Source organism: Pongo abelii, chromosome 19, assembly GCF_028885655.2.
Source record: "Pongo abelii isolate AG06213 chromosome 19, NHGRI_mPonAbe1-v2.0_pri, whole genome shotgun sequence".
Lineage (NCBI taxonomy): Eukaryota > Metazoa > Chordata > Mammalia > Primates > Hominidae > Pongo > Pongo abelii.
In genome coordinates this window covers 91,299,342-91,541,329 of record NC_072004.2, presented here as the reverse complement: position 1 = coordinate 91,541,329, position 241,988 = coordinate 91,299,342, and the positions used below count along the sequence as shown (strand labels likewise).

Sequence of the window (241,988 nt, the reverse complement as noted above, 5' to 3'; positions counted from 1 at the left end):
CTCCCACCTTGGCCTCCCAAAACTCTGAGATTACAGGTGTGAGTCATTGTGCCCAACAGACATTTTTTAGAGCAGCTTCAGGTTTACAGAAAAAAAAATCATGCAGAAAGGATAGAGTTGTCATATATCTCCTCCTGCTCCCCGTCCCTCAGTTTCCACTATTATTAAGATCTAGCAAGGCTGGAAGTGGTGGCTTATGCCTGTAATCCCAGTGCTTTAGGAGGCTGAGGTGAGATGATTAATTGAGCCCAGGAGTTTGTGACCAGACTGGGCAATATAGCAAGACCCCATCGCTACAAAACAATTTAAAAATTAGCTGAGTGTGATGGCACACACTCGAGGTTGCAGTGAGCTATGATTGGGCCACTGAACTCCAGCCTGGGTGACAGAGCTAGACCCTGTCTCTAAATAAATAAATAACTTGAATTAGTGTGGTACATTTACCGCAACTGATGGACAAATTGATTGATACATTATTATTAACTAAAGCCCATAGTTTACTTTTTATTTCTAAAATTTTTTTTAAATTTTTGTGGGTACGTAGTAGGTATATATATTTATGAGTTACATGAGATATCTTGATACAGGCATAATCACATTAGGGTAAATGGAGTATCCATCACCTCAAGCACTTATCCTTTCTTTGTGTTACAAACAATCCAATTATACTCTTTTTTTCTTTTCTTCTTTTTTTTTTTTTTTTTTTGAGACAGCATCTCGCTGTGTTGCCCAGGCTGGAGTGCAGTGGTGCCATCTCAGATGCTCACTGCGGCCTCCGCCTCCCAGGTTCAAGTGATTCTCCTGCCTCAGCCTCCCGAGTAGCTGGGACTACAGGCGCCTGCCACCATGCCTGGCTAATTTTTGTATTTTTTAGTAGAGACATGGTTTTGCCATGCTGGCCAGGCTGGTCTCGAACTCCTAGCCTCAAGTGATCCGCCTGCCTCAGCCTTTCAAAGTGCTGGGATTACAGGCATGAGCCACCGCACCCAGCCCAATTATACTCTTTTAGTTATTTTAATTTTATTTATTTTATTTTTTGAGATGGAGTCTCGCTTTGTCACCCAGGCTGGAGTGCAGTGGAATGATCTCGGCTCACTGAAACCTCTGCCTCAGCCTCCTGAGTAGCTGGGATTACAGGTGCCCACCACCACGCCTGGCTAATTTTTGTATTTTTAGTAGAGACAGGGTTTCACCATGTTGGCCACGCTGGTCTCAAACTCCTGACTTCAGCTGATCTACCCTCCTCGGCCTCCCAAAGTGTTGGGATTACAGGTGTGAGCCACCATGCCCGGCCCATAGGTTTTTTTTTTTTTTTTTTTTTTTTGAGATGGAGTTTCACTCTTTGCCCAGGCTGGAGTGCAGTGGCGCGATCTCGGCTCACTGCAAGCTCCACCTCCTGGGTTCACGCCATTCTCCTGCCTCAGCCTCCCAAGTAGCTGGGACTACAGGCGCCCGCCACCACGCCCGGCTAATTGTTTGTATTTTTAGTGGAGACGGGGTTTCACCGTGTTAGCCAGGATGGTCTCGATCTCCTGACCTCGTGATCCACCCGCCTCGGCCTCCCAAAGTGCTGGGATTACAGGCGTGAGCCACCGTGACCGGCTGCCCATAGTTATTTTTAATGTACAATAAATTATTGTTGATTGCAGTCACCCTGTTGTGCTATCAAATACTAGATCTTATTCATTCTAGCTAACTATATTTTTGTGCACATTAACCATCCCCCCTTCTCCCTCTTTCCCCACCATTACTTTTCCCAGCCTCTGCTATCTCCATAAGTTCCATTCTTTTAAGTTTTAGCTCCCACAAATAAGTGAGAACACGTGAAGTTTTTCTTTCTGTGCCTGGCTTATTTCACATAACACAATGACCTCCCACTCCATCCAAGTTATTGCAAATGACAGGGTCTCATTCTTTTTTATGCATGACTAGTACTCCCAGGTGTATATGAACCACATTTTCTTTATCCATTTGTTTGTTGATGGACACTTAGTGTATTAGTCCATTTCATACCACTGTGAAGAAATACCCAAGACTGGGTAATTTATAAAGAAAAAGAGGTTTAATGGACTCAGTTTCACGTGGCTAGGGAGGCCTCACAATCATAGAGGAAGGCGAAGGAGGAGAAAAGGCACATCTTACATGGTGGCAGGCAAGGAAAGTGTGTACGGGGGAACTGCCCTTTATGAAACCATCAGATCTCATGAGACTTACTCACTATCATGAGAAGAGCACAGGAAAAACCTACCCCTAAAATAATTAGCCAGGCATGAAGGTGGGCACCTGCAATGCTGCTATTCAGGAGGCTGAGGCAGAGAATTACTTGAACCCAAGAGGCGGAGGTTGCAGTGAGCCGAGATCACGCCACTGAACTCCAGCCTGGGTGACAGAGTGAGATTCTGTCTCAAAAACAAAACAAAACAAAACAAAAACAGAAAAACCCGCCCCTGTGATTCAATTACCTCCCACTGGGTCCCTCCCATGACATATGGGGATTATGGGAGCTATAATTCATGATGAGATTTGAGTGGGGACGCAGGTTGCTTCCAATTCTTAGCTATTGTGAATAGTGCTGCAATAAACACGGGAGTATAGATATCTTTTCAATATACTGATTTCCTTTCTTTTGGGTATATACCTAGCAGTGGGATTGCTGGATCACCTGGTGGCTCTATTTTTAGTTTTTTGAGGAACCTCCATACTGTTCCATACGAGTTATACTAATTCACATTGCCACCAACAGTGTACGAGGGTTCCCTTTTCTCCACATCCTCGCCAGCGTTTGTTATACCCTGTCTTTTGGATAAAAGCCATTTTAACTGGGGTGACAAAATACCTCATTATAATTTTGATTTGCATCTCTGATGATCAATGACGTTGAGCACCTTTTCATATATCTGTTTGCCATTTGTATGTCTCGTTTTAAGAAATGTCTATTCAGATCTTTTGCCCATTTTTGATTGGATTATTAGATTTTTTTTCCCATAGAATTGTTTGAGCTCCTTAAATATTCCTGTTACTAAATCCCCTGTCAGATAGCTAATTGACAAATATTTCTCCCATTCTGTGAGTTGTCTCTTCACTTTGTTGATTGTTTCTTTAAAGTCCATAGTTTAAAATGGGGTTCATGTTTTGTGTTACATAGTTCTGTGTGTTTTGCCAATTGCATAATGTCAATATTCACAATTATAGTATCATATAGTGTGGTCCATTGCCCTAAAAATCCTCTGTGCTCCACCAGCTCATCCCTCCCTTCCTCCCTCTGTCTCCCTCCCCCAACCCCGCAAACCCTTGGCAATCATTGATCACATCAATGTCTCTATAGTTTTGCCTTTTCCAGAATGTCACATGGTTGAAATCATACAGTATGTAGCCTTTTCGGATTGGCTTCTTCACTGATTAATATTCATTTGAGATTCCTTCATGGCTGTTTGTGGCTTGCTAGCTCATTTCCTATCTCTGAATAATATGTCTTTTTTTTTTCTTTTTTTTTTTGAGATGGAGTCTTGTTCTGTTACTCAGGCTGGAGTGCAATAGTGCAACCTCTATTCACTGCAACTTCTGTCTCCCAGGTTCAAGTGATTCTCCTGCCTCAGCCTCCCGAGTAGCTGGGATTACAGGCACGCACCACCACACCCAGATAATATTTGCATTTTTAGTAGAGATGGGGTTTCACCATGTTGGCCAGGCTGGTCTCAAACTCCTGACCTCAGGTGATCAACCCACCTCAGCCTCCCAAACTGCTGGGATTACAGGCGTGAGCCACCACCACACCTGGCTGCTTAATAGTATATCTTTTTTTTTTTTTTTTTGAGCCGGAGTCTTGCTTGTCACCTAGGTTGGAGTGCAGTGGCACGACCTTGGCTCACTGCATCCTCTGCCTCCCAGGTTCAAGCAATTCTCCTGCCTCAGCCTCCCGACTAGCTGGGATTACAGGCGCCCACCACCACACCCGGCTAATTTTTGTGTTTTTAGTAGAGACGGGGTTTCACCATGTTGGCCAGGCTGGTCTCGAACTCCTGACCTTGTGATCCGCCCGCCTTGGCCTCCCAAAGTGCTGGGATTACAGGTGTGAGCCACCGCGCCTGGCCTAATAGTATATCTTATGTGAATGTACCTTAGTTTGCTTATCCCTTCACCTAGTAAAGGATGTCAATTGCTTCCAATTTTTGGCAGTGATGAATAAGGCTGCTATAAACATTCTTGTGTAGGTTTTTGTGTGGATGTAAATTTTCAACTCATTTGGATAAATAGCAAGCAACACGATTCCCGGATCATATGGTAAGAGTACGTTTAGCTTTCTAAAAACTGCCACGCTGTCTTCCAAAGTGGCTATAGCATTTTGCATTCCTACCAGTAATGAGCGAGAACTCCTGTTGCTCCACACTCTCGCCAGCATTTGTTCTCAGTGTTTTGGATTTTAGCCATTGTGATAGTCGTGTAGTGACATCTCATTGTTGTTTAAATTTGCAGTTCTCAGCTGAGCATGGTGGCTTGTTTTTGTAATCCCATCATTTTGCGAGGCCGAGGTGGACTTGAGACCAGGAGTTTGTGATCAGTGTAGACAACAAAGCAAGACCCCGTCTCCATAAAAAAATTTTAAATTAACCAGGCGCGGTGGTGAGTTCTTGTAGTCCCAGCTACTTGGGAGGCTGGGGCACCCATAATCATGCAACTGCACTTCAGCCTGAGCCACAGAGCAAGATCTTGAATTAAAAAAAAAAAAAAAGGCCGGGCTCAGTGGCTCACACCTGTAATCCCAGCACTTTGGGAGGCCGAGGCAGGTGGATCACCTGAGGTCAGGAGTTCAAGACTAGCCTGACCAATGTGGCAAAACCCCATCTCTACTAAAAAAAACACAAAAATGAGCCGGGCATGGTGGTGGGCACCTGTAATCCCAATTACTTGGGAGGCTGAGGTGGGAGGCCAAGGCTGCAGTGAGCCATGATTGTACCACTGCACTCCAGCCTGGGTGACAGAGTGAGACCCTGTCTCAAAAAAAAAAACACAAAAAACCTGCAATTCCCTACTGACATCTGATGCTGAGCATCTTTTCATATGCTTGTTTGTCATCTGCATATTTTCTCTGGTGAGGTGTCTGTTCAGATCTTTTGTCTCTGTTTTAATCAGGTGTTTATTTTCCTATCATTGAATTTTTTCTTTCTCTTTTTAAAAATTTTTTGTAGAGGCTGGGCGCGGTGGCTCACACCTGTAATCCCAGAACTTTGGGAGGCCGAGGCAGGCAGATCACGAAGTCAGGAGATTGAGACCATCCTGGCTAACATGGTGAAATCCCGTCCTTACTAAAAATACAAAAAAAATAGCCGGGTGTGGTGGCGGGCGCCTGTTGTCCCAGCTACTCAGGAGGCTGAGGCAGGAGAATGGCATGAACCCAGGAGGTGGAGCTTGCAGTCAGCCGAGATCCCGCCAACGCTCTCCAGCCTGGGCGACAGAGTGAGACTCCGTCTCAAAAAAAAAAAAAAAAAAAAAAAAAAATTTGTAGAGATGAGGGTCGGTCTCACTTTGCTGCCCAGGCTGGTCTCAAACTCTTGAGCTTAAGCAACACTCCTGCCTCAGCCTCATAAAGTGCTGGGATTACAGGTGTGAATCACCTCGCTGGGCTAATTTTTGTATTTTTTGTAGAGACAGGATCTCACTTTGTTGCCCAGCTGGTCTCGAACTCCTGAGCTCAAGCGATCTGCCTGCCTTGGCCTCCCAAAGTGCTGGGATTATAGGCATGAGCCACCATGCCCGGCTTATAGTGAACCTTAAAGTCAAGTATTGTCCGTCCATCCTTCAGCTTTGTTCTTCTCGTTTAATTTTGTGTTGCAGCATCCCACAGATTTCTTTTTCCTTTTTTTTTTTTTTTGAGACGGAGTTTCACCCTTGTTGCTCAGGCTGGAGTGCAATGGCACAATCTCGGCTCACCGCAACCTCTGCCTCCTGGGTTCAAGCGATTCTCCTGCCTCAGCCTCCCGAGTAGCTGGGATTACAGGCATGTGCCACCATGCCCGGCTACTTTTTGTATTTTTAGTACAGACGGGGTTTTAGTACAGATGGGGTTTCTTCATGTTGGTCAGGCTGGTCTCCTGACCATGCCCGGCTACTTTTTGTATTTTTAGTACAGACAGGGTTTTAGTACAGATGGGGTTTCCTCATGTTGGTCAGGCTGGTCTCGAACTCAGGTGATCTCCCCACCTCAATTCCCAAAGTGCTGGGATTACAGGCGTGAGCCACTGTGACCGGCCCCCACCCCCCCCTTTTTTTTTTTTTTCAGTTGAGACAGAGTCTCACTCTGTCACCCAGGCTGGAGTGTAGTGATGCAATCTCGACTCACTGCTGCCTTCGCCTCCCAGGTTCAAACAATTCTCCCACCTCAGCCTCCCGAGTAGCTGGAATTACAGGTGTGAGCCACCACGCTCGACTAATTTTGTATTTTTAGTAGAGACAGGGTTTCACCATGTTGGCCAGGCTGGTCTCGAACTCCTGGTCTCAAGTGATCTGCCCACATCAGCCTCCCAAAGTGCTGGGATTATAGGCGTGAGCTACCGCGCCCGGCCTTATTTTATTTTTTTTAGACAAGGTCTTGCTCTGTTGCCCCAGGCTGCAGTGCAATGGCCCAATCACAGCACACTGCAGCCTCAACCTTCCAAGCTCAGGCAATCCTCCTGTCTCAGCCTCCTGAGTAGCTGAGACCACAGGCGTGTGCTACCATGCTGGGCTATTTTTTTTAATTATTTGTAGAGACAAAGTCTCCCTGTGTTGCTCAGGCTGCATCCCACAAATTTTGATAAGCTATATTTTCATTTTCTTTTAGTCCAAAATTAAACATGAAATGTAATTTTTCACCTATCAGATTGGCAAAAATGTCAGTTTGATAATACTGTGGGTTAAGGTATAGGGAAATAGGGCATATGTACATTGGTATTGGAAATATAGGCTAGTTCAACCATTTTGGAGGGCAATTTGTATATATCTATAAAAATTATCGGCCGGGTGCAGTGGCTCATGCCTGTAATCCCAACACTTTGGGAGGCCGAGGCAGACGGATCACCTGAGGTCGGGAGTTCGAGACCAGCCTGACCAACATGGAAAAACCCCATCTCTACTAAAAATACAAAATTAGCCGGGCGTGGTGGCTCATGCCTGTAATCCCAGCTACTCAGTAGGCTGAGGCAGGAGAATCGCTTGAACCCGGGAGGCAGAGGTTGTGGTGAGCGAAGATCTCGCCATTGCACTCCAGACTGGGCAACAACAGCGAAACTCCATCTTAAAAAAAAAAAAAAAAAAAAAATTATCTAGCCAGGCATGGGGGTGAGCACCTGTAATCCCAGGTACAGGAGGCTGAAGTGGGAAGATCACTTGAGCCCAGGAGATGAGACTAGCCTGGGCAGCATAGAGAGATTTTATCCTTAAAAGACTAATAATAATTAATTAAAAATAAATTTTAGGGCCAGGCGCGGTGGCTCACACCTGTAATCCCAGCACTTTGGGAGGCCGAGGCCGGTGGATCACCTGAGGTCAGGAGTTTGTGACCAGCCTAGCCAACCTAGTGAAGCCCCATCTCTACTAAAAATACAAAAAATTAGCTGGGCGTGGTGACGGGTGCCTGTAATCCCAGCTACTCGGGAGGCTGAGGCAGGAGAATCACTTGAACCTGGAGGCAGAGGTTGCAGTGAGCCGAGATCGTGCCATTGTACTCCAGCCTGGGTGACAAAGTGAAACCCCGTCTCAAAAAGAAAAAATTTTTAAATAAATAAAATTAAATAATAAATTATAAAGATATATACGTTTTGATTTAGCAATTCAACTCTTGGAATGCATCCGGCATATAGATGTCTATACAAGTTGGTCATGTACAGGACACATATATATGTATATTTTCTACCCCAAGGGGGCAGAATTTTCAATAGTAAGAAACCTGGAAACAACTTAAGTGTCCATTAATAGATAACTGGTCCAATCTATTATATCCATTCCGTGAAATACTATACAAAGAATGGAGCCGCCCGCCTTGGCCTCCCAAAGTGCTGGGATTACAAGTGTGAGCCACCATGCCTGGACAGCATTTGATTTTATTATTGATTTTTTTTAGATGGAGTCTCACTCTGTCACCCAGGCTGGAGTGCAGTGGCGCGATCACGGCTCACTGCAACCTCCACCTCCCGGGTTCAAGCGATTCTCCTGTCCCGACTTCTCAAAGTGCTGGGATTACAGACATGAGCCACTGTGCCCAGCCAGAAGCAGATTTTTTTTTTTTTTTTTTGAGACAGAGTCTTGCTCTGTCACCCAGGCTGGAGTACAGTGGCGTAATCTCGGCTCACTGCAACCTCTATCTTCCTTGTTCAAGCAATTCTCTGCCTCAGCCTCCCAAGTAGCTGGGATTACAGGTGCCCACCACCATGCCTGGCTAATTTTTGTATTTTTAGTAGAGACAGGGTTTCACCATATTGGCCAGGCTGGTCTTGAACTTCTGACCTCGTGATCCACCCGCCTCAGCCTCCCAAAGTGCTGGGATTACAGGCGTGAGCCACCGCACCTGACTCAGAAGCATTTTAATAGAAAGGTGATTTATTTTTAGAAACTAGAAAAAAAGAATCCTCCATCTGTTCTACTTACCCTTTAGTATTTTGTGGTGTTTTCCTGAAGTCATTTTTTGCAATGCATCTGTTATATGTTAAATGGTTGTAATCTCGATATATACTATTATGACCTGCTTTTGTGGTTATGTCATAGCATATACATTTGCAATATGGTTACAGGGTCAGGAAACATTAATTTGGAGGAGTTACATACATCTGATTCCTCAGACAGAGCATGAAGTCTAAAATTAGCAAGTTATATTTGTGGGGTAGGGAGGCCCTTCCTTCCTTCTGTCCTTTCCTACCTTCCTTCCTTCTTTCCTCCTTTCCTCCCTCTGGAAAGATCATCTCTGCGAGTGGGAAGTGGGGGTCCTGACTATGGCTGGCACCTTGGTGTTCTGCACAAGTTTGTGGATGTGAGACCTAAGATTTCTGAGACTGCAACTAAAGCACCACTTGTTCCTCTTGCTAAAGTAGCTTGTGTTGAGTATAGTAAGGAAATTATAGTTTTAGCTGAATCAATACCTATTTGTTGTCAACCCAAGGTTGATAATAGGTTGAGAATAATTTAAATTCATTTCTTCATTCTGTCTACTCTTAGTAAATACAGTTGTCTTGAATACAACATGCTTTTCACAATGAATTTTTTTGAAAATCAGATTGGCAGCTTTGCATAACAAACACCACTCCTGAGCTGCCCAGCATGGGGAGAAAGAAGAGACCGCCTGAGCCTCACCCTTTGCTGGCCAGCTGTGTTGACTTACTACAGCTGACTTCTCTGAGCCGGAGCTTCCCCATCTGCACAAGGGAGACGACAGCTGGGCCTGACTCCCAGGTTTATGATGAGGATTAGAGGAGCATTAGCAAGGGCAATGTTTGTAGTAGAGACAGGCAAACAGAAGACTCTCAGTACATGGTATTGTACTAATGGTATCTAACCCCATTAGACTCAGACACTGAAGGAAATGCAGTAAAGCACACACAGTTTATTGACAAAAATGCAATGACATTGTACAGATTTGAAAATATTAGCTTCCTCACGCGCATAAAGGATTCTCAAGACCTATGGAGCAAAAAAAAAAAAAAAAAAATGTTTTTTTTCTTGAGATGGAGTCTTGCTCTGTTGCCCAGGCTGGAGTTTAATGGCACCATCTCGGCTCATCGCAACCTTTGCCTCCTGGGTTCAAGCAATTCTCCTGCCTCAGCCTCTCGAATAGCTGGGATTACAGGTGCACACCAGCACACCCAGCTAATTTTTGTATTTTTAGTAGAGATGGGGTTTCACTATGTTGGCCAGGCTGGTCTCGAACTCCTGACCTCGTGATCCACCCACCTCAGCCTCCCAAAATGCTGAGATTACAGGCATGAGCCACCACACCTGGCCGGAGCAAAATATTATTATCAGTATTTTTATTAAGCATCTACTATGGGCCAGGAACTGTTTAGAGACTCAGGCCAGGCACGGTGGCTCACACCTATAATCCCAGCACTTTGGGAGGCCGAGACAGGCGGATCAACTGAGGTTGGGAGTTCAAGACTAGCCTGACCAACATGGAGAAACCCCATCTCTTCTAAAAATACAAAATTAGCCAGGGTGGTGGCGCATGCCTGTAATCTCAGCTACTCGGGAGGCTGAGGCAGGAGAATCGCTTGAACCCGGGAGGCAGAGGTTGCAGTGAGCCGAGATCGTGCCATTGCACTCCAGCCTGGGCAACAGAGCAAGACTCCGTCTCAAGAAAAAAAAAAAAAAGAGAGAGAGACTCAGGTTAAATGCTGGACCAGGCCCTCAGCGGTAGTCCACCTGAGCCCAAAACACCCTCTCTACAGCGGCTCACTAGCCCCCCTATTCTATTCTGTGACACCTAACAGTTTAAACTTTCTCCTACTTAGCACTTTGGACTACACAAGGACCATGTCAGCGAAATCATCCTGGGTATTTCCTGACACAGGAATCTGCCTTTTATCTCCCCCACCTACAACAGGATTGAAATTGTCCTCTTGCCCAAGGGAAGGCTGCCCATCCCTCTCCAGGCTCTGTGCACCCATTTCCTCCTCTTCCTCCTCTTTGGGTGGCTATGGGTGGAGTGAGCGCTTGGGAACCCTAGAGCTTGGGTTCTTCCTTCTCTCCTTAGGCCGGGAGCAGCGGCCCACGCCTGTAATCTCAGGACTTTGGAAGGCCGAGGCGGGTGGATCACTTGAGGTCAGGTGTTCGAGACTAACCTGGGCAACATGGCGAAACCCTGTCTCTACTAATAATACAAAAAAATTAGCCGGGCGTGTTGGCAGCCGCCTGTAATCCCAGCTGCTCGGGAGGCTGAGGCACGAGAATCACTTGAACCCGGGAGGCAGAGATTGCAATGAGCCGAGATCGTGCCACTTGCACTCCAACCTGGGCGACAGAGTGAGACTCCCTCTCAAAAAAAAAGAAAAGAAAAGAAAAGCTTGGTGTCCCCCCTCCCCGCCCCAAACCTTCTCATCTACCAGCACATGCCTCCTTGTCTATCTTCCGGATGTCTGGACACTGAGGCCACAGAAGGACTGAACCAAGCTGGTCGGCCATGTCCTTTCTCAAGGCTGGGGGCCAGAGGCAGGGTGGGCAGGGACGGGTTAGAGGAAGGAGTAACTCTAGGTTTTGCAGGAGCTGGGTCTGCAACCACAACATCCAGCCCCGCAGGGAAGTTGATCCAGGGGCGCCCCCCACCCCGTCCCCTGGAGCTGCAGTTTGAAGCTGGGTGGGTCTGGGCCTGCAGCTCCAGAGCAGCCCCGCCAGCCCACAGGATACGTTTCTGCGTAATGCAGGGTGGAAGGCGGAAACGAGTACACAAGCCCCTGGTTCATTACATGGACACACGTTAGGCATCTACTGTGTCACCTGCCCCGTGCGGGGCTTTTTGGGGAACGCAATTGGCCTTGGTGCCTGCCCACAGAATGCAACCTGGGGAAAGGAATTCGTCGCCTTCCCCAGCAGTCTTTATCAAAAGGGTCGGTCTTTCAACGAAAACAGCAAGTGAGCTGTAAGTGTCCTGCCAGTCGCGGGACATAAGGCCGATCGAAAACCTCTGCTGAGGCAAGGAACCCGCGTCGAGGTCCCTTGCGGCATCCGAATACACTTCTCTTCCCAGTCACACTCAGGAAGGCCATCGGTCCGTTCTTGGGCTCCGCGCAGGCGCACTTCAGCCCGCGACTCCCAACATGGCTCCGCCCAGGCGTCCCGGGGCGGGGCCAAGAGCGGAAGTGGGTGTGACGGGGACGGGGGCCCGGTGGGCCCGCGGAGGAAAGATATTGGGGAGTGGGAGCCGCGGGGTTCGGAGCGATGATTCCCCCACAGGAGGCATCCGCCCGACGGCGGGAGATCGAGGACAAGCTGAAGCAGGTGGGCGTGGGCCTGGGGAGGTTGGGGAGGAGGTGAGGGAAAGGGGCCAACAGCGGGGCCTGATTGTCTACTCATGGAGGAGGCAGGGGTAGGAGGGAGCGCATCCAGCGAGGAGATGGGGTTGGGGGCTAGGCCGTGGGGTTGGGACGCAGTGGTCTCCTTTAGCTTCTGGTTTCTGGTGATGTCCTCCCCTTGCCTGCCCCCAGGAGGAGGAGACTCTGTCCTTCATCCGAGACAGCCTGGAGAAGAGCGACCAGCTCACTAAGAACATGGTGAGTCTCCCCGCAGCTGGGGGAGAGGGCAGGCCTCCGGACCCTGGGGGAGAGCCTTGCGACCTGGCAGTTCCGGTTCCTGCGGCCTGGAGTTCTGGAATGGGCAGCGACGGAGGCAGTGTGTGGGTTTATCTAGCAACAGTTTGGCATCTCTCCTGCCTAGCCCCCTCCCCATGTTCCGTACCCTCACTGAGGAGGCTGCACTTCCCACTGGCCTGGACCTGCTGCTTTCTGTCTAAGCTCGCCATTCTTCCTTCTCTCCTTCTGCAAACAGTCAGTGAGTCTGACCAGTTGGGCTAGGTACTGGGCATATGTCATCATCAGTGGACCCTCTGCCCAGGAGGTTGGCACTTTGAGATTCCTGAGGGCAGAGAAGACTCAGCCTTCACTCCGGAGGACTTTAGGGAAAGAAAGAGCTCTGAAGTCAGGCAGATCTGGGATCTAGTCCTTGCCCTTCTGCTTAAATGTGCGGCTCCTGATAGGTAACTGGTGTCAGCGAATTCATCTGCTAAAACAGACTGTGCCAGCGTCCCAGTGTGTCTGCGAAGGCCATATGCGCTAATGCATGTGACTGCATCTTGCACAGTGCCTGGTATACAATAGGTACTCAATAAGTGAGTTTCCTTCTTTATTCCTAGGGAAGACTGGAAAAGCACAAAGTGAGTAAATACAAACTTGTATTTGCATTTAGTCGCAATAATAAAGTCCTAGTCCTTTTCAAAAATTTTAATTTTTAAATTATTTTTTTTTTAGAGACAGGGTCTGGCTGTGTTGTGCAGGCTAGAGTGCAGTGGCATGACTGTAGCTCACTGCAGTCTCTAACTCCTGGGCTCAGGCAGTCCTCCTGCCTCAGCCTCCTAGTAGCTGGGACTGTAGGCACACACCACCATGCCTTGCTAATTGTGTGTGTGTGTGTGTGTGTGTGTCTGTCTGTGTGTGTAGACAGGGTCTCACTGTGTTGTCCAGGCTTGTCTTGAACTCCTAGTCTCAAGCTAACCTCCCGCCTCAGCCTCCCAAATTCTGGGGATTACAGACATGAACCATCACGCCCAGCCTCTAGTCATTATTCAATGAGTTTCATCCTTAGAGAGGGTTTTGAACATACAGCAATGCATTTGAGGCTACTCTGTATGAAACTACTTCCAGTCCAGTTTAGGAATGCTTCAGAGAGAGCAGAAGTTGAGATTTGGCTTCAAAGGGTGGAAGGGAAGCCATCTTGGGCTGATTATTTTAAGAAGAATTAATTTGATGCTTGGTTTGCCTTCAAATAAAATTTCAACCAATTTGTCTTAGACCACCTACTATATGCCAGGCACATGATAGGTGCTGAAGATACAGTGGGGAACAGGTACACCCTGTTCCTTCACTTGTGGAGTTTATTGTCTAGAAAACCAGAGAAAAGGCAAGGAAATGCTGAAGGTGGGTGTGTAGAGCAGTGCTGGGACCACTGTGAGTCCCGAGATCAAGAGGCTTCCCTCCCGCAGGTGTCTATCTTATCATCCTTTGAGAGCCGCCTTATGAAGCTGGAGAACTCCATCATCCCTGTGCACAAGCAGACAGAGAATCTGCAGCGGCTGCAGGAGAATGTTGAGAAGACGCTGTCCTGCCTGGACCATGTCATCAGCTACTACCATGTGGCCAGTGACACTGAGAAGATCATCAGAGAGGGGTGAGTGAGTGAGGCCCAGAGGGTCAATTCCTAATGCCTCCTGGACCAACAGGAGGGTTGGTCTGTAATCCCAACAATTTGGGAGGCTGAGGCGGGAGGATCGCTTGAGACTAGGAGTTCAAGACCAGTCTGGACGACACAGTGAGACACCTTTTAAGCCCTAGGCCTTAAAAGGCAGTGCGGGGATAGAATATATTTGAGCCTGGAGTCCCCTGTATTAATTATCTTCTTCCCAAATACTGTGTCCTTAGTCCTTCTTCATCCCCCATGCCCCAGCCTGACCTGGCTCTTTTCTTTCCCAGCCCCACAGGTAGGCTGGAAGAGTACCTGGGAAGCATGGCCAAGATTCAGAAGGCAGTGGAGTATTTCCAGGACAACAGCCCAGACAGCCCAGAACTCAACAAAGTGGTAAGGGGTCTGCAGAATAATCTGAGAAGCTTGGGGATATCAGTCTCTGCCCTGGTCTCATGAGGGACATGGAGCCAGCTTGAGGATGTATGCAGTAGAATACACAGAAGGATTATAGCACAATACATCCTATAGGCATTAGGATCTCTGCTTCAAGAATTACACATTTTTTATTATTAAAAATCTTTATTATTAAACTTTTTAATGTATTATAAAAATTAAATTATAAATTACATATAAAATATAAACTTAATGTTTGATTTGTTATTGTTGTTGTTGTTGTTGTTGTTGTTGTTTCCTGAGACAGAGTCTTGCTCTGTCACCCAGGCTGGAGTACAGTGCTCAGCTCACTGCAACCTCTGCCTCCCGGGTCCATGTGATTCTCCCACCTCAGCCTCCCAAGTAGCTGGGATTACAGGCACCCGCCACCGCACCTGGCTAATTTTTGTATTTTTAGTAGAGATGGGGTTTTGCCATGTTGGCCAGACTGGTCTCGAACTCCTGACCGCAGATGATCCCCTGCCTTGGCCTGGGATTACAGGCGTGAGCCATTGCACCCAGCCACGTTTGATTTTTATAAATGCATTTGTTGTTCCTTTATTTTGGTTAAAAATACATAATACAATTTTTTTTTTTTTTGAGTTGGAGTTTTGCCCTTGTTTCCCAAGCTGGAGTGCAATGGCATAATCTTGGCTCACTGCAACCTCTGCCTCCCAGGTTCAAGTGATTCCCCGGCATCAGCCTCCTGAGTAGCTGGGATTACAGGTGTGCACCACCACTCTCGGCTAATTTTTTTTTTTGTAGTTTTAGTAGAAATGAGGTTTCACCATGTTATCCAGTTTGGTCACAAACTCCTGACCTCAGGTGATCCGCCCGCCTCAGCTCCCAAGGTGCTGGGATTACAGGTGTGAGCCACCGCGCCTGGCCAAAATGTACTATTTTAACTCTAAGTAACAATGACATTAAGTAGATTCACAATGTTGTGTAGCCATCACCATTATTATCTCCACAAATATGTTCATCTTCTCCAAGTGAAACTCCACTCCCATTAAACACTAACTTCCCATTCTCCCTTCCTCTGTCTTCTGGTAACCACCATTCCACTTTCTGTTTCTGTGAATCTACTCTAGGAACTTGAATCTATGTGATTTTTTTTGCATTATTATCTTAAGAGGCAGGGTCTGACTTTGTCATCTAGGCCAGACTGCAGTGGCACAACCATAGCTACTGCAGCCTCGAACTCCTGGGCTCAGGCAATCCTCCCACCTCAGCCTTCCAAGTAGCTGGGCCCACAGGCATGTGCCGCCATACCCAGCTAAGTTTCAAATTTTTTGTAGAGATGAGGAATCCTGTGTTGTTCAGGCTGGTCTCAAACTACTGTCCTCAGGTGATCCTCCCACCTTCGCCTCTCAAAGTGTTGGGAGGGATTGCGGGCATTACCCACTGTACCTGCCTTCATTATATTTTTGTGTTTAAGTTTTGGGGTCATTAGATCATCAGAGCAAGATGGTGACTTGGCCTCTGGAAATCACAAATCTATTATCTGTCTTTATGGATTTGCCTATTCTGAATTTCTAATATAAATGGTATCTTATAATACATGGCCTTTTGTGACTGGCCTCTTTCACTTAGCGTGATGCTTTCAAGATCAGTCCATGCTATAGCATGTATCAGTACTTCATTTCTTTTTCTTGCCATATGATATTCCTTTTTGTGGATAGACCACAGTTTCTTTTTTTGGTTTTTTGTTTTGTTTTGTTTTGTTTTTTGAGACGGAGTTATGCTCTTGTTGCCCAGGCTGGAGTACAATGGCGTAATCTTGGCTCACTGCAACCTCCGCCTCCTGGGTTCAAGGGATTCTCCTGTCCCAGCCTCCCGAGTAGCTGGGATTATAGGTGCCTGCCACCACACCGAGCTAATTTTTTGTATTTTTAGTAGAGACGGAGTTTCACCATGTTGGCCAGGCTGGTCTTGAACTCCTGACCTCAGGTGATCCGCTTGCCTCGGCCTCCCAAAGTGCTGGGATTACAGGCGTAAGCCACCGTGCCCAGCCAGACCACATTTTCTTTAGCCATTTATCCTTTGATGGACACTTGGGTTGTTTCCAATTTTTGTCTCTTGTGAATAATGCTGCTATAAACCCTCTTATATATGTCATCGTGTGGACAGATTTATTCTCTTCTATGTTTGGGACACCTGTCTTTTATCAGATACGTGGTTTACAAATATTTTCTCTCATTCTGTGGGTTATCCTCACTTTGTTGGTGGTATCATTTGCAGCACAAAAGTTTTCAACTTGATATTGTTCAATTTATTTATTTATTTTCTTTTGCAAACCCCCAACTAACAAGAAGACAAATTAACGGTTCAGTGAGAAAATAATCAGCCAGTATTTTTTTTTTTTTTGAGACGGAGTCTCACTCTGTTACCCAGTCTGGAGTGCAGTGGCGCAATCTCAGCTCACTGCAAGCTCCGCCTCCTGGGTTCACACCTTTCTCCTGCCTCAGCCTCCCGAGTAGCTGGGACTACAGGCGCACGCCACCATGCCAGCTAATTTTTTTTTTTTTGTATTTTTAGTAGAGATGGAGTTTCACCGTGTTAGCCAGGATGGTCTCGATCTCCTGACCTCGTGATCTGCCCGCCTCGGCCTCCCAAAGTGCTGGGATTACAGGCATGAGCCACCGTGCCCGGCCAATCAGCCAGTATTTATTAAGCACCTACTTCTTGTAAAACCCTGGGTTTTACCTGTAAACACACATTTTGAGAGAACATGAAGTAAAGGAGTCACCAAGGCCGCTTCCCAATGTTTCCTCTTTGGGTTAAATGATATCAGGGCAGGCCAGGTGCAGTGGCTCACGCCTGTAATCCCAGCACTTTGGGAGGCTGAGGCGAGTGGATCACCTGAGGTCAGGAGATCAAGACCATCCTGGCCAACATGGTGAAACCCCGTCTCTACTAAAAATACAAAAATTATCTGTGCGTGGTGGCACGTGCCTGTAATCCCAGCTACTCGGGAGGCTGAGGCAGGAGAATTGCTTGAACCAGGAAGTCGGAGGTTGCAGTGAGCCAAGATTGTGTCACTGCACTCCAGCCTGGTGACAGAGCGAGACTCCCTCTCAAAAAAAAAAGATATCAGGGCAGAAAAGGGCGGAGGCCCTGAGTTAAGAAGACAGAGCTGGCACAGGCAGGGGAAGGCCAGGACTGGCAGAACACTGAAGTGGCAGGCACCCGCTTCCTTCTGTTGTCCCTGCAGAAACTGCTCTTTGAGCGTGGGAAGGAGGCCCTGGAGTCCGAATTCCGCAGCCTGATGACGCGGCACAGTAAGGTCGTCTCGCCCGTGCTCATCTTGGATCTGATCAGTGGTGACGATGATCTGGAGGCGCAGGAGGACGTGGCCCTGGAGCACCTGCCCGAGAGCGTGCTCCAGGATGTCATTCGCATCTCCCGCTGGCTGGTGGAATATGGCCGCAACCAAGGTAAGGGGTTCTGACTTGGCCACGTGGCACACCAGAGGCATAGGGAGTTTTCTCCCCTTTGTTCTCTTTTTTTTTTTTTTTTTTTGAGATGGAATCTTGCTCTGTTGCCCAGGCTGGAGGGCAATGGTGCAACTCGGCTTGCTGCAGCCTCTGCACACCCAGGTTCCAGCGATTCTCCTGCCTCAGCCTCCCGAGTAGCTGGGATTACTGGCACATGGCACCATGCCTGGCTAAGTTTTGTATTGTTAGTAGAGATGGGGTTTCACCATGTTGGCCAGGCTGGTCTTGAACTTCCGACCTCAGGTGATCTGCCCACCTCACCCTCCCAAAGTGCTGGGATTACAGATGTGAGCCACCACGCCTGGCCCCCATTATTCTTTAATCCACCTGTTATGGTTTTTTTGATAAAAGGATGTTTAACTGGAACCAATATAAGCAACCATTCTATGACTTATATATCAAGTTGTGAATCTAGGCAAATTCAAACTTTTCTTGTCTTGATTTTTATGTTCATTTGCCTTTTTTGATTAGTTGTAAAATTTTCAAAGCCGTGGGTGAAAAGTAAAAGTCCATCTCCCATTCCCTGATGCCTCCATTATATAACCCAAAGATGAGCACTATTAAGGTTTATTTATGCCAGGTGCTGTGGCTATGCCTGTAATCCTAACAGTTTGGGAGGCTGAGGTGGGTGGATCGCTTCAGCTCAGGAGTTCGAAACCTGGCCAACATGGCAAAACCCTGTCTCTACAAAAAATAAAAAAAAATTAGCTGGGTGTGGTGACGCATGCCTGCAGAGCCAGCTACCTGGGAGGCTGAGGTAGGGGGAATGACTTGAGCCTGGGAGGTGGAGGTTGCAATGAGCTAAGATCACGCCACTGTACTCCAGCCTGGGTGACAGAGTGAGACTCTTGTCTCAAAAGAAAGAAAGAAGGCCAGTCGCGGTGGCTCACGCCTGTAATCCCAGCACTTTGGGAGGCCGAGGTGGGCAGATCACGTGAGATCAGAAGTTCAAGACCAGCCTGACCAACATAGAGAAACCCCATCTCTACTAAAAATACAAAATTAGCTGGGCGTGGTGGTGCATGCCTGTAATCCCAGCTATTACTGAGGCTGAGGCAAGAGAATCTCTTGAACCCGAGAGGTTACAGTGAGCTGAGAGTGCACTATTGCGCTCCAGCCTGGGCAACAAGAGCAAAACTCCGGCTCAAAAAGAAAGAAAGAAAGAAAGAAAATAAAAACTCCAATAGATATTCAGTGTTGCACTTTTTTTTTTTTTTTTTTTTTTTTTTGAGACAGAGTCTTGCTCTGTCACCCAGGCTGGAGTGCAGTGACGTGATATCGGCTCACCGCAACCTCTGCCTCCTGGGTTCAAGCAATTCTGCCTCAGCCTCCCAAGTAGCTGGGATTACAGGTGCCCACCACCACGCCCAGCTAATTTTTGTATTTTTTGGTAGGGACAGGGTTTCACCATGTTGCCCGGGCTGGTTTTAAACTCCTGACCTCAGGTGATCCACCTGCCTCGGCCTCCGTAAGTTCTGGGATTGCAGGCATGAGCCACCTCGCCTGGCAATGTTGCACTTTTTAGCCCTCCAACTCTTCTTTTTGTTTGTGTGTACACATACCAAGTTGTCAGTGCGGGCTTGCCTTCCCCCAGAACTGTGTGGCGACAGGTCTCACAGCCGCGATGTATCTGATCACATGAACACATCGTGGCTCGTGAGCTGATGACAGCTTGGCACATTTTCAGAAGCTCCTTAGGATCGAGAGGGGGGCCCAGTGGACAGCCTCCAGACCTCTCAGCCCGTGCCTCTGTGTTTTGGTTCATTTCTTATGTTGGGGTTCCTTGTAAACTATTTGTTGGGAACTTCTGAAATCCACCATAGTTTTCATGTCCTTTTCCTCAGTCATGTGTGCAAGGAGCTCTTCCTGTTTTTCAGCATTGATGAATGGTACCAAAGAGGACATACCTGTGTGGATTGCTTTTTTCTTTGAGGAAGTTCTTGAGGGTTTATTCTCAAGGGTGCAGGGATTAGGTGTAAGTGTCTGAAGATACTTGTAACCTTCTTGTCACCACTAGCTCCTCTCCAAATAGATCGGGCCAATCGATGGACTCATCAACAGTTCCATGGCCATTTGTTCTTCATTAATTTTTGTTTTTGCTATCTGATAGGACTATCACAGTCCTCTAATTTTTTAAATTTATACTTTATTAATGGATAAAGATGTGTGTTTTTCATTCACTGACATTTGTTGTCTTTTTGCTTCTTATAGAGCTCATGTTCTTTGACCCCTTACCCAGTTGAATCTGGATATTAACTTTGTTTTTTTATTCTAAAAAAAGTACTATTTAAAACTTACAACTAGGGCTGGGCACGATGGTTCATGCCTGTAATCCCAGCTACTTGGGAGGCTGAGGCGGGAGAATTGCTTTAACCCGGGAGGCAGAGGTTGCAGTGAGCCAAGACTGTGCCATTGTATTCCAGCCTGGGTGACAAGAATGAAACTCTGTCTCAAAAAAAAAAAAAAAAACTTACAACTAGGGCTGGGCATGGTGGCTCATGCCTGTAATCCCAGCACTTTGGGAGGCTGAGGCCGATGAATCATTTGAGGTCAGGAGTTCAAGACCAGCCTGGCCAACGTGGTGAAACCCCATCTCTACTAAAAATACAAAAGTTAGCTGGGCGGTAGTGGCGCATACCTGTAATCCCAGCTACTCAAGAGTCTGAGGCAAGATAATTAGTTGAGCCTGGGAGGCAGAGTTTGCAGTGAGCCAAGATCAAACCACTGCACTCCAGCCTGGGCGACAGGGTAAGACCTTGTCTCAAAAAAAAAACAACTTACAACTAATTACCGGTTCTGTCGGAGGGTGTTTTTCTCTTTTAAGACTGCCTGGCCAGGCATGGTGACTCACGCCTATAATCCCAGCACTCTGGGAGGCTGAAGTGGGCAGATTACTTGAGCCCAGGAGGTCGAGCCTGCAGTGAGCTGACATCGCGCCACTGCACTGCAGCCTGGGCAACAGAGCAAGACCCTATCTCAAAAAAAAAAAAAAAAAAAAAAAAAAGACTTTGAAAGACTTTGCCTGATTTGGGACAAGATATGGATGGCTTGTGACCAGAGCAGGGAGCAGATGCTAAGAAGGGTTGACAGGTAGACATGGTGGGTCTGCAAGGCAGAGACAGGGCCTGGCAGCCATACCTCTATCGCTCTGTGTCTCCTCAGATTTCATGAACGTCTACTACCAGATACGGTCCAGCCAGCTGGACCGCTCCATCAAAGGACTGAAGGAGCATTTCCATAAGAGCAGTTCTTCCTCTGGGGTTCCCTACTCCCCTGCTATCCCCAACAAGAGGAAAGACACACCTACTAAGAAGCCAGTCAAGCGGCCAGGTGAGCCCCCATCCTGGCCCATCTCTGCAACAGCCAGAGGCTGACTGGGACTGCACTGCTTTAGTCCAATCTAGCGTTTGCAGCATCAGACCCCTCCAGAGCTTGTCATCATGGTAACCCCAACTGTAGGTACACAGGACAGAAAGCAAGTGTCTACCCACCCAGTGAGGCCCCCCCCAGAGCAAGACTCTTCCTTCCAGCTAGCAGAGCCTGGGGGTTACACAGCTTCTTTGGAGTGGGGGAGTAACACAGGTGCTCAGTGAACCCCGCCTGAGGCAGAACCCCTGCCTAGGCCTCCTGCCTCACACACACATCGCCCTGTCAGAAGGCCAGGCACACTGCTGCAGCCAGGATGCTGGGATAGCAAGGGGATAGGTGCTCCAACCTTCACCTTCCAGAAAGGCAGGGTGACCTGAAGTGACATGTAGCTGAGAGCTGGATGGGGAGAATTTCACTTTCCCAGTTGATCTAGAAAGGAAAGGAACCCCAGAGCATCCTCTCAGAAGAACTTAAACTGGCTTTGGGCTCCAGTGCGAGTGAGTGACTTGTGGAAAGGGGCACCATGATGAGAGGCCAGGGCCGGTGGGTGTCGCTGTCCTGGGTGAACATCTTGTCATCTGTCTGTTCTTTCTCCCCGGCATCATGTCCCTTATAGTCTGTGCTCCAGGTAAACAGTGTCTCTGCCAGCCACAGCTTGGCAAGCCCGGCTGTGTCTGGCCACCGAGAGATGCTGCCCGCAGCTCGATGATGTGCTGGGATGTTCCGGGGTGGGGCTGCTGAGATTGCTCTGAAAGAGAAAGCTGGAGAAGCCGGGGCTGCTCCCACCCAGGCTGGCCCCCTGTCCAGCTGCTGCTGTGGGCACATGCCCTAGTTGTGGCCTGTGGCGCCTGATTATGACAACAAGCTTTGGGTAGAGCTTACTTACACCCTTGGTTTCTCCAGTCCCTGCCTGCCCGTGCGCCTCAGAGAGTGAGGTGTCTGCTCCACAAGAGTACCCGCTCCCCTGCAGGCCTTTGTTGAGGGTTTGGAGATACAGGCAGAGCAGGGGCTGCCCTCAGGGAGTAGAGCATTAGGGAGCTGGTGCCTGGGGCCTTCTCCCTCCAGTGTGGAAATCCTGCCCACCAGCCAAAACCTGCTGCAAATGGGGACTGCCAGCCCAGCCTGTGGGCGCAGCTGCCTGCACAGCGGATGGAGCAGCTTTGTGCCTTCTGTGTGGTGGGGAGTGGCTGTCTCTATGAGGCTGCGAGGATGCTTGGGCCCCAGCCAGTCTGTGCTTGCTTCCTCTTCTGCCTGGTTCCCTGACAGGTCCCCCAGAAGCCCCAGAGCCCTATTTGCACTGCCCTAAGAGTGCCCGCTGGCCATGCAGCCACCTGGCCTTTCAGGCAGGAGGGATCTGATCTCAGGTAGCTCACAGTGGACCACATCATCCATCCTTGGGCCAGAGACACAAGAGGAAAACTCCAGCTGTGGGGTTTCAGAGTTGTCAGGAACTGGTGGGCTCAGGACCGATGTCAGGCTCTAGGGAGTCAGGCTCTGGGGATGTCGGTTCCCACTTCTGAGGAGAGGGACAGGGAGGCCTCCCAGGTGGTGAAGCACCGACCTCAGCATCCCTGGAGGTAACTGGGAGCCTGACGGGTTTGGCGGCTGCTAGATCCGCATCCGCGACCCACATCCTGCCGGCGTGCACCTGCGTCTGTGTCTGCTCCTGGTGGGTTGTGGGGCAGGAATCAGATTCACTCATTAGTGAGCCGCACTCGCTGAAGGGGAGAGCGTGAGCAAGGCAGATGTGAGCCAGGCCTTGGTTATTAGGAGCTAATTATGGGCCAAGTGTGGCGGCTCACACTTCTAATCCTAGCACTTCGGGAGGCTGAGTCAGGCAGATCACCTGAGGTCAGGAGTTTGAGACCAGCCTGGCCAACATGGTGAAACCCTGTCTCTACTAAAAATAGAAAAAAAATTAGTTGGGTGTGGTGACGTACCCTATAATCCCAGCTACCTGGGAGGCTGAGGCAGGAGAATTGCTTGAACCCAGGAGGCAGAGGTTGCAGTAAGCCTAGGTCGTGCCACTGTACTCCAGCCTGGGCGACAGAGCGAGATTGTCTCAAAAACAACAACAACAACAACAACAACAAAAACGAGCTAATTGTGGTGTCGTGCGGTGCGGTGCGGTGCAGGTGTAAGCAATGAGCCTCCAGACACTGCCCCTTTCTCCCTCAGCTTTCTGGGGAGCTGCCAGGACACAGCAGCCTCACTGTGCTCAGATAGACTGTGGGGGGTGGGGGGCATCCCAGGTGCCTTTCTGCCCCTATACATTTGTGAACAAGGCAGCTGCACTTGTCTACTTGAGATGCGAGTTGATTTCCCGACATCTTCTGGCCCGAGATGTCTCATTCCCACAAAGGAGGCTGACCCAGGTGGCTGTGGGTGCTGCCATTTTGTTCTCATTGTTTTCACTTGTGATACTATTGTTTTTTCCCCCATGCCAAGAGCATGTGCCCTCTCCTTCCGTGCACACCCTCCAGGCTCTCTGTGTGGTGGCTTCTTTTAACCCCTTCTTGACTTTTGGATTTTTTCTTGTCGCTTTGGTGGTTTGGGGAACTCTGGTGTGGGGCTAGGCTGCCTCTGGGTCTCTGAGCCATCTGCCTTGGGCACAGCGCTCTCCAGAAGTTCAGTCGGGGTGGCTTCCTGCTGGCTGCTGTTTGGCGTACGTCCCAACACTGAGCATGCTTGGAGAACTCTGCCTGGAGTTTGGGGCTGGGCTGGGGGCCTGCTGGCTTCAGGGTGCCCCCAGGCTCTGCCACCCTGGTTGTGCCCTCTGGGTATGCGAGCTTTGTCACTGGCTCCTCCGACCTGAGTCCTCGCCTGTTCTGATTACAATGCCACTCCATATTTTTGACTTCTCCTGGTGGATCTTGGTCCATCTTCATTACCCTCTGTCCTTTCAGAAGTGAACTGAAATCCAGAACAAGGAGGGTCAGAGTAGAATCAAGGCTCCATTTGGAGAAGGAAATGATTCCTTTCCTTCATCCTTGTCCCCAGGGTCTCTGGAGGTCCCAGGGAAGGGCCTGCTCACTGTTGGGGGGCTGGGTGCGGGGCCTGGGGGGCAGGTGGAGGGCCGCTGCTGTTTTCTCTCACTCATTTCCCAGGTCTTATCTCCTCTCTGTGTGGCTCTGGTGACAGGGACGATCCGTAAGGCTCAGAACCTTCTGAAACAGTATTCCCAGCATGGTCTAGATGGGAAAAAGGGGGGCTCTAACCTCATTCCTCTGGAAGGTAATCACCCTGTGTTCCCCTCCTGTCCCCTTCCTCCTCCACTGTGTGTCCACGCACTTGGCAGGGCAGAGCCTCCCCCAGGAGGGCCTCGGGAGAAACCCTGAGGGGAGCAGGGTGGGAACGGCAGGTCCCTGATGCCACTCGGGCTTCAGCGGGCGCAGGGACAGTTTCGCAGCCCTCGGCCTGGTCCTCTCTGGCTGATGGCAGCTCTGCCCTCCCTGAGGCTTCCCTCCTCCCTTCCCTGTCTCTGTCCTTGTCTCCTGTGTGAACTCAGAGAAAGTTCTTTGTCTTGGGGCAGCCCTTTCACGCTCAGACCAGCAGTGGCAGGCCCCAGCTGGCCGAGGCCTCCCGGCCTTCCCATCTTTAGAAAGGGGAGTGTGTGCAGCAGGGGACAGGCAAACTGGGGCTTTCCCCAAATACAGCGAGGTGGGGAACCTCCCTGGGGCCAAGCATCAGCTCTTCAGCCCCTCCTTGGTCCTTCTCTGCTTTCCCTGGGCCTCCAGGCTTGGGGAAATGAGCAGTTAAGGACGGTCCTGGGTGCTCACTGAAGTCAGGCTTGAAACGGCTGTTCCCAAGGTGGCTTGAGGTAGAGGAGGGGCTCAGAGCCCTCTCCGATGCCCCCTTCCCCATCCCCATCTGACGTGCCCCTCCTGGAGATGAAGGGCTTCTTCCCTGTATCCCAAGGGGCGGCCTGCCTGGCCCCTGGATAAACGCTGCTTGTGTTTGTGCGGCCGACATCTCGCCAGGTCACGAGCATGATTTCCGAGTTAAGCACCTGTCCGAGGCCTTGAACGACAAGCACGGGCTGCTGGCCGGTGAGTACCGCAGCCCAGCCCGAGGGCAGCCACTGACGCTGCCTTCGCAGTGGTCCCCGGATGGCCTGCTCCTGCCTGGCCCAGCCGGGCCCACTCTGCTCTGAGGATGGGCCAGGCCTATGTGCCTCTCTCTCCACTCTCTCTCTTTTGGGCCTAGGTCTCCTTGCCTCTCTCCAGATGGGAGCGCGTGCCTGTCTGTCAGGCCCGGGCCAAGGGGAGAAGCCGCTGCTCCTCGGAAAGCAGGCAGAGAGGGAAGGTGGCTCCCTTGAGGGCAGGGAGCCCTGACGTCTGCCTCCTGCAACAACTCAGAGCTCTGATCCCCTCGGAGCCCATCCCTTGGCACATAGGACCAGGCGGTTCTGCCGCTGGTTTTGTCTACAGGCGCCCCCGCTGTGGCCTCCAGTAATAGGGTCTGGCCTCCTCCTGGGGTAGCTGGCAACCCCTCCTCTCTGGGACTTACCAGCCTCTTAGATTTTGACCCCATGCCAGCCAGCCTCAGAAGCTGCAGCCAACCACCCTCTTAGATGTTCCAGAAGCCCTGGCTGGGCTGGTCACTTCCTTTGCAGGCCCCGCATTTGCCCACATGGATGACCCCAGTGCCAGCCTCCTTGAGGTGGCACAGCCACCTGCCCACCCTGGGCTGCCCTCTTTCAGGTACAACTCAGAATGCTCAGTCCTGGGGTCAAACTGCTTTATCCAGGACGCTGATTCAGGAATCTTCCCTCCTTATCCTTCCATCCGTCACTTTCCTGCCTCTGGTGTCTGATCCCACTGTCTGCACAGAGCCGAGAATGAAGCCAGAACAAAGGCTGGACTCAGCTCCTTTTGTTCCCCTCGAACCTGGCGGGGCCTGCTGGCTCCCTTGCAGCTTTCTGCCAGAACAGTCAGCCTCTTCCCCATCCGCTGCCAGTCTGGGGTACAGGCCAGGAGCTGGGGGGCCCACGCCGCCCCCAGCCAGGAGTGTGGCTGGCCCCAGACCGGCAGCTCAAGAGTTGTGCCATCCCCCAGGGAGAGATGACATGCTGGACGTGGAGACCGATGCCTACATCCACTGCGTCAGTGCCTTTGTCAAGCTGGCGCAGAGCGAGTACCAGCTGCTGGCCGACATCATCCCCGAGCACCACCAGAAGAAGACCTTCGACTCCCTGATACAGGTCCCGCCCCGCCCAGGAGGCTCTGCAGCCAGCCCCAGCAAGAGCTGTCACAACAGACTCTTGCAGCCCTCAACTCCAGCCACCACCACCACCTCGTGCCCTGGGGACCGGTCCTGGGTGGACGCTCACCACCTCCCCGTCACCCGTCTTCTTGCACACTGGCCCCCTACACACTGCAAGGATCCCCCACTAGCCCAGAACTAGCTCCCACCGCCCCACTCTTCCCTGAACTGTCTCCTTGCCCTGTCAGGATGCCCTGGATGGGCTGATGCTTGAAGGGGAGAACATCGTGTCCGCTGCCCGGAAGGCCATCGTGCGACACGACTTCTCCACGGTGCTCACCGTCTTCCCCATCCTGCGGCACCTCAAGCAGACCAAGCCTGAATTTGACCAGGTGCTCCAGGTATGTGGGCGAGGGGCCCTCAAAAACACCGCCAGGAGGCATCGTGCTGCCGGGTGTGGCCGTCCCATCCCTCCCTGGGAGAACCCCATTCTCCGTCCCACACTTCTGCTCTGAGGGTGCATGGAAGCAGCTTAGGAAGGGCCCTGGGTGAGTGAGATGCTCACAGAGCAACTGGAGATGAGCTGGGGGCTCCCTTGTGCTTCCTCAGGGCACGGCCGCCAGCACCAAGAACAAGCTGCCTGGCCTCATCACCTCCATGGAGACCATCGGTGCCAAAGCGCTGGAGGACTTCGCGGACAACATCAAGGTCCCTGCTGTCCTCCCCTTTCTCCCTCCCTCCCGGCCCAGCACCACAGTGACCTGGCCCTGGGGGACTCTTCAGAGCAGGCCTCCAAGAGGGCGCGTTGTCCCAGGGGTAGCCAGCTGCGCCGCTGGCCTGTCAGCACCCATGTGCCTTCCTTTCCTTCCTGGGGCCTCCAAGCCCCCTGAAGTGGGAAGGGCCTCTCCCGCTTGGTCCAGCCTGGCTCAGCCTTTGTGCCTGAGAGGTGTCCTAGCACCCGTCTGCCAGCAGGCGGCACCATGAGCAGGTGCACAGGGGCGTGGGGTGAGCTGGGGGCTGCTTCAGAGAACCAGAGGCTGTTTTTCCACAGAATGACCCGGACAAGGAGTACAACATGCCGAAGGACGGCACCGTGCACGAGCTCACCAGCAATGTGGGTGCTGCCTGAGGACACCAGGGAGGGGGAGGAAGGAGGGCCCAGGCCCAGGGCCAGGCAGAGTACTGGTGGAAGGGACCCAGCCTGGCCCAGAGCCACTCGCACCTTCGTGAGCAGTCCTGGGTGGCAGGATGGACAGTGACATGCTTAGTGTCTCTAGCAGACAGGGCCTTTCCTGGCAGGCTAGAGTGAAAATGAAGTTTCCAGCCACACTCTTCACTGGGCAGATCCCAGCCCTGGGCTGGCCCTGGGCACTCAGAGGGGTCGCTGTGGGAGGCCATCGGCTGGGCCTGCCACTTGCCCTTCTGCACCGTTTTCTTCCCACCCAGGCCATCCTCTTCCTGCAGCAGCTTTTGGACTTCCAGGAGACAGCAGGTGCCATGCTGGCCTCGCAAGGTACTGGTGCTTCCCAGTTGGGCCCCCTGCCCCACTCCCCTCCTTGCCTGGAGACATGGGGTTACAGGGCAGGGAGCAGTGAGGAGGTATCTCCAGTCTGTGGAGGGGTTGAGATGTGCTCTGCAGAGGGTCCCTGGGGCTGAGCATCAGGAGAGTGAGGTTTGCCTGCACCTTTCAAGACCAGACACTGGACCTCTGGCCCCTGCCTCAGCGCCTTTGACTGTCCTCACGCTGGATGCAGTGTCCTCACTCTGGGAGCGGTGCTGGCTGGTTGGAAGGTGTCCTTTCTGCCCCTGCCCCCCTCCCAAATCCTTCTCTCGTGTCTGCCTGCTCTCCTAATCAGGCTCGCTCAGCTGGCCTTCAGAGGGTAGCAAGTGTCTCAGGGCCCGCTGGGTGTGTTCCTGCTGGCCCTGCCCTGGGACTGGAGCTCAGGGGGTCGTCCTGTAGCAAGAGCACCTTTCTGGGTCATTCCAAGCACTGAGGTCCCTGGGCCCTCTCCTCCCGTCCCATTTTGGGGGCAAGGAGCCCGTGGGCAGCCTCCAACCTGCAGTTCTCCAGCTCTCTACTTTCCAGGGTGTTCCCTGGTTCTCAGAGGGTCCCGCCTGCTGTGTCTTGCTATCAGTGTTTTGGCTGTCGTGGGGAGAGGTCTGCTTGATTCGGGTTGACGTGCCGTTTCTAACCTGTTTTTTGCACTTTGCATCTTTCTCCCTCCTTTGTCTCTCCCTCTGTCCCCTCTGTGTGCACTGCCTTTCACTCCGTAGTTCTTGGGGACACATACAATATTCCTTTAGACCCCCGAGGTAAGCAGTGTGGTTCTGCAGCCCCCTCCTGTCCCTCTGAAGCTTGGTGGGTGAGGTTCCCTGGGGACTGACTCTCAGTACTTACTGGGGAGCCCGAGTCAGAGGGGACATGAGTTTTCTGGGGGTGCTCTCAACTCTCTCTGCTCCCTTCAGGGCCACTCTGTCTCTGAGCTTATCTGCAGCACCTATCCAGGCTAGAGCCCTGAATACACCCCCCAGGCTCGCCCGGCCTCCCTGCCTTGCTGTCCCCACTTGGCCTTCCGCATGTGCAGGCTGCAGCTTCGTTTTTTCAGTAGGGTCTGGTAGAGGGGGATGTTTGAATGTAGGGGAGAAGGTGGAGAGGCTGTGGGGAGCCCGTTCTAAGACTCTGCTATTGGCAAAAGGAAAAAGGGGGCCTTGTAGAAATCACCCAGTGTGGGTGGGGGCAGGAGGGGACAGGGCGCTGGCATCTCACTCTTGTCCTGCCAGCTTTTCTGCTGACATGGGCCAGCTCCACCCCATCATAGAGGGCAGCTCTGGGTTCCAAAAAATCCAGGGCTGGTGCTTCCTGCAGCAGGGGCCACCCTGTGGCTTAGCAGGTGGCCGGTTCTGCCCGAGGAAGCCCGGGGCCTGTCTCAGTGTCCCCTCAGACTGCTGCATGGCCTGGGGGAAGGGCCGTTGAGGGTCTTGGCTGCTGCCACTGCAATAACAGGACTTCTCCTCTTACAGAGACCAGCTCTTCGGCCACCAGCTACAGTTCTGAGTTCAGCAAGCGGCTGCTAAGCACCTATATCTGTGAGTGTTCTCCCGGGCAGACGAGCAGCCCTGCTGCCTGCATGCCCTGCCTTTCCCTTCCTTCTGTCTATGCTCTCTGGCTATTCCCAGGGCCCTCTCCTAAGTGCCATCTGACCTTTGGAACCACAACCTGACCTCTAGTTCAGAGGCTGAGGGGAGTTGGGTTAAGGCCTCCTGAGGCAGGACGAGGAGTAATGGATAGGAGCGCATTCGCGGGTCCTGGGGTGGGGTCGTTTAGGTCAGACTGCCATGGTGGGTGTGGCCCCATTTTTCCCTGTGCAGGTAAAGTGCTGGGCAACCTGCAGTTGAACTTGCTGAGCAAGTCCAAGGTGTACGAGGACCCAGCTCTGAGCGCCATCTTCCTGCACAACAACTACAATTACATCCTCAAGTCCCTGGAGAAGTAAGTGGCCTGCGGGAGTGAGTCTGCGGCTCTCACCTTCCCCTCGGCTGTGCAGCCGTGCCAGCCCCTGCCCCACTGGGCTCCTTCTCTTGTGGACGAGAGGGGAGGGGGTGCTTCAGTCTCCTCCACGCCAGGACCCGGAAGGTGGGATGCCATTGAGCTTGTGGAGTTTGGGGTGCAACGGGAGGCCCTCCCGGCATTGCTGCAGCCTTTGTGCCTGAGGAGCCAATCCTGTCCTCCTCTCCTCTGTCCCCTACCCCGACCCAGGTCTGAACTGATCCAGCTGGTGGCAGTGACACAGAAGACTGCTGAGCGGTCCTACCGGGAGCACATTGAGCAGCAGATCCAGACCTACCAGCGCAGGTGAGAGGCTGGGCCCGCCCTGCTCCTGCATGGGCCCCCGGCCGTCTTAGCCCTCACCCCGCCCCTGTGCCACCACGCACTCTTCCTTCTCAGCACCTCAGGACACAGGGTTGGTCATGGGGAACTCCTGTCCTCTGGACCCTAATCCTCCACTTGGTTTCTAATCAAATTCACGGGGTGGAGAGAGAAGCCCCCCCTCTACCACTACCTGCTCCTAGGGGCCCACTATGGCCACTCTATTAGAGGGGAGTCTGCCAAGTGTCAAGGCTGAGAATGATTGAAGAGCTGGCTGTCAGAGATGTGGGGAATGTTTACCCTAGGAGGAAAGCAGGGTCGCGAGAGCACTTGAACTTGGCTGAGCCTTGCTCTGTGAGGATCCCGCTGCTTCTCTGGTCCTGTTTCTTCCTGCCTTTGTTTCTTGCGTTTGAATGTGTCCACCTCTTCCTTCTCGTTTCTCTGCCCTCCACTCCTTTCTTTCTCATCTGTTCCTCCATCTTAATATGCCACGATATTGATGTGAAGTATAGTTGATAGTATTTGTCCAATTTATTGAACACTCAAGTGTTTCCTTATGTTATCTCAAAAAGTGACCAGTTTAAAGATTTTCTCTTCCCAGGAAGAAAATCTGTTGTTTGCTTAGTTGTGACCCACATCCCTTCCTACCACCACCCACCAAGTAGATCCAGAGATTTGGCAAACGAAACAAGCCAGGCCACTGAGGCAGGCCGCCCTCTGCCCTCATGCTTCTCTTTCTGTCTGGCAGCTGGTTAAAGGTGACCGATTACATCGCAGAGAAGACTCTACCTGTGTTCCAGCCGGGAGTCAAGGTGGGCTCAAGACCAGGGCTGGGAAGGGGTGTCTGGCAGACGGGATACTTTTTGTCATGTCTCTGGGAAAAAGTGGACAAGCATGCCTCTGGGATCAGAGAGCAAAGGATGCATGTGGCCATTGGGACACAGGAGACAGGCCCAGACCAAGGGTGTTTGGGGAAGAGTGGGGGCAGGCCGCTGTGCTCTGAAGTGAGCTTTCTCTGCCATCTCTCCTGGCTTCCTAGCTCCGGGATAAGGAGCGGCAGATTATCAAGGAGCGTTTTAAGGTGAGTCGGGGTCCTCTCCCATCCACTGCTTGCTGCTGCTGTTGAGGCAACACAGACCCAAAATGTTTGTCTCTGGGTGCCTTCCTTTTTCACCTTTTTGGTGGCCAGGGCTTCAATGATGGCCTCGAAGAACTGTGCAAGATCCAGAAGGCCTGGGCTATTCCAGACACAGAGCAGAGGGACAGGATTCGCCAGGCCCAGAAGACCATTGTCAAGGAGACCTACGGAGCCTTTCTACAGAAGTGAGCCCTTCATTCCCCTCCCAGCCTGTGCTGCCCACAGCCCCAGTGGGCCTCTTCAAGCTCCTCTTCCTCAAGGGAAAAAGGAGAAGGGTAGTGGATTTAGGCAGCAGATCCAGCGACCTGGGCTTTGGGGCGGGGCCAGACAGGGAATCACTCAGGGCCACCCCTTCCAAGACTATCAGGAGTGCCTTAGGCTGAGGGTGGAGCTGGAGAGGGGTCGGCCCTCCCTGTCCCCTGACCACAGTGCACCCTCAGGTTTGGCAGCGTGCCCTTCACCAAGAACCCGGAGAAGTACATCAAGTACGGGGTGGAGCAGGTGGGCGATATGATCGATCGCCTTTTCGACACCTCTGCCTGAGCCTGCTGCTTGCCCTGCCTGGTTCCACCAGACTGGCGTGTCATTGGACAGATAAACCAGTGTTAACTTGCCTCTGGGCTGGGTGAGCTTGAAGTCCTTTGGGACAGAGACCTGTCTCCACCACCCCATCCAGGAGCCGTGTCCCTGAGCCCTCTAGTCCTGGTTTCCGCTTTTTCCCCACAGCCTGTGTTCCCAGCTGAACCAGCACTCTCCCGGAAGCCTGGGGTCCCTTCACACCTTGGCTTTTATGACCCTGATGGCTTCTGAAACAGGAAAAGAGAGACGGAAGACAGAGGCCTGTGCCCACTGCTGCCCCATGTGTACCAAGAGCAGCAGGGCAGAACGGCCCTACCTCCAGCCTAGGTCAGAGGTGGGGACGGAGAACTCCCCTACAGCCCAGAGATGTGGTAGGGCTCAGAGAAGCAGCCAGAGCACCTGGAGGAAAGGCAGTCAGGATTGACCCCCTCTCTTAAAACACATTCCCGCCTGCCCACAGGCCTGAGGGTCTGGGACCTTTCCCTCCCGGGAGTCCCCTAGGTGGCTGGGGGAGGCAGGCTCACTGGCCATTTTCCCTAGAGTCCAGCACACTGCAGGAGGCATTCGGAGGAGGAGTTCCGCCCCACCCTCTGCATTCTTCCTCAGGCCTCTGTCTCTGGTCCCCAGCCTCAGTGCCTCTTGGCCCAGGGCCAAGCAGTTGTGGTTGCAGAAGGAGCAATTAGGCTGCCTGCCTGTGGACTGGGAGACGGGGACAGTGGGGAAAAGTTAAGGAGCAAAGTGGGGGTTAGAAGCAAAAAATAGGGCCCCACCTATTTAGGACGAGAATGAAGACTGACCTTTGAGGCACACTTGCACTGGAGATGGCTTTATTTCACACTCTGTGCTTGTGTGCTAGCAGAGGGAGGGCTCAGGGTGGCTTAATCCAGAGACCCTGTCATGGCCCTCCCCCAGCCATGGGAAAGCAAACTTCATCCTAATGTGTGCAGCCCAGGCCCTGCCCCTTTACAGTCTAGGCCGCCTGCCATGGGGTGCAGCCTCTCCAGGGGCTGCGTCAGACTTGCACGCTGCCCACATCCAGATTCCTGCAAAGACGAATTTGCTGCACAGCACCCCAACCACATACACGAGGAAGAAGATGCGGTCAGCAGTCTCAGGCCAGCTTCTCTGTGACCCCTTTACTCTTCTGGGGGGCTCTGTGGGGAGAGATACAGGGAAAGGAGCTGTTCTTCAAGGTCCCCCCAACATGAGCAGAAGAGCGAACCCCAGGGGTCATCAGCCTGTATCGCTTCCTTTCTTAGATTCTCAGCTGATGAAAATTTGGGTCTGGCCCATTTCAGGCCATCTTCAGTTGAAGAAACACCCTCTTAGGCTGTGCAAGGCGTGGGTTATCAGGGGATTGAGGTCACCTGGGACTTCAGGGAGGCTAAGCTTGCTTCCTGCCCCAGACCTGTTTCTTCTAAGGAGGACATGGTGGAGACCAGGGACAGGACAGCCAGCAGGGTGGATGCAAGGAGCCTCTACGCACGCCTGGACCCCGGCGCCCTCACCCCAGCCCTGGGTGTGCACCTAGGCCTCATTCCTTACCCCCCAGCCCCTGCCCACCTTCAGCAGGATGAGGCCCTGGGTTGCCGTGCTCTCGCTGTTCCCCTCTCGGGACTGGGCTGGGGCCACTCTTGGCCCCAAGGCTGCCCCAGGCCAGCAGCCCAGCCAGCAGCACAGTCTCTATGGTGCTGAGGAAGAGCAGCAGCAGCAGGATGGTGAAGTAGTAAACTGGGGGAGGCAGGGCACGGGGAGATGCTCAGGGGCCAGTCCCTGTGTCTCTGGTGCCCAGTGAGCTGAGCACCAGTGGGTGACCGGGGAGAAACAGGGCAGGCTGGGTAAGGGAGCAGGGCTTACTGAGCAGTGGGTTGCAGGAAGAGGAGCTGGGCAGGGCCTGCACCAGGGAGGAGTGGAAGACGAGGTAACCCAGCAGCAATGTCACCTTGTAGCCTATGCGCTCAATGGCCCAGAGGGGCAGCAACCCCCCGCACACGTCAGCCAACAGCAGTGCCTCTGCAGGCACCAAGAGAGCGATGATGGACTTGAGTGCCGTGTTCTTCAGGCTCAGCTGGAAGGGGAAAAGTCAGGGCCTTCCAGGGGGAGGAAGGAGGTAGGCATCGGTGGCATGGGGCCTGGCCTCTGGCCGTGCATCCTCACTCCCACCCGCCTCCAGCAGCCCTCTGTCGGCCTCCTCCCGAGTTGACTCACCATCACCTGGAAGCAGGGCACCAGCTGCTGGGGTGGGACTTGGGTCTTCAGATCATAAACTACGTATTCCCTCTTGACACTCACAATCTCGTTCACCACGTGGGCCTGGAACTCTAACTCCATCGCTGAGGGGTGGGAATGAGAACTATGAACCAGGAAGGAGAGATCCCAGCTGCCAAGTCTGGGGGTAGCAGACTGGAGCCCAGGGGTGATGGAGACTTTTGATGGCTTTTGGCAGGGACAGACTTGGAGACAAAACCGATCCATAGAAGGGCTTCCCAAACCTTGTTTAGCAACATCCCAAATTGTCTCCAGTTAAAGGAAGGCCTTTATCAGATTCATAGATGAGCTTTCATTGTAAAAATAAATGTACTTTGGACCACTTCATGATGGAGGGAGAAGTGGTCACAGGCTCGTCAGTCTATCGTCTCAAACCTGAAGCAGGATCCCCAGGGCTACCGCTGTGGTCTCTCATGGAGGGAAGGGTAGGACTTCTCTGCCAAGTTAGATGTCACCCGATGGGTTTATACAGGGTGGCTGCACCTTCAGGTGGTTTCCAGGAGTGAGGCCACAGCAACCTGAGCCTCTGGCCTTGCAAGGGGCCGAGCCACTGCAGTCAGGCCATGGCTGTGGAGGGCAGTTGCTCCGGGGAGGACAGAAGACTGATGTGCTCGGACCTCTAGGATTGCAGAGCTGCTGCAAATCTTTGAGTCTGTGACCCTAGAGAGGGGCCCTGAGGCTACCGCTGAGCATAGAGATGGGCTGCCACTCGAGTGGGGGGCGCAGTGGGAGAGCAGGTGCTGCCCCCCTAAGCCTGGGGTAGACTGCTAAACACAGACCTGGGAGTTCCCCTTCCGTCTGCCTTCGCCCCTTCCCCCACACCCTGCCCCTGCATCACAGACCTGGGAGTTCCCCTCCCCCACCTTCCTCCTCCCCTCCCCAACCCTGCAGCCCCTGCCCTGTCAGCACCCGTGTTGCTGAGAGCGTAGAAGCTGAGGCTGCAGTTGCTGTGGTCCCGGGGGAAGTGGAGGAGCTCAAAGTTGCAGTTGGTCTCCATGGTGAGGGCCAGGTTGAGCTTCACGTGGCCGTCCTGGTCTACTCGGGCCTGTGGGCTCTGGTCCCTCCAGTCCACCCAGAGCCTGTGGGGAAAGGTACCTTCTTGGACGGGGCCGAGGGGAGACCCTGGCATCCCACCCCCAACCCCAGCTGCCATCAGAGTTCTGGCAGTGGGAGGGGAATTCGAGGCAGTGGAGGTGCACTGCTAGTCCAGCAGGGACCGCCAGGAGGGGCATATTCACTCAGACAGCCTCTAGGTTGTAGATGGGGAAAAGGAGGGCTATGCATGGCAGATTCCTGGGGCAGGAACTGTCTCACTTACGCCTCCAGGATGGTGAGCCTTGGTGTCCAGAGAGACTCCCAGGGCAGCGTGATGGCGTGCCGCGGGTGTGCGCTAGTGTTCCAGGCCAGGCGAGTGTCCAGCCAGGACTGGGGACACAAGGGCACCACTGAGGCTCCTGCTCTCCACATATCCATGCCCCTAAGCTCAGCATGTTGATGAAGGCTGGTACTTCTGAGCTGGACTCAGCTGGGCTTTCCCATCCCACCTCCCCAGGGATAGAAGCTCACCAGCCTAAGCAGCAGCATGGAGGACATTGTGTATCGCAGGATGTCCTGGGGGAAGGGCAATGTGTCACCTCAGGGTGAGCGCTGTGTTGAAAGAACGCGGCAGGAGACCCCAGCACTATCCAGGGCTGAGTCCTGTTCCCTGCCCAGCTCAGCACTTGGGGCCCTTGGCCTAGCGGCACTTACCACATTAAACACGTTGGAGACAAACACCTGCACATCCACGAGCAGGGGCGCACTCCCATTGTTCGGGATCTGGATGCCTTCCTGAACCTTCTTGGACAAGTTGATGTTGGAGAGGGATGGCCAGACTGAGAGATAAAAGTCAAGGTCACTCAGGTGCCCTGGGGCCCAAATCCCAAAGCTTATGACCTTGCCCTCCACCTACTGGCTGCTGTCCCTTGGAATCCCTGCCCGTGGACCAACGGCAAGGTAATGCTGAACCCCAGGAAGGTGAGATGGAGCAGGGGCCATAGGGCCATCATCAGCTGCACGGAGGAACTGGAGGGAGCAGCAGTGCCTAAGCTACAACCTCTATTCCAGTCACTTCTCTGGCAGCTGAGCAATTAGCCGGAGGCAGCTGCTCTGGGCAAGGACTCTGGGGCCGTGGACTTGGCAGCCCCTGCCCCAGTTCCGCAAACGCCCAAAGATAAAGCCCAGGACCCAGCCCCGCCCACACTGCACCTGCCTTGGTGTCCCTGTCCCGCTCCATTTCCACCACCTGGAACCTGTTGAGACGCTCAATGCCTGCCCAGGGGGACCTGGCAGGCATAGGACCGCTACCTCTCCCCGACTTTGTCCTTCCAATCAGGGCCCACGAGTGTCCCCTGCATTTCAGTGGCTGACACCAGCCTACCTAAGACCCAAACCCTTGGTCAGAGTGTTCTGTGCTTAACGATGTGAGATGGGGACAGCCTTGAGAGTCTCCCTGCTCTCCTTAAACACTGAAGTGATTTTGTGTAAAGAGCCTTGGCTCAAGAACCCTGGACATGGTGGTTCATGCCTGTAATCTCAGCACTTTGGGAGACCAAGGAGGGCAGATTGCTTGAGCCCAGGGGTTTGAGACCAGAGTAACATAGGGAGACTCTGTCTCTATCAAAAACACAAGAATTAGCTGGGTGTGGTGGCATGCACCTGTAGTCCCAGCTACTCAGGAGGCTGAAGCTGGATCACTTGAGCCTAGGAAGTGGAGGTTGCAGTGAGCCAAGATTGCAACACTGCACTCCAGTCTGAGCGACAGAGCGAGACTCTGCCTTCCACCCCACTCCCCCCCAACAACAACAACAAAAAAAGAACAAAAGAACTCTGGTCATCCCAGCACTTGGGGAAGCTGAGGTCAGGAGTTTGAGACCAGCCTGGCCAATATGGTGAAACCCCGTCTCTACTAAAAATACAGAAATTAGCCGTATTAGCGTCCATGGTGGTGGACGCCTGTAAGCTCAGCTACTCAGGAGGCTGAGGCAGGAGAATCACTTGAACCTGGGAGGCAGAGGTTGCGGTGAGCCAAGATTGTGCCATTGCATTCCAGCCTGGGCAACAAGAGCAAAACTCCATCTCAAAAGAAAAACAACAACAACCAAAACACACACACACACACACACACACACACACACACACACACACACACACAGAAGCAAATAAAAGCCTCTGGGAAGGGCGTTCTACCTGACAACAGGTAAAGGCCAACTCATGAGCCCTGGGACATTCTTGTCCTGAAGCGGATTCTCAGCTTGCCCCAGCCCAGCAGTGTTGTGCACCTGGAGCCCAACCTGCCAGGGAAAGACTTTCCTGGCCCCCCCGGAGTGAAACAGCTGCTGGAGACTTGATCCTGGCCCAGATGTAGCCAGGGAAGGAAAAGCTAAGGCCAAAAATGGACGGGGACTGACTGGGCTGCCCAGACTCAAAGGGGCCCTGGGAGCTGAAAGCAGGCAAGGACAGACCTGTCACACACCAGAGCACAAATGCGGCTGGGAACACGCATCTGTGTCTGTCATCAACCGACTTTATCGAACGCCTTAAACAATCTGCCTGCCTCTGTCGCACGCTCCCCAGACTCAGATTTTTATGCGGATTGTAACCCGGCTGCCTGAGGTGTGGTCAGCCCTCTTTCCTGGTAGCTCTGCAAAGGGTCCCGCACTTATCCCTAGGGAGCCCCTCTGTGAAGCCCCAGAGGCTTCTTCCCACAGCGTCTCAAGACAATGAGAAACTCGAAACAGCGCTGTCACTGCATGTGAAATGGTTTGTGCGTTTTATTAACAGGCAAAGCTCTCCCCACGGTCCCCCAACAATGATCCCAACTCTGTGACATCCGAGCGCGCCCGCTAAGTGCTTTCAGGTCACATCAACCGTCAGGATGCTGTTGCCTGCCTTTGGGTCCTGCCAGGACGGGCCGGGACCGGGCTCGAGGGTGCATGTCTGGGAAGCGCCGGGGCAGGGACGAAGGGCCCCCGCCGCCTCGCTCACGTGCGACAGGTCGGTGGACTCGCGCTCCAGCACGCTGCCACTGTGGGTGCCCCGCGCGGCAGCGCACACACGGCCCGAGGCTCGGCGTGGGGCACGGCCCAGCAGGCCCGCGCAGATCGTGCGGAAGCCTTTGCGGAAGTGCTTGGAGACCAGCGCGTAAACGATGGGGTTGACGCAGGAGTTGGCATAGGAGACCAGGTGCGAGAGGATGCGAAGCGCATAAGTGGCGCGCGTGAGCGGGAAATGGCCGAACCACACGCAGAGGATGAGCGCGTGGTGGGGCATCCAGCAGAGGCAGAAGAGCGCGGCCACGATGAGGATCATGCGTGTCACCTTGCGCTTGGCGCGCCGGGCACCCGAGCCCGCGGCCACCGGGTCGACGGCGCGCCAGAGGTAGCGCAGGGTGCGCGCGTAGGTCAGGCCGAGAACCAGCACCGGAAGCAGGTAGCTGAAGACGAAGGTGCAGATGTCCATGGCGCGGCGGCGAGGGGCGCTCCACGCGGGATGGCACACGGTCAGGTTGGCCAGCTGCGATTGGCGGTAGTAGCTCAGGTAGGGCCCGGAGAAGAGCAGCGACAGCCCCCAGATGAGCCCGATGGCTGCCAGCGCGTTTCGAGGTGTGCGCAGCTCGCGGGAGTGCAGCGGGTAGCGGATGGCCAGATACCTGCGGTCAGACCGGGAAGGGAGACGTCGGCTGAGCGGGCGCATTCACGCTGGCGGGCCGCGACCCCTGCACCTCGGGCCCAACGCTGCTCTCGAGGAAGGTCCTTAACGCATGGTTACACCGCACACACAAGAGGTGGGGGTGAGGCTCGGCGTGAGGGCGGAGGTGGGGGCGTCCCAGCGTGTCCCAGACACTCAGCGGAGCCTGGAAATGGGGCGGGCCCGGCAGCAGGAAAGGTGTGCCTCCAAGCCATTCTCCCGCTGCCCCCGGGGACTGCAACCACAGTCTCCACCGAGAGGGCACCCCAAAGCCACAGAAGACTAAAGGTTGGAGAACCGGCTATGGGCTCCGGGAGGCTGTGACTACCCACTGGTGACGGTGCCGCGGGAGGGAGGGCGGAGGCGCCTGAGGCTCTAGCAGACAGCCTGGAGAAGACATGTTGGGCAAGGGACAGTTAATTTCTCAGGGGATTCCTGAGAGAATCCGAGCTTTGTGGATCCCACCAGCGAGCTCGGAACCAATGCACTTCGCGCTCAGTGGCTACAGGAGGTGTGGGGGCAGTCTGGCCTCGCCTCTCTGTTTTTCCAGAGGAGGGAGAGGGGAAATACCCGGATTTCCTCCCCAGGAACCATCCCAGTGTCCTTTCAAGCTCCACCTGAGTCCCGCGCTCTCCCGAATGTGCCTCTCTCGCTCTCCTCTGGCTGGGGAGGAAGAACCCCAGGGCACGCTCTTCTCCCGGCCCCTTACTTGTTTTGGGTTTTATTTTGTTTGGAGGCGAGGGGCAGAGTGGGCTGGGACTGAGCTAGGGACCTTTAGGCAGGCTCGCTGGGACTCCAGAGTGGATCCTCGCAAAGGACCCAAGATCCACAGCCTGGACCTGAGCCAGCTGCACCAACCAACCAAACCGTGGCTTGGAGGCGAGCGCAGTGGAGGCGCCTGAAGTTGGCTGCAGGAGACAGACGGTCACGTCACGCACCCGATCCCTGGCTGGCGACTCTGAGCGAGTTACTTAGGAACTCAACTCTTCTGTACATTGGGCACTTTGTCCTGTCCCACCCTCACGGGGGCATTAAGCTCAAGCGAGACGAACGCGCACAAACGCGTCGTACTGGGAAATGCTGCGCGTTGTCAGGCGCGGGCGGCGCTGGAGAGCCACATTCTCCAGGCTTCCAGGCCCCAGGACGCATCTAACCGAGGGACACCATGGTCCCCCATTCTTATTCCTTTTTTTCCTCCTCCGCACCCACTTGTCTTCCACAGCCTTCTTAGTGTCCTCTCCCACTCTGCGCGTCCCTTCTTGATCCCCGGTCCCGCCTCCCGCTCCATCCCTCGCGTGGATGCCCATCTCCCAGGGAGGCCAAGGCGCTGGCTCACCTGTCCAGGGAGACGGCGGCCAGCGTGAAGCTGCTGGCGTGCATGGTGAGGAAGATGAGGAAGTGCACCGCCTTGCACAGCAGCGAGCCGAACACCCAGCCGTCCAGGGTGTAGATGGTGGCCTGGAAGGGCACGCAGCACAGGATGAAACACAGGTCGGCCACGCCCAGGTTGAGGATGAACAGGTTGGTGGTGCTGACCGCCTGGCCGCCGCGCAGCAGCACCGCCAGCACCAGCGTGTTGCCTACGGTGCCCACGAGGAAGATGAGCGCGAAGAGCAGGGGCACGATGACCGCCTCGGGGTGCCAGCCTCCCCCGCCGCCCGCCTGGCTCGCGTTCTCGGCCCCTGGGCAGCCCGAGACGTTCATGGTGCCGCCGACCCCGAGGTTGCCCGGGCTCCTGCAGCCGTCTGGGTCTCCGCGAGCGGGAAGCTCCCGGGGCTGCGGCCGCTGCAACTCCTAGTGCGACTCTGCCGGGCTGAAGGCGAAGAGAGCCTTGCCGCATCTGGGGCGGGGATGGGGGTGCGCTGGGGTCAGGAGGAGGAGCAAGAGACAGGAGGGCGAGGTTGTCCCCAGCAGCGGCCAGCGGCGCTGGGGGAAGGGCTGCGGAGTGGTCCCGGCGCGCATTCCACGGCGCAGGCGGAGAGTGGCGCTTGTGCCTGCTCCCGAGCTCCAGCCCCCGGATTCGGGTGTTCTGGGCTGACCAGGCGGACTGACTTCCCCGGCAGACGCCGGAGCGGTGGAGGGGTCGACCCCGGACCCTGCGTGTGCGCCGCGCCGCAGGGAGCACTGACCTCGGACTCCGCGCGCCTCGGCGCTTCCCTGCAGCCTGGCAGGCGCGCAGGACATCCCGGGACCGTCGAGGGGCGGAGGTGCCCTCAAAAGAGGATCCCTGGGAGATCGGGGGGAGGAGACGCGGGGCGGAGGCGGATGAGGGGCCCCGGAGTCTGGCTCTTTCGCCCAGGCTAGAGTGCAGTGGCGCGATCTCGGCTCACTGTAACCTCGGTCTCCCAGGTTCAAACGGTTCTCCTGCCTCGGCCTTCTGAGGAGCTGGGACTACAGGCGTCCACCACCATGCCTGGCTAGTTCTTTTGTATTTGTATTTGTATTTGTTGAGACAGAGTCTCACTCTGTCGCCCAGGCTGGAGTGTAGTGGCACGATATCGGCTCACTGCAACCTCCGCCTCCCAGGTTCAAGTGATCCTCCTGCCTCAGCCTCCCAAGTAGTTGGGATTACAGGCGCCCGCCACCACGCCTGGCTAATTTTTGTATCTTTAGTAGAAATGAGGTTTCACCATGTTGGCCAGGCTGGTCTCAAACTCCTGACCTCAAGTGATCCGCCCGCCTCGGCCTCCCAAAGTGCTGGGATTACAGGCGTAAACCACCGAGCCTGGCCACCTTTTTCCCTTCTCTTCCCCATTGAACGTTTTCCCTCAAATTCAATCCAATATATTGAGCATCTATTGTGTCAGGCTCTGTCTTTGGCTCCGTGCCTCAGTTTCCTCAGCTGTAACAAGGAAATGGTAACACTTCCTTCTAAAAGGGATCTGCTGAGAAAGGAATGAGATGTATGGGAGAGGCCTGAGCCCAGTTAGTTAAATCTGAATGCATCAGATCCTTATTCTTTTTCTCCTGACCTTATTCCGTATACCTTCAGGAAATTCAAAATAGAGTTCAGGGCCGGGCGTGGTGGCTCACGCCTGTAATCCCAGTGCTTTGGGAGGCCGAGGCGGGCGGATCACGAGGTCAGGAGATCGAGACCATCCTGGCTAACACGGTGAAACCCCGTCTCTACTAAAAATACAAAAAAATAGCGTAGTGGCGGACGCCTGTAGTCCCAGCTACTTGGGAGGGTGAGGCAGGAGAATGGTGTGAACCCGGGAGGCGGAGCTTGCAGTGAGTGCAGACCGCACCACTGCACTCCAGCCTGGGCGACAGAGTGAGACTCCGTCTCAAAAAAAAAAAAAAGAAAAAAAAAATAGTAGAGTTCCACACACAAGCAGCATTTCCCTGGATGGTGTTTAGGTTGCAATAAAACTTAAACATTTGTTTCTGCATCAAGCATTTGGGACAATGAATCATTACTATTTAAGTAGAACTTAAGCCTCACAGTCCGCTGGGTCTGAAAATCACCACCTTCTGTCTCTGCAGCTTCATATCTGCCTCACCTTCCCCTGTCCTGGTTCCTAGGGCCCAGTGTCAAGAATATTCTTTTTCCTCTTTTTTCCCCCAAGAAAAAAGCCTCTCAGGAGCCCAGCTACCCCCTCCTCTTGGTAAGGAAACCTTATTCACACCCCTGCCCTGCCTTCCTACCCATTGAACAGGAAGATGATAACAGTTTGTGTTTATGAGATGCTTACCATTTATTTATTCAACAAATATTTATTAAGCAGCTGCTCCTTACTAGGCATTGTTCTGTGTCCTTAGGATATACTATACCAGTGAGCTCTACAAAGATCAAGGTCCTCCGTGAACTTTCTAGCAACAGAGACATACAATAAACATAACATATTAAGCTATTGCAAGTTGATAAGTACTTGCGGGAAAAGTAGTTTAGAGTAAGGGGATTTGGGAGTACCAGGGTGGTGGTGATGGTACAATTTAAAGGAGGATGGTCAGGCAGACCTCATTAAGTTGACATTTGAGCAAAGACTTGAAGGCGGTGATGGGCTAGCAAAGCAAATATGTAGGGGAAGAGCATTTCTTTTCTTTCTTTTCTTTTTTTTTTTTTTTTTGAGATGGAGTCTTACTCTATCACCCAGGTTGGAGTGCAGTGGTGCGATCTCAGCTCACTGCAACCTCCGCCTCTAGGACTCAAGCAATTCTTCTGCCTCAGCCTCCCGAGTACCTGGGACTACAGGCATGCGCCACCACACCCAGCTAATTTTTTGTATTTTTAGTAGAGATGGGTTTTCACCATGTTGGCCAGGCTGTTTTCAAACTCCTGACCTCAGGTGACCCACCTGCCTTGTCCTCCCAAAGTGCTGGGATTACAGGCATGAGCCACTGTGCTCAGCCTCTTTCCTTTTTTTAGCGATGGAGCCTCCCTATGTTCCCCATGCTGGTCTCGAACTCCTGGGCTCAAGCGATCCTCCCACTTCAGCCTCCCAAAGTGCTGGGATTATAGACATGAGCCACCATGCCTGGCCAGAAACGCATTTCAGAGAGAGAGACCACAGCCAGTGCAAAGGCCATAAGGTAGGAGCGTGCCTGTGTTCCTGAGGCAGGGAAGATGGTATGACCTGAGTTGAACCAGCAAGGGGATTGGTAGGAGACATGAGACACATAGCGTGTAGGGATTTTTTTCTCCCCCAATCTAAGGATTGTGGCATGTAGTCTCCATAAAATGAGGCAGCAGTGCATGGTTTTGACTAGAGGACTAACATAATCCCACTTTTTTTTGGTAACAGCTTTGTTGAAATATAATTCATATATCATGGCTGGGTGCAGTGGCTCACACCTGTAATCCTAACACTTTGGGAGGCCGAGGCAGGCGGATCACGAGGTCAGGAGTTCGAGACCAGCCTGGCCAATATGGTTAAACCCCATCTCTACCAAAAAATACAAAAAAAAAAAAAAAATTAGCCAAGCATGGTGGCACGCGCCTGTAGTCCCAGCTACTTGGGAGGCTGAGGCAGAAGAATTGCTTGAACTTGGGAGGTGGAGGTTGCAGTGAGCCGTGATCGCACCACTGCACTCCAGCCTGGGCGACAGAGTGAGACTCCATGTCAAAAAAAAGGAAAAAAGAAAAAAAAGAAAAGAAAAAAGAAATATAATTCACATATCATACCATTTGCCCATTTAAAGTGTTCATTTGGCTTTTAGTATATTCACAGAGTTGTGTGACAGTTGCCACAATCACTTATAGAACATTTTCTTCCCCACCAAAAGAAACTCATACCCATTAGCCTTTATTCTTTCATTTAGCATGATGTTTTTCAAAGTTCATCCACATTGTAGTATAATCAGTACTTCACTCCTTTTTTTTTTTTTTTTTTTTTTTTTTTGAGATGGAGTTTCACTGTTGTTGCCCAGGCTGTAGTGCAATGGCAGGATCTCGGCTCACCACAACCTCTGCCTCCCGGGTTCAAGTAATTCTTCTGCCTCAGCCTCCTGAGTAGCTGGGATTACAGGCATGCACACCACACTCAGCTAATTTTGTATTTTTAGTAGGGATGGGTTTTCTCCATGTTGGTCAGCCTGGTTTTGAACTCCCGACCTCAGGTGATCCACCTGCCTCGGCCTCCCAAAATGCTGGGATAATAGGCAAGAGCCACCGTGTCTGGCCACTTCACTCCTTTTTTATGGTCAAATAATATTCCATTGTATCATTATACCACATTCTATTTTTCCATTCACTTATCAATGAACATTTGGGAAACTTACTTTTTAAAAAAATTTATTTACTTATTTTTAGAGATAGGGTCTTGTTCTGTCACCCAGCCTGGAGTGCAGTGGCATGATCATAACTCACTGTAACCTCAAACTCCTGGGCTCAAGCAATCCTTCTATCTCAGTCTCTCAAGTCGCCACGACTACAGGTGGGTGCCACCACTCCTGGCTAATTTAATTTTGTGTGTGTGTGTGTGTGTGTGGAGACAGGGGTCTCACTATGTTGCCCAGGCTGGTCTTGAACTCCTGGCCTCAAGCAATCTTCAGCCTGGCCTCCCAAAGTGCTGTGATTACAGGTGTGATCCATCGCACTTGGCCAGACACTTACTTTTTTTTTTTTGAGACAGTCTGACTCCCTCACCCAGGCTGGAGTGCAGTGGCCCGATCTCAGCCCACTGCAACCTCCACCTCCTGAGTTTTAAGCGCTCAGCCTCCCGAGTAGCTGGGATTACTGGCGCCCAGCAGCACACCTGGCTAATTTTTGTATTTTTGGTAGAGACGGGGTTTCACCGTGTTGGCCAGGCTGGTCTAGAACGCCTGACCTCTGAGACCGGAAGCGGTGGCTCACGCCTGTAATCCCAGCACTTTGGGAGGCCGAGGCAGGCGGATCACCTGAGGTCAGGCGTTCGAGACCAGCCTGGCCAACATGGTGAAACCCCGTCTCCACTAAAAATACAAAAATTAGCGGGACGTGGTGGCAGGCGCCTGTAATCCCAGCTACTCGGAGGCTGAGGCAGGAGAATGGCTTGAACCCAGGAGGCAGAGGTTGCAGTGAGCTGAGATCGCACCATTGCACTCCAGCTTGGGCAACAAGAGCGAAACTCTATCTAAAAAAAAAAAAAAAAAAAAATCCGTCATTTAATCTTCCTAACAACCACTTAAATTGGTTATCCCCATTTCATAGATGAAGGAACAGATTTACAGGGAGATTAAGTTACATGTCCCTGCCGCTAATGACGGAGCGGGGATTGGAATCCCAGGTCTCAGACTCTAGAAGGTGCAGAGCAAAAATTCATATTTTCCCATGTCTCAACACTTCTCCCTCTTTGGACTGACGGCCCCAAAGTGCAGGGGTCCACGGTCCCAAGCGGTCTGAGAAAGTTCCCCCGTTAGGACACCGTCTGCTGACTGCGCAGGGCGTCCTCCGGCTTGGCTTTCTTACGGCCAGCCTCAGAGGAAAGGGCAGGCAGAGGCGGGTCCCTTACAGACGGGGTGTCCCGTTCCGGTAGGGAGGACCCCATCTCTTGAGTCCCTGGGGATGCAGACACCCCGAAATCCAGTGTCTTTGGTCTCCTGCTTTCTGCTGGGCAGGACGTGAACCAGATCCCCAGTCCAGGATGCAGGACGTGGGGTCCACCTCCGGTTCTCCGCCCTTGGTGGGTGGGAGTTGGGACTACCCCTGAGATCTCAGCAGCCACGGTCTCACTGCGGCCTCAAGTCCCCACCTAGCCAGCCACAATTCCGGACCCGGAATGACAGGATCCCTCGCGCAGGCGCGCTCCAGCACATGGCGCCCTGCTGCAGCAAGGGCCCACAGTGGCGGAGTCCGCCGCTATCCCATCAGCCCGGCCAGGCAGGTCCAGCTCTCACCCGCCCAGGTCGTCCCGCCTCCCCTATCCCGTCTTGCTCTGCGGCGCAGGGGCAAGATGGCTGCTGAGAAGCAGGTCCCAGGCGGCGGCGGCGGCGGCGGCAGTGGCGGCGGCAGTGGCGGCGGCGGTAGCGGCGGTGGACGTGGTGCCGGAGGGGAAGAAAATAAAGAAAACGAACGCCCTTCGGCCGGATCGAAGGCAAACAAAGAATTTGGGGATAGCCTGAGTTTGGAGAGTATCCTAGAGTAATCGGGCCTAACTCGCAATGATTACGTGTCGAACTGGAGGGCTGGGGGCGGGAAAGGCGGCGGGTCCTGACAAGTCCTGGCAGGAGAGGCCGAGGGTTGCAGTTTCTCTCGCCCTTACTTTTTGGTGCTCAGAATTCCGGGGGGGTCTGTCTCTCAACTAGTCTTTCCTCGTGTCCCCCTCGCCCTCCTGGCTAGGTCCTTTTCTTCCAGTGGCACTGGGATATCAGGCAGGTTTCCCCTGGTGCCCCGCAGTTGTCCAGTTGGAGGGCTTGTGACCAGGTGACACCTTGAGCACCTTGCTTTGGCACCTCGAGCCACTGAACTAGGGAGAGGAAACTGCAGTGTTGACATTTGGCTTAATACTCTTGTCTGACTGTTGTCGTAGACTGAGTAGTAAAACCTACAGCTTGATACTTTGAAAGTGGAAGTAAAGATTGACTCAGAGGAAAAACTTGTTGCCCATTTTGATTGTAAGTTACCGTAGTTAATATCGATTGTGTCATTTTTTTCTGATCGGTCTGTAGGCATTTTATCTTGCTGACAGTCATTCATATAAGCTGGAGGAATCGGTTTCTAGTTTCCATCAGTGTGTATCTCAACCGAGAGCTTGTGGTACTAGTTTGTGACCTTTTGAAATGAATAACAAATGGAGAAAATGTAGGCGAGTTTCTGAAATAACACATTCAACTTGACATCTTAATGTGCTTAAAGTTCTCAGGGGTTTGGAGTTAAATTTTTTGAATTACTGGTAATAGTTCCAAGTAGACGTTAGCAAGCCCTGATTTTACTGAGACCTTTAATCTCTTTGTCCCTTTTTAGTAATTTAAAGAGTCCTTTTAGTGTTCACTATTTTAAAATATGTCTCTAGAGAAGTGTTGAGGAAACATGAAGAGAAAACTATACCTATATAGATGAAGGTCATTGCACTTTCTAAAGTTTAGTACATAATCTTAAATATTTTAAGATTATTAAAAGGAGAATTTGGTCAGTCGTTCTTCTTTTAAAAGAAACACCTTAATACTTTTATGCAAACTGTGGCCTAGCTTGGTTGACATGTGCTAATCATAGACTCTCTAAGCGTCACAGCTGTTAAGGAAAGTTAGATTTGGCAGGTGTTGGAGATTATGCAAATGGAGGTTTAGTACATGTCATTTATAACCTGAATCTGAATGAATAAAATGTGGGGTCCAGGTGTAAATTGGTGTGAAGCACCCCAATTATAGTCAGCATTTAGAATCCATCAGCTTAATTTAAACTGGGTTTTGGCAGTTTCCAGTGGCCAGTAGTGCCCTCCTTTTTCAGTTTGCAAGTAGTAACAGTTCAGGCAATCAGTTTTTCTGTAGGTTAGCCCTGTCCTGTGACAAGATAGATATTGAAAATGGTTACAAAAGATCTCACTAGTGTACTAAATATTTCACAAATTTGTGTGTGTGTGCGTGTGTGACTTGAGTCTCGCTCTGTCACCCAGGCTGGAGTGCAGTGGCGCTGTCTTGGCTCATTGCAACCTCTGCCTTCCAAGTTCAAGCGATTCTCCTGCCTCAGCCTCCTGAGTAGCTGAGATTACAGGCGCTTGCCATTGCACCCGGCTAATTTTTTGTGTTTTTAGTAGAGACAGGGTTTCACCATGCTGGCCAGGCTGGTCTTGAACTCCTGACCTCAGGTGATCCACCCGCCTCGGCCTCCCAAAGTGCTGGGATTACAGGCATGAGCCACCGTACCCGGCTATATTTCACAAATGTTTAATGTGTTGTGATTTGACACAGATACAGACTGATGGTACAGGTTTTGATTTGTTTGGATTCTTGCCATCGTAAGATTTTCCTTAATCTTGACTCTAGTTCTTCAGATTATTAAGGAATCCCAGCAGCAGCATGGTTTACGGCATGGAGATTTTCAGAGGTACAGGTTGGTATCACATACAATATGTTTGGAAATCATTGTGGGACTTGCTTTGCTTTTGTTAATATCCTGTTTACTCTGCTATATCAGAAAATATACTAGAAAGTCTAGAGCATTGTTTTTTTGTTTGTTTGTTTGCTTGCTTTGTTTTTTTTTTTTTTTTTTTTTGAGACGGAGTCTTGCTCTGTCGCCAGGCTGGAGTGCAGTGGCGCAATGTTGGCTCACTGCAACCTCCGCCTCCTGGGTTCCAGCTATTCTCCTGCCTCAGCCTCCTGAGTAGCTGTTTTTTTGTTTTGTTTTTTTTTTGTTTTTTTTCAGATGGAGTCTCACTCTGTCACCCAGGCTGGAGTGCAGTGGCGCGATCCTGGCTCACTGCAGCCCCTGCCTCCCAGATTCAGATGATTCTCCTGCTTCTGCCTCCTGAGTACCTGGGATTACAGGCATGTGCCACCATGCCTGGCTAATTTTTGTATTTTTAGTAGAGATGGGGTTTCGCCATGTTGGCCAGGCTGGTCTCAAACTCCTGACCTCAGGTGATCCACCCACCTCAGCTTCCCAAAGTGTTGGAATTACAGGCATGAGCCACCGGTTCTGGCCTATTTCTTTTTTTTTTTTTTCTTTTTCTTTTAAATAATCTATACCCTGGTAGCTTTGATTGAGATGCTGAAGTAGTATTTATTTTATTTATTTTTGATACGGAGTCTCACTCTGTCGCCCAGGCTGGAGTATAGTGGCGCGATCTCGGCTCACTGCAACCTCCGCCTCCCGGGTTCAAGTGATTCTTCTGCCTCAGCCTCCTGAGTAGCTGGGACTGCAGGCACATGCCACCACGCCCGGCTAATTTTTAGTAGAGACAGGGTTTCACCATGTTGGCCAGGCTGGTCTTGAACTCCTGACCTCAGGTGATCCACCTGCCTCAGCCTCCCAAAGTGCTGGGATTACAGGTGTGAGCCAACGTGCCTGGCCTATTTATTTATTTTTATTTCATTTTATTTATTTACTTATTTTTTTGAGACAGAGTCTTGGTCTGTCACCCAGTCTGGAATGCAGTGGCACGATCTCTGTGTACTGCAACCTCCACCTTCCGAGTTCAAGCAGTTCTCCTGCCTCAGCCTCCCGAGTACCTGGGATTACAGGCATGCACCACCATGCCTGGCTAATTTTTGTATTTTTAGTAGAGATAGGGTTTCACCATGTTGGCCAGGCTGGTCTCAAACTCCTGACCTCAAGTGATCTGCCTGCCTCAGCCTCCCAAAGTGCTAGGATTACAGGCGTGGGCCACCACGCCCGGCCCCCTGAAGTAGTATTGAACTATCATTTTGTATTGTAAATTATGTGCTATATTACCTTGACTTAAAGGTTGGTGCAATTATATATTTATTTATTTATATAAAAAACTAGTCAAAATGTATGTATTGAACATCTGCATACTAGACACTGTGGTAAGGCATTGTGGAAAATTTAAAAATGAAATCCTAGCCTGGTGTGGTGGCACATGCTGTAGTGCCAGTTACTTGGGAGGATGAGGCCCGAGAATTGCTTAAGCCCTGGAATTCAAGCCCAGCCTGGGCAACAGCAACATAGTGAGACTCTGTCTCAAAAAATAATTCTCCCTGCACTAAAGGGATTTATATTAGTGGACAACTATGTGAGAACATAATTATAATGCCACACACTGTAATAGAAGGAAGAATAAAGAGCTACATGAGCATAGAGGAGGAGGCTTGGCATAGAGGTGACATTTGTAGTGCTTCTTGGCGATAACCTAATTGGCTTGCTTCCTCACTTTTCTTCAGACCTGCCTGCAGTTCTTTCTCCATATGTTTGGTGTCATCCTAGTCTTTCTCAGGATGCCCCTTTCCCTGCTTTCTTTACATTCGTTAGAATCCTCCTCATTCTTCTTCTTCTTCTTTTTTTTTTCAGACGGAGTCTTGCTCTGTTGCCCAGGCTGGAGTGCAATGGCGTGTTCTCGGCTCACTGCAACCTCCACCTCCCGGGCTCAAGCAGTTCTCTGCCTCAGCCTCCCGAGTAGCTAGGATTATAGGCACCCACCCACTATGCCTGGCTAATTTTTTTTTTTTTTTTTTTTTTTTGAGACGGAGTTTTGCTGTTGTTGCCCAGGCTGGAGTGCAATGGCGCAATCTCGGCTCACCGCAACCCCCACCTCCCAGGTTTAAGTGATTGTCCTGCCTCATCCTCCCGAGTAGCTGGGATGACAGGCATGTGCCACCACAACTGGCTAATTTTGTATTTTTAGTAGCGACAGGGCTTCTGCATGTTGGTCAGGCTGGTCTCGAACTCTCGACATCAGGTGATCCGCCCGCCTCGGCCTCCCAAAGTGCTGGGATTACAGGTGTGAGCCATTGCACCCATCCCCTCATTCTTTCTAGGCCCCGCCATCAGTCCACTGCAGCCAAAGGTGCTAACAAGAGAATGATTACCCATGTCCATTCAACTTGACATTTGCCTTGTTTTCTTGGTTGCCATTTTCTCTGCATGATTCTCCTCAATTTTAATGTGGGTTCCTTGAACATGGGCACTGTGTCCTCCATCTCTTTGTGTTTCCTATAATACCAATCATATTGCCCTCCATGTTTTAGTTGTTCAATAAATGTTTAGGGCCGGGCATGGTGGCTCATGCCTGTAATCCCAGCACTTTGGAAGGCTGGGGTGGGCGGATTGCTGGAGTCCAAGGACTTCGAGACCAGCCTGGGTGACATAGTGAAACCCTGTCTCTACAAAAAGTACAAAAATTAGCCAAGTGTGGTGGTACACCTCTGTGGTCCCATCTACCCGGGAGGCTGAGGTGGGAAGATTGACTGAGCCTGGCTACAGTGAGCCAAGATCACACCACTGCACTCCAGCCTGGGTGACAGAGTGAGACTCTGTCTCAAAGAAAAGAAAAAAATGTTTGGAAGCTGATATGTGAAAATTCTAGTAACCATAAGTATAATACCCCAAACCATTGACCCTTGACCTTGCCTTATTGCAGAATTTATTATTCAAAATACTCTCAGCTTGGCTGAGTGAGTTTTGTCTGTGGTTTCTTACAGGGGCTACTGTTCCCGTAGACAAAGACGTCTTCGAAAAACACTCAACTTCAAGATGGGGAACAGACACAAATTCACAGGGAAGAAAGTGACTGAAGAGCTTCTGACTGATAATAGGTATTGACTGCTCCATGCTAGTTGCAAATTACATCTTGCTAATACATTTATTGAACAATGACATGTGCTAGACTTCATGCCAAACCTTTTAATTATCTCTGGTGACTCTTTGCAGCTCTGTGGGATGGGCATTGTTTACTATTCCTGTGTTCTAAGGCAAGGAAACTGAGGCTCAAAGAGGTTCATTAGGTTGTTCAAGAACTGCGTTGGGGCCAGGTGCGGTGGCTCACGCCTATAATCCCAGGACGTTGAGAGGCCAAGGCGGGTGGATCACCTGAGGTCAGGAGTTCAAGACCAGCCTGGCCAACATGGCAAAACCCCAACTGTACTAAAAATATAAAAATTAGCCAGCGTGGTGGTGGGCGCCTGTAATCCCAGCTACTCAGGAGGCTGAGGCACAAGAATTACTTGAACCCGGGAGGCAGAGGTTGCAGTGAGCCAAGATCACACCATTGCACTTCAGCCTAGGCAACAAGAGTGACACTCCATCTCAAAAAAAAAAAAAAAAAAAGGAGGGGGTGGGATTCACTCTTTCAGCTTTGGAGCCCCCCTTCCTCTGTCTCTGTACAGGGAAGCTTTTTCCTTCTCCCTTCTTGCCTATTAAACTGCTTTTTAAAACCAAAAAAAAAAACAAAAACCTGTTGGGATGGCAAATGTTGAAGTCAGTGATTAGAATCTAATTGATTATCACGTAAGGTTTCTAGAATATAAATTTCAATGTCTGAAACTAGATGCATATATCAATATATCTTAATGAAATTGAGTGGTGTGTTTTTTTGTTTTTTTTTTTTGTTTTTGAGATGGAGTCTCACTCTGTTGCCCAGGTTGGAGTGCAGTGACATGATCTCACCTCACTGCAACCTCCGCCTCCCGGGTTCAAGCTTCTCCTGCCTCAGCCTCCCGAGTAGCTAGGATTACAGGCACGTGACACCACGCCCAGCTGAGTTTTGTATTTTTAGTAGAGACAGTGTTTCACCATGTTGGCCAGGCTGGTCTTGAACTCCTGACCTCAGGTGATCCACCCGCCTCTTGCCTTCCAAAGTGCTGGGATTACAGATGTGAGCTACTGCGCCTGGCTGGTGTGTAAATTATTATAGAAGAGTCTTGTATTTCAGTGCTGAATACACCAGTGCTTGGCATTTGCTGAAGAATTTTTAGTCTGTCAAGCAACATGTAGTCAAGGCCTCCGGGTCTTCCTCACAGTTACGGGCCAAATTACGCTGCTGCCACCTTTTGTGTAAATGAAGTTTTATTGGAACCCAGCCACGCCCATTCGCATAGGTATTGTTTAGAGCTGCTTTGTGCTACATCAGCAGAGTAGTTGTGACACACTAGATATAGAAGGAGAGGAGGCATGGTCCTTGAACCTCATTGACTTTCATCTTATTGAAAAATGTTGGTCAGTGCAAACCAGGGAATGCTACAGTAAAAGTGCCATGTTGTATATCATTTACTGTTCAGCATTCTGAAGCCTTGGAAAGGAGACTTGAGCTTGAAGGCTTTTGACAGGGAAGTCAGTAAGCCCACATGGAGGAGGCTTGACCTTGAAGGATTTGGGAGAGTGAAGAACATTCTGTGTTGGGGGAAGCAGCATGCCCTGGTATCCGTGCGTGCAGTCTAGGAACTGTAAAGCTCTGGACACTTGTTAGCTGCTACTCAGGCAGTGAAAAGGCTGTGAGCTTGGTGTGTACACTCAGAAAGCTAGAGCCTGGAGACCATAATAGGATGCAGCAGGATGTAGTGATTAAATCTCATGAGAACCAGTTGGGAGAAATCTGGACTCTCCCTTTTTTTTTTTTTTTTTTTTTGAGACAGGGTCTCACTGTCACCCAGGCTGGAGTGTAGCAGTGGGATCATAGCTTACTGCAGCCTTGAACTCCTCCTGTCTCACCCTCCTGAGTAGCTGGGACTATAGGCGTGTACCACCATGCCCAGCTAACTTTTCTCTTTTTTCTTTTGTAAAGAAGGGATCTTGCTGTGCTGACCAGGCTGGTTTCAAACTCCTGGCCTCAAGTGATCCTCCCACCTTGGCCTCCCAGTGTACTGGGATTACAGACATGAGCCACTACACCGAGCCTGGACTATCTTATGATAGCAAGATCCTTTACTCTGAAGAGACAAGGTTAAGCTGAAGTTTAAGACAGATTGATCAAGGCAGTAAAGAAAGATTCACCAGTATGATAATAAAGTAGTTAACGAACTTACTGAGCACTTAGTAAGTGCCAGGTTCTGGTCTAAATGTGTTATTTGTATTATTATATGGGAGAGTGGTGCGCAGAAAGGTTAATACTTTGCCCACAGTCACACAGCTAGTAAGCGGTGGCGCTGGGATTCTGTCCCGGGCTCTGGAGCCCTTGTTCATCACCACTTTAATATACTGCCTCTTTTTTTTTTTTTTTTTTTTTTTTTGAGATGGAGTCTTGCCCTGTTGCCCAAACAAGAGTATAGTGGTGTGATCTCAGCTCACTGCAACCTCCGTCTCCTGGGTTCAAGAGATACTCCTGCCTCAGCCTCCCAAGTAGCTGGGATTACAGGCGCATACCAACACACCCAGCTAATTTTTGTATTTTTAGTAGAGATGGAGTTTCACCATGTTGGCCAGGCTGATCTCGAACTCCCGACCTCAGGTGATACGCCTGGCTCGGCCTCCCAAAGTGCTGGGATTATAGGTGTGAACCACCGCACCCAGCCAATATACTGCCTCTTAAGGACTTTTCTAACTGGATTGAGATGAAGGAGGTGTTGATTCAAAGATGAGGCCAGATCGTGTGCCTAGACTGTGTCTGTTTGACAACATTCAGGAGGGGTAGGTCACGATTCTGGATTTACCGAGTTTGAGGTGGTAGAGGCTTTTCAAGGAGATGTGTCTAGTAGATGATGAGAAACCTGAGATTGAGCCCAGGTTGGGAATAGAGATACTGGTTTAGAGTCATGGCTGAGAATATCAGAAGAGTTGTTTTGAGAGCGGCAAAGGAGGGAAGAGTATAAAGAAAAGCCGAGAAGCCGAAGATTACGCCTCAGAGAATATCTGGGTCTGTTGATGGTCTTTATTGTCTCCCCACTTCTGTCTCTGGTCTAGATACTTGCTTCTGGTTCTGATGGATGCTGAAAGAGCCTGGAGCTACGCCATGCAGCTGAAACAGGAAGCCAACACTGAACCCCGAAAACGGTTTCACTTGTTATCTCGCCTACGCAAGGCCGTGAAGCATGCAGAGGAATTGGAACGCTTGTGTGAGAGCAATCGCGTGGATGCCAAGACCAAATTAGAGGCTCAGGTTAGTGCCTCAACATTCAGCTTGTTTATTGTGGAGATGAAAGACATTTTAAAAAGCTACAGTTAAACAGAACAGAGTTTCTTAGTGTTAGAAAGTGATAGGAGAGGAAAAAAACTTTCTGAACTTGCTTTTAAGAGAAGTTAGCGTGTTTTGCTTATCAGCTCTTGTTTTTTTTATCCTTTTTTTAAAATTGGGCAGTGCTTCATTCCATAAAATAGAATGAGTATTCTCAAGCTCTTGGTTTTTTATAACTAGCTGTAACTTTTTTTTTTTTTTTTTTTTTGGGACAGTCTTACTTTGTCGCCCAGGCTGGAGTACAGTGGTGCGATCTTGGCTCACTGCAACGTCCGCCTCTCAGGTTCAAGCAATTCTCCTGCCTCAGCCTCCTGAGTAGCTGGGATTACAGGCACGTGCCACCACACCTGGCTAATTTTTTTTATTTTTAGTAGAGACAGGGTTTCACTGTGTTGGCCAGGCTGGTCTCGAGTTCCTGACCTCGTGATCCGCCCACCTGCCTTGGCCTCCCAAAGTGCTGGGATTGCAAGGGTGAGCCACTGCACGTGGCCAACTAGCTGTAACTTTTTAAGAAAGGTCATGTTTTGATACATAGATGAAAGCTTACAATCTTGTACCTGGAAAGTTCACAAAGTAAGAACTTTTTTTGGAAGTGAGTTTTTTAAAAAAGAGATGGTAGATATTGCAAGGTTTTATTCAACTTCTGATGCTTATGTTATAGCTCAGAAAATGGCTGTTAAGTAAAATGCAGAAAACAAATTTCCTTCTTTTGAAGTTCTTTCCTGGGAAGTGAATGAATCATAATAAATTGCCTGTGTATCACATTTTATTGGTTAAATACGTATTTCTTTTTAAAAATCAACCTGTGATTAATATATCCATATTCTTAGGCCGGGCGCGGTGGCTCATGCCTGTAATCCCAGCACTTTGGGAGGCCGAGGTGGGCAGATCATGAGATCAGGAGATCGAGACCATCCTGGCTAACATGGTGAAACCCCGTCTCTACTAAAAATACAAAAAATTAGCTGGGCGTGGTGGCGGGCACCTGTAGTCCCAGCTACTCAGGAGGCTGAGGCAGGAGAATGGTGTGAACCCGGGAGGCGGAGCTTGCAGTGAGCTGAGATTGTGCCACTGCACTCCAGCCTGGGGGACAGAGCAAGACTCCATCTCAAAAAAATATATATATGTTTGGGCTTTTTGTTTGTTTTTAGAAAGAGAGTCTCACTCTGTCCCAAGCTGGAGTGCACAGTCATGGCTCGCTGCAGCCATGAACTCCTGGGCTCATGCAGTTCTCCTGCCATGGCCTCCTGAGTAGTTGGGACTAGAGGTGCACACCACCACACCTGGCTAATTTTTTTTTTTTTTTTTTTTCTGAGACAGAGTCTCGCTCTGTCGCCCAGGTTGGGATGCAGTGGTACAATCTCAGCCCATTGCAACCTCTGCCTCCCAGGTTCAAGCGATTCTTCTGCCTCAGCCTCCCAAGTAGCTGGGATTACAGGCGCCTGCCGCCATGTCCAGCTAATTTTTTTGTATTTTTATAGACAGGTTTTCGCCATGTTGGCCAGGCTGGTCCCCAACTCCTGACCTCAGGTGATCCGTTCACCTCAGCCTCCCAAAGTGTTGGGATTACAGGCATGAGCCACTGTGCCTGGCCACACCCGGGTAATTTTTTTTAATTTTTGGTAGAGATGAGGTCTTGCTGTGTTGCCCAGGCTGATCTTGAACTCTTGAGCTCAAGCAACCCTCCTGCCTCGGCCTCCCAAATTGCTAGGATTACAGCTGTGAGCCCCCACGCCCAGCCCATATCCATGTTCTTTTTTTTTTCTTCTTTTTTAAAATTTATTTTTATTTTTAAATTTTTTTGTAGAGGCAAGGTCTTGCTATATTGCCCTGGCTTGTCTTGAACTGTGGGTTCAAGTGATCCTCCCACCTCAGCCTCCCAAAGTGCTGGGATTACAGGTGTGAGCCATTGTACCTGGCCCATATCCATATTCTTGATATCAAAGTTAGAAGCCAATAAAGGAAGATTGAGTGGGAGCACTGGTTTGCTGTTGAAGCAGTTCCTCCTCTTCCATCTCCTCACAGGCTTACACAGCTTACCTCTCAGGAATGCTACGTTTTGAACATCAAGAATGGAAAGCTGCCATTGAGGCTTTTAACAAATGCAAGTAAGTCCTATAGTCCAAAGGCTGTGGCCAGTTTTAATTATAGATAGTCAAATTTAAGCTGCAGATCAGATAATGGATTGTTTCTGTGAAAGTGAGGGTGACTTTTCTTTCCTATAAAAATGTTGATGACTCTTTCATCCTTAGAACATGCCAGTTATGGTAGTTGGTAGGAGAGCTTCAAAAGGCCATAATTTGTTTTTAGTCATTGTGTTCCCCATGAGTTTTTCTTATATACGGCTGATGTAAAACCTGGCTTTTCTTTTCTTGCAGAACTATCTATGAGAAGCTAGCCAGTGCTTTCACAGAGGAGCAGGCTGTGCTGTATAACCAACGTGTGGAAGAGATTTCACCCAACATCCGCTATTGTGCATATAATATTGGTGAGAGCAGGGATCAAGGCATTATACTCAACTTGAACATTGACAGATGGCCTACTGGGAGCTCATTTCAGAGAGCCTAGAGAGTTGATCTAACTTTGCCTCCATCATTGCCCTGAGTTTTGGTTGATGGCAAAAGCAGAACTGTTGAAGCCAGCCCTGCCCAAAATTATAGAAGACGGTTCTGCTTCTGTGTCTGTCCTGCTGTGCTGTGTACCCCCGAAGAGCAGTCTTGAATCTCCGGCTGAGTTCATTTTTTACTGTTTTAGAGCAGTTTTAGGTTCACAGCAAAACTGAGAGGAAGATACAGAGATCCATGTAACCCCACCTCCCCACATCCATAGCCTCTCCCATTAGCATCTTCCCCCACCAGAGTGGTGCATTTGTTACAATTGATGGCCCTTTATAGACACACCATAATCTCCCAAAGTCCATAGTTTACATCAGGGTTCACGCTTGATATTGTACATTCTATGGGTTTGGACAAATGTTTCATGACATGTATTTACCATTATATACCATATGGAGTATTTTCATTGCCCCAGTCAGTTTCATTCTTTATAAAAGACTTGTCTTCAGAGAACAGATCGTACTGCAGATTCACTGAAGTAGCATGTGAAGGGGGAAGAGCTCTTTAAGTCTGAGTTGAATCTAGTGATTCTCAAGAAAACAGACCAGACCCTTGAAGATTTTCCTGTCTTTCTCTCTCAGGGGACCAGTCAGCCATCAATGAACTCATGCAGATGAGATTGAGGTCTGGGGGCACTGAGGGTCTCTTGGCTGAAAAATTGGAGGTAATCTAGTATGTATATATTTGTGAAAAGTCTTTGGACAAAGTCCAGAAGGGGTAATTCATAATCCCCTAGGGATATTTGATATTAATATATGGATATTTATATCTGTATTAGCAAATATCTACATTTGCTAAAAGTTTGAACAAAAAACTTTTTCTTTCTTTCTTTCTTTTCTTTTTTTTGAGATGGAGTCTCGTTCTGTCGCCCAGACTGGAGTGAGGTGGCGCGATCTTGGCTTACTGCAAGCTCCACCTCCCAGGTTCACACCATTCTCCTGCCTCAGCCTCCCGAGTAGCTGGGACTACAGGCACTCACCACCACGCCTGGCTAATTTTTTTGTATTTGTAGTACAGATGGGGTTTCACCGCGTTAGCCAGGATGGTCTCGATCTCCTGACCTTGTGATCCTCCCGCCTCAGCCTCCCAAAGTGCTGGGATTACAGGCATGATCCGCTGCGCCCGGCCCAAAAATCTTTTTTCAATTAATGCTTGAAGTATTCTTTGTTTTTGTTTTTTTGTTTGTTTGTTTGTTTGTTTTTTGTTTTTTTTGAGACAGTCTTACTCTGTCGCTAAGGCTAACGGGCGGTGGCATGATCTCAGCTCACTGCAAGTGATCTGCCCGCCTCAGCCTCCCAGAGTTCTGGGATTACAGGCATGAGCCACTGTTCCCGGCCAAGTATTCAGTTGTTTAACCTCATTACATTTATTTTCTAAGCAAGTAATATAGAAAAAGCAAGAAATACAAAAGATCAGGGGAAAATATAAACCACATGGTTGCCATATTTATTTATTTATTTATTTATTTAGAGACGGAGTCTTGCTCTGTCTCCAGGCTGGAGTGCAATGGTGCAATCTCAGCTTACTGCAACCTCCACCTCCCAGGTTCAAGCGATTCCCCTGCCTCAGCCTCCCAAGTAGCTGGGATTACAGGTGCCCGCCACCATGCCTGGCTAATTTTTGTATTTTAGTAGAGACGGGGTTTCACCATGTTGGCCAGGATAGTCTCAATCTCCTAACCTCATGATCCACCTGCCTCTGCCTCCCAGAGTGCTGGGATTATAGGTGTGAGCCACTGCACCCGGCTTACTTATTATTTTTTTGAACAGCGTCTCTTTTGCCCAGGCCAGAGTGCAGTAGCTTGATCTTGACTCACTGCTGCCTTGACTTCCTGCTCTCAAGTGATCCTCCTGCCTCAGCCTCCTGAGTAGCTGGAACTACAGGTGAAGGTTACCGCTCCTAGCTAACTTTTTTTTTGTTTTTTGGTAGAGACAGAGTCGCGCTATGTTTCCCAGGCTGGTCTCATTCTTGAACTCCTGCGCTCAAGCAGTCTGTTTGCCTTAGCCTTCCAAAGTGCTGGGGTCACAGGGGATCACAGGCATGATCCACCTTACCCAGCCATACACCATCGTCTTTTGATGGCTGCATGGTACTCCGTTGCATAGAAGTCTGTTTTATTTAACCATTCATTGTTCATTAAGTGGTAAATAGTATTACCATGACTATCCATGTCCTCAGATTTTGCGCACACTCTGGATTATTTCCTTAGGATAAATTCCTAAAACTGGAATTAAATGGTTTGGAAACTTGATACATACTGACAAATGTCTTTAAGTTTCTACTGATTTGCATTCCTGCTTGTAGTGTATACAGATATGCTTTTCTCCTTACATCCTTACCAAAACTTAGTGTTACTCTTTTTAACCTTCCGTTATGCCCTTTTAATATTTGAATTTCTATAACTAAAATATGTGATACCAGGGAGAAATTTAAAACAAATAGAAATTGGTGGCCAGCAGGGTGGTTCACACCTGTAATCCTGGCACTGTGGGAGGCTGAGGTGAAAGGATAACTTGAGCCCAGGAGTTCAAGACCAGCTGGGGCAACACAGTGAGACCCCACCTCTACAAAAAAAATTTTTTTCAGAGGCTGGGCACGGTGGCTCATGCCTGTAATCCCAGCACTTTGGGAGGCCAAGGTGAATGGATCACCTGAGGTCAGGAGTTCAAGACCAGTCTGACCAACATGGAGAAACCCCATCTCTACTAAAAATACAAAATTAGCTGAATGTGGTGGTGCATGCCTGTAATCCCAGCTACTTGGGAGGTGGAGGTTGCAGTAAGCTGAGCTCATGCCATTGCATTCCAGCCTGGGCAACAAGAGTGAAACTCCATCTCAAAAAAAAAGAAATTTTTTTTTTTTTCTTAAATTAGCCAGGCATGGTGACACATAACTGTAGTCCTAGCTACTCGAGAGGCTGAGGCAAAAGGATCACTTGAGCCCAGGAGTTGGAGGTTGCACTAAGCTGTCACTGAGCCACTGCACTCCAGCCTGGGCAACAGAGCAAGACCCTGTCTATTAAAAAAATTAAAGAGGCCAGGCACAGTGTCTCATGCTTGTAATCCAGCACTTTGGGAGGCCGAGGCAAGTGAATCACTTGAGGCCAGGAGTTTGAGACCAGTCTGGCCAATGTGGCGAAACCCCATCTCTACTAAAAATACAAAAATCAGTTGGGCGTGGTGGCATGTGCCTGTAGTTATAGCTTCTCAGGAGGCTAAGGCACGAGAATTCCTTGAACCTGGGACAGAGAGGTTGCAGTGAGCCTAGATAGCGCCACTGCACTCCAGCCTGGGTGACAGAGCAAGACTGTCTCCAAAAAAATGAAAGAAATTGGTATATACTCTACTTTCTATGGGGTATAATATATTGGTTATACAAAGAGACAAATGATAGATTCCACTTATTTTCACCTCCATCACTCATATCTCCAGTTAAAGCTTTAACTTTTTTAAACTACTTTTTCAGGCTTTGATCACTCAGACTCGAGCCAAACAGGCAGCTACCATGAGTGAAGTGGAGTGGAGAGGGAGAACGGTTCCAGTGAAGATTGACAAAGTGCGCATTTTCTTATTGGGACTGGCTGATAACGAAGCAGCTATTGTCCAGGTGAGGAGGAAGAACTTACTATGCTGTCTTCTGTATGTGTCTGAAGGTTGTCCTGTGTGTTTAAGATGTAGTGGCTCGTTGGTATTCAGTTCTCACAAAACAAACTTTTAATGCTGTTTTGGATTTGGTAAGTATGGAGATGTGCCTTATTGAATAAAACTATTTTGAAAACTGAGTTTATAGAGGAATTCTTAATGTTTAGAGGGCAAAGAAATTGACAGCAACAGTCATCAACATAAAAATGGGAGGCATTAGAGGCTGGCTTAAAGTAAGGGGTCACATTTGGCCCAGCAGGTGGTGCAGCAGCTTAAATATTATGTCTCTGAAGTCTCTCTAACATGTTGTCGTAACCTCCTAGCCCTAAAGGGTTCACCTCTTAGTCCTGGGGCTTTGCAGGATAGCCTGGTTAAACCAGAATGTCTTGTTTTTTGTGCGGTGTACATGTAATATTCACGCAAAGCTGTATCACTTGATACTGCCTACTGACATAGTTACCTGTTTGTGGGTGCGAACAACCAAATGCATCCTAAAAGATAAGACATCCTGGTGACCTTTGTATGACATAGACAGTGATGGGGGCACTTTTTAGAGCTGCTTTTCCACGTGAGTTAAAGGACATCTTTAAAAAAAACAGGCTGCTGACAGTCTACTGCCTCATCAGGGAACAGTGGCATTTCCAAAGACCTCACAGTTATCTTTTGCATCCTGAATAATTTGTGTATGGGTTGGGGGGGTGGTGTTTTGTTAATGTGTTGAGGAATTGGCTTAAGCATCTAAACTTTTCAGCAACTTGCTCCAGAATGGCTACTATGGGTTGGAGGCAGCCTTCAACATCTGAAGAGTTGATGTGTGTCCTTGTCTGTGTTTCGTATTGCCTGTCTCATATCCCTTTTATTTGCTTAAAGGATAGAAGACTAAAACAGTACTAGAAAGTTAATTTTTCCTTAAACTGAAAGGCTAAGGAACTTTTTTTGAGAACGTTCTATTGACACTGTTGTATGGTGCTACCTCCACTGGACAAGGGCTCCGGTAGCAACTATTTAGATTATGTGATTGGGTTAGTGCTTTGGTTTTAAAGTGATCAGTGCTGGAAGAAAGAAACTACTTCAGTCCTCAGTTCAGTGCCAGACAGCGGAGACAGTGAGGCAGGAATTCTGACTTGAAGAGGAGTTGGGGGAGAGAGATCCATAGGGGCAAGTTAAATGAGGGCTCTTTCAGAGTGGGGCTACAGACACGTACCAAATAAAGAACAGGAAAAGCTAGCATTTATTAAGTAATTTTGAAAAGTTACTGCTGGCACGGTGGCTCATGGCTATAATCCTAGTGCTTTGAGAGGCGGAGACAGGCAGATCACTTGAGCTCAGGAGTTAGAGACCAGCCTGGGCATCATGGTGAAACCCCATCTCTACAAAAAAAAAAATACCAAAAAATTTAGCTGGGCGTGGTGGCGTGCGCCTGTAGTCCCAGCTACTCGGAGGCTGAGGCAAGAGGATCACTTGAGCTTGGGAGCTTGAGGCTGCAGTGAGCTGAAATCACACCACTATGCTGCAGCCTGGGTAACTGTGCAACTCTGTCTCCAAAAAAAAAAGAAGAAAAAGGAAAAAAAAAGCTAATAACTTAAAGTTTAAATACACTTTTTTTTTTTTTTTTTTTTTAAGGCAGAGTCTCACTCTGTCACCCAGGCTGGAGTGCAGCGGTGCATTCTCTGCTCACTGCAAGCTCCGCCTCCCAGGTTCACGCCATTCTCCTGCCTCAGCCTCCAGAGTAGCTGGAACTACAGGCGCCCACCACCACACCCGGCTAATTTTTGTATTTTTAGTAGAGACGGGGTTTCACCATGTTAGCCAGGATGGTGTCAAACTCCTGACCTTGTGATCCGCCTGCCTCAGCCTCCCAAAGTGCTGGAATTACACGCGTCAGCCACTGCACTGGGCCCACATGATGTTTTAAGAAGATCAGCCTGGAAGGGGTGGGAGGGAGTGAGAGATAAAAGACTACACATTGGGTACAGTATACACTGCTTGGGTGACAGGTGCACCAGAGTCTCAGAAATCACCATAGAAGAACTTATCCATGTAACCAGAAACCACCTGTTCCCCCAAAACTATTGAAATTTAATTTAATTTAATTTTTAAAAGATCAGCCTAGGCCGGGTGCGGTGGCTCACGCCTGTAATTCCAGCACTTTGGGAGGCCAAGGCTGGTGGATCACCTGAGATCAGGAGTTCGAAACGAGACCAGCCTGGCCAACATGGTGAAACCCCATGTCTACTAAAAGTACAAAAAAAAAATTAGCAGGGCGTGGTGGTAGACATCTGTAATCCCAGCTACTCGGGAGGCTGAGGCAGGAGAATCACTTAAACCCGGGAGGCGGAGGTTGCAGTGAGCCGAGATCGCGCCATTGCACTCCAGCCTGGGGGATAGGAGCGGGACTTGACTAAAAAAAAAAAAAAAAAAAAAATCAGCCTATTGCCTCACTTTCCATATACCTTCATTGATATGACGTCATACTGAAAGGAAAGCACTGTTTCATTTTAATGTTTTTTATATTCGTGAGAGTTCTTATGTTTTTTTTTTCCCTTGTTGGAATTATACTAAGATACAGTTTTGTATCCTGTTTTTATTAACGTGTTGTGCAGTGGTGCGATCTCAGCTCACTGCAACCTCCATGTCCCGGGTTCAAGTGATTCTCCTGCCTCAGCCTCCCAAGTAGCTGGGATTACAGGTGCATACCACCGTGCCCAACTAATTTTTTGTATTTTTAGTAGGTCTCGAACTCCTGACCTCAGGCAATCCACCCGCCTCGGCCTCCCAAAGTGCTGGGATTACAGGCGTGAGCCACAGCGTCCAGCTCAGGCTCAGTGATTCTTATCCTCAAGTTATGGTTAATATTTTAATATTTGAGTGGAAGAGAGACCATTTATCTTTTTCTTAAAAAAATGTATATATGTATATTTATATATTTATGTATATTCTCAAGTGAGATTTGTTTCCTTCTTTACCAGATTTCCGTGTGTTTTTTTCCTAAGCCTCACTGGGCTGGGTAAGGTTTGATTCTTGTCCCCATAGTAGGGGTGTGGTTGGGAATGTGGTCAGACTTGCCTTGTGTGTCTCTTAGTCATACTACCACCTTCCAGCAATTTCCATAGACAAGTGAAAACAATCTGAGAATGTGCTTTTTAAAGCGGGAGGTCTGTACCTCAGGACACACTGCAGCTCAGTTTCCTCCATACCAGTCAGTTTTGAAACTGAGCCTGACGAGAGAACCTGAGACTGCAGAAAAGCCCATTCTGAAGGTTTCAAGTTTTGTAAAAGCTGACCTAGGATTGATTGATTCATTTGGACTAATCAGTAACATATTACTTCTGGGCTTAAGATTTCTCACTGTCATAGGCACACCTGGGAAAAGGTCTAGTCAGACCACAAATTTTTGTGCAGGGAGTTTGCCACTTATGTTTAAGAGCACGTTCTGGTTGGTCCAGTGGCTGGTGGAGAAGGTCGGTGTACAGGTGGCCAGGAATCCTGCCTCTGCGTGTTGAGGAGTTTCTTATTCCACTGTCCTTTCAGGAATCATCTTAGCCTCGAATATAGATTTATAGAATAAAAGTGTAAATAGCAAAATATATTGAAGGCTTCCTATTTGGAGACATTTTGCCCTGCCCAGGGAGAATCATGAGAGCTTCTCCTTCAGAGATTAGTGGTCTGAGTCATTGCAGTGTGGGCGTCATAAGAAAAACACAACTGACTTAAGTCCTGCCCTTCAAATCGACTTTTTCCTTCATTGCTTTTTAAGATGTTTGTAAAATTCCCAGTGGGAACTTAGAGCTTTGTGGGAGCAGTGGGGAGGTTTGCTGGTTTTAGCACCTCAATGCAGAGAGTTAGTTAAAGGGAGCAGAGGTGATACGTGGCAGTCAAGAGGTTTTAAACTTGAACTGTACCCTACCGACAGGAAAAGAGGCAAATCCTGTGTAGCTGGTGAGACGAAGTTCGCTCTTCTTGAACGCCCGTTGCTCCAACCACTTAACCCCACTTGTCTGAGGAGGGTGTTGGTGGCATGTTTGTTGGATTGCATGGAATTAAAACGGGCGCTGTAGCTCTTCCTTTCTGCTGAGAGTGTGGCTGTGGTATATGTGTGTTTCTTTTTCTTTTTCTTTTTTTTTTTTTTTTTTTTGAGACAGGGTCTCACCCTGTCACCCAGGCCAGAGTGCAGTGGCACGACCTCAGCTCACTGCAACCTCCACCTCCTGGTCTCAGTTGGTCCTCCCACCTTTGCCTCCTGGAATAGCTGGGACCACAGGCATGCACCACCACACCTGGCTAATTTTTTTTGCATTTTTTGTAGACATGGGGTTTTGTCATGTTGCCCAGGCTGGTCTCAAACTCCTGGACTCAAGTGATCTGCCCACCTCTGCCTCCCAAAGTATTGGGATTACAGGCGTGAGCCGCTGCGTCTGATGCCATGTGTGTTTCTTAAGTAGTGGTGCCAAGTCCATTCACATGTCTTTTTTTTTTTTTTTTTTTTTAAGTTCTGGGATACATGTGCAGAACATGCAGGTTTGTTATATAGGTATACATGTGTGTGCCATGGTGGTTTGCTGCACCTATCAACCCATCATCTAGGGATTTTTTTTTTTTTTTTTTTTTTTTTTTTTGAGATGGAGTCTCTCTCTGTTGCCTAGGCTGGAGTGCAGTGGCGCGGTCTCGGCTCACTGAAAGCTCCGCCTCCCGGATTCACGCCATTCTTCTGCCTCAGCCTCCCTAGTAGCTGGGACTACAGGTGCCTGCCAGCATGCCCAGCTAATTTTTTTTTTTTTTTTTGAGACGGAGTCTCACTCTTTCTCCCAGGCCGGACTGCAGAGGCGCTATCTTGGCTCACTGCAAGCTCCACCACCCGGGTTCACGCCATTCTCCGGCCTCAGCCTCCCGAGTAGCTGGGACTACAGGCGCCTGCCACAGCGCCTGGCTAATTTTTTGTGTTTTTAGTAGAGACGGGGTTTCACCATGTTAGCCAGGATGGTCTCGATCTCCTGACCTTGTGATCCGCTCGCCTCGGCCTCCCAAAGTCCTGGGATTACAGGTGTGAGCCACCGCGCCCGGCCAATTTTTTGTATTTTTAGGAGAGACGGGGTTTCATCGTGTTAGCCAGGATGGTCTCGATCTCCTGACCTCGTGATCCTCCCACCTCAGCCTCCCAAAGTGCTGGGATTACAGGCGTGAGCCACCACGCCCAGCCCATCATCTAGGTTTTAAGCCCTGCGTGCATTAGGTATTTGTCCTAATACTCTCCCTCCGCTTGCCTCCCACCCCCTGCCATTCACATGTCTTACTCGAGTTTTTAAGCACTCTAGATTTGTGTATCTTATTCCAATTGCTGAGTATTATATGGCGACACCATTCCACAGATTTGTACTTTGAAAAATTAGGCCAGTAAGGTTGATGAAGTGATTCTAAAGAATCTTGCCAACCTGGGGTCGGCCAACGATATTCTATAAAGCATGTGCTCCAGTGCTGCACTGTCCAGTGCAGTAGCCACTCAACACGTGGTTATTGAAATTTAAATTAATAAAACTTCCAGCCAGGTGCTGTGGCTCGTGCCTGTAACCCCAGCACTTTGGGAGGCCAAGGCAGGTGGATCACCTGAGGTCAGGAGTTCGAGACCAGCCTGGCCAACATGGTGAAATAGCCAGGCGTGGTGGCGGGCACCTGTAGTCCCAGCTACTCCGGAGGCTAAGGCAGGAGAATCTCATGAACCCAGGAGGCGGTGGTTACAGTGAGATGAGATCATGGCACTATACTCCAGCCTGGGCAACAGAGCAAGACTCTGTATCAAAAACATAAAATAATAAAAGATAAATTAATAAAACTTCCAAGTGCTCAGGTGTGCATTGGACAGTGCACGTAGAGGACATTGCCCGTGGCAGAGAGTTCTGTTGGATGGTGCTGTTCTGGTGGTTCCAGGAATGAATGGTGGCCGTGTTTGCTTTACTAGATTTATAGCATGAATGAGCCCCAGTTCGTTCCCAAGTTAGTGAACAACAGGAAAGTCAAGTAACTTATAAGTGGAAAAGTATGTTTGATTTATATTGGGTAAGTTACAAGGAAGATTTTTTTTTCACACTGGAGACTAAGAAAAGAGAAGAAACAGATTCTTAAGAGAACTTTTAAGAAAAGCTTTCTGAAGAAAAAAGGTTTTTCTTTAAGCCCCTGTCCCCCCAGCCATCTCTTAAAGGGGTGGGCAGTACTGGGTTTTCGTTTGAGCTTTCTTAGAGGTCAGTTGAATATTAAGACATTTTTTCAGATTGAGTGTTAATTTCTATGGGAAGTCAAATATCATAATGGAATGTTGATGTTTTAATTTCACAGTGGGTCTGCCAGTCACACAGGTTCATCTCCTTTCTGCCTTTTATCCATTTCTATCTGCTCGGTCAGATTCTTTGGGATGATAATGTGGCTTGGCAGGTATTCAGTTAGTGAATCACTTTCTCACTTACCCTAGCTGTGTAGCAGACAGGTGACGCCCAGTACTTGTGCAAAGACTGTCATCTCATGCGTGTCAACCTTGTCTGTCCTAAAAATTCTTCTCAGAGTAGTCATGTGGAATATCTGAGTGCAGCATGTCTGTGGCAAAAAGAACTTAGTGTGATATTTAGGAGAACTGTCTTTTTGGTGGGTATTGATTAGTCATTTTTATTATTTGCTTGTACCTAAAAGAAACAATCTTTGAGTTGGGTTACATTTGTAAAAGGTAATTGTGTTGGCATACAGTAGAGCTTGACGGTTTGTTCTGGAAGGAAAAGATAAAGAAAGTTCTGGTGTGCTGTGCTTCAGTGTAGAGTGCCCCACGTCCAGTCTGTAAGGCCCCTCAAGGGGTGCCAGGTCCTGAGCAGAGAGCGAAGCGCTGCAGGGAAGAAGCAGGAAGCTGTGCTGGGAAGAGACGTAAAGCCTTTGCTAATAAGATCAGTTATGCAGACAGCTTTTTCAGCATGTTTACTTTTAAAAATATAACTCCCCTTTCCATATGAATAATGACTAAGGCTATAAGAAACCATTATATGGTAGAGAACAGTAACAATTAAAATGATGTCTGATGTGGAGCGCGTGAGCGAGTGTGTGGTCGGGGGACTCCAAGTGCGATTTTGCTCTCCTCCCATTAGATGACTATGGTTTGCTCAAAGGAAAGTCTCTTACTTTGATCTGCCCTTGTTTAGGCTGAAAGCGAAGAAACTAAGGAGCGCCTGTTTGAATCAATGCTCAGCGAGTGTCGGGACGCCATCCAGGTGGTTCGGGAGGAGCTCAAGCCAGATCAGGTAGGACCCTCAGCCGAGGCCTGGCCCTTGCTCTGGGCGGAAGTCCAGGTCAGCTTGTGTCCCCTTCTCAGGTGGACCCCAGTGCTCTGAATGCACTGCTCTCTTGGCCACTGTTTCGTTTTTGTTTTTTTGAGGTGAGGTCGTCAGGGAGCAAACAAGGGCCTCTGGGCTCCATCACACTGAGAAATTAATTTCTCCCTCCCCTGTTCCTCCTAATGGTTTCCTGTATGGCCTGTGAAGCCTGTGGCCTCAAATTCTGTCTCCAGGTGGACTTGTCTAGTGCCTCCTTTTTCTGAAAACACTATCCCTGTGATTCATTCAGGCAGCTAGGCTGAAAACCTCACATCTATTTGTCTCTTTTGTCCCTGTCACCGAGCCCACTTTCTTCTCCCTTTGCGGGGCCTCTTGCCTATTGTTGATTCGCCTGTTTCTATTAGCCTTTTCTCTTGTGCCTAGGCAACCGCAAAGGTCTCCTAATTGCTTCTTCTGGCTTGGTCTCAGTTCCCTTCTCCAGGCCTTTCTTTCGCGAAGTACAAATGGAATCTTTCTAAATCTAGTTTCCCTGTCTAATTTTAAAAAGCCCAGGATTTCCTCTAGGGAGTGAGCAATGGCCTCCAAACTTTTATGCTGATAAACCCCATAGGCAGCATTGAGCCTGCACCACTGATGCATTTATTTATGAATTATATACCTTATTATTTGACTAATTTGTCATATATAAACTGCATTAAAATAAGGGCTTTTTTGAATGAGATAAATAGAAATAGAAATTCTAATTTTCTTTTCATACCCAGACTCCCTGGGTTTTATGTGCCCTACTTAGAGACCACTGGCCTCTCAGTTCAGACTTGAGCTGGTGTACAAGCCTTCCCTAGTCTGTTCCCAGCCTTGTACTTCACTGCATCCTTCTGAGTCCTCTGCCTCAAGCTGTTCCACTTACTGGCATCTCAGTAACGCCTTTCCCACCCCATGTGTTACACTGTTCTCATTCCCCTCCCTCCTCACACTTGGGTAGTCTTTCCTGCCTCTCTTCACCTGTCCAAACCCCATCTGTTTTCAAGGTCCAGCTCATAGCTTACCATTTCTGAAAAGCATATGCCTGCACCATCCTAGCCCACAGAGATCTCTGCAGTTTCGAAATATCTGACACTTGCAGCTATAAGTTTTGATAGTTAATTATTACCTCTTCAGAAAAACTTATTTTTATTGTGGTAAAAAACGTTAAACATAAAACCTTAACCATTTTTAAGTGTACGGTTCAGTGGTAATTAAATACATTCATAATGTACAACCATCACCACCAGTCCATCTCCAGAACTCTCTGCATTTTGTAAAACTGAAACGCTGAACCCATTAACTTCGTTAACAATAACTTCGTTGCCTAGCAACTATTTTTTTTCAGCATCTGCCACAAAGCCTTGAGTATAAACTTTGTTTTGAATCACTGCTTTCTCTAAGGAGTCGCCTGCTTCCTTGCCCCGTTAGGCTGCCTTTATGTATTGTGCTTCCCTTCATCGACTTAACAGAGGTGCCTACAGAGTCCCAGCCCCTGTCACTGTCATTCACCTTGAATGCATAGCAGTTGGGAGACACCTCATAGAATGTAAGGAATGTGATGCGGCAAAGGCGCATTCATTTCCTGTTGCTGCAATCGTATTACCACAAACTTAATGGTTTAAGATGATACAAATGTATTATCTTATGCTTCTAGAGGTCAGAAATCTAGTGGGTTCACAGGGCTGTGTTCCTTTAGAAACGCTAGGGGAATCCTTTTCCAGTATTCCCAAGAATGCATCTCCTGGCTTCTAGCGGCTCCCTGTAGTCCTTGGCGGGTGGCTCTCCGTTTGTGCTTCAAAGCGATCAGCTCCTCTCCCCTCTGCTTCCATTCCTTCATCTTCTCCATCTCTCACCCATCTGCCTCCCTCTTCTCAGGACCCTGGGATTACATTGGGCCCACCCAGATAATTCAGAGATCCTTAACTTAATCACATCTGTAGAGTCTCTTTTACCATATATGGTAACATCTTCACAGATTGCATGGAGGCTAGCATATAGACATCTCTGGGGTACATTATTCAGCCAGCCACAAAAGGCACACTCTGACAGCACAAGGGGTGGAACTGGGATCTGTGACACAGACCTTCACACAGAGCCGTGGACTGTGGAATGTCTGAATTTAATGCTTTGGGGTTAGGCACTGGGAGGAGTGGACAGGAAGTCTCATCTGGCCGTTACTCTCAGTTCTCTTATTTGAGGTCGGTTTTTAGATGCCAGTGGCATCTTGAGTGCCACTGTCGTTCTAGATTATGTCAAGTAGTAGATCTTTGATATTTGAGGACTCCTGTCTTAACTAGAGTCTGTGTCTATGTTCAGGGCACTTTGGAGACCCCACCATTCCATGAGGTGGTCAGAGCGACGGAGAGCATCAGTTGCTTTACTTTTTACCTTTTTCACTTTCTGCAGAAACAGAGAGATTATATCCTTGAAGGAGAGCCGGGGAAGGTGTCTAATCTTCAATACTTGCATAGGTAAGGGTTATTTTAATTTTTTTACTTTTTAATATTGTTAAAATATAATTTGAACAAAAGAGTATATGTAATATTTATGTATATTTACATTTATAATTTCTTTTCTTTGTTTTTTTTTGAGACAGGATCTAGCTCTGTCGCTCAGGCTGGAGTGCAGTGATGTGATCTCAGCTCACTGCAGCCTCAATGGCCTGGGCTCAATCAATCCTCTCACCTCAGCCTCCCACTGAGTAGCTGGGACTACAGGCATGCACCACTACACCCGGCTAATTTTTGTATTTGTTTTGTAGAGATGGGATTTTGCCACGTTACCCTGGCTGGTCTCAAACTCCTGGACTCAAGCAATCTACCCATCTCAGCCTCCCACAGTGCTGGGATTCCAGGCATGAACCACTGCACCTGGCTTACATTTATAATTTCTTAATGCATAAAAATGCTAATGCATGTATGTCCATTTTATCAAATGAGTATATATGCTACATTTACATTTTATTTTAATATGCCTAATTTAAGATTTTTACATAGCTTAACTAGAACACACCCAGGCATGATGGCTCACGCCTGTAATCCCAATACTTTGGGAGGCTGAGGCAAATGGATTGCTTGAGCCCAAGAGTTTGAATTAGCTGGGTGTGATGGTGCACACCTGTGGTCTCAGATACTCCAGAGGCTCAGGTGGGAGGATCCCCTGAGTCCAGGGAGGTCAAGGCTGCGGTCAGCCATGATCATGGTCATGTCACTGCATTCCAGCCTGAGACAGCCCTAACTCAAATTCTCAAAACAACAAAAACGAGAACACAACCAGTGTTTGAAGCTCCCTGCGGCCCTTGCCTCATTTCCTTCCACTCCTAGAGCTAACTGCTCTCCTTCCCAGTGCCAAACTCTGAAAGTTGGTCTCTGTGTTTTGAATGTGTTTAAAGTCCATTTCACATGAATTTCAACTCGAGTTTAACTCCATCTATAGTTTGTTTTTGTGTAAGGTAAGGATCTGCTTCACTTTCTTCCATAAAGATAGTAGGTTGTTCTGGTATGATTTATTGATGACTTCATCCTCTCCCCGCTGATCTGCAGCACCAGCCCTGCCAGACATGTGTCCCATTTTCTCCATGTGTGCTCTTTCTCTGGACTCTTCTGCTCCATTGATTTATTTGTCTGTACTTATACCAGCACAGTGCGTTATAACTTTGTGCCAATCTCAACATCTGATAGAGCAAGTTCTCCTCGCCAGGTTTGTCCTCGGGGGGTATCTTGACTATTCTTGTTCCTTTCCTCTTTCATCATATACATTTTAAAGTCACCTCATCCCAGCACTTTAGGTAGCCAAGGCAGGTGGATTACTTGAATTCAGGCATTCAAGACCAGCCTAGGTGAAACCCCATCTTTGCAAAAAAAAATTTTTTTTTTTTTTTGGACTGAGTCTCGCTCTATTGCCCAGGCTGGAGTACAGTGGCGCAATCTCGGCTCACTGCAACTTCCGCCTCCCAGGTTCAAGCAATTCTTGTGTCTCAGCCTCCCTAGTAGCTGGGATTACAGGCACCCATCAGCACGCCCAGCTAATTTTTTTTGTATTTTTAGTAAAGATGGGGTTTCACCATGTTGGCCAGGTTGGTCTTGAACTCCTGACCTCAAGTGATACGCCCGCCTCAGCCTCCCAAAGTGCTGGGATTACAGGTGTGAGCCACCGTGCCCAGCCAAAAAAAAATTTTTATTAGCCAGGCATGGTGGTGCATGCCTGTAAGTCCCAGCTACTTGGGAGGCTGAGGTGGGAGAATTGCTTGAGCCCACAAGGTCTAGGCTGCAGTGAGCCATGAACATGCTACTCCACTCCAGCCTGAACAACAGAGACCCTGTCTCAGAAATGAATAAATAAAGTAAAATCACCTTGTCAAGTTTCTTTTTTTTTTTTTTGAAATGGAGTCTCGCTCTGTAGCCCACTCTGGAATGCAGGGCGTGATCTCAGCTCACTGCAACCTCAGCCTCCCAGGTCCCGGTTCAAGCAATTCTCCTGCCTCAGCCTCCCAAGTAGCTGGGATTACAGGCACACGCCACTATGCTCAGCTAATTTTTTTTGCATTTTTAGTAGAGATGGGGTTTCACCACGTTGGCCAGGCTGGTCTTGAACTCCTGAGCGTGTGATCCGCCTGCCTCGGCCTCCCAGAGCGCTGGGATTACAGGCGTGAGCCACCGCACCCAGCAAGTTTCATTTTTTAAACAGATGATTCATTTTGTTCTACAGAAGAGAGGAAGAGCGACTTTTTTCGGAATGTACAGGGAGAAGATTGTTAGTTGGGAAAACTCCACCTCCCATCTGATTCTCTTTTCCATCTGACCTTGAAATTTTGATTTCTTAGTCACTTAGTAATTTATATGGTGAGCCTGACAATATCCTTAGCCATTCCCCTGCCCCTCTCCATATTCGTATAAAAGCAAAACCACCAAAACTCCCTTCTTTACCCTTAAACTTGACCTTAGGAGTTTTATTTTATGTGAATGTCAAATTCACACAAAATGTCCTGCCAGAGGACTCAGCAAGAATGGCCCTTAGATGTTGTCTGTTTCAACAACCCGATGAGAAAGGTGAGGTTCCAGGAGGTTAAGTGATATGTTTGTAGTTAACTGCCACAAAGAATCAGGAGTTAATCTAACTTCCTAACCTTTGAAAAGACCCTTTGAAACATTCAACAAGGCTTAGGAAACTTTTGAAGCCCCCTTGCCCGTGGATTCATTTTCCCACCTTAAGATATAGCCGGTATCACACCATGGATTTCAGTTAGGTCAGAGGCCAGCTTTGCGGTAAACTGATGAATCAGGAATCAGGCTGCGTTTTTTTTTTTGAGACAGGATCTTGCTCTGTGTCCCAGGCTGGAGTGCAGTGGTGCAGTCATAGCTCACTGCAGCCTCAACCTTCTGGGCTCAAGCAGTCCGCCCACCTTAGCCTCCCAAGTAGCTGGAACTTCGTGTGCCACCATGCCCAACTAACTTTTTGTATTTTTTGTGGAGACAGATTTTCAGCATGTTCAGGCTGGCCTTGAACTCCTGGACTCAAGCAATCCGCCTGCCTTGGCCTCCCAAAGTGTTGGGATAACAGGCGTGAGCCCCAGGCCCGGCCCAGCTTTTGTATTTCAATAAAACTTGGGAAAGCTCTATCTAAATTCCCATATCATTTTGTGTATAATATTTCTTTGTTTTGAGTCTGGTTTCTGCAAAGCTTTTTAGGAAAATCCATCTCATGAACTTCTGTTTCTCAGAAGCATCCACTTTTAATTCGTTTAACACATTTCTATGGGATTTACCTCAGTATCTCTAAATAACTTGCAGATTTGGGATTTTATCATTTTGTACCTTTCCACTGTTAACCCTGTCTCACTCTTCCACTCTGCTTCTTCCTGCCTTGACCTTCTTGACTCCCACCTAACCTCATTGCTGACACCATCTAAGAGCTCCTTTGTGTTCGCTGAATGTTTTGTTTTGTTTTTGTTTTTTGAGACAGTTTCACTCTTGTCACCCAGGCTGGAGTGCAATGGCGTTGGCTCACTATAGCCTCCGCCTCCTGGGTTCAAGCAATTCTCCTGTCTCAGCCTCCTGAGTAGCTGGGATTACAGGCGTGCACCACCACGCCTGGCTAATTTTTGTATTTTTAGTAGAGACAGGGTTTCACCATGATGGCTAGGCTGGTCTTGAACTCCTGACCTCAGGTGATCCGCCCACCTCAGCCTCCCAAAGTGATGGGATTACAGGTGTGAGCCACCGCGCCTGGCTTTTTTTTTTTTTTTTTTTTTTTTTTTTGAGACTGAGTCTCGCTCTGTTGCCCAGGCTGGAATGCAGTGGCATGATTTTGGCTCACTGCGACCTCTGCCTCCCAGATTCAAGCCATTTTCTCCTGAATCAGCCTCCCTAGTAGCTGGGATTAGAGGCGCATGCCACCATGCCTGGCTAATTTTTGTATTTTTTTGTAGAGATGGGGTTTTGCCATGTTGGCCAGGCTGGCCTTGACCTGACCTCAAGTGATCCACCCCGCCCCCAGCCTCCCAAAGTGCTGGGATTATAGACATGAGCTGCTGTGCCCAACTGAATGTTATTTTTAAAGACACAATGTCTCATTCTAATTTCACAACTGCACAGCCTTCCCTTATCTTTCTGGGGTTATTAATAACCAGTTTTTGAAGTTCTTTTCCCTGCGAAGTGTGGTTTCTCCTGGTTGCTTATTTTTCCCTCTTGGTTCTGGCCTGTTCCTTCTTGGTAGAGGCTTTCCTTAATTAAATGTCTAGCCATCCTTGGTCATCCACTCCTGTTGAAGGGTGTGGCTTATCAGATGCAAGCTCTGCATACATGCATGAGGCTCATCTTGGTGTCTGGCTCTGCCCTTCCCCCAAGGACTCCAACTCCAGAATCTTGAAGGGTTTCTGTTGCGCTGTTCAGATCTCTGGGATATACCAGGCTGCTGTTGTTCTGGAAGCCAAGTAGAGAAGAGACCAGTGGATCAGTGCTCAGAACTTGACAGTCCCTGGATCTTATGCTCATTTTGGAGCCCCTGACCTCAGCTGTGCTGGTGTCCTCTGCCCACAGCATCTTTTGTATCCTCTCTAAGCTATGGCCTCCGGTCTTCTGCCGGAGTAGGATGGGGCTCTAGAGACAGAAGGGCTGCTTAAACAGAGTTTAAACAATTAACATGTTTTTAGCCCCAAATATTAAAAGGACTTGCCAGGTGGTACAGTTAAAATAGTCTCTGCAGTTTATGCACATGGTTAGTATGCATAACCACCCCAAGCAACTGTACCTTGGTGTTTTCTGAGCAGAGAAGGCCCTCAGATGAGGAGGAACAGCTGCAGTGGGAGGACACTGTCCTTGTAGTGTGAGCTAGTCAGGGAACTAGTCCTTGCTCCAGAAACTGGCTTGCTATCCATGGCCTATCTCTTTTTTCTTTTATTTGAGGCAAGGTCTCACTCTGTCACCCAGGCTGGAGTGCAGTGGCGCAATCTTGGCTCACTGCAACCTTTGCCTCCCAGGCTCAGGTGATCCTCCCAGCTCAGCCTCCTGAGTAGCTGGGACCAGAGGCGTGAGCGACCATGCCTGGCCTATTTATTTATTTATTTAGAGACGGAGTCTCACTCTGTCGCCTAGGCTGGAGTGCAGTGGTGCAATCTTGGCTCACTGCAAGCTCCGCCTCCCGGGTTCACACCATTCTTCTACCTCAGCCTCCCAAGTAGCTGGGACTACAGGCGCCCACCACCACGCCCAGCTAATTTTTTGTATTTTTAATAGAGACGGGGTTTCACTGTGTTGGCCAGGATGGTCTCAATCTCCTGACCTCGTGATCCGCCCGCCTCGGCCTCCCACAGTGCTGGGATTACTGGCGTGAGCCACCGTCCCTGGCCCCCCGTTTTTTTTTGTTTGTTTGTTTTTGTTTTTCAATTTTGAGAGTCCAGGTTTTGCTCTGTTACTGAGGCTGGAGTGCAGTGGTGTGATCGTAGCTCACTGCTGCCGTTGAGTACCCAGGCTCAGGTGATCTCCTGCCTCATGAGTTGCTGGGATCCCACTCTCTGTTTTTTGTTTTTTGTTTTTTTCTCCACTGTGTGGTTCTTGAAAAAGGATGCAGAAGGTATAAATCAAGCTAAAAATCAAATTTTATGATAAGATCTCATACGGGTCCCTTGCAAACTTGCCACTGGATAGTAGCCAAATGGAGGGTCCCTTGAAACCCAAGCCAAATGGCCCTGCTGTGGCCACGCCTCCACCCGCCCCCCACTTCCTCTGGGTCAGCCCCAACTCGTAGTCCAGTCCTCCCAGTTCCTCCGCTTCTCTGAGTATAACTTGAGCTGACTTGTGGTGCATTCCAGCTACCTGACTTACATCAAGCTGTCAACGGCAATCAAGCGTAATGAGAACATGGCCAAAGGTCTGCAGAGGGCTTTGCTGCAGCAGCAGCCAGAGGATGACAGCAAGCGCTCACCCCGGCCCCAGGACCTGATCCGACTCTATGACATCATCTTACAGGTGACCCTTGAGGACCGGGAAGGCAAGGGCCTGTCGTTTTCCTTTGCCTGTGTCGGACACAAAATGACTTAACTTCGCATCATGGAAGGGCTGTGACAAGCAGGACCTATTAGTAGCTGGGAAAAGACAAAGATCTTACACCAGTTCCGCAGTCTGTGAGCCCCTACCTCTCAGACATGCTGATCTGTAGAGAGTAGTGACCCCAGATCATCACTGAGCACTTTACGAGTGTAAGACACTCCCAGGTGCCATAGAGCATCTGAGACCTGAGTCCATGCCATCTCGGCCCCCAGGGAGTTTGTTAGTCAGTAGGACTGTGAGACACACACAGTCAAGGTATCTGAGTAGATGCTAAGCAAAAGCTCAGAGCTGGAACAGATCCCTTCCGGCTAAGATGGGCAAAGAAGTCTCTGAAGGTGGGTGAGCTGAGTTGAGTTGTAAAGGGCAAATATGTTTCCAAGATCAGAAGAGAATGGAGGTGACACCAGGTGTGGCTGCTGCCAGGTCACTTCACAGGCTTTTCCCCATTGTATTGACCTCGGGCTTTTTTTTTCCTCACCCTTGTCCGTTCTTACAAGGTCTTCTGTCAAACATTCAACCTAAGATCTACTCTTCATGAATTTTCTTGTTGCATCTGTTGTACAGAATCTGGTGGAATTGCTCCAGCTTCCTGGTTTAGAGGAAGACAAAGCCTTCCAGAAAGAGATAGGCCTCAAGACTCTGGTGTTCAAAGCTTACAGGTAATGTCCCACGGGATGGGCAGAGTTTTCCTCTGCCTCCCAGGTTCTATAAGCATTGGGAGCATGACCCAGCCCACAGTAGAAGGGATCGTTGGCCTTGAGTATATGATTACCTTGCCTGTGATCAGAGGAAGGTCAGCCCAGCATGTTCAAGGAGACTTTCTAAAGGCTGTGGTCAGTAGTGGCCAGTGATGATGTCTGGCCTTTGGCCAGGTCGGAGGAGTGGAGCACACACGTTAAACTTGGCTTCCTCGCTGGGCGCGGTGGCTCACGCTTGTAATCCCAGAACTTTGGGAGGCAGAGGCAGGTGGATCACCTGAGGTCGGGAGTTCGAGACCAGCCTGACCAACATGGAGAAACTCCGTCTCTATTAAAAATACACAATTAGCCAGGCATGGTGGTGCATGCCTGTAAACCCAGCTAGTCAGGAGGCTGAGGCAGGAGAATAGCTTGAACCCGGGAGGCAGAGGTTGCAGTGAGCCAAGATCGCACCATTGCACTCCAGCCTGGGAGACAAGTGAAACTCCATCTCAAAAAAAAAAAAAAAAACTTGTCTTCCTCTACTTTCCTCCTCCCTCCCAGGGGAAAAGGGGCACGCCTTGAAAGGGTGTTAATTAGCAGAACCAGTGTGGCCAGTTCAAGGAACTTGAACTTACTCGGAATAAAGCTAAACTCAGTTTCTTAAATGACTTGTGTCATTTGTAACTTGGAAGTGGGCTGAGGAGCACGACGGGGCCCAGCCGGGATGGAAGGCAGAGCCCCATGCATTCTCGCCCTCCCTCTCTGGCCCTCACACGCCAGTGTGCTCTGGCGCTCCAGCGTGCCCCGTCTTCACTCCGTGGCCCCTTCTGTCCTGTCAGGGACCCGCAGCTCAGGCTCTGCTGAGCCCAGGAGAGGAATTGGACTCAGGAAGAACCTTCTGTGAGTTTTGTTGTTGGAAAGCGATGAGCAGAGATGAATGATTGCGACTTGGGTGTGTGGGTGGGGGTGGGATTTCTGTTTGAGCCGGGCAGCGTTCTTCCTTCCTTCCTGTGTCTGGCCTCACCATGCTCCTTCTGGGCACTGTTCCTCCTCTGCAGAGTCAGTCAGTAAAAAACCGTGGCTCAGTGTTGGGCCTACCTGGGCATCTCTGATTGCTGGGAAGCATCTCTGCAGGGTAGCCTACAAATCTGAACACTTCCCATGAAGGGGGCTCCCATGTGGTGATCCCACGTTAAGAAACCTGTTTCTAAATGTGAAATTTCACCTAAACTGCAAGGAAAGCCTTGGTCTTGGCTAATTGCTGCTTTAGAATATTGTGGCTCTTTTCCCTCCCCATCAGGTGTTTTTTCATTGCTCAGTCCTATGTGCTGGTGAAGAAGTGGAGCGAAGCCCTTGTCCTGTATGATAGAGTCCTGAAATATGCAAATGAAGTAAATTCTGATGCTGGCGCCTTCAAGAACAGCCTAAAGGTGAGAGGTTGGCCTCTCCTTGTTTGCAAGCCCTGGCAGGTTATGGAGTTGGCTGTGGAGGAGCTGTGAGGGTACAACAGCTGGGCTCCACCTCGGGCTGGTCCTCCCTGGCTGCCCATGGGACCTGGTGTGGCCCTGACTGCCCAGGAGCTTCAGGCTGTGTCACTCATGGCTGTGCTCCAGCCCTGAGGAGGATTTAGATATGAAGAAGGGAAGGCGTTTTTCTGATTTCAAAGAAACAAAAACCTCCACAGGAAAACCTGAAGTACTGCTCTCAGACTTGCCTACACGTTGAAATCTCTTAGGAAGATTTTTTTCAAGGTAGATGTCTGGGTCGTACCCCCAGAGATTGTGGTTCTAATCAGTGTGAGGGATCTGAAGTGGACGTTGGGACTTTGAAAGGCCCCTTAGTGATTCTGACATGCAACAAAGTGAGAAGCACTGGTGAAGCTGTCCTGCAGGGCATGTGCAAGACCAGCAGCAGCGGTGAGGGCCTGGCTAGGAATGCAGCCTCTCAGCTCCCACCCAGAACCTTCTGCTTGTTTTTTTTCTTTCTTTCTTTCCTGAGACAGGGTCTCGCTCTGTCACCCAGGCTGGAAAGCAAGTGGCAGCATCATAGCTCACTGCATCCTTGAACTCCTGGGCTCAAGTGACCCTCCCACCTCAGCCTCCTGAGTAGCTGGGACTACAGGCATGAGCCACCATGCCAGGCCAATTTTTATTTTTTTGTAGAGATGGGGGTCTCACTATGTTGCCCAGGCTGGTCTTGAACTCCTGGCCTCAAGCAGTCCTCCTGCCTCTGCCTCCCAAAACCTTGAGATTGGAGGCACGAGCCACCATGCTGGCCAGTATCTGCATTTTAACAAGATCCCCAGGCTGTTTGGGGGTCCGTGAAAGCTAAGGAAATGCTTGATCTAAAGTACAGCCACAGGGCTGGATGCAGTGGCTCATGCCTGTAATCCCAGCAGTTTGGGAAGCTGAGGTGGGCAGATCACTTGAAGTAAGGAGTTTGAGACCAGCCTGGGCAACATGGCGAAACCCTGTCTCTACAAAAATAAAAAAAATTAGCCAGGTGTGGTGGTGTACACCTGTAATCCCAGCTACTTGAGAAGCTGAGGCAGGAGAATCACTTGAACCTGGGAGGCGGAGGTTGCAGTGAGCCAGGATCAAGCTACTGCACTCTAGCCTGAGTGACAGAGCAAGACTCCATCTCAAAATAAATAAATAAAGTGCAGCCATGGAAGGCTTGCTTTGCTTTACTTTTTTTTTTTTTTTCCTAAGATGGAGTCTCTGTCTCCCAGGCTAGAGTGCAGTGGCACAATCTCGGCTCACTGCAACCCCTGCCTCCCAGGTTCAAGCGATTCTCCTGTCTCAGCCTCCCCAGTAGCTGGGACTACAGGCATGTGCCACCAAGCCCGGCTAATTTTTGTATTTTTGGTAGAGACAGGGTTTCACCATGTTGGCCAGGCTGGTCTTGAACTCCTGACTTCAAATGATCAAGCCTCTTGATCCACTGACCTCAGCCTCCCAAAGTGCTAGGATTACAGGCGTGAGCCACCACGCCCGGCGCTTTACTGATTATTGAACGATAACTAGCTTCTTAAGCTTGTGGCCTGCTGTGATGATATAGAACTTGTTGCAACATCAGCTGGTCTAAGGAATCCATGTATATTTGACAAGTAGAGACCATTTAGAAAAGCAAGCGGGGCCGGGCGCCGTGGCTCACACCTGTAATCCTAGCACTGTGGGAGGCCGAGGCGGGCAGATCACGAGGTCAGGAGATCGAGACCATCCTGGCTAACATGGTGAAACCCCATCTCTACTAAAAATACAAAAAATTAGCCGGGCATGGTGGCAGGCGCCTGTGGTCCCAGCCACTCGGGAGGCTGAGGCAGGAGAATGGCGTGAACCTGGGAGGCACAGCTTGCAGTGAGCCAAGATCGCGCCACTGCACTCCAGCCTGGGCAGCGACAGAGCGAGACTCCGTCTCAAAAACAAACAAACAAACAAAAAAAAAACAAAAGCAAGCGAAGGTTCCTGTTGTTGATGGAGTCATGCCAGCGTAGGAGCTGCTGGATCCCGTGCAAGCTCAGAGGGGTAGAGAAGAAGCTCTCTGCCTTCAGAGAGCTTGTAGTTTTGTTGTAGCCACAGAGTGGCATGCAGGAGCCCACCTATGGATACAGAAGAAGTAAAAGAGACCCCAAGCAAAGGCCGAGCTAGGAAAGAGCAGAGGGATGTGGGCAGGTGGGGGTGATGGGCATGGCAGCGTCACCACCGTGGAATATCATCTTGGGATGCGGAGCAAACCAGTGTGGACCTGATTTCATGTGCTGAATTGTTTTGTGGGGGAAGTGTCAGAGAATGGAGGCATGAAGGATTCTGTGGCATCCAGACCTTCTCGGGTCATTCTCAATATGCCAAGCAAGAGACCAAGGCCAGGAAAATTCATCACCCTCGTTGAAGCAGTGGGATGTAATGACTAAGGGCTTATGCCCTTGAGCCAGATGGCCCAGCCCTTTACCCCAGCCCGCTGCCACTTGGGAGCATGGCTGGCACGTTGCTTAACCTCTCCATGCTTCCATTTCCCCATCTGTAAAACGGGAGTGCAAACTGCCTCAGGATTAGTGAGAAGGTTAAGCTAGTGATTCTGTAACCTGCTTACAACAATGCCTGGCACACTGTTTAGTGTATGATAAATTTATTAATATTAACATCATCTTTATTTCCAGGCATTATTACTTAAGCCGTGGCATAGCTTTTCCCATTTGAAACAGGCTAGTGTTTTGTTTTGTTTTGTTCTAATAGGGAGAACTGTTTAGAAAGTCTAAAGTCCTGTGAAAATACCAGTGGGGTCGCTTAACTCAGGTTAGCTTGGTGTGCTTCTCTGACCTGGCCCTGGCTCAGGAGTACATGTTTTCTGAATCTTACAGGACCTGCCTGACGTGCAAGAACTCATCACTCAAGTGCGGTCGGAGAAGTGCTCCCTGCAGGCTGCAGCCATCCTTGGTGAGCCCCCTGCCTGGCCTTTGTATCCCAAGACTTCCCTTCCTGCCACTCCCCTTCTCTGTCACACCCCACACTACTGTTTTAAGGTTGAAAGGGTTGTCTTGGTTCATCTGTAAGATGTTCCTGGCCTTTACTTGTGCCAGCTGGGCATCAGATCGTGTAGGAGCATTTCGAGATGCACTGTTACACTGGCCCTTCTCTCTGTTACTGTCCTCATGCAACTGTACTGGCTTCACTGGGCCGACGGCGTTGGATGTGGGATTGATCTGTTTATCTCCACCACTTCTCAGCAGGAGACAGGACTGGCTTCCCCACACGCTGGCTCCTTTTGCTTTTGGGATGTAGGGGCCACCTGTGTGATAGGCCTCATTTGTGACTAGTGTGCTATTATAAATCCTTGTTCTTACTGAATCTCTGTGAAACTTTCAGATGCAAACGACGCTCATCAAACAGAGACCTCCTCCTCCCAAGTCAAGGACAATAAGGTAAGTCTGGGCCATGGTTTTTGAGGAACACCAAGCAGGATTAGCAACAAACTAGGAATGCATGCTCATTATAGAGCAGTGGACCCTAAATTTCTGAGGAAACCCCCACCTCCCTCCCTTCTCTTACCCAACCTCAAAGCTTCTTGCATAAAGCTTCCTAGATGTCAGATCATCCCTGGGAAGAGGGTTGAGGAACCTGTTGCTGTGCAGAGTAGCACCCGTGGGTAAGAGCTCTAACTCGTAACATGGCCAACAGACCTGGACCCCAGTCCTAGCCTGCCACTCTCTTAGCCTCTCTGGGTTTCAGTGACTTTGACTACAAGGCAGGGATGTGGTAGCTCCTCCTGGTAGGAGGCTGTCGGGATTGAGTGAGATGGCCCCTGTAAAGCTCTGAACCAGGCAGTCGGCACTCAGGAATGTTCACCAAGGGTGTTCTGTGACCGATGCATACGTCTCTTTGATTTGACTTCCAGCCTCTGGTTGAACGGTTTGAGACATTCTGCCTGGACCCTTCCCTTGTCACCAAGCAAGCCAACCTCGTGCACTTCCCACCAGGCTTCCGGCCCGTCCCCTGCAAGCCTTTGTTCTTCGACCTGGCCCTCAACCACGTGGCTTTCCCACCCCTTGAGGACAAGTTGGAACAGAAGACCAAGAGTGGCCTCACTGGATACATCAAGGGCATCTTTGGATTCAGGAGCTAACCAGGCTCTTCCTCGGGGGCGGGGGAGATTCTGACTCTTAATCTGTATTGTGAGAAAATCCCAGCAAGTTCCATGATATTAAATCCAGGTCTGCATTGGCCCGGGGCAAGAGTTTAACATCTTCGGCCCTGCATTCCTACAGCTTGTGTCTGTACACATTCTTAAGCAGTGTGTTAGGAGAGCACCCTGTTGTCTTCTGGTAAATGTGTGCGGGGTCATCCTGTCTCCTGTACCTCCTGGGAGAGGGGCCACTGCTGTCTGGTGCCCTGTGAGCTGTGATTGATTGCCTTTGGTCAGTAATACGTTCAGGAGTCCACACCAGGCACAGATGGGGCCTTGAAACGCTTTGTCATGCTTCTTCAGTACCATGGATTTGAAATGAACTCATCCTTGCTGTGAGCATCCAGGATCCCTTGAGAAGTTTATCTATGACTATGAAACTGGCGATTTCACCCCAGAATTACGGTCAGCCTTATTCCCCTTCACCTCCCAGTGAACGCTAAGAAGTTTCAGACAAGCAGAGAGCTCTATTTTTAGAAGAAATATGTTACACTCAGAAATGATGAAACCAAATCTTATATTAAAAGGCAAAGATGATGGAGACTGTGCCCATTTCTTATGTGCCCTCCCTCATGCCCAGTCCCCGTTCTCTCCTCGGGAGCCTGGTTGTGTGAAGCCGGTGAGGTCAAGTGTCACCTGACTTACTGGCAACTAGGTGAGGCTGATGCCAGATAACACGTTAGAGGCACTATTTTTCAGGACTTCCCAATGTGTAATTTTTAGATGCCATTACATTTTAATCCCTTCGTTCCCCCCCGTTTTTTCTTAGTCATCCCTTTTCACTTCTATTATAACATCAATAATAGAAGTCACAAAAATAATGTAAGAAAGCAAGGAATAAAAGTGCTTTAAACATGTACCTGACACGATTCCCTTTGGAAATCAAAACTCACTTGTCACATAGGAAAGAAAATTCGCCACGAGAAATGTTGGCTTAGATGTTTTCTATTTTTGAGCAAACCCGGTGGCTTGAAGAAAAGGCTGACTGGTTAAAAATCCAAGAGCATTGTTTGAGGATGGCATTGTAACCCCCCGAGGGTTCTTGCCCGCTGCCCAGATGGAGCTGATTCATGGAAACAGGAATTGCAATAGAGAGTTTAATTCACACACAGCCAGCTAAACAGGAGACTGGAGTTTATTACTCACACTGGTCTCCCTGAAAATTCAGAGACTGGGAATTTTAAGGATAATTTGGGGGGTAGGGGGTCAGGAAGTGGGGAGTGCTCATTGGTCAGGTTGGAGATGAAGTCATAGGGAGTTGGAGATGAAGTCATAGGAGGTTGGAGATGAAGTCATAGGGAGTTGGAGATGAAGTCATAGGAGGTTGGAGATGAAGTCATAGGGAGTTGGAGATGAAGTCATAGGGAGTTGGAGATGAAGTCATAGGGAGTTGGAGATGAAGTCATAGGAGGTTGGAGATGAAGTCATAGGGGGTTGGAGGTGAAGTCAGGAGGTTGGAGATGAAGTCGGGGGTTGGAGATGAAGTCATAGGGAGTTGGAGATGAAGTCATAGAAGGTTGGAGATGAAGTCATAGGGAGTTGGAGATGAAGTCATAGGGAGTTGGAGATGAAGTCATAGGGAGTTGGAGATGAAGTCATAGGGAGTTGGAGATGAAGTCATAGGGAGTTGGAGATGAAGTCATAGGGAGTTGGAGATGAAGTCATAGGAGGTTGGAGATGAAGTCATAGGGAGTTGGAGATGAAGTCATAGGAGGTTGGAGATGAAGTCATAGGGAGTTGGAGATGAAGTCATAGGAGGTTGGAGATGAAGTCATAGGAGGTTGGAGATGAAGTCATAGGGAGTTGGAGATGAAGTCATAGGAGGTTGGAGATGAAGTCATAGGGAGTTGGAGATGAAGTCATAGGGAGGTTGGAGATGAAGTCAGGGAGGTTGGAGATGAAGTCAGGGAGTTGGAGATGAAGTCATAGGGAATTGAAGCTGGCCTCTTGTGCTGAGTCGGTTTCCTGGGTGGGGGCCACAAGACCAGATGAGCCAGTTTGGATGGATGGTGCCAGCTGATCCATAAAGTGCAGGGTCTGAGAAATATCTCGAGCACCATTCTTAGGTTTTACAACAGCAATGTCATCCCTAGGAGCAACTGGGAAGGCTCAGAATCTTGGGCCTCTGGCTGCATGACTCCTAAAGCATAATTTCAATTCTTGTGGCTAATTTGTTAGTCCTACAAAGGCAGTCTGGTCCCCAGGCAAGAAGGGGGTTTGTTTCTGGAAAGTGCTGTTACCATCTTTGTTTCAAAGTTAAACAGTTAAACTGTAAGCTTCTCCCAAAGTTAGTTCGGCTTATTCCCAGGCATGAACAAGGACAGCTTGGAGGTTAGAAGCAAGATGGAGTGGGTTAGGCTAGACCTTTTTCACTCTAATAATCTCACCGTTAGAATTTTTGTAAAGGTGGTTTTAGAATGCCACTGTGGGCTTGGCTGTGCCTTTTGTTTTCCCAGTAAGTTGCAGGGAGGGAAAGCTAAGAGCTAGAAAGGATGGTGAGACACAAATCAGACTTCTCGTTAGAATTGTGTGGTGGCTTAGAACCTTGAGATGCTCGCAGAGAGGCCCTGATCCCCTGGGGTTTGTTTTGGGTTGGAGAGCCTCAGGAAGCTGGGGTTTTTTTTAATTGAAAGTTTCATCATCTATGCCATATAAATTTAGGACTATCCTCACCCCTCCTTCTGAAAATATAGCACAGATAGGCTGGACATAGTGGCTCACGCCTGTAATCCCAGCACTTTGGGAGGCCGAGGCAGGCAGATCACTTGAGGCCAGAAGTTCGAGATCAGCCTGGGCAACATGGCAAGACCTTGTCTCTACCAAAAAAACTTTTTTAAAAGAAAAATATGTATAGCACAGATGACTGGTCTCAGGTTGAGGTCCTGGGTTTTGATCAGGTCAGTGTCCCTGCGGGCTGAGGAACCACGATTTGGGGGTTAGGGGGTCTTCATCCATGTCCTCATCCTCCTCCCAGGGCCATGGGCCAAGATTCTGCACCTCCCTTGTCTCATCTCTGTGCTGACAGCTGCGCTGTCCTCCAGCTCCAAGAACCCAATTCCAGGCCCTGCTATGCAGCAGTCTCAGGCCTGCCTCAGGCCGTTGCCTGCAGCATCGTGAGGGGGACAGGCATGGGGAACCGCTCATCCTCCTGGAAGATGTCCCTTTGTCCTGCCCACAGCCCTCCCAGCCCCTCTAGAGTGCTGGCCTCAGTGGGGACCCAGGACCTATAAACTAGAGATGGAAGCGAATCCCAACTGCACCTTTTCCTTCTCAGGTTGCCTAATGCTTTGTCTCGCAGCCACACTACAAATTCCATTCCTCCCGGTGCTCCTGCCAGGCGCTCTGAGCAGCATTGGCTGTTAACGGCCAGTGATGCTGTTTAGTATTAAAAGCAGGTGTTTACATAAGAAGACAGATCTGGCAGGGCCAAGGTCTCCGGCAAGCTTGCACATCCCTTCACGTGGGATTCCTGGACATTAAGCAGGCTGTGTCGTGGGGGACAGAGCGCCAGATGCAGGACCCCCTCCTGTCCTCAGGCCCTGGGAAGCGGCTCTGCCTCTGATGGGAGCAGGTTTCAAGTCAGGCCCTCACTGCCCCTGGGCCCTGCAGGCTGTTCATTGGGGGTTTTCACAGAAAGACACTTCGGAGGCCACACAGTCCTGCCTTCCCACGGAGCAGGACATGCAGATGAGGCCCCGGGGGCCGCGAATGGGTCTGTTCCAAGTGGGTGTTCCCGTGTTGTGCTGGCTCCGGTCCCTCTTCCAGGATGGACTCTGGTGCTGTCAGCAAGCTCTGACCCTGGAGGAGGCTTCTATCTCCAACATCAAGAGAGGACCAAGAGAGCTCCATTCAGTCCCCTTATACTTTATTTATTTATTTATTTAGAGACAGAGTCTCACTCTGTCACCCAGGCTGGTGTGCAGTGGCACGATCTCAGCTCACTGTAGCCTCTGCCTCCCAGGTTCAAGCGATTCTCCTGCCTCAATCTCCCAAGTAGCTGGGACTACAAGTGTGTGCCATCATGCCCAGCTAATATTTGTATTTTTAGTAGAGGCAGAGTTTCACCGTGTTGGGTAGGCTGGTCTCGAACTCCTGGCCTCAAGTGATCCATCTGCCTCGACCTCCCAAAGTGCTGGGATTACAGGCGTGAGTCACCACGCCTGGCCCAGTCTCATACTTTTAAAGCCTGCCCTAGGTCTGTTGTGGCTGTGATCATGGTTTCTGTCCTTTTTTTTTTTTTTTTTTTTGAGACGGAGTCTTGCTCTGTCGCCTAGGCTGGAGTGCAGTGGTGTAATCTCAGCTCACTCCACCTCCCAGGTTCAAGCAATTCTCCTGCCTCAGCCTCCCGAGTAGCTGGGATTACAGGTGGCCGCCACCACGCCCAGCTAATATTTGTATTTTTAGTAGAGATGGGGGTTTCACCATTTTGGCCAGGTTGGTCTCAAATTCCTGACCTCATGATCTACCTACCTCGGCCTCCCAAAATGCTGGGATTACAGGCATGAACCACCGCACCTGGCCTTTTTTTTTTTTTTTGAGATGGAGTCTGACACTGTCGCCCAGGCTGGAGTGCAGTGGCGTGATCTCGACTGACTGCAACCTCCCCCTCCCATTCAAGCGATTCTCCTGCCTCAGCCTTCCGAGTAGCTGGGATTACAGGCATGCACCACCATGCCTAGCTAATTTTTTGTATTTTTAGTAGAGATGGGGTTTTACTATGTTGGCCAGGTTGGTCTCAAATGCCTGACCTCGTGATCCACCCACCTCAGCCTCCCAAAGTGCTGGGATTACAGGCGTGAGCCACCACGCCCAGCCTATGTGATCATGGTTTCTATTCTCTGTTCCAGGGTCAGGAGCGCAAGGTGGCTGAGGATGGCACTGGCCTTCACTGCTGGGTCTCCTGGCCTGTTCCTCTCTTCCCGAATGTTGTTTGGATTTTTTCTCCTCTCTGGTTTTACATTAAATCAGTGAGAACTCTTGGATTCCCTCTTTGAAATGAAACGGTGCCGGGCTTGGTTCCGACCCCTTCCCCTGGTGGCAACCTGAGCCTGTCACCACGACCACAAGGTGACAGCCTGTGATGACAGGGCACCCTCAACCCACAGCGGCTCTGGGCCAGAGCCGGGACTTTCCTCCCAAAAGCCGAGGCAGAGGCTTCACCCGCTCTAGGAAAGGAAGGCCGACACCAGGGGCTTTGAGGGTGGGACTGTGCTCTGTTCACTGTCATCGCTGTGGCAGTGCTAATTTTTCACATACGAGGTGTCGTTAGTCACACACAAAAAAGCTAACCGATCACAGAATTCTAAACAGCACAATTCTGTCTGCAGCCTTGAAAAGCCTGGGACATTTAGAGGTCTAGGAAAATATCCAAAGATAGCAAAAATATGCATTGGTTCTAATTTTTTGTTTGAAGACACTTGTTGCTACAGAGGAGATGGAAAGCAGATTTAGTTGTAAAATTTATCGATGTTCCAAAGCAAAGAGAATAAATTGGAAATCGCCTGCATCCTGACAACACCAACTGGAAGAATCCAACCTGTTATTCTGTTAGATGTTAGAGACACTTGGGAGCAGGACCTGGGAGGGGCCATGGCTGGGGGCACCACCCAGGGCCAGCTGGGGTGGCAGGCTGTGCGGGTTGCACACACTAGATAGGCCCTGGCCTCTGGGTCCACCCTCTGCTCTGAGCACCATCTGGCAGAGTGAGGGGCTCTACAAGCATCCACTAGAGGTATTATTATTATTATTCCGAGATGAGGTTTCACTCTTGTTGCCCACACTGGAGTGCAATGGCGCGATCTCAACTTACTGCAACCTCTGCCTCCCGGGTTCAAGTGATTCTCCTGCCTCAGCCTCCTGAGTAGCTGGGATTACAGGCATGTACCACCATGCCCGGCTAATTTTTGTATTTTTAGTAAAGACGAGGTTTCACCATGTTGGATAGGCTGGTCTCGAACTCCTGACCTTAGGTGATCTGCAGCCTCGGCCCCCCAAAGTGCTTCCCCAGGGATCTTCTGACCTAGCAATCCAGCTATGATGGGCAGGTACCTGGGCGAGTGAAAGCTGAGTAACGTCAGCTGCGGCTCATCTGTGGAATGGAGACAGGTGCGGCTGTGCAAAGGCCTCGCCAGGCAGTGCCTCCCATGCTGCCTAAGAAGAGGTATGAGGCAGAGAGAGCAGGTGCCCAGGGTCCTCCGAGCTCCTGGATCCCTGCCCCACACTTACTAGTCCATTGCCTCTGAGCACGCTCCAGCTCCTGTACAACAGGGGCGGCTGCGTCTCAAAGTTGCTGGGAGGAGACAGTGAGGAGGTTCCCCCAAAATGTTCTGAGCCCAGACCCCAAGACAGTGTGGGCTGCTGTACCCTGAGTCGATGGGCACACATAGCTGAGAGAGCCTTCCACTCAGCCAGCCTGCATCCTTGTCTTGCCCTTCCTAGGAAGTCCTCCTAAGTCTATGCAATGCCATTCAGACAATAGTTTGGGTCTGACGAGCTGCTGTCTGTGCTGGGCGGTTTAACCTCCCCTTTCCAGCTTCCTGATAATAGAGACAAATCAGGCAGCTATGAGAACTGCTTGTTCCTTCGTTTTCGTGTTTGTCTGTTTTATAAACCTTTTTCTCCCTCTGACCAGTGAACAGTGCCAGATGACACCAGACCCCTGCTGCTGTGGTGCAGCCGGTGGGACATTTTCTCAAGCGGCAACACGGGTCATTATCTTGGCATGGACAGTTAGCTGGCTGCCTTCGTCACATCTGCACTTCTCCAAAATAGGGCTGCAGGTCCCCAGACCTAGCTAGTAAGGACAGCTATTATCTTAAAGGTGGCAGAGAAGCCCAGAGCCCTTGAGCCTACCAGTTCCTGAGTAAGACTGGCTGGGCTGCAGACTTCTGGAATGCAGGGATGGCTCGTGCACCAGGTGGCTGCAGGGGCTGGGGAGTGGGCTGCACCAGCACCAGTCCTACAGCTGAACTGGGGCTGGTGCTGTGGGTCTGCTTTCTCCCAAGGAAAGGGGATGGTTCAGAGGGAGGGACAGATACCCTAAGGCAGCCTTGGTTTTGAGGATTCCAGGGGCTCCCTCTATGTTCTCTTTCTTGCCATTTAGTATGCGGAATCCTGCCTGCTCTCTTAACACACACAAGATTTGGTTGTTTTCTGTTTTTTGGAGTTTTGGTAGTTGCTTCCTCTAAACCTTCCCCATAAAAGTCCCAAAAGGAATTACTAGCACCTGTTCCTCCCCACTCTTGTCTGGTTAGGCAAGCTGTGCCACCTTTTGCTTCTCTCTAGGCTGACCTTGGCATTTCAGTTCTTTTTATCGGACTTGCTAGGCAGACTCACAGCCAAAAGAGCCTCCTCCCGGTGGCCCTGCAGATTCCTGGGCCACAGCCTCTACCCCACAACCCTATACCTGCAGACAATGGAAGGAGGCTGGTCCCTTGAACCCCCAGTCCGCCAGACTGTGCTCCTCTAGGCCCAGCTGGAGGAGGGTGCCTCTGCTTTGCTCAGCGGGCCAAGGGAGTGAAGGGAAGAGGTCAGAAGAGGTCACTACTCAACTTCAGTCCAAGGGTCTGGCAGCGGAGCTTTTGTACAAACAGGGCAATTTCCTGAGACGGCAAAGCCTCGCCTCATCAGGAACACATGCGCGCCTGGTAGCTTACGGCTCCCGGGGCAAAGGAGGCAATTACCACCATCTGCCTCAGCAGAGAGAAGAATGCCTCCCCACAGGAGCCCCAGAGCTGGAGGAGAGAGTGGGCACCAGAGGGCTTAACTGCTGGCACACTTGCCAAGTGGCCACCCTGTGGCCGGGCTGCACATGTGCCCAGCTGTGTCTGGCAGTCTTGGAGCCGAGAGTCTCGCTGTTTTTGGTCTGATGAAGCCTCTTGCTCAGGTCCCAGGCCAGGTGAGCTGCCAGCTACCCACATCAGCGTGGAGCTCCGGGCGCCAGGAGTGAGTAAGCTGCCGCACAGTCATGGCTGGCAGAGGGTTGAGCAGCCCCAGGGATCGTTTCATCTCTAACCTCTCAATCCACCAAGGAGCAAGCCAGGGCCAGGCGAGGGGAAGGACTCACCAGGCCCTTCAAAGTGGGGAGATGCTATCTTTGTATGCATGCCTTTAAAAAAATTTTTTTTTGGTTTTTTATTTTTCGAGCCGGAGTCTTGCTCTGTCATCCAGGCTTGAGTGCAGTTATGCAATCTTGGTTCACTGCAACTTCCACCTCCCGGGTTCAAGCAATTCTCCTGCCTCAGCCTCCTGAGTAGCTGGGATTACAGGTGCGCGCCACCAAGCCCAGCTAATTTTTGTATTCTTAGTAGAGACGAGGTTTCACCATGTTGGTCAGGCTGGTCTCGAGCTCTTGACCTCGTGATCCACTCACCTTGGCCTCCCAAAGGGATTATAAGCATGAGCCACCGTGCCCGGCCAAAACACATTTTTTTTTTTTTTTGGAGATGGAGTCTCACTTCTGTCATCCAGGCTGGAGTGCAGTGACTCAATCTCGGCTCACTACAACCTCCCTCCACCTCCTGGTTTCAAGCGGTCCTCCTGCCTCAGCCTCCCGAGTAGCTGGGACTACAGGCACCCACCACAACGCCTGGCTAATTTTTTTGTTTTTGTAGTTTCAGTAGAGACGGGATTTTGGTGTTTTTTTTGTTTGTTTTTTTGTTTTGTTTTTTTTTGAGACGAAGTCTCACTCTGTCACCCACGTCACCCAGGCTGGAGTGTAGTGGCACAGTTTCAACTCACTGCAACCTCCACCTACTGGGTTCAAGCGATTCTAATGCCTCAGCCTCCCAGGTAGCTGGGATTACAGGCACCCACCACAATGCCTGGCTAATTTTTGTATTTTTAGTAGAAATGGGGTTTCACCATGTTGACCAGGCTGGTCTTGAACTCCTGACTTCAAGTGATCCGCCCTCCTCGGCCTCCCAAAGTGCTGGGATTACAAGCATGAGCTACTGCCCTGCCAAAAAAGTATATATATGTATATTTTTTATTTTTTTTGAGATGGAGTTTCGCTCTTGTTGCCCAGGCTGGAGTGCAATGGTGCGATCTCGGCTCACCACAACCTCCACCTCCTGGTTCAAGCGATTCTCCTGCCTCAGCCTCACAAGTAGCTGGGATTACAAGCATGTGCCACCACGCCCATGCCTGTTTTTGTTATTTTGTATTTTTAGTAGAGACGGGGTTTCTCCATGTTGGTCAGGCTGGTCTCAAACTCCTGACCTCAGGTGATCTGCCCGACTTAGCCTCCCAAAGTGCTGGGATTACAGGCATGAGCCACCCCACCTCGCCAAAAAAAATTTTTTTAACTGCAAGCAAAGAGACATGGCAGAAGCCAGGGCTTAGGAGGGTTGAAGGTCGGGGCATCCTATCTAACTTCCAGGCCAGAGCTGTCTGAAGGAATCCTGATAAGCCCCAAATGCAAGCCTCATTTGTCACTTTAAATTTATCAGTAGCCACATTTTAAAGAGTAAAAAGCAACAGGTCAAAATTTAAAATATGCCTGTAACCCCGGATCATGAGGTCAGGAGTTCGAGACCAGCCTGACCAACATGGTGAAACCTCGTCTCTACTAAAAATACAAAAATTAGCCGGGCGTGGTGGCGCATGCCTGTAGTCCCAGCTACTCAGGAGGCTGAGGTAGGAGAATCGCTTGAACCAGGGAGGTGGAGGTTGCAGTAGGCCGAGATTGTGCCATTGCACTCCAGCCTGGGTGACAGAGCAAGACTCTGTCCCAAAAAGAGAAAAAAAAACTAAAAATACATTTCATTTAATTCAACATATCCAAAATATTTCAATATGTAATCAATAGAAAAATTAATGAGATGCTTTACATTCTTTTTTTTTTTTTTTTTTTTTTTTTTTGAGATCAAGTTTCACTCTGTCTCCTAGGCTGGAGTGCAGTGACACAATCTCGGCTCACTGCAACCTCTGCCTCCAAGATTCAAGTGATTTTTCTGCCTCAGCCTCCCGAGTAGCTGGGACTACAGGCACGCGCCACTACGCCCAGCTAATTTTTGTATTTTTAGGAGAGATGAGATTTCACCATGTTGGTCAGGCTGGTCTTGAACTCCTGACCTCGTGATCCGCCCACCTTGGCCTCCCAAAGTGCTGGGATTACGGGCATAAGCCACCGCAGCTGGCCGTTTTACATTCTTTTTCCATAGTACGTCTTTGAAATCTGGTGTGAATTTTGCACATATAACACATCTCGCTTCAGTCCGGGCACCTTCAAATGCACTACAGCCACACACAACAGGGCTTGTGGTTGCAGAAACGGACGCTGAGGGTCTTGATCCAGGCAGTCAGCCCCATTTTGACCTTTTAGATAAACGGCTCCTTTCTCTCCAAAGGGTGAGGCCAGAGGTGAAGCACAAAGACAGCCATGCCCCGCTCTGTGTCCCTGTCCTTTCTCCTGTTTTCTTCTGGGGCCAGGGTTGCTGCCATCGGACAGGTTGCTGCCATCCCACGTGAGAGACCGCCTCAGGGCTCGGGGTGTTCCTGCCTGCAGCCTGGCAGCCCTTATCAGAGGAGCCGGGCCTGATTTGATCCGGCATGAGAAGATCACGCCAGGAAGCCAGCTCTTGTTTTTCTTGCAGTAAATCAGTTAGCCCTTAATCTCCGGGGCGTGTGAGGGCCCCCTGCAGTGCTCATTTCCTTCCTGGAGGGCTTCTGCAGAGAGGAGGAAGCCCGAGTGTTCCAGACCTCAGACTCGCTGCCCTCCGCCCAGGGCACCTCCCCCTGCACAGCTCAGGGGCCTCGCCTGGCTGCTCTCTGTCTGGAGTCTAGACACCTCTCCCCAGGGCCCCACTTCCAATGACTGCCACCTCCCAGGGAGGGGCCAAGCTCAAAGGTGAAGCAGCCGGGCTCGGCGGCTGACACCTGTAATCCCAGCACTTTGGGAGGCTGAGGTGGGCGAATCACCTGAGGTCAGGAGTTCGAGACCAGCCTGGCCAACATGGTGAAACCCCGTCTCTATTAAAAATACAAAAAATTAGTCGGGCGTGGTGGCGGGCGCCTGTAATCCCAGCTACTCGGGAGGCTGAGACAGCAGAATCGCTTGAACCTGGGAGGCAGGGGTTGCAGTGAGCCGAGATGGCGCCACTGCACTCCAGCCTGGGAGACAGAGCGAGACTCGGTCTCAAAAAAAAAGAAAAGAAAAAGGTGAGTCAGGGAGGCCAGGGGTGAGGCTGGCGTTGGCCCCCGTAATCATTCACACAAACAGCTCCTTTCTGAAGACAATTGATTGCAGGCGTGCAATGAGTGGTTAGAAGACAAGTGTCACCAGGAATAAAGTGGGAGCAGCCTGGGGCAGAGGCTGAGTGGCCAGTCATCCCTGGTGCCATCTCACTCAAGACATGGGCCGGGAGCCGAGGACACTGGAGACCACTTTGTTTCCTCATTGCTGTCAGGGGCCGCCGCTGCCCTCCCCACCCCCACTGCCCCTGTCAGCTCCTCCACCTCTAGGAATGGGGGTCTCCTGCATCCCCTCTCCATGGCCGAGTTCAGGGGTTTCCCATGAGATTCAGCCAAAAAGGGTGCAAGCCTTTTCTATCCCATGGGGGCCTGAGGCCAGTATCAGGCGTCGGTCCCTGGTCTCCCCCGTCTGCTGGGACCTTTCTCTCCTGCCAGGCTATGCTTTGTCCTCAGCGAGACCTGCCAGGATGACCAGATGATGTCACCCAGTCAGCCTGTTCCATCCCCTGGCTCCCCCTCAAGCCCTCCTTCCACTAAAACCACAGGGGTTTCAGGAATGACCTGGAAAGCGACGCCACCTCCGCAGAAGGGGCCTGTTATGCTGGGCCAGTGAAATGAGTGCCTGGAAACGGGGGTGCCATCGCCCCTTTCTTGAAGATGCTCAGGGCCACCACAGAACGAAAAGGCAGCAATCCTGGTCCCCAGTGTGAGGAAAAGACCAATAAGCTGGCATCACTGTCTGCCACTCAATCTGACTTCATAAAAGCCACCAGGGGCCATTTCTGGGTGGGGGAAGAGGCAGGTAGGAAAAGCCAAGTGCATCGGGCTCCCGGGCCTCAGCCAGAGCCCAGGCTTAGTGGCACCTGAAGCCAGCCCTGGTGCTGCTGCACTGTGCACACTTTATAAAATGGGGCCGGGCGTGGTGGCTCATGCCTGTGATCCCAGCATTTTGGGAGGCCGAGGCGGGTGGATCACTTGAGGTCAGGAGTTCGAGACCAGCCTGGCCAACATGGTGAATCCCCTTCTCTGCTAAAAATACAAAAATTTTCTGGGCATGGTGACGGGCACCTGTAATCCCAGCTACTCGGGAGGCTGACGCAGGAGAATCACTTGAACCCGGGAGGCAGAGGTTGCAGTGAGCCGAGATCATGCCATTGCACTCCAGCCTGGGTGACAGAGTGAGACTTTGTCTCTTAAAAAAAAAAAAAATGGACCTTGTGCCAGTTGTCTGGAGTGAACGTCCCCTGGCTGCCCCATCATGTCAGTGGAGAACAGAGAGCCAGGCTCTGGGCTGGCAGGACACCCCCTCCTCTCCTGGGGGATTGAGAGCTGTGGGTGGGGGCCTGCCTGGCAGCAGGGCCTCTGAGCTGGCTGGAGGTGTTTACTAATCCTGAGCTCCGGGGCTGGGGCCTCTCCGCCCAGCCTGCGTCTGCATGTGCACGTCTGTCTCCAGCCCAGTCTGTCCTGGCCCAGCTCCTTCCCTATCTGGGTGTGATCACTGCCGCTCTCCCCTGGGCATGTGGGTGTAACAAGTCCAAACCTTCTGTGGGAGTTGGGCAGGCTCGGCTCCGCCCTCAGGGCTGTGCCCGTTCCTCCCAGACTGGTTGTGCAGGAGCAGGCATGAGTGTGGCCGTTGTGGGTGCATGCGCGGCAGGCCTGGGACCCGGCCGCCTGCTGCCTCACCTGCAAGGAGGGGCCTCCCAGAAACTCCCTTCCCCAGTGCCCAGCCGCCCCACCTCGCCAGACTTAGCTGACCAGCCAGTGAGGACGCCCGCTGCCTCCCACCTGCCCTCCTGCCCTCCTTCGCCAGCCAAGCCCATCCTGAGCCAGCACCTGCCTTTACGACCATGTTCAAGGGGCTGAGCAAAGGCTCCCAGGGGAAGGGGTCCCCCAAGGGCTCCCCTGCCAAGGGGTCCCCCAAAGGCTCCCCCAGCAAGCACAGCCGGTGAGTGGGACTGGGGGATGGGGAGCCAGGGAACTGGGGTGGGGGTGGTGCCAGGCCCAGGTCCTTGAGCCACCTGGCGGCGGCGGCGGCCCAGAGCCCAGGACCAGCCCCGTGCTGGCATTTGGTGTCCCGAGGCCAAAGGGCCCAGGGGTGGACTCTCCCTGCCTTGGGAGCCGCAGGCCCAGGCCGAACTTCAGCCCTGGCGGGAGGCAGGGGATGGCCTGGGGCTCCCTACATCCTCTAAGGCGGCCTGTGGGCCACAGATTGAGGCCGCTTAGCGGGAGAAGTGCTGGACAGGAGCCTGCACCGAGGCCCTCCTCTGCCAGAGGCTGGGAGACAGGAGAGCCTGGCTGCCTGACTGCAGCTCTGCCCCAAGGCTCTACTTGGCTGGGATGACCCCTGGAGCCTCGGTACAGGGCATGAGGACTGAGGGTGCGGGGTGGGATCCCTGGGGTAGGGACGCAGGGGCTGTGCTGCCACCTGCCTAAGCCACAGCCCTCCCCAGAGTTCTCACCCAGGGCCTGGTTGTATTGAAGAGTTAGGGGTTCATGGCTGGGCACGGTGGCTCACGCCTATAATCCCTGAACTTCAGGAGGCCAATGCAGGAGGATTCCTTGAGCCCAGGAGCTCGAGACCAGCCTGGGCAACATAGGGAGATCTTGTTTCTGTAAAAAAATAAAAATAAAACATAGCCAGGCATGGTGGCTCGTGCCTATTGCTTGAGCCCAGGAGTTTGAGGCTGCAGTGAGCCATGATCACACCCCTGCGCTCCCGCCTGGGTGACAGACTGAGACTCTGTCTTTAAAAAAAAATCAAAAAAAATCGTGGCGCAATAACTCACGCCTGCAATCCTACCACTTTGGGAGGCCGAGGCGGGTGGATCAGTTGAGCCCAGGAGTTCGAGACCAGCCTGGGCAACATGACGAAATCCCGTCTCTACAAAAAATATACAAAAATTATCTGGATGTAGTGGTGCATGCCTGTAGTCAGAGCTACTTGGGAGGCTGAGGTGAGAGGATCACTTGAGCCCAGGAAGTCGAGGCTGCAGTGAGCTGTGATCACTCCATTGCCCTCTAGCCTGGGTGACAGAGCAAGACCCTGTCTGTTAAAACAAAACAAAATAGAGCTGGGGCTTCTTTTTCCAGTGGGTGTGGTGCAGGGGGCACTGGGCCTCCTTTGGACCACCCGGCTCTCTGGGGCCCAGCCTCATCTCTCTGTGGATGGATTGGGCGGTGCTCTTCCCACTCACTGGCTTCAGCTCGTCTGCAGAGGAGGCGGCAGCCCGCCTGGGTCCAGGGTGTCGAGATAAGCTCAGGGATGAAAGGCTGGTGTGGGAGTGGGGGTGCCCATTACCCCGATAGGGATCAAGGCACCAGCAGACACGGAGGCTGGGCGTCTGGGTGGACGGGAAAGACAGTGGTTAAGACTCTCAGCTAACACTCTCGCTGAGTGACCTGTCCTCCCTGGGGCACCTGAGCCCCACCCAGGGTGGAGTGTGCAGCTCCCGGTGGGAGCAGCCATCCCAGGAGGCGGGACGTGAGCAGGAGCGCCCGGGGCCCAGCACCTGCAGCTCCCACTGTCCAGGCAGGCTCCCCAGCAGTGCACTCCTGGCCTGGGGCAGCTCGGTCCTCAGGACCCTGTTGGCTCTCATCTCACGTGCGATCCACTCGTTTGACATGAACTTACTGAGCACTTACTGCATGCCAGGACTGTTCTAGGCACTGGAGATGTCTCTGTAGACAGAACCAACAGGCCCCTGCCTTCAAGGCACTAGCCCTCTAGTGGGATAGAAACTAACACGTGCTGGGTGCCGACCCTGCACCAGGCCTGCACTGGATGTTTCAGACGGATAAATTCAATTAATGCTCACAATAGCTCTAAGGCATAGATATTTTTATTAAAATCCCGCTTTACAAGTGAGGAACCTCAGGCACAGAGAGGTTGAGTAAGTTGCCCAAGGTCACACAGCATTAATGATGGAGAAAGATGAAACCAGGCTGTTTTGGCCACAGAGTTCTTCCAGACTGCTGTGCCTTCACCAGCACTGTCCCTTTGCCTGGGGGGGCCCATCCTTTGACCCAGTTCAAGGCTTCCCCTGCCCCAGGATAATGATCCCCCATAAGGCACTGTGCTCATGAGGCTTGGACCAATATGCCCTCTCTTAGGTCTGCTTGACCTCGTGACCTCCACAGAGTGCGTGCATGCACACAGCAGGTGCTCTATGGAGGCTGCAGGGCGAATGCACAGAAAATGCCCTGGGGGGAAGCAAGGTTTCCCCTCCGTCCCTGACCATGTGACTCAGAGCAAGTCAGGGCCCAGTCTGGGCTTTGAACCCTCAACTCTGGAGAATGTTAGGGTGCCCAGCAGTCTCTTGCGCCTGCCCCCCCTCCCCGGCTCCGACAGTGTGAGGCTCCTCTAGACGGCTACTGAAGCCAGCACTCTGGCAAAGCTCCCCGGGGTGGAGGTATAGGGGAACACAGGGCTGGAGTGGGAGGAGGTGGGGGTGGGGGACCTGCTGTTGCCTCCCTGCCCCAGCCAGCCCAACTGCCCCTCCCAGGGCCCAGCCAGGCTGGCTCAGGTACTAGTGGCTGAGCCGGTGATTCACTGGCTTGGGGAGGGAAGTGGCAGGTAGCTGGGTGGGGTCGGGAACTCACTGCCGGCACAGCTGGCTGAGGCTGGGACACCGAGGCCGCCTGCCCCCCAGCACCACACAGACCTGAGACCCTCACCTTTTGACCCCTCATGTGGCGGAGCAGTGCTAACACCCCCAACCAGGACTAGCTCACAGAGCCTCCTGCAGAGAGAGACCCCAAAGTCAGGGCAGTGAGCTAGGCTGTGGGGGCAGGATGGGGTGGAGGGAGGGCAGGGGACGCCACCTGGATGGGGCACAGAGGGGCCTCCTCCACTGAGCTGCCCACTATCCCCTCCACCCACCAGGGCTGCCACCCAGGAGCTGGCCCTGCTCATCTCCCGCATGCAAGCCAGCGCCGACCAGGTGGAGCGGGACATCCTGGAGACGCAGAAGAGGCTGCAGCAGGTGAGGCCCCGGCAGCAGCTGGCAGGGCGTGGGCAGGCTGGGTGGCATGGGAGGCCCATCATCAGGACTGGCACACCCTGAGTGCCCCCTGGTGATGGTGAAGATGGGACAGATGACCTTTGTCCTGCACCGCCTGTCCCCTAACACACAGTGGGAGAGAGGGCTCAGCTCCCTTCTTTTCTGGGCTCCCCTGTGTCCTTGTCACCTGCCCCATGGACGCCCTGGGCCTGACCCTGTGCCTGGTGTGGGCCTCGAGGTTGGCCAGCATAGCTGGGGTCCCAAAGGTGGGGCTCAGGCCCACAGTGATGGGCAGCAGGGGTGTGGGGGCTCTGGGCCCTGGCCAGTCTGCCCATCCCCTGCCCACAGGACCGGCTGAACAGTGAGCAGAGCCAGGCCCTGCAGCACCAGCAGGAGACGGGTCGCAGCCTGAAGGAGGCCGAGGTGCTGCTCAAGGACCTCTTCCTGGACGTGGACAAGGCCCGGCGGCTCAAGCACCCGCAGGCTGAGGAGATTGAGAAGGAGTGAGTGGGGCTGCAGCAGGGCTGGGGGTCCCTGGGGAAGACCCAGGCCCAGCCCTGACCTGCCGGCCACCTTCTTGACAGCATCAAGCAGCTGCACGAGCGGGTGACCCAGGAGTGTGCGGAGTACCGTGCCCTGTACGAGAAGATGGTGCTGCCCCCTGACATGGGACCCAGGGTCGACTGGGCACGCGTGCTGGAGCAGAAACAGGTCAGGAGCTCAAAGTCACACACCAGTGTGATCAGAGGGCGATACGGAACTGCGTTTAACCCAGGGCCTGACTGTAGGCTTGAACAGTCAGGGTGTAGGGGTGGCTCAGGGGTCTGGGCAGGGAGACAGCAGAGCAGACAGTGCAGTCAGGGAAGACTTCCTGCAGGAGGAGGCACATGAAGAGACCTCAGAGGGGTGAGAGGGCTCGGTTGGGTCAGGGTGAAGTAGTGAGGAGAGGACAATTCCAGAAAGAAGGAGCAAAGGCTTCTGCCAGGAGGAAGCCTGGGGTTCGACGGGAAGTGGGGATTTCTGGGCGGGTGGGCAGAGCCAGGTCATGGGGCATTCTGATCCCTGGTTGAGGAGTTGTGCTTTGATGCCACACAGAAGGGGTGTCATCATGACAGTAGAGGGACAGTGGGGAAGGGTCCGGCTGGAGCAGGGCGTTCTGAGGGCCCTAGAGCTTGGCTGGAGGTGTCCAGGCAGGAAGCACTGAGGCTGGCTCACGGACAAGGCAGGATGGAGCTGGAGACTTCTCAGAGGCTGAGCCCAGCGTCTGGGAACCAGTGGGACTCAGGGGCCACTGCAGAACGGCCTCGCCCCTGGGTGAGCTGCAGGGCGTGCACCCGGTCTGCTCCCAGGCTCGTCCACGCTCTGCCCAAATGACCAAGTCCACTTCTCCGGGTGGGAGGCATGTGGGGTTCTCTGGCTCCCCACCGCGGTCCTGTGGGGACTGAGCCACCGGCTCTCCTGCAGAAGCAGGTCTGCGCAGGCCAGTACGGGCCGGGCATGGCGGAGCTGGAGCAACAGATCGCCGAGCACAACATCCTGCAGAAGGAGATCGACGCCTATGGGCAGCAGCTGCGGAGTCTCGTGGGGCCGGTGGGTGAGCCGGGAGGATGTCACATCCGGAGCCAGCCCCAGCCCCTGTTTCTCCAGTCAGAGCCGGAGCTAGATCGGCTGGGCCCTGGGGATAGGGGTGGGTGGGGTATGGCTGGCCCAGATCTTAGAGGGCCGTCTCCCTGCACCCCACCTCTCACGGGCTTGTTTCTCCCCTTGGTCGAGGCAGGATGCAGCCACCATCCGGAGCCAATACCGAGACCTACTGGTGAGCAGGAGAGAGGGTCGGGCAGGGTGGCTGCGGGTGCCTGGGTGGCCGCCCGGACACTGCCCGGGGCCAGTGTTCCTGAGCGCGGCCCAATGGCGCCTTTTGCCCCCCACTTTCTCTCTCCCCACCCTGCTGCTGGCGGCGGGTCCTGAGCACAGAAGGCGGCGTCGTGGCGCGGGCAGAGCCTGGGCAGCCTGTATACGCACCTGCAGGGCTGCACGCGGCAGCTGAGCGCCCTGGCGGAGCAGCAGCGCCGCATCCTGCAGCAGGACTGGAGCGACCTCATGGCCGACCCTGAGGGCGTGCGGCGGGAGTACGAGGTCGGCTGGCAGAGGTTGGGGCCAGGTAGGGGCGGCCAGGGCCATCCTGGTCCTCACCGCCGCTCCCCACCCGACTCGCCCCCAGCACTTCAAGCAGCACGAGCTGCTGAGCCAGGAGCAGAGCGTGAACCAGCTGGAGGACGACGGCGAGCGCATGGTGGAGCTGCGGCACCCCGCGGTGGGGTCCATCCAGGTGCGCTGGGGCAGGGCACCGGAGTGAGAAGGGACGTGGTGGGCGGGGAAGTGGGGGAGGTGGGGTGGACATGGAAGGGGGGGGCGGGGCGTGGTCCGAGGGCTCCGTGCTGCCGTACCCAGGCCCACCAGGAGGCCCTGAAGATGGAGTGGCAGAACTTCCTGAACCTGTGCATCTGCCAGGAGACTCAGCTGCAGCACGTGGAGGACTACCGCCGGGTGAGCCCTGGGGCGGGCGGCAGGGACGGCAGGGGCGGCAGGGGAGGCAGGGGCGGGAGGTCCCACAGCACCCCTGCCCACAGGAGAGGCACTGCACCTCTCAACTAGACAGAGCTGGCAGGGCGCGGTGGCTCACACCTGTAATCCCAGCACTTTGGGAGGCCGAGGCTGGAGGATCACTTGAGGTCAGGAGTTCGAGATCAGCCTGGCCAACATGGTGAAACCCTGTCTCTACTAAAGATACCAAAATTAGCCAGACGTGGTGGCGGGCGCCTGTAATCCCAGCTACTCAGGAGGCTGAGGCAGGAGAATCGCTTGAACCCAGGAGGCGGAGGTTGCAGTGAGCCGAGATTGGTCCACTGCACTCCAGCCTGGGTGACAGGGAGAGACTCCACCTCAAAAATAAAATAAAATAGAGCTGTGTGGTTGCCACTCGGTCCCAGAGGGAAAGAAAGGCATGGGCACATTCTCAACAGGGTGAAGCGGTTCCCAGGGGGGTGAAAATTGGTTCTTAATGGCAGAAAAATATCTTAACTCTTTTTATGCATGAAGTACAGAGCCACATACAGCACCTAAGCTGTATTCAGCATATCAGTGATATTAAAATTTCATGGGGGCCAGGCGTGGTGGCTCACACCTGTAATTCCAGCACTTTGGGAGGCCGAGCCGGGAGAATTGCTTGACCCCAGTAGTTCCAGACCAGCCTGGGCAACATAGCGAGACCCTGTCTCTAAACAAATAGATAAATCTCTATCAAAATAAATAAATAAAATTTTATGGGGATGAGGTGGGGGGAAATTAAATAAAATATTTCTTAAAAGGCTCTTTAGGAGAAAATAATGAAAAAAAAAAACGGTTGAGAAACCCTGATATAATATACAACTGGGATTTGGGGGCAGATAATGTTTCATACATTTTCCTATAGAACCACAAGACTGTGATCACACACTGACAAAAATTCCGTAAAAGCACCTGGAATGCTTCTTTAAAGCACAGCTTCTTCTCTGGGGCTGGGACAAGTGCAGCTCCAATACCCTTTGTCTCAGCAAGAAGGACTTCAGGTGCTGGAGGGAGGCAGGTGACGGTGCCCTTCATTTGTGCAGGAAGGACGAAGACCAAGTGTTTTATGACCCACTTAAAAAAAATAAGTTCAGTGCACGAATAAGACCCCATTTGCAAGAGCACACCAGTGATAAAAGGTCCTGCCGCCTGGGTAGGAAAAAGAAAGACCGACCAGAGTAGGGGAGAGTGACAGTTTAGGTCTAACTGGTTTAAGTTTAGCTGGTTTAGGTTTATCCGGTTTGTGTTTAGCTGGTTTAGGTTTAGCTGGTTTAGGTGTATCTGGTTTGTGTTTGGCTGGTTTAGGTTTAGCTGGTTTCGGTTTAGGTGGTTTGTGTTTAGCTGGTTTAGATTTAGCTGGTTTAAGTTTAGCTGGTTTAGGTTTACCTGGTTTAGGTTTTTCTGGTTTAGGTTTAGCTGATTTGTGTTTAGTTGGTTTAGGTTTAGCTGGCTTAGGGGTTACTGGTTTAGTTTAGCTGGTTCACATTTATCTGGTTTGTGTTTAGCTGGTTTAGGTTTACCTGGCTTAGGTTCAGCTGGTTTGTAGGGTCAGTGGGCAGCAGGTTGCCCCAGGCTCTGCCCTCAACCACCCGGTGAACTCAGTTCCAGGAAGAGGCGGACTCAGTCAGCCAGACCCTGGCGAAGCTCAACTCCAACTTGGATGCCAAGTCCAACCCTGCACCTGGGGGCCCCCCTGGCGCCCCCACAGAGCTGCTGCAACAGCTGGAGGTGAGACAACCCCACCAGGCCATCTGCACCCCACTTCTGGGAATTGGTCCTGTCCATCTTTCTGGGCCTCACCCCTTCTGCCTTGGTACCTAGTCTATCCCAAGCCCTGGCCTGTGTGCTGGCGGGGGATCTGCTCTAGCAGGAGGCTGGCCAGGTACCAGCAAGCTCCTCCCACCTCTGGACGTCAGTTTCCTCATTTGCAGTGGGACAAGGGCAGCCTGGGAGAGCTCTGAGGCCCGTCTCGCTTCTGCTCGGAGGCCTGGGTGATGCTGTGCCATCCCCCTCCCTGCAACTAGCAGATCCCAGGATCCTAGGCCCCCAGAGAGGGGCTCCTTTTACTTTGCTGACTTAGAGACCCCTGCCTTCATGAAGGCCAGCCTCTAGGCCTTTTGAAGGACGGGTATGGTGTGGCCAGCCTCCAATGCAGCCTGGCCTGAGTCCCCACTGCCTGGGCCCCCGGCAGGCAGAGGAAAAACAGCTGGCTGTCACCGAGAGGGCCACTGGGGACCTGCAGCGGCGAAGCCGGGATGTGGCCCCTCTGCCACAGCGAAGAAACCCGCCTCAGCAGCCCCTGCACGTGGACAGCATCTGCGACTGGGACTCAGGAGAAGTGCGAACTCCCCCACCTCACCCCTGCCACCATCCAGCCCCACCCAACCCATCCCCTACCCCTGCCCAAGCCCATCCCTGCTCCATCCCCAGCTGTCTCCTGCACCCACTTTCACCCTACTCCTTCCCTTGACCCAGACCCTCCTCTCTCCAAGTCCTGTCCTGCCTCTTTTCTACCCCAGCGTCTCCCACCCTACTCTTGTCCCTGCTCCAGCTGCTGTCCCCATCTGTCTCTGTCCCCAGCCCCTACTCTGCCCTGGCCTTGGCCCCCTGCCCCTGAGCCCGCAGGAGCCGCTCCCTTTCTGTGCCCCCAGGTGCAGCTGCTGCGGGGTGAGCGGTATAAGCTGATAGATAACACTGACCTGTACACCTGGGTCGTGCAGGGCCCTGGTGGGGAGACCAAGCGTGCTCCCGCCGCCTGCTTCTGCATCCCAGCACCAGACCCTGATGCCGTGGCCAGGGCCTCCCGGTAGGTCTGTGTAGGGATACTCAGGGGCAGGCTGTGGGCAGAGCAGGCCAGCCCTGTGCTGTCCAAGCCCATGCCCCGGCAGACCCCTGCTCAAAGGCCAGCCTCCACCTGAAGCTGCGTCTACTGGGGCTGGGGAGGGAGAGAGGCAGAGTGAGGACCTCTTTCTCCAATCCCCTCTTCGTTCTAGGCTGGCCTCGGAGCTGCAGGCCCTGAAGCAGAAATTGGCCACAGTCCAGAGCCGCCTGAAGGCCAGTGCTGCAGAGTCTCTTCGGCCCAGCCAGCAGGGTACCCAGGGTGGCCCGGGGGAGGGGTGGCTGTGGGGCTAGAAAGAGTAGATTCCGACTTCCGGCTGGTCTGTGATGGGCAGGGGTCGCCTTGGGTTAGGGACCATCACTCTGGGGATTTCATCTCTGGGGTGGCCCTGCCCATCCCCTCCACCCTACCCCGATAGGACCCTCTGTGGGCACCTGGCGGGGGCACCCATCTGGCAGTCTGGAGATAGGCCCTGGGCCCTCACCGGCACCTCTGTCCCCAGCTCCATCTGGCTCGGCCCCGGCCAACCCACATGCCCAGAAGCTCCTGACACAGATGACCCGGCTGGATGGAGACCTGGGACAGATAGAGAGGCAGGTGCTGGCCTGGGCGCGGGCCCCGCTGAGCCGCACCACACCCCTGGAGGACCTGGAGGGCCGCATCCACAGCAATGAGGTAGGTGAGCGGCGGAAGGGGGCGGCTGGGATGAGAAGCGGCCCGGCCCTGGTGCTCACACTTGAGGGAGGTGAGGCAAGTGCAGGAGCAGTGGCTGGGACGGAGGTGGAGAAGGGTGTGGACAGACCCGGGCTCAGACAAGCTGGTTCCCCTCCTGGCTCCTCCACTGACCAGCTCTGGGATCTTAGACTACATAACTCTCTGGGCCTTGGTTTCCTCATCCCTGAAGCAGATGTAATAATGCCCAGCTCACCTGATCATTCAGGAAGGTTCCAGTAGGGCCCAATGTCAACAACCCCAGGAGGTATTCTGGCGAAGCTCCTGAAATAGCAAGGAAGCCTGGAGAATCTTAGGAAGAGATGTCCCCTGGCTGCAAGGGGGAGCCTACCTGGGGAGGTTGCAGCGTTGTGTAAACTCCTTACCCAAGAACAGCAAGCTCTCTGCCACGTGGACTCAACACTCCCAAAAGTGCTCAGAGTGAAACCCACACCGGGCCACAGCCAGGGTTATCCTTCCAAACCAGTTTCGTTTCTTTTCTTGAGACAAAGTCTCTCTGCATCACCCAGGCTGGAGTGCAGTGGCACGATCTCGGCTCACTGCAACTTCTGCCTCCCAGGTTCAAGCAATTCTCCTGCCTCAACCTCCGGAGTAGCTGGGATTACAGGCACACACCAACATGCCCAACTAATTTTTGTATTTTTAGTAGAGACGGGGTTTCACCATGTTGGCCAGGCTGATGTCAAACTCCTGACCTCAAGTGATCCACCCATCTCGGCCTCCCAGAGTGCTGGGATTACAGGCGTGAGCCACCGCACCTGGTCTGTTTTTTGTTTTTTGTTTTTTGAGATGGGGTCTCACTTTGTCACCCAGGCTGGAATGCAGTGGTGTGCAGTGGTATAATCTCAGCTCACTGCAACCTCCACCTCCTAGACTTGAGTGATCCTCCCACCTCAGCCTCCCGAGTAGTTGGGACCACAGGTGCAACACTGAGCCCAGCTAATTTTTTTGGTAGAGATGGGGTTTTGCCATGTTGCCCAGGCTGGTCTCAAACTCCTGAGCTCAAGCGATCCTCCTGCCTCAGCCTCCCAAAGTGCTAGGATGACAGGCATGAGCCACTGCACTTGGCCATATTATTATTATTTTGAGACGGGGTCTTGCTTTGTTGCCCAGGCTGGAGGGCAGCGGCGTGATCAAGGCTCACTGTAGCCTCAACCTCCTGGTCTCAAACAATCCCCCTGTCTTCACCTCCTAAGAAGCTGGGTCCTTAGGTTTTGAAGTCATAGCATCTGCCACGTCAGTGGTGTTGGGGTCCAGGAGAAGCCCAGTTAGACTGGGCGGTGGGTGGTGCCTGGTGCAGAGTCAGCACTGCTCGGTGATGGACCAGGCAGATGAGTGAATAACTGATGAAAGAATGAGGGCAACAGTCCCTACTGGGCAGAGCCAGGGCTTTGGCTGGAGAGACAGGGCCGGGGGACCTGATGGTCTTGTGAGCAGGACAGTGACATGAAGATGACTGTAGGTAACTGTGTGCCTGGTGCTCGCTGCTGAGCTCAGGACACTGGCTCTTGTGTCATCCTCCCATCAATCATTCTTATTTATTTATTTTTGAGATGGAGTCTTGCTCTTGTCACCCAGGCTGGAGTGCAGCGGCATGATCTCAGCTTGCTGCAACCCCCACCTCCTGGGGTTCCAGCAATTCTCCTGCCTCAGCCTCCTGGGTAGCTGGGATTACACGTGCGCGCCGCTACGGGTGGCTAATTTTTGTATTTTTAGTAGAGACGGTTTCGCCATGTTGGCCAGGCTGGTCTCGAACTCCTGACCTCAAGCAACCCACCCGCCTGGGCCTCCCAAAGTGCTAGGAATACAGGTGTGAGCCACTGCGCCCGGCCCCTCCTATCAATCATTTTGTAGATGAGGAGACTGAGGGTCAGACAGGTTGATCTGCCCCAGGTCATCCACAGAGGAACGAGTGGGGCCAGGACTGAACGCAGTTCTCTGGCCTGAGCCCAAGCATGTTACCCACCACACTCTACTGCCTCCATGGGCGCAGAGTTAGGGTATTCTGGTAGAAGTGTCGGGCGGAACCCACCTGCCCAGAGATCCCTGACCCCGCCCCTCTTCAGGGTACAGCCCAGCGCCTGCAGAGCCTGGGAACGGAGAAGAAGACAGCCCAGAAGGAGTGCGAGGCGTTTCTGTCTACGCGGCCCGTGGGCCCCGCTGCCCTGCAGCTGCCCGTAGCCCTCAACAGCGTGAAGAACAATTTCAGTGATGTGCAGGTTCTGTGCAGCCTCTACGGGGAGAAGTGAGTGCTCTGGGGACAGGGCAGCCAGGCAGGGCAGCAGCGTGCGGCCCAGGGAGAGTCTGAGCCTTGCCTCCTCTGCGGCAGAGCCAAGGCTGCCCTGGGTCTGGAGCGGCAGATCCAGGATGCGGACAGGGTCATCCGAGGCTTCGAGGCCACCCTGGTGCAGGAGGCCCCCATCCCTGCTGAACCGGGGGCTCTGCGGGAGAGGGTCAGCGAGCTGCAGGTAAGGGACCAGCCGGGGCCTCCTGGTGGCAGGGGGACCCAGCATTCAGGGGCGGGTGGGTGGACACGGCGTCTCCCCAGCCACGAGGGTGCACGGCTGCGTCCCCTCCTCCCGCAGCGCCAGCGGAGGGAGCTGCTGGAACAGCAGACCTGCGTGCTGCGGCTGCACCGCGCGTTGAAGGCCTCGGAGCACGCATGCGCCGCGCTGCAGAACAACTTCCAGGAGTTCTGCCAAGACCTGCCTCGCCAGCAGCGCCAGGTGCGAGCCCTCACGGACCGCTACCACGCCGCAGGGGACCAGCTGGACCTGCGGTGAGCGACTGGGTCCTCGGGGCACAGGGTGTGGGCTGGTGCAGAGCCAGGCATTGCTGTCTACAAGCTGTGTGATGCTGGGCTAGTGACTTCACTTCTCTGAAGCTGTTTCCTCACCTCTAAAATGGGATAACAAGCACTTACCTCCCAGGGTGGTGCCTGGTAGAGACGGTTCCATCTCTGAATTCCCAGGGTCAGGGAGTGGGGATCTGCACAGCAGGCCACTCGGGCCTCCTGACCTGCCCCCAGGAGGAGGCTCCCACCAGCCTCCCTGTGCACCTGCCCCTGTCCCCAGAGGGCAGGTCTTATCTCTGTTCTGGGCCTCGTCCTCCTGCAGGGAGAAGATGGTGCAGGATGCCGCCCTCACCTACCAGCAGTTCAAGAACTGCAAGGATAACCTGAGCTCCTGGCTGGAGCACCTGCCCCACAGCCAGGTGCGGCCCAGCGACGGCCCCAGCCAGATCGCCTACAAGCTGCAGGCGCAGAAGGTGAGGCTGGGGCAGGGACAGCTGCCTGTGCCCATGTGGCCCCCTAGTGGCCAAAGCTCAGAAGCGCTCTAAGGGGCTTCAAAGCCCAGGCCATGGAGGCCTTGGGCCCCTTCCCTGGCCTCCAGCTGAAATGCTCCTCTTTGCCCACAGACGGGGCCAGCCCATCTCTGTCTGGCCTGACTGGGGCAGTGGGATTTACAAGCTCAGGCCACAGAGCCCTGAGGGTTCCGGCCACTACTGCATCTTCCTCATACTCGTCAAGCCCCTGCCATGTACCAGGCAATGGGTTCACTGGGGTACAACCCTGCACCCTGGCAGCTCCCAGTCTGGTGGGGGAGGTCTGTGATGCCAATAAGCGTTGGTGGGAGAAGCCAGCGTGCTGTGGGTGCCCCCAGGCTGGGCACCCATGCGGGTCAGGGTCGGTGGTGTGGGAGGAAGCAAGGTTAGCCGGGGGAGGGATGAAATGTCCCATGCAGAGGGCATGGCATCAGAGGAAAGGAGGGGAACTCAGGGACAAGGGCGACCAGATGGGCAGACCACACAGGCCCTTCTGGCACAGGATCCAGGCTGCATTGTCTCCTGCGGCCCCCAGAAGCTGCTGGGGAGGGGATGCTTCCAGGCCAGTGTTTAGAAGCTGGCTCTGGCTGCCGAGTAGAGAAAGGCTAAGAGGGTGGGAATGAAGACATGGAGGCCCACGAGGAGCCAGGGTGGAAATCCAGGTGAGACAGAGTGGTGGCCTGGCCGGGGAAGGGACCATGGCACAGGGCGAGGTGGGCAGATCTGAGATGGAGATGGCAGAATTAGGTGGACTTGGTGACTGCTTGAAGGCAACAGTGAGTGAGATGGACGGGGCCCGGTGGTGCCCAGGGTTCTGTTGGGGACAACCGGGAAGAGGGGGCACCTCCACCTGAGGTGGGAGCACAGGGAACAGAGCATATTTGGGGAGGGAATGGGGCCGGCTGGGTCATGCTGAAATGAGGTGGCCAGGACAGCCGAGGGCAGCGGGGAGGTGGAGGCAGGCATATGGGAGGGAACTGGGGCTGGGGGTTCCCCTAGGAGCTCAAGAGCAAAGATGGGTCTGGGACTGCTGGAAAATGAGAATATCTGGGGAGAGAGTAGGGAGGTGACATTGGGAAGGGGGCCTGGGACAGAGATTCTCAGCCCTGGCTGCAAACTAGAATCTCCCAGAGAGCTTCTAAAACATCCCCAGGCCAGGACCCCTCCCCAGACCAAATAAGTTGGATTATTGTGGTCAGAGCATCAGTATATTAAGTTCCCAGGTGAATAAAAGTGGGCATCCCATGTTGAGAACTTTCCAATTGGAGCCATGGTTCTGGATGAGCTGTAGCAGCATCACCTGGGGACTTGTCAGAAATATGAATTCTCAGGCCGGGTGCGGTGGCTCACGCCTGTAATCCCAGCACTTTGGGAGGCCGAGGCGGGTGGATCACGAGGTCAGGAGATCGAGACCATCCTGGCTAACACAGTGAAACCCCATCTCTACTAAAAATACAAAAAATTAGCTGGGCACGGTGGTGGGCACCTGTAGTCCCAGCTACTCGGAGGCTTTGGCAGGAGAATGGTGTGAACCCGGGAGGCGGAGCTTGCAGTGAGCCGAGATAGCGCCACTGCACTCCATCCTGGGCGACAGAGCGAGACTCCATCTCAAAAAAAACCAAAAACAAACAAACAAAAAAGAATTCTCAGGGCCACCTGGACCTGCTGGATCTGATGTGCAGGTGGGCCCCGCATGCCTGCCTCCCACAGGCCCCAGCTGATGCTCGCAGATACTACTGTGCTAGAACGGAACTCTGAGGGGCACAAGGCCGAAGAAAGGTAGCTCATGCCTCTAATCCCAGCACTTTGGGAGGCTGAGGCTGGCAGATCACCTGAGGTCAGGAGTTCGAGTCCAGCCTGGCCAACATGGTGAAAACCCATCTCTACTAAAAATATAAAAATTAGCCTGGCATGGTGGCAGACACCTGTAATCCCAGCTACTCAGGAAGCTGAGGCATGAAAATCGCTTGAACCCAGGAGGCTGCTGTGAGCCGAGATCACGCACTCCAACCTGGGTGACAGAGCGAGACTCGATCTCAAAAAAAAAAAAAAAAAGAAAGAAAGGGATTCTGCCAAGGTGCCTCGGAGAGGAAGGAGGAAAAGCAGAGAGAATGATGTCAGGGAAAGGAGGGAGTTTGGCCCAGGTCTCCCTCCCTGCCCTTTCTTGTCCCTGGGAGGCAGCTCTGGCTGACTGTGGCCCTGGAGCCACTGGCTAGAGGAGAGTCAGGGTGAGTGGCATTTCCTGGCCCCCTGACTCTGGATTCTTCCCTGGCAGAGGCTGATGCAGGAGATCCAGAGCCGAGAGCGGGACAGGGCCACGGCATCCCGCCTCTCCCAGGCCCTGCAGGCAGCGCTCCAGGTAAGCAGCTTGCCTTTAGCGTGCCCCTCTCCATGCATCACCCTTGTCCCTCTTCCAGCCCTATCCCCCACACCCAGCCTCCCCCACTGGCTGCCAGCCTGCTGTCCTTTCCTCCCTGCTCAGGACTATGAGCTCCAGGCAGACACCTACCGCTGCTCTTTGGAGCCCACTCTGGGAGTGTCAGTCCCCAAGAGACCCCGAGTGGCTCCCCTGCAGGAGAGCATCCAGGCCCAGGTGAGATGGGACCTGGCAGGGATCAGTGGACGTTGGCACCAGCTCTGCAGGCTCCAAGGCAGGAGCTGACTCTGCCCTTCCCCTCTCCCTCTGCCCTCTCCAGGAGAAGAACCTTGCAAAGGCCTATACTGAGGTTGCAGCAGCACAGCAGCAGCTGCTCCAGCAGCTGGAGTTTGCTAGAAAAATGCTGGAGAAGGTACATAGACAACACCTACACCTTTCCCACAACAGCCAAGAATAACCAGGAATGCCCACTCCATTCCCAAAATGCCAGGCTGTCACCCTGGTAGTTTCCCTTCCTCCTCTCCCTCCTGCCTGCAGCCCCTGGGCAGCTCTGGCTGCTGGAGAGGGGAGCGGATTCCGGCCACCCAGTTTTCTCTCCAGCAGCTCTTACAGGCTGGTGTCCATCCCAGGGTTAGGCCCTGGAGATGGCATTCAGTGTGGTCACAGCTTGGCTACTGGGCATCCTCCAATGGGACAGGACCTCTAACCCCAGAGAGCAGAGAAAATCCCCTAGAGCCTTTGGCCTCAGCCACCTGGCTCTCCACCCTCGGCCTACACACTACACACCCTCGAGCCAGAACTTCTCCAGGACTCCTGGTGACTTGCCAGCTTTTCTGTTACCCTCAGCCACAATTAGGGTCCCTGGATGGAAGGGGAAAGGGGAAAGGTTCTGGAGAGACAGGGAGAACCTGTCCTGTTTGCACTTTTTTTTTTTTTTTTTTTGAGATGGAGTCTTGCTCTATCACCAAAGTTGGAGTGCAGTGGCGCAATCTCAGCTCACTGCAACCTCTGCCTCCCCGGTTCAAGCGATTCTCCTGCCTCGGCCTCCTGAGTAACTGGGATTACAGGCATGCGTCACCACGCCCAGCTAATTTTTTGGATTTTTAGTAGAGACGGGGTTTCACTATGTTGATCAGGCTGGTCTCGAACTCCTGACCTCAGGTGATCCACCCACCTTGGCCTCCCAAAGTGTTGGGATTAAAGGCATCAGCCATCGCACCTGGCCCCTATTTGCGCTTTCTAATGCAAACCAGGCCTGCACACTGCCTTGGGTCCTAAAATCATTGCATTGACTGGGTCTTCTCAAAATCCTATATCCAAGCATCTTAGGTCTCCAGCTCCACCTCTGAGGACCCACTGGGGAGTCTCAGGAAACAGGGAGAGGTCTTTCATCTCAGGAAAAACATGAAGCTCCTATCTCCACCACCCACCCCCATGCTCTACCCTTCTTCCTCTCTGCAGAAGGAGCTCAGTGAAGACATCCGAAGGACCTATGATGCAAAGCAGGGCTCTGAGAGCCCTACCCAAGCAGGGAGAGAGTCAGAGGCCCTGAAGGCCCAGCTGGAAGAGGAGAGGAAGCGGGTAGCTCAGGTGCAGCATGAGCTGGAGGCGCAGAGGAGCCAACTGCTGCAGCTGAGGACCCAGCGGCCCTTGGAGAGGCTGGAGGAGACCGAAGTGGTGGAGTTCTACCGGGACCCCCAGCTGGAGGGCAGCCTGTCCAGGGTGAAGGCCCAGATGGAAGAGGAGGGCAAGCGGCGGGCTGGCCTGCAGGCAGACCTGGAAGTGGCAGCCCAGAAGGTCGTGCAGCTGGAAAGCAAGAGGAAGACCATGCAGCCTCATCTGCTGACCAAGGAGGTCACCCAGGTGGAGAGGGACCCTGGCCTGGACAGCCAGGCGGCCCAGCTCAGGATCCAGATCCAGCAGCTCCGCGGAGAGGATGCTGTCATCTCGGCCCGGCTGGAAGGGCTGAAGAAGGAGCTACTGGCCCTTGAGAAGAGGGAGGTGGACGTGAAGGAGAAGGTCATGGTGAAAGAGGTGGTCAAGGTGGAGAAGAATCTGGAAATGGTCAAGGCGGCCCAGGCTCTGAGGCTGCAGATGGAGGAGGATGCTGCGCGGAGGAAGCAGGCGGAGGAGGCTGTGGCCAAGCTACAGGCTCGTATACAAGACCTGGAGCGGGCTATCAGCTCAGTGGAGCCCAAGGTCATCGTAAAGGAGGTGAAGAAGGTGGAGCAGGACCCAGGGCTCCTCCAGGAGTCCTCCAGGCTGAGGAGCCTCCTCGAGGAGGAGAGGACCAAGAACGCGACCCTGGCCAGGGAGCTGAGTGACCTGCACAGCAAGTACAGCGTGGTGGAGAAGCAGAGGCCCAAAGTGCAGCTCCAGGAGCGAGTCCACGAGATCTTCCAGGTGGATCCGGAGACAGAGCAGGAGATCACTCGGCTCAAGGCCAAGCTGCTGGAGATGGCGGGCAGGAGGAGTGGTGTGGAGAAAGAGGTGGAGAAGCTGCTGCCCGACCTGGAGGTCCTGCGGGCCCAGAAGCCCACGGTGGAGTACAAGGAGGTGACCCAGGAGGTGGTGAGGCATGAGAGGAGCCCCGAGGTGCTGCGCGAGATCGACCGCCTGAAGGCTCAGCTCAACGAGCTCGTCAACAGCCACGGGCGCTCCCAGGAGCAGCTCATCCGCCTGCAGGGTGAGCGCGACGAGTGGAGGCGCGAGCGGGCCAAGGTGGAAACCAAGACGGTGAGCAAGGAGGTGGTGCGCCACGAGAAGGACCCGGTGCTGGAGAAAGAAGCAGAGCGGCTCCGCCAGGAGGTGCGGGAGGCGGCCCAGAAGAGGCGGGCCGCGGAGGACGCGGTGTACGAGCTGCAGAGCAAGCGCCTGCTGCTGGAGAGGAGGAAGCCCGAAGAGAAGGTGGTGGTGCAGGAGGTGGTGGTCACCCAGAAGGACCCGAAGCTGCGCGAGGAGCACAGCCGGCTGAGCCAGAGCCTGGATGAGGAGGTGGGCCGGCGGCGCCAGCTGGAGCTTGAGGTGCAGCAGCTGCGGGCCGGCGTGGAGGAGCAGGAGGGCCTGCTCAGCTTCCAGGAGGACCGCAGCAAGAAGCTGGCCGTGGAGAGGGAGCTGCGGCAGCTGACCTTGAGGATCCAGGAGCTCGAGAAGCGGCCTCCCACGGTGCAGGAGAAGATCATCATGGAGGAAGTGGTCAAGCTGGAGAAGGACCCGGACCTGGAGAAGTCCACGGAAGCCCTGCGGCGGGACCTGGACCAGGAGAAGACCCAGGTGACGGAGCTGCATCGGGAGTGCAAGAACCTGCAGGTCCAGATTGACGTCCTCCAGAAAGCCAAATCGCAGGAGAAGACCATCTACAAGGAAGTGATCCGGGTGCAGAAGGACCGCGTGCTGGAGGATGAGCGGGCCCGCGTGTGGGAGATGCTCAACAGGGAGCGCACGGCCCGGCAGGCCCGGGAGGAGGAGGCGCGGCGCCTGCGGGAGCGCATTGACCGGGCCGAGACGCTGGGGAGAACCTGGTCCCGGGAGGAGTCCGAGCTGCAGAGGGCCCGGGACCAGGCAGACCAGGAGCGTGGGCGGCTGCAGCAGGAGCTGCGGGTTCTGGAGAGGCAGAAGCAGCAGCAGACACTGCAGCTGCAGGAGTCGTCGAAGCTGCTCAGCCAGAAGACGGAGAGCGAGCGGCAGAAGGCGGCCCAGCGGGGCCAGGAGCTCTCACGGCTCGAGGCGGCCATCCTCCGCGAGAAGGACCAGATCTACGAGAAGGAGCGGACGCTCCGGGACCTCCACGCCAAGGTGAGCCGGGAGGAGCTCAGCCAGGAGACCCAGACGCGAGAGACCAACCTTTCCACCAAGATCTCCATCCTGGAACCCGAGACGGGGAAGGACATGTCCCCGTACGAGGCCTACAAGAGGGGCATCATCGACAGGGGCCAGTACTTGCAGCTCCAGGAGCTCGAGTGTGACTGGGAGGAGGTCACCACCTCGGGGCCCTGCGGGGAGGAGTCTGTGCTCCTGGACCGCAAGAGCGGGAAGCAGTACTCCATCGAGGCCGCCCTCCGCTGCCGGCGCATCTCTAAGGAGGAGTACCATCTGTACAAGGACGGCCACCTACCCATCTCAGAGTTTGCGCTGCTTGTGGCTGGGGAGACCAAGCCAAGCTCCTCACTGTCCATCGGCTCTATCATCTCCAAGTCCCCGCTCGCCTCCCCGGTCCCCCAGAGCACCAGTTTCTTCTCTCCCAGCTTCTCTCTCGGGCTCGGTGATGACAGCTTCCCTATCGCCGGGATCTATGACACAACCACAGACAACAAGTGCAGCATCAAGACGGCCGTGGCCAAGAACATGCTGGACCCCATCACTGGGCAGAAGCTACTGGAGGCCCAGGCAGCCACAGGGGGCATCGTGGACCTGCTCAGCCGTGAGCGCTACTCTGTGCACAAGGCAATGGAGAGGGGCCTGATCGAGAACACCTCCACGCAGAGGCTGCTCAACGCCCAGAAGGCCTTCACTGGCATCGAGGACCCCGTCACCAAGAAGAGGCTGTCGGTGGGCGAGGCCGTCCAGAAGGGCTGGATGCCCCGGGAGAGCGTGCTCCCACACCTGCAGGTGCAGCACCTGACCGGGGGGCTCATCGACCCCAAGAGGACAGGCCGCATCCCCATCCAGCAGGCCCTCCTCTCCGGGATGATCAGTGAAGAGCTGGCCCAGCTCCTGCAGGACGAGTCCAGCTACGAGAAGGATTTGACAGACCCCATCTCCAAGGAACCGCTGAGCTACAAGGAGGCCATGGGCCGCTGCCGCAAAGACCCCCTGAGCGGCCTGCTGCTCCTGCCAGCGGCACTGGAGGGGTACCGCTGCTACCGCTCCGCCTCCCCCACTGTCCCGCGCTCCCTTTGCTGACACAGGCCAAGCAGCCAGTGGGGAAGCGCGTGTGTTGGGCCAGGTAGGATACGTACACCTCTTGCCTCAGAGCAGCCTCATCCCAGGCAGTGCGTCTCCCCTCTGTCCGACCACTGTTTTATTATTTTACTAACACGGTGATGGGCTCCCTCCCCTAACCTTGGTGCCTGATCCATCCCCAGACCAGGACAGCAGCCACTCAGTTCTTCCTCCACCTCCACCCAGTGATCCAATAAACGAATTCTGTCTCCCCGTGCCACGTGGTGTCCCATTCATTCACATTTGAGAGTGCAGGACCCACGTGTCTGCGGGATGAGTGCAAGGACAGCGTTGCTCGAGTCCTTGCCTGGGCGGACGTGTTCAATTTGCCTGCCTGGGAAATAGGCATCCTTGGAGGGCTGTGCTTCCTTGAGTGCAGGGCAGGGATGCGGTGGCAGGTCATGGAAAGAGATTATGGTTTAAAATCACTAAAGGAGGCTGGGCACAGTGGCTCACACCTGTAATCCCAGCATTTAGGGAGGCCAAGGCGGGTGGATCCGAGGTCAGGAGTTGGAGACCAGCCTGACCAACATGGTGAAACCCCGGCTCTACTAAAAATATAAAAATTAGCTGGGTGTGGTGGTGTGCACCTAAAATCCCCACTACTCAGGAGGCTGAGGCAGGAGAATCACTTGAACCTGGGAGGTGGAGGTTCCAGTGAGCAGAGATCACGCCACTGCACTCTACCCTGGGCAACAGGGTAGACCTGAGACAGAGCAAGACTCCATCTCAAAAAAAAAAAAAAAAAAGGGCTTGGTGGCATAAGCCTGTAATCCCAGCTACTGGGGAGACTGAGGCAGGAGAACTGCTTGAACCCGTGAGGCAGAGGTTGCAGTGAGCTGAGATTATGTCACTGCACTCTAGCCTGGGTGACGGAGTGAGACTCTGTCTCAAAAAAAAAAAAAATCATGGAATAGCCCCTGCCTCCCCACCTACTCCTTGCCCATTTCCCCACTGTCTCAGTTTGGGCCAGAGCTGTCTCCAGCCCTGTGTCAATGTTCCCCTTGTCGGGAAGCCCAGGTGTCCCCTGTGAGCAGTACAATCAGAAAACTCAGGAACATACCACATTTATTTCTTGTTGTCAAGCCAGAAATGAACCAAAAGAAGCACATCTCAGGTGAAGGAACAACTCCTTATTGCAGTCATAGCCCAGCTCTCCTGGGATCCGGGGAATGCCCTCTCTCCTCTCCCTCACTCCCTCCTGTTTAACTTGGAACTCTCAACTGGAACTCAACTCTTCCCCCAAACATTTTAAATCCAAAAAGACCAGCAGGGGGCGCCCTTTCCTCAGGGTCTGGCCCTGCAGGCGGGGCAGGTGAGGGCCTGAATACCCACACCCAGCTCTGGCAGGCCCCCTGCCTTCAACTTGGCACTTGTTCCAGTGCCCGGGGATCCCTCGTGCATGGAGCATCTGTGCCTCTATTTTGAAACAGCACCGTCAAACCCAAAAAACACAGGATCTCGCTAACCTGCGGGCAGGACTAACCCAGGCTCAGCCCTCTGCAGGTTGACGCTGAATTCCTTAGTGCTTTGCTCTCCCCAGATGCATCCTCTCTCGGCAATGGGTAGGAGGCAGCTGGGGCAGCAGCTGCTCGAGAGAGGATCTGAGTGTGGCCTTGACATTCTCAACGGCAGAATCGCTGCAGCACATACTGGCGGGCGGCCGGGGAGGGCTCGGGGGATGAGAAGTACGGGTGGGCCAGGGCAGTCTTGGCTGTGATCCGCTGGCAGGGGTCATACTGCAGGAGTTGCTAGGAAGAAAGAAGGAAGAAGATGTGGTCTGGGTGCAGCCAGGGTGGGGTGAGAAATTCCCCTCCCAGGTCCCAGATCAAGGGCCTGGGCCCCAAATTGGCTGCCTTCAAACCCAGAACCGCACGAAGCCACGACCTCCCAGCTCTCCAGCCAGTTCTCGACACTCCTGGAATCTGGACGGTCCTAATAAGTCACCCAGGTCTCCTCAGGCCACTGAAGCTGAGTCACCCCCCTTCTCGGGGAGGGTCCCAGGTCGCAGCCTGCTTCTAGTCAGGAAGAGCACAGAACCCCACGTATCAGGAAGCAGGGGACTGAAGCTGTCCAGGGAGGAACCCTGAGTGGGGGCACGGGGACTGACACTCCAAGAGGCCAAACCTGTCCAGCCCTCCGCCCTAGAGTCCCTAAACCCAGACAGGATGTGGAAGGACCCCCTGTGGTGGAGTAGCCCAGCTGGAGGGCTCGGGGCCTTGGTTGGAGTCCATGCCGTCCTGCTGCCATTGGGCGGGTAGACAATACACAAAGACTTCTGGAGAGCTGGACACACAGCCTGAAGATGAAAATACTGACCCACCTTCCTCTCACTCAACACCAGATTAAGGAGAGAAATGTGGCTCCAAGACTTTGTGGGCAAGAATGGATGGTGGACGGGCACAGTGGCTCACACCTGTGATCCCCCCAGCACTTTGAGAGGCCAAGGTAGGAGGATCGCTTGAGCCCAGGAGTTCGAGACCAGTCTGAGCAACATAGTGAGACCCCATTTCTACAAAAATAAAATTAGCTGGGCATGGTGGTGCACCCCTATGGTCTCAGCTACTCAGGAAGCTGAGGTGGGAGGATCAATTGAGCCTAGGAGTTCGAGACCAGCCTGGGCAACATGGTGAAACGCTGTCTACAAAAAAATACAAAAAGTAGCCAGGCATAGTGGCATGTACCTGTGGTCCCAGCTACTCAGGAGGCTGAGATGGGAGGATCGCTTGTGCCTGGGAGGTCAAGGCTGCAGTGAGTCATGGTCACACCACTGCACTCCAGCCTGAGTGACAGACTGAGACCCTGTCTCAAAAAAAAAAAAAAAAAACAGATGGTTCTGCCAGAGACTTCCTGGGCAGTCCGGCCTGGGCCAGCTCAAGAAAGACACCAATAGGAGGGGTGAGTAAGAACTGTGACATGGCACCAGGCCATAGGGAACAACCTGTTCTGAAGACTGACCACTGTAGGAGTCACAAGGGGAACAGCCAGGCAGTAGAACGAGGGGCCCCAGCCGGGCACAGTGGCTCATGCCTGTAATCCCAGCACTTTGGGAAGCCGAGGTGGGCAGATCACCTGAGGTCAGGAGTTCAAGACCAGTCTGGCCAACATGGTGAAACCCTGTCTCTATTTAAAAAAAGTACAAAATTTAGCTGAGCGTGGTGGCAGGCACCTGTAGTCCTGGCTACTCGGGAAGCTGAGGCAGGAGAATGACTTGAACCCAGGAGGCAGAAGTTGCAGTGAGCTGAGATCATGCCATTGCACTCCAGCCCGGGCAACAAGAGCAAAACTCCATCTCAAAAAAAAAAGAAAAGAAGGTATGGCCCCAGCCTGGGGAGGCATACAGCTTAAATGGAGCAGTCACGTCCACAAAGTAGAATAACCAAACACACAAGACAACTAGGGAAAAAGGGCGTGTAGCACAGCATAAAGACAGAGCTAACTCAACGAGTACCACTTTCACAGGGAAGATAAATACTGTACTTATCCTGGGGGAGGCTTCCAGGTTGAACAATCAGTATACCCAAGCCAGTTGTGTACAAGGGTCAGGAAAGAGACCCTGGCCTTGGACTCAGACAGTGCCAGGGTTATGTAAGAGGCTGGCTGATGAGGGGACATTGCAGTCGGAGCAGCAGCTGGAGCCCACATGCACCTACCATGAGCAGGTCCCTGCCCTCTGGCTCCAGATTGGGCACAATCTCTTCCAGTTCCTTCCTGGTCCACTTAGGGAAGCTGCCCTTATAGTCAGGCAGCTGGGTGACCCCGGGCCATGTGTCTTCGCTGGGTGTCCCCAGCATACGAAAGATACGAAAGAGCTGGTCAATCTCAGAGTCACCAGGAAACAGGGCTTTTCGAGTCACCTGAAATAGGAAAGAAGAGAAGGTGTGGGGTCCGCCGCTTTGTTATACAGAATCCAATACCAGATAAGTGGCCAGACCCAGGGAGAGGCCTGTCAAGATATCTTTCCCATGGCTGTGCAAAGAATTCTGGCCTCTTTTGGAATAAGGCTACCTTCCTCAGTCCTTTAGCCAGTACCAAACACCTTTTTTTAAAAAATAGAGACGGAGTCTTGCTCTATCACCCAGGCTAGAGTGCAGTGGTGCGATCACAGCTCACTGCAGCCTCAACCACAGGCTCAAGCAATCCTCCTGCCTCAACCTCCCGAGTAGCTGGGACTACAAGCATGCACCACCACACCCAGCTAATTTTTGTATTTTTTTAAGAGCTGGGGATTTGTTATGTTGCCCAGGCTGGTCTCAAACCCCTGGGCTCAAGCAATCCTCCCGTCTCAGCCTCCCAAAGTGCTGGGATTACAGGTGTGAGCCACCATGTCCAGCCCCAAACACTCTTTAATCCACCTGGAATGGAAGCATCAGTAGGCCCCACCCAACCCCAGTAGGACCCTGCCTGTGGCACCCTGTGGCCATGTGTGCCCCTCTCTCTACCATCTCTGCAAAGATGCAACCAATGCTCCAGATATCCACAGCTGTGGTATAGAACTTGCTGCCCAAGAGAATCTCGGGGGCACGATACCACAGTGTCACCACCTGCAGGGCAAGGAAACAGCATCACTCAGGGTGGCTGAGTGCATGGGTGACACTCCTCCTGCTGTCCCTCTCTCCTCTTTGTCTCACAATACCTCGTGGGTGTAGGTGCGCAGGGGCACCCCGAAGGCTCGAGCCAGGCCGAAGTCAGCCAGCTTGATGGCACCCAACTCATTGATGAGCAGGTTCTGGGGCTTCAGGTCTCGGTGGATGACCCGATGTGAGTGGCAGAAACTCACCCCCTGCAGCAGCTGGAAGAGGTAGCTCTGGAGAAACGAGTGCGAGGTGGAGCCAGCTGAGTGGAGGCACTGCGTGGACAGGGATGGCAGGGACAGGGTGTCACCTCTCCTTCCCCGCCCTTCCTTCCCTACCTTGATGAGGTGCAGGGGGAGCTCTGAGCCTGGCGTGGAGTCCATGTACTTCTTCAGGTCCTGGCTGAGGAACTCAAACACCAGATAGAGCTTCCTCTCGTTGTGCACCACGTCCAGCAGTCTGGCAGGGAGATGGCAGTCAGGATGCTACCTTTGCCATCCCAGCTTCCCCACCTCAATCCCCAACTCACCGGACGATGTTGGGGTGCTTCAGTTCCTTGAGCAGGGAGATCTCCCTGATAGCAGTGCTTGGGACCCCCTCCATCTCCCTGCAAGAAACAAGGGCACAGCCGTGGGCAGAGACTTAGGCTAAGAAGGGCACTTCCAGCCAGGGGGATCGGCTTCTCCTTATCCCCATAGAATGAACCGGGCCCCGGCGATGGAGACCTGTGCTCCTTGGCACATTACCCACCAAGCTCCACAGAGCAGGGCCCCAGCAAAGGCTGGTCAGAAGGCAGTGAGCTGGGGGGAGGACAGGTAAGGGCTGCTGGGCAGCACCTGGAAGAGTTAAATGTGGACTCCAGGAAGGAGGGAACGGATCAGGGAGTGCCCAGGTTGTGATGGCCCAGGGTAGGTAACTCAGGGGCCGTCCCAGCACTCACAAATCCAGTCTGATCTTCTTCAGGGCCACCAGCTGCCCTGTCTCCCTGTTCTTGGCCTTGTACACCACCCCATAGGTGCCCTCTCCGATCTTCTCTACCTTCTGGAACACATCCATGGCCACAGAGCTGCCTGGGAAACAGAAGGCGCTGGGCGATTTGCGCCCCACGCCCAGCGCTCCCGTTGCTCCTCCAGCCTCCATGTGGCGCCCAGCCCAGCCCAGCCCTGCCCAGACTGCCCACCTCCCAAGGCCCATGGCCTAGCCACCCCAACCCCAGCTCATCCTGCCTGGGAACCTGGCTGGGGGTCGGAGACCGCCCCTCGCCCAGCCCAGCCCAGCCCAGACCCCAAGTGGGTCAGGGGCCACTCCTCGCCCAGCCCAGCCCAGCCCGGACCCCAAGGGGGTCAGGGGCCACCCCTCACCCAGCCCAGCTCAGCCAGGACCCCCAGGCTTCTCGCGCATGCCCGGCCTCAGAGGGCAGGGCCCACACTCTCCCACCCAGCCCCTGCCCAGCCCAGCCAGAACCCCCAGGAAGTTAGAGGCCACCCCTCGCCCAGCCCAGCCCAGCATGGAACCCCAGGCCTCTCACTCGTGCCAGGCCTTAAAGGGCAAGACCACCCTCTCCCACCCGGGTCACTGCCCAGCCCAGCCAGGCCCAGGCTCTGGGGACACATGGCGGCCAGGAAGGGCTGCCCAGGGGCCAGGGCCACTGGGGGCAGAGGTCAGGGGTCGGGAGGGTCTTAAAGCCACAGTCTGTCTTAGGCTGCACGGTCAGGGCCCAGGGCCTCGGCTCGGCCCGTGTGACCACATCAGCCTCCGCTGAAGGCAGAGCCTGGCCAGGGGCAGACCCCTGCATCCTGGGCCCCTGACCTGGGCCTCCCACCCCAGCCCCTGGGCCCCTGGCACCCTCCCCTAAGGCCCCAGGCCCAGAATTCACCAGAAGCCCTGAGAGGCTGCAGCCCACAGCCCTGGTTGCAGCTCCCCCTTCTGGCCCCCGCCGGCACTGCACCACAAGCACACTTTGAGAGCACGCCCCCTGGGCCTTTATTCACCAGGACCTTCTGGAACCCTCCATGGCCCCACACCAAGCACGGCCCAGAGCCCAAGCTCGGCCACCTGCAGTCTCCCAGGGTGGGGCTGTCGGATTTATGGCATGCTTTCTGGGCTCTCATTGCTGAGCCAATCCCAAAGCAGCAGAAAGGGCTGGATTCACCACCCGCCCCTCTGCTTTCGGGCTCCAGACAAGGCCGTTGCTGGGGAGGCGTCTGTGCCCTCCAGGGCTCCCGCAGCTCCAGAGGGTTTGGGCTCAGAAGCAGGTGAGGGTGTTGCTGGGCTGCTGTTTCCTACTGGCTGCCGCCCCGCTCCTGCTTGTACAGCCTCTGCTCCCGGATGGCTTGTTCCAACAAGGGCAGGTTCATCCCCTCCACACAGGTCAGCACGCGCGCCTTCACCACGGAGCCTCTGTCTGCAAGACAAACACCGGGGCACGAGCGGTGACTGAGCCAAACACCAGGGCACGAACGGTGGACTGAGCAGCGTGTCAACAACGTCCTCCAAGGTGCATTCCAGCTGTTCCCTCCACAGCTCAGTCCTGGGTTTTGGCAGCAAGCGGTGTGGACAATAACAACGGCATATGGGGCAAAGGCAATTGTGTATTTGGGCCTAGAACCGTGGGCCTGTCATGCACAGTAGGCCCGTGTCTGGAACTTAGCAGGTGGCCAGAAATCCCCTCTGGACTGAGGGAAAGGCCCTCTTGGCACCTTGGGACACAATGTCATCAGGAACCAGGGGAAAAGAGACACTCATATTTTAAAAATCCAAGAGACTGAGCTCCAGGTAAGTTTGGCTTTATAGGAGCAGGTCATCCCACCCTGGACGAGGGGGGCTTCTAGCAGATGCGGTGGTGACCTGATACATAATGGAAAAGTTTGCCACTGTTCAGGTGGCACCAAACAGGAAAGACATCTGCGAGAGACTTTTTAAAAATTTTCTTTCTTTTGACAGGCGACCTGGCTCACGCCTATAATCCCAGCACTTTGGGAGGCCAAGGCATGTGGAACACTTGAGGTCAGGAGTTCAAGACCAGCCTGGCCAACATGACGAAACCCCATCTCTACTAAAAATACAAAAATTAGCCGCGTGTAGTGGTGCATGCCTATAAACCCAGCTACTCGGGAGGCTGAGGCAGGAGAATTGCTTGAACCCAGGAGGTGGAGGTTGCAGCGAGCCAAGATCACGCCACTGCACTCCAGCCTGGGCGACAGAGCAAGACTCCACCTAAAAAAAAAAATTCTTTTTTTGAGACAGGGTGTCGCTCTGTCATTCGGGCTGGAATGCAGTGGCTCAATCATGGCTCAATGTAGCCTCCACCTCCCAGGCTCAGGTGACCATCTCAGCTTCCTGAGGAGCTGGGACTACAGGGACGCACCACCACACCCGGCTAATTTTTGTATTTCTTGTAAAGATGGGGTCTCGCCATGTTGCCCAGGCTGGTTTCAAACTCCTGGGGTCAAGTGATCTGCCCGCCTCGGCCTCCCAACATGCGTGGATTATAGGTGTGAGCCACTGTGCACTGCTGACGTTTTTTTTTTTTTTTTTTCTTTCTTTCTTTTTTCCCCAGTCATAGCTTACAAGAGAAAAAAAAAAGTTAAAAAAATTTTTTGCACTCATGCTCTTTCTGCTCTCTGAGCAATTTAATAAATAGATTTCTGAGACGGGTGGATCACCTGAGGTCAGGAGTTCATGACCAGCTTGGCCAACATGGCAAAACCCCGTCTCTACTAAAAATACAAAAATTAGCCAGGTGTGGTGGCTGGCACCTGTAAACCCAGCTACTCGGGAGGCTGAGGCAGGAGAATCGCTTGAACCTGGGAGGCAGACATTGCAGTGAGCCGAGATCAAGCCACTGCACTCCAGCCTGGGCGACAGAGTGAGACTCCCTCTCAAAATAAATAAATAAATGAATAGATTCAATGTTCTAGGCTATTACACTGTTTTCTTTTGACGCTGTTTGAGATAAAGGCTGTGCCTGCCCTTTCCTCTAGTCTAGGTCATTTATAGCACAGCCTGAGGGCAGAATTCAGGGTGTCATCCTGCCTAGATTCCAGCTGGCTACAAAGGCTAGCTACCCTTAGGCAATGAACTCATTTGAAACATGAGGTTGCCTGTGTGTCTCAGCTTCTGTTAGCCCTGGTGCTGACACAGGTCAGAGAGGAATCAGGGCCGGGCGTGGTGGCTCCCAACACTGTAATCCCGACACTGTAATCCCAATACTTTGGGAGGGCAAGACAAGCAGATCACTTGAGGCCAGGAGCTCAAGACCAGCCTGGCCAACAAGCCAAAACCCTGTCTCTACTAAAAATACAAAAATTACCCAGGCCCGACTACTTGGGAGGCTGAGGCACGAGAATCACTTGAACCGGGGAGGTGGATGTTGCAGTGAGCCAAGATTGTGCCACTGCACTCCAGCCTGGGAAACAGAGTGAGACTCTGTCTCAAATAAAAAAAAAAAAAAAAAAAGGAAAAAGGCCAAGCGCAGTGGCTTATGTCTGTAATCCCAGCACTCTGGGAGGGTGAGGCGGGCGGATCACCTGAGGTCAGGAGCTCAAGACTAGCCTGGCCAACATGGTGAAACCCTGTCTCTACTAAAAAGACAAAAATTAGCTGGGTGTGGTGGCATATGCCTGTAATCCCAGCTACTAGGGAGGCTGAGGCAGAATCGCTTGAACCCGGGAAGCAGAGGTTGCAGTGAGCAGAGATCGTGCCACTGTACTTCCAGCCTGGGCGACAGAGCGAGACTCCGTCTCAGAAGAAAAAAAAAAAAAAAAAGATTAAGAACCTGGAGCAAAGAAGAAGGGCCTGGGTTATAAAAAACAGTCAGAATGCAGTGGGGTGAGGCCTGGGAAGAGGAAGGGGTTGTACGGAGCACAGATGTTCTTTTAGGAGGTTTGTCTGCAAAGGGAGGGAAGGTCACGGGCAGGCAGGTCGGACTCTAGTGTAGAAGACGACTTCTTGTCATTGAGACTACTATTTCCATATAGAGGAGGCTTGAACGCCTTATATGTGGAGAGGGAAGAACTGTGGTAACCCCTTAGGTAGGAGGGACCCCGCTTCCTCTTAGACTAGAGGAAGGAGCTAACAGTGGCCGTTTCAGTGTCTGATTATAGGAGGAAGAACGGCTGCCTGTGGCCTCAATTCTAGCTGGGACATAAAGCAATAAGCCGGGAGGGACGGGGAGGAGAGGAAGTGGGTTCTTATGAGGCGGGGGAATTTCTGGACTAGCTGTGGTGGCGCCAGGGAGGGGTGTGTGGCCAGGACACAGGAAGGATTTCTAGGCAGAGCAGGGGAACCCCAGTGAGCCCCTGAAATCAGTGAGCTCCGAATCATTGGAGTTCTGTGATCCTTCTGCACTCAAGAGTTGGCAGGACCAGGAGGGTGGAGGCTGGGGTCTTGGGGCAGGAGTGAAGCTGCCAGGAAAGTGGCTGAAATGGTAGTGAGGCCCAACAGGGAAGACAGGTAGGGGAGAAAGCCCAGGAGTCCCGAGTCCACAGGTCCTGATAGGGCAAGAGGGACGCAGCAGAAGTAGAGGGGAGAGTGGATGGTGTGCAATTTCAGGAAAACAAGTCCAAGGTGCAGCAGCAGGCGTGGGAGGTGGAATTGGGGCAGAGGTGCACGGTGGTGGAACTGGCTGGCAACAGGGAGACAGGGAGGGATGTGTGATGCTGACACACCCGAGAAGCCGGGGAAACTCGGGCCCTGCTCCAGACTCTGTGGGTGTGTGGTTTGGGGAGGAAGGTTTGGGCAAGTCCCGGAGCCGTAAGAATGCTTGAAGAGGGAAGTACACAGGGGACACACAGGAAGGTTTCCCTCCCTCCCTTTCTCTTCTCTTTTCTCTCTTTCTTTTTTCTTCTTTTTCTTTCTCTCTCTTTTTTTTTTCTGACAGGGTCTCACTCTGTCACCCAGACTGGAGTACAGTGGTATAGTCTCAGCTCACCGCAATCTCCGCCTCCCTGGCTCAAGTGATCCTCCCACCTCAGCCTCCCCAGTAGCTGGGACTACAGGCATGTGTGCAACAACACACCCTGCTAATTTTTGCATTTTTTGTGGAGACGGGGTTTCACCATGTTACCCAGACTGGTTATTATTTTTTTTTTTTTTGAGATGGAGTTTTGCTCTTGTCGCCCAGGCTGGAGTGCAATGGCGTGATCTCAGCTCACTGCAACCTCTGCCTCCCAGTTTCAAGCGATTCTCCTGCCTCGGCCTCCTGAGTAGCTGGGATTACAGGCGTGCACCACCACGCTCAGCTAATTTTGTATTTTTTGTAGAGACAGGGTTTCACCATGTTGGTCAGGCTGGTCTCGAACATCTGACCTCAAGTGATCCACCCACCTCAGCCTCCCAAAGTGCTGGGATTACAGGCGTGAGCCACCACGCCCGGCCGTCCAGGCTGGTCTTGAACTCCTGGACTCAAGTAATCCACCAGCCTCAGCCTCCCAAAAGTTCTGAGATTACAGGCATGAGCCACTGTGCCCGGCCTCTTTCCTTTTTCTTTAGAAACAGGGTCTCATTTTGTCACCCAGGTTGGAGTGCAGTGGCGTGATCATAGCTCACTGCAGCATTGAACTCCTGCCTCAAGCCATCCTTCTGCCTCAGCCTCCCAAGTAGCTGGGACTACAAGCACAAGCCACCACACCCCGCTAATATTTTCATTTTTGTAGAGATGGCGTCTCTCTGCGTTGCCCAAGTTGGTCTCAAACTCCTGGGTTCAAGTGATCCTCCCACCTCAGCCTCCGAACATGCTAGATTAGTGAGCCGCTGAGCCCAGCCACAGAAGGAAGGTTTCTGAGGGCAAAGTGCAGGGGTGCGGTGAGAGAAAAGCAGAAGGCAGAGGATGCATGGCGAGTGCTTGTAGGCAGCTGCTTGCTGTGGTCCAGTGCCCTTCAGCCCGGGCGTGCTCCAAGGGCCTCTGGAGTAGGCCTGGGAAAGGCTGTGCCCCACAACTTAGTTCCAGAACAGGGGGCCCTTGGGCCTTTGGATAGCGACAGTGGGTGTCAGGTCCGTGGGTTTTATCACACCCCAGTATGTCTTCACCTGTTGGTCTTCTTAGCTAGCTCTTAGGCAAACATTTGAGAAGGGTGACCTCTCACCTGTCCTCAAAACTGTCAGTCTGGCCACAGGGCAGGATTCACATCTGATCAACCTTTGTGTCTCCACAGAACTTTGGGCCTGGCACAGGAAGGTTTATGGTTTTATTTCTACTTATTTATTATTATTTTGTAGAGACGGGCTCTTGCTACATTTCCCAGGCTGGTCTTGAATTCCTGGGCTCAAGCGATCCTCCCTCCCTAACCTCTCAAAGTGCTGGGATTACAGGTGTGAGCAACCACACCTGGACTTTTTTTCTTTTTTTTTTTTTTGAAACAGGGTCTCACTCTGTCATCCAGGCTGGAGTGCAGTGGAGCAATCTCGGCTCACTGTAACCTTGAACTCCTGGACTCAAGCAATCCTGCCACCTCAGCCTCTCAAGTAACTGGGACTACAAGCCTGTGCCACCACACCTGGATAATTTTTAATTTTTGTAAAGATGGGGGTCTCACTATGTTGCCTAGGCTGGTCTTGAACTCCTGATCTCAAGCAATCATCCTTCCTTGACATCCCAAAGTGCTGAGATTACAGGCATGAGCCACCACACTTGGCTTTCACAGGGAGGTTTAAAGCAGCCACAGGGTTCCCCCTCTGCCCAGGCCAGAGGTCAGGGCGGACAGAGCACAGTCAGCCCGGATGCTCTCCACCCACCTCCTCATCTTTGATTCCGAGTTCCCTCCGTGAATGACGAGCATGTATGACTTAGAAAATCAAGACAGGCTGGGCGTGGTGGCTCACGCTTATAATCCCAGCACTTTGGGAAGCTGAGGCAGGTGGATCACGAGGTCAGGAGCTCAAGACCAGCCTGGCCAAGATGGTGAAACGCCGTCTCTACTAAAAATACAAAAATTAGCCAGGCACAGTGGCGGGTGAATTAGCCAGGCACAGTGGCGGGTGCCTGTAATCCCAGCTACTCAGGAGGCCGAGGCAGGAGAATCGCTTGAACCCAGGAGGCAGAAGTTGCAGTGAGCTGAGATCGCGCCACTGCACTCCAGGCTGGGTGACAGAGTGAGAGAGTAAGACTCCGTCTCAAAAAAAAAAAAAGAAAATCAAGACAAAATTTTTCTTTTTCTTTTTCTTTTTTTTTTTTTTGAGACGGAGTTTTGCTCTTGTTGCCCAGGCTGGAGTGCAATGGTGCGATCTCGGCTCACAGCAACCTCCGCCTCCCGGGTTCAAGCGATTCTCCTGCCTCAGCCTCCCGAGTAGCTGGGATTACAGGCATGCACCACACGCCCAGCTAATTTTGTATTTTTAGTACAGGCGGGGTTTCTCCATGTTGGTCAGGCTGGTCTTGAACTCCCGACCTCAGGTGATCCTCCTGCCTTAGCTTCCCAAAGTGCTAGGATTACAGGTGTAAGCCACCGCGCCCAGCAACAAAAATGTTTTAAGAAAAAACCCCACAAAAAACAGGTTGTGATGCAAATTATAAGAGTACTAAACTAGCCAGTGCCCGGTAACAGGCTACTTCCTCTGAGGCCTGATTAGCTTCAGGTTCAATTTTTTTTGTTTTTTGTTTTTTTTTTTTGAGATGGAGTCTCGCTCTGCCAGGCTGGAGTGCAGTGGTGCGATCTCAGCTCACTGCAACCTCCTCTGCCTCCCAGGTTCAAGCGATTCTCCTGCCTCAGCCTCCTGAGTAGCTGGGACTACAGGCGCATGCCACCATGCCCGGCTAACTTTTTGTATTTTTAGTAGAGACGGGGTTTCACCATGTTAGCCAGGATGGTCTCGATCTCCTGACCTCGAGATCCGCCCGCCTTGGCCTCCCAAAGTGCTGGGATTATAGGCGTGAGCCACCACACCCAGCCCAGGTTCAATTTTTTTGGCAAGAACCCACCAGAGGTGTTGCTATGTGTGTCCTCATGACTCACATCGGAGGTACATGATGTTTGCCCTTCTGATTTTTATCATGTTGACATCGATCAGGCCAGCCCAGGCACTGCCGGCAGGTCCCTCCATCACAATGATCCCACCAAAATGTTTCCTAATGATTTTGGCCACTAGCGAGGACTGTTGCCTGGATTTTTCATTTTGTCAGGGCTTTTAAAGTGATGACTTTGAATTTACGGATTTCTCCTGCGTTCATTTGCTGTGACTCTTCTCTAAAGAACTTGCCAGGCCAGGCGCGGTGGCTCATGCTTGTGATCCCAGCACTTTGGGAGGCCGAGGCGGGCAGATCACAAGGTCAAGAGATCGAGACCATCCTGGCCAACATGGTGAAACCCCATTTCTACTAAAAATACAAAAATTAGCTGGGCGTGGTGGCGCACGTCTGTAGTCCCAGCTACTCGGGAGGCTGAGGCAGGAGAATCGCTTGAACCCGGGAGGTGGAGGGTGCAGTGAGCTGAGATCATGCCACTATACTCCAGCCTGGCGAGAGAGCGACACTCCATCTCAAAAAATAATAATTTTCCTTCATCAACCATTTGGTTTCCACTACAGGCAATCCATACAGAAATGGCAGGATAGGGTCTGGTGCCAAGATCGCGCCACTGCACTCAGCCTGGACAGCAGACCAAGACTCTGTCTCAAGAAAAAAAAAAAAAAAAAAAAAAACAGCAGTAAGAATCAGAGGCAGGCAGGGCTACTTGGGAGGCTGAGATAGGAGAATCGCTTGATCCAGGGAGTTGGAGGTTGCAGTGGGCTGAGATCGCGCCACTGCACTCCATCCCAGTGACAAAGCAAGGCACTGTCTAAAAAAAAAAAACAAAAAACGGTGGCTCACGCCTGTAATCCCAGCACTTTGGGAGGCCGAGGCGGGCGGATCACGAGGTCAGGAGATCAAGACCATCCTGGCTAATACGGTGAAACCCTGTCTCTACTAAAAATACAAAAAATTAGCCAGGCGTGGTGGCGGGCGCCTATAGTCCCAGCTACTCGGGAGGCTGAGGCAGGAGAATGGCATGAACCCGGGAGGCGGAGCTTGCAGTGAGCCGAGATCGCGCCACTGCACTCCAGCCTGAGCGACAGAGCAAGACTCCGTCTCAAAAAATAAAAAGGAATCAGAAGTAAGGCTGGGTTTGGTGCTGCACACCTGTAATCCCAGCATTTTGGGAGGCCAAGGCAGGCAGATCTCTCATCCCAAAATAATGACACCTTGTCTCCACAGAAAATTTAAAAATTAGCCGGGTGTGGTGGTGCACGCCTGTGGTCCCAGCTACTGAGGAGGCTGAGGTGGGAGCCTCATGAGCCCAGGAGGTGGAGTTGCAGTGAGCTGTGATCATACCACTGCACTCCAGCCTGGGTAACAGAGAGAGATCTTGTCTCAAAAAAACTAAAAAAAAATTTTTTTAAGACTCAGATTAAGGGCTGACAGGCAAATTCAAAAAGATCTAAGCAAGCTGCCTCACATCAGGCCTGGTGTGTTGTAGGCCTTGAGAAATTAGTGGTTTCTCTCTCCTCGTTCTCACTTCCCCATGGGGGACCATCTCTTCACTGTACCTGTCTTCTTTTTTTTATGAGACGGAGTCTCACTCTGTCATCCAGGCTGGAGTGCAGTGGAACGATCTTGGCTCACTGCAACCTCTACCTCCCTGGTTCAAGTGATTCTCCTGCCTCAGTCTCCTGAGTAGCTGGGACTACAGGCACATGCCACCACGCCCAGCTAAGTTTTGTACTTTTAGTAGGGACGGGGTTTTGCCATGTTGGCTGGGCTAGTCTCGAACTCCTGACCAGCCACCCTGTCTTTGAGTTGGCACCATGTGGCCAGTCCACTCTGAGCTGAATCCTCAAGAGTGTTGAACTTGTGGGCTGATTTGGAAGAAACGTTAACCCCGATGAGACACTGCTGTTGAGTCACGAGCCCATTTCTCACTGACTGCCCCAAAGACTGCCCCAGCTCAGGCCCCAGGATGAGAAAGGGGGTATGAGGCCGCAGCTCACCCTGCTGATGCTGGAGCTCCCCAAGGACGACGTACAGGGAGCCCACTTGGGCGTGGAAGGGCTCCACCAACTTGGTACAGACAAGAACCTGGTGCTGATCAGATCCGTGCTGAGCCATCAGTGTTACTCTGGACTGGATCATGTCATAGAGGCACAACCTGGAAGGCAGAGGAAATGCAATAATTTCCATCCATACGTAGAATCACCACCACGCTCAAAAGGTTTGCATGGCCAAGAAATCTATAGAAAAGTGTTCAGCCTCAGTCTCATCACAGAAATGCAAATTGCAGCAACAAACCAGAAAAAAATTTTTCAGTCTACATTGTAGATGAGAAGGAATTCCTTTTAATTTTCATCTCCTTGCCTTTAATTTTCTTTTTTTTTTTTTTTTTTTTTTTTTGAGACGGAGTCTCACTCCGTCAGCCAGGCTGGAGTGCAGTGGCGCGATCTCTGCTCACTGCAAGCTCCTCCTGCGGGGTTCACACCATTCTCCTGCCTCAGCCTCCGGAGTAGCTGAGACTACAGGCGCCCGCCACCACGCCTGGCTAATTTTTTTTTTGTATTTTTAGTTGAGACGGGGTTTCACGGTGTTAGCTAGGATGGTCTCGATCTCCTGACCTCGTGATCCGTCCGCCTCGGCCACCCAAAGTGCTAGGATTACAGGCGTGAGCCACCACGCCCGGCCGCCTTTAATTTTCTTAATGGTATATTTTGATAAGCAGAAGCTTTTAATTTTGTTGATGATCAGTTTATTCATTTTTTTTTTCTTTTCTTTTTTTTTTTTTGAGATGGAGTCTCGCTTTGTTGCCCAGGCTGGAGTGCAATGGAGCAATCTCGGCTCACTGCAACCTCCGCCTCCTGGGTTCAAGCAATTCTTGTGCCTCAGCCTCCCGAGTAGCTGGGATTACAGGTGCCTGCCACCAGGCCTGGCTAATTTTTGTATTTTTAGTAGAGAAAGGGTTTTACCATATTGTCCAGGCTGGTCTCCAACTACTGACCTCAAGGGATCCACCCACCTCAGCTTCCCTAAGTACTGGGATTACAGGCATGAGCCACCACACCTGATCATTTTTTTCTTTTATGACTTTTGCTTTCTATGTCTTGTCTAAGAAATCTTTTTCTTCCTTTTTTTTTTTTTTTTCTTTTTTTCTTTTTTTTCTGTATCCCAGGCTGCAGCCTTGACCTTCCAGGCTGCTCAAGCAGTCCTCCCATCTCAGCCTCCTGAGTAGCTGGAACTATAGGTACTTGCCATCACACCTGGCTAATAGTTTAATTTTTTGTACAGACAGGGTTTTGCTATGTTGTCTACACTGGTCTTGAACTCCTGAGCTCAAGTGATCCCCCTGCCTCAGCCTCCCAAAGTGCTGGGATTACACTCATGAGCCACTGTGCCTGGCCATCTTTTCTTTTTCAATATGGGCTATAAATGCTATAAATAGAAAAAAAAAAAAAGAAATCTTTGCCTACTCAAGGTTGTAAAGATATTCTCCTGTTTACTTGAGACATTTCGGTTTTAGCTTTTAATCTATGACACAGTGTAAATTTTTTTTTGTATGTTGTGAAGTAAAGATCAAGATGTTTTCCCCTACCATAAGAATATCTAGCTGGGCGTGGTGGCTCATGCTGGTAATCCCAGCACTTTGGGAGGCCAAGGCAGGTGGATCACTTGAGTCCAAGAGTTCGAGACCAACCTGGGCAACATGTTGAAACCCTGTCTCTACTAAAAATATAAAAAATTAGCCAGGAATGGTGGCATGCAGCTGTGGTCCCAGATATTTGGGAGGCCAAGACGGGAGGATCACTGGAGCCCAAGAGGCAGAGGCTGCAGTGAGCCGAGATCGTACCACTGCACTCCAGTCTGGGCAACAGAGCAAGACTCCATCTCAAAAAAAAAAAAAAAAAATCTAGGTTGGGCATGGCGGCTCACATCTGTAATCCTAGCACTTTGGGAGGCCAAGGCAAGAGGATTGCTTGAGCCCAGGTGTTAGAGACCAGCCTGGGCAACAGAGCAAGACGCTGTCTCTATAATTTCTTTTTTTAATTAGCCAGGTACAGTGGTGCATGCCTGTGGTCTCAGCTACTTGGGAGGCTGAGGGGTCAAGGCTGCTGTGAGCCACGATCATGCCACTTGCACTTCAGCCTGGGCAACACAGTGTCAATATCTAGTAGTTCCACTTGTTGAAAGGACTATGCTTTCCCTACTGAATTATCTTGATGTCTTTACTGAAAATCAATAAAGCCGGGCACGGTGGCTCACACCTGTAATCCCAGGACTTTGGGAGGCTGAGGCAGACAGATCACAAGGTCAAGAGATGGAGACCATCCTGGCCAACATGGTGAACCCATCTCTACTTAAAAAAATACAAAAATCAGCTGGGTGTGGTGGTGCACGCCTGTAATCCCACCTATTTGGGAGGCTGAGACAGGAGAATCGCTTGAACCAGGGAGTTGGAGGTTGCAGTGAGCCAAGCTCACACCACTGCACTCCAGCCTGGCGACAGAGCAAGACTCCATCTCAATTAAAAACAAAAAAGGCCAGGCGCGGTGGCTCACATCTGTAATCCCAGCACTTTGGGAGGCCGAGGCAGGCAGATCACGAGGTCAGGAGATCGAGACCATCCTGGCTAACATGGTGAAATGCCGTCTCTACTAAAAAAAAAAATACAAAAAAAAAAAAATTAGCCGGGCATGGTGGCAGGTGCCTATAGTCCCAGCTACTTGGGAGGCTGAGGCAGGAGAATGGCATGAACCCGGGAGGCGGAACTTGCAGTAAGCCGAGATCGCGCCACTGCACTCCAGCCTGGGCAACAGAGCAAGACTCTGTCTCAAAAAAAAAAAAAAAGAAAAAGAAAAGAAAATCAATAAAGAATTGGCTAAGTAGGCCGGGCGTGGTGGCTCACGCCTATAATCCCAGCACTTTGGGGGGCCGAGGAGGGTGGATTACGAGGTCAGGAGTTGGAAACCAGACTGGCCAAGATGGTGAAACACCGTTTCTACTAAAAAATAAAAAAATTAGCCGGGTGTGGTGGCAGGTGCCTGTAATACCAGCTACTCGGGAGGCTGAGGCAGGAGAATCGCTTGAACCTGGCAGGCAGAGGTTGCAGTGAGCCAAGATTGCACCACTGCACTCCAACCTGGTGACAGAGTGAGACTTCCTCTCAAAAAAAAAAAAAAAAAAACAAAAGAATTGGCTAAGTAAATGATGCAATATCACCACAGTGAAACAAAATGGAACCATTCAAAATGATGATATAGATCTACATGTCTGACATGGTACTAGGTCTACCATACACAGCTAAGTAAATAAATGCTACAATAGAGTAATATAATAGGATCTCATCTAGGTTAAAATATTGCTTTCTTCTTCTTTCTTTTCTTTTCTTTCTTTTTTTTTTTTTTGAGGCAGGATCTTACTCTGTCACCCAGGATGGAGTGCAGTGGTGCAGTCTCGGCTCACTGCAGCCTAGACCTCCCAGGTTCAGGTGATCCTCCCACCTCAGCCTCCCCAGTAGCTGGGGCTACAGGCGCACACTGCCATGCCTGGCTAATTTTTTGTATATTTTGTAGAGACAGGGTTTTACCATGTTGCCCAGGCTTGTCTCAAACTCCTGGACTCAAGCAATCCTCCCACCTCAGCCCCCCAAAGTGCCAGGATCACAGGTGTAAGCCTCCACACCCAGCCCTTAACTAGGTTAAAATACTTCTTTTTTTTTTTTTTTGAGGCCGAATTTCACTCTTGTCACCCAGGCTGGAGTGTAATGGCATGATCTCAGCTCACTGCCACCTCTGCCTCCCAGGTTCAAGCAATTCTCCTGCCTCAGCCTCCCGAATAGCTGGGTTTACAGGCACCTGCCACCACGCCTGGCTAGTTTTTGTATTTTTTATCGAGATGGGGTTTCACCATGTTGGCCAGGCTGGTTTTGAACTTCTGACCTCAGGTGATCTGCCCACTTCGGCTTCCCAAAGTGTTGGCATTACAGGTGTGAACCACTGCACCCGGGCTAGGTTAAAATACTACTTTCTTTCTTTTTTTTTTTTTTTTTTGAGACGGAGTCTCACCCTGTCCCCCAGGCTGGAGTGCAGTGGCACAATCTCAGCTCACTGCAACTTCCACCTCCTAGGTTTAAGCGATTCTCCTGCCTCAGCCTCCTGAGTAGCTGGGATTATAGGCACCTGCCACCAAGCCCAGCTAATTTTTGTATTTTTAGTAGAGACAGGGTTTTGCCATTTTGGCCAGGCTGGTCTTAAACTCCTGACCTCAGATGATCCGCCTGCCTCGGCCTCCCAAAGTGCTGGGATTACAGGCGTGAGCCACCGCACCTGGCCTAGGTTAAAATACTTCTATATGTATGTACACATGTCTCTAAGATGGTCCCCTGTGATTCTCACCCCCTGATATTTACATCCTTGTGCATCCTCTACGATGCTGAGTAAGGCTGACCTGTGTAATCAGTAGGATACTGCAGAAATGACTGAGACTGACTTTGGAAGCTAAGTCATGAAAGACATTGTGGTTTTCACCCTGCTTTTTCTCTTGGTCACTGCTTCTGGCAGAAACTGCTGTGTTATGAGGACCCTCACACAGAACTACAGAGAAATCCACATTGTCTGGAACTGAGTTATCTTGCCAAGAGCCAGCACTAATTTGCCAAACGTGAACAAGCCACCTTGGAAGTAGAGGTCCTGGCCCCAGTCAAGCCTCCAGATAACTGCAGCCCTGGCCAACATCTGGATGCCACTCCCATGAGCGACCCTGAGCCAGATCCAAACAGTTAAACCACTCCCAAATTCCTGACCCACAGTAACTATGAGACAATAATTATTTTAAATTTGGGGGAGGCTGGGCACAGTGGCTCATGCCTGTAATCCCAGCACTTTGGGAGGCTGAGTCAGGAGGATTGCTTCAGCCCAGGAGTTTGACACCAGCCTTGAGAATATAGGGATACCCTGTCTCTACGAAAAACTAAAATTGTATGTGCGGGTAATTTGTTACACAGCAATATATAACTGATATATAACTGACAGAGTATATATGTATATACGTATATTGGGTGTCTCCATACCCACCCACATATACAAACACATACGTATGGAAAAGCACATGAGGATAATCACCGAAGGTTAGCAGTGGTTGTCTGGGTAATGGGATTATGGGTGACTTTTCCTTCCTCTCTACACCTTTATGGACTATCTACACTTTTTACAATGAATATTAATTTTTTCAATATATATGTATATATATTTTTTATTATTATTTTTTGAGACAGAGTTTTACTCTTGTTGCCCAGGCTGGAGTGCAATGGCGCGATCTCGGCTCACTACAACCTCCACCTTCCAGGTTCAAGCAATTCTCCTGCCTCAGCCTCTCGATTAGCTGGGATTATAGGCATGTGCCACCACGCCCAGCTAATTCTGTATTTTTAGTAGAGACAGGGTTTCTCCATGTTGGTCAGGCTGGTCTCAAACTCCCAACCTCAGGTGATCCACCCACCTCGGCCTCCCAAAGTGCTGGGATTACAGGCATGAGCCACCGCGCCCGGCAACTAATTTTTTTTTTTAGTATTTTAACATAATTAGACAAAGTTATAAAAATCTTTTCTAATTATTTTTTTTTGGAGGTAGAGAAAGATATTTAACATATCATCACCCCCACCAGTGAAAAAAATAACTGTTCTCACCTGCCAAATGTTCTCAGTGTGCTCCCATCAGGAACTTGGCCTGCACTAACCTCCCAGGGGAGGTAATAGGTCCCAGGTTTGGGCAGCATCATGGGCTCCTGTAACCAAATAGTTGAGAGGGATTTTGAAGATTCCTGATAAACCGAATAGACTACAAAACAGAGATTGGCAGATATATGAGACCAACAGCATCTTGAAGACTAATTCCAGTGGGCAGTGTTTTAAAATTAAAAAAAAAAATTTTGGCGGGGGAAGGATAGCATTAGGAGATATACCTAATGTAAATGACGAGTTAATGGGTGCAGCACACCAACATGGCACATGTATACATATGTAACAAACCTGCACGGTGTGCACATGGACCCTAGAACTTAAAGTATAATAAAATATATATATATATATATAAAAGAAAAAAAAATTTTTTGATATAATATGCATTCATGTATTTAAAAAAAAGAAAAAAAAACATGGCCGGGTGCAGCGGCTCATGCCTATAACCCCAGCACTTTGGGAGGCTGAGGTGGGTGGATCACCTGAGGTCAGGAGTTCAAGACCAGCCTGACCAACATGGAGAAACGCTGTCTCTACTAAAAATACAAAATTAGCCTAAAAACACAAAATTAGCCGGGCATGGTGGCCCATGCCTGTAATCCCAGCTACTTGGGTGGCTGAGGCAGGAGAATAGCTTGAACCCAGGAGGTGGAAGTTTCAGTGAGCCAAGATCGTGCCATTCCACTCCAGCCAGGGCAACAAGAGTGAGACTCCGTCTCAAAAAACAAAGCAAAACAAAAACAAACAAACAAACATAGACCAGCCTTGACAACACAGTGAGACTTCATCTCTATGAAAAAATTAAAACATTAGGCCAGGCACAGTGGCTCATGCCTGTAATCCCAGCTCTTTCGGAGGCCAAGGCAGGTAGATCCCTTGAGACTAGGAATTTGGGACCAGCCTGGGCAACATGGCAACACCCCATCTCTACAAAAAAAATACAAAAATTAGCCAGGTATGGTGTCTCTCACCTGTAGTCCCAGCAATTTAGGAGGCTGAGGCAGGAGGATCACTTCACCACAGGAGGTTGAAGCTGCAGTGAGCTATGATCACACCACTACACTGTAGCCTGGGCAACAGAGTAAGACCCTGTCTCAAAATAATAATACACCAAAACAATATTTAAAAAGCTATGTGTGGCCCAGAATGGTGGCTCGCACCTGTAATCCCAGTGCTTTTTAGTAGAGACGGGGTTTCACCATGTTTGTCAGGCTGGTCTCGAACTCTTGACCTCAGATGATCTACCCACCTTGGCCTCCCAAAGTGCTGGGATTACAGGCATGAGCCACCGCGCCTTGCTGAATTTGACTCTCTTCATCAACACGTTCCTCTTGCACCCTCTCAAGCACATAGTGCCAGGAAGAACTGTTCTGTTTGTCAGCAAAAGAGACAGAGACTGCCTGTGGCTATGGTGCAGATAATGTGGTGTAAAGTCCTGATCATAGCCGGCAAGCGAGACTTATGCTGGTAGCTCTGGGGCAGTACCGCTGTACTCTATTCCTTGACAGGAACAGACTGTGACTCTGGACTGGGCTTTGCTTACCTGCTAGAAGCTACAAATGCTTCAAAACAATCAAAACAAGGCTGGGTGCAGTTGCTCATGCCTATAATCCCAGCACTTGAGGAGGCTGAGGCGGGCAGATCACTTGAGCTCAGGAGTTTGAGGGCATCCTCGTCTCTACTAGAAATATAAAAATTATCCGGGTGTGGTGGTGCATGCCTGTAATCCCAACTACTTGGGAGGATGAGATGGGAGGATCGCTTGAGTCTGCGAGGTCAAGGCTGCAGTGAGCTATGATTGCACCATTGCACTCCAGCCTGGGTGACAGAGTGAGACGCTGTCTCACAAAAACAAAATGAAATAAAAAAAAAATGAAAAAGCAGAACAAGAGACAGTGCACAGATTTGGAAAGCCGACCATTATTTCTTCAGAACAAGGAACACACTGTACAGCCCATAAAGGCCAACAATGAGCAAAAAGATCTCCTCCTCAGAGTCATAGTTTGATAGAGAAGATGTCCTTTGCAAAAATTCTATCAGTGAGAGAATTAGGGCAGCCGGGGAGAGCTGATCTAGCCAGTCCCCCTCTTGCCTTTGGCCTCTAAAATGCCCTTAATTATTCCTGGGTTTGGGCCAAGCTAACTTTGGGAGACATTTAGTTTACAGTTTAAATGAAAATAGCCCTTCCCTAAAACACAGCCACCTTTGTAAAGCTAATGAGAGACCACCAGGCTAGGAGCACAGAGAAGCCCAAACTCTGCTAAGATTGCCAGCCATTATTCCAGCGGTCACAAGCTAGGCAACTTCCCCAGTTACTCCTGCAGATAACATCACTATTGCAGAACCTAAGATTGGCCTTTGGAGATATCTTTTCAGGTTTTTTGCATGTCTGACACCAACAACTCCACATGGACCCCACCCACCACTCCTGCGGCCCCCCTCAGAGGTGACTCAGCCTGCAGGAGGACCATTTGCCACACCCCTAAGGTTGCACCCCCAACCAATCAGCAGCAAGCACCCATTGCCTAGCTGCCACCACCCCTTTCCCGAAACTACATTTAAATAATGTCTACTCTCTGAGCCTTCCAGGAGATTGACTAATAATACCAACTCCCACGTGGTGTGGCCAGCCTTGTGTCAATTAAACTCTTTCTTGACTGTAATGCCATGCTCTCCACGAAATGATTTTGTTTGTGCTGTGGGAACCCATCAGGTGGTTATGGCATAGGCTATGAAAACACTGGTTGTCTAAAACAGGGGGAGATAACAATTACAAAGGGCTAGTGTACACGAGTGTGTGCTCACTAACATGAGGGGACTAAAGGAGTGTCCCCACTAGATGTTCCTGTTTTTCTGGTGGATCTGGGGAAAAAGAGGTGGGGAGGATGCTGGGGTTGCTATGCAATTCTCACCGAGGGAGGAATTTGCTGGTATAAGGATTATACATTTTTCTTTTTCTTTCTTTCTTTTTTTTTTGAGATGGAGTCTCGCTCTGTCTGCCAGGCTGGAGTGCAGTGGCGGGATCTCAGCTCACTGTAACCACCGCCTCCCGGGTTCAAGCGATTCTCCTGCCTCAGCCTCCTGAGTAGCTGGGACTACAGGCGCGTGCCACCATGCCCGGCTAATTTTTGTATTTTTAGTAGAGATGGGGTTTCACCATGTTGGCCAGGCTGGTCATGAACTCCTGACCTCAGGTGATCCACCCACCTCGGCCTCCCAGAGTGTTGGGACTACAGCTGTGAGCCACCTCACCGGGCCTCTTTCTTTTTTTTTTGAGCCAAGGCGGGCAGATCCACTTGAGATCAGGAGTTTGAGACTAGCCTGGCCAACATGGTGACACCCCGTATCTACTAAAAATACAAAAATTAGCCAGGCATGATGGCGGATGCCTGTAATCCCAGCTACAGGAAAGGCTAAAGCAGGAGAATTGCTTGAACCCGGGAGGCGGAGGCTGCAGTGAGCCGAGATCATGCCACTGCACTCCAGCCTGGGCGACAGAGTGAGACTCTGCCTGAAAAAATAATAAATAAATAAATAAATAAAACTATGATCAATGCTTGAGCCTAAGAGTTTGAGGCTGCAGTGAACTATGGTTGCGCCACTGCATTCTAGTCTGGGTGACAGAGCAAGACCTTGTCTCAAACAAAACAAAACAAAGCAAAACTATGATCAAATACATGTGTATGCCTTTTCTCCTATTAATCACTTGTGTGGTATTCCTGCCAAAAATGCATCATCTGAATCTAATCATGAAGAAATATCAGACAAATCCGAATTAAAGGACATTCTACTGTAGGTGCCAAGGGGCCCTCTGAAGTTTCGCTGCAAAAAATCAACTTACAAAAGGCAGAGTAATAGTCAAAAATGTGTACAAATTTATGTAACATGTACATATGGGAGCCTTCAGAAGGAAGACCCAAAGATACAGGGGAAATTGTACATTTTTACGCAAATGATTGAACATAAAAGGTATGATCTAATGCTGACAGACTGAGTGGGGAGGCCCAGCAAGGCCTGTCTGTCTAGATTCTTCTTGGCCTCTTGAACAGGCATTCCTTCCTTCTGGATGTGGGGCAGGACCCTCTCTGGAATGCAGTCTTATGCCCTACAGTCAAACAAGGTAGGTCAGATAATTTCTTTTTGGCCAGTTTTTACACCAAAAGAAGGAGGGAAAGTTAAGAGTAATATATTTAGGGTTTTTTTTTGTTTTTTGAGACGGAGTCTCGCTCTGTCGCCCAGGCTGGAATGCAGTGGTGCAATCTCGGCTCACTGCAACCTCTGCCTCCCTGGTTCAAGCGATTCTCCTACCTCAGCCTCCCGAGTAGCTGGGACTACAGGCACATGGCACCTCGCTCGGTTTTTTTTGTATTTTTAGTAGAGACAGGGTTTCACCGCATTAGCCAGGATGGTCTCGATCTCCTGACCTCGCGATCCACCTGCCTTGGCCTCCCAAAGTGCCAGGATTATAGGTGTGAGCCACCGCACCCAGCCTATATTTAGGGTTTTATGGTTGGCTTTGGGGGTAAAGGACTCTGTTTTCTATGACCTGCCTTGGGGAAAAGGATTCTAACTTCTCTGGCTAGCCTCGGGGGAGAATGGGCCTGAGGGAGAGGAGGGCAGAAGGTAAAAAAAAAAAAAAAAAAAACTTGCTTTGTGGGTTGCTTCTGAGGCCTTCATTTTGGGGTATTGTTTTCTGAGATCCAACACTACAAAACAATGGGCTTATACACTTCAAAAGTAATGTCAGCCAGCCAGGCGCAGTGGCTCACGCCTGTAATCTCAGCACTTTGGAAGGCTGAGGCTAACGGATCACATGAGGCCAGGAGTTGGAGACCAGCCTGGTCAACATGGTGAAACCCTGCCTCTAATAAAGACACAAAAATTAGCCAAGTGTGGTAGTACATTCCTGTAGTCCCAGCTACTCTGGAGGCTGAGGCATGAGAATCATTTGAACCCAGGAGGCGGAGGTTGCAGTGTGCTGAGATCATGTAACTACACTCCAGCCTGGGTGACAGAGGAAGACATCATCTCAAAAGAAAAAAAAAAAAAGCGTTAAAGTCACAGAAGAAAAGTTCTTTGTTCTATTCTTGTAATTCTCGTGTAAATTTGAAATTATTTCAAAATAAAAACTCACCAAATTTAGCTCTTCATCTAAGTCTTTTCTATTCAATGCTGAGTACACCCATTATCATTGTTACATTAAGAGCAACTGGTTTCCTAGAATATTAGAACTAGAAGGTCAGCTGTCAAGTAGCCATTTGTTCACTCCACAAAGATTTCCTGAGCACCTTTAGCGGGGCAGGCACTGTGCCAGGTACAGAGAATAAACTAGACACCTTCCCTGCTGTTGAAGGGGCCTGAGATCAGCAGCTTACTAAGACAAATGAAGATCCTGAGGTCCTAGGAGTTAAGAGTGTGTATTATAGTTCTATTATTCAAATTATGAATGTTATGCATCTCTCGTAGTTTTACTTCTTCTGAGAAAACCAAAGTCATAGTATTACACAGACTACAGACAAGCTAGGCGCGGCAGCTCACGCCTGTAATCCCAGCGCTTTGGGAGGCCGAGGCAGGTGGATCAACAGGTCAGGAATTAGAGACCAGCCTGGCCAACACGGCAAAATCCTGTCTCTACTAAAAATACAAAAATTAGCTGGGTGTGGTGGCGAGCCCCTATAATCCCAGCTACTCGGAAGGCTGAGATAGGAGAATCGCTTGAACCCAGGGGGTGGAGGTTGCAATGAGCTGAGATCATACCACCACACTGCAGCCTGGGCGACAGAGCGAGACTCCGTCTCAAAAAAAAAAAAAAAAAAAAATGACTAGAGATGATTCAAGAAATCCCTGAATCTCCCTCGTCTACAATCCCACTGGGCAGAACTGTTTTTTGTTTTTTGTTGTTTTTTTTTTTTCTGTAGAGATAGGGTCTCACTATGTTGCCCAGGATGGAGTGCAATGTCACAATCTTGGCTCACCGCAACCTCCACCTCCGGGGCTCAAGCCACCATCCCATCTCAGCCTTCAGAGTAGCTGGGACTACGGGCGCATGCCACTACACCTAGCTAATTTTCTGGTATTTTTTGTAGGGATGGGGTTTTGCCATGTTGCCCAGGCTGGTCTTGAACTCCTGGGCTCAAGTGATACGCCCGCCTCGTCCTCCCAAAGTGCTGGGATTCCAGGCGTGAGCCACCGCGCCCGGCCCTACACTAGGTTTTAACAGTAAGTGTGCATTTCCCACTTCGATGACGATAATGGCGAAAGCAAAGAAGTCTGGATTCCAAGACATCTAGTAACTGCCAGGTTGGGGGGAAAAATGTCTGGTTTCCCAGACAGAATGCTTAGAGCAGCACTGCCCGCTCGGCCTCATTCTAAGTCCGCGTCCACCCCTTAAACGGCGGGCAGCGCTCACAATCCCACACCCAGGGCCCCGGAACCCACGCCTCTGCCAGTAAAGACGCCATTATCTTAACAAAAGGTAACTGGAGCCTCTCCCCAAAGAGACTGTTCCCGTCCCATTCTTCTCCAATCCGGGTGGATTTGGCAAAAGCCCAAGTGACTCTCCCTAGCAATTCCGCAAAGCCCGATCTCCCGCCCCAGACTCCAGAGTCTCCCGACCACTCTCGTTTCAGAGAGGCCCAGGCCCTGAAGCGTGACGGAGGCCGGGGGGGAAGGGGGTGGCGGCAAGCGCAGGCGCGGTCCCCCCTCAGCCTCGTTGTCCCGCCCCCTTCCCAAGGCCCCAGCCAACCTGTTCTAGGCGTCGCCTGGTCCTCGGATTTCTTCTTTCCGCCCCGCGTGGTCACGTGACGTGGGAGGGGCGTGATACAAAAAGTGCTTTACTTTACCACTCCCCGGACGCCCAGCAGAGCAATTTCTTGACCTTCGGAGCCCCTTTCCCGAGGTTCCGCTCGGGAGCCTCCCCTGGCCAGGAGCAGGGGATTAGTCTGCCCCGCGACCGGCCCCAGTCACGCCGCGGACATCGTCCCCTCCGTCTGGGCCGCTGTCACGCGCCGAAGGGCCGCGGAGAAAGAAGGGGCGGGCCGGGGCGGGCCGGGCGAGCGGAGGCGGGGACTTGCGCCGTCCTGACGCTACCTCATAGGGTCCGGCCGGCGCTGGAGCTGCGGGTTTAGATTGTCACTGCCGCCTCGGTTGGTGCTTACTTCGCTGCCAGTTGGTCGTCGCCATGAACCCGGACCTGCGCAGGGAGCGGGATTCCGCCAGCTTCAACCCGGAGCTGCTTACACACATCCTGGACGGCAGCCCCGAGAAAACCCGGCGCCGCCGAGAGATCGGTGAGGGCGGCGGGCGAGACCTCCCTCCTTTCCCGAGAAAAGCTGGAGACTCCCTCGATGCGGAGTCAGGGGCGCTGTGGGGCCTAGGCCCTCTGGCCCAGCGTTAGGGGAGCCGGGACCCCCACTTCGAGGAACAGCCTGTGTCCCTGGTGGGGGGATATCGCCATTCCCGAGGTGTGTCCGCGACTCTGAAGCCTATTGTGATTCAGGGAGGGTGGAACGGAGCCCCGAGTGTCTGTCTGCCTTTTAATGCCCTTTAACCCCCTTCCAGAGAACATGATCCTGAACGACCCAGACTTCCAGCATGAGGACTTGAACTTCCTCACTCGCAGCCAGCGTTATGAGGTGGCTGTCAGGAAAAGTGCCATCATGGTGAAGAAGATGAGGGAGTTTGGCATCGCAGACCCTGATGAAATTATGTGGTTTAAAAAGTAGGTATGCCTTAGAACAGAGCAAATGTTGTTAAGCCTAAACTTTAAAGCTGCGGTCTATGGTGGCCTTTCATCACCGTGCTTGGCGTTTGAAGATGCAAACTGGCATATTTTCATGCAACTTTGTAAAATTATATGTGTGGCCAGGCGCGGTGGCTCACGCCTGTAATCCTAGCACTTTGGGAGGCCGAGGCGGGCGGATCACCAAGTCAGGAGATCGAGACCATCTTGGCTAACACGGTGAAACCCCATCTCTACTAAAAATACAAAAATTAGCCGGGGGTGGTGGCGGGCGCCTGTAGTTCCAGCTACTCGGGAGGCTGAAGCAGGAGAATGGCGTGAACCAGGGAGGCGGAGCTTGCAGTGAGCCGAGATCGCACCACTGCATTCCAGCCTGGGCAAGAGTGCGAGACTCCGTCTCAAAAAAATAAATAAATAAATAAATAAAGTTATATGTGTGAAAAATAATGTGATTACTTTTGTATCCAAGCCTTTTCGTGGGATGACGTGTTTATAGAATGCTGATAATAAATGGAAATGCAGGAGTTTTTGTTCTCAAGAGTACAGTTTCGAGGATGTTGTAAAAGCATTGTTCTGCCCAAGCAACTCAAATTTGACTGATTTAAATGCAGAATCATTTTGCTCTTTGTAACGAGGACTGCTAGAATTCTGAATCTGGAAGGATTTTTTTTTTTTAGTTGCACGACCATTTAAATATTTTGGAGCAATAGCAGATTATATTATATGGTAGTGTGGACCTGGATGAAGAACGATCAGTCACGCCTCTGAATGAATAGAAAGCCTAAGAACCCAGTAGTTCTGAATCCATGACAGTGCTTGAATGTTTGTCTTGTGCATATGAGAGAGACGTCATAAAAACCTGCCTTGGTTCTAGGGTGGAAGAGAGTATATCCTTTTTTCGGACCATGTGTTTTGTTGTGTTTTTTGTTTGTTTTTGTTTTTGTTTTTTGAGACGGAGTCTCGCTCTGTCGCCTAAGGCTGCAGTGCAGTGGCGCAATCTCGGCCCACTCCAGCCTCCACCTCCCAGATTCAAGCGATTCTCCTGCTTCAGTCTCCTGAGTAGCTGGGATTACAGGCGCCCGCCACCACACCCGGCTAATTTTTGTATTTTTAGTAGAGACGGGGTTTTGCCATCTTGCCAGGCTGGTCTCAAACTCCTGACATCGTGATCCACCCTGCTCCACAGGGAACGGTAAAAATAAATAAAAATAAGGACTCTGGGCCGGGCACAGTGGCTCATGCCTGTAATCTCAGCACTTTGGGAAGCCAAGGCAGGTGGATCACTTGAGGCCAGGAGCTCGAGACCAGCCTGACCAAAATGGTGAAACCCTCTCTCTTCTAAAAATACAAAAATTAGCCAGGCGTGGTGGTGCGCTCCTGTGGTCCCAGCTACTCAGGAGGCTGAGGCAGGAGAATCCCTTGAACCTGGGAGGCAAAGGCTGCACTGAGCTGAGATCACGCCACTGCACTCCAGCCTGGGCAACAGAGAGACTGTCTCAAAAAAAAAAAAAAGACTTTTTTGCCTTAACCTAAACAAACACTGTTACGTGATCCTAGTACAAGATTATTTTGGCCTATAGCATTTTTTCTCATTCCTGGGCATCTTCTCTTTTAGATTTCTCCATTTTAAAGGAACTCCAGTATTTTCATCAATAAAGATTAAATCATATGAGTGGTGTATAGACTAGAACCAAGCTAAATAGAACATGTTGCATGTTGTGCCTTTATGGTAATAATGGTCACTGCCTCTAGTGCCTTTGGTATCGATTTTCAGCTTGACTTGGGTTATTTTTGTGAAGATGAAATGGTTTACTCTGGCCCTTTGGACTTTCCTCAGAGCTCCACTCAGTTTTAAACAAAAAAATTTTGTTTATTTATTTTTGGTAGTTCAAATCAGCATACTTCCAAATGGTCTTTTTTGTTTTTAAAGTTTGTAACTCATGGCTGTGGGGATATTGAGATAGAGTAACTCCTAGAAGATTATGTTACTGATACCTGTGCTGTGTTTGTAAATTTGAAAAAATTAGTAAGATTTTATTCCTTCTTGAAATGTCAGGAAAAAAAGTGGGTTTTGTGTGTGTGTATGTGTGTGTGTGTGTGTGTGTGAATGGATGGTGCAATGCATTTCAAAGCTGATACAGATGATTTCATAACCTGTGACCTGTTGATAATGTGAACCAGACTTGAGTGAGGTCACAATGAAATAGAACAAAGTCCTTTATGCGGGTTAAAGATTGATGGACACCAGGAAGTTATTTGGTGTATCATTTTTCATGTGAAGTATTAAAAGACAAACTTTAACACACCCTTTGACACACTTCCAATGTCCTTAGGATTTGACAAGGAGATCAGTTTTTAAGTTAGAGAAGGGGTTTGTAAATGAGTCCTGGAAATTATCACATGCCATCGAGTTAAAGCCTCGGTTATATAATCTCATCGATTATAACTCACACCAGTGTTTTGTGTACCACTAAGAAAGAAAGAATGCTGCCAGTTAACCATGACATGCTATTAATTGTGAAATACATCACCTTTCTTTCTTTCATTTCTTTCTTTCTTTCTTTCTCTTTCTCTTTCTCTTCCTCTTTCTGTCTTTTTCTTTCTTTCTCTCTCTCTCTGCATTTCCATTTATTTCCATTATCAGCAGGTGAAGAGGCACCTGCCACCTCACCTAGCTAATTTTTGTATTTTTAGTAGAAACGGGGTTTCATCATGTTGGCCAGGCTGGTCTCGGACTCCTGGCTTTGTGATCCACCCGCCCCTTCCTCCCAAAATGCTGGAATTACAGGCATAAGCCACTGCGCCTGGCTGAGAGAACATTTTTTACTGATGTTAATGAGCAGCTTCTATTGACTTAAACACATGATTAGGACGCAGAAGTCGTTCCCTCTGGTGGAATCTATAATGATTACATTAACTCATTTTGATTAATTAGAAATATTCATATCTAAGAGCATCCATGTTGAGAGTTTTTTGTTTCTAAGCGGATTATGATTTATGTAAGATAGAAAAGACAATGGGGCTGGGCATGGTGGCTCATGCCTGTAATCCCAGCACTTTGGGTGGCTGAGGTGGGCAGATCACTTGAGGCCAGGCCACTTCATGACCAGCCTGGCCAACATGGCAAAACGCCTTCTCTACTAAAATACAAAATTAACCGGGCTTGGTGGCACACGCCTATAATCCCAGCTACTTGGGAGGCTGAGGCATGAGAATCACTTGAACATAGGAGGCAGAGGTTGCCGTGAGCTGGGATCATACCACTGTACTCCAGCCTGGGCAACAGAGGGAGACTGTCTCCAAAAAAAAGAAAAAAAAAGAAATGGTGGGGATAACCATGTAGTACTTATTTAGGAAATAGGAAAATAAGAGTATATTGTGTTTACTATTATTTCTTTCTTTCTTTTTTTTTTTTTTTTTTCCGAGACGGAGTCTCGCTCTGTCACCCAGGCTGGAGTGCAGTGGTGCAATCTCGGCTCACTATAAGCTCCGCCTCCCGGGTTCACGCCATTCTCCCACCTCAGCCTCCTGAGTAGCTGGGACTACAGGTGCCCACCACACCCGGCTAATTTTTTTTTTGTATTTTTAGTAGAGACGGGGTTTCACCATGTTAGCCAGGATGGTCTCGATCTCCTGACCTCATGATCTGCCCGCCTCGGCCTCCCAAAGTGCTGGGATTACAGGCGTGAGCCACCGCGCCCGGCTACTATTATTTCTTCTAAGGTGGTGGTTTGGTTTCAGGGTCCCCCAGCACTGCAATGGCAGCCTATCCGTTCTCTCATTTAGTTCATGCTCTGCTCATTGCACAGGTCAGGATAAACTGGTACTAACATTGCTTCCTAATCATCTGTTAAGAAGTCATGAAGATCAGTTAGATGAGATGTATTTTGTACTTTAAACTTTTTAGATATTAGCTTTGTCAAAGTACAAAATTGATCCCTATAAAATCTATGACACAGCACAGCCAAGGTCAACTACTTTGGATTCTGTTTTGTAAGAAGAGAGTTGAGGACTAAATTTCAATGTGATGTAGAGTTAATCTGTAGTAATGTTCATTTACCATTGGGGATAAATTTTTACATGCCCACATTACTTATTGTAAACCCTGAAGACCTTTAGAGATGTATGATTCTGCCCTGGAATATGTATTTACTCTTCTGGATATTTGCTTATATTATCTAGGGAAACATAGTTGAAATTATTTCTTCCTTGGAGCTCTTGTTAACAGCTCTATAAATAAGTGTTCTATGGAATTACTTTTGCTCTTTGAAACAAACAAGTAAAACCTAAATAAAGCAAAAAAAACACAAAAAACAAAAAACACATTCTAAAAAATTCAACCAATCAAACCAGCAAATAACACCAACAACCTCCCCTTCCAAAAATTAGAGATGTTTTTATGCTAAAACTTAGGTAGAATTTGCTTAGTGGATTAAATGTAAATATGAAATGAATTGTGGCCTTGAAATAATTAGAAGAAGATCATCAGGTTCTGCTGTTGGCTTTTTAGGTAGTAAAATGGTAAATCTTATATGTAATTTCATAAGAAGAGGGTTTACATTTTCCTGACCTTCTCCTTGAAGGCCAAAGCTGTTTGGCAAGAAGGGGTTATAGGATGCAGTTTCTAAAGGAAGGCTGAGATCCTTTTCTTTTCTCTCCTGTAGACTACATTTGGTCAATTTTGTGGAACCTGTGGGCCTCAATTACTCCATGTTTATTCCTACCTTGCTGAATCAGGGCACCACTGCTCAGAAAGAGAAATGGCTGCTTTCATCCAAAGGACTCCAGATAATTGGCACCTACGCCCAGACGGAAATGGGCCACGGTTAGTCCACGTTGAGGGTCTCTGGGTAACCCACCTCAGGACATCAGTTAACAGTGATTGCCGGCATTTGATTTTTTTCTGCTGCTACCTGTTTGGGATTTTATTTTTAAGTTGTTAAGTCAAAATTCAGCTTCTTGTTTTCTCCTAGATAGTTTCCCCGGAAACTGGTCCAGGGCTCTGGCCTATAAACATTTTTCACTGTTATTTCCTAAAGCCTTTTATTATTGAACAGTTTGAAAAGATGGGGTTTACAGTACAGCAGGGAACCCCATTATGTTACTCTGGGTCTAATGAGTAAAGACTTTGTTGGAAATTCTTCAGAGGGTTAGTGCCTCAGCAATATCTGGAAAGTGCCTCTCTGCTCTAATGCAGCTAAAGCTGTGGATTTTAATGGGGGCAGCAGGCAGTGGCAGCTGCCTGTCTCATGTCATTGCCCACTAGCAGGGTTATAAGGCAGTTTGGAAAAGAGTCCATGATTCTCTTCATCTGACTTCAGTCTTTTTAGACATTTTTTCCCCTACATGTCTGGGAACTCTTGTGTTGCCAGTAATTCTTTGTTAAATTGTTCCTAAATGTCTGGCTTCCTTCAAAAAGTTTTGCTTTTGATCTTAATGTGAAATAGGTTTGTTTTCATAGACAAGGCCATTGGCAGGTTTGAGTGTTTGGAATTTGAACTGCCAAGCCTCATGTCTAATTATCAAAATGGTAGGAGTAAAGAAAGGGAAAGAAAAAGGGATGCAGATATCAGGGAAACATCATTTTGTGTTTGATTACTGAATTCAATATGTGAATTGGTTTAAGGAAAATGTTATTTATTGTCATCTCCATGGGGACTGCAGCTTTCTGGTCATGATTTGATGTTCCAGACACTTTACTAAACACTCAAGACTTCAACTTCAAGATGGTCAGTACTGAAATTATAAGCCTGAAAGAAAGGTTTGTAAAGGAAGATAAAATTCTGTTTTTTGTTTTTTTTTTTTTTTTTTTTTGAGACAGTTTTGCTTTTTTTGCCCAGACTGGAGTGCAATGGCGCGATCTCGGCTCACTGCAACCTCCGCCTCTGGGTTCAAGTGATTCTCCTGCCTGAGCCTCCTGAGTAGCTGGAATTACAGGCGCTCACCACCATGCCCGGCTAATTTTGTATTTTTAGTAGAGGCGTGGTTTCTCCATGTTGGCCAGGCTGGTCTTTAACTCCTGACCTCAGGTGATCTGTCCACCTTGGCCTCCCAAAGTGCTGGGATTACAGGCGTGAGCCACCGCACCTGGCTGACAGATAAGATCCTTTTTTTTTTGGGAGACGGAGTCTCACTCTGTCGCCCAGGCTGGAGTGCAGTGGCGCCATCTCGGCTCACTGCAAGCTCCGCCTCCTGGGTTCACGCCATTCTCCTGCCTCAGCTCCTGAGTAGCTGGGACTACAGGCGCCCGCCACCATGCCCGGCTAATTTTTTGTATTTTAGTAGAGATGGGGTTTCACTGTGTAAGCCAGGATGGTCTTGATCTCCTGACCTCGTGATCTGCCCTCCCAAAGTCCTGGGATTACAGGCGTAAGCCACTGCGCCTGGCCTGAGAGATAAGATTCTTTATGTAGTCCTCCTCGCTTGGAGTATCTGTGTGTTTGTGTACATGCATGCGTGGTGTGTGTGTGTGTGTTGTAATTTTGAAGTAGCTTTGTGGTACAGAACTGTGTTTCAGTATTCATCATTATAGAATTTATTTGACTTAACAGTCATGCTGTTCATAGGAGGCATAAGATGTGAAATAGTCTGAGGCTAATGGATTTGTTAAGTATACCTCTTGTTGGTCTAATGCTTCTGCCTCATTTGTAAAGTAATATCACAAATATGTATTTGTCCTTTTTTTTTGAGTCGGAGTCTCATCCCGTGCCCCAGGCTGAAGTGCAGTGGAGTGATCTCAGCTCACTGCAACCTCCAGCTCCTGGGTTCAAGCGATTCTCCTGCCTCAGCCTCCTGAGTAGCTGGGATTACAGGCGCCCGCCACCATGCCCAGCTAATTTTGCTATTTTTGGTAGAGACGGGGTTTGGCCATTTTGGCCAGGCTGGTCTCAAACTCCTTACCTCAGGTGATCCACCCGCCTCAGCCTCCCAAAGTGCTGGGATTATAGGTGTGAGCCACCACACCTGGCCTGCCCTAATTTTTGAAAGGAGAGAGGAAGAAAGGAAGACTTGAACTATACTGGTTTGAGGCGAACAGAAGTTGGACAGAGATCCTATATGGCTGTGGGCAAGTTTGCATTTGTTAGAGTTTTCATTCCCTTATTGCTTTTAGTTTTGGTTTTTTTTTTTTTTTTTTTTTTGAGACGGAGTTTCGCTCTTGTTGCCCAGGCTGGAGTGCAATGGCGCGATCTCGGCTCCCCGCAACCTCCGCCTCCCAGGTTCAAGTGATTCTCCTGCCTCTCCCTCCCTAGTAGCTGGGATTACAGGCATGTGCCACCACGCCTGCTAATTTTATATTTTCAGTAGAGACGGGGTTTCTCCATGTTGGTCAGGCTGGTCTCGAACTCCCGACCTCAGGTGATCCTCCCGCCTCGGCCTCCCAAAGTGCTGGGATTACAGGTGTGAGCCACCATGCCCGGCTAGTTTTGGGTATTTTCTTGTATTTGAACTAATGTTGTCTTAATCTCTGTGGTTTAGAGAACAGTGTCCTAAGATTAGTTTTTTTCTTGCTGGAATTTTGCTAATTCATATTGCTGTTCTTGGTTGACGACTGATCTTTTCCTTGGAAATAAGTCAGGTTGGTTAATTTGCATCACGTGACAGTTTTACCTTATATGGAGTACACAAAAAGTCAACATCCAGGAGATCGGCAATAGAGCAGCTTATATAGAATGAGATCTAACTATTTAAATTCTGAGACTTTGGAAAATGGATCAACAGTGAACAGTGATTATCTAACGCGGTCTCACGGAAGCAGCTGTAACTTTGGGTTTGGGATTCTTTCACTTCTGGGTAGCTGCTGAGAAGTGAAGGGGCTCAGAAGTGTTCAGGTTGACTCCATGTTCCTTCCAAATCCTAAAATTCAGTCACCTACAGAAAGTCTCAGTCACCAGCATTATCCTTCTTTCTAGAGTGTGTCTTCTTTCCTCTAAGGACATGAAGAAACTCGGATATACACTTGCCCTGTGGGTCTGGGAGCCTTAATCAAAGGCAGAGGGCTGAGCCTGGGTGATGGGCTTACCTCCCTGGAGTTCTGGGATTAAAGGAACAGCCTGGGGAACTGGGTCCATGTTATCATCCTGACCATATGTTTCTTTAGGCCACAAAACAGGTCGTTTGTTTGCTCTTCACAGATATCTAATCATTTCAAGATCTGGCCACTTCTGGAGATTCTTCTTGCTTTGTTTTCCTTGTTGGCTTGCTTGCTCGCTTCCTTCCTTTCTTCTTTTTTTTTTTGGAGTCTCATGTTGCCCAGGCTGGAGTGGTGCAATGGTACAATCTCGGCTCACTGCAACCTCCATCTCCCTGGTTCAAGTGATTCTCCTGCCTCAGCCTCCTGAGTAGCTGGGATCACAGGTGTGCACCACCATACCTGGCTAATATTTATATTTTTAGTAGAGACAGGGTTTCACCATGATGGCCAGGCTGGTCTTGAACTCCTGACCTCAGGCGATCCGCCCACCTCGGCCTCCCAAAGTGCTGGGATTACAAGTGTGAGCCACTGCACCCGGCCTCTTTCTCTCTCTCTTTCTATCTTCTTCCCTTCCTCCGTTCCTTTTGTTCCTTTCTTTCTTTATTCCTCACCCGTGGACTCAGGTCACATTGCCTTGTTTCCTATTACCATCAATTTAGGAATATAGAGATTGTATGATACATAGTTATCCTTGAAGTTGATGCAGTATCTTGGCAAATTGCCATCATTAACACTTAAATATGAAATAAAGCACCTTTCTTTGAAACTGGAAAGAGGTAGTAAACTTGATTTGTAAGTCATCAGTCTTTACTGCACCTCTGTTGCCCTCTCTCCCTAGGCTCAACAGTCTCCTCTTCCCTCTGCCCAAGTGATTCTCTTCCCTGTTGGACTTCTCATGAGACTTGCTTCCCTGGGGATTTGGGCTAAATTTCACCAATATTAGTGATAATAATATAAACTTTATGAAAGCTGTATTCTGGCCAGGCGTGGTGGCTCACGCCTGTAATCCCAGCACTTTGGGAGGCCAACGTGGGTGGATCACCTGAGGTCGGGAGTTTGAGACCAGCCTGACCAACATGGAAAAACTCCGTCCCTACTAAAAATACAAAATTACCTGGGTGTGGTGGTGCGTGCCTGTAATCCCAGCTACTAGGGAGGCTGAGGCAGGAGAAGCATTTGAACCTGGGAGGTGGAAGTTGTGGTGAGCCGAGATCACGCCATTGCGCTCTAGCCTGGGTAACAACAGCGAGACTCCGTCTCAATAAATAAATAAATAAATAAATAAATAAAACGCTGTATTCTTTGGGGTCATACTTCTGGAATACCTCTCAGAAATGAATTACTATATTGAGGGACATGAGCATTTTAGAGCTTTTGCTGCATAGTTTGAGGCTTTTCCTGAAACACAGAACCAGTTGACAATATATTTAGCAAGCTCTGTACCTGTATTTCCACAGCTCCATCAACGTGGTCACTTTAATTTATTTTGCTACTTTAACATATTTCTTTTTTCTTTTTTTTTTTTTTTGAGATGGAGTTTTGCTCTTGTTGCTCAGGCTGGAGTGCAATGGCATGATCTCGGCTCACCACAACCTCTGCCTCCCGTGTTCAAGCGATTCTCCTCCCTCAGTCTCCTGAGTAGCTGGGATTATAGGCATGCGTCACCACGCCCGGCTACTTTTGTATTTTTAGTAGAGACGGCGTTTCTCCATGTTGGTCAGGCTGGTCTCGAACTCCTGACCTCAGGTGATCCGCCCACTTCGGCCTCCCAAAGTGCTGGGATTATAGGCATGAGCCACTGCACATGGCCTACTTTAATATATTTCTTTTTTTTGTTTTGTTTTGAGGCGGAGTCTCGCTCTGTCGCCCAGGCTGGAGTGCAGTGGCACAATCTCCACTCGCTGCAAGCTCCGCCTCCTGGGTTCACGCCATTCTCCTGCCTCAGCCCCCCAAGTAGCTGGTACTACAGGCACCCTCCACCATGCCCAGCTAATTTTTTTTTTTTTTTTTTTGTATTTTTAGTAGAGATGGGTTTTCACTGTGTTAGCCAGGATAGGCTCGATATCCTGACCTCGTTATCCGTCCGCCTCAGCCTCCCAAAGTGCTGGGATTACAGGCGTGAGCCACTGCACCTGGCCTACTTTAATATATTTCTAAGAGTTAATGTTTTAATTTCCCATTACTAGTGAGCCTGGATGTTATTACATGTTTTGATTTACGGTTTGCGTTTTCTATGTATAAAATAGGGTTTTTCAGCTGGGTGCAATGGCTCTCGCCTGTAATCCCAGCACTTTGGGAGGCCAAGGTGGGTGGATCACTTGAGATCAGGAGTTTGAGACCAGCCTGGCCAACATGGTGAAACCTGTCTGTGCTAAAAATATAAAAATTAGCTGGGAGTGGTGGTGGCACCTGTAATTCTAGCTGCTCGGAAGGCTGAAGCAGGAGAATCCCTTGAACCTGGGAGGTGGAGGTTGCAGTGAGCTGAGATCGTGCCACTGCACTCCAGCCTGGGCGACAGAGTGACACTCTGTCTCAAAAAAATATATATATACACATATATATATATAAATATATAAAAATATATATATTTCTTTTTTTTATTATTTTCTGCTTTGTTAAATGTTTTTGCTTTATATATTTAACATATCCTTCTCTGCATAGGTATAAATTTTATCTTTTCCATAACTTGAATAGTTATCTTTCTTCTGGGTTTGTTTTTTTTTTTTTTTTTTTTTTTTTTGAGACATAGTCTTCCTCTGTCACCAGGCTGGAGTGCAGTGGCATAATATTGGCTCACTGTAACCTCCTCCTCCTGGGTTCAAAGCCATTCTCCTGGCTTAGCCTCCTGAGTAGCTGGGATTACAGGTGCCCACCACCACACCCAGCTAATTTTTGTATTTTTAGTAGAGATGGGGTTTCACCATGTTGGTCAGGATGGTCTCGATCTCCTGATCTCATGATCCACCCGCCTCGATCTCCCAAAGTGCTGTGATTACAGGCGTGAGCCACCACGCCCGGCCTCTTCTGTTTTCTTCTAATATTTTTGTTTGGTTTCTGTTTAATGATTTGACTTGTATATGATACAGAGTGAGAATGAATCTCATGGTTTTCTAGATTTTTTTTTGTACTTCTTTTTTCTTTTTTTTGAGAGACAGGAGTCTCACTCTGTCACCCAGGCTGGGGTGCAGTGGCACAGCTTCTGAGATTTCTAATGTTCATTATTAACTAGTGGCTTTTTCCCATTATTATCTTATTCCCATTATGTCCTTTCTGGTTTGTCTTAGAGTTTTATAATAGGTTAAATTTATTTCTGGAACCTTAAATATATTACATTGATAGGTTTATTTCTTTCTTTGTTTTCCTTCTAACATAAATTTTGACCACTGGTGCTTTATAAAACTTTTTTGAGACAGAATCTTGCACTGTCACCTGGGCTGGAGTGCAGTGGCACGATCTTGGCTGACTGCAACCTCAGCCTCCCCAGTAGCTGGAATTACAGGTGCCCGCCACCACGCCCAGCTAATTTTTTGTATTTTTAGTAGAGATGGGGTTTCACCATGTTGGCCAGGCTGGTCTCAAACTCCTGACCTCGTGATTCGCCCACGTCGGCCTCCCAGAATGCTGGGATTACAGACGTAAGCCACCATGCCCAGCCAAGACTTTTTACTTTATTTTTATTTTTATTTTTTATTTTTTTATTTTTATTTTTTATTTATTTTTAAGACGGAGTCTCGCTCTATTGCCCAGGCTGGAGTGCAGTGGTGTGATTTCAGCTCACTGCAACCTCCGCCTCCCGGGTTCAAGCAATTCTCCTGCCTCAGCCCCCTGAGTAGCTGGGACTACAGGCGCACACCACCATGTTCAGCTAATGTTTGTATTTTTAGTAGAAACGGAGTTTCACCATGTTGGTCAGGCTGGTCTCGAACTCCTGACCCCATGATCCGCCCGCCTCAGCCTCCCAAAGTGCTGGGATTACAGGCATGAGCCACCACGCCTGGCCTTTATTTTTTTATTTTACTATTTTCATTTATTTTTTTTCTTTTTCGAGACGGAGTCTTGCTCTGTCACCCAGCCTGGAGTGCAGTGGCATGATCTCAGCTCACTGCAACTTCTGCCTCCCAGGTTCAAGTAATTCTTCTGCCTTAGCCTCCCGAGTAGCTGGGATTACAGGCACGTGCCACCATGCCCATCTAATTTTTGTATTTTTAGTAGAGATGGGGTTTCACCATGTTGGCCAGGCTGGTCTCGAACTCTTGACCTCAGGTGATCCGCCTGCCTCAGCCTCCCAAAGTGCTGGGATTACAGGAGTGAGCCATCGGGCCTGGCGTATTTTTATTTTTGAAAGACAGGTTCTTGCTCTGCTGCCCAGGCTGGAGTGCAGAGGTTTGATCATAGCTCACTGCAGCCTTGATCTCCTAGACTGAAGGGATCCTCCTGCCTCAGCCTCCCGAGTAGCTGAGAGTATAGGCTCATGACACCGTGCCCAGTTGATTTTTTAAATTTTTAGTAGAGATAGGCTCTTGCTGTGTTGCCCAGGCTTGTAAGGTATTAAAAAATCTGATAGGATAAGCCTACTGTTGTTACATTTAAAGATACGTGTATTTGGTATTCAAGCTTGCTTATTCTAGATGAATTCTGATCTGAATCTGTCAGATTCTAAAAAAAAATTCCACAGGAATTAAATGTTTTTTTTTCTCCTTCTCTATCTGGAATTTTAAGTTAGTTTTATATTGAAGCCTTGTCTTTTCTTGGGAAGCTATTTCTTTCCTGTTATTTTTATCTTCTTTTTTTCCCACCCTATTAGGTATTTATCTTTTTTCTGGGTTTTTTTTGTTTGCTTGTTTGTTTTTTTGAGACAGAGTCTCGCTGTGTTGCCCAGGCTGGAGTGCAGTGGCGTGATCTCGGCTCACTGCAAGCTCCGTCTCCTGGGTTCACGCCATTCTCGTGCCTCAGCCTCCCGAGTAGCTGGGACTACAGGCGCCTGCCACCACGCCCGGCCAATTTTCTTGTATTTTTAGTAGAGATGGGGGTTTCGCCGTGTTAGCCAGGATGGTCTTGATCTCCTGACCTCGTGATGCACCCTCCTCGGCCTCTCAAAATGCTGGGATTACAGGTGTGAGCCACCACGCCTGAGTGCTGTTAATTTTTTTTCCCTTATAGCCTGCAGCTTTTCTCAATTCACTTATTGTGGTATTTTGTTGACATTGTTAATTTCCTAGGATGATACTCATGCTTTCTACAGAGCTGCTTTTTATTTCTTCCTTTCTCATATATGATTAGTCTAATTGGTTTTTCCTCAGTATTGATTGTTAGCCTTTCCAGCCTTGTATCATGTGGAAAGAGAGGCTGGGGATGCCTTTTGATGTTTTGGTTTTAAAAGAGCTGACTCTAGCGCTTCACTAAGTATAATGTTGGTGCTTCGTAATTTTACGATAAATTATTTAAAAATAATATCTTTATCATGCATAACCAGCTTTTAAAACAAATACTTGGCTTAAGTCAAAAAACTATGCAGTTCACGTTCTCCTTGTAACATTTCTAAATTTCATCCACATCTGAATAATGCTTGTCTTAGTTGGAAGAAATGTTTTTTTCCTGAAAACATTCTTTAGTGTCAGAAGCATTCGTGATTATAGTGGTTTTACTCCTGCCCTATTGAGCGCATTTGTTGTAACCCTTAGCGTGCATCTTCGCTCTGTGGTTCACTCAGATGTAAACCTTCCAGAGTCTGATGGGTGCTTGATAGTGGCCTTTCCTTCACCAGGAATTGCTCTGATTTCTAGTGAAGTAAAATAACCTTCCATGAAAGCATGAAAAGTATCTGGTCCCAGGTTTCAGTCCTAACTCAGTTTTTGCCTTCCAAGTTCTAAGTGCACATTGATTTGTCTTCCTAGACGGTACTCAAAAGGCTGGGGACAGTTGATATTTCTGTTTGAGTGAAAGGCACTCTCATCCCATGAATGTGTTTTTCTTGGGATATCCGCTATTAATTTTTTTTTTTTTTTTTTTTTTTTTTTTGAGATGGAGTCTTGCTCTGTCCCCCAGGCTAGAATGCAGTGGCGCGATCTTGGCTGACTGCAACCTCCGCCTCCCAGGTTCAAGCAATTCTGCCTCACCCTCCTGAGTAGCTGGGATAACTAGCGCCTGCCACCACGCCCAGCTAATTTTTGTATTTTTAGTAGACATGGGGTTTCACCATGTTGCCCAGGCTGGTCTCGAACTCCTGACCTCAAGTGATCCGCCCACCTTGGCCCCCCAAAGTACTGGGATTATAGGCGTGAGCCACCATGCCTGGCCTTTTTTTTTTTTTAATTTTGAAATGATTGTAGAGTCATAGGAAGTTACAAAAATAGTACCAAGAAACCCTGTGAACCCGTCACCGAGTCTCTACCAGTGGTGACACCTTGTGGGATTTCCATTTTCAAGGCTTCCAAGGACAGCCCTGGCTTTTTCAGCATGTCTTTTTAGCATCTTCATTACAGTCACAGTCTTTTTTTTTTCTTTAGATAGAGTCTTGCTCTATCGCCAGGATGGAGTTCAGTGGCGTGATCTCCATTCACTGCAGCTTCCGCCTCCCGGGTTCAAGGATTCTTCTGCCTCAGTCTCCCGAGTAGCTGGGATTACAGGCTGGTGCTGCCACACCCGGCTAATTTTTGTATTTTTAGTAGAGAGGGGTTTCACCTTGTTGGCCAGGATGGTTTCGATCTCCTGATCTCATGATCCGCCCACCTTGGCCTCCCAAAGTGCTGGGATTACAGGCGTGAGCCACCGCGCCTGGCCTGCAGTCACAGTCCTTAGTCCATGCTATGCTTGTGCAATAATTTCCCCAGCTAGGAGACAGGACTAGGTGACAAGGTTCTTTTTTTAAAAAATAGGTTTAGGGGGTACAAGTGCCATTTCCTTACATGTATATATTATGTAATGGTGAAGTCTGGGATTTTGCAGTACCCATTGCCCAAATAGTGAACATAGTACCCAGTAGGTAACTTTTCAGGCCTCATACCCCTCCCATCCTCCCACATTCTGGAGCCTCCAGTGTCTGTTTTGTTCGTTGTTTTTTGTTTTTTGAGACAGAGTCTCTGTCGCCCAGGCTGGAGTGCAGTGGCACCATCGTGGCTCACTGCAACTTTTGCCTCCTGGGTTCAAGTGATTCTCCTGCCTCAGTCTCCCAAGTAGCTGGGATTACAGGTGCCCACCACCACGCCCAACTGATTATTGTATATTTAGTAGAGATGGGGTTTCACCCTGTTGACCAGGCTGGTCTTGAACTCCAGCCTCAGGTGATCCCCCTGTCTCGGCCTCCCAAAGTGCTGAGATTATATTCGTGAGCCACCGTGCCTGGCCCCTGTGTCTGTTACTCCATTCTGCGTGTCCATGTTTACCCCTTGCTCAGCTCGCATGGTGATGAGATTCTTGTCCTTGTTTTGCCATTATCTTTTTTCCCTGAGCAAGGCATTTAATCCATCTCAGCCTTAACTTCTCCTCTGTAAAATGAGGGATTCAGTCACACATATTTTGATTTTTCTTTTTCTAAAGTGTGATTGCTTAGCTGAAAGCCCAGCCCCTAGATTGGAAGAAGTGATTGATTAGCCCTTGTCTGAGCAGTGTGCCCTGGTTATTTTCCTCCCTACCTTGCAAGGAACAAACAGAAATTTAAAAACTGAAACGTCATTTATGCTCATTTCAAAGACACATAGAATGATAAGAGCAATATGGAGTTGACGGATTTGGAGCTGGCAATTAAACAGAATACCAGTAATGTGGGAAAATGCAAAGGCATATAGAACGACTTCCTATCCTTAGCAGAAATTCACACAGAATCCTGTCCCCTGCACGTTTTAAGTGGAAAAGAATGACCCCAGAAAGTGGATTTAAAACTAATAAAGCTAAGATGTTTATTATCATTAGTGATAATTTCTGTATAATTGTCACGGAGAGCTTATGCATGAATCTGTAACTTGTCATTATTATGGTCTTCACTAGAAATTGCATGTCTTTTTTAATTTCTGAAATAAATTATTGAGATGAAGAGCACTGTCAGTTTTTGTATTAAATTGTTTCAGTAGAGCATGGCCGAATATTTGATATGATGAATCTGAATGAAATGATCAGAGCTATGTGAGGAATGTGGTTCTACGCTGGATGTTTTGTGGACAAAACAGAAAAAAAATCCCAGCCTAGAAGCATTATTGAAGTTGCATTGAGGAAAAACTATAATCTGGGGGTCATATTGTCACTCTGAGAGAACTACTATGTACTGTCTCGCTTTCTCATCAGAGGAAATCCTTGTACCAGTACCACTCAAATTCTCTGTTCTCCAACTCCTGGCCTTAAGCGATTCTTCTCAAGCGATTCTGCCTCAGCATCCCAAGTAGCTGGGATTACAGGCACGTGCCACCACACCCAGCAAATTCTCCATTCTATACAACTTCTTCTTTTTTTTTTTTTTTTTTTTTTTGAGACAGAGTCTCGCTCTGTTGCCCAGGCTGGAGTGCAGTAGTGTGATCTCGGCTCACTGCAACCACCGCCTCCCAAGTTCAAGCATTTCTCCTGCCTCAGCCTCCCAAGTAGCTTGGATTACAGGCATGTGCCACCATGCCCGACTGATTTTGTATTTTTAGTAGAGATGGGGTCTCACCATGTTGGTCAGACTGGTCTCAAACTCCTAACCTCAGGTGATCTGCCCACCTCAGCCTTTCAAAGTGCTGGGATTACAGGCATGAGCCACAGTACCCGGACTTTTTTTTTGTATTTTTAGTAGAAACGGAATTTCGCTATGTTGGCTAGGCTGGTCTCAAACTCCTGACCTCAAGTGATCCGCCTGCCTGAGCCTCCCAAAGTGCTGGGATTACAGGTGTGAGCCACCACGCCTGGCCCTATACAACTTTACAAATTCTCTCTTTTTTTTTTTTTTTTTTTTTTTTTTGAGATGGAGTCTCACTCTGTTGCCCAGGCTAGAATGCAGTGGTGTGATCTTAGCTCACTGCAACCTCTGCCTCCTGGGTTGGAGCAATTCTCCTGCCTCAGCCTCCCGAGTAGCTGGGATTACAGGTGTGCGCCACCACACCTGGCTAATTTTTGTATTTTTAGTAGAGACAGGGTTTCACCATGTTGGCCAGGCTGATCTTGAACTCCTGACCTCAGGTGATCCACCCACCTCGGCCTCCCAGAATGCTGGGATTATAGGTGTTAGCCACTGCACCTGGCCAATTCTCTCTTATTTATTTATTTTTTTGAGACAGAGTGTCACTCTGTCACCCAGGCTGGAATGCAGTGGGCGTGATCTCGGCTCACTGCAACCTCTGCCTCCTAGGTTCAAGCGATTTGCCTACCTCAGCCTCCCAAATAGCTGGGACTACTGGCTGGCGCCACCATGCTTGGCTGATTTTTGTATTTTTAGTAGAGTCGGGGTTTTGCCATGTTGGCCAGGCTGGTCTCGAACTCCTGACTTAAGGTGATCTGACCGCCTTGGCCTCCCAAAGTGCTGAGATTGTAGGCGTGAGCCACTGCACCGGCCTCTCAAATTTTCTTTATTTCCTTTGATTTAATTCCTGGGCTAGGATCCTCTGCCTTGCACGTGTGGTTTTGTACTGCATTGGCTTTGGAATCAGTAACCAATCCCTGTCCTCGTACTCCTTGCTGACTCAGGAAAAATGGAAATTAACAAGAGTTATAAAGTAATACAGAAAGGGACAGTGCTCCCATCTATGATTAAGTGCACGCAACTAATTCATACTTAAGGTTTTTTTGTCTCCTTCCCTTGCTCTATTTAAATTGCTGATTCTCTTACACCTGATGACTCTTCTCTCAAATGCTCATCCTTGATAATTCCTCGAAGTTTTGTGCACCGAGGGCGGCCTGAGCCTCTGGATCTTCACTTGGGCATGTTCCTGCCCACCTTGCTTCACCAGGCAACTGCGGAGCAGCAGGAGCGCTTCTTCATGCCCGCCTGGAACTTGGAGATCATTGGCACTTATGCCCAGACAGAGATGGGTCATGGTATGGAGTATTCAGTCTACCTTCTGGGTTGGGTGGGCCCCTGTGAGCTTACCATGTGTGGAGTGCCCACCATGTGCCATCGATGGTGTGTCGATGTTCTATGGTCTGTTTAAATGAGCTCTTTTTGCAGAGTCCAGGTTTTGGTATAGACACTGCTTTGGTGAGTGGGAATTAAAGGCCGTGATAGTGATGAAATGATTGTCCTTTTTATACCATAGTTCCCCTTCAGAGGGTCAAGAATTGCAAATCAGGCCTTATTTACCAAGTGGTTTTTCAGTGTTACTGAGGTTGTATAGAATCTGTGTGCGTATACAACCCGAAGCTGTTTTTTTTTTCGTTCCTATCTGATTACCTTTACTACTGATACCTTAATGAGTACAAATTCCAGAAGAAATAGAAATAATAGTTTGTGTACTCTTGGATTTGCTTGAGGGAAATGAGTAGCTTATAACTGAAGTGTGTGACATTTTGGAGTTATTTGTACTTTGAGTCAATCAGTAGTTCTGCAAGTGACTTGGCTGGAGAGTGAAAAAACCAAGATAAGCCGAACTTGCAGGCATTTGGTTTCAGACTCTGTATCTCCACCTTTCATTGATCTTTCCACCCCCCACCTGCTTTCTTCATGCACCTGGGTGGGCTGGAGGTGGCCGCTGTTCCTCTTTGTATCTTCTCTGAATTGGGTCCGTGTTTGCCATTCATTTGCTTCTGGCTTCTCTTTTTCTGCTCTGACGTTTCAGAAAAACTGGTCTAGTGTGTATTTGCTGCTTGCTCCTTATTTCTATACAGCTGCTGCTTTTTATTTGGTGTTGAATAGTATTTTACAGGATTTTCATGAGACTCCAAGTGGAATACTATTTGTTTCAGTTGTGCTTTTGGAAACATTTTGTCCTTATCTGTTCTGTTTAATGTTATCTGCTTTTCTGTAAAAGCTGCTTCTTTGATGAAAGATGTCTGTGTCTGATTTGTTGACTCCCACTCGGGAAAGTTGTGGATTGCACATAAGTTGGTTATTCAACTTGGAAGCTTCTAAATGTTTCAAAGTGCGTTTAATGAGGTCTAAGCGTTATGAAAGCAGATTGGTAAAAGGTTCCCAACGTTTGCTTTAGTACAGTATTTTTGTAGAGACTGCCACCTAGAACATTTTTCTATGACTCTTTTCAAATAATTTTGGTATATTTGTGTTAAGATTTAAAACATAAGATCCTATCCCAGTACACATAAGAAACTGGAAACTCTTCCTCGCCACATTAATGAACCAGCAGGACTAAGTTAGGCCTGCCATTGGAAATCTGTAGGGTCAACTGAGACCTTATTATTGGACCTTTAGGAATTTTTAAAAGTCACATTCCAGGTCATTTCCCCAATAATGGTTATACTTGTATACTTTTTTTTTTTTTTTTGAGACAGAGTCTTGTACTGTCGCCCAGGCTGGAGTGCAGTGGCACGATCTCAGCTCACTGCAAGCTCCACCTCCCGGGTTCACGCCATTCTCCTGCCTCAGCCTCCCGAGTAGCTGGGACTATAGGCACCCACCACCATGCCCGGCTAATTTTTTGTATTTTTAGCAGAGAAGGGGTTTCACCGTTTTAGCCAGGATGGTCTCGATCTCCTGACTTTGTGATCCGCCCGCCTCGGCCCACCAAAGTGCTGGGATTACAGGCGTAAGCCACTGTGCCCAGTTTTAATTTTTTTTTTTTTTTGTATTTTTAGTAGAGACGGGGTTTCACCACTTTAGCCAGGATGGTCTCGATCTCCTGACCTCATGATCCCCCTGCCTCGGCCTCCCAAAGTGCTGGGATTACAGGCTTGAGCCACTGCGCCTGGCCTTTTTTTTTTTTTTTTTTTTTTTTTTGAGATGGAGTCTTGCTCTGCCACCCAGGCTGGAGTGTGGTGGCACAATCTTGGCTCACTGCAACCTCCGCCTCCCGGGTTCAAGCAATTCTCCTGCCTCAGCCTCCTTAGTAGCTGGGACTACAGGCGCACGCCACAAGGCCTGGCTAATTTTTTGTATTTTTAGTAGAGACGGGTTTCACCGTGTTAGCCAGGATGGTCTCGATCTCCTGACCTCGTGATCCACCCGCCTCGGCCTCCTAAAGCCATACATTTTTAATTTATAAGAATTTTGGCTGAAATGTCTTCCTCTCACATGTTATCTCATTCTTCTCATTAGTACGGAATTCAAGAATGTTGAATTGGTGTGGTTAACACAATACATATGACTTGAAATTGGCATACTTGCAACTCAGAGATGGGTTTAAAAAGACAGTTAACATCCCTGTTAAATTCATATATTGTGATCTTAAAAATGTGATTCTAAGTTGCCTTTATATTTTCTTTCAGTTGCTGTAAATAAATGTAACAAATTAAATACAGAAATGGAACATGCATGACACTTAGATTTTCAGCTTAATAGGAAACCATCAGATAGTGTGGGAAATTCAGTGTCTTGGTTATTAACCAGTTGTAGCTCATCTACAGGTGTTTTTTGTTAGATTTTGTTTTTCTCTGAGATATGAGAGTTTAAAGGACTGTGCAGGAAATTTTTCCTTGTGCCTATTTTTTTCCCCATCTCTTAACTGAAGTCAATGTAATTTATCTCCTTAGGAACTCACCTTCGAGGCTTGGAAACCACAGCCACATATGACCCTGAAACCCAGGAGTTCATTCTCAACAGTCCTACTGTGACCTCCATTAAATGGTGGCCTGGTGGGCGTAAGTGAATTTTTCAGCATTTATTGGATGTTTTGAAGGTTCGTCATGAGATTTTGCTTAGAATGTAGAGCTTTTATGATAATGTCGGCCAGGCTTGGTGGTGAAATCCTAACACTTTGGGAGGCTGAGGTGGGCGGATCACTTGAGGTCAGGAATTCAAGATCAGCCTGGTTAATATGCTGAAACCCCGTCTCTACTAAAAATACAAAAATTAGCTGGGTGTGGTGGCACACACCTGTAGTCCCAGCTATTTGGGAGGCTGAGGCAGGAGAATGACTTGAACCCAGGAAGGTTGCAATGAGCCAAGATTGCACCATTGCACTCCAGCCTGGGCATCACAGCAAGACTTTGTCTCAAAAACAACCCAACAAACAAATATATGTGTGTGTGGTGTGTGTATGTAGACAGAGAGGTAGGGGGGTGTGTGTGTGTGTGTGTGTGTGTGTGTGTGTGTAAAGCCAGGCATAGTGGCACATACCTGTAGACCTGTAGTCCTACTCAGGAGGCTGAGGTGGGAGGCACTTGAGCCCAAGAGTTCAAGCCTGCAGTGAGCTACTATCTGTGATCGTGCCACTGCACTCCAGCCTGGGTGACAGAGTGAAACCCTGCTCTTAAAAAAAAAAGAAAAAAATTTAAACAGTTTTAACACACACTTTTTTTTTTTTGAGACGGAGTCTCACTGTGTCACCCAGGTTGGAGTACAGTGGTGTGATCTCCACTCACTGCAACCTCCACCTTCTGGGTTCAAGCGATTCTCCTGCCTCAGCCTCCTGAGTAGCTGGGACTACAGGAGCATGCCACCACGCCCAGCTAATTTTTGTATTTTTAGTAGAGATGGGATTTCATCATGTTGGCCAGGCTGGTCTCAAACTCCTGACCTCTGATCTGCCCGCCTCGGCCTCCCAAAGTGCTGAATTACAGGCGCGAGCCACTGTGCCCAGCTGACCCGAAACTTTTATATCTTCTTATTCCATTCTGAGTTATTATCTTGGAATATATATTTCCAATACAGTTAGTGGTCGAAGGATTTTGTTATTCACATTATATATTTTATTTATTTATAATTTATATGTAAGAAGCCACATGTAGCTAGTGATTACTGTTTTGGACAGCACTGCCTTAAGGGATAACAAGGAAGTAGTTTAAATTAATATTCTTATTTTTATCCTAAAATTTTCTCTATGTAAATGCATGAGAAATAAGTAGAAAAGAAAGTAATAACTATTAGCTTAAGGGAATTTCTTTCTGAAAGCTAGGTGTGATACTGTTAGCAGAAAGGCTTTCTGGACACATACTATTGGTTTAGTCTAGTGTTAGATTTAACATATTCTTTCTTCTTTTTTCTACCCTTTAAAAATGTATGAACGTTTGCTCACCTCTCCCTTGTTCTCTTTGATATTACAGTTGGAAAGACTTCAAATCATGCAATAGTTCTTGCCCAGCTCATCACTAAGGGGAAAGGCTATGGATTACATGCCTTTATCGTACCTATTCGTGAAATTGGGACCCATAAGCCTTTGCCAGGTAAGAACTGTTCATCTGATGTTGAGATGAAAATGAAACTGAGCACTTTCTTCTGCAAAAGATAGAGTGCCCAACTGAAGAGGCGGAGCAAAAGCCAGAAATTCCAGAGCATAAACATCTCGTGACTGTCCTTTCATCTGTGGTAGGAATTACCGTTGGTGACATCGGTCCCAAATTTGGTTATGATGAGATAGACAATGGCTACCTCAAAATGGACAACTATCGTATTCCCAGAGAAAACATGCTGATGAAGTATGCCCAGGTACGTTTTGATAGAAAATAGAAGCAGAGGCACCAAACAGTGGGGTTGCAGTGGCTGTTGCTCACAATAGGGTTAGAATGGTCTGTTCTTTTAGAAGGTAATAACAGCTGGGCACACTGGCATATTCCTGTTATCCCAGCACTTTGGGAGGCTGAGTGCGTGGATGACTTGAGCCCAGGAGCTCAAGACCAGTCTGGGCAACATAGTGAGAACCCATCTCTACAAAAAGTAAAAAAATCTAGCTGAGTATGGTGGTACACGTGTGTAGTCCCAGCTACTTGGGAGACTGGGGTGGGAGGATCACTTGAGCCTGGGAGGCCGAGGCTGCAGTGAGCTGTGATTACGCCACTGTACTCCAGCCTGGATGACAGTGAGACCTTGTCTCAAAAAAAAAAAAAAAAAAAAAAGGCTGGGTGCGGTGGCTCACACCTGTAATTCCAGCACTTGGGGAGGCCGAGGCGGGAAGATCATGAGGTCAAGAGATGGAGACCATCCTGGCCAACATGGTGAAACCCCGTCTCTTCTAAAAATACAAAAAAATTAGCTGGGTGTGGTGGTGCGCACCTGTAGTCCCAGCTACTCAGGAGGCTGAGGCAGGAGAATCGCTTGAACCCGGGAGGCGGAGGTTGCAGTGAGCAGAGATCGTGCGCCACTGCACTCCAGCTTGGCAACAGAGTGAGACTCCGTCTCATAAAAGAAGGGAATAAGGCCGGGTGCGGTGGCTCATGCCTGTAGTCCAGCACTTTGGGAGGCCAAGGAGGACAGATCATAAGGTCAGGAATTCAAGACCAGCCTGACCAATACGGTGAAACCCCGTCTCTACTAAAAATACAAAGATTAGCCGGGTGTGATGGCACACGCCTGTAATCTCAGCTACTCAGGAGGCTGAGGCAGGAGAATCGCTTGAACCCAGGAGGCAGAGGTTGCAGTAAGTCGAGATCACACCACTGCACTCCAGCCTAGGCAACACAGCGAGACTCTGTCTCAAAAAAAAAAAAAAAAAAAAAAAAAGGAGGTAATAATGCATTTTTCCTTCTGATGCCCTGTTTTTTTGTTGTTTTTTTTTTTGAGAGAAAGACTCTGTCACCCATGCTGGAGTGCAGTGGCGTGATCTTGGCTCACTGCAACCTCCACCTCCTGGGTTCAAGCGATTCTCCTGCCTCAGCCTCCCAAGTAGCTGGGATTACAGGCATGTGCCACCACACCCAGCTAATTTTTTTGTATTTTTAGTAGAGATGGGGTTTCACCCTGTTGGCCAGGCTGGTCTCAAACTCCTGACCTCAGGGGACCCTCTTGCCTCGGCCTTCCAAAGTGCTACGATTACAGGTGTGAGCCACCGCGCCCAGCATTTTTTTTTTTTTTTTTTTTTTGAGACAGAGTCTTGCTCTGTCACCCAGGCTAGAGTGCAGTGGCGCAATCTCGGCTCACTGAAACCTCTGCCTCCCAGGTTCAAGCGATTCACCTGTCTCAGCTCCTGAGTAGCTGGGATTACAGGCACGTGCCACCACACCCAGCTAATTTTTGTATTTTTAGTAGAGATGGGGTTTCACCATGTTGGTCAGGCTGGTCTCGAATTCCTGACCTCTTGATCTGTCCTCCTCGGCCTCCCAAAGTGCTGGGATTACAGGCATGAGCCATCACGCCCACTCTGATGCTTCTTTTACTGTGACAGTGAAATCAGAAACAGTTAGCAGTGTCGAAGGACATATTTTGATTTGCTAAACCAATGATTCTCAAACTTTTGCAGGCGTTAGAATCACCTGGAAGGCCAGTTAAAGCCCAGATTGCTAGGCCCTACCCTGGAGTTTCTGATTCAGTTGGTCAGGGTGGGGATTAAGATGTAGTATTTCATGCAAGTTGCCAGGTGATGCTGATGCTGCTATTCCAGGGACCACACTTTGAGAACCACTGAACTGCTTCTTGGGCTTAAAAGAAGGAAGTATCAGTTCCACGTTCTTCTTCCAGGTGAAGCCTGATGGCACGTATGTGAAACCGCTGAGTAACAAGCTGACTTACGGGACCATGGTGTTTGTCAGGTCCTTCCTTGTGGGAGAAGCTGCTCGGGCTCTGTCTAAGGCATGCACCATTGCCATCCGATACAGCGCTGTGAGGCACCAGTCTGAAATCAAGCCAGGGTAAGGGCAGGGTCCTAGATGGGCTCAGTACCGAAGGCCTAGTTTTTACCCCATTCACATCCCAGAATTCCCAGATGTCAATACAGAAGATGCACTGGCACTGCAAAATTGCCTAGGGTGATAACTGGGCCTGTAATTTTGTATCTAGGCTTCCTTTTCTTAAGAGGAAAGATAGAAATAACCACCCTTGCTATAATCAGTGACTGCCAAAAAAGAAAAAAAGAGAATACCCACCTTATTATGTTTAACCTTTTAAGAAAAGTAGTAATAATATTACTTGAACTTTATAAGTGAAATGTTCAACACACTAAAGGCAATTTGAAAGTTCTGATTACTACTAGCAGCTATAAATTGTGCGTGGTGAAAGTGACATTAAATTTGTTTCCCTTTTGCATTCATGGCCACAGTTTATTCCTACAACTGCCTTTCACTGATGCTCCCTGATACTCTTTTTACTCTTAAGGAATAAAGAAACTGGCCAGGTGTGGTAGCTCACACCTGTAATCCCAGCACTTTGGGAGGCCGAGGCAAGAAGATTACTTGAGCCTAGGAGTTTGAGGCCAACTTGAGCAACATAGTGAGATAGTGAGACCCTGTCTCTATTTTCTTTTTTTTTTTTTTTTTTTGAGATGGATTCTCACTCTGTTGCCCAGACCAGAGTGCAGTGGCGCGATCTCAGCTTGCTGCTGTCTCCGCCTCCCTGGGTTCAAGTGATTCTCCTGTTTCAGCCTCCCAAGTAGCTGGGATTACAGGCGCACGCCACCATGCCTGGCTAATTTTTGTATTGTTAGTAGACACGGGATTTCGCCATGTTGGCCAGGCTGGTCTATTTTCAAAAAAATTAAAAATTAATTAAATTTTAAGGCCAGGCGCAGTGGCTCACGCCTGTAATCCCAGCACTTTGGGAGGCCAAAGAGGGTGGATCACTTGAAGTCAGGAGTTCGAGACCAGCCTGGCCAACAAGGTGAAACCCCACGTCTACTAAAAATACAAAAATTAGCTGGGTGTAGTGGCGGGTGCCTGTAATTCCAGCTACTCGGGAGACTGAGGCAGGAGAATCACTTGAACCCAGGAAGTGGAGGTTGTAGTGAGCCAAAATCACAACACTGCATTCCATCCTGGGTGTTAGAGACATCATCTCAAAAAATAATAATAATAATTACACTTTTAAAAAGGAATAAAGGAATTGATACAATCAGACCCTTGCTAATTCTTACACTTCAAAATATTTAACACCATCCATTGGGTCTTCTCCAAGATTGTGGTCAAAATACAGTGTATTCAGCCATCTGGTGAGCAGAGCTTTTCAGCATTGCCTTCTTATTAGCTTGACTAGCGTTGGTTTTGTATGTTGCTATGAGCTACGGTTTTCTTAGTCATACTGGAAAGACTAGGACAGATATGGACTTTGCAGCCAGAAAATTCTGTCAGCCTATGCAGTACAAGGTAATTACAGCATAGTCTTAGGGAGCCAAATAGCCTAGGCACTGTGGCTCATGCCTGTGATCCCAGCACTGTGGGAGGCTGAGGCAAGAGAATCGCTTGAACCTGGGAGGCGGAGTTTGCAGTGAGCCAAGATCGCACCACTGCACCAAAGCCTGGGTGACAGAGGGGGACTGCATCGTTAAAAAAAAAAAAAAGCCTCAATTTAAATCTAAGACCTGCCATGTATGAGCTGTGTGACCTCAGGCAGATTCTTAACCTCTCAGTTTCCCATTTGTAAAATGGAGATAGTAATAGTAACTACCTCACAGTGCCCTTCTGAGGACTAAATAAGTTAAAATACCAAGTGCTTAGATTAGAACCTGGCATATAGAAAGTTCTGTATAAACATTTCCTTACTATTTTTTTCTTTTTCTATGTCATGTAGTGAACCAGAACCGCAGATTTTGGATTTTCAAACCCAGCAGTATAAACTCTTTCCACTCCTGGCCACTGCCTATGCCTTCCAGTTTGTGGGTGCATACATGAAGGAGACCTATCACCGGATTAACGAAGGCATTGGGCAAGGGGACCTGAGTGAACTGCCTGAGGTATGAATTAGGTCTCATTCACTCGTGGGCACCCTTCTGTTTCATGGTTGCCTGTTGGATGATGTCCAGAGATAACTAAATGTTGGGATTTCCTGAAAAGAATTATGTATTCTGAGAACTTCTTCTGGTTGAAAGTAGATCAGATATGAAGATCTGTGGGGTTTGTTGTTAAGTATTTTTAGTGTTATCAGAAATACTGTACCATGTTGATTATTTGTTAATCAAGGAAATGTAAGTGGTGAATGTTTAGCCAAGTAGAACAGCTTAGATGGGCATGGGTAGTGTTCTGCATTCTTCTGGCCAGTCGGACAGCTGCGCTTCTTCAGTTTGCATGTGCGGCAGCTGTGTTTTGACAGTGGCCAAGATGTTAGAGGAGGGGTGTGTTTTCTCATTGGTTCTCGGGCTCTCAGCACCACAAATGTCCTGACAGATTTGTGCTTGTCCTCTCAGCTTCATGCCCTCACCGCCGGACTGAAGGCTTTCACCTCCTGGACTGCAAACACTGGCATCGAAGCATGTCGGATGGCTTGTGGTGGGCATGGCTATTCTCATTGCAGTGGTCTTCCAAATATTTATGTCAATTTCACCCCAAGCTGTACCTTTGAGGGAGAAAACACTGTCATGATGCTCCAGACGGCTAGGTGAGAGTCAAATCCACAATTCCTCCCATCTGTTCATAAGAATGTTCTAGTCCTTTTCCTAGGTTCTTGTTCCCATGGTTTTTCTTCACCATATATATATATTTGTTCCTGAAAGGTATACTTTTGCCTTCCATCCTGACTCACGGTTTTTATTTCGTGGTGAGGATAGAGAGTATGAAGCACCTGTTACATAGCTTGAAGTTGTATCAAGGATAGAGTTACTGGGCTGGGCACAGTGGCTCATGACTGTAATCCCAGCACTTTGGGAGGCTGAGGTGGGCAGATCACGAAGTAAGGAGTTCAAGACCAGCTTGACCAACATGGTGAAACTCTGTCTCTACTAAAAAAATACAAAAAATTTAGCCAGGCATGGTGGCACATGCCTGTAATCCCAGCCTACTTGGGAGGCTGAGGCAGAAGAATCGCTTGAACCTGGGAAGCGGAGGTTGCAGTGAGCCAAGATTGCACTATTGCACTCCATCCTGGGCAACAAGAGCGAAAACTCCATCAAAAAAAAAAAAAAGGCCAGGTGTGGTGGCTCACTCCTGTAATCCCAGCACTTTGGGAGGCCAAGCCAGGTGGATCACTTGAGGTCAGGAGTTAAGAGACCAGCGTGGCCAACATGATAAAACCCTGTCTCTACTAAAAAAACAAAATATTAAAAATTAGCCAGGCATGGTGGCAGGTGCCTGTAGTCCCAGCTACTTGGGAGGCTGAGGCAGGAGAATCATTCATTTGAACCCGAGAGGAGGAGGTTGCAGTGAGCTGAGATCCGGCTATTGCACCCCATCCAGCCTAGGCAACAAGAACGGAACTCCATCTCGAAGAAAAAAAAAAAGTAGAGTTACTAAAAGCATGTTTACTGGTGACTTTTAGGTTCCTGATGAAAAGCTATGACCAGGTGCACTCAGGAAAGTTGGTGTGTGGCATGGTGTCCTATTTGAACGACCTGCCCAGTCAACGCATCCAGCCACAGCAGGTAGCAGTCTGGCCAACCATGGTGGATATCCACAGCCCGGAAAGCCTAACCGAAGCATATAAACTCCGTGCAGCCAGGTGAGCTCTCCCTCAAGAGCTGGAATACGCAGCAGTGGGGCTGGGGCCCTGACAGATGACAAGAAGGGCGTGAATACTGTTGATCATTTCCTCAGACCTCCAATCTGTGTCTTAACAGATTAGTAGAAATTGCTGCAAAAAACCTTCAAAAAGAAGTGATTCACAGAAAAAGCAAGGAGGTAGCGTGGAACCTAACTTCTGTTGACCTTGTTCGAGCAAGTGAGGTCAGTGGTAGTTCTCTCTTTTTCCCCTTCCCTGCCCCTAGCATCCCGCATTTTCTGATACAGAAACCGTAGTCACTGTGTATTGAATCTTTTTCCAAGGTTCTCAAACTCTGGTGTTTTCTTTTTAATCTTAGGCACATTGCCACTATGTGGTAGTTAAGCTCTTTTCAGAAAAACTCCTCAAAATTCAAGATAAAGCCATTCAAGCTGTCTTAAGGAATTTATGTCTGCTGTATTCTCTGTATGGAATCAGTCAGAACGCGGGGGATTTCCTTCAGGTCAGTATTTTCTAAGTATAAGTCTTTTGTTGTTGTTGTTTTAAGAAAAATAATTGTTGGCCGGGCACGGTGGCTCACGCCTGTAATCCCAGCACTTTGGGAGCCCAAGGCGGGTACGGTGATCACTTGAGGTCAGGAGTTCAAGACCAGCCCGGCCTGGTGAAACCCTGTCTCTACTAAAAATACAAAAATTAGCCGGGTGCAGTGGTGCACGCCTGTAATCCCAGCTACTAGAGAGGCTGAGGCATGAGAGTCATTTGAACCCTGGAGGCAGAGGTTGCAGTGAGCCAAGATGGCACCACTGCACGCCAGCCTGGGCGACAGAACAAGACTCTGTCTCAAAAAAAAAAAAAAGGAAAAATAGCCAGGCACAGTGGCTCATGCCTGTAATTCCCAACACTTTGGCCAAGGCGGGTGGATCACCTGAGGTCAGGAGTTTGAGACCAGCCTGACCAACATGGAGAAACCCCATCTCTACTAAAAATACAAAATTAGCCAGGCGTGCTGGCGCATGCCTGTAATCCCAGCTATTTGGGAGGCCGTGGGAGGAGAATCGCTTGAACCCGGAAGGCGGAGATTGCGGTGAGCCAAGATCACACCATTGTACTCCAGCCTGGGCAACAAGAGTGAAACTCAGTCTCAAAAAAAAAAAAAAAGAAAAAAATAATTGTCGTCTGCTTTATAGCTGTATATGCATATAGTTATGTCTATCTATATACATATATATGTTTTATTTACTTATTTTGGTCTCTTTTAGGGGAGCATCATGACAGAGCCTCAGATTACGCAAGTAAACCAGCATGTAAAGGAGTTACTCACTCTGATTCGCTCAGATGCTGTTGCTTTGGTTGATGCATTTGATTTTCAGGATGTGACACTTGGCTCTGTGCTTGGCCGCTATGATGGGAATGTGTATGAAAACTTGTTTGAGTGGGCTAAGAACTCCCCACTGAACAAAGCAGAGGTAAAAATCCAGTGTCTCTGCACCTTTTTTAAAGTCTTCACTTAAATATTGAAGCAGGAAAGGCCTCTGGAAGGGGATTTATCTGTGAAAGCTCTGAAAGTACCATGGCCACTTCTGACGGTCACTTTATTTGAGCAACAGGTTCAGAAGGGAATTGGGTTGTTCCCACAGTAACCAGGGTCTTAATCAATTTCAATTTTTGATAACGAATTGAACATTTAAAAATATATACAGGCCAGGCACATTGGCTCACACCTGTAATCCCAGCACTGTGGGAGGCCGAGTGGGCAGATCACCTGAGGTCAGGAGTTCGAGACTAGCCTGGCTAAAATGGTGAAACCCAGTCTCTACTAAAAATACAAAAAAACAGCCGGGTGGTAGTGGTGCACGGCTGTAGTCCCAGCTACTCGGGAATTCTCCTGCCTCAGCTTGAACCCGGGAGAACCCAGGAGGCGGAGGTTGCAGTGAGCCATGTTCGTGCCATTGCACTCCAGCCTGGGTGACGAGCAAAACTCCGTCTCAAAAAATATATATATATATATATATACACACACACACACACACACACACACAAATAGAATAAAATATACAAAAAGAGAATTCCATAGTGCTCTTTGGTACACCCTTTGTCTAGCAGCAATGACTATCACCTCGTGGCTAGTTGTGTTTCATCTGAACCTTCATCCCCCTCCTCCTGGGGACTATTTTGAAATAAATCTAAGACATCAGGGCCAGGCTCAGTGATGCACACCTGTAATCCCAGCACTCTGGGAGGCCGAGGCAGGTGGATCACTTGAGGTCGGGAGTTTGAGACCAGCCTGACCAACATGGAGAAACCTTGTTTCTACTAAAAATACAAAATTAGCCAGGCGCAGTGGCGCATGCCTATAATCCCAGCTACTCGGGAGGCTGAGGCAGGAGAATTGCTTGAACCTGGGAGGCGGAGGTTGCGGTGAGCCGAGACCATGCCATTGCACTCCAGCCTGGGCAACAAGAGCGAAGCTCCGTTTCAAAAAAAAAAAAAACTAAGACATCAGATAATTTTATCCATAAATAATTCAATGCATAGCTCTAAAAGATAAGGACTCTTCAGAAACAACCACAGGCTGGGCACAGTGGCTCACGCCTGTAATCCTAGCACTTTGGGAGGCTGAGGTGGGTGGATCACTTGAATTGAGGAGTTCTAGACCAGCCTGGCCAACATGGTAAACCCCCATCTCTACAAAAAAATACAAATAGTAGCAGCCAGGTGTCATGGCACACACCTGTAGTTCTAGTGACTCGGGAGGCTGAGGTGGGAAGATCGCTGGAGTCTGGGAGGCAGAGGCTGTAGTGAGCCAAGATTGTGCCACTGCACTCCAGCCTGAGCAACAGAGCAGGACTCAGTCTCAAAAAAACAAACAAACAAACAAACAAACAGTATACTATTTAACATGGCAAACTCTTTATTAGTAGTTCTTCTCTCTCCTTTCCCCACAGGTCCACGAATCTTACAAGCACCTGAAGTCACTGCAGTCCAAGCTCTGAAGTGTCACAAGGACAAGTTTAATCTGCTCCAGAAAGCGCCTTTGTGCAACTCAAATCTGTGTGGAATCTTTTTTGAATTCAAATAGCTATGGAGCAAATGATAAATTGACCCCTTTTTATAAATGGAGGGAAAAAAATGAACAGATTTCAGAGATTAAATGAAAAAAAGCAGATGTTTTAAGTGCAATTAACACTGAAAGAGACCTGTTAAACCATTCAGAAAAAGCTTAAGAAATGCGATATGATTTCCTTTTGTAATGCTGCTGATCCCAGTAGACTATGACTTTTGATCATTAGCAGAATTTAACTACTAAGTAGTTGATTATTTTCACATTTTAATTGCTAATCACTGGCTATATAAGTGTTTTTAAGCAAAGGTATTTTTGAAGTGGTGTAGAACCCTTCCAAGCTTTCCTGCTCAGTGTTCTACCAGACTTACCCTGGGGCCTGGCTTAAAAGCAGGATTGAAGAAAAGGGACTGGGGGAAGGAAACTTATTGGAAAACTTGATGCGAATGAGTTTCTGCTTGGCACAGTCTCTGCCTGCTTGCTCTCCTTTGCTGATGGATTGCGTTTATCAAGCTATTCATGCTAGCATTTTTCCAACGAGGGAACTTACTCCGCATGGGCCTACTGTAGGACCATTGTCTCGTGTAATTAGGAATTTTCCATTGAAGGATCGCTCAATTGTCACAGTAGGAAGTATAGGGAGACCTCTCAGCTGTGGCACTGTTGTAACTTTGGAGTGCAGAGTGTAACTCAAACAATCAGATTTCACATATTCTGTCATCTTGGCATAAGCCATTAAAAGCTTGGAGGTTACTGTATTTGGCATTAAAAAAAATGTCACTGAGGTCACCTCACTCCCAGACGTAGCACAGAAAAACCCTTTGAGACAAACCATGTGTTCTGATTTTTGGTTCAGAAAATATAATCATTGAAACTGTGAGGTTTTTGTTTTTTTTTTTTTAACAACTGGGAGAAAACAAACACAAAAAAATATAGTTAGAAAAATGGAAGTTCCGTAGGTTCTATTTCTTACTCTATGTATGGCTTTGTTTTCAGTTTATTTCTAGGAGCTTTCTCTGAATCACTAATTGTCCTTTCAGTTGAAATCTAATTTACACAATCATTCTATATTTAAAGGTTAAATACATCTTAATTAATTTTTTCTTAAAGTCAATGTAAGTCACTTTGGTTTTGTTTTTTTTTAATCTACGCTATATGCCTCATGAAACCAACCAGCTGTTCTAGAATCAGTCCTGAGAATATGGCTTAATTCCATGGAAATATAACTCCTATCTTGGGACCTGACATAATATCTATCTATCCTGGGGAACTGATAATATGAGACTTATAGGTTACAGCAGAAATGCTACATGTTGATAAAAGCCTTAATCTTTCCACTGGGAGAACTAATTGATAATTGTGTTAAGATTGAAGATTAACCCTGTGTTAATCTCACTTGAGTCTATCTTGACAGTAGTTCAGATTCTGGAAAATGATAAACTGACCTGCTAGATGTAGAATTGTTTCAAAATTAGTTTTGAAATACCTTGTTCACAGATGAATATCTGGGCAGGATCTGAGGGTGTTTGGAATGACACCCCCCTAATCCAGTTGCATAGATGGGATATCTTTGCAGGTTTGAGGAGATCATCGACCTGCAGAGCCCCCTTTGACCCAGTATCTCACGTTTTATTTAAAATCTAAATCTGGGGCCGGGCGCGGTGGCTTACGCCTGTGATCCAAGCACTTTGGGAGGCCGAAGCAGGTGGATCACCTGAGGTCAGGAGTTTGAGACCATCCTGGCCAACATGGTAAAACCCCGTCTCTACTGAAAAAAATACAAAAATTAGCTGGGCATGGTGGTGGCACACACCTGTAGTCCCAGCTACTCGGGAGGCTGAGGCAGGAGAATCGCTTGAACCTGGGGTGTAGAGGTTGCAGTGAGCCAAGATGGTGCCACTACACTCCAGCCTGGGTGGCTGAGTGAGACTCCATCTCAAAAAAATAAAATAAATAAAATCTAAATCTGACATTTGATGCTATTTTTATTAATATTGGAATGTTCTGTCTTGAACTTTGTTCAATATAATCAAGAATAAAGATAGAGTAAACCTCACTGATTTGTACTATTAAGAGAGAAAAAATATGCCACACAATTAAACATAGGTTTAAATTATGAAGAAATTTAGAATAGAGGTTTATTAGATTTAGGCAACACTAAGAACAAAAAAGGAAGGAGTGATACCTGCCTGAGTGGACAGCTGTAAATCAGCTGTAATTACTGCAGTTGTAGCAATAGTTGTGAGTGGCTCCAGTCACTTTAGGAGTCCTTGGAAGTACTTGGTACACATCTGTTGGCTGTACCTTAAAGGAAGTGGCAAGTGCAGTTTGCTCTCTACCACACTAGACTGCCACTGACAAGTTTGGGTCTGTTGGATTCAAAATTTGGTGAGCCATTTTCACAAGTACAAAGATACATTTTAACCTTGTCTTCTCCAAAATTACTGAGTAGGAATTTTATTTTTATCTTTTTGAGACAGGGTATCACTCTGTCACCCAGACTGGAGTGCAGTGGTGGGATCTTGGCTCACTGTGACCTCTGCCTCCCGGGTTCAAATGGTCCTCCCTCCTCAGTCTCCTGAGTAGCTGGGACCACAGGCACGTGCCACCACGCCCAGCTAATTTGTTCTATTTTTTTTGTAGAGACGGGGTTTTGCCATGTTGCCCAGGCTGGTCTCAGACTCCTGGGCTCAAGCGATCATTTCACCTCAGCCTCCCAAAGTGCTGAGATTATAGGTGTGAGCCACAGCACCTGGCCCAGAGTGAGGAGAATTAATGAGATTTTTTTTGTGTGTTAGATAATACTGATTTAAGCCTTTTTAAAAAAAGTATTCTCAACCAAATACGAAATTGAAAATGTGAGGTTTAATAGAAATGTGTTGGCTATTTGCAATGGATTCTTCTTGCCCAAGTGTTTGGAGTTCTACTTTATGCTCTGTATTTAAAAATTAGTGACCTCAAAGCAGAGCTGATGACACAGCCTTTGGGGCCCTCATGTTCTTGTCTTTAGAACATATCAGTACTAAGTATCAGCTTATCTTCAGAACATTACAATATTCACTATGTTCATAGGCTTTCTGAGAAGTCACCACTTGTAATTTCAGATTACATACACCTGAAGGCATTTTATAGTTCCTAAAGTTAACATGTTAGATCTTTTTTTTCCACCCCATGAGGGTCTCACTCTCACCCAGGCTGGAATGCAGTGGTGTGATTGTAGCACACTTTGGCCACCAACTCTTGGGCTCAAGTGATCCTCCTGCCTTGGCCTCCTCTAAGCTGGGATTACTGGTGCACACCACCACACCTGGCTAATTTTTAATTTTTTTATTTTTGGAGATAGGGTATGGCTATGTTGCCTTGGGCCCGTCATGAACTCCTAGCCTCAGGTGATCCTCCCACCTCAGACCTCCCAGAGGGTTGGGATTACAGGAGTGAGCTACTGCGCTGGGCCAACACGTTACTTTTTTTTTTGAGACGGAGTCTCGCTCTCACCCAGGCGGGAATGCAATGGTGCGATCTCGACTTCACTGCAATCTTCACCTCCCGGGTTCCAGCAATTCTCCCACCTCAGCCTCCTGAGTAGCTGGGATTACAGGCACCTGCCATCACGCTCAGCTAATTTTTGTATTTTGAGCAGAGATGGGGTTTCACCATGTTGGCCAGGTGATCCGCACCCCCACTCCCCCCACCCCTCCCAAAGTGCTGGGATTACAGGCATAAGCCACAAGCCACCTCGCCCAGCCAACGTTACATCTTAATTCTTGGGTTTTCTTCACTGCAGGGCTTTGGGTGGAGAAATAAAACTCTTCAAATGCATAATCTTTGAGATCCCTGTGAATCAATAATTCTTTAGACAACTGCGGCTCAAAATCCATCCTCTCCCTTTTCCGAGTTACTCCATCCATCTTATTAGAAAGGAAGTGAATTAGGTGTAGGTGGTCTGTAACACCTGCACATCTTTTTATACATGTAGAGGGTATGCCTGGGATATATAGGTTGTCTTCAAGCAGTAGCTGCTACTGCAGCTAGAGAGAGGAGTGCCAGGAAATTGATGACCTGAGACCAAGAGTCTTGTTGATGTTCTGACTTAGATAAAGGTTTTGATCATCTTCATGAAATAATGCAGGGAAGTCATTTCTGCTGTTTATTTACTACTCCATTCTTGGAGGATTAGAACAAGTCACACTGTAATTGACTAAAACGACTTTTTATTTTAAAATACGGATGGTGGTGGGGTTTTGCTTTTTTTTTGGAGACGCTGTCTTGCTGTTTCACCCAGGCTAGAGTGCAGCGGCAAAATCTTGGCTCACTGCAACCTCCGCCTCCCGGGTTCAAGCAATTCTCTGCCTCAGCCTCCTGAGTAGCTGGGATTACAGTGCCTGCCGCCATGCCCGTCTAATTTTTTTGTATTTTTAGTAGAGAAGGGGTTTCACCAAGTTGGCCAGGCTGGTCTTGAACTCCTGACCTTGTGATCCACCCACCTCGGCCTCCCGAAGTGCTGGGATTACAGGCGTGAGCTACCGCGCCCGGCCAGTGTTTTGCTTTTAACTGTCCACACTTACTAAATTTTCCAGTACTTCTTCCTATGGTCATGATAGTAAACACAGAAACATATAAGGAACATTGCTAGAGTTACCAGATGTTAGCTGTTGCATATGTGCACATTCCTAGATTCAAGGGTGTTTTTGCCTTAAATTTAAGTGGGTCATTGGTTGTCTTGGGAAGATCATGGAAAATTGGGGATTTTTTAGAATTCTGAACCAAAATATGTTTTGAGTGTTTCTTAGATTAGTAAATGTGTGATCTTCCACCTTCCACATTCAGACTGTGGACTACACTTCATAAATGCCTTTTTATTTCCAATTGTTATGGATTCAGCTAAGTGACTGTATGCCTTGGGAGCACATAATTACTTTGCTACCTTTTTCCCCCTTTGCTGTTGTGGCTTGAGTTTGGTTCATACCTGAGAAGATGCATTTAGCATATGTTGTTAGCCAGCCCTGGCTTAATAGTGTCCTGTGGGGGTAGGGGTGGGAGGACGAGGGGCACGGGGCCAGAGCATGTGAATGGATCATGGTTGGACAGCTGTGACCTGCTGTCACAGCACTGCGGGTAAGCCAAACTACAAACCGTTCTTTCCTCTGTGACATTGAATAAACCTTAATAAAATTCATAATTAGCACATACTAGAAAAAAATGTGACAATCTTTTTGTGGGGCGACAGTATTGGGTTTCAGTCTGGCTATACAGCTTTGATTGGATCATTAACAGGTCAGTCACTTCCCTCAAGCTTTGGGGTGTGGAATAAACACGGGTGAATTTGTGGATTCACCCGTCAACCTCCCAATATCAACACGTTTCTCACGCCTCCGCGCTGGCCACGTGTCAGCCCTCAGAAGTGGGCAGGAGAAACTTATAAGCAGCCCGGCAGTTCCCAAGAGGGCCTTTGAGCCTGGCGCCCTCTTCCGGGAGAGGCGTTGGGGCAGCTCCTAGCAACGTGCCCGCCGCCGGCAGAAGCCTGGCCCCGCCAACGGCGCGCGCGGCTCCCTGGGAGCTGTAGTTCCTCACGGCGTCCCCGCCTCCTCGGTGCGGGCAGGTGAGCAGACCGCAGACTGCGACTCCCAGGATGCCTCGCGCCCGCCTTTCCGCGGGAGGCCGGAAGGCTGAGGGTGACGGCAGCGCCTGGAAGCTGGAGGCCAGGCCTGGCCAGGCGGGCGACCCGAATGGAGCCAGGGCCGGCGCTGGTCCCATCGGCCACATCTCCGGGGGCACGGCGCGTAACGGGAGGCTTCAGGGGCTGAGAGCGTTACAGGCTGCGCTCGGGGGCCAGATAGGCCGGGCGCTCAGAAGGGTGACGCATTGAGGGGCGAGGAGTCTCGGGACGGAGGGGCGACTCCGGTTAGGGGTCTTGCTTAGAGGTGGTCTCGGGATCTGTAAAACGCCTGGCATGGAGTCGGCTGAAAACATGTGGGGACGGGGTTACTCTGTAGACCTTTGGCCTTGGCAAACCACGCCTAGAAAATCCCCATAGTCTGAGAAGCCCCTGCAGGATCGATAGGAGATGCCAGAAGTTCCTTGATGTGTTATGGGACACATTTGGACTTGTAAGTCGTGAAGTCGCCATTGCAGAGAAAAAGAAACACAAGGCCGGGCACGGTGGCTCACGCCTGTAATCCCAACACTTTGGGAGGCCAAGACGGGAGGATCACTTGAGGCCAGGCGTTTGGGACGACCCTGGGCAACATAGGGAGACCCGTCTCTACAAAAAAGTTTTTAAATTTGCCGGACATGGTGGCGTGTGCCTGTGGTCCCAGCTGCTAGGGAGGTTGAGATTGGAGGATCGCCTGAGCCCAAGGAGGTCGAGGCTGCAGTGAGCTGTGAGAGCTGTGATCGTGCCACTGCACTCCAGCCTGGGCAACAGAGAGAGACCCTGTCTGGAAAAAAAAAGAAAGAAAGAAGGCCAGGCGTAGTGGCTCACACCTGTAATCCTAGCACTTTGGGAGGCCGAGGTGGGCAGATCACGAGGTCAGGAGTTCGAGACCAGCCTGGCCAACAGTGAAACCCCGTCTCTACTAAAAATACAAAAATTAACCGGGCATGGTGGCGCGTGCCTGTATTCCCAGCTACTCGGGAGGCTGAGGCAGGAGATTCGCTTGAACCCGGGAGGCTGAGGTTGTGGTGAGCCAACATCACACCACTGCAATCCAGCCTGGGCAACAGAGCAAGACTCTGTCGAAAAAAAGAAAACAAAACACATGTATTCAGGGTGGGCTCTGTAGCTAAGCCCAGATAACCCTTGCATTCCAATAACAGGACAGGCCAACACCTGGGACATAGAGAGGACCCCTCTGACTCCTTTCTTCCAGGACATCCTGTAGGTGGGTTTTGGTAAAGTGGAGGAGGGGGAGGGAGAGAGCTAATTCCGAGGAAAACTGTTCTCAGTGGGTCAGATTTACTGCCTATGTAAAGGGAAATATTTCCACTGTCAGTGAAAATCGTGTTGCTGGATGTGGTGGCTCACACCTGTAATCCCAGCACTTTGGAAGACCAACGCAGGAGGATTGCTTGAGCCCCAGAGTTCAATACCAAACTGAGTAACATGGTGAGACCCTGTCTCTAAAAAAAAATTTTAAAAGAAAAAGAATATCAAAGAGTAACCAGAGTTCATACCTGCTTTTGTGCTAAATGCTGCCTAGAAAGTAGTCATGGGTGTTGCCCGGGAAAGGGTTTCAGCCTTGGTGCCAGGCACCCACCTCCTTTCTGAAATGAGTACTTGCCACTTGCTGCATCGGCTTTCAGGGTAAGGGATGATGGCCACTGCCCTTTTTTCAAGTAATTTCAAAGCCTCAGAAAGCCCATTAAGTTATCCAGAGCACTTTTTTTTTTTTTTTGAGACAGAGTCTCGCATGTTGCCCAGGCTGGAGTGCAGTGAGGCGATCTCAGCTCACTGCAACCTTCTCCTCCTAGGTTCAAGCTAGTCTCCTGCCTCAGCCTCCTGAGTAGTTGAGATTACAGGCATATGCCACCATGCCCAGCTAATTTTTGTATTTTTAGTAGAGACAGCGTTTCACCATGTTGGTCAGGCTGGTCTTGAACTCCTGACCTCAAGTGATCTGCCCACTTCAGCCTCCCAAAGTGCTAGGATAACAGGTGTGAGCCACCGCACCCAGCCTGAGAGTACTTTGCTCCTCTTCTGAAGTGCATCCCCTATAAGGAATTTTTAATTTATGGAAATGGGCCTTACCTCTTGAATGGGCAAAGTGAGAGAAGCTTTGATAACCCTTGGATTCATGCTGTTAAACCTACATCTTTTTTTTTTTTGAGATGGAGTCTTGCTCTGTTGCCCAGGCTAGAATGCATAGCATGATCTCAGCTCACTGCAACCTCCGTCTAGCGGGTTCAAGAGATTCTCCTGCCTCAGCCTGCCGAGTAGCTGGGATTACAGGGGCCTGCCACCACACCCAGCTAATTTTTTGTATTTTTTAGTAGAGATGGGGTTTCACCATGTTGGCCAAGCTGGTCACAAACTCCTGACCTCAGGTGGTCCACCCGCTTCGGCCTCCCAGAGAGTTTTGGGATTACAGGCATGAGCCACCGCGCCCGGTCTCTTTTTTTTTTTGAGATGGAATCTCACTCTGTTGCCTAGGTTGGAGTGCAGTGGCGCGGTCTTGGCTCACTGCAGCTTCCACCTCCCAGGTTCAAACGAGTCTCTTGCCTCAGCCTCCTGAGTAGCTGGGATTACAGATGTATACCACCACACCCAGCTAATTTTTGTGTTTTTAGTAGAGACAGGGTTTCACCATGTTGGCCAGGCTGGTCTTGAACTCCTGACCTCAGGTGATCCCCCCGCCTTGGCCTCTGAAAGTGCTGGGATTATGGGCGTGAGGCACGGCGCCCAGCCAAAGCTACATCATTTTTAAGCAACCACTTTAATTTTCTTCATTAGGGAGTATGAGCCTGATGTGGGCAGAATCCAGATGAGCTGGCCAGTGCTGTGGAGGAGCTGCGAGCACCCCCGAGAGCCGTGAGATGGTAAGCAGAGTTCAGAGTAACATGCATGGAAAGCGAACATGCCTCCCATCCTGCATCCCTAAAGATCTTGACTGCATGCAACACTCTGGGGGCTGGGCGGCAAGGACCAGGATGGAGACCCTGGAGAAGAGTGACAGGAGGTGGCACTGATACCAAACTTTCGATAACCAAGGTTTCTTCTGAGACTCTGAGTGTCCAGCTGGAAGCGTTTTTAAGTGTCTGTCACTGGTATTGAGGAGTCAGGGGCATGGAATAGAAGATATTTCCGGTCACATGACATCTCGGCTGGGAGGGTTTGCATGTCGTGTCTGGGAAAGGAGTGACCTGCCCGCCCATTGGCACCCATCGCTGGTTAGTGGGGCTGTTTCCAGGCTCTGAATGAGTCCGTTCTCAGAAACTATAGGAACGCATAAAGGACTTACATCTCTAGATGCCATTGGTGCTCTTGCCTCTGGTTACTTGGCAAAAGGCAACACAATTCATTCTGCATTGCCAATTTCCACCTGTGTTCACTGTTTGGTTTTCTTGATGTGATTTGTTTTTCCTATTTTAGGCGCCAAAAACCAAGAAGAGATGGAAAGGTGAGTGGAGAGATGGAACATTACTCTTAAGCCAAATATGTATCTTTTTCCCCTTTGGTCCTGGAACAATGAGACGTGTGTTTATTTAAATGTTTTTGGGCCAGGCATGGTGGCTCATGCCTGTAATCCCAGCACTTTGGGAGGCCGAGGCGGGTGGATCATGAGGTCAGGAGATCGAGACCATCCTGGCTAACACAATGAAACCCCGTCTCTACTAAAAATACAAAAAATTAGCCGGGCGTGGTGGCGGGCGCCTGTAGTCCCAGCTACTCAGGAGGCTGAGGCAGGAGAATGGCGTGAACCCAGGAGGCAGAGGTTGCAGTGAGCCGAGATCGCGCCGCTGCACTCCAGCCTGGGTGACAGAGCGAGACTCCGTCTCAAAAAAAAAAATGTTTTTGATCAGAGTCTTGCTGTTCTTCCCATTATTCTGCAGGCAGGCATGGTCTTCCTTATGCTGCCTCACTGGTCCTCAGAGAAGTTCAGACATAAATAAGATATGGGGTTTTGGAAAAAATCCTTCTCCTTGGGCTCTGTATCCAGAAATATGTGGTTGGGATTCAGGGTGGGAAAGCTGGTGGGGGGAATCGAATTAGATATTCATACTTAGGTTCCCCCACATGCCTCCATCAGAAAGTGGCCATTGATGAGGACATCCAGACCAGTTCTGGGGGGGTCTTAGATGGAAGGGTACAAGGAGCGTACGTGTCTGAAAGTAGCTTCCATGTGCCTAGAAATCTTGGGCACTCTTCCCAACGAGCTGCACTGGGCTGTGTTCAGGGTCTAGAAGACTGATCTTTGGCCAGTGTGTCATGGTAGGCAGGTAGAGTATAGGTTCTGCTGAAAATCTGCACCATCATCCTTTGAGATAATTTTTTTTTTTAAAGACGGAGTCTTGCTCTGTTTCCCAGGGTAGAGTGCAATGGCATGATCTCAGGTCACTGCAACCTCTGCCTCCCAGTTTCAAGCAATTCTTCTGCCTCAGCCTCCCCAGTAATTGGGAATACAGGCATGTGTCACCATGCCCAGCTAATTTTTGTTTTGTTTTTGTTTGTTTGTTTTTGAGACAGCGTCTTGCTCTGTCACCCAGGCTGGAATGCAGTGGCGCGATCTCAGCTCACTGCAACCTCTGCCTCCCAAGTTCAAGCAATTCTCCTGCCTCAGCCTCTCCAGTAGCTGGGATTACAGGGATGCGCCACCATGCCCGGCTAAGTTTTGGGGTTTTTTTTGTTGTTTTTTGAGACGGCATCTCGCTCTGTCGCCCAGGCTGGAGTGCAGTGGTGCAATCTCGGCTTACTACAAACTCCACCACCCGGGTTCAGGTGATTCTCCTGCCTCAGCCTCCCGAGTACCTGGGACTACAGGCACGTGCCACCACACCCGGCTAATTTTTTGTATTTTTAGTAGAGACAGGGTTTCACCGTGTTAGCCAGGATGGTCTCGATCTCCTGACCTCATCATGATCCACCCGCCTCGGCCTCACTAAGTGCTGGGATTACAGGTGTGAGCCACTGCGCCCGGCCGTTTTTTTGTATTTTTAGTAGAGATGGGGTTTCGCCATGTTGGTCAGGCTGGTCTCAAACTCCTGACTTCAGGTGATCTGCCCGCCTTGGCCTCCCAAAGTGCTGGGATTGCAGATGTGAGCCACTGCGCCCAGCCTGAGATAGTTATTTTAAATTTCTGCCTAGGGGTATTTCAACAAGTCTTTGTGACTTGTTGCCAGAGACTTATAAAACATCTTGTGGCCAATGAAAGGAGAGCTAAGCCTAAGTCCCAACATCTGAAAGCTCTGACGCCTTCTGGCGAGTCTCAAGCCTTGATGTTTATGAGGGCCACTCTTCTTTCCTCCTGAAGTCATGACAGTCCCTTTTCTGTTCCAGGCTCCATTGGTGATTTACTTGGTGACCTTCTAGGGGATGATAGTAAGTGTGCCTTGCCCAGAATCCCCTACTTTGGGCTGCTGCTGTTGCTTTTTTTTCTTACTATGTTGCCCAGGCTGGTCCCAATCTTCTGGACTGAAATGATCCTCCCACCTCCTGAACCAAAGTGCTGGGATTACAGGCATGAGCCACTACACCCGGCCTTTTTTAAAAATTGAGATATACACGCCTGTAATCCTAGCACTCTGGGAGGCCGAGGAGGGCCAATCACGAGGTCAGGAGTTCAAGACCAGCCTGACCAACATGGTGAAACCCCGTCTCTACTAAAAATACAAAAAAAAAATTAGCTGGGCATAGTGGCAGGTGCCTGTAATCCCAGCTACTCAGAAAGCTGAGGCAGGAGAATCACTTGAGCCCAGGAGGCGGAGGTTGCAGTGAGCCAACGTTGCACCACTGCGCTCCAGCCCGTGCTACAGAGTGAGACTCCATCTCAAAAAAAAAAAAAAATTGAGATGTAATTTATATAGCATAAAGTCCACTCCTGTAAAGTGTACAACTCAGTGGTTTTTGAATATTCAAAAGTTGTACAACCATCAACACTACCTAATTCCAGAACATTTTCCATCACCCTGTAAAGAAACCCCATGCCCATTAGTAGTCAATTTCATTCTCTTCTCCCTCCAACCTTAGGCAACCATTTATCATTTACTCTCTGTCTCTGTGGATTTGCCTATTGTGGACACTCACTTTACATAAAATGGAATCACACAGCATCTTACCTTTTTTTTTTTTTTTGGAGACAGAGTTTCGCTCTTGTTGCCCAGGCTGGAGTGCAATGGCGCAATCTCGGCTCACCGCAACCTCCACCTCCCAGGTTCAAGCAATTCTCCTGCCTCAGCCTCCTGAGTAGCTGGGATTACAGGCGCTCACCACCACGCCCAGCTAATTTTGTATTTTTAGTAGAGACGGGGGTTTCTCCATGTTGGTCAGGCTGGTCTCGAACTCCCAACCTCAGGTGATCCACCCATCTCGGCCTCCCAAAGTGCTGGGATTACAGGTGCTGAGCCACCGTGCCCGGCCAGCATCTTACCTTTACATCTAGCTTTTTTTTTTTTTTTTTTTTTTTGAGACAGAGTCTCACTGTGTCACCCAGGCTGGAGTGCAGTGGCGCCATTTCGGCTCTGCCTCTGCCTCCTGAGTTCAAGCGATTCGCGTGCCTCAGCTTCCCGAGTAGCTGGGACTACAGGCACGTACCACCACAACCAGCTACTTTTTGTATTTTTAGTAGAGATGGGTTTTCTCCATGTTGGCCAGGCTGATCTTGAACTCTTGGCCTCAAACACCTGCCTCAGCCTCCCAAAGTGCTGGGATTACAGGCGTGAGCTACCATGGCCAGTGCACGTAGCTTCTCTGATGTAGCATAATATTTTCCAAGTTTATCCACACTGTAGCATGAATCAGTACTTTATAACCTTTTTATGGCTAGATAATGTTCCATTGTGTGGATAAATCACATTTTGTTTATCCCTTCATCAGTTGATGGATATCTGAGATATCTCCACATTTTGGCTGTTATGAATAATGCTGTTGTGAACGTTCGTGTACTAGTTATTGGGTGGACATGTGTTTTCAGTTCATTTGGACTTCCTGGACCATATGGTAACTGTATGTTTAACTTTTTGAGGAGACTGCTTTTCCACAGCAGCTGTGCCGTTTTACATCCCACCAACAATGTAAGATGGCTCTAGTTCCTCTGCATCCTTGCTAATACTTATTTTCCTTCTTTTTGATTATTGCCATCCTAGAGGGTGTAAAGTGGGTATCTCGTTGTAGTTTTGATGTGCATTTCCCTAATGACTAATGATGTTCAGCATCTTTTCATGTGTTTATTGGCCATGTGTATATCTTTGGAGAAATGTCTGTTCAGATCCTTTGCCCCTTTTTAATTGGGTTACTTGTCTTTTTATCGTTGAGTTAAAAGAGTGCCTTGTAGATTCTGGATGCTAATCCATATTATTTGTGTCCGTGTTGGTCTATTAAGGAACCTGGCTTCATGGTCATGTAAAGCTCACCAGGGACAGAGAGACTTAGGTTTCCCCTACATGGCCCCAGAGAACCCACAAAGCTCCTGTCACCCAGGCTGGAGTGCAGTGGCGCAATCTCAGCTCACTGCAATCTCCGTCTCCCGGTTCAAGCGATTCTCCTGCCTCAGCCTACTGAGTAGCTGGGATGGATTACAGGCACCCACCACCACGCCTGGCTAATGTATTCCAGCCCATGTATTCCAGCCTACAGTTTTGGGCTGTGGAAAAGCAATTGTTCCTCATGCATTTCCTTGGGGTGCGGTTGGGTTGGGTTGGGTTGGGTTGCGCTCTTCATTTGGTATTTGGCATTTAGGGTTGACTTCCTCCTTGGAAATGTACCACCCCCTCTCCCATTCAGGTTTTCCAAAGGGTGACATTGGGACCTGCCTATGGGGCCAGGTTTCTTCCTCCTAATACAGAGACAGCGTAGGAAGGGAGCTTGCCAGCCTTTGCATCTTGACTCCAGGTCCCTTTAGCTAAATGACACGTTTTCTCTTTTCTTTTTTTCCAGTGACACTACCTGAGAAGCCTGTTAAACTAGCTTCACATACCAGAGACACCACAGGTGTATCTCAGATGTTCCCTTCTTCAAAGGCTAGAACAAAGTAAGGGCAGGGTTGGACTGGGTATCCATGACCTACTTCAGTCTAAATGCTCTCTGCCCCTCCACCCCCCACTTTCTACTTCACATTTGCTCGCCATTTTTTTTTTTTTTTTTTTAGAGAATATTTGTTGCCGAGGCTGGAGTGCAGTGGCACGATCTCAGCTCACTGCAACCTCCACCACCCTGGTTCAAGCAATTCTCCTGTCTCAGCCTCCCAAGTAGCTGGGACTACAGGTGCCCACCACCACACCTGGCTAATTTTTGTATTTTTAGTAGAGACAAGGTTTCACCATATTGGTCAGGCTGGTCTCAAACTGACCTCAGGTGATCCGCCCACCTCGGCCTCCCAAAGTGCTGGGATTACAGGCGTGAGGCATCATGCCCGGCCCACCCGGCTAATTTTTGTATTTTTAGTGAAGACAGTTTTACCACATTGCCCAGGCTGGTCTCGAACTCCTGGGCTGAAGCGATCCACTCAGTCTCCCAAAGTGCTGGGATTACAGGTGTAAGCCACCCGCACCTGGCCGTGCTCACTTCTAATGTCAGTTAATTTCCACCTACTTCCCTCAGCTCCTGGTTTTGTTTATTTATTTATTTATTTTTATTTTTTCTCTTTTTTTGAGATGGAGTCTCGCTCTGTCACCCAGGCTGGAGTGCAGTGGCGCGATCAGCTCACTCTAACCTCTGCCTCCCAGGTTCCAGCAGTTCTCCTGCCTCAGCCTCCCACGCAGTTGGGATTACAGGCGCCCACCACCACGTCTGGCTACTTTGTTAATAGTAGAGATGGGCAGTTGGGATTACAGGCGCCCGCCACCACGTCTGGCTACTTTGTTATTAGTAGAGATGGGGTTTCACCATGTTGGCTAGGCGGGTCTCGAACTCCTGACCTCAGGTGATCTGCCCACCTTGGCTTCCCAAAGTGCTGTTATTACAGACGTGTGCCACCGCACCTGGCCAGCTCCTGGTTTTACTGAAGGAGCCTGGGGAAGTTAAAGAGAACTGCACAAGAGGTCAGCAGTCCTGGCTTCTATCTTCCATCTGTTATTTATGATATGACCTTGGGCAGTTTCTGAACTTCTCTGAGTCCTAATTTTCTTATCCTCAGAATTAAAGGATTGGCCTAGATCAGTGATTTTCAAATTGTGTTTGTTCTTCTAAGATAAGAACGAATACCCCACAGATGAGAGATAGGGAGGAATTTTGTGAGCCGTCATCCCTCATGTGATCTGGAGCAGTTATTTTTCTTTTTTTTTACTTTTATTTTTTGAGACGGAGTCTTGCTGTGTCGCCCAGGCTGGAGTGCAGCCTGGCTCATTGCAGCCTCCACCTCCCGGGTTCAAGTGATTGTCCTGCCTCAGCCTCCTGAGTAGCTGGGATTACAGGTGCCCGCCACCACGCCTGGCTAATTTTTGTATTTTTAGTAGAGATGGGGTTTCACCATGCTGGCCAGGTTGGTCTCAAACTCCTGACCTCAAGTGATCCACCTGCCTCGGCTTCCCAAAGTGCTGGGATTACAGGCATGAGCCCCCACGCCCAGCCTGTTGTTTTTAACAATTTGTTTTTGAAGCAGTTCTACTGCTAACAAAGTTGAAAATCACTGCATCAGGTGGCCTGTGACATTCCTTTTAGTACCTCTGTTCTCCGGAGAGACCTATCCGAGATTCCTTGGGCTTTCTAAGCCACTCCTCCCCTTTTTAGAGTCATCCAGTGCCCTGGGATGCAGGTAGGGGCTGATGCCTCCCCTTTGCAGGTCCCTCCTGGGTGATGATGTCTTCAGCACCATGGCAGGCCTGGAAGAAGCTGATGCTGAGGTGAGCCTGGCCTTTTCCCTCCACCTCTCTACTTATCCCCAGAAACAATGAGATGGGTGTTGGGGCCAAGGGGCTGCCCACAGAAGGGTTTAGAAGTCCCTGCAAAGTCACTTTGTTCTTTTTGTTTGTTTTTTGAGATGGAGTCTCCCTCTGTTGCTCAGGCTAGAGTGCAGTGGCGTGATCTCGGCTCACTGCAACCTCCGCCTGCCGGGGTCAAGCAATTCTCCTGCCTCAGCCTCCCAAGTAGCTGGGATTACAGGCGCCTGCCACCATGACTGGCTAATTTTTTTGTTCTTTGTTGTTTTTTTTTTTGTTTTGAGACAGAGTCTCTCTCTGTCGCCCAGGCTGGAGTGCAGTGGTGCAATCTTGGCTCACTGCAATCTCCGCCTCCTGGTTCAAGCGATTCTCCTGCCTCAGCCTCTTGAGTAGCTGGGATTACAGGCACCCACCACCACGCCTGGCTGATTTTTGTATTTTTAGTAGAGATGGGGTTTCACCCTGTTGGTCAGGCTGGTCTCAAACTCCTCACCTCTTGATCCACCCACATCGGCCTCTCAAAGTACTGTGATTACAGGCTGAGCCACTGTGCCCAGCCAAAGAAAATAATTTTTGTATTTTTAGTAGAGACGGGGTTTCACCATGTTGGTCAGGCTGGTCTCAAACTCCTCACCTCTTGATCCACCCACTTCATCCTCTCAAAGTACTGGCATTACAGGCTGAGCCACTGTGCCCAGTCAAAGAAAATAATTTTTGTATTTTTAGTAGGTAATTTTGTATTTTTAGTAGAGACGGGGTTTTACCATGTTGGCCAGGCTGGCCTCAAACTCCTGACCTCAAGTGATCTACCCGCCTCCGCCTCCCAAAGTGCCGGGATTACAGGCGTGAGCCACTGTAAATAATGCCCAAGGGCTGCTGAGTGGACCCAAAGCAGAATCCTCTTTCCTGTAGTAAGATGAGTGGAAAGGAGAGCTCCCTGAAACTGCTGGAGTCTTAGATGTTGCTCCTTTCCCCTAATAAACTCCATAGCTGTCCATTGGCATGGGTGGGAAGTAGCACAATTCCGGTCCTGGATGGAAGAGTTCTCTGTGGTGGAAGGAGCAGGAATGGCAGTGCTCTCTGAGTCTCTATAACCAGGCAGGTTTGGCTTCAAACAACTGCCAAGCCCAAGCAAGGGGAACAAAGCCACCCTCCTGTGTAAGCTCCATTGGCCAAGCTCTGCTCCTGCCGCGCCGTCTGCCCTAACAGAAGCAAGGGGCCAGGACCCTGAGTTTTATTGGGCCTTGACTAATGTGCCTCCTCATCTGTGTCCTCACCCTCCTTGTGGACTTAGGTTTCAGGTATCTCAGAGGCAGACCCACAGGCTCTGCTCCAGGCCATGAAGGTAAGGAAACAGCTTGCACGATTCTTACAACTGGGGGTGGGTGGGGTGGGGTCATGATATTTTGTACCAAGGCTTCATTCTCCCTCTAATTTCTCCCTTTACAACCTGTGTTTCTGAGCCCTTCCTCGTGCAAGCATGGAACTCATCTGTGAGCCGTTGGCCTTCTTGCCTTTCTGAGTATCAACCAGTGTTCCTGGTGTATAGAGAGTGGAGGGTGCCACAGGCCTCTGGGGAAATGGGGCCAGCTCTACTCGGAGGCCCACCTAGCTGGGTCCCCTCACCTCCACCTAGAAGACAGAGGGGGAGACTCTCTCCTCTAACGCTTGTTCTTAATCTTTCTCCATATTTCTCTCCACATCCCCTGCCAAGCCCCCTTCAATACTGCTGTCTTCTCATCAGATCAAGCCCAGCGCCAATCTTTGCAATGGATTTTTAAGGCACAGATTCTGAATAATTTGTAAGGACGTAATCTCTAGCTTGGCCTAAGACACCTTGTTCTCCCTCCCCTTCCAGCCAGCAGCACCTTCCTGTCTGACGCTTGGGGTTTTGTGTCCCTTTTAATTAACTCATTTTGCCACAGTCCCTAGGACAAGGCCACGTTTTTGGTTACAGCCCTGTGGGGCTCTTGTTTTTGTTGTGTTTTTTTGTTTTTTGGGTTTTTTTTTTTAGAGACACCATCACATTCTATCACCCAGGCTGGAGTGCAGTGGTGTGATCTCATTGCAACCTTAAACTCCTGGCCTTAAGCGATTCTCTTACCTTGGCCTCCCAAAATACTGTAATTACAGGCATGAGGCACCACACCCGGTCCAGATTCAGCTTCTTTAATCTCATCTTGAAATCTTTCTCCTCAAAGTCCAGGCACAGTCAGTCACACCTGTAATCTCAGAACTTTGGGAGGCTGAGGCAGTAGGCTTGCTTGAGCCTAGGAGTTGGAGGCTGCAATGAGCTATGATCACACCACTGCACTCCAGCCTGGGTGGTGACAGAGTGAGACTCTGTTTTAAAAAAAAAAGTCTGGCATGGTGGCTTACTCCTGTAATGCCAGCACTTTGGGAGGCCATAGCAGGTGGATCACTTGAGCTCAGGAGTTGGAGGCTGCAATGAGCTATGATCGCACCACTTCACTCCAGCCTGGGTGACAGAGTGAGACTCTGTCTTTATTTTATTTTATTTTTAATTTATTTTTATTTTTTTGAGACGGAGTCTTGCTCTGTTGCCTAGGCTGGAGTGCAGTGAGGTGATCTCAGCTCACTGCAACCTCCATCTCCCAGGTTCAAGCGATTCTCCTACCTCAGCCTCCCAAGTAGCTGGGACTACAGGCGTGCACCAGCGTGCCCAACTAATTTTTGTATTTTTAGTAGAGACAGGGTTTCACCATGTTGGCCAGGATGGTCTCGATTTCTTGACCTGGTGATCCACCCGCCTCGGCCCAAAGTGCTGGGATTATAGGCATGAGCCACCGCGCCTGGCCAATATCCTGTCTAAAAAAAGAAAAAAAAGAAAGCTTTTTTCCCAGGACCAGCCACCTAGGATCCCTGGGCATGACCCACAAGTCCTCTGACTCAATTTTTGGTGCTGACTTTGAGTCTCTCATCCTAGAACCATGAGCTGGACTCCACTCCACTCCACCCTGCTTACCTTTAGCTCCATTTTCTTTCTTCACTCACTGTTTTTCTCAACAGTTTTCTCATTTTCCTTTGTTTTCTCACAATTCTACACCTGGGGTGCCAACAGCCCATCTCTCTCAGGTGGAAGTCCTCAGCCCCTTATCAGACATTGTCCTCTGCCCTCCCTTCCTGGTTTTCTAGGACCTGGACGGCATGGATGCTGATATCTTAGGTCTGAAGAAATCTAATCCAGCCCCTAGCAAAAAAGCTGCAAAGGACCCTGGGAAAGGAGAGCTGCCCAGCCACCCCAAGCCTGCAGGTGGGTCAGTAGCCCGTGAGAAAGGTGCATGGGAGACGGCTCCTCGCATCTGCTAGGGAGACTTTGAGGACGTGGAAGATGCTAGTAGGAAGCGTTCATGTCCTTGGGTTTTCTCTGCACAGGATAGAGGGGCCAAGGAGCAGTTGTGCGTGTGCGTATTTGAGTGTGTGTGGTGGGGTAAGGGGACAGCTTGAGTTTCCTCCCTTCCTCGAGCTGTTCCAGGCCCTCTGGGTCCAACATGGGCAGCTCCTGGAGAAGCTGTGTGAGTTAAAATGGAGAACTCTATGATAGCCTGTGCCTCTCCTGAACCCATGTCTCTGGAGTGACTCATGATGAGGAAGCAGAGGTAGCTCCTACCTCGTTTCCCTGCCAGAAGCCCATGGGAGAACTGGAGACTCCTCCCTTGGCTGTGCCCATGGCCATGAGCCCCCAGCTTCCCAGGAAGAAGTGCACCCCATCCCAGGGGCCCCAGTCCATGATATGGGAGGAGGACTTTGGCCAGGAGAGACTCAGGCCCACGACCTTGTCTTCTGCTTCCTGCAGGGGGCGCCATTCCCACCAAGAAGTCACCTCTGTCTCCCAGCAGCTCTGGGCATCAGAACAGGAGGTTTTCCTCTGAAGGTACCATAGGCTCCTGTCATGCCTCTGGGACACTCTGGTTTGGGAGTAGAGCAGCCTAGGTATGCTTGCTGGCCCAAGGCCCAGCTGCTGCCTATGTCACATGGGGTGCCACTGGTTTAGTTCCTCATGAATTCATGTCGGGACCAGTTATATTGTATTGGCTGAGATATTAGGGAACTTATTTGCAAAGACCTTAAAGCCAGGCATCAAACTGAAGATTTTCCCAAGTATAGGAAGAAGCCCCTTTCCCGTCATGAATGTGTGGATATTTTACTTCTCTTCTGACGCTTGAGGGACATTTCCAGAAGGCGATGCAGCCTGCAGAGTCAGAGGCCCCCACGGGCAAGCCTGAGGCAGGCCCCGTAGGTCCAGGGCCGCCCTCCAACTCCCTCTCTCCTTGCCTGGCCTGTCTCTTTGTGGAGTCCCCGTTGCCCCAGGCCCCCCCCTCCAGATGCCAGGGGGGCTTGTTTGTGTACTGGAGCAGCTAGAAGCTTTGACTCGAGCGCTGCTCCCCAGTTCAGGCTTGCTTTTCCTCAACTAAGTGCTGCAGTCTGACCTGTGCTTTCCCTTCTGCTGTGAGACTTGGAAGACCCGTTCGGAGGACTTCTCTCCTATGATGAAGAAGGAATCACCAAGAAGCCGCCTGTGACAGAGAGTAAAACAGCTTCTGACAAGAGCCCCAGCACAGTCAGAGATCAAGGTAGGGTGGAGTGGGCTCATTTCCCATCCTGGAGGAAGGGTTTATTGGCAACAAGCTAACCAGCCTTTCTGGTGCAGAACCAGAGGCCTCTCCCAGGTGGGGACCAGAGGTCTAAGGTCCCGTACAAAGAGATCATCAGCCTTTAGGAACAGGGAGGTAGGATGTGTGAGTCTGGGAGTAGGCTGGAGGAATTGGGTCCTGTGGACAGATCAGGCAGGTCTAAAGCCTGTCGTCCTACCCAAAGGTGCAGAGAAACCACCCCCAACCTCACTCAGATATCACAGTTGAAGGCAAGAAGGCTGTGGGCATTGGGCCTTGTGTTCTGTCTTTCAGGTCCCTCTATTCCTCTAACTCCTGGGGACACCCCCATCCGAAAAAAAGAAGAATTGTTGTTTGACGATGGGGATGACATCATGGCCACCTTGGGGTTTGGAGACAGCCCCAAAGCAGAGAAGAGGCAGATAGGAGACCAGTAAGGATCCCTATGAGTAGGCCGGGCTGCTGCCTGAGGCTGCTGCCTCAGGTTCAGGGAAAAGCTGGTGAACGGGTACTGTGGGATTCCCGAGAGCCCCTCATACCTACACGTTCCTGCTGTGTGTCCCATCCTGCAGGGAAGGGCCTCGCCCTGCTCGCTCCACGCTGGATGAGCTGCTGGGTCGAGGCACGGCCACCAAACTCCTGGCCCGCCCGGGCACCGGGGAGCACAGGGAGTTCAAGCTAGACAAGAAGTACCAGAGGCCACAGGGTAAGGAGGCTTGCGGGGGCTGCAACAGGATGGGAGGGAGGCCTCTAGATCAGTCTTTCATCACAACCTGTAGTAAGAAATCAGCCTCACATCCTGATACACACATGTGATTATACACGTCTATAGCTGAGACAAAAGCGTCATGAAATAATATTTACCATGATCACTGTTCGTGCTTGGTCGCCTATGATTGAGATGCTGTTTGATTTGGAAACACACTGGCTGTGACACATTAAGCTGGTTTCTCGGCCCTTTCACGGGTAGCAGCTCGCATTTGAAAAGCACTGCTCTGGCCATGTTTCTCAAAGCATCAGCCCACAAGCTGTCCGCTGAGAATCGTTCTTGTGACACATGCAGCTTGCTGGACCTGACCTCGAGGGATCACGGGGCAGGGCCCGGCTACTGCAAGACCACTGCATCTTCCTGGCCAGTGCCTGAGGTGCTCCCTTCACAGCAGCTTCCCTCTGCTTGTCTTACACAACAAGCTACCAAATTCAGCTTTTGTTAGAATTTTGCAGCCGCAAATGAGCTTGGTTTCCCTACTCCAGATCACGGTCACAGGCTCCTTAATTCACAGACAGTGAAGATGCGTGGGGTGACGAGGACTTCACCTTTGGAGCCTATCAGCCCACCGTGGTCTCCTCTGAGGGCCGGCAGTCCCGCCAGCAGTCGGTCAGGTAAGTGGGGCCTGCAGGAGGCTTGACCTCTTGAGACAGGTCGGCCACTGGGAAGACAGGCCCCTGCAGCTGTCCCCTGTCCCACCCGAGAGTCTCATGTGGGAGGCCACAGGGTACAAGGCCCTCAGCTCTGCAGGTGCTGAAGGAAGCGGGAGATGGCCTGGTCCTGCCAGCCCAGACAGAGTGGTGGAGACAGCCCCAGTGGAAGCCCCCATCCCAGACGCTGCTCAGGTTCACCAGTGCCCCACCCAGCCTCAGAAGGAAAGGGGCAGGTGGGCCTGCCTCCACCTAAAGCCCCTGAAATCATAAAAGGCTGTGATGTCACTCGGTCTCCCCAAGGAACATACTTCCCGATGGGTAGCAAGACCACTGGCCTCTGCGGTGGCTTCTTAGACCCCGCTTCCCAGGAACTCTGCTGTCGAACCTGCGTGACAATTCTAACAGTGTGATCCTCGCAGTTTACACAAAAAAAATTAAATCAGTGATAGGATTTTCTGAGTTTGGAGTTTTTTTCCCAGTATATATTTTAAACTTTATATTTTGAAGTAATTTCAAACTTCAAAAGTCAGCTGGGTGTGGTGGCTCATGCCTGTAATCTCAGCAGTTTGGGAGACCGAGGCAGGTGGATCACCTGAGGTCAGGTGTTCGAGACCAGCCTGGCCAACATGGTGAAACCCCGTCTCTGCTAAAAATACAAAAATTAGCTGGGCGTGGTGGTGGGCGCCTGTGATTCCAGCTACTCGGGAGGCTGAAGCAGGAGAATAGCTTGAACCCTAGAGGCGGAAGTTGTGGTGAGCTGAGATTGCACCACTCACTGCACTCCAGCCTGGGCAATAGAGCGAGACTCCGTCTCAAAAAAAAACTTCAGAAGTTGTAAGAACAGCACCAGGAGCCCCTCTCATCCTTTCCCAGGTTCAGCAGTTGTTCCCATTGTGCCAGGTTGGCTTCTTCATCCTCTTTCTATCTGAATAGCTCTATGCACATCGGCATTTCTTCCCATACCCAGTACATTCTTAACCCTGGGAACCTGCTGCCACTGGTCAGTGACAGATGAAGGCCACGGCCGAACAAATGAAGTAACTGTTGTTGGAAAACCTGGAAACCACTTGATCCAACTTCTTATTATTATTATTTTTAGACAGAGTCTCACTCTGTCGCCCAGGCTGGAGTGCAGTGGCATGATCTCGGCTTACCGCAGCCTCCGCCTCCTGGGTTCAAGCGATTCTCGTGCCTCAGCCTCCCAAGTAGCTGGGATTACAGGTGCTCACCACCACACCTGGCTAATTTTTTTGTGTTTTTAGTAGAGATGGGGTTTCACATGTTGGCCAGGCTAGTCTTGAACTCCTGGCCTTAAGTGTTCTGCCCACCCTGGCCTACCAAAGATCTGGGATTACAGGCATGAGCCACCATGCTCGGCCTGATTTTTCTTTAGACCTGTGTGCCCACGGCTGTCATTTGATCCTATTCCTGTTCTCTGTGGGTAGAACTGTCCCTGGTTCATGTGATGGAAGTCAAGGTCTCTGTACTTCGTGGTGTTCTACAGACAGCACGTGGCCTGCCACCTGAGCCGGTCCAGGAGCAACTGCTCACTGGGCCTCAGCTGACTATGCAGGGTCCCTGGACATCGTGACGCCCAGCCACAGGCTGCTAGGGGGCCACTGGGACTGGCTGCTTCCCCTGCCTGACACCCTTCTTTCTGTCTTGAAGTAGGTTCTTAGCAGACCGTGGCCCAGACCCCAAGGGAGAACCAGGCTCCAAACAGAGCCCTCCAACGGCTTCCAGCCCCATCCAGCCCAGGAAGGGAGGAGCTGACTGGTTGGGCCTCAAGGATGAGGACTTGGACCTGCTCCCTGCCTCACCCACCAGAGAGGCCCGTCGGGAAAGCTCAGTGCCTGTCACGCCCTCAGTGCCTCCTCCTGCAAGCCAGCACTCCACGCCAGCTGGGCTGCCCCCCTCCAGGGCAAAGCCACCAACTGAAGGTGCAGGGTCCCCTGCCAAAGCCAGCCAGGCTTCCAAGCTGCGAGCCTCCAAGGAGGAGAAAGAGGAGGACTGGCTGAGCCATGCCCTATCTCGGAAGAAGTCCCAAGGCCTGGCCAGGGAGCAGCATGCTGGGACCTCTGAGGGCCTGAGTTTGGCGGGGACAGCGGGCCATCCCCCTTCTGGCAGGTACGGGCTTGGGCTGCTGTGGCTAGTAGGGGGAGGACTGGCTGGGGACTCGAGGAGCCCCTTTGCCCCTTCACCTGTCGCAGCCTCAGTCAGGAGTTGGGGAACAAGGCAGGGCGCCATGGCCACAGAGGCCGCTTCTTGACTTTGCTACTCTGCCTTTTGGGCACTGCAGAGAGAGCCTCTGGCTCCCGGGCTTGCCCCAGGGACACACCCAAGAAGGAGGGCTGTTGACATTCATGCCCTGACTGCCACGGGGATGGGTGCTAACTTGATCGGGCAGAAGACAGAGGGTCCCTGAGGTGGCAGACACACCGCTGCCCTGTCACAGCGCCCTCAGGCTGGAAGCCCCGGCATCCAAACAGCTGGTGCTTCTGCCAACTCTACTGAAGCAAGTATGGCGTGTGTGAGCTGAGATGTCCCTGTGCTCTTTCAGAGTGTTAGAGGAGACACAGTGGCCAAGAAGCACCTCTGGGAGAAGCCCCTATCCGTGGGGCAGGATAGCGAGTGACCCCTGAGGGCAGGAAGGCACAAGGGGCTGGCAGGCTGGGGGAGTCCAGAGGAAGTGGTGAGATGTGCTGTGGCCACAGCCCAGGGGAGTGAACTGGGCAATTTGTGACAGCCCAGGGACATCACCCTGTCCTGGGGTTGATGACAGGAGGGCAGTTTTGACTTTGATCTGAGGCCGAGGGGAAAGCTCAGGCCAAAACAGAAGAGAGCCTGTCTCTTCACTGACCCGTGAGCTGAGAAAGAGGTGGAAATAACGGGAAAGGGAGCCAGCCAGATTTGGTAGACTGAGCAGAACCCTAATATAGAGCTGAGCCAAGTTAAGTGGACTGGAACAGGGCTCTGAACTTGAACTTGACTCCAGTGTCTATAACATTTCCATTGTCACTGCTTGGACAGTGTCCATTCACTACGCCACTGTGGACATTGAGGCAGGAAGGGGGTACTCGAAGGGAAGAGACGCCTAGAAATCCCAGGAGCTCAGACGTGGGAGGAGAACGCCCCAAGACGGGATGGTGGGAGCAGGAGGAAGGGGGGCCACGAGCTTCACGTGTGAAGCCCGTCCTGGGCCCTGTCTTCATCCAGCCTGACCTGGGCCTTCTGTCACCTTCATCTTGAACGCTGCCTTTCCTCAGCCAACCTCTCACCAGCACACAAGGGCTTGAGCACGCAGCTGCTGGAGGGAGCTCTGGAACAACTGCACGAGAAAGACCGTGTGTCAGGCCTGGCATCTCAGGGTAGGCCTGGGCTGCGGGCTGAGCGGGAATGAGAGCATGGTGGGCAGCACAGGCCTCTGTCCTGAGAGAGGGACACAGAGGCTGTTCACCCTGCCCCGTCCCCGTGTCCCACCTAGAGGCTGCCACCCTGCCCCGTCCCCATGCCCCACACAGAGGCTGCCCACCCTGCCCCATCCCTGTGTCCTCAGGTCCCCTGTGACTCGGAACCATGCCGCCTCAGCACTCCCTACAGGTTCCCCAAAGAGAGGAACAGCCCCTGGAGACCTCTCGGCCACTGGTTTGTTTTTTGTTTTCTGCTTCATTTGGGAGTTTAACCCTGGGTGAGGAAGAGGTGCTTTGAGCTTCCTTTGGGGTCCCTGGGACATGAGTGACACCAGCCCCTCCTGGACACTCGCAGGCCCAGAGCCCTGGGCCTCCTGCTCATTTCTCTGCTGTTGATGTTTCAGAGTCTGCCACATGTTTCCCGAGCACCCAGGAACCCACAGAGCCTTCCATCCCCGTCCAGGTAGGGGTGTGGGCAGACAGGTCTAGCTCAGGGCCTAGGGAGCAATTCTCCATGCCCAGAGGCAACACCAACAGTTTGACCTGATGACCTGCCAGGAAAAATGTGTCAAACCTACCAAATGTGATGTCAGCCAGCTCCCCCTGGCACCCCCCACCAGAACTTGCCTGAATTTCTAGCCTCGCTGCTTCTGGGAAGAGCTGGGTGTTAATTTGCCTACATCAGTGGGGAGTTTGAAGAGGCAGCCAGGCCGGGGAGCTGGGATGCTGCAGTCAGAAAGCAGGGCCGCAGGGTCCTGTTCTGTCAAGAAAGCCTCCTCCACCCTTGCCATCCTCCCACCACACCTCTGCCTCTGTTTCCCATGTGTGTCAGTCACCTGTGACACCTGGGCCTGGGAGGTGTGGTGCCCCCAGGAGTGTGTCCCTGGGAGATGGTGGGTAGGGGACAGCTCGTGGGAACCAGATTAGTGTCAACATGTGGGCTTCAGGCCTGACAGGAAAAGCCAGCATCAGCTTTTGTCATAGCGAAGACTCTGCTGGGGTTCAGCCATTTGCCTGGGAAGCCGGAGACCATGCTGGGGAGGAAGCTGTTCCAGAGGGTGGAGGGAGACATGCTCCTGACCAGACCCGCAAGGGGAGGTACACTGGGGACTGCTCAGCCACAGTGACTGTGACTTTCCAAGGCCTTGGCCCCATCTGCAGCCACAGATCAGATGCAGGGAGGTCCAGTGAGCAGCGGGCCAGGAGGTAGCCGATCTCAGCTGGGCCCCTGTCCCCTCCCTAACCAGGAACACCTCTCTTCCTCTCCTCCAGCCCCTGCTCCCAGAGTCCCTGGTCCAGAGCCTGCTGCCGGGCACAGAATACCAGAAGCAGCTCCTGGCAGCACAGGTGCAGCTTCAGAGCGGCCCCGCCGAGCTCCAGGCCGAGCTGCTGCAGAGCCAGGCCCGGCTGGCAGAGCTGGAGGCCCAGGTGAGGGGCAGCGGGGCCGTTGGCGCTGTGGGCAGGGTTGTGACGGGAGGGGACACTGAGAGTGGCTGGAAGCTTCCCCAGGAGGAAGGAGGGGCTGTTGGCACAGGGCAGCGTGGAGTACAGCCACCTCCCCTCCCTGGTCGCTGGCCCTCCTGCCGTCTCCCAGGTGCGGAAGCTGGAGCTGGAACGGGCCCAGCATGAGCTGCTGCTGGGGAGTCTGCAGCAGCAGCACCAGGCAGACCTGGAGCTCATCGAGAGTGCACACAGGTACCCTGGCGCTGGCCCCAGCTCTGCCTTGGATCTCACACTGACCCCAAAGGCCACCCCAGTGTGCCTGGAGAGGCCTTTAGGTGGCAGCCCTCTGCCTTCCTTGCGCCATGGCTGGGTGTTCTGTTGGCAGAAGCCGCATCAAGGTGCTAGAAACATCGTACCAGCAACGGGAGGAGCGGCTCCAGAGAGAGAACGAGGAGCTGTCAGCTCGGTATCTGTCGCACTGCCAGGAGGCCGAACAGGCCCGTGCTGAGCTTACAGCCCAGCACCAGCGGCGCTTGGCGGCCATGGCACAGGAGAAGGACCAGGACATGGAGCGGCTCCGGGAGCTGCAGCGGTGAGGCCCAGGGACAGGCAGCTGGGGAGCAGGCTTGCAAGAAGTAGCCGGAAGACAGCCATCCCCACGAGACCCTTCGCTGTGGCTCAGCAGCCTTTGGACAGGGGTTGGGTCCTTCCCTCCCAGTCCAGTGAGTGAGGACTGAGGGCTGAGCACACTGACCCATCACACCCATGGGTGGGGGTGCCACCTGCTCTTACAGAGGCAGGAGGGGGTACCCACAGGCTGTTCAGGCACGGTATGGCAGCAGCAAGCCCCCCAGGGTCTAACTAAGCACAGGGTCATCCACTCGCCTGCTCACGCAGTAGAGACTAGAAACAAGATCCACCTGGGAAAGGCTTGCACTGTTGTGCCTACCATGTTGATAGGGTTGCCTTTCTGGAAGAGAAGGAAACTAAGAAAAGTTACCTAAGGGAGTCAGAGGTCGATGAAGGCAGAGACAGCCTTTTAAGACTGCTCAGGGCCGGGTGCAGTGGCTCACACCTGTAATCCTAGCACTTTGGGAGGCCGAGGTGGGAGGATCACTTGAGGCCAGGAGTTTGAGACCAGCCTGGGCAACACAGTGAGACCTCGTCTCTAAAAACAATTTTTAAATTAGCTGGCATGATAGTGCACTCCTGTAGTTCCAGCTACTTGGGAAGCTGAGGCAGGAGGATACCTTCAGCCCAAGAGATCAGGGCTGCAATGAGCTATGATGCCACTGCACTGTAGCCTGGACCACAGAACAAAACCCTGTCTCTGAAAACATTTAAAAAACAAAACACTTGAGAGGCCAAGGCAGGAGGATTGCTTGAGGCTAGGAGTTCAAGACCAGCCTAGGCAACATAGTGAGACCTCATCTCTACAAAAAAAAAAAATAAAGAAAGACTGCTTGGGGCCGGGCGCGGTGGCTCACACCTGTAATCCCAGTGCTTTGGGAGGCCAAGGTGGGCAGATTGCCTGAGCTCAGAAGTTCGAGACCAGCCTGGGCAACACGGTGAAACCCCATCTCTACTAAAATATAAAAAATTAGGCGTGGTGAGCGCCTATAGTCCCAGCCACTTGGGAGGCTGAGGCAGGAGAATTGCTTGAACCCAGGAGGCAGAGGTTGCAGTGAGCCGAGATCATGCCACTGAACTCCAGCCTGGGCAACAGAGTGAGAGACTCTGGGTGACAGAGCAAAACTCTGTCTCCAAAAAAAAAAAAAAGCTGAATAATGGGAGGAATGCCCATCTTAGTGCATGTGGCATTGAGGCACCATGACAGATAAGACAGAGGAGCTGGGGAAACAGGCAGTGCCCAGCGGAGGAGAGGCCTGGGAGCAAGGGCTGCACAGAAGCATGCCCTTCCACAAGGAGTTACCGCATCTGGGTGGTCCAACTCAGAGTGACCGCCTTCCCCTCCCACTTCCCCTCAGGGTGACCGCCTTCCCCTCCCACCTCCGCTCAGGGTGACCGCCTTCCCCTCCCACCTCCCCTCAGGGTGACCGCCTTCCCCTCCCACCTCCGCTCAGGGTGACCGCCTTCCCCTCCCACCTCCGCTCAGGGCGTCCATCCTAGACATGCGCAGAGACCATGAGGAGCAGCTGCAGCGGCTAAAGCTGCTGAAGGACCGAGAGGTCGATGCGGCCACCAGTGCCACCTCCCACACGCGGTATGTGCGCTGTCCCAACCATGCCCGCCTGAGGTTGGAGGCCGGGGGGGTCCCCGAGACCTTCAGGAGGGGGTGACCTAGTCTTCTTCCAGGTCTCTGAATAGCATCATCCACCAGATGGAGAAGTTCTCCAGCAGCCTGCACGAGCTGTCCTCCCGCGTGGAGGCCTCGCACCTCACCACCTCCCAGGAGCGGGAGCTGGGGATCCGGCAGCGTGACGAGCAGCTGCGGGGTACGCCCTCCCCTCTCAGCCACCCGGGCTCCTGGTGGGAAGGGGAGCAGCTGCTGAGCACCCTGTGGGTTGCCCCCAGCACTGCAGGAGCGGCTGGGCCAACAGCAGCGGGACATGGAGGAGGAGCGGAGCCGGCAACAGGAGGTCATCGGGAAGATGGAGGCGCGGCTAAATGAGCAGAGCCGGCTGCTGGAGCAGGTGAGGCCCGTCCTCCTGGCCCTCCTGCCACGGGGCCTCCTCTCCAGGGCACCCGCAGGTGTGGCGGCACTCCCCTGACCTCACTTCCTCAGGAGGTCAGCGCCCCACCTGCCGCTTCCTGCCTCTACAACTCCCTGCCCTGGCCAGGCCCTCAGCACTGCCCACCTGAGCACGCAGGGGCCGCCTGGCCAGGCCCCCACCACGCCCTGCCTGCTCCTCAGCACCGCAAGCCCCTCAGCCACCTTGGCTGCCCTCCGCAGTCTAGCCCCGCAACCATCAGCTGCACTTCCACTTCCTGACACTCGAATCTGTCACATCAGCTGAGGCCTGACACTGGGACAGATGCTCTTGCCCATTAAATGTCATCCTAGCCTCTTCAGCTGTCACAGAGACATTTGAACTCCCTAGATACCTTTCATATATAAGCACATGCTTTATTTAAATAATGATGACCTTAGCCAGGCACAGTGGACTTTGCCTATAATCCCAGCTACCTGGGGGGCTGAGGCGGGAAGATCACTTAAGCCCAAGAATTTGAGACCAGCCTAGCGAGACCATAAAAAATATTTTTTATACCAGGCAAGTTGGCTCATGCCTGTAATTCCAGCACTTCGGGAGGCCAAGGCTGGAGGATCACTTGAGGTCAGGAGTTCGAGATCAGCCTGGCCAACATGGTGAAACTAAAAATAAAAAAATAAAAAACTAGCCAGGCGCGGTGGCGCATGCCTGTAATCCCAGCTACTAGAGAGGCTGAGGCAGGAGAATCTCTTGAACCCAGGACGCGTAGGTTGCAGTGAGTGGAGATCACGCCACTGCACACCAGTCTGGTTAACAGAGCGAGACTCTGTCTCAAAAAAATAAATAATAAAAACATTTAAATTTTGTTTTAATTAACTGGGTGTGGTGGTGCACACCTGCAGTCCCTGCCTTTGCTCACTTCCTTTTCCTTACCTGTGGAAATCATTCTAGGCTGAATTCAATGGTAATGAATCTTTCGATGCTACCACCTCCACAAAGCCTTCCTTGTCCTCCCACCGGTATCTTTTTGTCCTCAGCTAGTAGCTGTCATCTTCTAAGGTTTTACAAAGCACTGTTATTTTTTAGAGACAGGGTCTTGCTCTGTTGCCCAGGCTGGAATGCAGTGGTGTGATCATAGCTCACTGCAGCCTGACCTCCTTGGCTCAAGCCATCCTCCTGCCTCAGCTTCCTGTGTAGCTGGGACTACAGGCGCAAACCACCATACCCAGCTAATAGTGTATTTTTTATTGGGATGTGGGTCTCGCCATGTTGCCCAGGCTGTTCTTGAACTCCTGGGCTCAAGCAGTCTGCCCACTTAAGCCTCCCAACATTTTGAGAGTACAGGTGGGAGCCACCACGCCTGGCCAAAAAAAAAAAATTTTTTTTAGAGATGCGGTCTCACTGTCACTCAGGCTGGAGTGCAGTGGCGAGATCTCGGCTCACTGCAGTTTGAACCTCCTGGGCTCAAGCAATCTTCCCACCTCAGCCGCCAAGTAGCTGGGATCACAGGTGCATGCCACTATACCCAGCTAATTTTTTGTATTTTTTGTAGAAACAGGGGTTTGCCATGTTGCCCAGGCTGATCTCAAACTCCTGAGCTCAGACAGTCTGCCCACTTTGGCCTCCCAAAGTGCAGGGATTACAGGCGTGAGCCACCATGCCCAGCCAAAAACTTTTTTTTTTTCCTTGAGTCAGAGTCTCGCTCTGTCACCCAGGCTGTAGTGCAGTGGTGCAATCTCAGCTCACTGCAACCTTCGCTTCCTGGGTTCAAGGGATTCTCCTGCCTCAGCCTCCTGAGCTACTGGGATTACAGGCAACTGCCGCCACACCCAGCTAATTTTTGTATTTTTAGTAGAGATGGGTTTCACCACGTTGGCCAAGCTGGTCTTGAACCAGCTTAGGTGATTCGCCCGTCTCAGCCTCCCAAAGTGCTGGGATTATAGGGCTGAGCCACTGTGCCTGGCCCAAAAAAATGTTTTTAAAGAAGAAAATGAAAATATCTCACTAGTCACAGATGTCCACTGTTGACCTGATATCTGTCTTGTAGCCATATCAACATAGATAGAGATGCTTTTATGTTGTGAACCATTTTGATTCGCCTCTTCATTTGGTAACTGTGTTAAGCATCTGCCTGGGGTCAGGCACAGTGAAGCTCTCGCCTCATGCTGTGTGTGGCCGGGCCCACAGCACAGCATTAGGCCACGCTGTGCTTAGCCTGCTTGGCTGATGGGTGAGGACAGGCAGAGTGTGTAGCTGGCGATTCAAAGGCAGGGATGTTGCTGCTCTTAGGCCCCCCCAAGCTGCTAGCCTTGGTGCTGTTGGAGACCTGAGGGTTGGGAGGGCACCTGCTGGGTCCTCCTCTTGGGCAGAATTGTGCGGGCTGGGCCCTGGCAGTCCCTCCCAGGCACCCCTCATTTTGTGCCTCTTTGGGAAGGACGTGTCAGTGGCATGGTGTGGGAGACATTGGTGGGTTCATGCAGCTTCTCAGGGAGTGGCCAGGCGTGATCCTCAGGGCGGGAACCACGCTCTCAGTCCTGCCCTGGGCCCTACAGGAACGCTGGCGGGTGACTGCCGAGCAGTCTAAGGCGGAGTCCATGCAGCGCGCCCTAGAGGAGCAAAGGAAGGTCACCGCCCAGCAGATGGCCATGGAAAGGGCGGAGCTGGAGCGGGCCAAGGTGAGTCAAGCCACCGCACTCAGCCCCTGCCCCTGCCATTACGCCCAGGGACACTCACCCCGTGCCCTCATCCCCACATCCCAGAGCGCCTTGCTGGAGGAGCAGAAGTCTGTCATGCTCAAGTGCGGGGAGGAGCGGCGGCGCCTGGCTGCCGAGTGGGCGGAGTTCTCCGCGCAGCAAAAGCTGAGTAAGGAGCGGGCCGAGCGCGAGGCCGAGCGGGCGCTGCAGGTGGACACCCAGCGGGAGGGCACCCTCATCAGCCTGGCCAAGGTAGGGCCCAGAGCCTCCGGACAGTGGAGGGCCCAGGGTAGCCTGCGCCCCTCCATCTGGACACATCCGCTTCCAGTCTTAGGAAAGGAGAATGTAGCACTAATGTCACAAGAGCATAGGGATTAAAACAGTAATCGCATCATCATGCTAACAGCTTCCTCGTATTGTCCCAGGTGCATGATACACATTTTATTTGATCCTCATATTCCCATGACTTTGATCATTTAGAAATGAGGAACCCCAACTTCAGAGCTGAGCCTGCCACAGTCACGTGGCTTGTGAGGGCAGCACTCGGGCTTGGCCCAGGCTTCTCTGGCTCTCCCTGGAAGCCCCTGGCTCCACCACCCCCTCCCAGGGGCAGGGTGGGCAGAGGGGACCCTAGGGTCCTGCACAGAGCGCAGCGCAACTCCTGGGAGGAGAATGCAGCAGGGCCTCCGCCGTCTCCAGGAGCAGGCTGAGCTGAAGATCAGGGCCAGCGAGCTCCGGGCCGAGGAGAAGCAGCTGGCAGCGGAGAGAGCAGCCCTGGAGCAGGAGCGGCAGGAGCTGCGGCTGGAGAAGGAGAGGATCAACGCCACCGCCCTGCGTGCCAAGCTCCGCGCTGAGGAGGTGGAGAGCATGAGCAAGGTGCTGCTCGGGCACATGGGCATGGGCGCAGCTGAGCCCAGGCAGCCCTGACCCAGGCGGCCTCCCTGCAGGTGGCCTCCAAGAAGTACGAGGAGGGGGAGCGGGCATTGTGCGAGGCCCGGCAGGTGCAGGCAGAGCAGCAGGCCCGGTTGCAGGCGGTGCAGCAACAGCAGGAGCGGCTGCGGAAGCAGGAGCAGCACATGCACCAGGCAAGGCTCCCTGAGTGTATGGCGCCCCTGCCCCCGGCACCCCCAGCCTCCCACCTCACAGCTGAGTCCTTCTTTCCGGGGGAACGGGGACAGGAGCATCTGAGTCTGGCCCAGCAGAGGCTGCAACTGGACCGCGCACGACAGGACCTGCCCTCCAGCCTCGTGGGTCTGTTCCCCAGGGCCCAGGGCCCTGCAGCCTCCAGCCAGAATGGTGAGTGGCTCCAGAAGGAAGGGCCAGTGGCTCAGGACTGGGCAGGGGCAGTGCTAGGAGTGGGCAGGCCCTCCTCCAGCGCTCCAGTTAAGGCGGCCAGCTGGGTTTTACAGTCGCCTTATTTGTTTTTTACACAAATAATGTGTGTTAATTTTAGATAAATCAGAAATAGAGAGAGGGACACTATTATGAAAAATGTCACCTTTTTGTAACTCTGGACTCAGGAAAAAAAGGAAATAAAAAAAGTCATTGTCAGGCTGGGAGCGGTGGCTCACGCCTGTAATCTCAGCACTTTCGGCGGCCGAGGCAGGCGGATCATCTGAGGTCGGGAGTTCAAGACCAGCCTGGCCAACATAATGAAACCCCGTCTCTACTAAAAATACAAAATTAGCCGGGTGTGGTGGCAGGTGCCTGTAATCCCAGCTACTCAGGAGGCTGAGGCAGGAGAGTCACTCGAACCTGAGAAGTGGAGGTTGCAGTGAGCCGAGATTGTGCCGCTGCACTCCAGCCTGGGGGACAGAGCAAGACTCCGTTTAAAAAAAAGAAAAAAAAAAAAAAAAGTCACCCTCAACGCCACTCCCGAGTCTTGAGATAACCACTTTTCACTTGTAACATTTTGGTGCATAATGTTCCACTCTGGTACTTTTTTTTTTTTTTTTTTTTTTTGAGATGGAGTTTAACTCTTGTCACCCAGGCTGGAGTGCAGTGGCATGATCTCAGCTCAGTGCAACCTCCACCTCCTGAGTTCACACGATTCTCTTGTCTCAGCCTGCCGAGTAGCTGCAATTACAGGCATGTGCTACCATGCCTGGCTAATTCTGCATTTTTAGCAGAGATAGGGTTTTGCCATGTTGGCCAGGCTGGTCTTGAACTCCTGACCTCAGGTGATCCACCCGCCTTGGCCTCCCAAAGTGCTGGGATTACAGGCATGAGCCAACGCGCCCAGCCTGGTACATGTTTTTAAAAACAAAATTAGGATTGTATGTGTTTTTCGATAACTTTACTTTTTTCACTCAGTAATGTACACGTGGAATAGGTTTTCAGATCACTCATTAAACATTTAGTCAATTCCCAATCAGCACAGTTTTCCACTGTGAGGCTGCTCTATGCTGAGTGATTTGTTGTCTTAAAGAGAAAGAGTACCCAGTGGATATCTTCCTACATATGTGTTTGCACCTTTGCCTGATTATTTCACTGGAATAAATTCCTATAAATGGTCTTGCCAGGTAGGAGCAGGTATGCATTTGCCAGAGGCTTCTGAGAGTTAGTGCCATTGCACCCTGAGTATATGGCCAGGGTCCACCCACTGGCAGGGGGAGCAGCTCTGCAGGAACAAGCTGTGACCGCCCGGTGTTTCCATCAACACTTTGGTCCCTGACTTCCTCCTTGGCCTTTTCAGCCCTCATGCCTCCTGCTCCCACCACTCGTTGGTGCAGCCAGCCACCGACTGGCCTGGACCCCAGCCCCTTGCACCTCCATGCCAGGCTGGTGCTGCTGAGGCACATGGCAGAGCAGGTGAGTCTCTCCTGGCCTTGGGGATCCTTGTGTTCACAAGTCCTTCCAGCTCAGGGCAGAGGCAGGGGGGAGTACATGGCAGCCCTGGGGAGGGGTGACCCCAGCTCCTGGGGAGTAAAACTGCAGTTTGCTTAGTGAGCCAATGCTCAGACTTCCCCACTAGGCCAGGTTCTGTGCAAAGCAATTTGCATATGTCATCTCAGTTAAACCTCATGGTAACCTAGAGCAATAATGATAACAGGCTGGGCACAGTGGCTCACACCTGTAATCCCAACACTTTGGGAGGTTGAAGCAGGAGGATCACTTGAGCCCAGGAGTTTGAGACCAGCCTGGGCAATATGTTGAGACCCTGTCTCTACAAAATGAAAAACTAAAAAAATAGGACCGGGTGCGTCACTCACACCTGTAATCCCAGCACTTTGGGAGGCTATGGTGGGAGGATCACTTGAGCCCAGGAGTTTGTGACCAGCCTGGGCAACATAGTGAGACCTCGTCTCCACAAGAAAATAGCTGAGCGTGGTGGCATACACTGCACTCCCAGCCACTCCGGAGGCTGAGGGGAGAGGATCACTTAAGCCCGGGAGGTCGAGGCTGCAGTGAGCCACAACGGTGCCACTGCACTCCAGGCAACAGAGCGAGACTCTGTCTCAAAAAAATAAATATTAAAAATTTAAAAATTAGCTGGGCATGGTGGGGCACATCTATAGTCCCAGCTACTTGGGAGGCTGAGGTGGGAGGACTGCCTGAGCCCAGTTGGTCGAGGCTACAGGTGTGTTCACACCACTGCACTTCAGCTTGGGTGACAGAGCAAGACACTTGTCTCAAACTAAACAAAACAAAACAATAATGATAACAGTTGTCATTATGGAGCATTTCCTGTGTGCCAACCTCAATGCTGAAGGCTTTGTTTATATTTTACTTATTTATTTATATTTAGAAATGGGGTCTCACAATGTTGCCTAGGCTGGTCTCAAAGTCCTGGGCTCAAGTGATCCTACCCTCTTGGCCTGCGGATTAGCTAGGATTACAGTCATGAGCCATTATGCCTGGCCTGCTTTGTGTATATTTTAAGCTTTTACCCTCACACAGCCCTACAAGGAAGGGCTACAGGGAATGTTTACAGACAAGGAAACTGAGGCTTAGAGACATGAAGTCATGTGCTCGTAAGTTCCACGGCAAACAAGTAACCTTGCCAGGATTGAGACTGTGGTCTGTCTCACTCCGTACCTGGCTGTTTCATGGCTCCTGCTGACTCCCAGAGCCAGGCAGAGTCAGGGACGATGTGGGGAGGGGCCTCAGTGAGGGCTGGCTCAGCTAGTGTCCAGGGCTCCACCTCTCTCTCAGCTCAGGGAAGGTGACCGCCCATCCAAATCTACCTTGCAGGACCGTGACTTCTTGGAGAATGAACAGTTCTTCCTGGAGACCCTGAAGAAAGGGTCCTACAATTTGACATCTCATTCAGCCTGAGTGGGACCCCAGCCAATTCCCCAACAGAGGGTTTGGACCCCAGAACTCTCCTGTTCCTCCGGCTGCCTCCATGGAGGCAGTGCCTGGGGAGGATTCTGAGATGCTTCAGGCCTGATGACAGCTCTTCCATGGACAGGGTGCAAGTGCATCCTTTCCAAATGTGCCAGCCCGGGGCAGCCCCTGCCTCTGGGGCTCTGTGGTGTAGGCTGTCTTACCACGGCTTTGACTGCCCTGCCTCAAAGCCATTGGCTTGGATCTGAGGGTCTGAGTTGGCAGCAAGGACCCCCAGCTGTCACTGGGCTCTGTGGGCTCCCCCTACTCCACAGGTAGACTGTTGTGGGCTCTTTTTGCCTGGGCCTCTTCTGAGGCAGGAGCTTTCTTGAGGGATGCCACAAACAGCCTTCCCTACTCCCTGCCAGAGCAGTTCCCTCCCTGATGAGCTGGAGAAGGGCCCTCTGGCCTCCTGATAGTACAGGGAGGGCACCAGCTAGATCCTCCCTTGTGGTGTGAGATGTTCCTGGAACTCAGCCAGGCCCTCCTCCTCCTGGGCTTGCCCAGAGCCCCCACCCTATTCCCAGCATTGCCCGAAGGACCAACCAGTTTGGGTGAACAGTGGCCTCCTCAGCTTCTTCCCCATTTGGATGCCCCACTGGCAGCGGAGGGAACTGTGGTGTGGGGAGGGACGAGGAGGGAATGCGCCTCTGTGCTGCTCACCTGCCCAAAGCCACAGCTCAGTGGGCGTGCAGTGGAGGTGACAAGGAATCAATCACAACTAGCAGAGATTTCTTTGATCCTCCTCCACTCCCGCTGCTTCACTTGACTAAGCTTAAAAAAACTGCTTTTGCCATGGCTCATCAGAGTTTATACTTATTTCTTAGAAAATGTTTCCTGTTATTTGCTGGACAAGTCCCAAAGAACAGGCAGATGTTCCTATTAAAAAATCAGCCTGTAAGATTGGTCAGGACCAGGCGCCTCTGGCCACGTGCCTCTCCCCTCCAGCACCTGCGGTCTCCAGTGGCACCTGGCAGCTGGACCACAGCCAGGAGAAGGGTACTATTAGCCCTGCTTCAAACATGCAGAAACTGAGGCCCGGGGAGATTAAATAACCTGCCTGAAATGACAGTGAGTAGCTGCGCCTGGATTTGAGTTCTGCTCTGGCCAATCCCCAAGCCCCAGGCTGTCAGCCACCCCACTCTCCTACCTCCCAGAGGAGCAGGCTACACTCCTGGTAGGTGCTGGTGTGGGAGGAAGATCTTTTCAGGCGCTTCTGGGGCTGGTACCAACACTGGGGAGGGAAGTATCACATGCCCCATTGGAAGCTTTGGTAAAGTCTCAAATTTGATTCTCCACAAAAGAGACTCAACCAGTCCTGAGGCAGACCTGTGCAAAGAGCTGGGGGGTCTAAGGATGGGCACGTCGGCCCAGGGGCAGCTGGTATCTAGGCAGCCACCTGCAGGACCTGCAGGTGATCAAGCACACACGTCGGGGAGGGCGGTGCTGGGAGACCCACAGCGGGAGAGCATGGCCTTCAAGACAGAGTAGGGAGAAGAGGTTAGAATGAGAGGGCTTTGCATATCTTGTTAAAGACGTGCAACTTTTCAGGGCAAATTTGTCTGAGGGCAAATTTTCAGGTCTTCACTAGAAGATTTTAAACAAAGTTGAACCATATTTGTATTTTAGAAAACCCATTGGCCAGGCACTGTGGTTCACGCCTGTAATCCTAACACTTTGGGAGGCCAAGGTGGGTGGATCACTTGAAATCAGGAGTTCGAAACCAGCCTGGCCAACATGGTGCAACTCTGTTTCTACTAAAAATACAAAAAAATTAGCTGGGCATGGTGGTGTGTGCCTGTAATCCCAGCTACTTAGAAGGCTGAGGCAGAAGGATCGCTTGAACCCAGGAGGCACAGGTTGCAGAGAGCCGAGATTGCACCACTGCACTCCAGCCTAGGCGACACAGCAAGACTCCGTCTCAAAAAAAACAACAACAAAAGAAAACCCATTGTGTCTGCAGGGTGGGGACCAGACCAGAGGCAGCAAGAGTGGGGACAGAGGATGTGTGGGAAGGCAGCTGGCAATGGTGCAGGGGAGGGACTATGGGCAAGACTGCCGGGCATGGCAGGGAGGGCCCACAGAAAAGTGCCCCTCAGACCTAGTGCCAGTCATGGAGGATCAGAAAGGAAGACATGTTGAGGACGCCCAGGTTCCTGGCTTGGGTGACTGGGTGGTGTCACAGATGAGTATACAGTGCCGGGGGGACAGCCAAGCAGAGGCATTCCACAGGCACTCAGTTATAATGGCACTTTACTCAGTGTAAGCACTCAGCATTCCTGTCACCGCCATGAGGGTGTGGCAGGCATCCTAATTATCCCCTTCAGCCTTCTCCCAGGCCACAGACACTGGAGAGAGCTGAGTACAGAAATGAGTGTTGTGTAGCTGCTGCTCTTTTTTTCCTTCAAAATTGTAAACAAGATCATAACCCAAGTGCTTCATTCAGTTCCTTTTAGAGAGAAATAGTGCGGCTGGGCGCGGTGGCTTACCTCTGTAATCCCAGCATTTTGGGAGGCCAAGGTGGGTGGATTACCTGAGGTCAGGAGTTCAAGACCAGCCTGGCCAACATGGTGAAACCCTGTCTCTACTGAAAATACAAAAATTAGCCGGGTGTGGTGGCACGTGGCCTGTAGTCCCAGCTACTTGGGAGGCTGAGGCAGGAGAATCACTTGAACCCAGGAGGCAGAGGTTGCAGTGAGCCGAGATTGTGTCACTGCCCTTCAGCCTGGATGACAGAGTGAGATTTTGTCTAAAAAAAAAAGAAAAGTATTGGTGGAATGTAATGGGTAAAAAATAGTGGTGCAAGTGCCGGGCACGGTGGCTCACGCCTGTAATCCCAGCACTTTGGGAGGCCGAGGCGGGCGGATCACGATGTCAGGAGATCGAGACCATCCTGGCTAACACCGTGAAACCCCGTCTCTACTAAAAATACAAAAAATTAGCCGGGCATGGTGGCGGGCGCCTGTAGTCCCAGCTAATCGGGAGGCTGAGGCAGGAAAATGGCGTGAACCTGGGAAGCGGAGCTTGCAGTGAGCCGAGATCGGGCCACTACACTCCAGCCTGGGCGACAGAGCAAGACTCTGTCTCAAAAAAAAAAAAAAAATACTGGTACAATGGTACACACCTGTAGCTGCTATCAGGAGGCCAAGGTGGGAGGATGGCTTGAGCCCAGGAGTTCAAGACCAGCCTGGGCAACATAGTGAGACCCCATATATTTTTCTAAAATGGTAGAGCCACTGCTTCTAGTTTCAAGATATTCATCGTTATTTGCTTCAAGTTGGTACATGTGGGAATCCATGTGAAGCCTCTCTCAAACTGTTAATATCCAAGCAAGCGCCAGTCAGGGTTCTAGGACAGCGAGAGGACAAGAATGGAGGAATGCACCGCCACCTGGGTGGCCAGCAGCTTCCACGCCAACTGCCAAGGCCCCATACATCTTCATCTGGAGAGGGATGGGAGGGTCGTGGGGTAGAGCGGGTAGGTTTAGAGGCTGAAGAAAATGATTCAGAAACAAAAGGACAAAGTGGCTGGGCGCGGTGGCTTACACCTGTAATCCCAGCACTTTGGGAGGCCTAGGTGGGCGGGTCACCTGAGATCAGTAGTTTGAGACCAGCTTGGCCAATATGGTGAAACTACGTCTCTACTAGAAATACAAAAAATTAGCCAGGCTTGGTGGTGCATGCCTGTAATCCCTACTCAGGAGGCTGAGGCAGGAGAATCACTTGAACTTGGGAGGCAGAAGTTGCAGTGAGCCGAGGTCGTGCCCCCACACTCCAGCCTGGGTAACAGAAACTCCATCTCAAAAAAAAAAAAAGGACAAGGTAAAACAGCCACAATGTAAACACACAATCCAGTTATGCTCTTGTACTGCATAACTGCAGTATGGAATTTCACAATAAGCAACTCCTTACGAGCAGGACTGGGTGTGACTGCCCCACATATTCGCCTCCACACTTAGCATGTAGCAGGTGCACACTGCTGAGTGAATTAGAAATGACTGTGAAAGATTTAGCTGTTTGGCTGCTGTTTATGAGAACCAGTGGAAGGTGTCGCCACTTCCTGCTGGTTGGAGAGACCCTCATTCCATTCTCATTCCATCTCAAAGTGATTGTGAGGGTCAAGCTTCTGCTGGTGCCAGAGCCACTGGCCTGGTCACCACCAGCCCTGGCCTGGGATGTCAGAGCAGGCTTCCTGGAGAGACCCCTCTCCTGGGGCTGGGTGGTGGCCAGGCCAAGGTGGGGCAGTGAGGAGGTGAGAGGCAGAAGAGACAGCGTATACAAAGGGCCCGTGGCCTGGGGGCAAAGTGCGATGGAAAAGTCCTGCCTTTTAGGGCAGGAGGGCCGGGGCTGGGGCAAAGGAGGGTCCCAGATTCCCCGGGCTACCAAGTTATGCCATGGTAGAACTGGATCACAAGAGCAAGCCTGAGTCCTGCCAGAAACATTTACATCTGCATCTTAACCAGGTCACTTCTGCCTTTGTGTGGATAATGAGAAGTTGGAGATAGTTGAGCTAACACACAAACCACTGCGAGCGCTTTCCAGAAGGTAATCTTTTCATCCTGACAGCTGTCAGGTAAGCACTAGTGTTAACCTGCTTTTTCCCAAATGAGGAAACCACAACGAAGACGGTAAGGTCACGATCTGTTTTTTTTTTTTTGGCGGGGGGCATTTTGAGACGGTGTCTCACTCTGTCACCGAGGTGGTGGCGCGATCTCGTCTCACTGCAGCTTCTGCCTCCCGGGTTCAAGTAATTCTTGTGCCATAGCCTCCTGAGCAGCTGGGATTACAGGCGCCTGCCACCACGCCCGGCTAATTTTTGTATCATTAGTAGAGATACAAACAAAAATTTTTGTATCTTTAGGGTTTCACCATGTTGATGGTGGTGGTCTCAAACTAATGACCTCAGATGATCCGCCCACCTCGGCCTCCCAAAGTGCTGGGATTACAGGTATGAGCCACCGCGTCCAGCCACAATCTGGGTTTTTATTACTATTATTTTATTATTATTATTATTATTATTATTATTATTATTGAAATAGAGTTTCACTTTTGTCCCCCATGCTGGAGTGCAGTGGCGCGATCTCGGCTCACTGCAGCCTCCGCCTCCCAGGTTCAAGCGGGTCTCCTCCTTCAGCCTCCCGAGTAGCTGGGACTACAGGCGTATGACACGCCCGGCTAATTTTTGTATTTTTAGTAGAGCCGGGTTTTCACCGTGTTGGCCAGGATGGTCTCGATCGACTGACCTCGTGATCCACCGGCCTTGACCTCCCAAAATGCTGGGATTCCCGGCGTTAGCCACTGCGCCCAGCCCTCAATCTGGGTTTTAAACCCAAGCAGACCAAGTCCGGAATCGGAGCTCGCACCCCTTCTCTTCCAACCAGGCGTGCGTCCCTGGGGAAATCAGGACGCAGCGTCCAGGGGCTGGGGGAGGGCCCCGCCGGCCGACCCCGGTCTGTTCCGCCCCCTGGTGGCCAGCCATGGCCGAGCATATGACTGCTCTCAGCTCCGCCCCGCCGTCCAACGGGCACTTCCGGAGCCGGGCGCCTGCAGACTGCGGCCACCTCCACCTCCGCCCAAGGCAGACGGTGCAGGGGCCTCCGGGACAGGCGTCTGAGGCCTGCTCCGCAGCGCGGGCCTGGGGGCGGGCCTAGGGGCGGGGCCTGCCGCGGTGCGCTCAGGCGCCGAGCTGGCCACCTGTGCCCGGGTCCTAGTGGCGGCCGCGGTGACGTAGGCCGGAGGGAAGATGGCGGCGCCCTGGTGGCGAGCCGCGCTGTGCGGGTGTCGGAGATGGCGGGGCTTCAGCACCTCAGGTGAGGGGTGTGGGGGTGGGCAGCTCTGTGCGTTGGGTAGGGAGGGCTGTCGCCCGAGTTTTGGGGCGCCGGCCTTACGTCTTCTCTCTGCCCGCAGCCGTCCTGGGCCGCCGGACACCCCCGCTGGGGCCGATGCCCAACAGTGACATCGACTTGAGCAACCTGGAGCGGCTGGAGAAGTACCGGAGCTTCGACCGCTACCGGCGCCGGGCAGAGCAGGAGGCGCAGGCCCCGCACTGGTGGCGGACCTACCGGGAGCATTTCGGGGAGAAGACAGGTGCGGGGCGACTGGAGCAGGGGCTGCAGCCACCGCCGGGGAACTCAGGGGACCCGCCGGTTTTCCCTGGGCTCTGGGCGAGACTTGCCGGCGCCCCTGTGGATGCTGGGGACGCTGGGTGGGCCTGCCTGCAGACCTGTGTGCGCTATCGGCAGCTTAATCACGCCAGAATTTTTCACACCTTCTGCGCCTCATTCTTGGAAAATTCGCTCCCCCTACTATTAGAGTTCGAGCTCCTAAAATATTTGCTTCTAAAATTTTGACCACCTGACCTTCCGGATTGGGATGCCGTTCTGTGCGCCTAAAATACTCTGTAGGTAGCTCTGGCCACTCTGCATTCTGACTCTGTGCGCTGCCTCTCCCCAGATTGTAAACGCCCTGTTGACAGGGATCCTGCTTGTCTTGCCCTCCATTGGATCCTTGCACCTGAACAGTGCAAGGATGTACGTGTGCAGTACTTTGCTGAATGAAATTAAAGGCCTGGGCAGGGTGACTCAAAAAAGAACCCAACCTGGCCGGGCGCGGTGGCTCACGCATGTAGTCCCAGCACTTTGGGAGGCCTAGGCGGGCGGATCACCTGAGGTTGGGAGTTCGAGACCAGCCTGACCAACATGGAGAAACCCCGTGTCTACTAAAAATACAAAATTAGCTGGGCGTGGTGGCGCATGCCTGTAATCCTAGCTACTCGGGAGGCCTCTGAGGCAGGAGAATCGCTTGAACCCAGGAGGCAGAGGTTGCGGTGAGCCGAGATCGCGCCATTGTACTCCAGCCTGGGCAACAAGAGCGAAACTCCGTCTCAAAAAGAAAAAAAAAAAAAAGACCCCAACCTTTAAGGAACTTACAATTTATGGACTATATGCTTTGCTTTTTTTTTTTTTTTCTTTTTAAGCATTTATAGAGGCAGTTTTGTGGTGGTTAAAGGCATAAGCGTGGAATCTAAATAGCCCGATTTAAATCTTAGCTCAGCCTCTCAGGGATAATGCCCTTGAGCTTGTTTCAACTGTAAAATAAAATAATTCTGTCTTTGCTACAAAATTGCTGTGACGATTCAAAGAGGCAATTCATTGGCATTTTTGCCTAATGCCATCTCTGATGAGGGCTCAGTATGTTTTCGTTATTACTATTTTTGTTTTGTTTTAAGGCGGAGGCTCGCTCTGTTGCCCAGGCTGGAGTGCAGTGGTGCAATGGCTCACTGCAACCTCTGCCTCCTGGGTTCAAGCGATTTTCCTGCCTCGGCCTCCAAAGTAGCTGACACTACAGGCATGCGTCACCACGCCCAGCTGATTTTTGTATTTTTAGTAGAGATGGGGTTTCACCATGTTGCCCAAGCCAGTCTGAAACTCCTGACCTCAAGTGATCCCCCTGCCTCAGCCTCCAAAAGTGTTGGGATTACAGGCGTGAGCCACGGCACCTGGCCGAGAAGCACTTCTATAAGTCCTTCTAGCATCAGTCATTCACTCTACCCAGGACAGCTGGGTGTTCATAGCCACCTGTGAAACAGGCTTGGAGGTGATCTCAACTATAATTGGAAGGACCATTGACTTCAATTTCCCACGACCTAGACAAAACTGTGACCTGGTTTGGGGATCAGAAAAACACAACCTCCAGCCTAGCCAACATGGTGAAACCCCGTCTCTACTAAAAATACAAAAAAAATTAGTCGGGCATGGTGGCAGGCGCCTGTAGTCCCAGCTACTCAGAAGGCTGAGACAGGAGAATTGCTTGAACCCGGGAGGCAGAGGTTGCAGTGAGCCGAGATCGCGCCATTGCACTCCAGCCTGGGCGAGAGAGCGAGATTCTGTCTCAAAGAAAAACAACCTCAAGTTGTATCTGATTTGCTTCCCAATTACATCCTGTTCAGGTCTGGGAAGTAGACTGCACAGTATGTTTTAATTCTGTGAATCGCAGGGAAAGCTTGAGCAGCAGAGCTTGAAGCACAGAATGAGAGGACTAGATAGAGACAGGCAGTTTAACCAAGAAGATGTGCCCGCCCCCTCACTGGGTGCAGTGGCTTGCGCCTGTAATCCCAGCTACTTAGGAGGCTGAGGCAGGAGGATCACATGAGACCAGGAGTTTGAGACCAGCCTGAGCAACATAATGAGATCCCATATCTCAGAAAGATTTTTTAAATTAGCTACCATGGCTGGGCGCAGTGGCTCACGCCTGTAATCCCAGCACCGGGGGAGGCTGAGGCGGGCAGATCACTTGAGCCCAAGAGTTCATACCAGCCTGGGCAATGTGGCAAAACCCTGTCTCTACAAAAAATACAAAAATTAGCCAGATGAGATGGTGTACACTTGTAGCCCCAGCTACTCAGGAGACTGAGTCGGGGAGGTTAAGGCTGCAGTGAGCCATGACCCTGTTCTTCCCACACATCTTCCCTCTCCAGATCCCGAAGAAAAGATTGATATTGGGCTGCCTCCACCCAAAGTCTCCCGGACCCAACAGCTACTGGAACGGAAACAGGCCATCCGGGAGCTTCGGGCCAATGTGGAAGAGGAGCGGGCTGCCCGCCTCCGCACAGGTAAGCCTTCTCAGGGGAGGGGCCATCCCAGAGTTGGGGTACAGGGTGTGTCCCTGCCCCCCCCCATATCCCAACTGGCCTTATTCCTGTCTAGCCAGTGTCCCGCTGGATGCTGTGCGGGCCGAGTGGGAGAGGACCTGTGGCCCCTACCACAAGCAGCGTCTGGCTGAGTATTACGGCCTCTACCGAGACCTGTTCCACGGTGCTACCTTTGTGCCCCGAGTCCCTCTGCACGTGGCCTACGCTGTGGGTGAGGACGACCTGATGCCCGTGTACTGTGGCAATGAGGTGACTCCAACCGAGGTAACCGCTCACTTGTGCCCCTCCTCCCTGCAAGCACAGACACATCCCATCTCAGTGTCACAGACACTCCTGGGTTTGGAATTTTGTTGTTCTCTGTCTCTTTGATTTCCTGGAAGACAACACCGTGACAATTTCAAAGAAAATAGAACAAAATGAAGGAAAAAGAGGCTCTGTCTTAGCACATTCCTGTGATCGGCCTGCTGTCTGTGGTATGCCCTCCTGCCCAGGCCTTGGCACATGTTCGTTTTTGTGGTTGTTGCCTGGACAGGCAACTCTGCAGGGCTCCTTCTCTACACATCCCTTTGCCTGCCTGCCTGTGCCAGGGGCTGTCAAGGGCTTTTGGGTCAGAGTGGGCACCCCTTTCTCCAAGGCTCCCTGCAACAGCTGGCCTGTCCCTGGTGGGGCTTACAGCTTCCTTCTCTCCCTGCCAGGCTGCCCAAGTGCCAGAGGTGACCTATGAGGCAGAAGAGGGCTCCTTGTGGACATTGCTACTCACTAGCTTGGGTGGGTGTCTGGGGCTCACCAGGCCTCCTGCCCCCCTCACCTCCCATGAGCCAGGGCCTGGGGGGCTGGGGGAGGGACCAGGTGGAGATCTCCAGCGCTGGCTCCTAACAAGGGAGGGGGCGGCAGGGCCGTGGTTGGCTGGGCCGTGGTCAGCAGGTGTGTTTTTGTGCAGATGGGCACCTGCTGGAGCCGGATGCTGAGTACCTCCACTGGCTGCTGTGAGTACCGGAGTACCGGGGGTAGGGGGGTGCTGCCCAGGCCGGAAGAGGACCTGGGAGCCTGGACTGAGCTGCTCCTAAGTTTCATGGACTACCCATGGGACCTGGAATTCACCTCCCGCCTCTGCCTCCTGAGGGTGTTAGGGGCCCTGGGATCCACGTGTCTACTTGAAGACAGCTACAGGAGACAAAGTTTGCAGTAGGCCTCGGTCAGTCCCCACAAGCCTCCTCATCTTTTCTTTTCTTTTTTTTTTTTCTTTTTTTTGAGACAGGGTCTCACTCTGTCCCCCAGGCTGGAGTATAGTGGTGCAATCATGGCTAATTGCAGCCGCTAACTCCTGGGCTCAGGTGCTCCTCCCACCTCAGTCTCCTGAGTAGCTGGGACTACAGGTGCAAACCACTACACCCAGCTAATTTTTGTATTTTTTTATAGAGACAGGGTTTCACCATGTTGCCCAGGCTGGTCTCCTGAGCTCAAGCGATCTGCCCGCCTCCACCTCCCAAAGTGCTAGGATTACAAGCGTGAGCCACCATGCCTGGCCCCTTCGTCTCTCTAAACTCATTTCTTCACCTGTAAAACTGGGATAATGGCACCACATGCCTTATTCAACATGAGGTCGACTGTGACAGTCACGTGGGAGAAGGAGCGGGAGAGGCCTGGCAGCTGTGGCATCTCCCAGGTGCTCCTTGAACCACTGGCCGCTCCTTCCCTGGGCCCAGACTGGGCTGCCTTCTATCTTGGTAGCTTTTGGCTCTGAACACCAGGCCAGGGGGCAGAGGTCAGGCCAGTGATCCCAACTTTGAGCTTTCTGGTTAACTGGGGACAGTGACTGGGAGGCTGGTTTCTGTCATTTTTATTCAACTGTAGTTATCAGCCTGTGCCGCAGGACCCTCCGGGGAGTTCTGCCTGAGGCGTTGGCCGCCCCTGTGCCAGGCTGGGCACACACTCCCTGACGAGATCCTGGAGACTTCAGGACGCAGAGAGAAAAGCAGCCAGAAGTGGCATGGCTTTCTAGCCTCAGTGGCTGTGGCGGACCCCCTGGCTCCCGGGGCCTGGAAGCAGGCTGCATGGCCTTGCTGTCACATTGATGCTCTCTGAAGCCCTGTCCCCCACTCGGAGCTCCTCCAGCCCGCTTCCCATGTTTGCAGTATGTCCAGGCGTTCACAGAGCTTGGCTGCCTCCTCTGTCCTAGGAGAGAGAGTGTTTAGAGCTGTCCTTCCAGGGAGTCACGTCAGCCTCTAGGGTGTGCATGGAGCTGAGGGGACACTCCTGCTGCCTCCCTGGAGTGGTAATTAATGGGGACTTTCCTCCTCCCAGAACCAACATCCCGGGTAACCGGGTGGCTGAAGGACAGGTGACGTGTCCCTACCTCCCCCCCTTCCCTGCCCGAGGCTCCGGCATCCACCGTCTTGCCTTCCTGCTCTTCAAGCAGGACCAGCCGATTGACTTCTCCGAGGATGCACGCCCCTCACCCTGGTAATCTACACCACCCACACATAACCTGGCCTCAGGCCAGCTCCCCTGGAACGGTCACTCTTGCTCAGTTCTCTCTTGACCTTGGCCTTGAGACTGGCAGAAGAGCAAGATAGGGTGCTAGCAGACTCCCAGGGGCCTCTCAGGGTTACCTGTTGGGGTGGAGGGGTGAGGGGCTCTGGTGCCCCACTCCCCACTCTCACACGCTCTCCATCTTCTCATAGCTATCAGCTGGCCCAGCGGACCTTCCGCACTTTTGATTTCTACAAGAAATACCAAGAAGCCATGACTCCAGCCGGCTTGTCCTTCTTCCAGTGCCGCTGGGATGACTCCGTAACCTACATCTTCCACCAGCTTCTGGGTAAGGGCCATGGGGCTGGGGCACTGGGTGGGCCTGAGCTCCCAGGCCTCGCCTGCCCTGCCAGGGAGAAGCTTTGTTAGGGGAAGGCTGCGGCAGGCCCCTGGTGGGCAGGCCTCAGCCTGAAGGGGCGCAGGCCAGCAGACCACCCCTGTGCCCCTCACTCTTCTTGCAGACATGCGGGAGCCAGTGTTTGAGTTCGTGCGGCCGCCCCCTTACCACCCCAAGCAGAAGCGCTTCCCCCACCGGCAGCCCCTGCGCTACCTGGACCGGTACAGGGACAGTCATGAGCCCACCTATGGCATCTACTAAGGAGCCAGAGTGTGCGCACTTCAGAGCATGGGATTGATCGGCAGCAAGAGTAAAGACACAGCTCCAGAGGCCCACGCTGTGGGGTCTGGGCCCTGCCTTAGGCAGCCCCCCTCTTTGGCCCCCTCCCATCAGGCCCAGGGCTTGAAGTGAAAGTGACTCTCAGGTGGTGGGGTGGGGAATGTGAATAAAGATGATTTCTTGCCGGGCTTGGTGGCTCACACCTGTAATTCCAACACTGGGAGGCTGAGGAGGGAGGATCGCTTGAGCCCAGGAGTTCAAGACCAGCCGGCAACATAATGAGACCCTGCCTGTATTTTAAAAAAAAAGGGATTTCTGCCATAGCTGGCCTGGGTCGGTGCTCCAGGGCCAGAGGACCCCGATGGAGCTTCATGGGTGGGAAAGGGGCTGCCTCCCACCCCACTAAGTGCGTCCTCACTCACTTCCGTCTTCTGAGGGTGTCAGGGGCCCTGGGATCCGAAGCAAAAGCAGGCAGTGGGCCAAAACAGGTGTGGCCCAGAGAAGGGAGACATCCCAATCCAGCAGGTTCCTGAAACCCAGCTCCCCGAAAAAGTGGAGCAGAGCAGCTGGGCTCAGGAGGGAGCATTTATTGATCACTGGCTCTGTGCCCCAGGGGGGTCCCACCGGACCCTGGAGAGAGAGTGCCTGCCCGAGCACTGACCCTCTGCGCAGGTTCCAGCCCCCACCCCATGCTTGGGAGGAGAAGCCACGTTAGGTAGGCAACAGCGTGTCTCAAGAGACCTGCTCAGGGTCAGAAAGCCCATGGAGCCTCGCGGCTGGACGGTTAGGTGTTTTGTTTCTCCCTTACCAAAAGCAGAAGTCTGGTTAACTAGTAGGTGGAGGATAGATCCGTGCACTTTGTCAGAAAGAAACTTCGCCTATGGCCGCACAGAGGACGCAGTGCTTGCTGCAGCAGTGAGAGCTCGTGTCGCCTCAACATCAGCCCAGCTTGGTTAGAAAGAAAGGCCTTACTCTCCTGGGGTTCCCCCTTGCCTGATACACACTGCCGGTGTGCGCTAGGCCCCAGACCCGCCTTGCCTGCTCAGCTGCAGGGGAAACGCTGAAGTGCCTCTAAATACTGAGGCTGCAGATCGGCTTGGACCCCAGGCAAAGAACTCTCCCCAGCAGAGGGCAGCAGGGAGAGGGGATGCTGATTGCAGATGAAAGCTGGTTTGTGTACTCATTGAAGGGCCATTTGAAAAATACCAGTTAACTGGTCCCTGTCTCTTGGTGACCAGACATTTCCATCTCGCTGTTTACTTTGAAAGAACCAAAATTACGTGTAGCCCAGAGAAGGGAGACACCCCAGTCTGGCAAGTGTCCGAAACCCAGCTCCAGGAAAAAATGCGGCAGTGCTCGGGTCTGCAGGGAGCCCGCCCGCCCGTTTCATCGCCAAGCCCCGGGGGATTGTTGGGGGGGGTCTATGCTGTTAGGTGATTGACAGATGAGTCCAGAAGAGGTTCCGCGCGGCCCGTGGTCAGAAGCCCGGAGGCCTGGCGGGGTTTTCGAGCCTCTGGTCTCCAGGACCTGGGCTGAAGGCCCAGGGGGGTGGGATAGACCCGCCAGGCTGGGACCCTAGAGAGCCGAAGCCAGCTCTCAGCCGGGGTGGCGCGGAGCCTAGAGGGAGGGAGGGGCGCAAGGCGGGAACGCGGAACCTTCGAGCGGGCCAGGCCGAGGTGGGCAGGGGTGGCCTAGGCCCCTGCGGCGGTCGCTCGTCGAGGGTGTCAGAGAAGGGCCCGCCGCCCCCCTCCGCCGTCCCGGGCGGGGACCTCGCCCCGCGTTAGCCACGCCCAGGCGCCCTCAGCGCGCGAGGCCCGCGGTCCCTTTAAGAAGCCCGGGGCCCGCCTGGCTCCCGCCGCCGCCGGGCCATGGCCGCGCAGCTGCTGGAGGAGAAGCTGACCTGCGCCATCTGCCTGGGGCTCTACCAGGACCCAGTGACGCTGCCCTGCGGCCACAACTTCTGCGGGGCCTGCATCCGGGACTGGTGGGACCGCTGCGGAAAGGCGTGCCCCGAGTGCCGGGAGCCCTTTCCCGACGGCGCGGAGCTGCGCCGCAACGTGGCCCTCAGCGGCGTGCTGGAGGTGGTGCGCGCCGGGCCCGCCCGGGATCCCGGCCTCGGCCCCGGCCCCGGCCCCGGCCCTGCTGCGCGCTGCCCCCGCCACGGGTGGCCGCTGGAGCTCTTTTGCCGGACCGAGGGCCGCTGCGTGTGCAGCGTGTGCACCGTGCGCGAGTGTCGCCTCCACGAGCGGGCGCTGCTGGACGCCGAGCGCCTCAAGCGCGAGGTGACGCGTCCGCCGGGAGCGGGAGGGGGCCGGACCCGCCGCAGCCTGGCCACCGCCGGGTGACTCCTGCGGGCCGCGCCCTGCTCTCTCGGGCACCCGGCGGGGGCGGGGAGTCTCAACTGTAAGGGGCTTCGCCCAACCTGGGAGTTGATTATAAAAATCGCGGGTCTGCCAGGCGCAGTGGCTCACGCCTGTAATCCCAGCACTTTGGGAGGCCGAGGCGGGCGGATCACGAGGTCAGGAGATCGAGACCATCCTGGCTAACACGGTGAAACCCTGTCTTTACTAAAAATACAAAAAATTAGCCGGGCCTGGTGGCAGGCGCCTGTAGTCCCAGCTACTCGGGTGGCTGAGGCTGGAGAATGGCGTGAACCCGGGAGGCGGAGCTTGCAGTGAGCTCCAAAGCTCAGGAGTGGGGAGCTGGAAGTCGAAAGCTGGGAGTCATTAGCGCTAGGAGGGAGAGAAGGTTCCAAGCTGGAGCTCCCAGGGAGATGGGGAAGGTCGGGGGAACGGCAGCCCTGTGTGGCGCCTGGAGACAGGGGTGCCAGGAAGAGAACAGGCAGGGTGCCCATGCTGATCAGAGGCTCAGTACGAGGACAGAAATGACCTTCAGCATCGGTACTGTGGAGGTGGTCCGTGCCCTTGACAAAACCCGTTTTAGCAGCGAAGACAGGACGTGGAATCATTCGGGGACAGAGGAAGGCTGGGGCTAAGGCGTGGATGGAGGATGGCGCAGGGACGCTGGATGGGACAGGAAGGGAAGGGGTGGCCAGGAGGCCTGATGGGCAGGGAGGAATGGGGGTGCACGGCTGGGGGGTCGGTGAGGTGGGAGGACTGAGACAGAGGTGGCTGGAACAGGAGAGGGCACAAAGGCAGTGGTCAAAGAAGGAAGAATGGACCCAGCTTCCATTCCCATTTCTACCTCTTGCATGCTGAGCAAGCTGAGGCCAATTTGGAGATTTTAGAGCTGGTGACAGGGCCAGGGTGAGTTCACAGGAGCGGCTGAGACGAGGTGAAGGAAAAGGGCTCCAGAGTGTTGCGGGACGTTCCTTGTAGCTGCTGAAGCCGCCGAGGAGGATGAGACGAGATGTACTGCTCACTGGCGGGTGCAGAAGACTGAGCTAGGCATGGAAGTTTGAGTTGGAGGCCGGTGGAGGAAGGGAGTGACAGGGGCCGCCAGTAGCACCAGGGGAGCCAGAATTTTGCAAAAGAGAGGGAAAGGGACATGGGGGTGCCTGTCCCTGGGGGAGGGTCAGGTGCCCTGGGAGAGCCTGCCCTCCCGCCTCCTGTGTTCCTGAGTTAAATGCTGGAGGCCGGGCGCCTGGGGGAGCTCTGGGCTTAGGAAGATCTGAGGACTTTGATCAAATTATCAACTTCTCAGAGCCTGTTTCCTCCTCTGTGATGTGGGGATAGTAACGGTCCCCATCTCAGTGCATTGCGGGAGGAGCAGAAACGAGGTGGTGAAGCTTTTGACCAGGTGCCGGGAATGGAGCCCCTGGGACCTGCGTGGTTCGTCCTGCTCTCGTGAGAGCACGGTGTTTTGATTCCCAAGGGACTCAGGGAGCACAACCAAATAGGGATCCCTTCCTCCCCTCTCAGGCTCAAAGCTAGGGCCAGGGACTGGCCGGATCCCCAGAAGAATCTAGTTTATCCATGCAAATAACTGCCCACTTGTCAGACAGCTTTGGTGCTTTGGGTGGTCCTTGCAGTCAGCTCAAGTCCCAGGGCCTCCTGGGCCACTGACCCCTCTGCAGTGAGACAGGGACCAACGGCTTTAGTGTTTGGGGTCCTCCCTGCGAGGCCTCCTGAGCCAGCATTATCGCTTTCCTGTATTGATGGGTGGGGGGTTAGGCCCAGAGAGGGCAGGTGCTTGGCCTCAGCTTGCTCAGCATGCAAGAGGTAGAAATGGGAATGGAAGTTGGGTCCTGAGCCCAAGGCTTCCGCTCTGCTCAGGCACCACCCTGCTGCAGATTAGAAAGGACTTTGTCGGGACCCCCCGGGGCACGGCCCCAACTCTCCCTGGGTTAGAGTGAGGCCGGTGCTCTGCAGGCTGGCCTGGGGTGGCGTGGGGAGGGGCTGCCTGGTGTCTGCAGGCATGGTTGGTTGTCTGAGAAAGGACGTCACAGCCAATCCTGGCCTTCTCTTGTTGCTTGTCCCGTGGGCGGGCATCACAGGCCCAGCTGAGAGCCAGCCTGGAGGTTACCCAGCAGCAGGCCACGCAGGCCGAAGGCCAGCTACTAGAGCTGCAGAAGCAAAGCAGCCAGATCCAGGTACAAGGCCTGTCTGCCCGCTCACCATGGCCTCACACTGCATCCTGGGGGCGGCCACCAGCTGGTCCCTGGAACACTAGGCAGCAGGGAGTGGGGCTGGGCAGGGATCTGGGCACAGGGGTCGTGGGGAGGTTCCCGGGACCCTGCCTCCCCACATCCTGACCCTCAGCCCAGCAGGCAGCCCTGGCCCTGGCCTGCCTTGGTATGGCACAGGGCCCTGGCCACCCTGAAGCCCCTGCTGTTCCCACCCAGAACTCGGCCTGCATCTTGGCCTCCTGGGTCTCCGGCAAGTTCAGCAGCCTTCTACAGGCCCTGGAAATGCAGCACACAGCAGCACTGAGGAGCATCGAGGTGGCCAAGACACAGGCGCTGGCACAGGCTCGAGACGAGGAACAGCGGCTGCGGGGCCACTTGGAGGCTGTGGCTCGCCATGGCTGCAGGATCCGGGAGCTCCTGGAGCAGGTGGATGAGCAGACCTTCCTGCAGGTGCGAGGGCTCAGGGCACAGGTGGGGGACTTGCTTCCCTGCCCCTCAGGCCCAGGCTTACTTGTTCTCCCTGGGGCTCAGGAATCACAGCTCCTCCAGCCCCCAGGGCCTCTTGGGCCACTGACCCCTCTGCAGTGGGATGAAGACCAACAGCTGGGTGACCTGAAGCAGTTGCTAAGCCGGCTGTGTGGCCTCCTCTTGGAAGAGGGGAGCCACCCTGGGGCACCAGCCAAACCTGTGGACTTAGCCCCCATGGGTAAGACTGACCCCAGGCCTCCCCCTGCTGTCCTGGGCCCAGCTGCCCCTCCCGCTGGGGGGTGGAGGCGGGTCAGGGCCTACACGTCATGACCTCTCCAACCATTCCCCTAACACTGTTTGCCCCCTAGAGGCCCCAGGCCCCCTGGCACCGGTCCCAAGCACAGTTTGTCCACTGAGGAGGAAACTCTGGCAGAGTAAGGAGGCCGTTCGTGTATGTGTGCACCTGTGCGTGCGTGTGCAAGGAAGTGCCTGTGTGTGCTGTGAGCAGGTGTGTGTGTGCATGTTTGTAAGCACGTGTGAGTGAGGGGGGCACGTGTTGTGACTGTCCTGCCGGGACATCTGAGCCTGGCCCCACCCCCTGCACACCTCGTGCACATCCACCCTGAAGCAGACGCAGCCAGTGTGCGTTGAAGGACAGAGTCTGGGACACAGACCCGCAATTCTTCCACTTAATACTGAGTTAATGGCTCTCGGAGCCCAGTTTTCTCAGCTGTGAACGGGGCTGATAGAGGATTCCGCCTGCGAGGTCACGGCAAGGATTAAGTGCTATGGTGACGGCCGGTGCTCAGCGTGCCTGGCAGAGGTTTAGCAGCGGATCAATGGAGATCTGGTTGTGCTGTCTTCCCCCAGCCCACTGCTGTCCTCCTGTCCCCAACAGATTATCGAAATCTGACCTTTGATCCAGTCAGCGCCAACCGTTACTTCTATCTGTCATGCCAGGACCAGCAGGTGAAGCACTGCCTTCAGTCCCGGGGCCCAGGCGGGCCCGGCAGCTTCGAGCTCTGGCAGGTGCAATGTGCCCAGAGCTTCCAGGCCGGGCATCACTACTGGGAGGTGTGCGCGTCAGACCACTCGGTGACGCTGGGCGTCTCCTACCCGCAACTGCCACGGTGCAGGCTGGGGCCCCACACAGACAACATTGGCCGGGGACCCTGCTCCTGGGGGCTCTGCGTCCAGGAGGACAGCCTCCAGGCCTGGCACAACGGGGAGGCCCAGCGCCTCCCAGGGGTGTCAGGGCGGCTTCTGGGCATGGATTTGGACCTGGCCGCAGGCTGCCTCACCTTCTACAGCCTGGAGCCCCAGACCCAGCCCCTGTACACCTTCCATGCCCTCTTCAACCAGCCCCTCACCCCCGTCTTCTGGCTCCTCGAGGGTAGGACCCTGACCCTGTGCCATCAGCCAGGGGCTGTATTCCCTCCAGGGCCCCAGGAAGAGGTGCTCAGCTGAAGAAGGCATGGGATGGAGCCCTGGCATAGCTGCCACCATGCCTATGTGCCCAAGAGCTGCCCAGCTCCAGCTTGGGGACTGGAGGACCAGCTCTTGGCCTCTCTGTTAACTCAGAAAGAGATTGGAGGTTGGGGGAGGTGAGCATAAACGCAGAGTTCACTGTTGCAGCCTTTTTGAAAGGGACACAGTCTAGGAGGGGGATAAATGGGATGCCCTTGCCCCAAACAGAACCCAGTTCTAGGTACTGCCTGGGCCTGGGAGGTGAGAGCAGTGCCCAGGGGACTTCTGGGCTTACAGGACAGCATGTGTGACAAAATTCAGATCTACCTGAACTTGCCTCTGGAGACCATAAAGGCCAAAGGAGCAGTCACGGAGGGGCGGTGAGCCAGAGTAATCCCAGGGGGAGACAGATTCCTCCCTCCTCCCCACCTGCAGCTCTCTCTAATTTTTTGTAACATTTGGATAGATGTCCGTCCTGTCTGTAGTCTTTTTATTTTGTGCATCCTTATAATTGTATTCTATAAACAATTTTATTTCCTGCATTTAAACATTTTTGTTTTTTTAGGAGATGGTCTTGCTCTGTCACTCAGGCTGGAGTACAGTGGCACAATCATGACTCACTGCAGCCTCGAGCTCCTGAGCTCAAAGGATCCTCTCACCTCAGCCTCCAGAGTAGCTGAGATTACAGTGTTTTCTGAAGTTTCTTGACTTAACATAAGCATTTTTCACATGACTGAAAATTTTCACTGATTGCTGTAGTCATTCTAATGACTATCAAGTTTATTTATCCATTATTGGACATTTAAATTGCTTTCTTTTTAGCTATACAAACATCAATGTGTTTTTCTTGAGACAGGATCTCCATCTATCACCCAGGCTGGTGTGCAGGGGTGCAGTCATGGGCTCATGGGATTCTCCTACCTCAGCCTCCTGAGTAGCTGGGATTACAGGTGTGTGCCACCACGCCTGGCTTATGATGAACATTTCTGAGCAGATGCTTGGCCACATTTATGGTCATGTATGTAGGCTGTTACCTCAAGTGAGTCACTCAGGGAACAGTGAGCACTTGAAGATTTTTTTACACAAAAGGCCACAGTGAGGCCACCTTGAGTCAAGCCAACTAAGGCCCCTCAACCCTGTCACTAACCAGCGCGTGACACTGGCAGGACCTTCGTCTCCAGTATCCCACCCCTGGGTGTGGGACTTTGGGGCAGCTGTGTGTGCAGGTGCCGGCACAGGCTAGCTCCTCCTGGTTTGGTGTGGTATTTGCCATTGCAGAGCAAGCTGCCACGAAGACGCCTGGGCATGATTTTGCTTGTATTTCCGGAAGTGAGGTTGCTGGGTCATAGGGCAGGTGTAATTTTTTTTTACTTGAAATGTTCCACTTCTTGTTCTGGGAGGTGGTTCCAAGGGTGTCTGCTTTTGGCCAGGCGCGGTGGCTCACGTTTGTAATCCCAGCACTTTGGGAGGCTGAAGCGGGCGGATCACAAGGTCAGGAGTTCCAGACCAGCCTGGCCAACATGGCAAAACCCCGTCTCTACTAAAAATACAAAAATTAGCCGGGCATGGTGGCGTGCGCCTGTAATCCCAGCTACCGGGGAGGCTGAGGCAGAAGAATCGCTTAAACCCAGGAGGTGAGGTTGCAGTGAGCTGAGACTGCGCCACTGCACTACGGCCTGGGTGACAGAGCGAGACTTTGTCTCAAAAAAAAAGGAGGGCTGTCTGCTTTTTGTAACTTGAAAAACTGGACATCTGTGTTATATGTACTCATGGATAAATATTTCACAATAAAACTTTTTAAAAGGATAATACGTGTAATATACATACACCCAATATATATAATGTTTTTATATTTGTAAAAAAAAAACCTCCCACGACAACCCCACCCTGATCACTGCCACCATTGCAGCCCCGATTTTGCGTCCCTGCTCCTAGCCTGTGGCTGTTTGTTCAAGAGCAGGGCAGGGCCTAGGATTGGCACAGCCCAGGCAAGGACTTTCCAGCAAGATCCTCAGGTGGGAGCTCCCCAGACATGGGAAGGGAATCTGACATATGCAGCCCCACAGCCAGGAGGCAGGCAGGACCTTGCTGACCAGCTAGGGGCAACGGTGGGAGCTGAAAGTCCAGCCAGGCAGGATGTATTGGCCTGGCCAGATGGCTGTCATTGCTGTCCCCACCTCATAGTCCCTCCTAATCCAAGGCGGCAGCAGAAGCGCCCAACGGGCTGAGCTACGCTCTGAAAGGGGCAGAGAGAGGAAGAGTTGGCCCCTTTCTGCTTCTGAGGTGGGAGGTGTTTGGAGTCATTTATTATGTGAAATTCATCTTCCTATTGGGTGGTGGTTCTTTCTATATTCTGTGAGCGTGTTCTATATTATTAATATTAACCCCTTTTTCTTTTTGAGACAGAGTCTTGCTCTGTCGCCCAGGCTGGAGTGCAGTAGCGCGATCTCAGCTCACTGCAAGCTCCACCTCCCAGGTTCAAGCAATCTTCCTGCCTCAGCCTCCTGAGTAGCTGGGATTATAGGCGCCCGCAACCACGCCCGACCAATTTTTATTTATTTATTTATTTATTTTTTGAGACAGAGTCTCGCTGTGTTGCCCAGGCTGGAGTGCAGTGGCACAGTCTCGGCTCACTGCAAGCTCTGCCTCCTGAGTTCACGCCATTCTCCTGCCTCAGCCTCCCAAGTAGCTGGGACTACAGGCGCCTGCCACCATGCCCGGCTAATTTTTTGTATTTTTTAGTAAAGACAGGGTTTCACCGTGTTAGCCAGGATGATCTCGATCTCCTGACCTTGTGATCCACCCGCCTTGGCCTCCCAAAGTGCTGGGATTACAGGCGTGAGTCGCCATGTCCATCCCCCCCGCTTTTTTTCCTAATGGACAGCCTCCCAAGTCAACGTAGGCTCAGAGACTCCCACCCTTTATCTTTTTTTTGAGACAGAGTCTCACTCTGTCACCCAGGCTAGAGTGCGGTGGTACAGTCTTGGCTCACTGCAACCTCTGGCTCCTGGGTTCACGCCATTCTCCTGTCTCAGCCTCCAGAGTAGCTAGGACTACAGGCACCCGCCACCATGCCCAGCTAATTTGTTTTGTTTTGTTTTTGAGACAGAGTTGCACTCTGTTGCCCAGGCTGGAGTGCAGTGGAGCAATCTCAGCTCAGTGCAACCCCTGCCTTCCACATTCAAGTGATTCTCCTGCCTTAGCTTCCCAAGTAGCTTGGATTATAGGCGCCCACCACCACGCCCAGCTAATTTTTGTATTTTTAGTAGAGTCATGGTTTCACCAGTTTGGCCAGGCTGGTCTCAAACTTCTGACCTCATGTCATCTGCCTGCCTCAGCCTTCCAAAGGGATCCATGCCTGGGATTGCAGGCATGAGCCATTGCTTTTTTTTTTCTTTTTTCTTTTTCTTTTCTTTTTTTTTTTTTTTTTTAAGAGATGGGGCCTCGCTCTGTCACCCAGGCTGGAGTGCAAGGGTGGGATGCAACCTCTGCCTCCTGGGCTCAAGTGATCCTTCCTCCTCCTGCCTCAGCCTCCTGAGTAACTGGAATTACAGTCGCATACCACCTCTCCCAGCTAATTTTTTAATTTTTTGTCAAGAACGGGGTTCTCACTGTGTTGCCCAGGCTGGTCCTGAACTCCTAGCTTCAAGCGATCCATGCCCAGCCAGCCTAACTGATTCTGATAGAACTTTCCACCGTCTTTCCAGGAAAATGCATGCTGGTATCGAGGGAGAAGGCAGCACAGGGTTGGGATGCGACATTTGGAAAGGGGACACGTTTGATTAGCTTGTGGGTGTTTCCAGCATGTCTGGACTACCCACCAGAACCCCTTACAGATTCTGGGCTTCAGTTATGCACAATCAGGTGGATGGCCACCCAGAGACAGAACAAGGGCAGGAGAGGTTGTGAAAGACAGGGACCTCACGGGCCAGCAGGATTGGAGGGAGTTGGATTGGAGGCCAGAGAGGTGTATTAGTCTGTTTTCATGCTGCTAATAAAGACGTACCTGAGACTGGGCAATTTATAAAGGAAAGAGGTTTTTTTTTTTTTTTTTTTTTTGAAATGGAGTCTCACTCTGTCGCCCAGGCTAGAGTGCAGTGGCGCGATCTCAGCTCACTGCAAGCTCCACCTCCTGGGTTCACACCATTCTCCTGCCTCAGCCTCCTGAGTAGCTGGGACTACAGGTGCCCGCCACCATGCCTGGCTAATTTTTTGTATTTTTAGTAGAGACAGGGTTTCACCACATTAGCCAGGATGGTCTCGATCTCCTGACCTCGTGATCCGCCCACCTCAGCCTCCCAAAGTGCTGGGATTACAGGCGTGAGCCACTGCGCCTAGCCAGGAAAGAGGTTTAATGGACTCACAGTTTCACATGCCTGGGGAGGCCTCACAATCATGGTAGAAAGCGAAGGAGGAGCAAGGGCATGTCTCACATGCCGGCAGGCAAGGAAAGCGTGTGCAGGGGAACTGCCCTTTATGAAACCATCAGATCTCGTGAGACTTATTCACTACCATGAGAACAGCATGGGAAAAACCAGCCCCCATTATTCAATTACCTCCCACCAAGTCCCTCCCATGACACGTCGGGATTATGGGAGCTGGGATTCAAGATAAGATTTGGGTGGGGACACAGCCAAACCATATCAGAGGTGAAGAGTAAAGAGAACAAGGGGATGTGCCTTTCCAGGCAGGATGGGAGCAGGATGCTGCCTGAAACTGAGGCTTTGAGTAGCATCAAGCTGGAAGGTAGAAGACAATGGAGCCAGCCCTTGAGATGCTGGGGGACTGGATTTCCATCCTAGAATTCCATGCCCAGCCAAACTGCCAGTCAGGGATGAAGCCCGAACAGAGACACTTGCAGACACATCAGCCTCCATCCTTAGGAAGCACCCAGAGGGCAGACTTTTCAAAAATGAAGAAGTAAATCAATGAAGGGAAAAGGAAGGCCTGGGATCCAGGAAACGGGGAATTCAACACAAAGGAGAAGTAATCAAGCATCTGCAGTCTCCAGAAACACGAGCACAAACAAGCTGGCTGGGCGCAGTGGCTCCCATCTGCAATCACAGCACTTTGGGAGGCTGCAAACCTCCCTAGGAAATGTGGTAACACCCCTCTCTACCAAAAATACGAAAATTAGTTGGCCATGGTGGTGCACACCTGTGGTCCCAGCTACTTGGAAGGCTGAACTGGGAGGACTGCTAGAGCCTGGGATGTTGAGGCTGTAGTGAGCTGTGATCTCACCAGCCTAGGTGACAGAGCAAGACCCTTTCTTTAACTAACTAACTAAATAAATATTTAAAAATTAAAAAGTTGTACAAGGCTTAGCAATGTCTTGAGTTAAAAAAAGGAACCCGGGCCTGGGCGCAGTGGCTCACGCCTGCAATCCCAGCACTTTGGGAGGCCGAGGCAGGTGGATCACGAGGTCAGGAGTTTAAGACCAGCCTGGCCAATATGGTGAAGCCCCGTCTCTACTAAAAATACAAAAATTAGCTGGGTGTGGTGGTGGGCACCTATGGTCCCAGCTGAGGCTGAGGCAGAAGAATAGCTTTAACCTGGGAGGCGGAGGTTGCAGTGAGCCAAGATTGCACCACTGCACTCCCGCCTGGGTGACAGAGCGAGATTCTGTTTCCAAAAAAAAAAAGGAACTCAAGTGGGGCAAGGTGGCTCACACCTGTAATCCCAACACTTTGGGAGGCTGTGATGGGTGGATTACATGAGCCCAGGAGTTCAGGACCAGCGTAGACAACATGGTGAAAACCCATATCTACAAAAAATAGAAAAATTAGCCTGGGGTGGTGGCGTGCGCCTGTGGTCCCAGCTTCCTGGGAGGCTAAGGCAGGAGGATCATCTGAGCCTGGGAGGTTGAGGCTGCAGTAAGTTGCAGTAAGTTGCAGTATGCTGTGATTGTGCCACTGAACTCCAGCCTGGGCAACAGAGTGAGACCCTGTCTCAAAAAAGAAAAACAAAAAAGGAGAGAAAGAAGGAACCTTAAAAGGCTTAGAGATGTGGAGGCAGATGCTAAATCATTACAGGACTTGAGATTGGTTGTCCGTGGGGAGTCAGTGGGACACAACATTACTAGTTTTTGTTATAAGCCTTGTTAAATTGTTTACTTTTTTTTTTTCTTTTTTTTTTCAGGACGGAGTTTCGCTCTTGTTGCCCAGGCTGGAGTGCAATGGCATGATCTCGGCTCACTGCAACCTCCGCCTCCTGGGTTCAGGCGATTCTCCTGCCTCAGCCTCCTGAGTAGCTAGGATTACAGGCATGTGCCACCACGCCCAGCTAATTTTTTGTATTTTTAGTAGAGACGGGGTTTCTCCATGTTGGTTAGGCTGGACCTGAACTCCCCACCTCAGGTGACCCGCCCACCTCGGCCTCCCAAACTGCTGGCATTGTAGGCGTGAGCCACTGCACCTGACCTAAATTGTTTACTATCTATCTATTTATTTATTTATTTTTTGAGATGGAGTCTCACTGTCACTCAGGCTGGAGTGCAGTGGCCCAATCTCGGCTCACTGCAACCTCTGCCTCCTGGGTTCAAGCAATTCTCCTGCCTCAGCATCCTGAGTAGCTGGGACTACAGGCATGCACTACCACGCCTGGCTAATTTTTGTATTTTTAGTAGACATAGGGTTTTGCCATGTTGGCCAGGCTGGTCTCAAACTCCTCGTCACAGATGAGCCACCGCACCTGGCCTGTTTACTTTTTAAATAATATAAATATATTCATTTGACATTCATACAAACCAAATGTTTAAAAATACATAAAAAGCCAGGCGCGGTAGCTCACGCCTGTAATCCCAGCACTTTGGGAGGCCGAGGCGGGTGGATCACGAGGTCAGGAGATCGAGACCATCCTGGCTAACACGGTGAAACCCCGTCTCTACTAAAAATACAAAAGATTAGCCGGGCGTGGTGGCGGGCGCCTGTAGTCCCAGCTACTCGGGAGGCTGAGGCAGGAGAATGGCGTGAACCCGGGAGGTGGAGCTTGTAGTGAGCTGAGATGGCGCCACTGCACTCCAGCCTGGGCGACAGAGCGAGACTCCGTCTCAAAAAAAAAAAAAAAAAAAAAAAAAAAAAAAAAAAAAAAAAACTTGTTCAGAGGCAGTGAGAAAAAAAGACAATGAAACAAACAAAAAAGCTTTTTAACCAAAAAACAAAACAAAACAAAAAAGTACATCAAAAGCATAAAGAAGGCCAGGCGCGGTGGCTTATGCCTGTAGTCCCAGCAATTTGGGAGGCCAGACTGGGTGGCTCACCTGAGGTCAGGAGTTCAAGACCAGCCTGGCCAACATGGTGAAGCCCCCTCTCTACTAAAAATACAAAAATTAGCTGGTCGTGGTAGTGCACGCCTATAGTCCCAGCTGCTCTGGAGGCTGAGGCACAAGGATGGCTTGAACCCAGGAGGCGGGGGTTGCAGTGAGCCGAGATTAAGCCACTGCACTCCAGCTGGGGGAAAGAGTGAGACTCTGTCTTAAAAAAAAAAAAAAAAAAAAAAGCATAAAGAAAAGGAAGTGCTGTTAAGGACATGGTGTTTGGATCCCCTTTCAATAATTTTCAGAGACAGAAGTAAAGCTAGAAATAGCTTTTTAATTACTCTCATCACCGGATTGCTTTTTGTTTTTTTGTTTTTTTTTTCCAGAGACAGGGTCTTAATATGTTGCCCAGGCTGGTCTCAAACTCCTGAGCTCAAGTCCTCGTGCCTTGGCTTCCAAAGTCCTGGGATTATAGGCGTGAACCACCACACCCAGCCACTTGTTTTTGTTTGATTTTTTCCCTTTTTTTCTCAAGCACTACTACTACAGCCAGACAGTCATATGTGAGATTTATAATTATTCAAGCTGCAACCTCTTGAGCTTAAATTCTGCTTCCTCTGCAGGACAAGTTATGTGACCTCTGGCAAGACATGGTACCTATCGGAATTCCAGTTGCCATCCTTTAGGAGAGGGTCCTTGGACGGACAGAATGAAGGCAGATGTGAACATGCTGAGCTCACATGGTGCCAGTTACCCTTGCCCTTGGCTCTTAGACAATTCATTTTGAAGGGAACTAATACACTAGGCAAACAACTTCGAAACTTTGGAAATGGAAATGAAATAGCAAGATGCCAGGCTGGGCACGGTGGCTCACGTCTGTAATCCCAGCACTTTGGGAGGCCGAGGCAGGCAGATCACCTGAGGTCAGAGGTTTGAGACCAGCCTGGCCAACATGGTGAAACCCCATCACTACTAAAAAATACAAAATTTAGCCAGGCGTGGTGATGCATGCCTGTAATCCCAGCTACCGAGGAGGCTGAGGCAGGAGAATCGCTTGAACCTGGGAGGTGGAGGTTGCAGTGAGCTGAGATTGCGCCACTGCACTCCAGCCTGGGCGACACAGCGAGACTCCATTTCAAAAAAAAAGAAAAGAAATAGCAAGATGCCACCACACTGACAAACAGCATCTCTGTGCTTTCCTCCTGGGGAGCAGATCTTTTCAAGCAGGGAGGACAGCAGGCTGTGGGTGGGGGGGAGCAGAGGGTTGGCTGGGACCCAACCGGAAAGGCACCCCCTCCTTCCAGAACCAGGCAGGTTTGTGGCCTCACCAAACCCAGGCAGCCTGGGCGCCAAAGCCACGGAGCAGGGTAGCACTGATGCCTGGGCCTCCCAACCGCTCCTGGGGCTTGGCAAACAAGTGATAGTCCTGATCAAGTGCTCTAGTGCTCTTGGTGGAAACCAACGTATGGAACTCATTACCCCCTTTTCTGCCAAATCAGACACACCCAGGCCGGCTCCCTCTGCTACTCCCTCTGCCTGGAAGGTCTTTTCCCACCCCAGTCTCTGCCCGCCTGAGTCCTAGCAGTCTGTGAAATCCCAACTCAAATGCCACTTCCACAGTTCCCCAGCCTTTCCCATGGAGCCCCCAGGAGCAGACTGCACCGCTCTTTTGGCACTTGGAGTTGCAACAGTCTGAATATGTGCGCACCCTCAGAATTGATGTGTTGAGACCCTGACCCCTAAGGTGATGGTCCTAGGAGGTGGGGTCTTCAGGTGAGCGGAGCCTCATTCATGGGATGAGTGCCCTTGTCCCAGGGGCCCCAAAGGCTCTCTGGCTGTCTCTTGGCCATGTGAGGACACAGTGGGAAGGCAGCCACCTACAACCCAGGAAGTGGCTCTCACTGGAACCCTGACTGTGCTGTCACCGTGATCGCAGACTTCCAGCCTCCAGAACTGTGAGGAGTGTCTGTTGTGTATAAGCTACCCAGTCTCTGGTGTTCTGGGATAGCAGCCCAGACACACTAAGACAGGGGTTACTGAGTGCCTGGAGAGCCAGCTCCCTCCCCAAGAGACTCGGTCCCTCTTTCTTTCTTTTTCTTTCTTTTCTTTCTTCCTTTTCTTCTTTTTCTTTTCTTTTTTCGAGATGGAGTCTCGCTCTGTCACTCAGGCTGGAGAGTGCAGTGGCACAACCTCTGCCTCCTGGGTTCAAGCGATTCTCCTGCCTCAGCCTCCCGAGTAGCTGGGAATACAAGTGTGTGCACCACCACACCCGGCTAATTTTTTTGTATTTTTAGTAGAGATGGGGTTTTGCCATGTTGGCCAGGCTGGTCTGGAACTCGTGACCTCAAGTGATCCGCCCACCTCGGCCTCCCAAAGTCCTGGGATTCCAGGTGTGAGCCACCGCGCCCGGCACGTTTGTGCTCTTTTGCTTGTGTTTTCTCTTCTTTAGCTCTGAACTCATAAAGTGCCTTCTGAACATTTCTAGCCTGGTCTTAGGGGACCTGAGGGTATTTTCCCACCCCCCCAAGCCTAGAGAGCTGGGGAAACAGAGGCAGGAATGCAGACCCGGTGGGAGAGGTGGACAAGGGTTTGGGATGGCCGCAGCAGTGTGTGCTGAGGTTTAGGGAAGGGCCCGGGTCCTGGAACACAGAGAGGGCCAGGAACACCGGGGGACATGCATGATCTCTAGCACATTTGGGCCTCGGCCTCTCTCCAACCTTTCCTTACTTATGCGCTGTTATAGGTTGAATCATGTTTCCTGAAAAAGACGTATTCAGATCCTAACCCCCAGGACCTGTGGCTGTGACCTTATTTGGAAACAGAGTATTTGCAGATGTGACCAAGTTAAGATGAGGGCATACTGGAGTAGAGGGTCCCTAATCCAACGACTGGTGTCCTTATAAGAAGAGGAAATTGCCACCGGGCACGGTGGCTCACGCCTGTAATCCTAGCACTTTGGGAGGCAGATTACTTGAGCCCAGGAGTTTGAGTGCAACAGAGCAAGACTCTCTAAAGAAAAAAAAAGAGAGAGAGAGAGAAGAGGACATTTGAACACAGACACAGAAAAAAGGCAAATGACAACAGAGACTGATATTAGAGCGCATCTTACAGCTACAAGCCAAGGAACGCCAAGAATTGCCAGCCAGTACCAGAAGCTGAGACAGACGCCCAGGACAGAGTCTCCCTCAGATCCTGCAGAAGGAAGCCACGCTGCAGCACCTTACTGAAACACAGCATTTCTTTCTATTCCAAATGGAGAGAATACACCAGAGTGGTATGAGCAGTCACCTGTGACTTTGTCACTAACCAAAATTACAGATATCTCTGGGTGCGGTGGCTCATGTCTGTAATCCCAGCACTTTGGGAGGCCAAGGCGGGTGGATCACCTGAAGTCAGCTGTT

At 51.2% G+C, this 241,988-nt stretch overlaps 11 protein-coding genes and 1 long non-coding RNA gene across 66 annotated transcripts; 7 read left to right on the top strand and 5 right to left on the bottom strand.

Moving 5' to 3' along the window:
* Positions 1–11,779: 11,779 nt before the first annotated feature.
* On the top strand, positions 11,780–34,608 carry EXOC7 (exocyst complex component 7). Of its 6 annotated transcripts, XM_054535226.2 has the most exons (21): positions 11,797–11,955; positions 12,162–12,227; positions 13,712–13,896; positions 14,199–14,304; positions 17,558–17,780; positions 21,003–21,170; positions 24,351–24,443; positions 25,190–25,258; positions 26,267–26,412; positions 26,663–26,815; positions 27,024–27,122; positions 27,466–27,528; positions 27,861–27,927; positions 28,689–28,727; positions 29,436–29,501; positions 29,784–29,904; positions 30,172–30,267; positions 31,031–31,094; positions 31,322–31,363; positions 31,472–31,605; positions 31,861–32,034. In XM_054535226.2, exons 1-21 carry the CDS (start codon positions 11,896–11,898, stop codon positions 31,961–31,963), a joined length of 2,163 nt encoding a protein of 720 aa, XP_054391201.1. In that variant the 5' UTR covers positions 11,797–11,895; the 3' UTR covers positions 31,964–32,034.
* ZACN (zinc activated ion channel) lies at positions 32,810–36,330 on the bottom strand. Its single transcript, XM_024234408.3, has 9 exons — positions 36,219–36,330; positions 36,017–36,141; positions 35,834–35,878; positions 35,586–35,692; positions 35,177–35,346; positions 34,208–34,332; positions 33,857–34,067; positions 33,563–33,730; positions 32,810–33,153 (listed from the first exon to the last, which is right to left on the bottom strand). Exons 1-9 carry the CDS (start codon positions 36,313–36,315, stop codon positions 32,963–32,965), a joined length of 1,239 nt encoding a protein of 412 aa, XP_024090176.3. The 5' UTR covers positions 36,316–36,330; the 3' UTR covers positions 32,810–32,962.
* Positions 36,331–38,059: 1,729 nt separating this feature from the next.
* Positions 38,060–40,699, bottom strand: GALR2 (galanin receptor 2). The gene is made up of 2 exons (XM_002827864.5): positions 40,332–40,699; positions 38,060–38,957 (listed from the first exon to the last, which is right to left on the bottom strand). The coding sequence occupies exons 1-2, from the start codon at positions 40,697–40,699 to the stop codon at positions 38,162–38,164; spliced, it is 1,164 nt and encodes a 387-aa protein (XP_002827910.1). The 3' UTR covers positions 38,060–38,161.
* A 5,222-nt stretch (positions 40,700–45,921) lies between these two features.
* Positions 45,922–84,008, top strand: SRP68 (signal recognition particle 68). The gene is made up of 16 exons (XM_054537372.2): positions 45,922–46,546; positions 48,398–48,464; positions 51,512–51,625; positions 54,705–54,900; positions 57,001–57,083; positions 57,354–57,463; positions 58,172–58,254; positions 61,056–61,196; positions 68,404–68,502; positions 70,966–71,030; positions 76,868–77,024; positions 77,670–77,764; positions 79,086–79,215; positions 82,146–82,221; positions 82,651–82,706; positions 83,180–84,008. The coding sequence occupies exons 1-16, from the start codon at positions 46,195–46,197 to the stop codon at positions 83,405–83,407; spliced, it is 2,052 nt and encodes a 683-aa protein (XP_054393347.2). The 5' UTR covers positions 45,922–46,194; the 3' UTR covers positions 83,408–84,008.
* A 12,391-nt stretch (positions 84,009–96,399) lies between these two features.
* Positions 96,400–116,698, top strand: EVPL (envoplakin). Its single transcript, XM_024234710.3, has 22 exons — positions 96,400–96,605; positions 99,543–99,642; positions 100,009–100,163; positions 100,245–100,371; positions 101,125–101,250; positions 101,438–101,476; positions 101,635–101,796; positions 101,882–101,989; positions 102,112–102,207; positions 103,870–103,995; positions 104,459–104,605; positions 104,919–105,073; positions 105,261–105,358; positions 105,609–105,781; positions 107,905–108,083; positions 108,168–108,306; positions 108,424–108,617; positions 108,955–109,105; positions 111,438–111,521; positions 111,645–111,755; positions 111,859–111,951; positions 113,001–116,698. The coding sequence occupies exons 1-22, from the start codon at positions 96,508–96,510 to the stop codon at positions 116,439–116,441; spliced, it is 6,102 nt and encodes a 2,033-aa protein (XP_024090478.3). The 5' UTR covers positions 96,400–96,507; the 3' UTR covers positions 116,442–116,698.
* Positions 116,699–117,533: 835 nt separating this feature from the next.
* On the bottom strand, positions 117,534–123,165 carry CDK3 (cyclin dependent kinase 3). Of its 3 annotated transcripts, none has more exons than XM_054537373.2 (8): positions 122,931–123,165; positions 121,995–122,124; positions 121,584–121,661; positions 121,393–121,513; positions 121,117–121,287; positions 120,923–121,024; positions 120,134–120,337; positions 117,534–118,231 (listed from the first exon to the last, which is right to left on the bottom strand). In XM_054537373.2, exons 1-8 carry the CDS (start codon positions 123,163–123,165, stop codon positions 118,106–118,108), a joined length of 1,167 nt encoding a protein of 388 aa, XP_054393348.1. In that variant the 3' UTR covers positions 117,534–118,105. The 3 variants fall into 3 exon arrangements, with proteins under 3 accessions (XP_054393348.1, XP_054393351.1, XP_054393350.1); XM_054537376.2 differs by lacking the exon at positions 122,931–123,165 and adding an exon at positions 122,583–122,922; XM_054537375.2 differs by lacking the exon at positions 120,923–121,024.
* On the bottom strand, positions 123,014–144,686 carry TEN1 (TEN1 subunit of CST complex). Its single transcript, XM_054537377.1, has 4 exons — positions 144,491–144,686; positions 137,695–137,792; positions 132,017–132,174; positions 123,014–123,458 (listed from the first exon to the last, which is right to left on the bottom strand). The coding sequence occupies exons 2-4, from the start codon at positions 137,784–137,786 to the stop codon at positions 123,337–123,339; spliced, it is 372 nt and encodes a 123-aa protein (XP_054393352.1). The 5' UTR covers positions 137,787–137,792; positions 144,491–144,686; the 3' UTR covers positions 123,014–123,336.
* A 181-nt stretch (positions 144,687–144,867) lies between these two features.
* On the top strand, positions 144,868–177,761 carry ACOX1 (acyl-CoA oxidase 1). 3 transcript variants are annotated; one of them, NM_001135371.2, is given in 14 exon segments: positions 144,868–145,034; positions 145,306–145,465; positions 150,151–150,311; positions 166,062–166,169; positions 167,574–167,693; positions 167,840–167,955; positions 169,921–170,090; positions 171,961–172,123; positions 172,574–172,764; positions 173,641–173,820; positions 173,939–174,044; positions 174,179–174,322; positions 175,080–175,286; positions 176,766–176,950. In NM_001135371.2, coding segments are annotated over 14 exon segments (1,983 nt in total). In that variant the 5' UTR covers positions 144,868–144,925; the 3' UTR covers positions 176,814–176,950.
* Positions 177,762–182,065: 4,304 nt separating this feature from the next.
* On the top strand, positions 182,066–213,815 carry FBF1 (Fas binding factor 1). Of its 44 annotated transcripts, none has more exons than XM_054537359.2 (32): positions 182,519–182,735; positions 183,698–183,762; positions 183,874–183,986; positions 185,331–185,416; positions 185,970–185,997; positions 187,875–187,916; positions 190,470–190,563; positions 192,313–192,373; positions 193,704–193,754; positions 195,566–195,683; positions 196,227–196,304; positions 196,885–197,004; positions 197,338–197,476; positions 197,616–197,749; positions 198,327–198,426; positions 200,134–200,592; positions 201,732–201,833; positions 202,022–202,110; positions 202,280–202,338; positions 203,148–203,303; positions 203,470–203,570; positions 203,704–203,910; positions 205,435–205,542; positions 205,635–205,774; positions 205,854–205,972; positions 208,543–208,665; positions 208,750–208,935; positions 209,383–209,559; positions 209,631–209,768; positions 209,862–209,979; positions 211,379–211,494; positions 212,878–213,815. In XM_054537359.2, the coding sequence occupies exons 4-32, from the start codon at positions 185,414–185,416 to the stop codon at positions 212,959–212,961; spliced, it is 3,450 nt and encodes a 1,149-aa protein (XP_054393334.1). In that variant the 5' UTR covers positions 182,519–182,735; positions 183,698–183,762; positions 183,874–183,986; positions 185,331–185,413; the 3' UTR covers positions 212,962–213,815. The 44 variants fall into 44 exon arrangements, with proteins under 44 accessions (XP_054393337.1, XP_054393335.1, XP_063575045.1 ...); XM_054537358.2 differs by having other exon boundaries at positions 182,519–182,988; XM_024234648.3 differs by lacking the exon at positions 183,874–183,986 and having other exon boundaries at positions 182,514–182,735.
* A 4,932-nt stretch (positions 213,816–218,747) lies between these two features.
* MRPL38 (mitochondrial ribosomal protein L38) lies at positions 218,748–224,997 on the top strand. Its single transcript, NM_001133770.1, is given in 9 exon segments — positions 218,748–218,821; positions 218,919–219,098; positions 221,488–221,622; positions 221,717–221,925; positions 222,357–222,429; positions 222,602–222,647; positions 223,966–224,124; positions 224,346–224,482; positions 224,655–224,997. Coding segments are annotated over 9 exon segments (1,143 nt in total). The 5' UTR covers positions 218,748–218,754; the 3' UTR covers positions 224,792–224,997.
* LOC103892900 (uncharacterized) lies at positions 222,428–225,699 on the bottom strand. Of its 2 annotated transcripts, XR_008515701.2 has the most exons (5): positions 225,618–225,699; positions 225,232–225,338; positions 225,013–225,099; positions 224,274–224,384; positions 222,428–223,836 (listed from the first exon to the last, which is right to left on the bottom strand). It is a non-coding gene; the product is annotated as an uncharacterized LOC103892900 (long non-coding RNA). The 2 variants fall into 2 exon arrangements; XR_008515699.2 differs by lacking the exon at positions 225,618–225,699 and having other exon boundaries at positions 225,232–225,356.
* An 851-nt stretch (positions 225,700–226,550) lies between these two features.
* TRIM65 (tripartite motif containing 65) lies at positions 226,551–233,141 on the top strand. Of its 2 annotated transcripts, XM_024234645.2 has the most exons (6): positions 226,551–227,091; positions 229,266–229,361; positions 229,614–229,847; positions 229,929–230,103; positions 230,234–230,299; positions 230,764–233,141. In XM_024234645.2, the coding sequence occupies exons 1-6, from the start codon at positions 226,678–226,680 to the stop codon at positions 231,330–231,332; spliced, it is 1,554 nt and encodes a 517-aa protein (XP_024090413.1). In that variant the 5' UTR covers positions 226,551–226,677; the 3' UTR covers positions 231,333–233,141. The 2 variants fall into 2 exon arrangements, with proteins under 2 accessions (XP_024090413.1, XP_024090414.1); XM_024234646.2 differs by lacking the exon at positions 230,234–230,299.
* Positions 233,142–241,988: the final 8,847 nt, after the last annotated feature.

What these genes read in the sequence shown, in the direction of transcription:
- EXOC7 (XM_054535226.2), top strand. Translation starts at nt 11,896, where the DNA reads ATGATTCCCCCACAGGAGGCATCCGCCCGACGGCGGGAGATCGAGGAC. An exon ending in TAACCTCATTCCTCTGGAAG is followed by an intron (nt 24,444 to 25,189) that starts GTAATCACCCTG and finishes ACATCTCGCCAG; the next exon opens with GTCACGAGCATGATTTCCGA. An exon ending in TACGGAGCCTTTCTACAGAA is followed by an intron (nt 31,606 to 31,860) that starts GTGAGCCCTTCA and finishes GTGCACCCTCAG; the next exon opens with GTTTGGCAGCGTGCCCTTCA.
- ZACN (XM_024234408.3), bottom strand. Translation starts at nt 36,315, where the DNA reads ATGATGGCCCTATGGCCCCTGCTCCATCTCACCTTCCTGGGGTTCAGC. An exon ending in CCATGCTGCTGCTTAGGCTG is followed by an intron (nt 35,693 to 35,833) that starts GTGAGCTTCTAT and finishes TTGTGTCCCCAG; the next exon opens with TCCTGGCTGGACACTCGCCT. An exon ending in CTACGCTCTCAGCAACACGG is followed by an intron (nt 34,333 to 35,176) that starts GTGCTGACAGGG and finishes CCCACCCCTCAG; the next exon opens with CGATGGAGTTAGAGTTCCAG.
- GALR2 (XM_002827864.5), bottom strand. Translation starts at nt 40,699, where the DNA reads ATGAACGTCTCGGGCTGCCCAGGGGCCGAGAACGCGAGCCAGGCGGGC. An exon ending in GCCGCCGTCTCCCTGGACAG is followed by an intron (nt 38,958 to 40,331) that starts GTGAGCCAGCGC and finishes GTCTGACCGCAG; the next exon opens with GTATCTGGCCATCCGCTACC.
- SRP68 (XM_054537372.2), top strand. Translation starts at nt 46,195, where the DNA reads ATGACAGGATCCCTCGCGCAGGCGCGCTCCAGCACATGGCGCCCTGCT. An exon ending in GGAGATTTTCAGAGGTACAG is followed by an intron (nt 48,465 to 51,511) that starts GTTGGTATCACA and finishes GGTTTCTTACAG; the next exon opens with GGGCTACTGTTCCCGTAGAC. An exon ending in GAGGCTTTTAACAAATGCAA is followed by an intron (nt 57,084 to 57,353) that starts GTAAGTCCTATA and finishes CTTTTCTTGCAG; the next exon opens with AACTATCTATGAGAAGCTAG.
- EVPL (XM_024234710.3), top strand. Translation starts at nt 96,508, where the DNA reads ATGTTCAAGGGGCTGAGCAAAGGCTCCCAGGGGAAGGGGTCCCCCAAG. An exon ending in AGCTGCTGCAACAGCTGGAG is followed by an intron (nt 103,996 to 104,458) that starts GTGAGACAACCC and finishes GGCCCCCGGCAG; the next exon opens with GCAGAGGAAAAACAGCTGGC. An exon ending in CCCTGCAGGCAGCGCTCCAG is followed by an intron (nt 111,522 to 111,644) that starts GTAAGCAGCTTG and finishes CTCCCTGCTCAG; the next exon opens with GACTATGAGCTCCAGGCAGA.
- CDK3 (XM_054537373.2), bottom strand. Translation starts at nt 123,165, where the DNA reads ATGAGAGCCCAGAAAGCATGCCATAAATCCGACAGCCCCACCCTGGGA. An exon ending in AAGCACCCCAACATCGTCCG is followed by an intron (nt 121,514 to 121,583) that starts GTGAGTTGGGGA and finishes TCTCCCTGCCAG; the next exon opens with ACTGCTGGACGTGGTGCACA. An exon ending in TCCCCCTGCACCTCATCAAG is followed by an intron (nt 121,288 to 121,392) that starts GTAGGGAAGGAA and finishes TCGTTTCTCCAG; the next exon opens with AGCTACCTCTTCCAGCTGCT.
- TEN1 (XM_054537377.1), bottom strand. Translation starts at nt 137,786, where the DNA reads ATGATGCTGCCCAAACCTGGGACCTATTACCTCCCCTGGGAGGTTAGT. An exon ending in ACACTGAGAACATTTGGCAG is followed by an intron (nt 132,175 to 137,694) that starts GTGAGAACAGTT and finishes TCTGCCTTCCAG; the next exon opens with GTTGTGCCTCTATGACATGA. An exon ending in GGAGCTCCAGCATCAGCAGG is followed by an intron (nt 123,459 to 132,016) that starts GTGAGCTGCGGC and finishes TTTGTCTTGCAG; the next exon opens with ACAGAGGCTCCGTGGTGAAG.
- ACOX1 (XM_054535141.2), top strand. Translation starts at nt 150,247, where the DNA reads ATGGCTGCTTTCATCCAAAGGACTCCAGATAATTGGCACCTACGCCCA. An exon ending in ACCTTGTTCGAGCAAGTGAG is followed by an intron (nt 174,045 to 174,178) that starts GTCAGTGGTAGT and finishes TTTTAATCTTAG; the next exon opens with GCACATTGCCACTATGTGGT. An exon ending in ACGCGGGGGATTTCCTTCAG is followed by an intron (nt 174,323 to 175,079) that starts GTCAGTATTTTC and finishes GGTCTCTTTTAG; the next exon opens with GGGAGCATCATGACAGAGCC.
- FBF1 (XM_054537360.2), top strand. An exon ending in TCCCGCCAGCAGTCGGTCAG is followed by an intron (nt 198,427 to 200,133) that starts GTAAGTGGGGCC and finishes TCTGTCTTGAAG; the next exon opens with TAGGTTCTTAGCAGACCGTG. An exon ending in GGCCATCCCCCTTCTGGCAG is followed by an intron (nt 200,593 to 201,731) that starts GTACGGGCTTGG and finishes GCCTTTCCTCAG; the next exon opens with CCAACCTCTCACCAGCACAC.
- TRIM65 (XM_024234645.2), top strand. Translation starts at nt 226,678, where the DNA reads ATGGCCGCGCAGCTGCTGGAGGAGAAGCTGACCTGCGCCATCTGCCTG. An exon ending in ATGAGCAGACCTTCCTGCAG is followed by an intron (nt 229,848 to 229,928) that starts GTGCGAGGGCTC and finishes CCTGGGGCTCAG; the next exon opens with GAATCACAGCTCCTCCAGCC. An exon ending in TGTGGACTTAGCCCCCATGG is followed by an intron (nt 230,104 to 230,233) that starts GTAAGACTGACC and finishes TTTGCCCCCTAG; the next exon opens with AGGCCCCAGGCCCCCTGGCA.